Source organism: Camelus bactrianus, chromosome 1 (genome assembly GCF_048773025.1).
Source record: "Camelus bactrianus isolate YW-2024 breed Bactrian camel chromosome 1, ASM4877302v1, whole genome shotgun sequence".
NCBI classification, from domain to species: Eukaryota; Metazoa; Chordata; class Mammalia; order Artiodactyla; family Camelidae; genus Camelus; species Camelus bactrianus.
In genome coordinates this window covers 120470785-120710025 of record NC_133539.1, presented here as the reverse complement: position 1 = coordinate 120710025, position 239241 = coordinate 120470785, and the positions used below count along the sequence as shown (strand labels likewise).

Genomic DNA, 239241 nt, shown 5'->3' with positions numbered 1-239241 from the left:
AGGCTTTTTTTTTTTTTTTAACTGTAGGTAAATTACACCACAACAAAACAACTTAAGAAACCTAATGACAGTAGTGGATATAATAAATCAAATTTAAAAACAATCTGAGACCATACTGACGCTAAAAATTGTAAATAAATCAATGGAGAGAAGGAGCAAAAGACCTTCTTTATCACAGAATGCCAACTAATAAATGTACAAGGAATGAAAAAGTTAAAACAGCAACATTTTCGAAGCTATCATCATAACTGGGCAAAAGAGGCATTAAGATTTTTGATGAAAATTTGCTGGAGAACAAGATTTTTATACAGATTACTTTTTTAAACTGAAGTATAGCTGAGTTATAATGTTCTGTCAGTTTCTGGTCTACAGCATAGTGATTCAGTTACACATAGATATTCTTTTTCAGATTCTTTTTCATTGTAAGTTATTTTAAGATGTTAAATGTAGTTCCCTGTGCTATACAGTAGGAATTTGTTGTTTATCTAGAGGGGCTTTTTTTAATGTTTGTTTGTTTCTCATGGACATGGACCCACAGTTGGGATTTTATAGGTAAACATGTTCCCAGCTTGTGCAGTTGGATTCAATCTTTTATTTGTTTTAGTCTGTTGCTGTAGCCTGCCTGCTTCTCGGCTGTCCACGAAGAGACATGGGGAAATTACTTACATTGATGAAAGTTTATTAAAAGGCCAAGAGGAAACATGAGAGGTGGGAGCCCCGCCTTGCTCAGCAAGGACCTCTGGGGCACTAGGCTTCTTGATTCTGGAACTGCTCCTTAAGTTAATCAGGAAGTTTCCAGGTGTATCTGAGGAAGAATGTGGTTGGAAGGATGGAAAGAGGGAAGTTGAACGAGGGCTGTCGGGACCTTTTCCTTTGACTATTATTTTTTTAACCAAGGGAACACAAATATGTGTGAACTTGTAACTGGTTTTCTTTGTGCTTTTTACTAATAAGGAGGAAATGGTTTTCCCCAGAAGACAGTGTATTTGCTCTAAGCTAAAGGTGACCTAGACTTCTGGAATCTACTTAAAACAGTCAGGAAGCCAGGGGGTTCTGCACAGGACACCCTCAAATGCTCAATTTGAACACAGTTCTGTTCAGTTTGGGGGGGAGGTCTCCTCCTGGTCCTCAGGGGTCAGCACCCCCAAACCTGCCTGACCTGGTTCCTCCCTCTTAAGGTTTTCCTCTCATGTGTGTGTGTGTGTTGGGGGGTGGGAGGTGTGCTGAGTATCCATGGTCCCTGGCAGCGCCCACCAGACCTGTTCTGACTGTCAGACTTGGCCCCGCTCAGTAGTCCCCCAAGATATGTCATGAGAACAGAGACCACAACCCAACAAAAGCAAAATGGCGGGGAGAGGTGGGCGGCTGCGCTCCTGGTACACCACCACCTAGCATCATTTCTGGAACATAATCAGAAAAAAAACCTCAAGATGCCAAAGAATGGTTTCCCCACTTGAGGTGCACGCCACACCCCACCCCAAGACTCAACCTTTAACATCAGCGGGTCTCAGGTCCTGTCCGGGCAAGGTCAGAACGTGGGGCCTCAGGGACCAAATACCGTTGCAGTTCCCACTTGTGCCGGGCCTCGGGGGGAGCTGTGCTCACGCTGTGTCCAGACATCCCCAGCTGACAGAGACTAGTTAGTTGAGTCGTTCTTTTCCAACCAAGAGTGAAATCCCCAGGGAGGGAAGGAGGCTGACTTCACTTCAGGAGAAGGGTGGGGTTCTCCCCTTCCAACTACAGCAGCAGCATTTAAATAATGTTAGCACAACAGGAAGCTGGCTTTTTGGAGTAACTTTTCTGGAAAGTATTATTGTGGGAATGTTTTTTACAATTGAGGTTTCACAATCATACAGTCATATAAAAGTGGCTTTGGGGATTGACAGCCTTTTCCAGAGAGCTCAACCCTTCTTTTTCCTTTCTTCTGTTTGTAAAATTCAAACAAGTCTTTTCCCTAAAGAAATTATAATGCAAAATCTGTCCTCTACTGAGAATTACATTTACTCTACTAAGGATGCATAAATTTGTTTCATAAAATAAGGGGGTTTTTTTTCTCCTTTTTTGTTTTTAATTGAAATATAGTCAATTTACAATGTGGTGTCAACTTCTGGTGTACAACATAATGTTTCAGTCATACATATACATACATATATTCCTTTTCATATTCTTTTTCATTATAGGTTACTACAAGATACTGAACATAGTTCCCTGCGCTATGCAGAAGAAACTTGTTTATCTAGAAAGTAGGAGTTTTAAGCTGAACTTTTGAAGGAATTTAAGATACTAAAACCACCACATTTTCAATTTCTTCACACAGAAAATAGATTAATTGGACTTATATTTATCTGGCTTTGGTATTGAATAAAAGAAAAGAAATCCAGAGTTTCAAAATTGTGGTAAGGATATTCAGTGTTTTCCCAGAATTCATCATTAGTTACATTTCTTTTTCATTAGCCCAGCCACTACAGTCTGCGGTTTCTGCAACTGTTTTAAGTAAGGAGATAACTCTTAGACTGAGTACAGCAACTGTGCTCTACTCTGCACTTTTTAATTCTCACAGAGAAATATTATTTCCAAAACTGTGGAACCCATACTATAAGAAAGGACACAGGATGATCTGCGGCCAGAGATGATTTAAATGAAGTGATGGAATTTCTCCCTGGTGCAATCAGAATTATTAGAAGAAGCGGGGGGAAAGTAAGCACTTCTCTCACCAACTGACCGTGTATCACTCTATCGTGCCTGTACACCAGTAGGTAAAATAATCGATAAACAAAATGCAATATTGATAATGAACTTTCTTGTTTCTGTATTAAACTATGTAGGAATCTGGTATACCTTCTTTTCTCTATGTGAAGCCATACTGAGAACAAGGGGGGATTGAAACATAGGAAAAACAGCATGATGATCATGGATTTCTGCTCCTGATTCAAAGTGGGCAAGAAGGAGAATTTTGCCCCGAGTTTCTCAGCCTGTCAGATTTTCAAAGACCAACCAAACTAGGAGCCCAGGCACTTGGGGTAGAAATCAGCTTCATCATGGAAGGTACTGAGGCAAAGCCCAGGCAACATATTGATGTAGATGCAACTCGTCTTTGATGTCCCATAATCATTGTCCTTTGCATCCTTTCAGGCCCCAGCCCTCCCCCGATATGTCATCCCCAATGTTCACCCTAGTGCTGTCGAGGGTCAGAGCTGTTGACCTCCAGTCAAGAGTCAAGTGGAGGGGCCTTCAGGAGGACAAAGTACGCCTCTCCTGTAGTACAAATGCCCCCGACTCCCTCTACAAGCATCCTTGGACTTGCAGCTAGGACGCAAGCCCAGGAGAACAACGAGGAAGAGAGGGATGCTGAGCTATAGCTGAGCACAGAGCACAGAGCAGCAGGCCAGCCTCAAGTGTCCAGCTGGAGTCTGAACTTTGGACTGCTTACCAGTCCTCCTGGAAGAGAAATCTGATTTGAAACTCACCTCGTGAAAAAACGCAATGGGTCCCCAATCTCCCAGGACAGAGTTCAACATAGAACAAGGGAGAGAAGTTCTTTACCGATCTCGATGCTGTCTGCTTTTCTAACTTACACCCAGATCAAAGCTACCTTGCTGTGGCCCGCACATACCATTCCATCCATACCTTCATGCTTTTGCAATTGCTATTTCCATTTGCCCGCCTAGTAAAATGCTAGTGAGCCTCAAAGAGTCCCTGCGATGTTACCTCCTCTATGAAGCCTCTTCCCATCATCACCTCCACTCAGTGTTCATTATCCTGACCTCTACCACAGTCTATACAGACAGGAACAGAGATACAGACACCCATGCAAATTACAGTCTCAACACTGGAACCATTAACTTTCCTGTCTATACTGGACATCAATCGTCCAGGATAAGATTCTTAGAAGAACATTCCCTTCCTCTCTCCTGGGAACTTTTTTTTCTACCTGCGTGATTCCGAAGAGAACTGCCATTTCTTCAGGGTACCACCTCCCTAGCCTAGTTCTTGGTGTGGGGACGACCCTGATCCCCTGATCCCCAGGACCAGTCAGCCCTGGAATCTTGGGTTCAGAGACTGAGCCTCCATTCGTCAGCAGATAAATGTGAGTCTGAAGGCTGATGGAAGCCACATTCCAGGCACTGTGAATGAAGACTATTAAAGACTAGAGTTGATCTGCAGAGAAGAGAAAGGAAGAGCCTTCTGGGGGCGTTAAAGTTCCATGTTGCACCATCTTTAAACTTCTTCCTTCCCACAACGTGTGCCCATTGGCCAGGAAATATCCATTCTTGACCAAAACTAGTTAGTTACGTTTCATTCAATTAAAGAAGCTTGTCTAATATAATGACTGTTTCACCCTCTTCATCTTGAATGCATTTGATGACAGAAACCATCTTTTACTCATTTTGGTATCTCAGAACTGTCCTGAATGTCGGTGACATGATATCATGTACACACGAACACCGTGTGGAGAGAAGCAAAGCAGTTCTCTGTTTATTGATTCTTGGAAAAGGGTTTATATAGGACATGCACGATGCCTCACATATCATCTAAGTTGTGACAATGTTAATAATCTTAATCTATTTAGGTCCCCAAGTTCCTGCAGTAACCACAGGATGTTACATGATCAAGGACAGATTTTTTTAAAGTTCGTCACAAAACTTCATTAAGTAGGCCATTTCTTATCCAGCCTGGATACGTGACATTCCTCACAGCTTGTTTATCAGTTCAGCCCATGGCTTATTCTCTAGAGCCTTCAGCCAGGGGCCTACACTGAAGTAACCTGGGAATAAAAGGCACCACTGTAGGAAAAACCAACAGTGATGTTCTCTGTCTCCATTTGAAATAAAGAGTTCATCACAGGAAACTCCAGCAGGTCTCAGATCCCATTCAATGGCTGGTGCTGTGTGTGTTAAGTACACACCATGTGTAATGTTCAACAACCACTGCTAAGCAGGTGGGCAAGTCCTCGGAATGTCAAGTCCGCAGGGAGGATTTTCAGGAGTAGGTCAAATTCCATTCAGATTACAAAAAATATGCCATCCCCAAACCCGGTACTATTGGGATGTTAAAACTGGTGATGTTATCAACGACTGAGGTCAATTTACCAGGAAAGTTAAATCTTAGAGGAGCTGCTGTACCCTAGTGAGTGTGGGACCTCAATTTTCCTGCTTTTATTTTATTAGGTTACTAAAGAGATCAAGTTTAGATCATATATTCTCAAATTGATTTTATATCAAAATCAATTGAGGGTTTTAAAAATATGTATTTATAGACCCCACCAAACACTTGTTGAATCAGAATCCCTGGTGTTGCTGCCAAGAGTTTGGATATTTTAAGGCTCCAAAATTGACTCTTTGATTGGACATGTTTGAGTATTACTAGTCCAAAGAATTGATTCACACACTCAAATGCACAATCCCCTGCTTCACAAACCACGATGCCCATTCAGTTTGCCCTTGTGATGAGCAGGACTTCTCCTTGACCTAAGTTTGTTTGGCCTCCATCCACTCATCCTAACTACCAGATTTGGAGAGTCCAAATTATTAACTATGGCTGCTGAAGGAATAAGGCAAGAGCAAATAAAACTATCGTATGGTCTGTGTAGTAACAACTAAGCCTCACACAGCTCCTGCCCAGATGGAGGTCATAAGTTAGTGGGGTGAGGAATAGAGGAGTAAAATGTCTAGACAAACAACAGCAAGACATCATGATACAGCTTGGTAGAGTCAACACCAGACTTCTACAAGATTACAATGGAAGTAATCATCATCCCACTTGTGGAGGTCAAGAAAGGATGCAGCGAGGAGACACCGCAAGATCAAGGCTCTGAAGAATATGTAGAATTTTGCCAGGTGGAGGAAGAGGTGGATCTCGGCAGAGTCTCAGCAGCACCCCAGTTTCACTATGGGGGCTTAAAATGGGCAAATGATCTCACTTTCCTGGCTCTCAGTATCATCATCCCTAGAGTTAGGGAAGTCCAAAAATAAGAGTAGTTTCTCCAAGCTGCTGAATATTCAGTGTGGTATCTCTTTCTCATAAGTGAAGCTGGATATAAAGATTAGCAAAGCCCACCGGTCAGATCTCTGTGTTGTGTACTCCTCAATAACCACCTCCCTTCTGCTTCCTCCTTGCACTTGTTAACATCCTTCACCTCAGCATGTGCTCAGAATAAATCCAATTTCCTAACTTTGCAGGATATTTGTCAACAATAAAATCTGAGGTCAAGTAGTTTCATTTCTTTAGAAAGTGCCTTATCCTCAACAGATGTGTGCATCCACACTCTACAAGGAGGAGTTGCATCTAGAAGGCTGCAAAAAACAGTGTTGTGTAGGTATTCATCACAGCGTCTCTCACTTTTTGATGGGAAATTACACACCCAGGGTTTTGTTTTTGTGCTTTTGTTTGTTTCATACACATAGGAAATTAAATACTGGTCTATCTAGTTCAACAGCAGGTTCTCCACTAGACTCTAAGATTCTGAGGTCAAGGACTGCTTATCCTGTTCAGCGCTGTTTCCTCAGGAGCCCAGAGAATTACCGAGCTTAGGCAGTACTCAATAAATAATGTGTAAATAAAATTGTAATAGAATGACTCAGAGAAATTATAGAGATTTCCTCTGTTTACAAAGGCTGCTATACAGTTACCCTACCGTTTGACCTCATCCACCTATTTTTCACCTCCAGATTATTCCTGTCTGGGAGTTGGATTTGAAACTGCTTTCCAGTTTACAGGCTCATCTCCATTTCTACAGCTCATAAGTTATTCATCTATCACTGTGATAAGTATGCATGACCAGTGGGATGGTTCGAGTTGTCTCTGCTTCAGTCTATGAGAAAGGTGGGTTTGACCCCAAGCTTTGGGTTCGTATTAGGTCTCCTTTACATGTCTCCATATTCTCCTTAGACCAGTGGTTACCTACACACATGACAAACCATTAATGGAGTGAAGAAATATGCCCCCTCACTCTAGTGAGAGGATTCAGCAAGTCACAAGGCAAAAGGCATGGATACATCTCACAAGAAATGAGAACAATGATTCAAATCTACCATAGCCCACACAGATGACTAAATTGAAGATCACCCTTTAAGTATATGAGGTCTATGTCATGAACTGCTAGCTTCAGGGTTACATTTAACACTCCAACAAATAGGGAACCTGTTTGTTTACATGCCTGACTACAGTTGATACTATGAGTGCTTTGTTAATTTTGGTTTTGGGTTTTTGCCAGTCTCTTAGGTGAAAAAAAAATATCAAAGTTGTTTAATTGCACTTACATATGTAATAGTGAGGTTTAGCATCTTTATATTTGTTTTATGGTCATTTATTTATACCTCTTCTGGTTTGAATTGCCTATTTCCTCTCACTACTTAACTTTTTTAACATTTTTTATTGAGTTATAATCATTTTACAATGTTGTGTCAAATTTCAGTGTAGGGCACAATTTTTCAGTTATACATGAACATATATATAATCGTCACATTTTTTCCTCTGTGAGCTACCATAAGATCTTGTATATATTCCCCTGTGCTATACAGTATAATCTTCGTTATCTATTCTACAATTTTGAAATCCCAATCTGTCCCTTCCCACTCCCCGCCCCCTTGGCAACCACAAGTTTGTATTCTATGTCTATGAGTCTATTTCTGTTCTGTATTTATGTTTTGTTTGTTTTTTGTTTTTTAGATTCCACATATGAATGATCTCATATGGTATTTTTCTTTCTCTTTCTGGTTTACTTCACTTAGAATGACACTCTCCAGGAGCATCCATGTTGCTGCAAATGGTGTTATGTTGTCGGTTTTTATGGCTGAATAGTATTCCATTGTATAAATATACCATTTCTTCTTTAACCACTCATCTGTTGATGGACATTAGGCTGTTTTTCCATGTCTTGGCTATTGTAAATAGTGCTGCTATGAACATTGGGGTGCAGGTGTCTTTTTGAAGTAGGGTTCCTTCTGGATATATGCCCAGGAGTGGGATTCCTGGGTCACATGGTAAGTCTATTCCTAGTCTTTTGAGGAATCTCCATACTGTTTTCCACAGTGGCTGCACCAAACTGCATTCCCACCAGAAGTGTAGGAGGGTTCCCTTTTCTCCACAGGCTTTCCAGCATTTGTCGTTTGTGGATTTTTGAATGATGGCCATTCTGACTGGTGTGAGGTGGTAACTCATTGCAGTTTTGATTTGTATTTCTCTGATAATTAGTGATACTGAGCATTTTTTCATTCCCCCAGGGCTGCCTCAGTGCAGCTGCCCCAGTCCTCCACTCGCTGGGGCAGCCTGTCCTGGCACCAGCTGCCAGCCTGCCTCTCAGGCTTGGTGTCGCGGAGACCCTCTGTGCCCGTTTAACTAAGTTCCATTGGTCAAGGGCTGCTCTGTACAGATCGAAGACTCAGACGCTCCCCCTCCATCCCGCTGGCCTCTTGGTTAGAGAGGGGAGACCCAGCAAACCAGCGCCAGTCCTCCTCTGACCCTCCCTCCCTGTGGGACCGTCCAGCACTGTTTTGCCTTTTCTTCTTTCCTTTTTCCTTTTCTCCTACTTGATTTTTGGCGTCTCTGTCTTTTGAAGAGGACGATGTTCTGTCGGAGTTCCGCAGGTGCTCTGGTTGGCTGAGTGGGTCTGTGGATGTGAGTCTTGGTGTATTTGTGGGAGAGGGTGAGCTACGAGCATCCTTCTACTCCACCATCTTGGCCTCCTCTCTCCCATTTGCAATCTTAAAATGCTTTTCTGAGTGATTGCTCAGTGTTATGCTTTTGAGGGAAAAACAGCTGGGAAAAGCTGCAAATCATGACTAAGCCAAAAGCCTGGGGAATGTCTTTTTAACCACCAGAGACCCCAGAGGATGGGTGCCCCACATGGGACTCGTGTGAAGGAAGTGGTAAAAAGGACACATCTGACTGGGCACCTCCATCACCCCTCAATTTGATGGGTTTCCCTAATCTTAGTCCTAGATGGAAGACTCCAGCTGGGTAATTTGAAGAGAGGGTAATAAAAGGACCTATTACAAAGCTGTAAGTAAGGTAGAGGAAAAGCAGGAGGAATTGGTATGGTGACTTAGGACACTTGAACCGTATATAAATTTCTGTTGAGTTGGGTCTATTTGTTATAGCAGTTAGCCTATTCTAGTATGTCAGTGATCTTTTAAAATTTATAATGTATTTAAAATATATTTTAAAATATACATTATCTCTATATTTCCAAATTAATTTAAAAATAGATAATAACTGTACATGGATCAAAATCAAAAGGAATAGAAGGTTTACAGTTCTTGAAGGCAATTCCTTGAAGGCAATCATTCTTTTTTTTTTAATTTTATTTTTTATTGAGGTGTAGTTGATTTACAATGTTAGTTTCAAGTGTATATCAAAGTGATTCAGGTATACATATACATATGTGTGTGTGTGTATATATGTATATATATTTTTTGGATTCTTTTCCATTACACCTTATTACAAGAAATTGAATATGATTCCTTGTGAATGCAACCATTCTTATCAGTTAATTGTGAATCTTCCAGAGATAGGTATAAACAAGCAAACAATTTTTTTCCCCTTTCTAAACACAAATCTTAGTAGCATTTTATGTGTTTACTCTATACTGATTTCTGTTCCAAGAATTTTATATTTATTAACTCATAAGACACTCTATAAATGTCTATGACACTCTGTAAGTCTTATGACTCCTCTATAAGACATGTACTGTTATAACCTCTAATTTACAGATGAGAAAGCTGAGGAACAGGAAAGATACATGACTTTCTTGAGATCACACAGCTAATAAGTACTGAGAGTAGGATTTGAACCTAAGCTGATTCTAGAGTCCATCTTCTTAACCATTATATTTTACACCTTTAGAGATAACCTGGGTTAATGTAATAAATGTTTTATATCCTACATTGTCTATAAATAAAGTTGTTTGTACTGCTCCTATGGTACAATAATCCTTTTTTAAAAATTCCATTTATTCCCTCCTACTGGTTTAGAAACTATGCACTCTACTTTTTTAGTCATTACTCTTAAAAACATAGCATGCATACGTAATAATTAATTAATATTTCTATTCTCATTCCAAATTCAGGAAGAATTTGTATTTGCTTCTGCTGGGTATCAGGTAGTATCACCAGCTTGGAACCATTTTAACTTCAAGGTCTGGGGATTACCTAGACAGAGGGAATATAAATCTTGAACAAATTCATATGTTCACAGGAAGATCAGACACTGACTAGATTAGTTTAGGATTACCTGAACCACTATAGTGACAAGGGGAGATTACCCTGATTGTCTTAGGCCAATCAAAGCCTATTCCTGGAGTAGAGGTGAGGTCAGTTTCACCCACATTTCATGAATGGGATACAGTGAGGTAGGGGTGGAATAGAAATTGGGAAAACAACTAAAATGTTAATACAGTGACAAAAGAAATCTTGATGAATTCTAAACCACTCGTATCAAACAAGTCATAGTCCAATGAATTCTTGTTACAAAAGTAATAAGTACAAGTGGAAAAATGGAAAGAAAATACTTTAACTCAGGTTAAAAAGGAAATTTAAATGGAAGTTAGACAGTATTTAGACATGAATGAAAATGAGAAGAATACACAAAAAACTTTTTTGTTTAACTGGAGCAGTAGTCAGAGGAAATGTCTGTAGTTTTAGGTAAATTAATTTTTAAAAGATAGAAAAATATGTATTGATATCAATAAACTGAAAACAGTAAACTGAAGGAAATAATAAAATTGAAGCAAAAATTACTAAAATAAAAAAAAAGGACATTTGATCAATAAACCATATGTACTTCTTTAAAAACACCAATAAATAGAAAATATTTTGAAAAGTCTGTAGAAGAAAAACAGAAGGCACAAATAACTTACATAAGGAATATATGCAAACCTGCTTAGGAAAATAACCATATAAATATTAGCTATTATTATTATTTTTGTATTGATATAAAGGAAGTTAAATAATAAGGGTGTTACATAAAGTCTTATGCAAATTATCCTAAAACTCAGGCTAAAAGTAAAATTTTATAGAAAAATATAAAATATCAAAACTGCCTGAAAAGTAGGAAAACTTTATAGAAATCAAGGACCTAACAAACACCACTCCTAAATAATATGCCCCCATGTCCAAACAGTTTTATAGAGAAGTTCTACCAATTTTTCAAGAGATTAATTATCCTTTGAAATATCCTATTTGATATCAACTATTTCAGAACATAGACAAAGATTATAAACTACCCAACTAATTTTATTTAGCTAAGAGAACACTGATATCAAATATAAGAATTAGACAAGAAGAGAATAGAATAAAAATAAGAGAATAATGTAATTTGAACAGTGTTTATTTTACCCAGGAATGCAAAGATAGCTCAATATTAGAAAATAAAGATCACTTAATAGATTAAAGGGAAAAATACTGTCATTCTGTTATTGATTTCTAATAGAACTCCAGTGTGTTCAAAGAACAATCTTTGTATGACTTGAACCCCTTTAATATATTACTTATATTTATAACACACAAGGAACTCCATACAAATGAGTTAGAAAAATATCTAATTAAAAATTAAGTAGTGAGAGGACAAAAGACCTAGAATTGCCAAAGCATTACTGAAGAAAAAGAAAGAGGCTGGAGGAATAACTCTCCCAGACTTCAGACAATACTACAGAGCTACAGTCATCAAGACAGCATGGTATTGGTACAAAAACAGACATATGGACCAACGGAACAGAATAGAGAGCTCAGACATGAACCCACAAATTTTTGGTCAACTAGTCTTTGACAAAGGAGGCAAGAATACACAATGGAATAAAGACAGTCTCTTCAGCAAATGGTGTTGGGAAAACTAGACAGCAGCATGTAAATCAGCGAAGCTAGAACACTCCATTACACCATACCAAAAATCAACTCAAAATGGATCAAAGGCTTAAACATAAGACAAGACACCTTAAAGCTCCTAGAAGGAAATATAGGCAAAACATTATCTGACATACATCTTAAAAATATTCTCCTAGAACAGTATACCCAAGCAGTAGAAATAAAAGCAAGAATAAGCAAATGGGACCTAATGAAACTTACAAGCTTCTGCACAGCAAAGGAAACCATAAGTAAAACAAAAAGACAACCTACGGAATGGGAGAAAATTTTGCAAATGAAACTGACAAAGGCTTGATCTCCAGAATATATAAGCAGCTCATATGACTTAATAAGAAACAACCAAACAACCCAATCCAAAAATGGGCAGAAGACCTAAACAAGCAATTCTCCAAGGGAGAAATACAAACGATTAATAGGCACATGAAAAAAATGCTCAGTATCACTAATTATCAGAGAAATACAAATCAAAACTACAATGAGTTACCACCTCACACCAGTCAGAATGGCCATCATTCAAAAATCCACAAACGACAAATGCTGGAAAGCCTGTGGAGGAAAGGGAACCCTCCTACACTGCTGGTGGGAATGCAGTTTGGTGCAGCCACTGTGGAAAACAGTATGGAGATTCCTCAAAAGACTAGGAATAGACTTACCATGTGACCCAGGAATCCCACTCCTGGGCATATATCCAGAAGGAACCCTACTTCAAAAAGACACCTGCACCCCAATGTTCATAGCAGCACTATTTACAATAGCCAAGACATGGAAACAGCCTAAATGTCCATCAACAGATGACTGGATAAAGAAGAAGTGGTATATTTGTACAATGGAATACTATTCAGCCATAAAAACCAACAACATAACACCATTTGCAGCAACATGTATGCTCCTGGAGAATGTCATTCTAAGTGAAGTAAGCCAGAAAGAGTAAGAAAAATACCATATGAGATCATTCATATGTGGAATCTTAAAACAAACAAACAAACAAAGCATAAATACGAAACAGAAATAGACTCATAGACATAGAATACAAACTTGTGGTTGCCAAAGGGGTAGGGGGTAGGAAGGGACAGATTGGGATTTCAAAATTGTAGAATAGATAAACAAGATTATACTGTATAGCACAGGGAACTATATACAAGATCTTATGGTAGCTCACAGAGAAAAAAATGTGACAATGAATATATATATATATATATATATGTTCATGTATAACTGAAAAATTGTGCTCTACACTGGAATTTGACACAATATTGTAAAATGATTATAAATTAATAAAAAATGTTAAAAAAAAAAGATTGAAAATGATCAAGAGTTTTTAAAATGCCTGATACTCTTCCATGGTGATCCAGACAAAAGTAAGACATTTTGTATGATATGGTAACATATGATATATGCCTTGCCTATGTGATATGTATTATACTGTTACAGATCCATGGATAGAATGTATAGGCTAAAGCTTTAGGCTAAGCTTTGGGAATTTGCAAACACAATTCATTCCAATACAGCCAAACAAGTAAACAATTTAATGAACAAAAGCATTGGGAGTGGGGCTGTGGGGAATAGCCCAAAATGTGCTCAGAGAAGTAAGCAGGGTCAAGTATTATGTAAGCTTGTTCCAGAACCTGGATTTTATCAAACACATCGAAAAATCATTGAAAGATTTTGGGTAGGAAAGAAACATGATGTTGCTTACATTTCAAGTAGAACACCACACCTGCTTTGTGATAACTAAATGGTGAGAACAGAAGCAGAGAACCAGACTGGAGACTACTGCAGAGGTCCAGGTAAGAGGCGATGGGGGCTCGACCACCATCATGACAGTGAAAACAGTGGGAAGTGGCCACAATCAAGCCACTTGACAACACAATACTTTGGTTTGGCCCTAGGTCTGACACAGGACATGAAGGGAAGAAAGGTGTTAGGGCTGGCCACAAGTTTTCTGGCTTGAGTGCTTTGGGAGAATGAGAGACGTTATTAGTGACATGAGTGAGATGAGAAAAGTTGTTTATTCTTCATAATCCTTGTGACTTTCTGAGAAAGTGGATACTTATAGCTGGAGGATGTTTCTGTTTCCGTAAACCAAACAAAAGCATCCTCTCCAGAATGATTCAAATTCTTTGAAAACAGGGTCAAGCAGCAGATGTGAACAAGCAAGATGGACATAGCCAAGTCCAAGCTGAATGGCTCTCTATAAAAACATAAGAAATTGATGGAGATGAGTTTTGCACTGGTGAGAGACAGAGAAGCCCTTTGTCTTAGCATCAACAATAGCCAAAGACCACTTCAAAACCCTCCTGGCCATTGGAGCATGAGCTAGCTGTATCCTGCCAAGCTTAGCATCTGGAAAAGAGGCCAGGATCTAGTCCTTGCACAGGTTTAACTGGAATAATACTGGGGCCAGGGACCACAATTTTTATTCTCTTGCTCAAATGAAAACAGATCTTGAAAAGGACCCTTAGTCTAGAGAAAGAGATAAGAGAAGCTTCCCACCTCCATTTAATTCCTGAAAACCTTCTTTGAAATCATGCCAATATTCAACAGAAGCACTGCTGGGAAATTTTTGTTAAAGCATCTGAATCTCTGAATGACGTTTAATTAAAACATTGTCTCTATTTTGGCCTTAAGAAACCTAGAAAACAGCCAGGACTCATCATCTCTGTGGGAAGAAATTTAAATTAATCCTCTTAAAGGCTATCACTCATATTGAAAGGATTAATGAGCAATGTAGATTTTGTTGATGATTTTCAAATGAGCAACAAAATAGGACTTATCTCACACGCTGTAAAAATGATCTGAGAGGGTGGTGAGTACAGCTCAGTGGTAGAGTATACCCTTAGCATTCATGAGGTGCTGGGTTCAACCCTTAGGACCTCCATAAATAAGTAAGTAAGTAAGTACATAAATATATATAATTCTCCCCACCCCCAAAAGCAAATCAAAAAAAATTTTTTAAACAGATCTAGTAACAATTCTCATTAGACATGTTATCCTGTCCCTTCTTCTCTTGCTACATCCTCTGGGAGTTACCCTTGGCTTTTCCTCTGCAGGGCGTTCTGTTTCTCTGTGCTCCCCCTCAAAACTTCAGTACCTCCCCTCAGTACCTTTTCCTGAAGTGTTAATCACAACCTACTGCAGTTATTAGCAGATAAAGAGCCATCGGGGAATGGAGGACTTTATCCTATTATTTTCTCCCAGTCTGATTCACTATTGGAGAATAGTGTCTTAGGCTAATTTGGTACACATGGCATCCTTCCAACTTTCAGCCAAAGGTACTGCTTTCTTACTACTGACTCCCCTAGAACCCACACCAGAAAGACAAGCAGGTTCCATCAGATGTACGTGGGGCACCTACCTTGGCTCATCAAGAAAGCAGTTCCCAAGAGAATTCGTAGGCCCACAGCATCTCAGGGGATAAGAGTCAGAGGAGTTGGGGATGCTTGGGAATTGATGACTGAAACCAGGGATGGGACTGAATAGAAAGACAACAGGCTCACAAGTGGATGTCCAGGGCTCCAGGTCCCAGACATGTCACCCCTTTGGGCCGTGTATTGGCATCCTTGTAGGGTGGACAGTACAGTAGCCTGAAAGAGCTAAAATCCGCTGTAGCCTTTCTCAATCTGAACACACAAAAAATTACTTGAGTGGCTATTTTCTCTACTCTCCCAAGAATGGTATATAAGTAGTATTAGATGCAATGGAAATAAGCTAATTCGTTACATGCAACGGATGTTTGGGGTCAGTGGTTCTCAGCATTAGGGAATATAGAAACCACCTTCAGGGTTTATGAAAACAGAAACAGCTAGACCCAACCTCCATATAGTTTCTGATTCAAAAAGTATAGAGTGGAGCCTGAAAATGTGCATTTTTAACAAATTTCCAGCTATTACTGTGCTCCTAGTCTGGGACCACACTTTGAAAACCACCACCTTAAGACATTAAAGGATAATTCTCTTGGAGACTTCTGGTTGACAAAGATCTAACTGGGTTAAATTTTGTACAGTTTCTCTTTTACGTATATCCATTCTGACTGGTGATTTCAATGGCATTTCTTTTATATAGAAGGCTCTGAATGTGGCATTTAGAAGCCATTATGAAAAATTAAGCAGAACTTAGCACTGTATAAAATTTTCCCTTGAGACTGATTTTCAGTTTCCCCCCCACAAAGTGCATTTATCAAAGTAAACTTAACACCAAAATAACTGAACAGATGACTCATATTTGAAAGTAAAGTAGCTTTGAAATATGACACAAGTAGCACTATTTACAACAGCCAAGACATGGAAACAACCTAAATGTCCATTAACAGATGACTGGCTAAAGAAGTTGTGGTATATTTACACAATGGAATACTACTCAGCCATAAAAAATAGTAAAATAACATCATTTGCAGCAACACGGATGGCCCTGGAGAATGTCATTCTAAGTGAAATAAGCAAGAAAGAGAAAGAAAAATACCATATGATATCACTCATACATGGAATCTAAAAAAAAAGACAAATGAACTTATTTACAAAACAGAAACAGACTCACAGACATAGAAAACAAACTTACCAGGGGGTAGGGGGTTAGGAAGGGAAAAACGGGGAGTTTGAGATTTGCAGATATGGATCAGTATATATGAAATAGATAAACAAGTTTATACTGTACAGCACAGGGAACTGTATTTGATATCTTGTAGTAGCTTATGGTGAAAAAGAATATGAAACGAATATATGCATGTTCATATATGACTGAAGCATTATGCTATACACCAGAAATTGACACAACATTGTAAACTGACTATGCTTCAATTAAAAAGACTGAAAAAAAAAGAAAGAAATATAACACAACCTTGGCTACTACATCATACAGGTATATTGATTCTTCAATCAATTTTAATTAACTTCCAATAATATACAGGGGACACATCAAATGCCAGAGCACAGAAGCACAGGGTACGTTTCCTGCCATGACACAGCAGGAACAAGACACACTGAGCATATAGATACCTCCGACAAAGAAGCAGCATTTTAATGGCACTCACTGAAAAGGCTGTCTGACTTTGTAAGGGGAAATACAACTTAAAAGGAAAAAAAAGTCTCCCTAGCACAAGAGAGAAAAAAAAAAAAAGATAAGAGGGACACTCCTCATTTCCTTTTTCTTAAAGCATTTACTTTAGAACTTTTATATTTGCAAATTATTTTTTGGCCTTTTTGAGATACATGTAAATTTTTTTAAGTTAAATAAGTCTTTTTGCCAGTTTTACAACCCAGGAATGTTTTTCTCAAGGATTTGGAAGCCATCTCTTTAAAATACAGTCATCAAGAAAGATAGCTTCTCTATCTCTCAGTTTCCATAGAAGAGTAAGATCCTAACTCTGGCAGGGCGCCTGGCTCCATGCTGCAAAACCACCTCTGTGGTAAGGAACAATTTTTCTTTGGATAAAGGCAATTAACAAACACAGATGACCACCCAAATTATCAGATGAATTTGGAATGAACTATGTATGACAAATGGTGCTGTCAAGTCTTCTCGACTAGCTATCATTTCTCTCCAGAAAATGCACATAATGGGTTATAGCTGCTTGTCTAGACAAAAGGAAGAGCTTTCTCTCTTGTCTTTGCAACCTCTGTAGCAGAGAGCCTATGATGTCCATTGTAGTCTGAGTCAACGTCTGTTCAATAATAACACTGCTTTCTGTCTTTCCTATATATTTGGGGGGAGGAATTTTTGCATTGGCAGGAGATTTTATGCTTAACTATTCTTCCCCTAAAGTTCACGGTAGGGAAAGAACATTTCTCATAAGGTATATATCAGATGAGAGAAAGTCTCCTGAAGAGAAGACCTTGAAGATGGGATAGGATATGTTGATGGAGGAGAAGAGGGAAGGAGGTATTCCAGGCATGAAAGATAACCCGAGCACAGGCTAAAGGGGCACAATGCAAAAATGTCAAGGGAGAGTGGGGAAATCAGCTTAGCTAGAGTGGAGGGAGGACTGCTCACTCGAATAGCTAGAGACTTAGGAGGAAGTGTCTCGAGTTCAATGCCAAAGCATTTGTCTTGTCTTTGAGCTTGTAATCAAAGCATTCATGATTAACAGGACTCTCCAAAGGCATCCAAGCATCCAGCAAAAATAAAGGGCTCGATGTAAACTTCATCAAAATCAAAGGAAAAATGTTCTTTCAGTAGGAATGGCCCAGTCTTGGGATTTCATTTAGAAAGCCAAACAATCTTTGAAAGAAGAGATCAAGATGGCGGACTAGGAGGACGCTGGGCTCACCTCTCCTCACAAACACATCAAAACTACAACTACATAGAGAGAGACTCGATGAAACCGACCTGGGAACTAGCAAGATGGCTCTTCCACAACCAAGGCCATAAAGAAAGATCCACAGGGAGTCTGGTAGGAAGGGAGAAGTGATCCGGTTGACCTGCACCCCTACTGGGGTACCCAGAAGAGATGCGGTATCACAGACTCAGCAACCCTCCCTGGGAAGAGAAGTGTTCTAGTCACATATTAGGTATCCAAGGTTTGGGGTTCAACAACTGGAAAACAAGCTCCCTTAACTGGTTTGAAAACCAATGGGGCTTAACTGCAGGGCTGTAGGAAACTGAGCTCTGCTCTCGAAAAGCACATGCACAGACTTGCCTGCTCCCAGTCACAGCACGGAGGCAGAAGATTGAAAACCGCCTGGGTCTCTGACTGGCTTGCCACGACCACCCAGCATGCTTCCCCAGCCCATACCAGGCTCCGGCTCCAGCCCCTCTTGGTGCTGCTCTCCACTAAGGCAGAGGCAGGCATTGCCAACAAGAGTGTGCACACTTGGAGGGAATGGAGCCGGCTCAGAGTCCTGGACCTGCCTCTGACCAGGTGGAGGTAGCCACCACCAGTGCACATGCAACAGTGCCCACACTCAAGAGGGAGTGAAACTAGCTCCAGTGCAGAAACTGCCATCACCTGCCTACATGTTCCTGAGCACACTTAGGAGACAGCAAAACCAGCTCAGTAGTGTGGCACCAACACCGCCAGCCCCAACCCAATCTCTAACCAAGGCACAAACACCAGGAAAATAGTGAAACCAGCTCCGAAGTGCATCCCCAAGTCCTCAGGTCCCAGCTACACCCCCAAACAAGGCTGAGACTGCCATCAAACCCAGGTGAAACCCAGCTCCCTCAGGGCTCCTACTCTAGGTCCCCAGGCCTGACCCTGCCCCCAATACAGCAGTGACAGTCATTGAGAATAGGAGATGCCCCAGATTACACCTGGCTCTGGCTCTTGCCCCTCCAACCTAGCCCTACCACCCACCAAGGTGGTGGCCGCCAGCACATCCTGGAGAATAAAAGCCCATGCTCACTTCAGATCCAGCTCCCCACCAAGGCCACTGGGCACACTATATAGGAATGCTCCCACACAAGGACATGCCTTCAAAACCAGGATAAGTGACTGTTTCACCTAAACTCATGAAGACAGAAAAAGTTAAACAAAATGAGAAAGCAGAGGAATATGTTTTCAATGAAAGAACAGGGGGGAAAACTTGAAAAAAAAAAGCCCTAATGAAATAGAGATAAATAATTTACCTAATAAAGAGTTCAAGGCAACAGTAATAAGATTGTAACTGAATCTGCAAAAAGAATAGATGAACATAGTGAGAATTTTAAGAAAGAAGTAGAAAATATAAAAAAGAACCAGTCACAGCTGAAGAATACAATAACTGAAATGAAAAATACATTAGAGGGAATTAACAGCAGATTAGGAGTTACAGAAGAATGCATAAGTTATCTGGAAGATAGAAAAATGGAAGTGATCTAGTCAGATCACCAAAAAGAAAAACAAATTTTAAAAAATGAGAATAGTTTAAGGGAGATTCTACATATGATGAAAGTATGGCTGAAAATTTCTTGAACCTGAATAAGGAAACAGATATCCAAGTCCAGGAAGCATACAGAGTCCAAAATAAGTTGAACCCAAAGAGAGCCACACCAAGATATATAATAATTAACATGGCAAAAGATAATGTCAAAGGCAGCAAAAGGAAAACAAATAGTTACAAAGAAACCCCCATAAGGCTATTAGCTGACTTTCAGCAGAAAGTTTGCAAGCCAGAAGGGAGTGGCATGATATATCTGAAGTTCTGAAAGGAAAAAAACCTACAAACTCTGATATTCAGCCCAGCAAACTCATCATTTAGAATTCAAGAAGAGATAGAGTTTCTCAGACAAGCAAGAAATAAAAGTTTATCAATATTAAACCAATCTTACAAGAAGTGTTAAAGTGTCTTCTTTAAGAGAAAAAGAAAAACCTGCAAGACATAAGAAATCATAGGAAGGGAAAATCCAATTGGTAAAGGCAAATATATTGTAAAGGCTGTGGATCGCAAACTTATATAAGTTAGTCCAAAGGTTAAAGACAAAAGTTATAAAATAAACTATAACTACAATAAACAGTTAAGGCATAGACATGAAAATGTAAAATATAACATCAAAAACACAAAAAGCTTGAGAGGGGAGTAAAAAACACAGAGCTTTTAGAATGTTTGAAATTAAATGACTATCAGTTTAAAACAAGTAGATATAGTTATTGGTCAACATACATGAACCCCCATGGTAACCACAAATCAAAAACCTACAATAGACACACAAAAACTAGACAGACAGAAACACAAACAAATCACTAAAGAAAATCATCAAACCATAAGGGAAGAGACTAAAAGAAGAAGAAAATAATAGAGAAGGATTACAAAACCAACCAGGAAACAAGTAATAAATTGGCAGTGAGTACATACCTATCAATAATTACTTTAAATGTAAATGGACTAAATGCTCCAATCAAAAGGCATAGGGTGGCTGAATGGATTAAAAAAAAAAAAAAAAAAAAAAGCCAGGATCCATCTAGAGACTCAGTTCAGAGCTAAAGATACACACAGACTAAAAGTGAGGGGATGGAAAAAAGATATCCCATGCAAATGTAAATAAAAGGAAAGCTGAGGTAGCAACACTCATATCATACAAAGTGGACTTTAAAACAAAGCCTGCAACAAAAGACAAATAAGGGCATTAAATAATAATAAAAGGATCAATACTAGAATAGGATATAATGTTCATAAATACTGAATACGTAAAGCAGATATTAACAGACATATTACAATGATACACATAGCAGTGTAGTACATATTAGTATATGTGTATATACATGTAGTGTTAGTATAATATAGTATAGTATTAGTTTGGTGTAGTATTAGTTTGGTGTAGTATAGTAGCAATAATAATTTAACCAGGGGTCTTTAACTGCCACCCCCCCCCAACACTTACATCAATGGACAGATCATCCAAACAGAAAAGCAATAAATAAGTAGTAGTCTTAAAAGACACATTAGACTAGTTGGACTTAATAGACATCTTCAGGACATTTCATCCAAAACTAGAATATACATTCTTTTCAAATGCACATGAAACATTCTCTGGGATAGATCACATACTAGGCCACAAAACAAGTCTTAACAAATTTAAGAGGGTAGAAATTAGATCAAGCATTTTTCTCACCACAATGGTATGAAACTAGAAATTAATTATAGGAAGAAAAATGAGAAAACACAAAAAAGTAGAGACTAAACAATATGCCACTAAAAAAGAAAAAAGTTCAATGAAGAAAACAAAAAGGAAATCAGAAAATACCTTAAGACAAACAAAAGTAAAAACACAACGTTCCAAAATCTGTAGGCTGTTGCAAAGCTGTTCTAAGCAGGAACTTCACAGCAATATAGGCCTACCTCAAAACAAACAAATAAACAAACCAACCTCAAACAACTTAATCTACCATCTAAAGATATTAGAAAAAGAAGAATAAAGCCCAAAGTCAACAAAAGGAAGGAAATAATAAAGATCAGAGCATAAATAAATAAAATAGAGATAGAAAAGATCAATGAAACCAAAAGCCGGTTTTGAAAAGATAAACAAAGTTGGTAAGCCTGTAGCCAGCCTCACTAAGAAAAAAACAGAGAGGACCCCCATAAAATGAAATAAGAAATGAAAGAGGAAAAATTACAACCAATATCACAGAAATAAACAAACAATTATAAGAGAACACTATGAACAGTTATATGGCAACAACTAGGACAAACTAGAAGAAACAGATAAATTCCTAGAAACATACAGTTCTTCAAGACTGAATCAGGAAGAAACAGATCATCTGAGCAGACCAATTGCTAGTATTGAAATTCAGTCAATAATTTTTTAAAAACTTCCAACAAATGAAAATCTAGAACTGGACTTCACAGGAGAATTTTACCACAGATTTAAAGAACAGTTAATTCCTGTCCTTCTCAAACTATTCCCAAAAAATGAAGAGAAGGGAACACACCCAAATTCATTCTATGAGGCCACAACCAGACAAAATCACTACAAAAAAAAGAGAAAATTACAGGCTAATATCTCTGATGGATATAGATGCAAAATTCTCAACAAAATAGTAGCAAACCTAATTCAACAATATATACAAAGGACCTTACAACATGGTCAAGTGGGATTTATTCCAGGGATGCAAGGACGGTTCAGTGCCCACAAATCAATCAATGTGATACACCACACTAACAAAATGAATGAGGAAAATGACAAAAAAACATCCCAATAGATGCAGAAAAAGCATTTGACAAAATTGAACACCATTTGTGATAAAAATTCTCAGTGAAGTTTGTACAGAGGGAACACATCTCAACATAATAAAGGTCATTTGTGACAAACCCACAGCTAACACCACGCTTAATGGTGAAAAACTGAAAGTTTTTCCCCTAAAATAAGGAATAAGACAAGGAAGACCACTCTTATCATTTCTATTTAATATAGTATTGGAAAGCCTAGCCATAGTTTTAAGACAAGAGATAAAAGGCATCCAAATTGGGAAGTAGTAAAGTGTCACTATTTGCAGTGACATGATAATGTACATAGAAAACCCTAAAGTCTCCACCAAAAAACAAGTAGAAATAATAAGGGAATTCAGGAAAGTTGCAGAATGAAATTGATATACAGAAATCTGTTGCTTTTTTATAGACTCGTGATAAACTATCAGAAAGAGAAAGCATGAAAACAATTGCATTAAAAAGAATTAAATACCTAGGAATAAACTTAACCAAAGAGGTGAAAGACTTATACTCTGGAAACTGTAAGACATTGATGAAAGAAATTGAAGACAATACAAACAAATGAAAGGCAGCCCACGTTTATGAATTGGAAGAGTTAATATTGTTAAAATGTGTATACAGCCTAAAGTAATCTACAGGTGTAGTGCAATCCCCATCGAAAATCCATGACATTTTTCACAGAACTAGAACAAATAACCCTAAATTTGTATTATAAGGGGTCAAGGCAATAGTGATCTCTTCAAAGAACCAGATCTTAATTTTGTTAAATTTTCTCTACTCTCTGTTTCCTTTCAATGATTTATTCTCTCTTCTTTACAACGTCCTTCTTTCCACCTACTTTGTGTTTTATTTGCTCTTTCTTCCTAGCTTCTTAAGGGAGGATCTTAGTCCTTGATGTTAAATCTTTCTTCTTTTCTAATATAAGCATATAAACCTGTAGATTCCTTCAGAGAAGAAAGGCTGAGGGCTCCAGGAGAGATGTAAAGAGATAAAAGCCGACAGAAAAACTGTGTCTGAATAGATTGAGAGGAGAGTTACAGTCTTCATAGCATTTGGCAATGAAATAGCAATATGTCTACAACTGGCTGTCAGACACATCAAGGAATAGAAGAAGGTGACTATTACTCCCAAAGAAGTTCCATGAAATGTACAACACATCACCCTGCTGGGAATAATATTTGCATGATCATAATAATATAAACATCGAACATTGATCTCATTTATATAAATATAATTATTTGGAGGATTCAGAGAAGGGAAACAGCTGAATAAGAAAACCTGTAGAAGAAATTCAGTGGAGAATATTTAAACTCAAAAGTCAAGAAAGATTTGTGCAAGAGTATTAAATGAAAAAGAAAGAGTTAGATGTGATTGTCTTTGGAGAGCTTGAATTGAGGAGGTAAGGGGCAAGAAATTTCTATCTTCTGTAGTTACCTGAGTGTAACCGATTGACTTCTTAATCTATGTGCCAGTAAAATATTATTAAGAATGAAGTTAAATGTTAAGCAGAGGAAGAAATGAACACTGTGTGGCAGATTTCCAATTCCATTAATATTATGTGCTATGTATATTGGGAATGGGGGAAGAACCTCTCACTTTAAAGCAACTAGAAATGTTGGTGAAATGCACTAACCTTTTAATTCTATGCCTGAGTTTAAAGAAAGTGAGAGGAACCCCCCACCCCCACGGCCGAGGCAAAGCCAAAAAGAAACTGGAAAGCATCACGGCATGATTTGTCAATTACAGAAACCAAGGGACTTTAACGACCCCTTGGGGACAGGACAAGGTGTTGGGTCTATACAAGGACTTGGAATGAGACCCCCACAAAAATCCAAGATTCTCGAAGAGAGACCCTCTTGGTGAACGAGGGTATTAGAAAAGAACAGCTCTTTCCAGAAAAAAAGAGGAGATGACACGGAACTCAGCTGCCTTGGCCTGGGCCCTGAGTGGAAAGAAGAAATGTTCCACCAAAGAATTTATAGGCAAAGGCCTAATCTCACACAGGACAGGGGTTCAAACATCCTGTGAATGATAGGGTCCCCAAGTTAAGAAATTATCACTAAAAGTGGTCTTGGATTAAAAACAACCCTGGGATTCCTGGCAAAAGCCAACACAAATCCTCTCTGGAAAGACATATACTGAACCCACAATTTCTGATGGATAAAACTCTGCCTAACACAAGTTAGAAAACAAAGCATAAAGGAACAAGAAAAGAAACAGATAACAAGCCACCATGAACAGGAATCTTCAGAGTCAGCACATATTAAAATTAGAGTCTCAAAACCTCAGTTGGTGGAATGACCAGATACAAATAAAATATTAAGTATACTTGAAATTATTAATGAGTTAAAACAAAGAATGACAAATATGATAGGGACAAGGCACTATCGCAAATGATAAAGCAGATTTGAAAAATACGTGTGTAGTACCTCTGTATCTGGATGCCAATTAAATTTAAAACTCGATGAAGGAGTTCTACTTTCAATGATACTAACTTAGATCATCACTCCCACTTGGATTGAAAACATTGTTTTCTGCAATTTAACAATTATTAAAACTGTCTCAAGAAGAAATAGAAAAAAAATGAATTAAAACCATGAATTGAGAAAGTTTCCAAAGAAATTCTCTTTACATTCTCCCAGAGAAACAAAACAACAAACGATTTCAGATATTTTAATTAGCGTTTTTCACTAAAAACAAAATACAAAGAGTTGATACTATTTCACCCAGAGAAAGAAAATAAGCTTACAAATTGCTTTTTAAGAAGCCTCAAATCTTGACAATGATACAAAAGGGAAAAAGCCATGATCTGATACTATTCAACATTAAATAATACTTAAATAAAATTGTAAATAGATTAAGGCATTGGATTCAAAGAATGCACCACGACCCAATGCCATTTTTAAGAATTATTTAATAATAGAAAATTTAAATGAAACAACTTTTTTTAGTAGGTCAAAGAAGAAAATCCATTTAATGACTGCAATAAGATATAGGTTAATAAAAAATAAGGCAAAAATAAATAAAAGCTTCTGAAATTCAGAGCCCTTCATAAAAACAGATGCTCAAATGCAAAGACAATAAACATTGCGAAGAGTTCTTTTTTCAGTTAGACAGAAGTTAAGCATAATAGAAAAAAATTTAAGTGTATGTTAATGTGTATTTTGTGATTTGAGGGATGAGTTATAAAGTGGAGGAAAAGGTTAAGAGTATTCATGAGAATGCAAAACTGTAAAACTCAAGAACAAAAATTCTCACGAACCCAGTTCTGGAAGTTGGCACTGTGGCAGTTTGTTGAAAACTACATTTCCCAGAAGTCTCTTTGCTGTATGATTACAGGTTCCATTTGGACAGAAGAGGGATTTGTGTGAGGTTCAGAAGTTTGAACGTGAAGGTCTCTGCAGGCTGCCATGAATAAATGTAGTGACAAGGTGAGCAGAGAGAACACAGCCTACCCTTGCACCCTCTGCTTCATTTCCAGCTCTTCTCAGCTGATGATCTGTGGACCAACAGCAGCCCCAGGCTGGACACCAGCTGCTTGAAGGAAGACTGGCAGAGGTGGTGGCCACACAGAGTCAGGGCTCCCATGGACCTCCCCACATGCTTCCTCTCCATAGTCTGACATCAGTGCCTAGGCAGGCTTGCCCTCTCAGGTTGCTGACTCCTCAGTTTCTCCAGCTTCCTCCAGGATCCTCACTTCCCACATCCTGCACAATCGTATAGAGTTTTGAGTCCTCTGCTGAATCCTACCCCAAACTCACCGTGGTTCTCCTTCCCTGATGGAACTCTGAATGTCTCACCAGCCAACAGTCATCTGGACACGAAAACTACCAAAAGTTTTTCTCAGACAGGCGGGGAACCCTCCTACACTATTGGTGAGATTGTAGTTTGGTGCAGTCATTATGGAATACAGTATGGAGATTCCTCAAAAAACTAAAAATAGACTTACCATATGATCCAGCAATCCCACTCCTGGGCATATATCCAGAGGGAACTCGAATTCAAAAAGATACATGCACCCCAATGTTCATAGCAGCACTATTTACAATAGCCAAGACACAGAAGCAACTTAAATGTACATTGACAGATGACTGGATAAAGAAGATGTGGTACACACACACACACACACACACACACTGGAATACTACTCAGCCATAAGAATAAAACAATGCCATCTGCAGCAACATGGATGGACCTACAGAAGGTCATTCTAAGTGAAGTAAGCCAGAAAGAGAAAGAAAAATACTGTATGGTATCACTCATATGTGCAATCTAAAAAAAAAAAAAAGAAGAGGACACTAATGAACTCATCTACAAAACAGAAACAGACTCACAGACATAGTAAACAATCATAGGGTTACCAGGGGAAAGAGGGTGGGAAGGGATAAATTAGGGAGTTTGAGCTTGTAAATGTTAGCTACTACATATAAACATGTAGTACATGACAATCCTTAAAACTTAAACCTCATAAAAAATTTCCCAATCATGTGGTATTCATTAACTCCCAACTATGAAATTTGAAGAAATTAGTGCACTTAAAAAGTTTCCCTCTAACCATCTTCCAAATTGCCTCCAAATATTTATTTGCATTTTAATCTAAGATCACGTTTGATGTTGGCATTCTGTTCTATGTCTTCATACCTACATTTGTCTAGTGTTAATTGTATATTTTAAAAGAATCAGCAGCCTCTGTTTATCCTTTCAACTCATGATTCTTTACCATGAGTCCTTTTTAAAATTTTTTTCCCTTAGTTGCATGCTTCTTTTAATCACTTTTCAAAGGCTTATCTTCATAAAAGCTTATAAATGCTTTATATCTTGAGTCTTTGCCTGTTTGAGAAAAACTTTTTTTTTAATTGAAGTACAGTCAGTTACAATGTGTCAGTTTCTGATGTACAGCACAATGTCCCAGTCATGCAGATACATATGTGCATTTACATATTCTTTTTCATTAAAGGTTATTACAGGCTATTGAATATATAGTTCTCTGTGCTATACAGAAGAAATTTGTTTTTTATCTATTTTTATATATCGTGGTTATCAAAAAATAATTTTAAACAAACAAACAAAAACAAAGAGTAAATACAGGACAGAAATAGACTCACAGACAGAGAAGACAGACTGGTGGTTACCGGGGGGTGGAGGCTGGGAAGGGATAGACTGGGATTTCAAAATTGTAGAATAGATAAACAAGATTACACTGTATAGCACAGGGAAATATACACAAAATGTTATGATAACTCACAGAGAAAAAAATGTGACAATGAGTGTGTATATGTCCATGAATGACTGAAAAATTGTACTGAACACTGGATTTTGACATAACATTGTAAAATGATTATAATTCAACAAAAAATGTTAAAAAAATAATTTTAAAAAGGGGGGACGGCTGATCAATAAAACCAGAGTCTGATTCTTTGAAAAGAATAATAAACTGGACAAAAATTTTGTCATTCTGATAACAATGACAAGAGGAAGACCATAGAGATAAATCCTGGAGTTGAGAGAGTGAGGCTACACACAGGAATGAGGTTAGAAATTAAAGATTACTGTGAATGGCTTCATGCAATAATCATTAACATATCTGACCAATTAGAATCTCCGTCTCACATTCCGTCTTGACGCAATGAGAAGCTTATGTGGGGAGAGTAAAAGAGAACTGGTTATTTTTAGATTCTAAATAAATAAATAAACAAACATTAACCAAAAATAGAGACTACATAGGAATGTAAACTGCCAAAACAATCGTAAGTAGAGGAAAACCTTAATAAACCAGTAATATTAAAATAAACCGCTTACTGTACAGGAAACTTACCATAATAAAAGGTGTCAAAAAATAAAATAAAATAAAACTGCATTAAGTTCTCAAAGATGTACCCCTGAAACAGCCACCACACCCAGAGAGTATTATGAATGAATGGAATTAATCATTAGAAAATTCCTATGTCAATTGTTCAAGAGCGTAGAAAGTTACAGAAACTATCTAATTTATTCTACAGTATTAACATGACACTGTTTTTTGTTTGTTCAGTTTGGGGGGGGGTTGGGGAAGAGGTAATTAGGTTTATTAACTTTTTTTTAATGCAGGTACTGGGGATTGAACCCAGGATCTCGTGCACGCTCTACCACTGAGCTATGCCCTCCCCTCCATGACACTGATTTTAAAAAAAAGAAAGTTGAGAGGAAGGAAGGGAAGAGGGAAAGAGAAGGAGGGCTGGAGGGACAATACGGAAAGAGGTGACGCAAAGCAAGGAAAGGAAACAGCTATGGGCCATTTTCATTCATAAATGTTAAGTTTTGCTGTATAAGGCAGTTCATTTACTGACGGGTCAGATGCCTTTCTCTGGACTCTGGAGGGTGGGTCTAAAGCAGCCCATCCTAGCGTCTGTGAGCCCTGCCCTTAAGCTGTGGCTGCTCTGAGTTCTCAGCTGGTGCCTTTGTCCAGGGAGTCTCTCCAGCCCACCCCCCACCCCCCACCAGTTAGAACTCCAATGCTTTGTGACTTGAGAAAATTCCATGTAGCACACAAACCCACAGTGAGCCTTCTGCTTCGGTCCTCACGGCTGTGTCAGCCCAGATTAACATTCAGCCAAAGGCTCGAGAGATTGCTAGAGACTTCAGGAGAGACCCTTCTCTGTACCGCATCCTTCTGTTTCTCGGGTGCACACCAGAGCCACATCAGCAGCTCACTGGTCTCCGGGATCCGCTTTCTCCTGCTACAGTTTGGAAAAGCCTCCAATGCAGACAGCTGGAGCTAATGTGCAGGTCGCCGGGTGTTTTCCATTCCCTTGAGGATTACAGCCGTGCATACTCTTTAATGCTGGAAAACGCTTGCTGCATATGTTTTGGCCAGTTTTATGGATGTTTACAGAAAGAAGACAGTACAATATCTGTCACTCCATCATGATCAGAAACCATGTGGATGCATGAGAAGGCCATGTGCCATTTTCAAATTTAATGGTAGTGCAGTGGAGAATATTCTTAGGATTCCTACACTTCTGTTTTATCTATACTTATGTCTCCAGTTTTATTTTTGTGACAGATTGTTTTTCAAAACTGACCAAAGCAATATTTTCAGCTTCAGATGCTCTTCATTTGACACTCCCATCAAGTGCTAATGAATCTGGACAGGACTTTGTGACTGCCTTGATAAACAGGATGCAGTGTGGCTTCCAAGGATAGAGCAAGACATCTTCTAGTGGAGCCCTAGACACTGTGGTGCAGAGCCAGGCTCTCATGGTACCCAGTCCATATTCCCATCCACAGAATCTGTGAGCATAATAAACAGCTTTCACACTCCGAGATTTAGGGATCATTTATTACTCAGTCACATAACTGGAAAAACTTCTGAATATTCCTTAATTGTACATGTTTTAGAAAAATTCTCTTGGTTTATATCTTTGAACACTTTTTCAATCATGGTGGAGAAATTCTTGAAATACTCTTTCTTTTTCCTGACTCAAAAAACCACATGGTGACTCACATAACTCTGGTCAGTCCCCTTGAGGCTTAGTTAATTCGTGCCAGGTGGTTTGAGTTTTCTTTTATGGTTTTCCTTAGAAAAGTATATTCTCACGTAATTTGGAGTAGGGGTGGGGGAAGACCCATGAGCGAACAACATGCTTTTCTCCTCTCCTGCTACCTAGGTACGTAGTTACAGTTAAAAGGATGCTTATATTTTCATTGCTTAAAGACTTAAATATAAGATAGGACACCATAAATCCAGATGAGAACATAGGCAAAACACTCCCTGACATAAATCGTAGCAATGTTTTCCAAGAGCAGTCTGCCAAGTCAATAGAAACAAAAGCAAAAATAAATAATTGGGACCTAATCAAACTTATAAGCCTTTGTACAGAACAGGAAACCATAAACAAAATAAAAAGACAACCTGCAGACTGGAAAAAATATTTGCAAATGATGCAGCTGGCAAGGAATTAATTTCCAAAATATACAAACAGCTCATACAATTCAAGAACAAAAAATGAAAGGACCCAATCAAAAATGGGTAGAAGACCTAAGTAGGCATTTCTCCAAAGAAGACACACAGATGGCCAGCAGGCACATGAAAAGATGTTCAATATCACAAATTATCAGCGAAATGCAAATCAAAACTACAATGAGGTATCAACTCACACCAGTCAGAATGGCCGTCATTAAAGTCTACAAATAATAAATGCTAGAGGGAGTGTGGAGAAAAGGGAACCCTCCTACACTACTGGTGGAAATATGAATTGGTGCAGTCACTATGGAAAACTGTAGGGAGAGTCCTTAAAAACCTAAAAATAGAGTTACCATATGATCCAACAATCCCACTCCTGGCCATATATCCAGAGAAAATTCTAATTCAAAAAGATACATGCACCCCAATGTTCATAGCAGCACTATTTATAGTAGCCAAAGCATGGAAACAACCTAAATGTTCATCAACAGATGACTGGATAAAGATGGGGTACATTTATACAATGGAATACTACCCAGCCATAAAAAAGAATGAAATAATGCCATTTGCAGCAATATGGATGGGCCTAGAAATGATCACGCTAAGTGAAGTAAGCCAAAAAGAGAGAGAAAAATATCACATGGTGCCACGTATATGTGGAATCTAAATAAATGACACAAATGAACTTATTTACAAAATAGAAACAGACTAACAGACATAGAAAACAAACTTATCAAAGGGGAAAGGGAGTGGGAAGGGATAAATTGGGAGTTTGGGATTAGCAGATACAAACTACTAGATAAAAAACAGATAAACAACAAAGTCCTACTGTATAGCACAGGGAACTATATTCTTGTAATAACATATAATGAAAAAGAATACATATATGTGAATGAATGAATCACTATGCTGTTCACCAGAAACTAACACATGGTCAATCAACTATACTTCAATTTTAAAAAGGGATCCCTATATTTTATTAAGTATGCTGATAATATTTCAAGATAAAAGCTACCCTCTTATATGTATCACCTGAAGAGTAGAAATTTGGAGAAGCGGTCACCAAGGTAGTATGAGGGGTACTAACTACCAATGTAGTCAGACTCAAATGAGACTCTAATTTTGATTATTCAGAGTCAGGGTGTCAAAGAAGAGGTTTCCTAGTAGTAGATTTTAGATGACACCATCAGAAGAAGGGGCCTGGGAGGGAGGAAGTCCACAGTGCTCTGTGGCGTGTGTCCCATTTTCACAAAACAAAAGGATCCTTACTTTCCGGTGATTTTGCGGGGAAGATATGACCAAAGAACTCTTGGGATGATGGTTTAAGATGTCAAGAAATTGGTCTGAAGAACTGTAACTGATCCACAGAGAGAAACAGAAGTAAGGACAGAAATTTGGAGTTTAGTCAGTGTTTGAGACTTTGGTTCCAGAAACCCAGCTGTATTCACTCCTTCCAAGGGACACAGGAGAAAATGACTTCGTATTATTGCCGTAAGTAATCGTTTTGAGTTTCACTTTTGTTTCTTATATCCAAGAGAGGCTTGACTAAGCACCAGTGACAAGGGACTCGTCTACACTTGAACTAGAGATTTTTTAAAGAAGGAGTTTTGAGTCTAAAAAAATCCATTCAGCCACCTTCACTGTGGACTAGAGAATTTAATCCATTTACATTTAAAATAATTATTGATAAGTGAAAACTTACTGTTGCTGTCTTTGTTGTTTTCTGGTTCTTTTGCAGTTCTTTTATTCCTTCTTTCCTCTTGCTGTCTTCTTTTGATGATTTTTCTGTAGTGATATGCTTTGAATTCCTCTCTTTCTCTTTTGTGTATCTACTATTGGTTGCTATTGGTTACCATGAGACTTACACAGAACAGTCTGTTTCACACTGGTAACAACTTGACTTCAATCACATTACAAACTCTACCCCTTTAATCCCCACCACCACATTTTATGTTTTTGATACCACAATTTACATATTTTATACTGTGTATTCGCTATTAGTTATTTTTAATGTTTTTGTCTTTTAACCTTTTGACTACAGTTAAGTGACTTACACCCCACCTTTGCAGTATGAGAATATTCTGAGTTTGACTATATACTTATCTTTAACATGAGTTTTATACGTCATATGTTTTCATGTTACTAGTTAGTACCCTTCCATTTCAGCATGAAGAACTCCTTTTAAAATTTCATGTAAGGAAAGTCTCATGGTGATGAACTTCCTCAGCTTTTGTTTATCTGCGAAAATCTTTCTCTCTCCTTCACTGAAGAACAGCTTTGTCAGGTAAAGTATTCTTGGTTGGCAAGTTTTTTTTTTTTCTTTCAGCACTCCGAATATACCATCCCATTATCCCCTGGCTGCAAAAGTTTTTGCAGAGAAAAGTGCTGGTAGCCTTAGGAGGGCTCCTTTGTAAGTAATGAATTTCTTTTCTTTGCTGCTTTCAAAATTCTCTCATTGATTTTTATCAGTTTTATTATAATGTATCCCCATGAAGTCCTCTTTGGGTTGAATCTGTGTGGGGACTAATTAGCTTTCTGTACCTGGACATTCACATCTCTCCCCAGACTTAGGAAGTTTTCAGCAACTATTTCTTTAAATAACCTTTCTGCTCCTTTCTCTCTTCTCCTGAGATGCCCATAATTCAAATGCTTTCTTGATGGTGTCTCATAATTCACATAGACTTGCTTCACTCTTTTCCATTCTTTTTTCTCTTCAGACTGTCTTGTCTTCAGGATGACAGATTCTTACTTCTGCTTGCTCCAGTCTGCTGTTGATGCTCTCTGTTGCATTTTTCCATTTCATCATACTCTTCAGTTCCAGAATTTCCATTTGTTCTTCTTTATGAATTCTGTCTCTCTGTTGAACTTCTCATTTTGATTATGTATTGTTTTCTAGATTTCATTGAGTTGTATATCTGTGTTCTCTTGCAGCTTGCTGAGCTTCCATAAAAAAAATTTTCTTTTTTTTTTTTTTTTTTTTGGTCAGGTAATTTGTAGATCTCCATTTCTTTTGGGTCAGTTACTGAAAAATTATTGTGTTCCTTTGGTGGTGCTTGAGATGTGGGCAAGCAGCAAGCAGTCAGGGAGCCAGGCTCTGGAGTCATGCCTGCATGGAGAGAGAGAAGCTCTGGGGTCAGGGGTACTGGTTAACCCACAGCAGCAGTGGCCCCAGCACCTGAGATGTGGGTGTGCACAGAGCAACCTTGGAGTCAGGCTCTGGAGCATGGCCTTATGCCTGTGGATACACGGGGCCAGAGTCTGAAGTGTGGGCACATGTGGAGGAGCTGGGGGTCGGAGGAGCTGGGGGTCTGAGGTCTGGGTGTGCCTGGGGCTGGGAGGGCAGGCAGTCCTGGACCCACAGCAGCACAACAGCTGCTCCTCCTGAGGGATGCATAGCCGCATCTCCCTCCCAGGGGTCCACAGCAGCTCTGGCTCCTGGTACCTCAGTGGCAAAAGCCACTGCGGTCCATGCTAGTGAACAGTATGGGGTCCTCTGCTGTGAAGGTTGTCAGGAATCTGCAGCTGTCACCAGGGCTGTGAGATCTTCTGTGGTAGAGGCTGCCAGGGACCTCTGCAGAGCAGGCCACTAGGGAGGTGGCAGCACACAGCACCTGTCGCATGGCTAATCCTGACAGCCCTTGGTCTTTTTCTTTGCTCCTTGTCATCGCCAAACATCTTAACCAATGTGATCTCCTCAGCTGTCTTTTCTGTGTATTTCTTCATTTTTTGTGCCAGTGTATTACTGTAGGTTCTTAATTGGACTTCTGAGCCCTTCCAGGGTTATTTTTGTCATGGATAGCTGTCTAATTGTTGTTTCGGGGAGGGAAGGTGAAGGCTGGTCTATCCTACTCTGCCATCCTGCTGACCGGGATGATTTTTTCAATATAACACCAAAAGCTCAGGCATCAAAAGCAAAAATAAACAAGAGGGACCACATCAAGCTAAAAAGCTTTTACTCAGCAAGGGAAAACAATCAACAAAATGAAAAGGCAACCATGAGTGGGAGAAATATTTGCAAACCATATATCTAATAAGGGGTTAATATCTTAAAAATATAAGAAACTCGTACAACTCAATAGCAGGGAAAAAAAAACCTGATTGCAAAATGAGCAAAGGACCTACGCAGGCATTTTTCCAAAGATGGCATACAAATGGCCAAGGTACATGAAAAGATGAAACATCACTAATCAACAGGGAAATGTTCATCAAAACCACAATGAGATATCACCTCGTATCTGTTAGGACGGCTATTATTCAAAAAGACAAGAGGTAACAGATGGCGAGGATGTAGAGAAAAAGAAACCCTTGTACACTATTGGTGGGAATGTAAATTGACGCAGCCACTGTGGAAAACAGTACGGAGGTTCCTCAAAAAAATAAAAATAAAAAATAGAACCACAACATGATCCAGCAATTCCACTTGTGGGTATATATCCAAAGGAATTGAAAGCAGTCTTTTGAAGAGATATCTGTGCTCTCAGATTCAGTATAGCATTCTTTGCAGTAGCCAAAATGTAGAAATGATCCAAGTGTCCGCTGACAGGTATTGAATGAAATCATGGCTACGTATATACAGTGGGATATTATTCAGCCTTTAAAAAGATGGATATCGTGCCATTTACAAGATGGATTAACCTGGGGGACATGATGCAAGGGAAACCAGCCAGACGTAGAAAGAAAAATACTGCATGATCTCACTTCTATGTGGAATCTAAAAACGTCAAAGACCCAGAAAAAGAGAAGAGAACAGTGGTCACCAGGGACAGGGAGGTGGGTGAAACGCAGAGATGTTGGTCAATGGATAAAAGTTACAATTCAGTGGGATGAATGAGTTTAGAGATACTGGAGATACTATAACGTACAGCATAAGGACTGTAGTCAATAATGCTATACTGTACACTGGAAATTTGCTACCATAGATTTCAGGTGCTCTCACGACACACCAAAAAATGGTAACTATGTGAGCAAATGAAAGCAATGATTTTTTTTTCTTTTCTTTTCTTTTTTTAACTAGTATAGTCAGTTTACAATGTTGTGTTAATTTCCGATTTTTTTCTTATTCCACAGATGTATCCCAAGCTAATAGACGAGCTCTAAGCATAAAAGAACTCAGTAAGTGCTCAGTGAACATTTTTTGAACACACAGATATTACTTCTTACATCTCCCTTTACAAGTTTCTCTATAAGCCCCTGTCCAGTTCTACGAGTCAAAACTAACTTATTTCTAAAAGACCTTGATGTTAAAATGAGATTGAACATGCTAACATCCCTCTGGAGTTTCCCCTGAGGTAAGTGATTTAGAATTCAGGACTTGGACCCAGTCTGGGTTGTTTTTTTTTTTTCTTTTCTTAATGGAAAGAATTCTGATGCAATTGCTGTGTTCCAATAAATAAGAAAAATCATGCTTTTAAAATAAGTCCACTCATAAATGCAAAAGGGAGGATTTGCTATCCCTTCCAAAGAAAGAGATTAACTCAGGCCAACACAGAATATGTTTCACGTCCTTAAACCAAGGGTCATATGAAGATACCATCAGCTCATGTGTACCAGATTTATGCTTCTACGGAATTTCTGGATCACTATGATGCATAAAACAAACCAACCACATAAAACATCAGTGTCCACTTGAATGAATACGCAGAAAGTAAGGAGCTATGAAAATATAACTGTGATGGCAGGATAGGACGTTATCAGCATCTGAGTTCTGCTTCCCTGGACCAGGAAAAGGGTTATAGGCTGGGGACCCCCAAGAAGCAGTCTCTGCAACAGAGCTAAGCACATAGGATATTTAACCTTAACACCTGCGGAAGGGAAGGAGAGGATGTCAAACGAGACAGAGAGAGAAGCTGGGCTGCGCTGCGGTCTCAGCAAAGGTCTCAGCCAGCCCCAAAGGCAGCTCTGGAGCTGGGATGGCCCCTTAAGAGTCATCCCAAGTCGTGGGGCTCACTTTAGAGCTCAGTGTTAATCAGTCACTGAGGGATTCAGATTCTTCTTCAGCTGCGGAAATCTCCAGGCCAAGGCTGACCCCGAGGGTCCCCTTCCAGGAGCCCTCAGAGCAGCACAGGGATACAGCCTTCGTTCCTGATGGGGGATGTGAGGACGTCCCAGCCTCCACCACATCGCCATCTTGACTCCAATGGGAATCGCCCTGTGCCTTTTTTTTTTCTAGTTTCACCACATAAGGGATAACCATTTATTTTTGCCTGTTTTTGAAGCTTAGATAAATGGTATCCTACTGTGTGCCTATTTTTGTGTCTTTCTCTCAAAAAATATGTTTTTAAGACTCAGCGCAGTTACTGAACCGTAACTCAGCTGCATGCGTTCATTTCCACCGCCGTGCACCTCGCTTTAATGGATTACAGCACCGTCACCTGGTTCCCTGTTAGCGGACGCGTGGGCTGTGCACGACCTTGGGGTTTTAAATCATGCTGCTCTGAGCATTGCTAATGAAGGTGGGTGTATCCTGGTGATCATGCACCTGAGTCCCCAGGGAATAGGCTTAAGAGTAAAATGGCTGGTTCAGCGTATTTGTGTTTCCAGATTTACTAGGAAATGCCAAAAGTCTTTCTAATGCGCACTCCCAGCGGCCAGGTTTGAGAGCCTCCGTTCCCATCGATCTGTATCACGGAGGATGGGCGCGGTAACGCCGCACTCATAACCCCCAACCTCCAAACCTCAGTGGCTTCCAACAACAAAGGTATTTCTCCCAATCACATTTCACGTCCGTGTAAACTGTCACATGATCATGGCAGGACTGGCTATGGTGCAGGCTCTAACTGTAACATTGCTATTACTGTAGAACTTTTAATTTTTCTAGATACATATTCATGTCACCTACACACAGAGATTATTTCTTCCTTTCTAGTTCTTCTGCTCCTAAATGCTCTCTCAAATCTAACTGCATTGGTGTTTTACATATTTTGAGGCTGTATTATTAGGTGCACAAAAATACATAACTTTTTTAGCATTAAGAAGTGATCTGAGGCCAGCCAGCTGACCTAAAAAGCTGGCAGCTGACGGCGGACATGTGAGCAAACTCAGCCACAACTTTTGCCAAATAATAATCACCCCAGACTTAGTGTCTTAAAACCGCTCATTAATTTGTGTTGGGCTCAGCTCGGCGGGTTCTTTTGTTCTCAGCTGAACTTCTTTCTTTCAGTGACCAAAGATGAGAAACGGGATTTTTTTTTAACGAAGAGTTTATTTTGCATGCAGAATTTAGAAAGAATATGGAAGGTCAAGAGGTGTTTCTCTCAACTCCTGTCTCCTCAGTCAGAAAAGACTGAGGCTCAGAAAATTGGATTCACCTGTGTAAGGTCACTAGGGATGTTAGGGAGCAAACCAGGTGCTGAATTCAGGTGCCTCAGGCTTGGAAGTCCTGTAAGGCCATAATCCCAGCAGTGAACCCCAAGCTGTTTTCAATATATACCTTTGGAATTATTAAAAAATTAGAGGACTAATCCACCATGGGATCACAAGATGGCAAAATTAAGAACAAAGGAGAAATCCTGGGAGTCATGCTCAGTCAGGGAGCACTTGGGAAAAATCCTTGGATTCATTTATACACTTTGATAGATGCCTGGGAACCAAGTTCTGAGCTTACAATCCTAAACCTTCTGATTTTCCAGGATCAACAAAACTCCTTATAGGGTCAAAAGTACAAAGTGGGCAATTCACACAATGACCAAAACCCTTCAACATTGCAGAGTGAATCAAGCGGATGCCAAATCAGCCCCAAACATGTTTTAATTCTAATTTTAGGCCACCAACTGATTCACTGCATTAGATTTGATGTGACTTGACTTTTCTGCATCTTAACACTTTCATCAGAAAAGTTAGTAACCCCAAAAGCAGTGCCTGGTGATAATTAATGGACTAACAGATCCAAGGGAGAAATTTAAAACATGTGAACCTTTCCCATTTGTCTGCTGAGGCACCGATGCCCTGGTGTCTGAAACAAATTCAAGAACATCTACAAAGCAGAGAGTTTTTCTAGAGCAAGAGACCTGGAAGGAAAGTGCCAAGCACTGTTGGCGGGGGGAACATTTCTAACACTGTTTGGAGACAGGCAGAGAGTTAAAAAATCAGAACTGTTGGGGTGCACCCCGCAGACGTGCCAGCACTGTACTCACCCAGCCTCAAGACCGAAGAAAGAGCCTGGAGTCAGCGACAGAGACATCAGCGAGTTAATGGATGCAGGGATCTCACACGCCTGAAGCAAGGTTCTGGAGTGACTGCCCACCCGTGGGCAGTGGATGGCGGCAGAACATGGCAGCAGACTTTGCTCCCCGGGGGCGGGGAGAGGGAGGTTGCCATTATAAGGGGAACTGAGGTCAGGTGGCTCATCAGTTACCAGGGAAACCAGCAGGGGGCACGGCCCTCACTGCCCCTTGGATAAGAAGAGTCACTAGTGGCAGGTGGGGGCAGAGGGTGACAAGTACGCAGGAAGGTCAGTCCTGCGAGTAGGTGTAGGTGAGGCAGGCACTGGTCCAGCAGGGGATGTGCCAAGAGCAAGAGTACAGCCATCTTGGGTGGGCTGACCATACAAGACCCGAAAGGACATGTGTCAGCCCTGTACGTGGCAGGTCCAAGGTGAAAAGGCTCACGGTCTAGAAGATGGAAGGCCAAAGGGTATAAATTGACGGGGAAAGGGCAAAAAGAAAAGTGTGTACAAGGAAGCTTATAGGGGACAACGACTAATTCTTTTTTTGTTTTGATTTTTCTTTCTTTTAACAGTCTTTTTTTAATTCTTAATTTTTATCAAAGTGTAATTGATTTACAACGTTAGCTTCAGTTTCAGGGGTACAGCAAAGTGATTCCATTATGTACATACATACGTGTATGTTTTTTCAGTTTCTTTTCCTTTACGGTTCATTACAAGAAATTGGATATAGCTCCATGTGCTGTGGGGAGGTCCTTGTTTATCTATTCCGTGTATAGTGATGTGTATCTGCTAACCCCAAGCTCCTAATCTGTCCCTCCCCCCGCTACCGAGTAACCATAGGTTTTCCATGTCTGTGAGTCTATGAAAAGTGATCATCAGAGCAGTTTTCAAACATGAAAACGAATATATGCATGTATCTGCATGACTGGGACATGGCGCTGTGCACCAGAGACTGACACATTGTAATTGTACTTCAGTTTAAAAAATAATAATTTTTTTTAAAAAAGAGGAGTTTTCACAGAGGCAATGAGTGCTGAGCTGGGATTTTGACACAGACCATGGGCCTGGGACATAGCAGGTGCCGATGAAATATTTTTCAGATAAATGAATTAAAGGCATTACTCACAGAAGCACCACCAAGGGCAAGAGCATGGATGGGTGGAGTATGGAATTTCCAGGAAACTGCATTTATTGCTTTGTTGTTATTGCTCAAGGGGAAATCTGGAGGGGAAGAGCAGCTTCTGTCATCGGTGGGGCGAGAGATGGATGCTGAGCCCGGATCCCTGCGGGCGTGTACACCGTACTCAGGCTTTTGAGTTGTCCTGTTAGATTTGGTCAGCTATGGAAATTTGGAAACAGAATGCAAAAGGACATTCCAGGGAGAGGCAGGGTGACGGACGTGGAGACGCCCCACCCGGATCCCCCTTCCATGAAGGACTTCTCGGCCCAGCCGCTGGGGCTGCTGTTGGCCGACAGCCTTCAGCGGGGCCCCCACAGGGGCTGCCACAGCAGCAGAGCTGCCTCCCCCATGAACACGCCTTCCTGGGGCAGCCCACATCCCCTGGCCATGGAGGCCGGGCAGACAGGCGCAACCTTTCAGCCCACCTGGGGCAACTCCGAAAAGCCCTCTGCGCCGCAGAGCTCTCTGCAGGCTTGGCCAGGCTGCCGTTAGGATCGGCCTGCATCCCAGTCCAACTTCTGTTTCCGTCATCCCTGTTTCCCTCCCCACCAACCTTAGAGCCAGTCCAGAATCACCAGGGCTGGGAGGACAGCCTCTGAGGCCGACCATAAGGTAGAGCTCCTTTATGTCTGGCAGGAGACCCCTCCTTTGGTCTCAGCCCATCCTCCCTCCCCTGGAGGGAGAGTCCCTCCCTGGAAGGGCTAAACCATTGCCTTGTAGATGCTGGGAGACCTGCAGGTGGCCTTCAGAAGCACTTCAAGGATGGGAACAGCCACCAACACCGTTGAATCTCTGCCTTTTCGTTCCCAACTCCTGGACTTGGGAAGGGCAGGGGGCAGGGCAGGAATAACAAGTGGAAAATAGACCCCAGCTCAAATCACATGCCATCCTCAGGATGGGTAAGCCCGGCCCCTTTGTGCCAGGGAGCTGAGGTCACGTGTAACACAGAAATGTATACACACCTGGCATCATGAGCAGCTCTCCGTGCACCAGTGAACACCAGCTCTCCCCTCCCCATCATGTAGATGCTTTAGCCAAAACAGGTTATGACGTAGAATGTTAAAAAAAAAAAAAAAGATAGTACTCTAGGCATTAGAAAAAGCCTGGTTTATACCAAAATGATCAGGGAGAAAAGATTATCAGTGACCTTTACTTCTTCCATGTGTATTTCTATGTCTTATGAATTTATTACCATCGACACACAGTTATTCTTCTGAGCTCAGATAAAAATGACTGTCATAACAACAGAATAAAAATGTTAATGTTTCTGTGACCAAGTTTGTTCCCACTCCAAATGCGGTGTCAGTGGGCTGAGGAGAGAATCAAAAAGCATTCTAGAATCACAGCTTTCATGCCTGAACCAGGAACTTGCCAGAAAGCAAGCTCCTCTCTGGGTCCCTGGGGGCAGCCACCAGCTGCCAGTGATCTGTTGTGGACTGAATGTTTGTGTCCCCTTAAACTCGGAGCATGTTGAAGCCCTAACTTCCAATGTGACTGTATTTGGAGATAGGGCCTTTAGGAGGTAACTAAGGTTAAACGAGGCCATAAGGGTGGGGCCCTCACCCTATAGGATTAGTGTCCTTATAAGAAGAGACACCAGATGATCTCTGCCTCTCTCTCTCTACCCCCACCGCACCCCTTCCTCTCTCCCCACAGAAGAAAGCTATTTGAGAAGGCAGTTGTCCACAGTCCAGGAAGAGAGCTCTCACCAGGAAGCAAAGTGACTGACACCTTGATATCAGACTTCTAGCCTCCAAAACTGTGAAAAATAAATATCTGTTGTTTAAATCCCCTGGTTTGTGGTCTTTTGTTATGGCTGCCTGAGCCTACTAACACATGAAGGTACAGAGACCCCACACCAGGCCCCCTCGATACCCTGAAGCTCTAGAATGTTGCACAGTTCAGCTCTGCCCTGAAGCTGGGCCCAAGTTCAGAGGCTGGGGAGTGGAGCTGGGAGCCAGAGGAAGATCTTGAAAAATCACAGTTACCCTCAGTATCTATATTGCAACATGTTTCGTCCAGGGTGAACCTAGACCCTCCGCTTCATGTATGCATTGACGAGCTCGGCCTTACTTGTTAAATCACCAGGTTTTGAAGGACCCTTGTCAAGGTTGATGTCAAAGGATGGGTCTCCTGGTAAACTCATAGCTGTTCCTCTCCATCAATGGCTGTGTCACAAAGTAGAACACAGATTGCAGACAGCTGGTATCACACATGGTCTCACACCAAATGATTTCTCAAGAATGCCTTTATTTTTACCCTGGGGAGTAAGAATGAGATTTCACATTAGCTGTCCCTTTTCCCAGACCCCCACTTCGACTAACACTTCCATGATCTCTAATAATAAAAAGGAAACTACATTTCAGTTCATGTCCAAATGAGATTCTATTTAACTGCTTACGTGGGTTTTTCGTTTGCTACAATGCCAAGAAAATTCCTGGGTCACATTAGAGGTCAGGTTCAAGTCTCTTCTTCACTCGGTTTGAAATCATTTAAATAACTTTCAGGAAAAGTTTCAGTTGCTTTTTTAAACGACTAGAATTCAGTCCTTTCTCAAATCATGGATCGTGTGGCTGGTCCCAGCCCTCGGTGGCAGGAAGGATTTCCCAGGGTTAGGAATCCGACCTCGGAGGTTGTAGCTTCAGCCCCTGGGCTCCATCACTCATTTGCTGTCTCAGCCAAGGGCATCTCGGTGTCGTCAGTTCCTAGAACAGAGGCAGCAGGGAAGAGGACCCAAAATGAATCCTCACTCACCCACAACTGGCTGTGGGACCTCGAGCAAGAAACTTATCCGCCCTGAGCCCCAATTTCCTCACCCGTAAAAGCAATATTTTTTGAAAAGCCCTACATCTCAAGTCTGTTGCAAGGGTCACAGAATCCACGTGAAAGGGGCCGTACAGTTGGAGTCGTCGTTCTGCACGGGGTCTAGAACAGGGCAGATACACCAGACAAGGTACAAATGAGTGGATGAATGAATCAATAATGCTTTCTGACACTGAGAACCCCTCACTTGCTTATTAAACTTAATTCCCTCATTTTTTCAAACCATCTCAATCCGTTGCCTAATCTCCAAACGTTCCAGCCTTCTAATGGTCTCAATAAATCCAGCAAGTTTATTATTTGTTGTACCCTGTTTTATAATTATTTACTGCACCCGGACACTTGCCTAACAAGTAATGATAGCCCTTCAAAGGGAGACACGATGTGCCTGGAAAACGAAAAACAGCATTGAGAAGCAGCGAGTTACAGCAAGTGCAAGATCTGGGCATGTGCCTATTTCAAATTTTCAATCAGACATGCATTTTCCCAGGTCCGTAACCTCTGCCTTCAGGGAGAACAGGTTTCTTTGAGCACACTTGGTGTCAGAGAAAAATATTCTTGGCTCAGCTCAACCCTCCAGCACAGAATGATGGTAACCTCCTGTTTCCCCCGGGGCCTTCCAGGCACCTCCCAAAGCAAGTGGATATTATCTTCAGAAAGCAACTCATGGTGTGCTCTTGGGAGTTTTCTTGAAGGAGGGACAAGATGTCCTGGATCCAAGATGATGCAATACATTGACAGGAATTGTCTTTTGTCTTGAGCAGGCGTGTTTGAATTTTCCAGCAGCATGACCGGCTCTGGGGGATGTCAGACAGCAAGCAGCAGGGCCCAGGAGAAAAAGCAGAGCAAAGGCTCCCGTGATGTCGGGTTGCAATGGCGAACTTCTCACTGTATCCTGTAGGTTCAACCAACAGACCTGGGGCTCAGCAGTCAGCTAGTACCAACCTCTACAGTTATCACCTGATTCCAAACAGACAAGCCCAGGACGTGTTTAAACAAATCAGATGCTTTTCCGATTAACACTGGGTGGCTTTTGTCTTTAGAAGCCCTATCCTTGCCTTTAGTCTCGGAGACAATCAAACAGAAGTTGTTTCTTCTGGATTCTACTTCTTAGGGCCGCGCTGTCCAGCAGAACTTTCTGCCATGAGGAACAGCTTCCGTGATCTGCCCTGTCCAGCATGGTAGCCGCTCCCCATGCAGCTGTCGGGCATGTGAAGTGTGGCTGTTGCAACCGAGGAATTAAATTTTTAGTTGGATTCAATTTCAAGTTATTGAAATCGAAACACCCCGTGGCTAGTGGTTGGTCAGGGCAGTCATAGGTGAGTGAATTCTCATTGCTTTAAACGAATTCTAAGGTGTTCTTTGTAACCTAACACACAGGAAGCCTCAGACTCTTAATTTTCTTTTATCAGCAAGATGCGATAGGGTGTTAGGTGCCAATAAACTTCCCCCTGCACAATTATGGACAGCCTCCAACTTTACATTTCATGTTATTTTTGCCATGAGTACTAACTCCCACCTTCTGGGAAGAACCCTGCAGCAGCAGTTGGTTTCGTTCAAACAAGTCCATAGAATCCAGGAAGGAAGAGGAAAAAAGACGGGGAGAACAGAGTCGGACAGGTCTGGAGAAAGGGCAGTTTTATACACAGGGGCAGCCGAAGTCACGGTAGGAAAGCTGGCTCAGCAGCTCGTGGTGAGGGCTTTGAGGGCTGAAGACAGGACCCTGGGGGAGGCATTGCGGATTTACCACGAGATGAACGAAGCCAAGCTTCAAGGCCCCTTCTGTGCATAACCCTCTTCTCAATAAATATTTAATTTCATCCTTAATTTCAGTAATGTTGTGTTCTTTATCTTAAAGGGAGCCCCCTGGGGCGGGGGAGGACATAGCTCAGTGTACAGCATATGCTCAGTACGCACAAGGTCCTGAGCTCAGTCCCCAGTGCCTCCATTAAAAGCAAACAAATAAATACATAAAAAATACATAAATAAACAACTTTTTTTTTAATTTTAAAAAGAAGAGGGCCCCTCAAGTTGCATAAACTTCAGTTTCCATCAAACTCAGATTCCCGATGAGGATGGACCCGGGAAGAGGAACCCACAGGATGAGCTGGTCAGAAGTAGAAAAAAAGAGAAAAATGTTGTCTCTGCAGCCAAGAAAGGAGAGGCTTGTAAAGAAGGCAGCCACACGGGCTCCGCCCCGGAGCTCAGGTCAGGGAGTCTGACACAGCCTTCTGGTCTTGGTGCTCTGCACGCCCTTCCAGTCAAGGGACAGCTCGTTTCTCTGCCTGGAAGGCAGTGAGAAAGGCTGCGAGCAATGTGGGGAGTTGCAGGAGGCCGCACCTGGCCGCCTTTACTTCCTCCAGGAGCAAAAAGATGCAGGTATCTGCTGGAGAAACAGACATGGGGGCAGGAGCGTGAGGAGGAGGCAGAGGCTTGAATGGCCTTGGGATGCCATTCCCGGAGAGGGGACTGGCTGGAGCGAGGAACAGAGTGCCTGTGAACTTCCCGGGACCTTCACGCCTCTGTGAGGGAGGTGGGATGAGAATACCGGGGAGCTCTCTCCCAGCCTTCCGCCTTGATCTTATGGGAGAAGAGCCCAGCCATAGGGCAGAACTTCCCACTCCCGCTTGCTCAGTGGAATCACTAGTCTGCTCCACACCCTGAGATTCTTTTTTTTTTTTTTTAATGTTCCAGTAACACATAATAATCACATTTATTCTTTTGCACAGCTGCAGATCTGCCAGGATTATCGAAAAATAAAAAGGTTTCTGAGCAGATGGAAAGAGAACTGTCAAAATCCAGTACCCGCTAGACACGAAAGAACAGTTTCAACTGAAATCAAGACCACAACCTCAGCGATCTTCTCCCAAGGAAATAAAGACTGAGAAGTTGACGTTAATCACTGATTACAATTAGTTAGAACCGATTGCACTAAAATAGTTCTGCTTTCACACAAGGATGTTAAATCCTGGAGCTCAGTTACGGGAAGCCTCTCTCTTTTATCTCCTCTTTAGAACATCCCCAACATAGTGTAGGGACTGGAGCCCTGAATAAGGAATCTGGAAACGTGAACCCTTTGGCCAAGTCAGCCACTAGATCCAGAATTCGAGGGGCGTCTACAAATTACAGGACTCTTCTAAACCACGGATAACTGGGAAGACTTTTAGATCTCTTCCTCAGGACTCCTGGTGTTCCCTTTTGCAGACAAACCGAAGACTGCACCCAGAGATTCTGATTGCACTGGTGTGGGGTGAGGTCTGGGCCTTGAGAATTTTTTAAGATTCCTAGGTGATTTGAATTTACAGCCAAGACAGAAAATCACTGCCTTCATAATCCTTAGTCTACTAAGTAGATATTATATACCCAAAACATGACAATCAACAAGAGAAGTTTTTCTATGCTGAAAGTTTAGCCTAAGAAGCAGGGAGGGCGTAGCTCAGTGGTAGAGCACACGCTTAGCGTGCATGAGGTCCTGGGTTCAATCCCCAGCACCTCCGTTAAAATAAATAAGTAAATAATTAAACCTAATTACATCCTCCCCCTCTCCTAAAAAAAAGTTTAGCCTAAGAAGGTGAAATGGCACTGCCCCTGCTGGGAGTTCTGGGAGTGCCCAGTCCTCTGTCTGCCTGGTTTTGTTTCCCTCTGGATATGTGTTTGCTTCGGAATCTAAGAGGTAAGACACGGCGTCAGCATCTTAACGGCTAACTTGTATGCTTCCTATGTGACAAGCATACGAATTCTCAAGCTTTGTTCTCAAAACAACCCCACGAGGTAGGCATGCACATAATCTCCACTTTACAGATCAGAAAACTCAGCCACTGAGAGATTAAATCATTCTCCCAGGGCCCCCTAATTGACAACATCAGATAGAGAACCATCTAGACACGTTCAAAACCACTGGGCAGTGACCTCTCGCTTCATCTAAACAGGATGGACCACACCACTCACTAGAAACTCTTACAGCTTTTCCCTGCCTTTGAAAAAATTCAGTCAAATCCCTGCTCCCCACATCCCTCTAACGCGTTCGCTGTTTTGCGTAATTCACTAATACCGCATGAGAGGTGACAATGGCCTCTGCGTTAATGTAATCCAAAATCGACACCACATTGTTTTAGAAGGACCCAGAATGTTCCTTCAACTTGGTCTGAATACATGTGGCCACTCATAGACAAAGGGGCCTTCCTCAAGCTGGAGCGCTTTCCCTCAAGGTCAAGACCATGGTTACCCCTTCTGTGACAGAACAGAACTTCACAGGGTGAGCTTCCATGACCCTTCCTGACACACCTTCCGTTCCCCTCCAGTCTTATAGTCAGATGGAAGTCAGCCCTCACGTGCTTCCCTAAACTAGTTTCTTTAGCTGCATACGCGAATTTGTGCATCTGCAAGGAAAAGTGTCTAAAAAAGCCAAAGTGCGCATGCTAACAGAGCACAGGATTTCTTTCTTTTTTTTTTTTTTTTTTTGCTAAAGATCACAAAAAGTAAATTCAACTGAAGTTGTAAGTAAGGAGCAAGGAGTCGTTCGGGTTTTACCATAGTCCGTGCCTGAATTTCTTTCTTTTCTGATTTCTTTCTGCTTTGCAGGCTTTTCTTGCTCATTTCCATTAGCATCATATCCATCCTTTTCATAATTTTTGACTGCTTTCTGCTGAGTTCTAGCTGTCATCGTGACCTTTCCAGTCTCCTCCAGAGAAGAGTCTCTCGCTTCGAGTGCTTCCAAATCATCAGCAAGACGAGATTTGCCCGACTGGCGTGTGGCTGACCTGCAGGGAACCCACCCCGTCAAACGGTGAAACTCACCCCCAGAACGAGGGGGCGTGTCCCAGCTGGTGCTCTGGGCTCAGGGAGCTGGGCTTGGGCGATTCCTGAAGACTTTGTCACCGCAGCAGCTGTGTTCTTAGGTTTGAGAGGTGTGTGCGCAAACATCAGACTAATAATTTGTTAAGTGTGATCCATTTTACCTCTGGGTGTGAGACTAGAGGATGGGGAATGCGGTCGGGTAGAAAATTGTTATTGTTTGCTTTTACCCACTTCTGTGCTGTCTGAATTTTTTTCAGTGGTCTCATATTACCCATTGATACTAAAAACTAAGAAAAGAGAAACTGAACCATATTGGATGTCACAGGAGTGTCTGAGCCCCAGTGGTGTGAATCAGGTCAAGGGCTGGCATTGCCTGTGACTCCAGAGAGAAAGTGTCCTGCAGGGGACAGAGCTGTGGGACCAGCCCAGCCGGGCCCTAAGCCTACCTCTTGACAGGCAGAGCTGACTGCCGCAGAGTATCCCCTCGATTCGGGCCCCCACACTCTTCCATGAGCTCTGGGGGTGGGTACTGGTTTCTTCCACCTAAAGATAAAATAAAATCTCAAATCAAATCAAGCCTATAATAGTATGAAACTTGAAAGTAAAACAAAATAAAATAAAGCATAAAAACAAAATAAAATAAAGCATAAAAACAAAATATTTTCCATTAAGACATAAAACTTAAGACAGAAAATAAAATCAAGTAAGCACAAAATCAAGTAAAATATACAAAAAAAAATTAAAAAATAAAATCTAAAAACCAAAAAAAAATCCACTGACATAAAAGCAAAAAGAGATAAAATAACTTCAAACAAAGCACAGCATAGGCACAAAAATAAAAGCAAATAAAATAAAATAGGAAAACAAAATAAAAGCATAAAATAAAAGGATGTAACAGAACGTGAAATGCAACCTAATGGAAGAAGACATTAAAAAAAAAAGGCAATTAACTAGAAAAGTGATCGTTCAGCCTGTTCGTCCCTCAAAGAATCACTAAGCGCTCAGCCATGCATTACAATTTTCTCCTCCATCTCTTGCAAAGGTAATGAATCTAAAGTTCAGAGAGGTTCACCGACCTTTCTAGAATCACACAGCTCACTAGTGGCAAAGTGAGGACTAGAACAGATTCATCAGTCTCCACGCCTCTCGAGTCAGAGAGGCACAGATGCTGTGTCAGTACTTCTGAGATGCCCATCAGACTCCCTTTATTCCCTCAGTGAGGAAGGGGCACGTGTCCCTTGAGGCTCCCGACAGGATGTCACACCCACGTACAGACTGAGAAACTAAGGTCTCCGCGCAGAGAGGGAGAGAAGACCTCCCGTGTCACGAGGCGGCACCCACACAAGAGCTGTTCTGGACTACACACTGGTGCACAACGCCCAAGGCCACCTCCTGGAAGGGTGACCAGGATAATACCCACCCCGCAGTCCTGACCGTCTCCACACCAAGCCAGGGATACAGATTTGGTACTAGCAGCCCATGAACTTGGTTCAACTAGTTCCAGCCAGAAGTGAGGGCACTAGGACAGGAGACAGGGAGGAATTCCAGCCAAGATGCACTGTCACTCCGCCCCCAAATCTTCACTGTGGCTTCATCCACCAAACCTGAGGTGGGGGACTCTGGACTTCTGTCCTGACTCCCTCACTTCCGGGCAGGTCCCTGAAGACCTCTGAAAATAAATAAATGTCATATACCTTGCCACTCAAGCTGTGGTCCACAGACCAGCAGCGACAACAACCAGGAGTTTGTTAAGAAAGCAGAATCCCTGGCCCCAGCTCGGACCTACTGAATCAGGATCCGAATTTTAACTAGACTCCCCGGGAAATACATGTGCATGTTAACTTCTGAGAGCCCTGCTCTGCAGCACTGGGGGCTGGATTCCTGGGCACAGCAGTACCGACACCTCCGCTTGTATCTGCGCAGCCATGGTGCTTTCACGCACGTATCTGAATGCAGGCTACACAGAGAACACACTGTAATCCTCATTTTGGTAAAAGAAAACCCAGAAGTCAGGTGGAAACATCAGGCTCCTAGGCGCCACACAAGAAATCAGTACTAGGCTTGGCACAGTGTCAGGGCAACAGAGCTCGGGGTTTTCAGGTAGTAGGGGGCTCCCTGGGAGCTCCCCAGAGGCCGCGGGGCTGCTCACACCTCAGCAAGGGCGAAGGTGCGACTGGCGTCCACTCGCCCAAATGCCAGGCTCTGTACGGCCCTCCCTGCAGCCCACCTGGACATCCCCCGTGCACCGGAAATGCTCACTTGTTAGGAGGTTCAGGAAGGCCCGCGTGAAGCCCCGGGCATATGCCACCTCCGGGTCCGAGATCCCCTCCAGTCGTAGCAGGTGCTGCTCAGAGGGGGCGCTAGCCACGTGGGCCAGCTCAGCCAGTTCGCGGGTCCCCACGCCCGGGCCCCAGGCCAGCACAAACAGAGTGATGCCCTTGCACTTGGCCTCCAGGGACAGAGTCCTTAGCTTCTCCCGGTCCCAGCCGCTGGTCTCACTGGCCACGATGGCAAAGAGGACCTGCACCCTCCTGGGCAGCGGGGCTGCCAGGAGCACCCTCTCCAGCGTCCACTCCAGAGCATGGCCCAGGGCAGGGGCTCCCTGCAGCGGGTGGCCCGCGGCCTCGCGGACGTGCTTCTGCATCTGCATCCGGCGGCTGTAGGAGGTCAGGTGGAAGCCCTCGCGCACAGGTGGGTGGCCAGAGGGCGGCCAGAAGCCGGGAGTCGTGTGTGTCACCAGGGCCACGCGCGCCCCACGCGGGGATGTGCTTGGCTCTGCAGCCACCTCCAGGTCATCCAGGGTGGCGCCCACAAAGGTCAAGGCGGCGCGGTACAAGTCTGTGTCCACGCCGCTGGAGCTGTCCACCACGAAGGCCACGTCCACGTCCACTGCCAGGGGCCCGGGTGCACCCCGCCCGCACTCCGCAGCCGGGCGGCACGGGTCTGCAGAGGAGAGGCGGGGAGAGGCCGGGGTTACCACGCGTCCCTTCCCTTTCCATGCACACACACTTCCAGACGCTCAGTAAGGAGAGTGAGTGCTGAGGGCTACCCTCACAGGGTTGACCCTGTGGGCCGGGCACTGTAAGTAGATGTGCCCATTATCCAGAAGGAAGAGTTGAGAAGACCTGATTCCACATTTAATGTTTGTAACCACTAAGCTTCCTAATCCTTGGTTTCACAGATCCCTGCCTGGCCAATCAAGCCCCATCTCTTACTGGGTGTGTGATCTGGGCGGATGACAGCTTCCCCCTGGCCTCCGTGCCCTCCTCTGTCCGATGGAGATAATGATGATGATGACAACAACAACAACAATGGCAGCACCTCTGTCCTGAGGTTGTTCGTGAAGTTTAACTTTAAAATGAGTCATATATGTTAAGTGCTCAGAAGAACACACGGGGTACAGTAAAAGCTCAGGCCAGCTGGGTTTATGCTTCCAAAGGAGTGGGGATGGAGGCGCAGGGAGGCCACGTGTCAATGAGGTGATGGGCGTCAACGCAGTCCATCAACTGTAACCTACACAGCAAGCGGCAGCTCCTGTATTTGACACAACCAAGTTCTCGGAGCCAAACTGCTCATGGCAGTGTGAGCCCTGAGTGTGAACCAAGGAGAAGGAACAATTCAATCCCCTTTTGATTTTGCCTAAGGGACTCACTGTGGCCCCGGGTGATGGGGGTCTGGGCATGCGTGGGTTTCAGCATCTTGTTTGATCTGGCACAGGCCAGTGCGGGGTGTGGGACGTGGTGATGGAGACTCCCAGAAAGGGAATGATGGAATGATTTGCCGATACCCCACAGGTGGCCAGCGGCAGTCCCAGGCCGAGAACCCAGGACCCCTGACTCTTAATTTGGTGGCCTGTCCTTCACACTAAGGTTCCGCTGAGGAATGAACGCAAGCCCAGCCAACTATGGGAGCCTGACAGGACAGTACATAAGCGGAGTGGATCGGGGGTTACTGAGAAGACAGGGAGGGGAAGGCACTGTGGGGGGCACTAGCAGACACTGGCTGCTCTAAAGGGAGTGGGAACAATTCATATCTGTCTGACCATTGCCACAAGGGAATGCAGTGTCTGCGATTCTCCAGATGATTCTGACTTCCTGAGAAAAATGAGAAATCCAGACTTGATAGGAAATTCCCCAGCTTGGAAGTTCTGCATGTACCAAGCAAATGCACATCTGCAGAGCAGAACTGGCCTGTGGCCGCCAGCTAATTCATCCTGTTCTAAAGACAGTGTGAGAAGCGACACTGCCCAGGCTCACCATAGCAGAGCGTGCAGCGGGCCACACGCTCCACATCCTGCTGGCTCTCCGTCTCCCAGACATACAGGTGAGATCTGTTGGTTCCATCCATCTGGGGGGAACACAGACACAAGGTTATTGTTAATTATCGCTGAACTAAATCTCAGGCCTTGTTTTCCATGCATCTCCCAATTCAGGTGAGAAAAATATTAATATGATTTTTTAAAGAACGCATATAATTATGTATGTGTAATTTGGCATTATCTATGCCGGCTGCATACAGTCATTTAGTTCTCTAGTTTCAGCGTGGAGGTTGGACTGCATGAGCTGTGGGTCTGCAGACCCCCAATGTGTATAGAACTCAACCAATGTCAGGCTGTGTTGGAACTAGGGTAAGGAAGTCGAAGCTTTAATTATTTAGAAATTCTGTAAATCTTCAGTGATTGTCCGTGGTATGTGGTGCAGTGTTGGGGGAGTTATAGACATGAACACATAGACCCTTCAAGGAGGTGGTCCCAGAGGTCACATACTGTTAGAATGGAAAGAGGCCGAGACCACAGGGGAGGCCTGGCTAGAATATTCCTGGTGTTCAGAGCTGGAAAGACGGAGGGAATCAGGGAAGGCTTTGCAAGGATGGCAAATCTGTTTGTCTCCTTCACTTAACCTTTCCCATTATGATTCATTTAATTACTGGTATCAGGCTTAAAAGAAAAATGGTGTTAACAATAATAAATCCTTAGACGCATGCACCCAGGGTTCACAGCAGCACTATTTACAACAGCCAAGACATGAAACAACCTAAATGTCCATCAACAGGTAACTGGATAAAGAAGATGTGGTGTATGGAATACAATTCAGCCATAAAAAAGAATAAAATAATGCCTTTTGCAGCAACATGGATGGACCTAGAGATTCTCATACTAAGTGAAGTCAGTCAGTCAGACAAAGATAAGTATCATATCACTTACGTGTGGAATCTAAAAAAAAAAAGATACAAATTCTCTTTACAAACCAAAAACAGATTCACAGGCATAGAAAACAAACTCTAGTTACCAAAAGGGAAAGGGCAGAGGAGGGATAAATTAGGAGTTGGGGATTAACAGACACACATTACTATATATAAAATAGATAAACAATAAGGACCTATTATACAGCACAGGGAACTATATTCAATTTCTTGTAATAACCTATAATGGAAAAGAATCTGACAAGAAAATATATATGTATGTATATGTATAACTGAATCACTTTGCTGTACGCCTGAAACTAACATTGTAAATCAACTACACTTCCATAAAAAATAAAATTTAAAAAGACAATAATAAATCCAACAAGGTCCATGTGATAACTGGCTAGACCATCGACAAACCCATTCCCTTGTCTTCCAAGGGCCATGGCTAGACCTCAGGTCCCGTCCTCATCGTCCCTTGCAGCTGACTGGACCACGTGGCTAGGGTGGAGCTGCCCGCGTGGGGGAGGAAGCGCTGACTGCCATCTCCAGGGCGTGCACTCAACTCCACTACCTCCTCAGCCCTCATCTGCCAGCCAGATGCAAAGGATCCAGAAAAGATTCTGAGGACCCACCTCACTGGTGACAGAGGCAGAAATAACCCTTTCTGGGGCTGAACCACTGAGACGTGGGTGTGAATGGTTTCACAGTGAACCTCCCCTGGTTACCACAGACCAGCAGCAGGATTTCCCACTGCATCGTGAAATGAGAAATGCCTTCAGATTACTGCTCTCTGGGATTGAGGGGTGGTCTGCAAAGAGCTGGCTATCTCGGCTTGGTCATGTCCATCTCCTTGTCTACTCTGTCACAGCACCTGGGACAGTGCCTCCCTGAGGGCTGGAGGACCAAGCAGACCCGGACCCTCCTCGGGTAGCAAGGTACATGGGATTCAACGATGTACTTGCCCTCAGGGAGACAGATGGGCAAGGGTTACTTTGGACGAGAACATTCGGGAACACAGACTCCATGCAGAGCTCTTCCCTCTTCCTATTCAGGACTGCAGCGTGGTCCCTTCCACTGAGCTTACTTGGAGGAAAAACCCTCCAAGGAAAAGAAATGTAAAGAGCTGAACTTTCGTTTATGCTCATGTTACACAAAGCAAACACGGGAACATTCCTAAGTCTTCCGTGGCAAAAAAACCCCTGAAATTATGCTTTTTCTTGACTTGGAAATTCAAACCAACCAAGACTGATTCAATGGCTACCAGGTAGAAGGCTTAACAAGCCATCTGGAGACACCAAAATGACACAGCCACAGATTCCAAGAGCTTAAAAACCTTAAGTGGAAAGATGGACAGTCTTTAAGAAAGACAGAGGCTCAATAATACATTTTAGGAACACAGGAAGAGATTCATTTCAAAAGGAAGAGGTGGAGGGAACCTGATAAATAATGATGATGAAGACAATGGCATTTGAGAAAATAAGGAGGATCCTTACCTGGCAAAGCAGCAGGGAAAAGCATGATGGCATGGAGGAACAGCATGTGCAAATGCCCAGAGGTAGGCAGTGGTTATCTATGGGTTCTTCTCAATGCCCCAACACCCTAGAGATTAGATGTACAGCATATCTGAAACCCTCTAATTCCCTGCCAGACAGAGGAAGCTGACATGAAGAGCGAGGGGAGAGTCGCCAGCATCCAACATTCAGATGGACTCCACATGGTCACTAGATCTGAGAGTCGACCAAACCAAATGGACCTAATAAATCCCCAAAGATCAAAGAGAACAGTTGTCGGCATGGAAATGATACATTAATAGCTTCCCTGGAAATCACAGAAGGCAATCTGGAAGGCTTCTGAAACCAGGGTCCACAGCAGTGTTCCAGAACATGGAAGAAGCATGGAAGAACCCCAGGAGCAGCGACTTTACTCCAAGAGTTGCAGGGAAATGCTAAGCTGGTGTTCATTACTTTTAAATCACAGGATACATGAGTGGAATGTGTTATAAAAGGAAGAATTCATATTTTTAAGGTAGTATGAAAGACTTCCAACAAATTCAAACATTCCTCCGTGTTTGTACATAGGAACAATTCATGGGAGAAGTTCTATGCAGCCCTAATGGACTAGGTGTCCGGAATTGGGGTCCTGTTCTCTGGTCTGCCGGAACTGGCTGTGTGACCTTGGATAAGCCCCTGACCTGTTTCCCTGGCAACAGAGGTTTAAGGTAGGAGTCACTACTGCTGAGTTCCTCCTGTTCTGACACAGCCTAGCCCTCTGTTCTTGTCTTCTCTTTTTGACTCATGTTCAGGACACTGTAACTTTTTCTACTAGGAGCAGCTCAGGGGATGCAACCCTCCATCTGCTGTTTTGCTGGTTGGAAAAAAAAAAAACAAATTCAACTGAACTGGAATAGCTACAAGCCTCGCATATTTTTAACTTTTCTTAGGAAGAATAGTTTTGTGATCATGCTTAAAATATTCACCATTCTTGCAAAAATAAAATTGTGGAAACCAGAACACAAAAACACAGTGTGAGTCCTCAGGGAACCATAATTCAGCAGAGATGCTTCTGGACCTCCCTGTTAATTCATTCACATTTAACTCATTTGACTTTGGACTGGCCAGCATGGTCCCAGTCACTGATAAGGCAGACAAGATCATTTTGGAGAAAGTTCAAGCAGAGAGATCGTATGGGAGGGGAGCCGGGAGGGAGAAGAGAAAACAGGGTCTCTGATTCCTACTGCAAACTCCCATCAGCACCAGAGATGGAAACCTCACAGAGTACCTGGAGCACAAACCAGTCATCTACTTGGGGCTCAAAGCTTTACAGTAGTTTGAATCAGCACCTCTGGTGATGCCCTCAACCAGCGTCACTCCTGAAGGTCCAGCCGAGGTCCTGATGGGACTGGCTGGGCACTAAAGGCAGGGATGTATGGCGGGTGGAGGGGGCGGGGAGAATGCAGCACAAGGCTTTGCATCAGTATGCTCTTCTGTTTAATAGTCAGAAAGACCTTTTCTTGCAGGATACAGACAACCCTCGAACCTCAGTCCCCATTACTGAAGAAAGCTGCATGGGCCCTGAGCTGGAGGGGCCCACGGGGTTCAAGCCAAGACTTCAACTGCTGACTAAGCTGCCATAAGCCCCGGGACAACGCTCCTTCCCGGAATGGGGCTGGAGGAGGCTCCTGGCAAGTGCCGATAAGGAGGACTTACCTTGGACAGAGAAAGGGCTGCCTGGACACCAAGGAGGGAGAGTTAGAAACCACTGGGCACCCAGTAAGGGCTTAGGGAACAAGGAGGGAAAACTGAAAAAAATCAGGGAAGGAAAAGAAGACAGTAATCACGTCCCCGGTGACAGACCCTACCAGGTGGCATGGTCCCACCAGGACTGCCGAGAAGCAGCTGACTCTTCTGGGTGCCCCAGCGAACACTGGGGCCGACCTTGGATCGAGGGTGTTGGGTGGCAGAGCCGGAAGAGGGAACTAGGGAACATATGAGGGAGCCAATTAAGAACTGTGCCCTTTAGAACCAGTCACTTCACCTCTGACCATCGCACACCCATGCCTTATCCTATTAACTTGTGTGATAGCCTTGAGAGAGGTGATCAGGCAGCCATACTGACCCTGGCAGATTAACCACAAGGGAAAGAAAGTGCCAGGCTGTTAAAAACAAACAAACAAACAAACAAACAAACAAACAAACAAACAAACAAAAATAGGTTGTTTCTTTTACACCGCAGCTGGCTCCTTGGCTCTGAGAACATAGTCCTACAGCAGGACGACTTACGTCCCACAGCTGCTGCCTGGACCCCAAGGACAGCCCCCAGTATCTCTTTCTTTGTCCTCTTTCTCCCCGTGAAGAGAGGGGAGAGCTCCACGGGAGGAAAGAGCCAGTAACAGGAGGTGCCTGGCACCAGTGGAGGGAAGACAGTGGGGGCGGAGGCTTCCAATAAAGAGACCCTGTGGCCGACTGAGTTCTGAGGCTGTCTCTGCTGGCTGCCTGGCTGACGGCTTCCCACTCGAATATTGTTTGTTTTTTTTAACAGAGGTACTGGGGATTGAACCCAGGACCTATGCATGCTAAGCACACACTCTACCACTGAGCTATTACCCTCCCCTCTTTTCTGATTTTGTCCCTTCTCTCTCTGAATAATAAAGCAGCTTCCTTCTTCCCTTTGTCCCTTTGCCTCTATGAAGAATTCTTTCTCAGTCGGTGGGCAAGGACCCACACATCGGCAGGGGAAGGCGGGGTGGCTTGCCATCTGTTTGGTGAGCTTTCCAGTTTGTGGGTTTCTCTATCTGTTAAGTCTGAGGATGAGCCCAACCTGCCTCAGACTTTAACATTCATGGAAAAGCCACCGGGGGAGTTTAATAAAAATGCAGAGCCTGGCTGATTCCATCAGGGGAGGAGTTTTAGAGCTGGCATTTCTCCAAACCCAGGTGAGGCTGCGAAGCTGGGGGTCCCAGGACCACCCTTTGAGTAGTGAAGAGTGAAGTGATGAGGCATGAAAAGCATGTGGCCTGGCAGCTGGACCTTCACAGGTGCTGTAATAGATGGAAGCTTTCCGATTTCATCAGCAGTAGCAGGGCCAAGGTGCACTCTTAACGACCTTGAGGAGGTGACGGTGACAACGGCCTGTACTGAGTACACACACGGAAGGGTCACACGTGCCCGTAGGCGCTCCCTCTTGCAACTCGCACCACAAACCTGTGAGCTGGTCACCATTTCACAGGTCACTAGGTTGAGGCAACTGTGACAAAGGACATGTCCAAACAACACAAGGGACAGAGCTGGAGTCTGAAGCCTTGTTTCCCTAATTCCTCCCTCGGTCACTGATCCCGGTTCTCGGGGAGTAACAATCTAATGGAAAACAGCAGCCCACAAGGCCTTGGCAGTGGGTCGTCTACGGCCCCTGAAACCAGGGTCTGGACAACCCAACACTTCCTCCAAAAAAAAAAAAAGAAAAAAGAAAAAGAACTTCCTCCTGCCACTTCTCTGAATTCTAAAATAATACCAAAAAATTTTTTAGTTACTCCCAAATTCCCTTTGGCCTCCCTCTTAATATGTTCTTCTTCTAAAGCTGATTGGTTTTTGCCTCCATGCTAGCCAGTATTCCATTCTTCAGAATGGAAAAGAATTCCTTTATTTTTAAGCACAACACACAGAAATAAAAACAGGGCCAGCTCATAGATCTGTCACAGTATCCTTGTAAAGATAAAATCAATACATGGAAAGAACTCAGAACTCCTCAGCTATCTCCTTTCCCTGTTTTTGATGTTTGAATTAAAATCCCATGTCTAATGGGAGTTCCATACCTTGAGCAAGCTTTTTACCTTCTCTGGGTCTCAGTTTCATCTGCAGAGAAATGAGCCCATAATCGTCGTTAATTCTTTGGGTCTCTGTAAGGATCAGATGAAGCAGGAAGTGAGGAGATCTCAGCCTAGTGCGTGTATCCATAAATGTGAGCTATTTTTCTAGCTATTGTTTCAAGGGAACAAATGCTAGATTTTTATTTTTAAAAAAAAATGAAATTTGAAGCCAGGCACACAAATTGCATTTTCCCTGTAATCCTCCACTTTTTTGGCTTTAAAAAAAGGGAAGGGGGGCAAATTAAGCCTTGTATTTTGAGACACCAGACAGTTGAATGGTTTTTATAAATGAGATTAGGCACACAGAAATCCTGATGCTCTAATACTGTTTCCTTTGGGGCTGGGAAGATTCAATGGATGCCTTAATAAGTCTTTTCAAGATGCCTTACCACCTCCAAGCCTGTTCAAACAGACTGAGAAGTTAGGGCACCTGTTTACACAATCAAATTCAAATTGAACAACCATCAGTTTTCCAGAAGCATGAGAGTGTTGTTCTGAAAAATAAAGTAGCATAGAGATGAAAGACAAAAAGCCCCATCGATTGTCAAAGAGAGCCCCCACACCGATAATTCAGAAGAAAAATTACAGGCTATTCCCATGACCCTGACCAGATTCCCCTAAAGATAAAGCACAGAGCAGATTATGGGCTGGAAGATGCTCAGCTGGGAAGAAATGAGGATTTTCTGAATGGCTCTAAGGATGGGGTTGCCCTTTTTAATGGTTTCTCCCCTCGCTGTCATCACCAGAAATTAGGTCATTCGTTACATGCGAGCTGGTAAGTAGCAGTTAACATCCTTTGTAAATTGTTAAATTTAAGGAACAGAGTCATCTCCCAGAATCGTGGGGCAAAAATACATCTAAGAAACGAAGAAGAGGGCAGACAGTAAGGACAGAGCTGACAGGCACGTATCCTTAAGTTGGCAAGTCCTTCTCACACACTATGACATCCTTTCACTGGAACCTAAAGCAACTAAGAGGGCAAGAACATCTTGACGAAGGATCATCCAAACGTTGTCTGCCCAGAACCCCCTCTCAGAGAGCAGCACTGATGAACACTGGGGGGGGAGGAAGGTGTGGAGTCATCGTAATTGTACCCTGAGCATCACTCCCCAAACGTTAGGACAATGCCTTTTTGAAAATAGACCATTACACCTGGAAGGGAGCCTGGATAACATCTAGCTGGGACCCTCTCTCCATTTTAGAGCAAAATAAGACTCAGAAGGACAAAGAGACCTTTCTCTCCAACGGCACCTCATCGCTGATGAGAAAGCCCAAGACAAAAGCTCCATGTCTCACTGTCTGAAACAAAAGCAAAACTAAACGAGTGGGGCTACGTCAAACTAAAAAGCTTTTGCACGCCCAAGGAAGCTATCAGCAAAACCAAAAGGCAGCCTACCAAATGGGGGGAAATATTTGCAAACCGTCTATCTGATAAGCATACAAGGAACTCACAAAACTCAACAGCAAACAAAAACAACCAACCTGATTACAAAATGGGCAGAGGACCTGAATGGACATTTTTCCCAAAGACGACATCCAGATGGCCAACAGGCACATGAAAAGATGCTCAGCATCACTGATCATCAGAGAAATGCAAATCAAAGCCCGTCAGAATGGCTACTACCAAGAAGAGAACAAATAACAAGTATTGGCGAGGATGTGGAGAAAAGGGAACCTTCATGCTCTTCTGGTGGGAATGTAAGTTGGTGATAAATTGGTGCAGCCACGGTAGAAAGCAGTATGGAGGTTCCTCAGAAAATTACAAATAGGACCACCAGATGATCCAGCAATTTCAATTCTGAACATTTACCTGAAGAAAACAAAACACAGATTCAAAAAGATCCATGCACCCTCATGTTCAGGGCAGCATTAGCTATAACAGGCAAGACATGGCAGCAACCTGTGTCCTTCAATACATAAGTGAATAAAGAAGATGATTATATACCTGCATATACATATAGACAGAGACATATATGTGTCTATGTACGTATATATACAGTGCCATGAAACGTGAAATCTTGCCATTTGTGACAACATGGGTGGACCTAGAGGGTGTTATGCTAAGTGAAACAAGTCAGATGGAGAAACACAAGTACCATGTGGTTTCAGTTATGTGTGGAACCTAAAAAACAAAGCAAATGAACAACATAACAAAGCAGAAACTGACTCACAAATACAGAGGACAAACTGGTGCCTCCCAGAGGTGAGGGGTAGCGGAGATGAAGGATATAGGTGAGGGAGATGAAGAGGTATGAACTTCCAGTTGCCAAATAAATAAGGCGAAAGGATGAAGTGTACAGTGCGGGGAATACAGTCAGTAACTAAGTGATATCTTTGAATGGTGACAGATCGTAATGGGACTTAATGTGGTGATCATTTTGTAATGCTAATCAATTCCCTATGTTAGACACCTGAAACCAACAAACTATTGTAAGTCAATTATACTTCAATAAAAATTTAAAAATAAAAATAATGGACTGTTATGTGTTTCACCCTGCCTTTATTAACCCATTCAGGCAGTTATTGAGAATTGCCCCATCCCCCACCCCATCCCTGTCCAGATATTCTGCAAGGCAAGAGGGATTAATAGGGAACCAGGAACTCACCCTCTGCCTCTTAACTTTGTTTCTCAAAACCCAAGGATGGACTTTGTCACCATTTTGCCTGTTGCTTCTTAGAAGCATAGTCACAGCTGTGTCAGCAAAATCTCTCACCTCTCACCCCTTGTTCAATGTTCATAGAAAATTCCACAGTCTCGCACAGTGGAGTTCATTAGCTATTAGGTGGAACCATCTGACATTGCCATTTCTGCAGGTAAGAAACAGCTGAATATTGGCCATGTCACAGAGCTCAACCTGATATTCCTCAGCGCCCTGAAATCTCTTAAAAAGAGAATCACCCTTCATTCTGATAAATCATCCCGGATAGTTTGTGAGAAGGTGTTACCTGGGTCTCAGAAAAATAAAGCCTTTGGTCAGGGAGGAAGGGTATGCTCAGTGGCAGAGCGTGTGCTTAGCATACAGGAAGTCCTGGTTCAATCCTCAGAATCTCCATTAAAACAAACAAATAAATAAACCTAATTACCCCCCACAATTTTTTAAAATAAATAAAAAAGTCTAGAGAATAGATCAATAAATAAATGTGGCATGGCATGCATCCTGAGAAAAGTCTAATTCAAAAAGACACCTGCATCCCAGTGTTCAAAGCAGCACTATTTACAATAGCCAAGACATGGAAACAACCCAAATATCCATTGACAGATGACCGGATAAGGAAGCTGTGGTGCGTTTATAGAGTGGAATACTACTCAGCCATTAAAAAGAATAAAATAATGCCATTTGCAGCAACATGAACCTGGAGATTGTCGTTGTAAATGAAGTAAGCCAGAAAGAGAAAGAAAAATGCCATACGATATCACTTCTAAGTGAAATCCAAAAAAAAAAAAAGGACACAAATGAACTTACGTACAAAACAGAAACAGACTCACAGACATAGAGAACAATCTTATGGTTACTGGAGGTTAAAGTGGGTGGGAAGGGATAAATTGGGAATTTGAAAATTGCACCTCTTGGGGAGTGATGGAAATGTTAGCTATGCTGATTGTGGTGGTGGTTTCATGGGTGAACACAGCTATCAAAATTCATCAACGTGTACATCTAAAATATGCATAATTTACTGTACAGGAATCATACCATAATAAAGGTGATAAATGAGTGAATGAACGAATGAATGAATGAATGAATAAATAAATAAATAAATAAGGTATATACACACACTAGAATACTTCAGAAGAGCAGAAAGGAAAAAAAAAAAAAAAAAAGACAACATACCCAGCATGGATGAACAAAGAGGACAGGCATGGCATTGAATGAAAGAAGCCAGTACAAAGAATTCAGGACTCAGTGTGCATGAAGACCCCGAACAGGTGAAACTATCTGACTGTGACAGAAGCCAGGAGCATCTTATGGTTCAGAAAGAGACAAGAGAAAACTTATGAAATGATGAAGGTGTTCAATGTCTTGAACCATGTCTTGGTTGCAGGGGTTTAACCCTATGTCAACATCCATCCAGCCGTAGACAGGATTGGTGCGCCATCTCCGCACGTTACCTGGGTATGGATTTTATAGCCCGAGTGAAAAAGAAGAAAGAAAAGTCCATTCTACCGACCTCATGATACCGGTTAGCACAGTGCTTCAGCACAGGCTCTGAAGGCAGGTCAAATCAGTCTGCCCCTAATAAGATATCTGACCTTTGATGATAGACTTAACCTCTCTAAGCCTTGGATTTCTTCTCTCTGGAAGGGAGATGCATGGTAACACCTACCTTGTAGAGTCCAGGGAAGAATTCAGTAAGATGGTGTTCACGAGGCACATGGCACTCACCCTGGACCCCCCCGCCTAGCCGCGGCCCCCACGTACCAGCAGAGCCTCCGGGAGGTTGTGCCCCTCCGTGAAGGTGATGATGGCAGAGGTGATGCCCAGGGCGTTGAGCTCCAGCGTGGCGGTGCTGATGGTGTCGGCGTCCTGGGCCCAGCCCGCCTGGAAGAACACGGCCACCTTCCTGAGCAGAAGGCCCGAGCGCACGCGCTTGAACAGGTGTCTTGCCACAAACCTCATGGCGCCCCCGAGGCTCCTGCTGCCGGAGGGCGCTTCCAGGGCCATCTCCCTGAGCGCCCGCAGGAGCGCGGGCCTGCCCCGGTAGTCGGAGAAGCGAACCAGGTGGTCTGTTCTGCTGTTGTACGAGACCACGGCCACCCGGGCCCCCGTGCGGCAGTTACCCCCACTTATTTCCATCTTCATCAACAGAGAGACAACAATGTCTCTCATCCTCTCAAACTCCAGCTGGGAGACGTCATTTGATGTGTCCAAGGCAAAGACCAGGTCAGTCGGGAACACTGGGCATCTGGAGACACCTAGACACATGGACACGCAAATTTGGGATTGTCTGTAAGGCCTCTCAACAGGGGAAGGCGGGCATGAATAAGAAGAAATGTTATTTACCTATTGAACAAGCTGGAAGGGGGACGATTTGGGAGAGAAGAGAAGACACCGTTAGTTACCACGGGCAACAGCGTGTTTGACACGTGAAGGCTTTGGCTGAGAACCATCTCCTCTGAGACACTCGAGCCTCCCTGCCTCCTGCCTGAGTGTGGCAGAGACCTCGACTTGCTCCCCAATGCCCACTCTCCCTTTTTTCCAGGACAGAATCCCAGTCTCTGGCCAGGGGTCTGGCTGCCTGGAACAAAGACGATATTTCCCGGAGTGGGTAGCCAACTTACTTAGTTCTGGATAATAGAATCAGAAACCTGGCGGGCACAACGTTCTTCTCCTTTTCTTTCCTTTCCCTGCTGGCTGAAGCTTGATAGACATCTTGGACCATGAGGTGACGGGGAAATAGCATCCTTGCCCCAGTAGCAGAGCAAGAGAATACAAAGAGCCTGCCTCTCTGAGCACCGTGGAGTATCAGCAGCCCCAACTGGCCCCATCCAGGCTCCGACATGGTAACTACGTTTGTGTCTGTGCTTCTGGGCACTGAGCTCACACTGTGCTCACCTTCAACCTAATATCCTGAGCTACTCTGCAACTGTATCCACACATACCCACGTACATATACACACGTACCTTAAAGTACATACATATAATAAAAAATATATTATATTATATTATGTGTGAGTGTGTGTACACAAGTAGTCTATTTTCATGGAAAATAGTAGAAAGCAAAAAATTAAAATCACCCTTAATTTATCATATGTATGTGCACATATGCACAGATATACTTTGTTGTTTTATTTTATAAAACTTGGAGCTCAGGGTATGTTCTATTCTGAATCTTTTTCTTTTCCCCTTATTGTGTGATAAACATCTATTCTTTCCAACAATAAATTGAGAGCAAAGTCATCTGGTCTAACATGGACATCTCATAACTTCTTCCGCCAGCATCCCTTACTGGAACGTGCATCTGTGCATATCTGTCCAACTACAGCCCCATATAAGTTCTGATAATGCTGACGTGCATTAATGGCTCTTCAGAAAATTTGTGCCAATGGACATGCCTACATTTCTCAACTTTGGATAGGGATTTTTTTTTCCCCCTCATTTTAAAAATCTTTCCAATTTGAGCCACAAAAGAGTATCTAGCTTTTTTTAAATTTTTTTTAAATTTTTTAAAATTTTTTTTAAAAAAAATTTGTATTTTTTGACTTCACGTGAGGTCAAACAACGGCAGATTTATTGTATTTTTTCTTTTCTGAATCCTCATTCATGTCTTTGGCCTGTTTTCAGTCTAAAAGACCTTTTTACATTTAGGTTTAGCAAATATGAAATCTCTGTGTTTGTAGATGAAAATGGTTGAGTAGCAGCGAGTTTACATATTTCAACATGATAGGGTAAAAAAGATAGGAACTTTGCCTGGGTTCATGGCTTGCAGTGCATATTTTTTCCCCTTTTTTCTGTTTGTTTTGGACTTCACGGTGCTCTTGAATGCAAAAGGGGTTTAACTTTTTACACAGCCAACTCTGAGACTCTTTCCCTTGGTGGTCAAGATAACGGTATTATTCTTTATGATTTCAAGGAAAAAAGATTCCAGATCTCCTTGAACAGCAACTGGATGGGAATGGACAGAACGTGGAAGAGTTAGCATCTTACAGGGCAGGATGATAGTGGAGAAAATCCAGCTAAGCAGTTTGCCAGATCAGCGTTCTCTCCCTGTTGCCAGTGAGCAGAGAAATGTGCATATTATAGGATGCAAATATCCCAGAGAACATTAAGGACAGTAAATGAATTCCAATCTGGGAATGTGACAAGGCATTACTTAGGATTCAATGATTCATATTTCCATTTTTAAAACAAATGTTAATTCAAAAGGTCACATTCTGCAGAATAGATAAACAAGATTATACTGTATTGTACAGCACAGGGAAAAATATGTAAGATCTTGTGGTAGCTCATAGTGAAAAAAAAAATGTGACAATGAATATATACATGTTCATGTATGACTGAAAAATTGTGCTCTACACTAGAATTTGACACAACATTGTAAAATAACTATTACTCAATAAAAAATGTAAAAAAAAAAAGATATGCAAAAGGTCACGTTCATTACTAAAGGCTCTCCATTAATCCCTCTTCTTTAAACGGAGGAAATAAAAGAACAGAGCTCCTCTCTGCCTGTCTTGTGATAAAGAAACGCTGAGCTTCAGACACGCAGGTGTATGATTGTCAGTGTGTTGCGTGAGGCGCCATATCGTGGTGGAATTTTTCTTCCTGCCTTTCACCCACTTCATTTTTCAGACCACACTGGGGACGATGACTTACCCAAGGTGGGGACTGAGCTGAATGTTAATTTATAATAGCCTTCTATGATGGACCACCTCAGTCAAATCCCCAGATGACTTCTGTCCCCAGCCCACGATCCATCCCCACTTCACATCACTGGCTCCTTTGGAGCCTTTCCCACACAACTTACGGCAGTTTTCTCGAGCAAGATGGATGATTTCGCAAGGCTGTGAGAAAGATGGAGAAAGAGAGGAAACGGTATTTAATTTGAAGCATATCTCTCCTCACCCTCGTGACTTAGAAATGCCATATGGATGTTATCAGTGCCTATCTTAAGCTTCTGAATCCACAAAAGGAAACCCAAAAGTTCTTACAGCAGATGGAACTCCCCAGAAGTTATCATTCTAGATCCAGTGGATATTTTAAAATATTTGTAGCATTTTATATACAATAGAGTGCCCATTTGATTAGAGACAGGCAGATGAGGGGACCTCTTTTTTTTTTCCCCCTGAAGGAATCAAATCTGCTTTTGAAGAAGTTGAGTTCCAGGAATCTCAGCACAGAAGGCAGAGGAGTGCCTTCAAGTCTTGGAGCTGTGTATTAGTGATTCCTGTGACACTTCTTTAGAATGGCGGCCAAAACCCTCCAACCCCAACACCTCCCCTGGAATTCTGCTTCGTCCTCTCAATGCTGTTCTTCCCTCGACCTCACCACTTCTGGCTTCTCAAGTGCCCCAAGATCTGCCCCCGCCTCCCCCATAGGTACCTTGCTCCTGGGAGATGAAAAATCATCGTAACTTTTGAGACTGGTTCCAGGTGGACCATAAGACAGAGTGGTCTGTAGTACACTATGTGTTGACTTATAAATACTTTATAAGCAATTTTTGAAGTTACAAAAAGGCTTTCTTTCTTTCTTTTTTTTTTTTTTTTTTTTTTTTTTGCACAGGGCTAGTAGCCTCAAAGTCTTTCATTTTACGTCAACTAGTGTTACTTTAAAATATCCAGATTTAGACTCTTATTCTACACTTTAAATTATTTAAGATATTATTTCAGCATTTAAAATATTATTCTGCTCCTTTTATTTGATTTGGTCATACCCTACCAGAGCAAAGTCTGTAAACTAAGAACTTGTAAAAGAAGAAACTAAGGAACCTTTACAGAGTTCTATTTTGTGAAAGTGGAAAACTGTGTTCTGAAAATAATCAAGTCTAGAATTAAAATCTTCACATACCGTCATATCTGCCAAACCTTGGGGGCCCTTGATGCCCTGGAAGGAACAGAAATGGGTTCAAAATGCAAGATTCTGGAATTCCAATACAGTACAGTGAAGATGGGATCCAATTAAATTTAAAAGCTTTTGCACAGCTAAGGAGCCCATCAACAAAACTAAAAGACAACCTACAGAATGGGAGAGAATATTTGCAAATGATGTGACCAACGAGGGACTAATTTCCAAAATATACAAACAGCTCATACACCTTAATATCAAAGAAACAAGCAACCCAATCCAAAAATGGGCAGAAGACCTAAATAGACATCTCTCCAAAGAAAACATCCAGATGGCCAACAAGCACATGAAAAGATGCCCAACATCACTAATTGTTGGAGAAATGCAAATCAAAACTACAATGAGGTGTCACCTCACACCCGTCAGAATGGCCATCATTAAGAAGTCTACAAATGATAAATACTGGAGAGGCTGTGGAGAAAAAGGAACCCTCCTACACTGTTGGTGGGAATGTAAACTAATGCAGCCACTATGGAAAGCAGTATGGAGATTCCTTAAAAAACTAAAAATAGATCTACCATATGATCCAGCAATCCCACTCCTGGGTACATATCCGGAGAAAAATATAACTCAAAAAGACACATGCACCCCAATGTTCATAGCAGCACTATTTACAATACCCAAGACATGGAAACAACCCAAATGTCCATCGACAGATGACTGGATAAAGAAGCTGTGGTATATTTATACAATGAAATACTACTCAGCCATAAAAAAGAATAAAATAATGCCATTTGTAGCAACATGGATGGACCTGGAGAGCGTCATACCAAGTAAAGTAAGCCAGAAAGAAAAAGAAAAATGCCATGTGATAAAGCTGATATGTGGAATCTAAAAAAAAAAAAAAAAAAAAAAGACACAAATGAACTTATCTACAAAACAGGAACAGATTTCTGGACATAGAAAACAAACTTATGGTTACCAGCAGGTAAAGAGGGTGGGAAGAGATAAATTGGGAATTCAAAAATTGCACCTCTTGGAAAGCGATGGAAATGTTAGCTACCTTGATTGTGGTTGTGGTTTCTTGGGTGTCTACATCTATCAAAATTCATCAAACTGTACGTCTGAAATGTGTGCAGTTTACTGTACAGGAACCACACCACAATAAAGGTGTTAAAAAAAAGTTGGCAAGAGAGTTTGAGAAGGTTCACCGTGTTACACAGAACACCTTCTGCATCACTCCTGGGCCTGGAGTTCTGTCTGACTCCTTAGGAAGGAGTCAGAGTGTCTAGGAGATGAGTCCCAAACCCTGGAGTGCAGGATGCCCAGGGAGATGGTACATAAAGACTCCTAGAAGACCATTTATTTAAAGACCAAGCCACAGTCTGGGACAAATTCAGGAAAGGACCATTCAAGACCCCAGGACCATTTATAGGCAGCTCTCAGGTAGACCCCAGTCCTCCCATCCTTTCTCCTCCGGCCACCCCCCACCACTCTATCTACTCCCTAGTGTCGCACGAGCCTTCAGAACAGAGCCACCTGACCCCAGCCACTCTAGGAGTCTTAAGATCTTTGTTCTTATTTGGACTCTGCAAGGTAGTCATCTGTGACTTCCAGCCACTCGTTAAAATCTTCTCAGCTTTTCTTTCCTCATCTGTGAAATGGGCATGAGTGGTCCTTCCGCTTTTAAGATGTTTTTATTCTACTTTTAAGATTTCAGCTGCACCCCTCCGGTAAACCCCAAACTGCAGTGAAACCACCTGGTCCAGCCCCCGGCCACCTCACCATCCCATCCTCCATGAACGATGGCCTAGCCTCTTAGGACGAGATATGGGGTGAAACAACAACAGCCTTGAGACTTTCCTTTCAGACCAAGTACCTTCCAGGGAATTTTAGAAAGCTCTGTGGGCTTGCAACATCGTCCGTTCAGGTAAGATTATATAAATGTCAGATTTTGTTAGGAGTTCTTTCTGGTTTTTGCATAATTATTGTTATGCATCTGGATTACATGGATAAACTCATTCTCTAGTGAGTTTTACAAATTGTTTTTTGTATATTTAGACAGATTAATAGATCTCCACCCAACAGTGTAAATCAACTGTAATTCAATAAATTTAAAAATAAATAAATCTCCAGCCACTCTAAAATCTTCCCCACATTAAGTCAAAATATCTATACTTAATAAGTACCATACTGTGTAAGGACTTGAGGCTAATGTCCTCTAAAGCAAATCTGACCCACTCCCTATGGAGCTCCAACTGTGCATTTGAAACGTTCATTTCTTCTTAGAGATGCCTCTTGTCAAATCCTTATTTGTTTTTACAGAAAGGTTGAAAATAAAAGAAAGAAGAAGTCCACGTTACCACTGGTCCTGGAGGGCCTGGGTCTCCTGGAGTTCCAACAAACCCAGGAAGTCCAGCATTCCCCTAAAAAGGAGCAAAACCAGAGGAATAAGCCGCTGCCCCCACCATGAACACAACGTGATTAAAACCAACAGACCTGCTCTGGGATTCCAAGGTGTCATATATCTAAGGTCCAGTGAGGCTGCTATGGACCAGTCAGTTTATGAACCGTGATCAGTGGAGTGAGACCCAGAGGCTAGAAAGAGAAGGGAGTCTCTTTGAGGGAATCTTCTCAATCCCCCTACATACCTGACCCCTGGCAACAGGTGTACACACACGCACGCACACACACACACACATCCGAACAGAGCCTTAAGTCGCTTCTCAATACTCCGCTGAGGCTCCAGGTCATGTAATTAAAAGATTGCAGGAAATGTGTATCGAGGGCCAGGCATCAGGAGAAAAGAAACTCCCCCATTACCTTCTGGTCTTCAGTGTCTCAGAAAAAGTATATGCTAACCACCGACTCACTGCCCGTCTTACAGGTATTTGAATGGATACAGCGTGATCTGCACGTAATTGGTGCTTTATCTTTTTTTAATTTTAAACAAGAGAGAGAAGTCCTTCCGAGCAGGGAGCAGGCTAATCCTAGCCAGCAGCAAGCCAGGTTAGGCGTAGATCAGATTTTTCTTTATGTCCTTGCCAGGATATGAAAACATCAATTACTGAGTGCCCAGAGGGTACACATCCTCTTTCCATTTCCCTTTTCTGCCCTGAACACTAGTCCATGGCCTTTTCCCAGAAGGCCTTCCTCTCTAATGTTTATCAGCTAAACAACCAAGGTTTTAGATATCTACAGGGTTACCCTTCCCAAAAAGAGCTGCCAATGATTGCGGCTCTTTAAGACTGACTCTTCCGAACCTAACGGAATGGGCTTTTCCTGGTAGATTCTCTAAACAGCACGGTGAAAACATGACTGAGAGTCCACCAAGATGGCAGCCGCATTCTTGACAGTCTAATCTGGAAGAGTCTAGTCCTTGGAAGAATCTTAAAAAAAAAACGGTAATGCTTGCCTTGCAGTTAAAGCGATACACTTCCAAATGATGTCCAGATTTACCAAAGACAGCGGTGCCCCCAACTTTGGTTTTTTAAGGTTGATATTGCATAACTGAACCTCCAACTTCAATTTCCTGTCGTTATGGTTTGGTGAGCTGCATTTGCCTTCAGAAGACGAAGGACAGCGGGACTAAGTAGGGAGTGACCAAGGAAGGTGCAGGATGTCCTGAGGAGGACACGGGCTTCCTGCTAAGAAGTCCATTAACCCAGTGGAAGTACATTCCTGTGAGGAAAGTGTCATGATGTGACCTTCTGTGGGTTTGGGGACATTCCCTTGGTTCTTACCCTCTTCCCTCTGATTCCTTTTGCCCCCTTTTCTCCTTGGGGGCCTGGATCACCATCTTCTCCCTTAAAAGAATCAAAAGTAGGACCTTGAGTGTAAAGAAAAATAACAAGTGCAAACAAATGACACATTCTGCATACCGGAGTGCCAGGAGCTTAAAGATATCTTCTTACTTGTGCACCAGGGTAGCCAGGAAATCCAGGTTCACCCTAGTGTCAGAAATGAGATAAGGTCTTATTTAGTGTCATGTGATTAAGATCTTTCTTTGACATTCCTTGGGGGGGAAAAAAGAAGAAACTATCATTGGAAATAGACTCAAAATAGGTGCCAGAAAAAAAAAAAAAAACTATCACACAATTGTTTTCTTGAGTTACTCCCAAATGGCTATATTGTATTTCAATTATCCAGTGTAATTGAGTTTTACAAATTCTTCCTCCCTCCTTGATAATGAAACTTTCCTCTCAAGCATTTTTCAATCTATAGGTTTAAATAACCAGAGGGATGATCCAATGGAAACCAAAGGGAAGGGAAGGGCCACCACACCGACTGCTGGGAGGCAGGTGCTCACTGTCAGACCAAAGATGGACTACAAAGCAAGAATTCACTCAACAAATATTCACTTAGCACCTATTCTGTGCCAGGCACTCCTCTAGGCACCAGGAAGTCAGTGGTGAACAGACCAAAGACCCTGCTATCAGGGAACCGACCTGCTAGTGAGGAAGAGATACACAGTCTGTCAGGGGGAGCTCAGTGCTATTCCAGAAAAAGGACTAAGGAATAAAGAATGACACGGGTAGGGGCAAGGGGGTAACTATTTTATATAAGGAGGTCAGGCAAAACCTTTTTGTAAAGGTGGCATTTGGGTAAAGACCAGCATGAACTGAGGAAGCAAGCCAAGCAGATATCTGGGGAGAAGAGCATCCCGGGGGAGGAGAGAGGATGTGAAGACCGCGAAAAGGGCGTGAGCGTGTGCTGTGCTGGAGGAGCAGTGAAGCAGAATGAGGGGCGGGGGAGGGGCAGGAGGAGACCAAGTCGGAGAGCTCACGGAGGGGCCAGATGACGTGGAGTCTTGTAGGCCATGTAACAGTAGGGAAACTCTGAATGACATCAGAAGCCACAGCCGGGCTTGGAGTAAAAGAGTGACAGGATCTGACATGTGTTTAAAGGATGGCTCTGGTTCCTGCGAGGAGAGCTCACTAGAGGAGGCGGGGGCAGAAGCAGGGGGAACATGTAGGTGGCTACTGCCTTAATCCAGGTGGAAAATCACATTGGCTTGGCCCAGAGGGTGGCAACGGCGGTGGTGAGATGTGGTGCAATGCTGGACAGACTGTGAAGACAGACTCACCATTGTTTGTTGATGGATTAAGTGCAGCGGGTAAGAGAAAGAGACTTATTTAAGACGACAGAAGCATCTGTCTTGAGTAACTGGCAGGATGGAGTCTCCACTCCCTGAGATGAAGGACCGAGGTGCTTTATTTAGGAACACTGAGCGCAGCACCATGCATTCTGTCTGGGGAAGCTCAGGGGGGCATCCACATGGAGAAGACGGTGGTCTCAGAAAAGGAGTACAAATTGTCCAGAAGAGGGAAATGGGGAGGGACATCCCAAAGAGAAGCAAGAGTATTTGCAAAGGTAAGACACTGAGAAAGGGTCTGGCACACCCGGAGCTGGGGTGGGACCATCCGGCACAGGTGGAAGATGAGGTAAGGAGTTTGGTTTTTAAATAAGGGAGAAATAAAATCAGCTTTCATTTTTTAAGGAGGGAACTGTGGCAGCTACGAAATGTCATAAACAACCTATAGAAATGATTTCTGGCATATGCTTGGGTAATAACCCTTATTCTAGTAAAATAAAATAAAAACTCTGGTCCTTGGTTGAGAATTCTCTGAAAGGTAACCCTCACCTTTGTTCCTTTTCTTCCTGGATGTCCATATCCATCTGGGCCAGACAGACCCTAAGAAAATAATACACAATGAATTGTAGAGTCATCCAGATCAATAATTGGTCAATAAAATCATCTGAACGCAGATAAATCAGCAGTGCAAAGAGGCGGGGGGGGGGGCAGAATGGGCTTGGCAGAGGTTTATCCCACCTTTGTAGGATAAACATTAGACTGCCTCCCTAGGGTTAGGAGGTGATAAGGGTTTAAAACTTTGAAACACCATGAGATAAGTAAGCTTGTGTGTGTGTGCTTTAATTTTTAACCCCATCTTCAGCAAGATTCTGACCTCAGCAAGAGGCTACCTTGGTTGCAGGAAGCCAAATCATTGCACAAAAACTCCCCTTGAGCTAAACCTGCTTTCTTTGTAGGATAGAGTAACAACAGAAGAAGCTCCCAAACTGGTAAATCTCTAGGTATGAAGACAACTTTGGAGGGGGGAAAGATTAAGTGAGATTGTACATGGAAAGCATGATGTCAGGCACACAGAAAGTACTTGATAAGTGGCCCTGATTCTGCTGCTCACAGTGGCCGTAGTAACGGTGATGCTGGTGGGGGGTTAATGGTGGTGGTGATGGTGGCGGTGGAGGTGCAGGTGGTTCACGGTGGTAGTGGTGATGGTGATGATGGTGTTGTTGACAGTGGAGGCAGTGGGGAGGGAAATCAATGTGGTGATGTTCATGATTATGAAAACGTTGATCATACTGCTGGGATCTTAGCATCCGAACATACAGACAGTGAGCATTCCATAATAAAGAGTGAATTCAGAAGCCTTTGAGATATTTTTCGCTAAATGGACAAAGATGGCACCTACATCAAGTAGATCAACAAAGAAGAAAGATTTTAAAATTTTAAGCCATAAAAATCAGTGCTATAACTTAAGGAGGAAAATGTGAACTATTAGAAAAGAAAGAAAACAAGGTAAAGAAAATGGCCCAAAATAAATTATTTGCAGGGGGGAAAGGATGAAAATGAGATTCAGTTGCTGTTATTCCAGCTTCTCTCTGCAGACGGACATGCCGTGTCTCCAGCACTGGCAGCCCCAGGTGCCCAAACCGAGCATTTTGGAGATGTCCCCTCTGATGTGAAGCCTTCAAGAAAGGCATTGCTCCTCAGCTTGTCTGGCCCAGGGAGAGGTCAGGAGGCGAAAGTTGCATTGTTTTAAATCAGGATTCTTTATTAAGTTGAACAGTATTAAGGTCATCATCTGAGTTGAGCATAGATGCTAAACGTTATTTGCCACACTTGATAGTAATCCCATTCTTTCGTTCTTTTCTTTCCCTTTCCGCATTAAAGTTTAAGTTTCTTAGGCCTGTTTTTGTTTCCTCTCGTTGCTAACAACAGATGCAATTTCAGTGCTGAGTGCGGAACAAGAGCAGGTCCTCCGTGATGAAAGAAATCTCAGAAATGTGAGCTGCAGGAAAGACAACATTATGCCCTATCATAAAGCTAATTCCTGTGAGGCGGCGAATTGGAAAGAGTCACGAAATAACTAACTTACTCTCGTGTTTGGAGAGATGACTAAGGTATAAATGCATAGCCTGCAGACCATCCTTGGTCTCCAAAGCCTCTTAAAATTTAAGTCTGCAACTCTGATTGGCTGTCTTATTTATTTCTCTAGGGGAAAAATATTGTTTCCTTGAACATGTCTGTATTCCTAAAGGCTCAAATGCTCCTAAGACATCTTGGTCTTCCAAAGAGAAGAGGGTCCTTGGAACTTCCCTTTTCAACAACATGTGAGAAGGCAGGATAAATTCCAAAGCATCTTTGGATTCTTTGTTAATCTGAGGAGTTTGGGAATCTCTGGACTGAGTGGATTCACAACAGCTCTAGTGATGATCACATATATGTAACCCCAAATATTTATCAAGAATATTAGAATTTTGTGTGAAACAAGAACAAACAACAAACAATTCGATCAGGAATCCAAAACAGAGACTCTAGACTTACAGGTTGCCCTCTTGGTCCTTGTTGACCCAGTGGTCCTCTTTCTCCTGGAACACCACGCTCTCCCTTGTATGATGAAAGGTAAACACAAAAGTAATTTTCTGCTGTGAGTTCATGCAATGTTATTTCATTTTCCTCGGATATGTTGCAGTCACTCTTTTTAAGTCCTATTGGCATCATCCTACAGTCTAAGGTCAGTATCTTCCTCTAGACTTTGTTAAATACAGGTAACTAGCAAATCTAGGAAAGATTTTGGTGCTGAGAATTAGCAAGCCCAGGTACGCAGTGCCAGTTACAGAACTTCACATCACCATGGCTTTCTCTAGGGGCACGTGTATGACTCTATATTTGAGTCCTTATGTTTATCTATCTATTGCTGTGTCCTTGTCTAGTGATCTGTGTGACCCTCTATCTGTCCATCTTCCTGTATGTCTTGTCTATACATCTTCGCTTGTCTATATCCGCCTATCCAGCTGTGAGGTAATGGACAGTCAGTATCGTCGCCAACGGCATCAGACACTCATGCCAGAAGTGATCTCATAATTCATAGATGAGACCCCAAGCTGCAGTCAAGGAAAGGTGTGTTTTCTGACACTTACCTTCATTCCTCTTGGTCCGTCTTTTCCTTTGGAACCATTTGGCCCTGGAAGCCCAGCATTCCCCTGTAATGACACCACAACCCAAATGATCTGTAATGTTTTAGACAATTAATTTCATCTTCCAAAGTGCATCATACACACATGTAGCCTCTGAGCTGAGGGCTTGGGGCGGAGGAGCAGGGTGTTCTGTGCAAGAAGTCACCTCCCCCACATATCAAGAACGGGAGGGAAGATCTGGCTACCAGAGGGGAAGAACACCATCTGGTTAAGAGATTAGGAAGACAAATGCCTGGATTTTAGCCGCTCTGAATTAAAAATACGATCAAATGAGAATGAAAACAATACCATCGGTTATGAGGCTAGAGGTTTCCCGAACAAGAGAGAGGTGGCTCAGGCCTTCTTGGAGCTGCTGTTTGAGTCTCCAGGTACTCTAACCCCTGACTTACATCGTGCTGCTCAGGTGTTTCAAGCTCTCTCAAATACTCCTTCTGTAGGAAGCCGCGCCTGATCGCCTGCCTCAGTCTGATCTGACCCTTCCACGAGCCCCGGGAGACCGAGTGGGCGAGGCTCTCATCAGGCACCAGAAAGAAAGACCCAAGTGGGAGGCCAAGTCCAGCCACTTAAACGATCCAGATGAAAAGTCATTTCATCTCTTTGAGCCTCAGTTTCCTCATCTCTATAAAAGTAGGGTGATTTTAAGTAATGCTTCCTTGTATGATTGTGAGGAAGACGTTAGTCATTTACCCTCCTTTACACTACTGTTTTTCTCTTGCACTCTACATAAGGATAAGCCTGTGTCACACACCTTTGAGGCTCAAGCCCAGTCTCATTGATCAGTGTATTCCCCCAAACACCTAGAGTAGAAGGGGTACGGAGCTGGTGATCAAGGGCTACTTCCTTGAAACAGCTCTTTCTAGAAATTCCTGATGCCCACAGATCCCAGAACAAACGGGGTAGCCTTATGTTGTTTGCCCAGGAACACGCAGGTGCATGAACCGGCCCTTGGTAACGAGCAGCTATGTTGTAGCTGTCAGTCTCTCAAACCTACCTGAGCACCCGGTGAGCCTTTTTCTCCCAAAGTTCCTGGCGGTCCTTGCCTTCCTCTTGGTCCCTGGTCCACAGATGAAATTTAAATTCAACCAATTTTTATCGAGCGATTTCTTTTCCATGTACCCACAAGACCATCTTGGATGCCGATGGAGGCACAAATGAAGGTGCTCTGACCCACCATGATCTCATTCATCACACTTGAATCAAGCAGCCTCATCACCCTGAAGCACCCAACACGCTCCCACCAAACTCCCTCCATCGGGATGTGAGTCCTCAGTATCTACATTTTTAACCTCCTCTCCAGTTGAATCTGACACACACTAACATTTGCTTCTGTGTTTTAATTCACCCAACTAATTTTAAATCCTAAAAGGGGAATGAGAAGAGCTGTCAGGAAATTGATCTCCTTTGAAAAATCAACCTTTTCTTTCTCCATATAAAGGCTAAGGACAAGCCTTCACATTCTGATGTTATCAAGAGCCCAAACACATGGAAAAGTGGGCTAATCTCACTGTGCACCTTGCTGGGGGGTGTTCATTTTCTCCCCGATCTATTTTACTTTACTTACTTTACTGATTTCTTTTTGCCGCTTTAGATTTTCTCCCACTTTTCTGAGAGATGCTTTCCTCTGTGAAGGATTGACCGGGCTTCTCCATCCCTGGGTGAGGTTTTTTAATCACCATCCCATACCATCCGCAGTGGGAAGGTGAGAATCCAGGGGAGCTTTTACCGATTATCTCCCTCATGGTTCACAACATGACTTGCTCTCCTGTGTTCAGCCATACAATGAAGTGAACCCAAAGGAGAAGCCCAGGACACAACAGTGGTGGGGGGTCCACAGTTAAATTTGAATTGAGCCAGTGTTCAAGAGGAAAGCCGTAAGTATCTCTCAGCTCTTCCCCCCTAGGTTGTGGACACTATTTTCTACCATAAAATAAATACAGTCGCATCTCTAATTACACTCTGATTTGACCCAGCTCTTTCTTCAGTCCCTTTGTCAAGTGCAAAAACAGCAGAAACTTTCTTAAATGACCGTCTGACACTAATAGGATTTTTAACATTACGGAGAACGATTCAATGCGTTAGTAAAATTTGTTGTTGCCAAGTTCCTCCTTTTAAGGGTACTTGGAAATAATGTGGCTTAAAAAAAAATGTAGAAAGTGTCCCAGAAGGGTTTACAGAATGACAGATTTGGGTTATGCTTAGGAGATTTCAAAGGAACTGGTTGGAAGTTTAATTTCTGGTTATCACTCCATAGTTTACAAGGCCCCACTGGACTGAATCCTTCAGGGTGAAACCCTGGCCTTCATGGTCTAAATGACCCAGGCTGTTTGCAAAGTGCCCTGTGTATACTGGCTACTCAGTAAATACTCTGCTGATTTTTCCTGCCAAATTGATCCCAATTTTAAAGAATTAAATCCTATTTGAGTAATTTGCACTCACAGCTTCAGAGGCAGTAATTCAGAGCACAGGCTTCATAACTAGACTGCCTGCACCTGAACCCAGCCTCCATCACTTCCTAGCTGTGCGAGCTTGGCCAGTTTACCTCACTTCTCCAGCCCGCCCCCCTCCCCCGCCATTTCTCCCCTCTAAAACGAGGATGATAAAACCTCCCCACTGAAGGCTTCAATGAACTAAGTAAGACAAGTGCCTAGGGTCGTATCTAGGACACAACAAAAGCTCAATAAATATTAGCCATCGGGGTTTAGCCTCCCCAGAAAAGACGCTACACAATTTGCTTAGGGAGGCCCTGGCAGGGAGCATCCAAGAACGTTCCGATACATGTTAAATTCCTATCAGAGAAGTTAAAATTTCAAACAAATATTGCTGAGCACTAAAAGCAAGTTCACTGATACAACCTGTGAGCCTGGATGCCCAAGCTCTCCTGGGTAACCTTGTTCACCAGATTCTCCACGCATACCCTGTCGAAAGGAAGAAAACTCAGTGAGTTCTCCAGGCATCTTCAGCGTTCCTGTTGAAGGCAGCCTTCCCTGCAAGAGGTCACTTGAAAGCCACAAGAGAAAGGCAAAATGATCTGAAGGTCTGCACTCAGTCCTCTTAGGACACAGAATCAGGGAGGAGGTGGGGGAGGGGGTCCCACTTATTTGCTTAGGAAATTCTTACTGTCTTTTCCAGTCTCCTTCCGAACAGCTAGTTCTTTAAATATAAAAGCACTTTGTTTAAATAACCCAAACTCCCAATTTACGTAATAACAGTTCCTAAAAGCCCATCCATTCCTTTTAATTTCTAGATGGTCCCTGGTGTTAAGGACCTTTATCTCCTGTGAGGAAACTCAGAATGTCGAGCTCAGCAGCATGTGTGGCATTTGGGGACAAAGGCACACACAGCACACAAAGAAATAGCAGAAAACTGGTTTTAAAACCCTACAGATTCTTACAGCACTGAGCTAGCTCTCTAGGCACAGGGTGAGCTATTAAAATAATTCATCTGGTAACTGACTTAATTCCTCCCTCAAGTTAATATTTCCATTTCTACAGAGAAGATACATATTCCAAGATTGAGGATAATACCTGTTTTGTGACCAGTGCTGCCTTCTTTTTCACATTGCTCACTGTTGACTGGGTTACTGATTAGTCACAGATTTGCAAAGACAAGAAACCCTAAGCTCAGAACGAAGCAATACGTGGATCAATGACTTGTGCTTCTTAAGTTCTTTAAACCATTCAGATAAATTGGAAGCTCTTCTACTAATCATTCCTGTTAAATTGTTCTATTCTTCAAGAGTTGATTTCTAGATTCGTAAGTGTGAGTCACGTTTTAAAAGGCATGTAGCTAGACATTTTGAAATCGTTTGGAAGATGTGGGCCAATTTGCTCATCACATTAGTGACATTTGTAGTACAACAGATTGGAAAATGATGTGGCTCGGTACAGCAAAGGTCAGACTCTTTTACATTTATACTAGGGAAATCATTACAGCAAAGAAAAGCAAGAACAAAATAAAAGCCCCGTGATACAGCGTTTTCTTTTCATCACTGTCATATTTAAACAAATAGAAATTATCTAAATGTTCAACATTAGAATGGTTTAGTAAATCACTGTTCTTCAACAGAGTAGGATATAATGCATTAAAGTGATACTAGTAAGATTTGGAAACATAGAAAAGCAGAATATAAAATAGTATATACATTAAAAACAGCTCTTTATTATGTATGCAAATAAAGGAAACATACAAACAGGAAAATAATTGCAGGAGGGCGGTGGGTTTATGCACATTTAAAAAATTAATGATATTCTTAATTTTATCTTAAGTAACAGAAAGTTTTCCCTTATTGCCAAATAATCTGTGCATTGATTTGTTTGCCATAGTACAATTTTTTCCATAAATAAAATCTTATTTAAGATTTCATTTTATTATGCACCTTGCAAAAGCCAGCACATCTAATTTATACACAATAATGAACCATATTTTCCCAAGGTCAGGGGATACTGTAATCTGGAGTTCAGCACCTCTTTAAGCCACATTTTCCCAATAATACTGACTGATCTTTAGCAAGTTACAGCCTCAAAACATAAACGAGTCCTATGACCACGGCTCCAACACTGGGTTAACTAGCAAACCACTGACTTGTTGGATAAACCTAGTTCACTCTGGAACCTGCAAGTAGTTATAAATTTTCCTCTTATTAAAAACTCAAACTTCAATAGAAACAAGAACAAACAACTATAGTGATTCTTGAAAAGAGCAAAAAGTATAGGGATCCATCAAGATTATGACGCATTAAAGGGAGAGGTTTTCTATTAAAGATGGCCGTGGTCACACACTTTTCCCAGCTCCCAAAATGAACGATTGTTGTTCAAAGTCTGTCCCCAGAAGACAACAGTGCAGAGGCCCAGAGAACAATCAGCCAGGATTAGAGCAGGAGGACAGAGGGCTCAGGAAGGAGGAATCTAAGAAAAATAAACCTCACATGTTAGAAATATTGGGAGGTGAGCAGTTTTGTAGAAAAGCTTTATGATTAACTAGTAATAGGCACCTGGGGAGAGAGGGTGACTCAAGGAATACAAAAGTGACGGATAAATATCATTTACAGCTATTTGTGATGTTTATCAGTCATCATCTGAATGATGAATTGATTTGACCAAAAGTAGAGAAAATAAGTGTATTATAAGGATGAGTTGAGGGGAAGTGTATGGAAGTGATGGACAGGTTAAGAAAAATCTTTGTTCTCCATTAGAAGAATTCAATAGAAAAACATTCAAAATGGAAAACAAAGAAATAGCAAAGTAAGCAATCTGACTTTAAAATTATGCACAGGCTGAGCTCTGGTTCAAATTAAATAAAAAGGAAAGACATAGGAGATGGAGTTCAGTTTAGCAAACCAAAAATAACCAAGACCCAACTGGGCAGAGGACCCACGGCCGATGGCTAGTTAGATAAACCACACACAGGATCGCAAAAATATTAAATAATTCAAGAGTAGGAAATTCTTTCCACTGAGCCATTTAATTTCTCCAAAACTTAGCCTAGTCAAGTTGTAGTCTATTTCTTTCTGCCTTTTGGAAGCTAAAAACAATAGACTAAAATGATAGTTCAAGACATTATTTCACAAATGTTCAAACTGAATTAAAAGCATAAGAATCTATTTCAAGCCTCAACATTTTACGAGAAGTCATATTTTACTTGGTGTCGACAAAGCTTGTTTGCATTTTTGAGACTTGAAATTTCTCAATAGCCATGCTTTTCCAACATGTTTAGTTTGAAGACACAGGAGTCTCACCTTCTTTTGTACTGAGGAGGTCACTGCCCACCCACCACACACACACACACACGCGCGCGCGCTCAGCCATTCCCAGGCTCAGAGATGACATAAGTCAGTCTCTGACCTCTCCTCCATCCCTAAATCCTGAGAATGCTAGGAAGAAAAAAAATACCAGCAGAGCAGGACCAGACCACATTAGAGAGGAGTCCACATAACTCTCATTTTGAACAAAAATTTCCAAGAGCACCTTGATCTTTGGATTTGAACCCTATCTCCACCACTTACTTATTAGCTATGTGGTCTCTGACAACTAACTTCACTTTGCTAAACCTTTATTTCCTCTCTTATCCATAAAAAGTAACCAGTGATGGTCATAACTCCTGGGGTTGTAGAAAGGTTAAATGAGGTCATATAAATGAAGTGTTAGACAAATGCTTTGTAAAATATGATTCCCCTACAGAGATGCCCGACCCCACCCTCAGATAACCCTTCTTCGGAAATTGTAACCGCTTGGTCTTTTCTCTTTATTTAGTGACTATGAGACCCCCTTATGTACTTGTAGTAAGTCCCACTTCTTTAAATGAAAAAATCACTATTTCAGAGGTAAAAGCAATTCTTTAAGATGTTAGCTTATTTTCAATCTAGATGAACTGTTACAGCAGGTTGGGGAGGGAGCAGAGAGGAACCATATAAAGTTTCCCTTCTCGATGGAAACCTCTCAGGGATCACGCAGCCTCCATCAGCCCAACCAACACCTGCCTTGACCCCAGACAGAACTATTTACAGAAGCCATATGTGTGCAATAAGAAGTGACTCTTTCCAGAAAGCACTGACCTTCAATCCTGGCAGACCTTGTCTTCCTCTTGGACCCTAAGGATAGAAGGAAAGTGGAGACCTTAGAGAAGGAAACAAGCCTGTTTTCACCCCAGCCTCTCTCTCTCTCCCACAAAAGCAGATGAAATACATCCAACAAGTGGCTATACCTACCTGAGGGCCAACACTTCCAGTTCCCCCGTGAGGTCCATCAATGTTAGAACTTCCCTGACAAGAAAGAGGTAAAGAGATCTTTTTAGATGTCCACACACTTCTGGGTTTACCCTCTAGATATGGGCTGTCCCGCACAGAAACCACTAACTAGCCCCATGTGGCTCTTAAGTTTAAATTAATCTAAAGTAAGTTAAATTTAAAATTTAGTTCCTTAGTTACAGTAGGTACATTTCAAGTGTTCAATAACCACAGGTGGCTGGTGGCTACCATATTGGACAGCACAGATACAGAACAGTTCTGTGATCTAGAAAATTCTGTTGGTCAGCTTTCCTCTAGAAGCAAATGGATTTAATTTGGTGTTCTGAAATATCCACATTGTGGGCATTTTCTCCCCAGATTGTTTGCTGAACAATATCCAGCAAGGGTTCACCATGCTGGGACAGTAGTCATACATATTTGCCAAGAAGCAAGGTTTAATACTTGAAAAATGTGCAAAAGGAAACAGAAGAGTGGTCTCTGCACATGTGGAGTGATGGGTAGACCAGATGGTGCGAGGGGAGGCTATTCAGTCATGATGGGGACACTCCCTAGCACTCTCACCTCTTTAAGGTCTGAAGAGGGAAAATGAGTGGTGTCCAGAGAAAACCAAACTGAGTCCACATTTCAGGAGAATGGAAAAAAACATCTTGGGTCCCAAATAGGGATATTTTAGATAATTACTCAGTGAAGTTTCATGCTAACTCAGTAAGAATCCATAAATTGGCAAAGAATATGAAATACAGAAACATACAAAACAGAAACAAATTCGCAGACATAGTAAACAATTTTATGATTAATGGGGGAAAGAGGGTGGGAAGGGATAAATTTGGGAGTCTGAGATTTGCAAAGGTTAACCACCATATATGAAAATAGATTAAAAAACAAGTTTCTGCTATACAGCATAGGGAACTATATTCAATACCCTGTAATAACCTTTAATGAAAAAGAATATGAAAATGAATATATGTGTTATATACACATGACTGGGACATGATGCTGTACACCAGAAATCAATACATTGTAACTGACTGTACTTCAATTAAAAAAATTTTTTTAATACAGAAACAAAAACATTTTGTGAAAAGCTATTCTTCTAACTGTTACTTACAACAGATTAAATTCTGATACAATTTAAATATTCCATGAAGTGAGAGATGTGTTAATTACATTACAGTAGAAATGCTTATTGTAATCGTATAAAAACAATCAAAAACTGTATTTATCAAAAGTTTATAAAGTAGAAAAAAATTGTGCTATCATGTTGTTCTTTCCAAGTATGCTAAATTTTGTGAGTAAATAATTTATCCCAGATAAGGAGAAAGACAAAATGGTGATTCCTCATTTTTTTATATTGTTCTAGAACATTTCTTAATAAGCTCATGGGATCCTCATCTGAATGTCTCAGGGAGAGTAACTTTGCCATCAACAAGTTAGGAAGGTCTAGTAAGCTGATGGTTTTCTTAGTTACTGGAACTCCTGAATTTTTTCCTCTATGTTTTACATTTCTGTACTCTCAAATATCTGTGGTGTTACTTTTATAATTGGAATTTTTACAATAAAGTAGGTTTTATGAGGGAGAAGGCTTTAAGTAAAACACTCACAATTAGTCCAGATGTAATAAAGATTCTTTCTTAAAATGTTTATCATTTTCTCATTTCAACAGTAAATAATTTATTTGCAGCCAGAATAGTAAAAGAATTATTTGGGCAGATGCTAGAATCATTGGGTAAAAGATGGTTGGTAAATAAGAACTATGCAGTCTCAGGGTGTCATCTTCCAGATTAATCACTGGACAGAGGGAAAAGTATGTTCACAATGGATAAATCTGGTGGACACCATCTTAATCAAATGACAAAATTAATGGACCAATAATGAGAGAGACTGGCAGTGTCCCACCTGGTGCCTGAGAAGGGTCCAGCATTAATTAATCTCCTTTCACAAATGCTTAACCTGAATCTAGTCATGAGGAAACAATCAGGTAAATTCTAATTGAGGGATGTTGGTGTACTGGTCTAGATCATCAATGTCATGTGAACAAACAAATAACTGGGCAACAGTTGTGACCAAGACAATGAAATGCACCACATAATCCTTGACTGGGTCCGGGGACAACAATAAAAATAGCTGTAAAGGGCGTTACTGGGGCAAGTGTGGAAATCTGAATGTGGGCTGTATATTAGAAAATAATTTTGCATCGATATAAAAATTTTTCAAATGTGATGACTGTATTTTGCTTGTATAGGAGAATGCCTTTGTTCCAATTAGTCCTCAAATGACTCAGCAAAATATGTACATATATTACCCATGTATTTGTACAGAGAGACGTAAAGCGGGGTCAGTGGTAACAATTGGTGTTCGTTACACTTGTCTTGAAGCTACAACTTTTTCTGCAAGTTCAAAATTTTTCAAAATAAAAAGTTGGGGTAAAAAGTAGAACAGGTTCATCACAGACTATTTCAACAATTCAGAGAACAAGGTTAAAGATAATAAATGCACAACTTCTGGCTGTTTATCCTTCTAGGAAAAATAGATACAGATATCTTCTACCCATTTGGACCCCTTGTGGAATACAGAGTTTTATAATCTGGTTTTTTTCACTTAGTATCATACCATAAATGTTTTCCTTCTTAGAAATAGTCTTCTAAATTATTTTTCATGGCTTAATAATATTTTATCATGTTGGTACACCATCATTTATACGAACAATCCCTTTTCACTGAACACGTAAGCTTTGCAGTGATTAAAAATCACCACCTTGACCATCTTTGGAGTTAAAACCTTGTTTGATCCATGATACGCTTCTGGATAAATTTTTAGAGCTGGGAAGACTGGGTCAAAGGACATGCACATGTTAAGTCGTGGCAGGTACAGTTAGCGACCACGCAACAAACCCTCCCCTTTCTTCCTTGCTGACAAAAATCTCAGTTTTGTTTGGTGCAACAACACGCCCCACTCTAAGGGCTGAGTTACAACAGGTCTAGGCCAATCATGACAATCTCATCTCCTCTGTCAGAGACGTCCTTTCTCCGGCACTCTTAAAATGGGGTGAGGGTGGGTGGGGAGCCCAGGACCCAGCCAATGAGCCAAATGAGCTATAAACAGAGTATTTCTGGGAGTGCCCTGATGAAAGAAAGCCCCTCTCCTGCTGCCATTTCATGTAACAGTGGAGATGAAATCCTTAATGCCCAGCCCAAGAACCACACTGCAGATGGCACCCTGGAAAGAAGGAGCTGAGTCCCTGATGACATCACTGGGTTTTGATACACTGCTGAGCTCGTGTACCAAACCTGCCCCCACCTGGATTATCAAACACATTTATCAGCTAAAGCCTGCCAGTCAGGCTTTCTGTCACTTGCATATTAAAAAACACAAACAAAAAACAGCTGTTCTAACTGACATATGTTGACTGATTGCCTTCCACAAAGGTTGTATTGCTTTTCATTCTCCCGGAAGTGTGAAGCCATCACTGGTTTCCCATCCCTTCCCCAAATTCTAGGCATAGAATAAAGTTCCTCTGTGGTTTGAAAGACAGCTTCATCAGGGCCCCTTCTCCATCCAGATTACATTCAATCTGCTCTTTGGTAAAACCGAGGAAAGACTGACCCCTAAAGGGCTCTCTTCTCAAAGCACCTAACAGGCTAGGCCGTCAGCGTGCACCGGCTGCAGGCTTGTGTAACTGGCGGGAGGGACTTCCATCATCCAAATCTACTCAAAGAACGCTTAGTTAGGAGCCTTCTTTGAGCTCAGCACGGGAGTAGCAAGCACAGGGAAGGAAAATGCAGCATGACGTGGCTCTGTTTCAGGTACCTTTTTGCCTGCACGCACAATTCAGGGATCCGGTGTTCAAGGTTAACCCTTAGCTAAAGTCAGCGACGGACACCTCGGATACCTCGGAAAGCTGTGAGCAGGAGGGTCCCCCCGGTGCCGAGATGGACGCAGCAGCGGACAATTTGTCTAGAGACCTGAGTTCCTTTCCAGCAGTGAAACCATGAGCAAACCACAGATGATACAGATCAAGACCTTTCTTGCCATGACAACCACTGACTCCTGGAAACTTTGAAATGGTTTCTCTAATAGTCCCACCCTGCGGATGAGGAAACTGGGGCCGGGATGGGTTCAGGGTGGCTGCCCTGCTGTTCCCTTAGCTCAATCCCATAGCTGATTGAGGCAATTCACACGGCTCTCTGATCTCAACTCACCAAAGAAAATCCTCACAGTTGGTCCAAAACAACTGTAATCGACAACAGGATGAGAAATTCTTGCAGCAAATCATGACAATTTTCTCACATAGCTGCGTAATAATGATCTTGTTACAAACTGGACTTTATTCAGAAACTGGGCGTATATAAAATGGTTGCGAACTAGCCAAAATTCAGGGAGGAGAATGGATGTCCTAAGGTTTTTGTCAAAGGTTGCAAATTGGAGTTTAAAGCAAACGGAAGTTCCTCTGCAGTTATGAGCATTTTGCTATGCACACCCCATTCCTGGAAACTGGGAAGGATGAACTCTATGGATGGAGGTACCTGGGTTATTTCAGTCATTTTTCAGAATCTTGCATTTTAATGTCTTGGGCGTAAAAATCTAAAAATACCTTTCAACAAATTGGTCTCTGTCAAGATAGCAAGTCTTTTTTCTTCTGTGATGACTCTTATCACAATGCTTCTAGTATTTAGAACTAGACAAAGATCTTATCTTTAAAAATGGATGGTACCCCATACACATCAATTTACAGTTGCCATGACAGAAAGCAAGCGAGCGGGGTGATGACCCTGAGCATTTTTTAAATCAAGGCATCATTATAAAATTGGAGAATTTTAAAACTGAAAGGTCTTAGGTATCATTGAGTCCCATATTTTCAATTTGGAGATGAGGAAACCAAGGACAAAAGAGGTAAAGTAACTTAAATTACTAATGCTGTGGGAGGTAAGATCTGTACAAAAAAATAATAATAAACCAGGAGACAGAGATGCTAGGACAAGGATATAAGTAGAGATTAGCATTCAGAGCTCCTGTCCCCACGGACAGTGGAGACCATACGTTTTTACTGTGGTTTTCTCTGCTGATCCAACCTGAATGCCCATGACTCCTGCCCCAGCCAGCATCTGCTCCCAGGGCACCAGTAGCCCCAAAGGGAGGGAGACCGTCTTACCTGGTGTCCACGCCTCCCTTTTTCCCCCTTGGGGCCTTGGGTGAAACTATCAGTTCCAGGATCCCCCTGGGAAAATAAAAGGTTGCTTGGCTCAAATGGGTAGGCAAAGTATGATTATTAAAAAAGAAAAGGCACCAAAGTGGATCCTTTCAGTTGTCTGAGCCTGCTCAGTATTCCAAATACCCAGTGCAATTAAAATCCTAAACTCTTTAAGAGCCCAAACGTTGTATAAGATGGACTTCCTTTCAAATCTCCTATTGGTCGCAATACTAAGGCAGGCTGAACAGATGCCTCATTAATGAATAATTCATTGTCCTCTGCCTTTGTGCCCAAGCAAACAATTCACAATCCCTGGATTAGAGCAGCAGAAATCCCTGAAACCCCACTACTCACAAAATCTCCCCTCAGCCCAGGCTCTCCGCGCTCGCCAGGTCGTCCAGGTGGTCCAGGCAAGCCCTTAAATCAAATTTTTAAGAAGTGTCACTTTTTAAAATCATCTATTGCCTAAAGGGAAATGGCAAATGAGATTCAAATTAAAAGAGCAATGTAGTACGTGAACTTTAAAGCATTAGCTGCCAAAGAGGTGAGGTTGAGACACAGAAAAGAACATACTTTTATTGGAAATCTGGGATACACTTGGCCCTATATGTGCATTGCCTCATTTAACCCTCACAATTCAAGAATTAACCTGCTACATATGAGGAAACTGAGACTCAGGGAAGTCAGACCCTGTCCCCCTACCACCAATACCCTGGATCTTTTCACAACTTCCTGATGCTCCTACACAGAAATACATGTAAGAAAAAGAAGGCTCTCCCCATCAGTATTAGCAGCGCAAGATCTTATGAAAAAGAGAAGGGAAGAGAGAGAAATGCTTCTGGAGCTCCTGACTGCTACAGGCAGGGAACCAGAGAGGTGGAGCAACTTGCCATAAGACTATGGCATGAAAAGCAAATGGTTGCTTCTCTTAAAACCTGCTGTTAGATACACATGACTGTATCTAAAATAGATGAACAACAAGGTCCTACCGTATAGCACAGGAAACTACATTCAATACCCTGTAATAACATATAATGGAAAAGAATATAAAAAGAAAAAAATATATATGTGTATGTATATGTACAACTGAATCACTTTGCTGTACTCTTGAAGCTAACATTGTAAATCAACTACACTTCAATAAAAAAAAAAATTTGTTAAACCTTGCTTTTAGTGGTACCACCTCTGTGCCATAGTTCCTACAGAATCACAGAATTGGGGAGAGCCCCCCCCCCACTGCAGGAGCCTTCCTCGGATGATGTTATGTACCTGGTTCTGGAGGGTACACACCACACCCTGAGAATAGTGAAGTGGGGCCCCCTCTGAAATCTGACCCTCAGACACACAGGAAATGGGATGTTCTCTGGGTTCCACAAGAAGCCACCTCATACTGTTACTGGAGACCTTTCTTCACGTCTTCCCCGGTCTGATACAATGGTAAGAAGGAATTAGTTAATTCTAAATTCTAATCCTGCTGCTTAATTGACAACCAAGGCAAATTTCTTTGACTTCTCAGTTCAAAACAATTTTCTCATCGGTGAAATAGACATACTTATCTTATAGGGCTGTTATAGGGATTCAACGGAATAGTAAATTAAAATGCTGAGTACAGGGCCTGACATATGGTGCCTATTATGTTTTGTCCAACATATAGTCCCTCCTTTTTCTGACCCAGACACTGGCTTCCAGAGTAATCTTCCAAACCTGTAGCTTTGAACACATGTCTTCCTTGCTTAGAAACTTTCAACAGCACCTGGTGACTCAGCAGAAAAGAACAAAACCCTTAAAACATGGCATCAAATTGGCTCCAACTTGCCCTTCCAGACTGTCCTCCCACTCTTTATACTTTTGATCTCACCCTCCACTCTTGTTGAAGTGGAATCTTTGTTTTCCAAAACCACTCTGAGTTCTTTTAATCTAAGCCTTTTCTTTTTCTTAACCTGGAATACCCTGTGTGTGTGTGTGTGTGTGTCTCACAGAGGTCTCAGTGGAGAATGTCTTGATTTCCTGTGTTCCCTGGAATGCCCGAGTCTTCTCCACCCTGAGCACATTCTCAAATGCCACAGGGCCTCAGTAGGGAAGGCTGGTCTCACATCCCCTTCCTCCTCCCTTACCATCTTTTAAATTTCATTCCATCGTTACTCCCTCAATGAAGCCTTCCTGACTGCACAGGCTGGATCAGATCCCTGTGCCATTTCCCTGCCTTTCACGTACTTATCTCAGCAGTAATCTTACATCTATTTCCATGATTATTTCATTAATATCTGTTTCACCCCACAGAGGCAAGTCCTGAGAAACAGAACTCATGCCTATTTTGGTCCCCATTCTACAGTCTTCCCTAAATTACAATAGATGCTCAGTGAATTTTGTTGACTGATTGGATGGAGAAAGGCCACTGTACTTGAGATTCCTCTCCAAGTCACCGGGCTCCCATTGATTCTTTATTTGTACCATTCTTACAGCCTTTATCTTATCCTATCTTGTATTAGAGTTATTCCTGTACAAATCTTATCTCCTGCACCAGGAAACCAGCTCTTTATTGGTCATAACCTTGATTCATTTACCTCTGAACCCTTCTTTGTGTCCGCCAAAATGCCCTACAGGTAGGAAGCACTTGACAGGCATTTACTGAATTCAACTAATTTTGGTGGAAACTGAAGGCTCTCCAGTCTTGAAGGGAATGTAGTGTGCTCCACCTTCTCCAAAATCTGATCCACAAACTGCAGGTTGGAAATTAAACCTCAGTAAAGAGTCATGTCTTGCGACTCTCTGTTTCATGTATCAGGAAATCAATCCACGCCTAAGGGTAAAAGCATTGCTCTAATTCCATAGGGGTAATAAAAACATAAGTAAATAAATTTAACCTCCTTTATCTAATCCAGTGAATCAACAGAAGCTGATTACAGTGCTGTGTCAAGTTGGATCCTTCAGGCTGGAATCCATCATCGGTTAGTAATGTCTGCATGGGCATGGGAAGGGAAATTGGTTAGTAATGCCTGCCTGGGCACAGGAAGGGGGAGTTGCAGTACATACACCAGGTACCTGCCCTCCCTCACATGGAGAGAGTGACCAGCACAGTGCATAGTCACAGTCAAGCAGATAGTCCAAACAATGGACACCGGGAGGATGCAGAAAAGGGGGAGGTCACTACAGACCGACATGGTCAAGGAGGGCATCGTTAGGAGGAAAGAGAGGAGGTGGAAACTGAAGGAAAGGTGAGGTTCAAGTAAGCACTGAAGATGGATGCAGGGGAAAGGCGTTCCAGGATGAAGTACTGAGTGAGGGTGAGACACAGAGCTCGGCGTGCAGAAGGAATCTCCAGGGGACAGTGAGGAGCCCAGTTTGACTGGGAAGGACACTTCTGGACTGAGATTAGTGAAGGATGTGGTTGAAAGGCCTTGTGTGTCAGACTACATCACTGGTGACAGGAAGCTATGAAAAGCTTGGGCAAAAGGGAATGACGCCCATGATAAAGCACAAAAGGTTAAGTAAGCTGGTTCCCATGACCCATTTCACTATCAGCAGAGTCAGGCCTTAAGTAGAAGTTCCAAAGACTAATCTAATATTTATCACCCTTTCACTCCCAACACAGTACAGATGACGCTTTCCCAGAGTTTGGAAATAAGCTGTCCGGGTCAGTTTCTGCAGCAGGAATCTGAGAGATGTGGGAGAAGAATCTTCTCACACTTTACCCGATTTCCCCTGTTTCCTTTTTCTCCAGATGACCCTGGGACTCCACGATCACCCTAGAAAAAGACAAAGAAATACAAAAAGAATCTGTATTACATAAGTCACACACACCAGGAAAATTTTTCACATAGTTTCACATTCTAGCCAAGAGTAGAAAGTTCTAAACCTGACTATGTGGCAGACTAGATGCCCTGAACAATCTTCCCTTCAAAAAACAATTTAAAATCCAAATAACAAATTAAATTACATCTCACATGCATCCATGAGCTGATAAAGAAAAAGAGAGATGCTTAGAGTTTAGACAAAGAGAAAGCAGGAATCTAGAAGAGTCACAGCTATTGGCTGCCGGAGGACTCCTGATCACTCTGGACGTGTGTGGTGTGAAAACCCACAAGGTGATCACTTATTTTAAAGTGGTCCCAGGAGGTAGTGCCACCAAGTATGTGGCAGAAGCAAACAACCTCCACTCAGTGACTTCTCACAGATAAAGTTCCATCAAAAATGAGTGTCAATCAAAAATTACAACACATAGGAGGTAGACACCATGAGGGAGAAGCCAGCAGATCCAACAGACAACAAATTAGACTTATAATGACTATAGATGTTGGAATTATCAAAATGTAAAATAAATATCTTTAATCATTTAAATAACCCAAAAAATGAGCTAAGGAAAAAAAAGCATCTATATTTTAAAAAAGGGTGGGGGGTAAGCAGATTTGAGAAAGAATCAAACAGAACTTCTTGAAGTGAAATTAGAATAAATGAAATCAAAACTCCAATCAGCAGGTTAATGGTACATTAAACATTTAACATAAGGATTGGTGAACTAGAAACTGAAGAAGTTATTCCGAATGCAGCACAGAAAGATAAAGAAATAGAAAATATGAAAGAAAGGCTAAGAGACATTGAGGATAAAGTGAGAAGGTCTACAAATTTCTAATTAGACTTCCAGAAGGAGATAAGAGAGAAAGTGGGAAGGATTAAAATTTCAAAATGATCATCTGCTAAGGATTTTCCAAAACCTGGAGACACAAATGCTCCGATTCAAAAGCTTACTAAGTCCCAAATAGGATAAGTGAAAAGAAATTCATACCTGGAACATCATATTGAAACTGCAGGAAACGAGAAACAAAGGAAAGCTGTAAAGCAGCCTGATATTTTTTTCAAAGATCACTAACAAAGGGACAACAGTTCCTTGATGGATAACTTCTTAAGAGCAAAGATGAAAGTCAGCCAGGAGAGGATGAAATTTCATTTCTAAAGTGCTGAGAGAAAATAATTGTATACCCAAGAGTGATCTTTCAAGAAAAATGGTGAAATCATGAAATTGTCAGAGAAAAAAACAACCAGGAGCATTTACAACCTTCATCAAAGAAAAAAATCTACAAGTTGTATTTTAGGCAAAAGAAGCATGATCTTTTCACATTTTTTGAAGGCATCAGTGACAGTAATAAATATGATGGTAAAGCTAGGTAAGTATTGATTAAATAAAGCAATCATTACAACAATGTCTAGTTACTAGAATTAACAAAAGTAAAAGGTGAAAATAAAACTCCGACAACAACATGTGATATGAGAGCTAAGTTTATAGGTTCCTTGTATTTTGAACACAAGAACAAACACATAGATTAACTTTAGACATTGGTGAGCATGCGTGTTTATTTAAATTTCCAGACTAGTTGTGAGAAATATGAAGAGTATTAATGTCAAACTCATGAGGGTGGGGAGAGCTGGGGACATAGAATGAGAAACTGTCTGTACCTGTTCTCCATCCAAGCCGTCAAGACCCTCCTCACCAGGGCTGCCCTGTGGAGCAAAGGAAGATGAGGACGTTAGGGACCGGAGGACCAGGTGTCCCTGGTTACTGCTTGCATGTTAATTTCCTTGCTAATATTATTCTCAGAAGGTAGAAGAATCTAGGTCTCCCAAACAACATTTATATTCAGCATTCAAGTATTAAAAAGCAGTGATTATTTTCTTCCTGAAATGGATATTAGCGATATATACTGTTTTTCCTGACAGTTTCAGATGCTAAAGAAAAATAGAAGAAAAAAAGAAATTCAGATTTTGAATGGATAGAAAGACTTCCTTTTAAACTTTTACACTGTGACAAGCACGGTAACTCTCACCGGACTGAATGAAACATTTCTCACTGGTTGTCTACGATGGTCCTTGTGTCATTGACCTTTTTTTTTTTTTTTTAATGTAAAAAGACTGTCAAAGAGAGGAGGGTATAGCTCAGTGGTAGAGGGCATGCCCAGCATGCGCGAGGTCCTGGGTTCAATCCCAGTACCTTCATTAGAAAAATAAATGAATAAATCAACACCCCTAATTATCTTCCCCCAACAAAATAAATAAGTAAATAAAAAGACTGGCAAACATGCCTGAATTCATCTGCATAATGGAAACTCCAAAGATCGCAGATTAAGCAGGAATTAAATGAGTGTGTTTGGACGTGTGTGCATTTGGAAAGACTTATGACTTAAAAAAAGAAAAGAAGACTTCTTTAGAGAAGAGCTGAAAAGCTGGGGCTGACTACGATAAGAGTAACAACTGGCCACAGCATTGTGCTACCCCATCAAGCTTTCCATCGCTTTCAAATCACGGGCTCGTTGTTTTACCAACCAACTCAAAAGGACAGTGAATCTATTTATTATAAAGCATCTTCTGAAGAAAAAACAAAAAGATCCAGAGTGTTGCAAGCAGAATAAAATGCATTTTACACACGTGGGGTGGTCGATGTACTCCTACTGGCCACACGAGGAAATCAAGTTTCAGGCATTTTTGTTTTAGCCAAAGGACAGCTGATTTTAGTGAATGAAAATACGCACAGGAAACTCTAGGACTAGAATGACGTGCTACGTTTGGCACAGGACATAGTGGTCCCAGGAGACCTGGTAAATGAGATCCATCAGCCCTTGTCTGATCCATTCATCACTTGGTATTCATTCCCTAGGATAATGCGGGGAACAGAGCAGGTTCCTAATACATGTTTGTTGAATGAATGAATGAATGAATGGGCAAATGGGTACTTGGCTTCTGAATCTGGACGTAAAGCCACTCCCTGCTGCACCAGCGCCTTACCAGCCCTGTCCTGCATCCCTCTCCCACGTGACACCTCACATGACCAAACCCTCCTGAACACACCTTGAATTCAGAACCAACTCTTTCAGATAAACATGATAATCTTGTGGCTCCATCATTGTAGTCAGCAAGGCTTGAAAATTATCTTATAGGTCCAGATTCAAACCTGAAATACTTACCTTACAGACAGCCATTCATTAGCGTGACAGTTTGGCTGTTAACACCACCTGACACATCTATCCCCAAGTGTTAAGCCCCACCTTACTCAAGCAAAGGAAAAAATCAGTGAACTTGATGTTGTGTTTCCCAAAGAAGCCACTCCCCACTTTGAGAATAAGGAAGACCACTCACCTTTTCTCCAGAAAATCCTCTTGCTCCCTAAAATTCAAAACAAATAAAAACAGCTGAGCTTGAATGACACTTTTAAGCCACTGTTTCATTTAGGAAACCATATGTTCCCTAATTTCAAGAAACTGCAATTTTGATACACACATTACTATATATAAAATAGATAAACAACAAGAAACTACTGTCTAGCACAGGGAACTATAGTCAATTTCTTGTAATAACATACAGTGGAAAAGAATCTGAAATATATATGTCCATATGTATGTATGACTGAATCACTTTGCTGTACAGCTGAAATTAACATTGTAAATCAACTACACTTCAATTAAGAATAAAATTTTAAAAAAAGAAACTGCAAGTTTTGGATCAAAATGGAGATTTCTTCTCCAGTGACCACATGGACATCACTGATTACTACCACTCCCCTGCACCGTGACGTGGAGAAAAGTGCGCCTTGTAACTCCTCCCACAGTAGGGGGAGAGCCAGAAACAGCGGTAACCTGTCGTTTATGACAACAATCATACTCTTCCAAACAAAAATGGGAATACACTGATTCACAAGCATGCAAAGGCTTCCGGGAACCATAAGACAAAGTAATTGAAAGACAAACTTGGTAGAAGATACAGAATATGGTCACTGTGATCAGAAAAACTCCAGAGGACTCTGAAGCTGGCTGTAAAAATAATTATCTGGCCTTATTAAAGGACATTCTCTAATCCTAGAAGGTTAAGAGGCATTTAAAGAAACCACTAAAAAAGGGTTTCCCACTCATGATCCCTACATTTGGCTTTTAATTTATTTGTTTGTTTGTTTTAATGGAGGCACTGGGGATTGAACCCAGGACCTTGTGCTTGTTAAGCACAAAGTCTACCACTGAGCCTTTAAAATCTCATTGTTCTCAAGCCCAACTTCCAACTGCCACCTCTGTGGGTCTCCTCCTGAGGGTTTTTCCTGGTATCGGAGTCTGTCCACACACGAGACCGGCCAGAAGTGCTGGGGCATCAGTGTCCCCTGGGAGCAGCCCTCAACTAATGCCCGATGGGATCTGGTGCACACATACTCCCGCTCCCTCCCCCTGGGGGTGAGTTGCGCTCACTGGCCCCCACTGCTTCTCAGCAGGATTAAGCTCTATCCACCCACAGTGTAATCAAATAATAATGCACCCTTTTTAGGCCACCTTCCCTTCTGTCTAACTTCTCTACTCCTCTACTCGGGTTTACTGTGACCCCCACCCCCACTCCCCAAATAAACACTAGATTTCGCACTCAGGATTCCTTTCCTCAGGCTCCACTGCTCTGCTCCCTTAGTCTGAGAAAGAGCTAAAACACCAGAGCTACGCTGAAGAATTAAGATTTTCCTCAAACTCCAGAGACAGGGAAAGACCTCCACAGCTCGAGGTCACACTCACCTTGGGTCCTCTCCTGCCCCGGCATCCGTCCTCACCTCGGAGTCCAGGAAGACCTCGGGGACCTCTTTCTCCCTGTGGAGTAAAGATACACATGGAGACAGTCAAGCAACAACCTCTGTCCCCATCCGACCAATTCCAGCCAGCAATGAGCAACTGTCAGAATGGGTAAAATAACGACATGGTCCTTGCAATCACTTTTACATCCTCAAAGACATGGTTGGATGACCTGCAAGGCAATCAGAATGTTCACCCATCAACTGCCCACACTGATGACTCCAAATCACACGAATCTGAACTCTCTCTCTGTTTTGATCAATTCAGTCAAGCCACATGGGCAAAAACTTAAGCATTCAAATCAAACAGAAGATGTGTCTGAATATTTCCTTCAGGCAGCTAAAACTGGATGAAGGTTTCCTCACGGCTCCACAAAGAATAAACCACTATTTAACTCTTTCTTTTCTAGATGAAATCCAGCCTCTGTCTAAGGTGTAGATCATATGTCATACGTCCTCTCCTGAGAAGCTTTTACTGTTATATTGCTTGTTATTATGTTTTTGTGTTATATTCCTGGTATATTGTGAGCTTCCTGGAGACAAGGACAACGTCTCATTTATTTATCTCTGGATTTCCAGCCCTAAGTACGGCGTCTGGCACACGGTAACATCCAATCAGGATTTGAAGAATGACTCCCTGAATTATGTTAATGAACGTAACCTTTTGATCAAGGTATTGAATAAGGAACGGAACGGGAGATGTCAGGCCTTTTACTAAGTTGATCGAATATAAATTAGAAAGCACTGTACATCCCAAGACCTTTCATCAAAAAGAGGGTCTACAAATGTAATATCTAACTTTCTCTTAACAAGGCTGGATGACTTCCCTGTGTGAGCTGCCCAGGACAGTAAAAGGGATCATGGTAAAGTGAGAGGTCCTCCGGATCTGGAATGAAAGGACCTGGGTTTGAGTCCCAGCTCTGCCTCCAACAAGTTTTGTGAGCACATGACTCTGTGAATTACAATTTCCTCCACTGGCAAAAAAAAAATATGGATCTGGATAACATGGATTCTAACCACTCATAGGATTGTTGTATTGAACGCATGAGCTATTGTATTGAAAGGATGTCACAAACCACATGGATTGGACAAATGAGGTGCTTTATGCCTAACAGACAGCAAGTAATAGCAGGGCACAACACAAGACGTGGGTTTGGTGGGGAGGGTATAGCTCAAGTGGTAGAGCGCATGCTTAGCATGCACGAGGTCCCAGGTTCAATTTCAATTACCTCCTCCAAATAGAAATAAATGAATAAACCTCATTACCTCCCCCTCATAAAAACAAACAAACAAAAAGACATGGGTTTGGACACACCTGCAACGCTGTCTACCTGACCTTAGCAAGTCACTTACTCTCTCTGAGTTTCTATTTCTGAATATACATAAAGAAAGTATTAACACATATCAGTAGAGTTGTGATGAAGGTTGTGTCAAAATATACACAAAGTGCCTAACGCAGAGCCTAACACACAGTAGGTGCCAAATAAATGTCTTTTCTCCTCTTTCTTCCTAGCTTATAAGAATTTTTAGGTTCAATATGTGGTGTTTAAGCTTCATCTGAAAAATGTAACCCTCACAGATGTGCTGGTTTACATTGCACTATCCAGTGTCATCAATCATGAATAAATGGTTGTCATCTTTATTAGAAAATAATTGTTATATATAAAACAAATGTCCCTCATAAAGCAAGGACACTGAGGAAAAATTGTTAATTTTATTTTTAACAAAACGTTAAAAATAAACCCACTCAGAATCTTAAAAAAATGACACAAATGAACTTACTTACAAAACAGAAAGAGACTCAGACATAGAAAACAAACTTACAGTTATCAAAGGGGAAAGGGGGGAAGGATAAATTAGGAGTTTGGGATTAGCAGATATAAACTAGTATCTATAAAATAAACAAACAATAATGTCCTACTGTATAACCCAGGGAACTTTATTCAATACTTTGTAATAACCTCTAATGAAAAAGAATACCAAAAAGAACATATATATATATATATATATATATATATATATATATATATATATATACACACATATATGTGTATATATATATATATATCACTATGCTGTGCACTAGAAACTAACACAACATTGTAAATCAACTCTACATCAATAAAATGAATAAATAAATTAAGAAAGTAAGTAAGTTAATCTTGGAAATTAAAAATAAAAAATAAAAAAATTTCTAAAAACCCACTCAGGATGGCTATTAGCAATAAACAAACAAAAACAAACGTTGGCAAGGATGTGAAGAAGTTGGAACCCCAATGCATTTGGGGTGGAAATAGAAAAGAATACAGCTGCTATGGAAAACAGTATTGTAGTATCTCAAAAAAAAAGTAAAAACAGAATTACCACATGAGCCAACAATTCCACTTTTGGAATATACACCCCCAAAGAATTGAAAGCTGGGTCTCAAAGAGATCTCTGCACACCCACATACACAGTATTATTTGCAACAGCCAAAAGGTGAAAGCAACCCAAGTGTCCATTGATGGATGGATGGAGACACAAAAGGGGGCATACAGATACCATGGAATATTATTCAGCCTTGAAAAGGAAGGAGATTCTGGCATGCTACAACATGGATGAAACTTGAGGACATTATGCTGAGTGAGATAAGCCAAGAAGACAAATACAGTGTGATTCTACTTAAAGAGACACGTGGAGTAGTCAAATTCATAGAGACAGAAAGTAGAACAGTGGTGGCTCGGGGCTGGGGGAGAGGGGGACGGGGAGGTAGTGTTAATGGGTACAGAGTTCCAGTTTGCAAGATGGAAGAGTTCTGGACATGGGTGAGGGGAGGGGCCGCACAACAACGTGAATGTACCTGACGTCACTGAGCTTCAAACACTTAGAAGCAGTTAGGACCATCAAGTTTACATTACCTGTGTTTTACTACACTTAAAAATTAAAAAGAAACGTGATGAAAAAGGAAAAAACCCACTCCTATGACTTCTGTTTATAATTTCTAAAGTTCCAGTTGTTGTATCTACGTGATTAGGTATGTGTTTTTTCAAAATCAGTCCTCAGGGAAAAAAAAAGTATCCTTAATTTGAGTCTTCACAGTCTCCTGTATTTCAGAGCCCTCTCTCCATTACTTGGCTTTGAACAGCGTAGGATTGACACCCAGTCAGGTAATTTGAGATATTTATGGGATGTTTATGGAAGTCACCTACCAGATCAGTTAAAGAAGAAAGGAAATAAAGAAATCTGACAGAGATTATTTATTATATTTGAGGGTGAAACCTCACAATTTCAAATGTTAGATCATGAAACAGGACTTTTAAAAATCACTTTTACAAACAACAGAATTTGTAATTACATTCCTGAGTACCTAAAAATACTCTCACAAGAAAAATGAGGCAACAAGTTTTTGAAGCCAGAAGTAAAATTTGCAGTGACAGATTTTGTAAATAGACTTAAAAGTGGTTTATCTGAAAAACATTTAGAAGTGAACACAATATACTCTAGAAAACCCGGTGCGATGCTTCTGGAAAGTGGCTCCAGGAATGCCAAAGAAATATAGAAATTACATGGAATGAGCTACAAAGATATGTTGCACAAAATGGGGAATATAGTCAATATTTTATAGTAACTATAAATGGAGCATAACTTTTAAAAATTGTGAATCACTATATTGTACACCTGTAACATATAATATTGTACATCAACTATACTTCAATAAAAAAAGAATAAGTATGCTTCAATAAATTAAGAAAGAAATTACATGGGAAGAGTTTTGAATAAAATGGCTTGAAAAAATATGAGAAAAAAAGAATTTTCAATTTAATATATCTTTTTACATAATAAAGACTTCAGAACGTTTATGTGTAACTAAGTTAAATACTGTAAGTAAATATTTGTTCAATTCACCTACATCCCTAATAGATCCTGTTTTCTAATTGGGCAGAACAGCTCCAGGATGTTCTCATAAGAAATGGAAATTGCTTTATGATGGGCAATAGGCTAAATTGTTTTGAGAGGGAAATTTGGGCTCCCTGTGTTTCTCATTAGGAATTAAGTTCTATTGCATTTAAAAATCGATGTCCGATTGCTCACAGGGGCTGCTTAAAGCTATTGATTAAAATCAGGACAGCGGAGAGAATTACATCAACAAAGCTTTTCAAATGCTGGGCTGGTGCAAGTTATTCTATGAGAAACGGGAATAAGACGAAGAAAAGCATCTTATTTTGTGGATGAGATAAGAAGAGAAAACATACGCACGTGTAGCCGTTCAACTAACGCATACAAAGCTCCCAACAAACGTGAGCTGGTTTTGGGGGCGGTGGGTTAAACGTTTTACTTTGAAATAATTTTAGATTTATAAGAGTTGCAGAGACAGGACGCAGGGTTCCTGGACGCTGGTGCCCAGCCTCCCAGCAGTTACACATTTCATCACAGGGAGTGCCTCCCAAGGAGAGGACGTGAAGGGCAGTGTGGACTGTCACCTGGAGGCCTCTTGTGGGCAGTGACATCGGAGAACAGGCTTGAAGGAGGTGAGGAAGGAGCCGTCCAGGCAGAGGGACAGCCAGCCCGGCCCACGAGGCGGGAGAAGCCCGTGTCGTCCCAGAACAGCCCGGTGGGCTGAGGCCGTCGGAGCCCGAGGGTGGGGTGCGGTTCCCCCGGTGCAGCCCGGGAGGGGCCTCACCAGGGCTTCCTTCTCCTCGAGGTGAAACCAGGATCCCTGAGCAGGGGAGGGGCGAGGGGCACCACCTGACAGATTCCATCTGGGCCCTTCCGACCGCTGTGCGTGGTGGGGGAGCTCCCGCAACAGTCCAGGCGAGAGGTCAGGGCGTGCGCGCCGGGAGCGGGAGGAGTGCCGCGTTCCAGGCACGTTTTCTTCCCGGGCTGGGCTCAGTCCACGGCTCTCAGGGGGCTTCTGCCCCGAGGTGCTTCCCCGGGTTCTTGGTTCTCCTTCCGTCGGCTGCAGCCCGCGTTCTCTCCCCACCCTGACCACGGCTTCCATCCTCTATGGGCAGGGAGAGTCTAAACATGAAGGCCCTATAAGGAATTTCTATATAACATGTACACTTTGTGTAATTGTGACATTTCACTGCCAGCCAAAAAGCTGGCTTCCGGGCACAACTTCCGTATCCAGGTCTCCAGGAGGAAAGTTCTAGACTGCTCCCCACTGTTTGCTGGTAAGTAATCACACTAGTACACACATCTTCACACATGGATTTTCTTATTTCTTCCCTATCTGCTTTCCCAGCCCACCCCCACGCAGCAGATGCAGGTTTCTGACTTCCACCCGCTGTGAAAGGAGGGCTCAGTCAACACCCACCGTCCCATACAGACACAAAGACAAAAGACAAGGGAACACGCTCTTTGCCTTGTGATGAGAACTCATTGTTGACTCTCTAGACCACTTTCCCGTGGATCACACAGCAGTGGTAACGGGAGTCACACGTGGCCCATTATTTCCCTAGCACGCACTTACCTCACACCTGGCAGTTTGTACCTTTTGGCCACCTTCCTCCAGGTCCGCTTCCCCCACCCCGCTGGTAACCAAGTCTCATCTCTTTTTCTATGAGTTTAGTTCGTTCTTTTTCTTTCCTTCTATCTTTCTTTAGATTCCACATATAAGTGAGCTAAAGCAGTATTTGTCTTTCTCTGCATGACTAGTTCCACTTACCCCAATAGCCACTATACATGCTTTTTTTTAAACATTTTTTTGAGTTATAGTTATTTTACAATCTTGTGTCAAATTCCAGTGTAGAGCACAATATATCTGTTCTACATGAACATACATATATTCATTGTCACATTTTTGTGTGTGTGAGCTACCACAAGATCTTGTGTATATTTCCCTGTGCTATACAGTATAATCTTGTTTATCTATTTTGCATATGACTGTCAGTATCTACAAATTTTGAACTCCTAGTCTGTCCCTTCCTCACCCTCTTGGCAACCACAAGTTTGTATTCTAGGTCCATGAGTCTTTTTCTGTTTTGTATTTATGTTCTTTGGGGGGGGGGGTTCTATATATGAGCGATCTCATATGGTATTTTTCTTTCTCTTTCTGGCTTACTTCACTTAGAATGACACTCTCCAGGAGCATCCATGTTGCTGCAAATGGCGTTATGTTGTCGGGTTTTATGGCTGAATAGTATTCCATTGTATAAATATACCACTTCTTCTTTATCCAGTCATCTGTTGATGGACATTTAGGCTGTTTCCATGTCTTGGCTATTGTATATAGTGCTGCTATGAACACTGGGGTGCAGGTGTCATCCTGAAGTAGGGTTCCTTCTGGATATATGCCCAGGAGTGGGATCCCTGGGTCATATGGTAAGTCTATTCCTAGCCTTTTGAGGAATCTCCACACTGTTTTCCACAGTGGCTGCACCAAACTGAATTCCCACCAGCAGTGTAGGAGGGTTCCCCTTTCTCCACAGCCTCTCCAGCATTTGTCATTTGTGGGCTTTTGAATGATGGCCATTCTGACTGGTGTGAGGTGATACCTCATTGTAGTTTTGATTTGCATTTCTCTGATAATTAGTGATATTGAGCATTTTTTCATGTGCCTTTTGATCATTTGTATGTCTTCCTTGGAGAATTGCTTGTTTAGATCTTCTGCCCATTTTTGGATTGGGTTGTTTGTTTTTTTCTTATTATGTTGTATGAGCTGCTTATATATTCTGGAGATCAAGCCTTTGCTGGTTTCATCATTTGCAAAAATTTTCTCCCATTCGTTTTGTTTTACTTATGGTTTCCTTTGTTGTGCAGAAGCTTATAAGTTTCATTAGGTCCCATTTGTTTATTCTTGCTTTTATTTCTATTGCTTGGGTAGACTGCCCTAGGAGAACATTTTTGAGATGTATGTCAGATAATGTTTTGCCTATATTTTCTTCTAGGAGGTTTATTGTATCTTGTCTTATATTTAAGTCTTTGATCCATTTTGAGTTGATTTTTGTGTATGGTATAAGGGAGTGTTCTAGCTTCACTGCTCTACATGCTGCTGTCCAGTTTTCCCAACACCATTTGCTGAAGAGACTGTCTTTATTCCCTTGTATATTCTTGCCTCCTTTGTCGAAGATTAGTTGACCAAAAGTTTGTGGGTTCATTTCTGGGCTCTCTATTCTGTTCCATTGGTCTATAGGTCTGTTTTTGTACCAATACTATGCTGTCTTGATGACTGTAGCCCTATAGTATTGTCTGAAGTCTGTGAGAGTTATACATGGCTTTTTAATAGTGGGTTTGCTGGTCAAAAAACAGGCATATTTTAATTTTTGATAAATTCTTCCAAATTATCCTGCAAAAAAACAGGCGTCCTGCAATCAACAGTGATGAGAGTGGCTACTTCCCTGCCCCAGATATTATCAATCTTTCACATTTTTTCAATCAGGCTAGCATATAGAATATGTTCTTATTTTCATTTTCATGTGTATTTACAAAGTCAAACATCTTCTTGGGTACTTATTTTCCATTTGCATTTCTTTTTCTGCAAATAACTAGTTTATCCATTGCCCACTTTCGACTGGAATTTCTACCTCTTACTAATTTATAGAACATTTCTGTGTGTTCCAGATATATTTGCACTGTTTAGCTGGTACATGTCTCTCCATATGTGATGCTTGTCCTTCTAACTTTATCCATGGTGTCTGTCCTTAAATGCAACTCTTAAATTTGGAGTCAAAACTATCAATTGTTGCCAAGACTTGGAAGCAATTTAAATGTCCATTGACAGAGGGCTGGATAAAGAAGCTATGGTATATTTATACAATGAAATACTACTCAGCCATAAAAAAGAATAAAATAATGCCATTTGCTGCAACATGGATGGATCTAGAGATTGTCATTCTAAGTGAAGTAAGACAGAAAGAGAAATAAAAATACCATATGATATCACTTATATGTGGAATCTAAAAAAAGAAAACAGAGGACACTATAAACTCATCTACAAAACAGAAAGACTCACAGATACAGTAAATAATCTTATGGTTACCAGGAAAAGGGAGTGGGAAGGGATAAATTTGTGAGTTTGAGATTTGCAAATATTAACTAATATAGATAGATAGATAGATAGATAGATAGATAGATTAAAAACCAAGTTTCTTCTGTATAGTGCAGGAAACTATTCAGTATCTTTATACTAACCTTTAATGAAAAAGAATATGAAAACAAATCTATGTATGTATGCATGACTGGGACATTGTGCTCTACACCAGAAATTGACACATTGTCACTGACAGTACTTTAGTAAAAACAGTAACAAACTATGTGTTGTTTCCATATGACTTCTGTTACTACTGGAACTTTCATAACTAAACGCTCACGCTCACGGTTGGTTCTTGCATCTGCAGCAACTCTGGTCTGTGTGGGGTGAAGGGCTCTCTTTTCTTACACCCCATGAAGGACCACTTGTCCCGCGCCAGGTATTAATCCTACATCACACTAATCTTCATATGCACTAAAGTCCTTTCTTAGAGCCCTTGCTCTGTTTTTAAACACCGCGCTAAGGGCTGTCCCCGTGATCTGTGGGGCAGACTCCCCAACACACCAGCATCGCGCAGCCCAACAGCAGGACCAAGTCACGCCCACTGACTCGTACTGGCACCGCACTGAACTGCAGTTCCGCCTGACAGAGCCTGGACTCTCCCACGCTGAATCTCCCATCCGCGAAGATGGTGGGTGACTCCATTTGGCCCCGTTACCCAGTCTCCTTTGTGTTTTCCATTAAACTTTCATCACGTTCGCGCCTGCTTTTAGTCATTTACTGCCATGTTGTCTGTGATGCTTCTTGCTGCCGTGAGAAGTCATAAATGCTGTTTACTGTTAGAGCTTTCAGTTGGTTTCCAGTGGCACTTCTGGTCCCAGGGATGCTCGCCCCACTATCTGTGCCCCTTGTTGTGTGCTTTAATGATGTTCTCCCCTGGGTGGGTGACCAATCCTCCCCCATCCATGGCCAATGGGCTGCAGCAAGGTGTCCTGGTGCAGGCCCTGGAGGAAGCTTGCTGGGAGGAAAGGCCGGTTGGACGAGCCCCGGGCTCACTCAGAGGATGCGTCCTGGGCGCGGGGTTGGACGCTCAAGTCAGAGAGCAGCCGGAAAAGCACCACCAACAGTGACACCGTTTGCTCCCTGCTGGACGCTGTTCCAAGTGCATTTCACACCTTGGCTCATTTAGTCCGCACACCTAGGAGGCAGGTAGGGCTATCCTTCCACACAGATGAGGAAACAACGCAGTCCGTACACTCCAAGAGGCAGGAAGCTGAAGTTCCAAGAGGAAGAGGGCGACGCCTGTGGAAGGGCGGGCAACGCCAAGAGCCAGGTGCCAGTTTCTCGCGAGAAGGCGTGCCTTGCCTCGCGGCTTGCCGGTTTTCTTACGTAACTATTTTTTGTGACCTTAGATAACCTGATTTTTGTCCTATCTAATGAAGCCTTCATGTGTGACCAGTGCATATTTAAACCAGCATCTCACAGTAGGTAAACTTTGAAAATACACTGAATCCGTGAGTCTGACCGATTGTGCTTTCCAAGGATGGCCACGCCAAAAGCTCCGAGCTCTCCTGCCACGCACGTGACCTTGCACTCCCGTCCCAAGAGGAGGGGTCTGATCGCCCACCTTCTCTTGAATCTGGATGGGACTTAGTGACGCCCTTGGACCCGGCAGACTGTGGCCGGCAAGTTACCGCCTGACTTCTGAGCATGCTCAGAGCCCGGTGGCTTCAGGCCGACCCCTTGGTTGCTCCCTCTCAAGTCCGCCCCTCCCTGTGAGACCTAGCAGCCTTGCAGGACCACCTCTACCTGCCCTTCTGCAACCGAAGCTCACCAGGGCGGGGAGAGGAAGTCACCTCGGGTCCTCCAGCCCAGCTGAGACCCTAGACACCCAGCATAAGACCGCCCACCGTTCCCCTCTCAGCTTCGCCACCCACAGAGCCCCAGAGGGTGACTGCTGCTCTGCAACACTAAGACTTGTGTCTGGGGTTGTTGTTGTTGTTGTTGTTGTTGTTGTTGTTGTTGTTGTTGTTGTTGTTGTTGCTGCTGCTGCTGCTGCTGCTGCTGCTGCTGCTGCTATTTGGGAAGTGGGAGAGGGAATGGAAAGATAATGGGAACAATGAGTTCGTTATCTGTCTTCCTACACTTTGAACGTTCTTGAACCTACGAATTCTGGGCAGATTCTGAAACCTGTCCACCAGCAAGAGCTGTCTCTGCCATAGAGGAGACCAGCCTGATCTGCTTTGCGGAGAAGCGACATTAAAAGCCATTGTCATACTAGGTGAAGCCAGCCAGGAAGAGAAAGAGAAATACCACATGATATCACTTATATGTGGAATCTTTTAAAAATGACACAAATGAACTTATCTACAAAACACAGACAGACTCACAGGCACAGAAAACAAACTTATGGTTACCCGGGGGAATGGGGGTGAGGACAGATAAATTGGGAGTTTGGGATTTGCAGATACCAACTACTATACATAAAATAGACAAACAACAAAGTCCTACTGTATAGTACATAGAGCTATATTCAATACCTTGTCATAGCCTATAGTGAAAAAGAATGTGGAAAAGAATATATATGTATGTGTATAACCAAATCAATATGCTATACACCAGAAATTAACACAACATTGTAAACCTACTATACGTCAATTTTTAAAAAAGCTATTCATCAGGAGTTCAAAATTTGTAGATACTATATATAAAATAAGTAACAAGTTTCTACTGTACAGCGCAGGGAACTGTAATCACTATCTTGTGGTAACCTATAATGAAAAAGAGTATGAAAATGAATATATGTATGTATATGTATGACTGAAACATGCTGTATACCAGAAATTGACACATTGTAACTGACTATACTTCACTTAAAAAAAAAAAAAGCCACTCAGAGGATGATGTAGTTTGAAGTCACCTATCTTGTGAGAAATGAAACAAAAAGAGAATGAGTCCTACAGAAGGCACTGTCACAATCAGTAACCACAGGTGGCTGCTGAGAACTTAAAATGTGTCTAGTCCAATTGAGCTCTAAATGCAGATACACACTGGATTACAAAGTAGCATATTTTTAAAAGCAAATTATCTCATCAATATTTATATTAATTACATGTTGAAATGATTACATCTTGGATATATTGGGTTAAATAAAATATGCTAATAAAGATAACTTTGCCTGTTTTTTTTTTACTTTCTTTAAGTTTGCTATTAATAACTTTTTCATTATATAAAATTACATATGTCACTCACATTCTATTTCTAGCTCTGTACTAGACGGTCTTTATAAAATATGTTGGTTTTGAGATGTTGAGACAGCAGAGTAAGGGGACAAAATCATCCTCCACCCTAGACAGGCATTGCTGGCTTATCCAAGTTGTCTGAAATTGGCATCAGTGGTCCTAATGGGCTGGTCAGACCTTAAGTTATTCTCTTAACTTTGATCAGGCATATTATGAAACCAGAGGCCAAGCAGAAAAAATAACACTTAAAAGACATTTTAAAACATCATAAAAACAGGAAGAAATAATTTCACTACTGCTCAGCAAAATCATGGAAGCTCACAATTCACATTTCTGAATGTATTTCTAACATCTGAGACTACGCTTACTGAAGCAAAATAAAGAGGAAAGTGGAGTGATTCTCCCACAAACATCACCAAAGAAAAGGGTGGGCTTACACAAATCTCAGTGGCTGCATTTTTCTCTAATTTCTGCTTCCTTTCCAAGCTCAGGCAACCTAAAGATTCTAATAATCAACAGACTACTCTAACTGGGGCAATTAAAACACTAATGCTTGTGTATACCAGGAGTGTGAAAAGTTTGGCCCAAAGACCCCTCAGGCCCCCAAGACCCTTTGGGAGGGGATGCTCACAAAGTTAAAACTTTTTTCCCAATTACACTAAAATGCTGTCTTTTCCTTTTTCATTCATATTCTTTCCCAAGTGTACAGCACAGTTTTAAAAAAAACTTTATTGTGGTATAATTTCTGTACAGTAAACTACACATATTTCAGATGTACAATTTGATGAATTTTGATAGATGTGTACACCCATGAAACCACCACCACAATCAAGACAGCTAACATTTCCATTGCTCCCCAAGAGATGCAATTTTTGAACTACAAATTTATCCCTTCCCACCCCTTCTACCCCTTGGTAACCATAACTTTGTTCTCTATGTCTGTGTACAGTAGTTTTTAAGAGGTCACAAAGCAAGCGGTATCACAACAGACTCAACACAGAAGCAGATATACCAATCCAGCTGCCTTCTAATAAGCTAGACGTTAAAGACATTTGAAAACACATAAAACAATGCCACTCTTCTCACTAATGTATTTTGTTTGGGAAAATAGCTGTTTTTCATAAAGGAATACGTGATTTATGTTATGGGTTTATTTTTATTATTTTGAAAGAAAATAAATGATTTTAAATTGCTTCAATTTTAATTTCTAACATGGTAAATATCGGTAGCTAGAAACCACACCAACAAAAGCTCTTCAAGCTCCATAATCTTTTAGAATGCAAAGCTATCTTGAGACCAAAAAGTGTAAGAATCAGTAGTATATACAAGTCAGCTTTAAAATTGACCCCTGTGGGTGAGTGGTTTCCCATCATTTAAAATTAACTGAAAATGATGGGCTCTTAAAATCCTTTCAGTATTTATATGATGTAATAAAGATGGTCCCAACCACATTCCAGTCCCCAAGCTAGCAACTGTCTCTGTAACACACATTGTTCTCCACAGCCAATCACGTGGTAAATTTTCTTTGCCCAGGGATGTATCCAGGGTTACATACAAATTGTCCGCAGGTGATGACAACTCCATCACCTTTTCAGTCACTCAGGAAGGCATCTGAGTGATCTTGTAAGAACAGCCTTAGTTCTTTAATTGATTCTGTTAAACCACTTACAAGCATGGCTGTCTCCTTAATGGTAACAAACTACCTGTTATTCAGCTCATGATTAAGAACTGCTCTTCAATGTATGCCTGTTAGACACAGAACACATTTTCAGTTGTCCAAGAATCACTGACTAAAAACCAAAATGACCATACTTCATCACCAAACACCTTCTGGAGATTATATCTTTACAAACTCAGTCCACCAAACATTTGTTGTAACAGATGATTATTTTTATATAGATATTTTAAACCCACCTTAAATGGCATGGATGTGAAAAACTTTGATGGCTTAATGCAATTAAGTATTCCTAATAGTTGACCCATTTACCATATTCCCTCAAAGAGAAAAACAGATTCAGTACTTACAGGACCACCTTCTTCACCAGGGTGACCAGGAAATCCATCAAAACCCCTCTCTCCCTGAGAAAAAATCAAAATAAATAATTTGGACTCCAAATCCTTCATTTCTCAAATCTATGTGAAATAAAAATGGTTACTAATAGATACCGTTGTTTCACTGAGTTGACGTTTTACTGAGATTCTACTAAATGTGGAGTGTAACACACAGAGACGTAGAGGCACTGTTGGCCCGTCTTAGAGTGAAACTTGCATACCTGTTTGTCTTTATAGTCCGGGACCCCAGCCTATTTTTATTTTTCTAAAATATCTTTTAAGCCATGCTATTGTGAAAACCAAAGCCAAAACTAGTTTCTAATTAAACATTTCAGGAAAGACTATTACTTTAAAGGGGGCTTTGAGCTGGTTTTACAAAACGTCAGTAAACAAAGGTGTTACAGCCCGCATTACTTATGAGAAATGGTTGCTTATTTCTGTGTGACTAAACTGTTTATTCTCTCTTTTTTTTACTCTCCTTAGATAACTAAACCCACAAACCATTTCCTGTCAAGGAAGTTTGGCTTAACATTTTATAGCCAGAGGTGTTTATTTAGTCTAAAACCTGGTCAACAAGATGTGGGAGCCATAGTCTCCTTGTAATTAACAAAGATATGAAAGTAACATGACCAAGCACTGAATTCTGAGCAGAGAAGTCAAGAATTCAGGACACTCCCATCTTTGGCCTTTGAGGCATGGTCCTCAAGTTGCCAAAAAACATGTCAAGAGATTCCCAGGCTTGATTTTCTGAACCTCCAATCCCATATTTAAGAACAACAAGAGGGGAGAAAATTCTAGTGCTGGGGCATAATTATAATTTATTTTTCAAAAAGTAATTATACACTGTTCAAAATTAAGATTGATCTGCAAAGGCAGGAAGAGCTCGTTCCAACCACCTCATGGGAAACCTTACAAGAGAACATGAAAGCCCATGGGTGTGATTCAACCTTACACGTGAATTGGTGATTATACCCCCTTCGTAAAGCTGTCGTCCCGTGAGAATGGAAACCTGTGTCCCTGGATAGCTGAGGACCGTTTCTAACAAGATTCTCCCTGAAAAGCATGAAGTGATCTTTTTCCTATCACTCAGTCCTAGAGTTAGGGAAAGTGTCTGTAAAATAAATATAAGTAGACAGCACAATAGGGTGGACAGGAAGTACGCCTTGGAGTCAGGGAGACATAGGGGCTTAAATCCAAAAATATCTCTTGGCAACCATGCAACTTTGGGGAAAGTGGTGTTCCCTCTCTGAGCCTCGATTTCACACCTGTAAAATAGGTTGTAAAGAGCACAGAACTAAAAAAGGCGTGTTAAAGGCATAACACAGGCTGGTGTGCAGTGGATACGAAATGTCATCTCTCTCCCACACACCCCCCCAACAAATCCTCACCTTCCTCCCAGGGCTCCCACCATCACCTCTGTGCCCGTCGTCTCCAAAACACTTTGCATACGTATTGCAGCACGTTCTTTCTACAATTGTGTCCTGAAAACAGAATCCACATCACGTACAATTTTTTTTTTCATCTGTATGAACTTACGTCACATGACACGCTAAAGAAACAAAATTCCCTCAAGGTTTTTAAAGTTATTAGAATGTACAGATCTGGTGAAGGATGGTGTCAAAAACAAACTACCACCAGAAATTGACACAACATTGTAAACTGACTATACTTCAATAAAAAAGTAATTAATTAATTTAAAATCTAAAAACAACTTACAAGTTGCTTCCATAAGATGCTCGGGAGAGATGGCAGTGTGATGCTGAGAGGTTGATGATACGCAAATCCTCTGCCAAATTCTAGCTCCTGGAGCTCCTCCAATTTATACACACCTTCCAGGCCAATAGTAAGGAGTCCAGAGAATCCTTCAAAACACCAACAGGTGGGGGATTTCCTTGCACATCTTTTGAATGGTCTGTCTTTGGGCCCCAATATCCATCACCCCTCCTACAGCCTCATAAATCTTGTCTCAAACTGCATTTCTTTTAAAATCAAAGCTAGCTCATGACATGCCTTCTTGAAGAATTGGTCTGACATCTTTCAATCCCTGCAGCTGAAAGTCAAACAGTTAGATGGAACCACAAAGGACCCTCAGGGCTCTTATAACCCCAGTTTTCTATTTGAAAGAGAGTTTTCCCCTGTTACAGTATGAAGTTACATCCTTTAACCCCATGCTTGAAGTAGACTTGTGGTTTACTCTGTGACCATCTTGCGGGCTGTTCACAAATATTCTGGTTCCTCTACCGAAGAGCATGAGGTAGGATTTCACTTTTTTGGGGAAATTATAAGCTCTCATTAAGCCCCAATTCTTTACCTGCAAAAATATTATCTCATGAAAGTTACAACTGTCCGCACGGCTGGCTCTGACCAATGAAATATGAGCAGAGGTGACACTGGCCACTCCCTGAGAGAAATTTTAAGAGCAGTGCACACTTCAGCCCATTTTCTTTCCCCTCCCACAGAAACAGATCCCTCCTTCAGCCTGGGTCTTCGACTGATAAGAAAGAGGCATGGACGAAAGGGCATGAGGTACAAGATGGAGACAGTCTTGCTAGCTTAAGCCACTGAGATTTGAAGGTGGTCATTGCAGAATAACAACCGTCTCCTACTGATGCAGACACTGAGAGATCATCTGGGTTTTTCCATGTAACAGAAAACATAGTGACAAGAACATTTCTCAAATCTGGCCAGAAGTCACAGTAGAATTTCCAAACAAATATTACCGTTAATACTTAAACAGTAAATTCACACACACATGCACACACATCAGCTCTTGGCTATGGTAAACAAACTGCTTTAAAATCCTGTGGTTAAAAGTTGTATACAAATTCTTAATTACTCCTCAAAATAAATTCTTGGAAATGGAATTGCTGACCTAGCTCGTAGGCAAAGTTTGCAGTCCTTTGTCATGAACTCCCAGTTCCCTTCCAGAAAAGTTGCAACATTTTAAACTTTCAGTGGAAATCTATGCAGTAAATTCAGTTGAAAGCAAATTGTCAGAAAATATTCCGCTTAATGCAATCCTTAGTAAAGTACCCATGACAGTTTTCACAGAACTAGAACAAATGATCCTAAAATTTATATGGAACCATGAAAGACCCTGATTTGCTAAAGCAATCTTAAGAGAAAAATAACAAAGCTGGAGGTAACATGCTCCCTGACTTCAGACTATATTACAAAGCTACAGTCGTCAAAACAGACACATACTGGCACAAAAGCAGACACAGAGATCAATGAAACAGAATACAGAGACTATAAATAAACCCACACACCTAAGGTCAACTAATCTATGACAAAGGAGGCAAAAACATACAATGGAGAAAAGACAGTCTCTTCAATAAGTGGTGCTGGGAAAACTGAACAGCTACATGTAAAACAATGAAATTAGAACATTTTCTCACATTATATAAACCTCAAAAATAAACTCAAAATGGATTAAAGACCTAAATGTAAGACCAAAAACCATAAAACACTTCAAAAAAAACAGGCAAAACACTCTTTGACATAAACTGCAGCAATAATTTTTTGGATCTGGCAAGAAAACAAAAGCAAAAACAATAGGATCTAATTAAATGTAAAAGCTTTTGCACAGCAAAGGAAACCATCAACAAAACCAAGGCAATCTACTGAATGGGATAAATATTTGCAAATGATATGACCAATAAGGGGTCAATACTCAAAATACATAAGCATCTCATAAACTCAATATCAAAAAACATACAACTCAATCAAAAAATGGGCAGAAGACCTGAATAGACCTTTTTACGAGGAAGACATACAGATGGCCAACAGGCACAGGGAAAGATGCTCAATATCCTTAATCATCAGAGAAATGCAAATGAAAATCACAGTAAAATATAATCTCACACCTGTCAGAATGGCTATCATCAAAAAGTCTACAAATAACATATACTGGCAAGGATGTAGAGAAAATGGAACTTTTGTACACTGTTGGTGGAAATGTAAATTGATGCAGCCACAATGGAAAATAATATAGAGGTTTCTCAAAAAACTAGATACAGAACTAACAAATGATCCAGAAATTCCACTCTTCAGTATGTTTCCAACAAAAATGAAGGCACTAACTCAAAAAGATACATGCACCCAGTGTTCATAGAAGCAGTTTTTTAAATAGCCAAGATATGGAAGCAACCTAAATGTCCATCAATAGAGGAATGGATAAAGAAGATGTGGTATATACAGTTGACCTATGAACAACATGGCTTTGAACTGCATGGGTTCACTTACATGCGGATTTTTTTCAATAAATAACCACTATAGTCCTACATGATGCATGGCTGGTTGAATCTGTGGATTCAACTATGGATGAATTGTGGATACAGAGGTTATATTGAGGTGGGAAGCCCCATAAAAAAGACCGGAAGGACCCCCAGGCAGGGCCACTACTCTCCTGCCAGCACCATCCAGTTCCCTGGCCCAGTGGCTCTAGATCAATTTTTGCCTCTGGAACAGCTTACTTCTAGGAAAGTGGAACTTATCCCTAAAATTCTATTTGTTCCCTGAGCTCACTCCTGATTGGTTATTTCCTTCATTCCTGATTGGTCCATTTCCCTAACTTCTGATTGGTCCATTTGTAGTATTTCACTTGCATGGAGCTTACTCCTGATTGGTTATTTCTTTCCCTCCTGATTGGTCCTAATTAGACAGCTATTGTTATACCTTATTTGCATATGACGTTGCAAAGTGTAAACTGGCAGCCTATTAAAAGCCTGTGTAAACCTACAGATGGGGTCCAGAGCTTGGAGTGTTAACTCCTCTGGGCCCGCCGGCATAATAAACCTGAGTTCTCCAACTCTCCGAGTGCTGCTTGGTCTCTCACCCGGATCCAGGTTGCTGTCACAACTGAGCTGTAACACCAAGCCATAACACTGAGCTGTACCACTGAGCTGTCACACATTTTTCTGCAATAATATAGTTATACATGGGTCTTCAACTGTACTCAGGGTTGGTGCCCCTAACCCCCGGTTGTTCAAAGGTCAACTGTATATTCAAGGTATACTACTCAGTCATAGAAAGAATGAAATCTTGCCATTTGCAACAACATAGTTGGACCTGGAGGGTATCACTTTTAGTGAAATAAATCAGATAAAGATAAGACTATGTTATTTATCACTTATGTGGGGAACCTAAAAAATAAAACAAACAAATGAATATAACAAAACAGAAACAGACTAACAGATAAAGAGAACACACTAGTGGTTACCAGTGGGGAGAGACAGAGGGGAGTGGCAAGTTGGGGGAGGGAATTAAGAAATACAAACTATTATGTATAAAATAAATAGGCTACACGGATATATTGTACAGCACAGGGAATATAACCAATATTTTATAATAACTTTAAATGGAGTATAATTTGTAAAAATATCAAATCACTATGTTGGACACCTGAAACTAATATAATAATGCAAACCAACTATACTTTGATTATATGCATATATATGTACATATACACATATGCATGCAGCAGCCCTTGGAGATGGATAAAGAAGAATCAGGGAGGAAGGACAGTAGAAAAAGTAAGACGAAGCTTTAGGGTGATTTTAGAGTTTAGGAAAGAGAGACGGTTGGACCCCTGGGTAGCTCAAAAGAGCAGAGAGGACCCACTTTCCACGAAGCAGGGGTTGCACCCACAACCTTCTGAACCAGATGCTGGACTGGTAACTGGTCAGCCCTGTCTCAGTCAGAGAGACCTAGGGGTCTCTCAGCCCTCAATAGCCCCCTGATTCATACGAAGCCAGAAACTGGGCAGCAGCCTTGTGGGCACTGAGCTCCAAATACCTGGCTTAGCCTTCGGGGGCTCAGAGATTCCTGGGCCATCCGGAATCTGAAAGATCATCTCTGCCCCTGTGGGAGGAACAACACCATGCACTTACCTTTGCTGCGGAGAAGCTGGGACGTTTCCTTCAGTCTCTCTAAATCATCATCCAATCCATCTGTAAACACTAAAAGGACCTGTTGTTTATGAGAGGGGGGTATGGGAGATGCAGGAACAGAGGGACCAGGGAGAAGGAAGAAGAAGGGAGGACAGAGGGGAGGGGCAATGGAAAAGATCGATGCTGTAAATTGCACGTTTCTTAAAAAATGTAAGGGTAAGCTATAACCAGCCTTTCACCCTGTTCTGTTCCATTTTACCCATTCATTTGTTACTTTATTACACACTCACTTGTCCTCCATGTCCTCCCACACACACCCCCCACCGCTGAAAAAGAATTTGAAGCAGCTTAATGTGTTCACTTAAAGATATCGTCCAAAAATTGTCTTACAATGTTCTTTATCTATGTTACCTTTACTCATAGAAAAATTGAATTTAAAAAGTGAATTACTTTTTTTAAGAAATAAATCCATCGGATGCACGATGGAAGGAAAAACTCAATGTAACTTTCAAAGTTTGGGGAGGTCGTTTCCTAATAGATGTCATATGAGATCTTTTTACCTCTGTGACTTCTGTGGGTGCATGGTTCTGGGGCAGCAGAAAGGGAGGAGGGGGGTTATGCTAACAAGCCATTAACTGTCACTAAAGATGGCTCAGGGGGCTGATTACAAAAACAATGGGTCCTACAAACTTATGGTTACCAGAGTGGGGAAGGGGTTGGGAAGGGATAAATTGGGAGTTTGAGATCAGCAGATACTAACTACTATATATAAAAAAGATAAACAACAGAGTTCTACTAAATAGCACAGGAAACTATATTAAATATCTTGTAGTAAATGATGACAAAAAAGAATATGAAAAGGAATAGATGTATGTATATGAAACATGATGCTGTACACCCAACATTGGAAATTGACTATATGTCAATTAAAATAAATAAATAAATAAATAAATAAATAAATAAATAAATAAATAAATAAATAAATAAAAATCATGAAAGAGAGAGAGTGAAAGAAAGAAAGAGAAATAACGGGTTCTTACAATGAGTGACCATGAGGAGCTAACATCTTCCAAGCTGTCTTTGGAAGAAATTTATGTCGTGGAAAACCTGGATCACTAAGCTGTGGGCAACCCGAGGGCAGTGACTTTATCCTTTTACCTCTACTGACATTCAGCAAAGAGCCCCTAGTGCTTACTAAACACTTGTTGATTGAATGAAAACACATCTCTTGTCAATCTTGACTGAGTAAGACTAGTTTTCCTCTATGCAAGATCCTCAGTGAAGAACAGTTTATTTGTCCTCAGTCCCAAAAGCCTTATCCCTCCCCATGCCTAATGGTTCGATAATGTGGGTTCTCAGCATTTGTTACCTTCACTTTAGCAGAAGAGAGATGGAGAGCACTATCTCCCAGGGACAGCAAAAAATCCACATCCATGTGGTTGCTATTGGCAGCCTGCTGAATCAAGAACTTCTGAATTCTCCCATCACTGTACTTTTCAAAACCTGAGTCAAAGATGAGCTGGCCACTTGAGCCAGGAACCATGTAGCGGAACATCACGTTGGTCTGACCGGGAAGGCTACAGCTGATGTTGGAAGGCAAGGCCAGCTCTTGCATCAGCTCTGGCAGTAACCCTTCAAGCGACTGCTGAATTTGCCTCGTGGGGGTGGAGACATCAATTCCTACAGACAAATCTATGTGGCATCCTTTGAAGGTGAAGGAGAAGAAAATCAAATTAGTTATCTGTAGACACACAACCCAGCCCAGAAGATATCAACCAAGCTGGCTCTGCAAGAAGGACCTCCAGTTGAGACAAGAGGGAAGAGGACAGGGTGCAACCACTAAAAGAATGACACAGCCATTGAGGATAGGACATAAACTGGTTAGAACCAATTAGCACCAAGATGGCAGAAGATTCAACTTCCAGTAGACCCTGAGCCTCATTATATGCTCACTGGAATATATTAGCACGCTAGATGGCACTCCCACAGGTGCCATGACAGTTTCAAGGCTGACCATAAAAGGTCAAAAAGTGGGTGATGGCCCAATTCCTGGGAATCCCTACCTACTCTTTCCCCCAAATAGTTGGAATAATCCTCCCACTTGTTAGCATATGAAATTACCCAGCCCATAAACACCGACAACCCCCAGACCTCGTGGTCAGTATCTCTTCTGAGATGGACGCATTCTGCCTATGGAATGTGTACCTCTCTAAGTCAGCTTGCTTTCACTTTACTATGGCTCACTCTTGAATCCTTTCCTGTGCAAGAACCTACTCTCTGGCAACACAGCCAACCCACAGAAGGGTAAGCTAAATAATGGTGTTTTTTTATTTAATTGAGGGGGATGGCTTGTTACACAGCAAAAGTTAACTGGTACAAAACATACACAATGCCTCTGCAGGTCCTATTCCCTCTAGCCAGAGGTCCTTTCCCATCCCTTCCACCCCAGCTTGGCTAACTCATATTATGTCCTCCAAATTGTAGTTCAAGTGACTGCCCTCCCTAAATCTCTCTGTGACTCATGTCCCCAGATCCTCAAGCTGAGTGATTAAATGTCCCTGCGTATCCACTCTTACTTCACTTGACCTTCTCTCTCTCTGAACAAAGAGTCCCTCATAGTAGGGACTATGTCATCCTACTTTCCCAGGATCTAACACACATCCTCATTAAATGCTCTCCAAACAAATGTAGAAGAAAATAATGAGTCTTGAGTTTCTTTCAGCACGAGCTGTACTACTCCCTTCTTCCCTGGAAGCTTCCTCCCACCCACATGCATCCACCTTGTTTCAGGAAAACGTGTTGGAAAAGACCAGGACTGACAGTCATTCCCAATACGCGGTTCCTTCTGCCTAAAAGCCCTGAAGCCCTCCTGGGAGGACGGAGCTAGAGCCTGAGGGTCCACTGATGTTTCAGGCTATATCCACCCACTCACAATAAGACCACCCACAAAATTCCACTGAGGAGGCAAAAGCTGGCAGTCACAGATGCACTTGGATTAGAATTGGTGAGAATAACTTAAAATGGAACTTATCAACCATAAAAGAGCCACTATTATTATCTACTTCTGGGTAACAAGCAGAATTTGGGATTGTCAGGGCAACCCAGGACATGTAGGCGCTGTTCCCTTAGATCAGCACACATTGGAGTATTTGGCTCAGAATCAATAAAAACAAAACTGCAGATTTGGGGGTGGAAGGGTTGTTTTGAGGAAAATAAACACTGGACACTTCACCAGTAAAAAGGGTCATAATCAGTGGCTTAAACTTTCTCAGGGATCTGAGATCCAGGGCTGAACCATGACTGTTCAATCTTCTAAATATCCTCTGTGCTAGCCGGCCAGATATGTTTCTGCAATTAAAAAGACAGAAAATGCCTTCCTCCTCTCTTTCCATATAAAACATCTTGGCTTTGTTTTGACTTTTAAGTCTCCAGTTGAAATTCACCGCAAGGAATTTCTGCAGATGTAAATCTCATTTCTATATCAGATCTAAATTCAGAAAAAAGAAATTTCTTTTTTGCAGTGTGGTAGATTACTCTAACATTTCTAATTTGCATTCTCCCCAGAATATTTTCAGCTGGCATTATCCCTGTACCGCCAGGAGCATTTTCTTTGCCTGTTAAGGGAGAGAGTTGAAACTCTAAGGTCTTTCTGATTCAGCGTTATGATTCTAGAATTCTAGAATTAATTAGGTTTCAGCCATTATTAGAGTATCCAGCTAATTTAAGCCAAAAAATCAAAAGACAGAGCTGAAGATAAATATAAATCCTAATTTACTAGGTGGCGCAAAATGATCTGAAAAGAGAACCTAGACTCCTATATTTCTTCTCCTCCCTAGGACAATACCCAGCTGCATACAAACAAAACAAAACAAAAATAGGATTTTGATTCCTGAAGAATCTGAACTGCTTAATACAGGACATCCCATAATCCATGCTTATTTAAAAAAAAAACAATTTTACACACACACTCCTTTCAATTGATTCCTGAATTCACCAAAGACACTGATAAGTAGTGATACCCTTTAGACAGAAATAGATCAAAAAACAAATTTCTTCTGTAGAGCACAGGCAACCATATTTGATATCTTGTAATAACCTTTAATAGAAAAGAATATGAAAAAAATATATGTATATTCATGACTGGGACATTGTGCTGTACACCAGAAATTGACACATTGTAACTGACTATACTTCAATTAAATATATGTATATATATACATATATATATATATATATATACATATATATATATATATATATACATATATATATATATATATATACATATATATATATATATATATATATATATATATATATATACTTAATATTCTACAAAATTGGATCTGGCTTTTCGATACCAAAACTGATGGGAAATTCAAAACCTCTGCCTTCTTGATTTTCCATCTGTGTTTCCTAACCTTTCTCTTGTTTTTCTCAGCTGGAAATTGAGTATCATAATAATTGAGTATTATAATAATAACCCCCCTATTTCACATGGGGTTGATTTAGGAATATTGGGCTTTATGAGTTTCATTATACATTATTCCATAGGACATAACTATACACTATACTTTGCCACATATCACGATACCATCCTGCGCTGTCCTATTGCGTACTATAACATACTACACTGTATTTCAGCCTCCTACTCCATCCTGTACTGTACCGTACAACCCTCCTACTCAAAGGGTGATTTGAAGACTAGCAGAGTCAGCATCCCCTGGAAGCCTCTTAGAAATGCAGACTCACCCCCAACCCACTGAATCGGTAACTGCAGTTTAACAAGGTCCCCGGGTGATTCAAATGCACATTCATCTGAGAGGCCCTGTTGTGCTATACACCAAAAGGCACCTAGAACAGGATTTGGCACACAGACCCTGGAACCAGACTGCCTCAAGTTCATGAACACCTCTGCTATTTACTTGGGCCAAATAACCTGATTTTGCCATGCCCTTGGTTTTCTCATTTGTTAAGTAGTATCTACTTATTAATAGGGTTAGGTGAAGACAGAATGTTTTAACCTATGGGAGCTCTCGGAACAGGACTTGGTACAAAAAAAAAAAAAAACACATCTAAAGGTGAGCCCTTCTAATTACAATGTATGTGTGGCATCTTGTCCCCATGGGTAGGAGGCATCCGTGAAGACATTCAGTCTCAAGTCAGTCTCAAGTCTCGGGAAAAGAGCCAAGGGAAACCCAAACTGTTGGGAGGAGGAACCCTTGTCTCCAGATCCTGTTGTTTCAGAGAAAAGCTTGAGGAGATAAAATGGGATTGAGGATGAAATGAGCCATATGGAAACAAAATGGCAACCAAGAAGCAAGACCCAGTACAGAGTCGCATGGAAAAGACAGCATGTTCTATTTCATAAGAACAACTATCTGACTGATCTTATTCACTGTTTCTCTTTTCCTTTCTCTGGACCCCAATCTCCAGTAGGCCGTGTTTGCACATTCCAGTCTGGCTTCATATCTACAAGGAATGAAGGAAGAGTTGGGAGGACTTACTAGAGGCAGAGTTTGGAGAAGGGTCAGGCCTCTGGAGTCCAGAGTGATGACAGCCATGTGAGTGATGACAGCCACGTGAATGATGAAAAATTTCCCAAGGGAAGGAGACCACAGCGTTCCTTCAGGGCCGTTATCTTCCCCACAGCGTGATTTTCCCTCCCTCCTCCAGCTAGAAGGACCAGTTTTATTTCACTAAGAGAGCCAGCCTGGTCCCAGACACCTACCATGGGCTTATGGATTGAGTGACAAAACTCTCTGTCCCTCACCTTGTGGAATGCAGATCTTGTACAGAATCTCCTTCTCCAGGTTTTGCAGGGACTCAAATTTTTCTTCATAGTACACTTTGCCCTGGTCCTTAGTGATCTCCAAAAGCTGAGACTTTCTGGCTCCTCCTACCCCAATGGCAAAGATAATGATGTTTCTGTCCCTGAGGGCCTTGGCCGGTAGGACTACACTGTCCTGGGAGACCCCGTCGGTGATTACAATCAAATACTGATGAACACTGGGCCTCCCTCCTCTTGAACTGTCAAAAAAAGACAGCGTGAAGTTAAGGGCTTTCCCGGTGTAGGTGCCATCATTTATTTGCTTAACGTTCGAGATGGCCCTGTGGATGTCCGCCTTGGAGGAGTGCTGGCCGAGCCTGAATTCTTCCTGCGGGTTGGAGCTGAACTGCAGAAGGCCGATCCGAATTTCATCGGCACTGATATTAGATAGGTTCACCATTCGCCTCATGAATCCCTTCATCCTTTCAAAGTTTTTCGGGGGGATGGACTCAGAACCATCCATCAGGAAGATGATGTCAGCTTTCCTGTTCTTACAGGCTGGGTGGGGGAAAGGGCAGAACATTCTCTCAGAGTCTGAAACCAATTAATTACAAGCTGCCAAGAAGAGTCTAGGGTAACATATATACAACACAAAATACATTTAAAGGGGGTGGAAAGGGAAGTCAACGAAATAAATTTTCTGTGACCCGGTACGAACAAGTCTCAAAATAAGACACAGCTGTGTGATAAAGATATAAAATGTGACCACCTTGGATCAATCTAGGTCATGGTCACTCTGTGTCCAGTGCTCACTTTTGGACCAGTGAATCCATGCTTGGGGAATGAAGCCTATACAAATAGATTAGACATACATACTCAGAGAGACCCAGAGAGAGAGAGACTGAAGAAAAATATTCTTACTCTCTGAGGAGCAGATGTCCTGTACCACTTCTTGTTGGATGGCCTTCAAAGAATCAAAATCATGCACGAAAAACATTCTGTCCTCAGCCATCTCCCGAAGCTCAGCAGTGTTAGCATCCCTGACTCCAACGGCATAAATGGTGACTCTGTCTCTCCTCAATGCCTCTGCGGCCTCTGCTACGTGATCCATAGATTTTCCGTCGGTGATGACGATGAGATAGCAAGGCACGTTGCTGCGAGTGGTGTCTGCAAAGACCTGAACCATGTGGCCCAAGGCCCGGCCGGTCATGGTGCCCCCTCCTTTCTGCTGCATGCCATCAATGGCAGCCTTCAGCCCTTCCCCGCTGGGATGCTGGCTGAGGATAAACTGAGTGTCGATATCGTCTGAGTACTGAACGACTCCAAACTGTACTCTGTCAGGCCCCACGTGGAACATCTTTATCACCTCGTTCATGAACACTTTCATTTCGAGAAAATCGTCTGGGTTGATGCTGCTGGACCCGTCAATAAGGAAGTAAATATCTGCCTTCTGGATGTGCACACAGCCTAGGTGGTAAGAGGAAGTGGCAGCCATGAGAGCAACATTGGAGATGGCCCGTGGCAAAGCGATCGATCCCCATGCCCCCGGTTCCCTGAGCCCTCATTGCTCCCTTTCTACTAAAAGCACCTGAAACTCTCCCTAAGGATGTTCCTTGGCCAAGGGCATGATTGGCCCACACCCCAGTCAGGCCAGGAGTGAGATGGAGCAGCCACCTGCCATGATTGACAGGGCCGGTGGTTAAGTACCCCGTCTCCCTTGCTGTTTGGTGGGACCACTCTAGGGGGAACCCTCGGAGTCCTCAGCAAAGCTGAGCCTGGTGCCTCCAGCCATCGCCTGCTCACTAACTCAACCTGTGCTGGCTGCCTTCCCTCCCTCTCCCCAGCCTCCACTCCCCAACAGTGTCCCCTGCACTCGCCTCCCAGATAAATCACTTGAACCTACATCCTTGTCTCGGAGTCTGTTTCTGATGAACCCCAAAGATGTGAGGAAAATACGACTTGACGTTTCTCAAATGGGGATGTTGAGAACAAGCTAAAAGTGACACATCAGAGCCTATCTGAAGCGATAGATTGTCTCAGCATCCAATATACCTGCTTCCACTGCAAGTTATCCTTTTTAAATGCATGGGCACGGGGGTGAGGGTATAACTCAGTGGTAGAGCATGTGCTTAGCAAGCACGAGGTCCTGGGTTCAATCCCCAGCACACCATTAAAAATTAATAAATACAAACTACTATGTACAGAATAGATAAATAACAAGGTTCTACTGTATAACACAGGGAATAATATTCAGTGGCTTATAGTAACCTGTAATGGAAAAGAATATGAACAAGAATATATATATATATATATATATATATATATATATGTATGTGTGTGTGTGTGTGTGTGTGTGTGTGTGTGTAATTGAATCACTATACTATACACCAGAAACTAATACAACATTGTAAATCAAAAAAATAATAATAAATTTTTTTGAAGGAGAGAGAAGCAAGACAGTGGAGTAGAACAATGGGGGAGCCTCTGAGGCTTAGATCTGGCCTGAGCACCCCTTGACCAACAGAACTAAGTTAAACGGGCACAAAGGGTCCCCGTGACACCCAGCCCAAGATGCGAGCCAACAGCTGGGGCTGGGACAGGCCGCCCGAGCTGTGTAGAGGACAGAGGCAGCTGCACTGACACAGCCCGGGGGGACTTCAGGGGGCTGCACGCCATGGCTGGGAGGGGGCATGGAGCAGAACAACCTCCGTCCCCCATAAATTGTGAAAAAAGCAAAGCAACAAGGCTGGTGTGCCCTGGGGGGAGGGGCACCATAGCCTTCGTCTCCTCAGACCCAAGGCGCCATTACTGGCGTTTCTTGCGAGAAGAGAGGCGGGGCGCAACCACAGCCGCCATCTCCTCCTGTGCACAGTGCCTGGGCGGGGGTGAGGCCGAGACCTGACTCCACACCCGGGGGCTCTGCAACCTCCTGGGCAGGACTGAGACTTGTTTACAGCCTGAGACACATAGGAGCTTTCCGCCCTGACACCTCAGAGAACTCGCGCTACCAAGACAAACAAGGAGATGAGATCTGGCATGGAGCAGGGGTGGGGCTGTTCCCCGGTCTTCCCTGCACACCTATGGAGTGCCAACCCGAGGCAGAGCGGGCAGCTGCACAGAGCAGTGGAGCAACTGGTGCCGGGAGAGGGTGGATGGCCACCTGCCTTCCTGGCAGGAATGCAGCACCTGACCACGGTACTGGGAGGGGGCGCAATCTGCCCACCTGCCTCCCCAGAGTGCAGCATCTGACTGTGGCATCAGGAGGGGGAGTGACCTGCCTGCCCACCAAGTAAGAGCTCAGCACCAGACCCAGTGTTGGGAGGGGGTGCGATCTGCTAGCCAACAGCCACTGGGAGCAGCACAGACAAGTGTGCCAGCAGAGGGCCTCTGGAAAAAGCAAGCTGAGTTCATGAAACAGGATGAAGACACAAAGACCTCTCGATAAAATCATTAAGAGCACACTGTCTCCAGCTACAGATAAACATATAAAAACTATTGAAAATAGCATAAGGGACCTATGGGATAATATAAAGCATGCCAATCTTCGCATAACAGGGGTTCCAGAAGGGGAAGAAAGAACAAAGGGGATTGAAAAGGCATTGGAAGAAATCATAACTGAAAACTTCCCAAACCTAAAGAAGGAATCAGATATCCTAGTACAGGAGGCTCAGAGGGTTCCAAACAGGAAGAACCCAAACAGACCCACACCAAGACATATCATAATCAAGATGGCCAGAGTCAAGGATAAAGAAATGATCCTAAAGGCAGCAAGAGAAAAACAGAGTGGGTTACAAGGGAACCCCCATAAGGCTCTCAGCTGATTTCTCTACACAAACACTACAGGCCAGAAGGGAGTGGCAAGATACATTCAAAGTCCTGAATGAAAAAAAGATGCAGCCTAGGATACTCTATCCAGCAAGGCTATCCTTTAGAATAGAAGGAGAGATAAAGAACTTCACAGACAAGCAAAAACCAAAAGAGTTTAGCAACACTAAACCCATGCTAAAAGAAATATTGACAGGTCTACTCTAAATAGAAAAGAAGCAGGATGCTACAGAAATGAGAGACTCATAACTGGAAAGGTGATAACTACCATGAATTACAAATAAAATAAACACAAAATTGAAAAGAAAACATCTAAATCATTAAAAGTGGGAGAGGGAAGCAATGAAAGCCACTGTGGAAAACAGTATGGAGATTCCTCAAAAGGCTAGGAATAGACTTACCACGTGACCCAGGAATCCCTGGACATATATCCAGAAGGAACCCTGCTTCAAAAAGACACCTGCACCCCAGTGTTCATAGCAGCACTATTTACAATAGCCAAGACATGGAAACAGCCTAAATGTCCATCGACAGATGACTGGATAAAGAAGAAGTGGTATATTTATACAATGGAATACTATTCAGCCATATAAATGACAACATAACGCCATTTGCAGCAACGTGGATGTTCCTGGAGAATGTCATTCTAAGTGAAGTAAGCCAGAAAGAGAAAGAAAAATACCATATGAAATCACTCATATGTGGAATCTAAAAAAAAACAAAAAACATAAATTCAAAACAGAAACAGACTCATAGACACAGAATACAAACTTGTGGTTGCCAAGGGGGCACTGGGTGGGAAGGGACAGACTGGGATTTTAAAATGTAGACTAGATGAACAAGATTATACTGTATAGCACAGGGAAATATATACAAGATCTTGTGGTAGCTCATAGTGAAAAAAAACATGACAATGAATATATGTATATTCATGTATAACTGAAATATTGTGCTCTACACTGGAATTTGACACAACATTGTAAAATGACTATTACTCAATTAAAAAGTGTTTAAAATTTAAAAAAAGAATAATTTTTTTTAAAAAATCATTACCAAAACTAAATAAATAAACTTAATTACCTTCCCTCCAGAAGCTAATACAACATTGTAAATTAAAAAATAACATTTTTTGAAAATCATCCCCTTAAAAAAATAAATAGATCTAACTATCTTCCCCTCTTCAAAAACAAACAAACAAACAAACAAAAATTCACAGTTAAGATCACCCAGTGTTTTACTTTTGTCATGTAGCAGATTTCTCAGAAAGAACAGCATAATTTTGCCCTCAATCCCTTCAGCCTTATGTTATTAATCTCTGGATTCCTTGACCCAGGGACGCCTTTTCACGGCTCCTGACCAGAAGGGCAGTGGTCTCCCTTGTTCAGGCTACCACTTGGGAGGACTTGGTCCATGCAACACATGAAACATCCTACACTAGATAAAATATCTGTTGTTTATCTGAATGAAATTCAAATTTCACTGGCCATCTTGTATTTATCTGCCAACCCCACCCTAGAGGGGCAGGCATCGGAACAGAGTGCGGCTTGGAAGTGTTTGCTGAATCCTTGGAGAATGGAGGGGGAATTTTGAAAAGAGAAGGCAGGAACCGGACCTTTGATGGAAACAGCACCCACTGGCAACAGGTCGTGGCTGGTCTGAGTCCAAGTAAAAGACCACTGCGCAGGAAGCCGTATCTCTGCGGCCAGCCCTTTCCTGTGCAGTGGTCCTTTCTCCTTAGCAGTGGCCCAAAGAGGCTCCCCTACCACCCAGGGCTTCTCATCGTCCACAGGATGGGTCAAAAGCCCAAGTACCGCCTGGTGCGACACATTCTCGCCAAGCTTAGCAGAGGGACATTTTGGAGGAGAGACGATTTTTGACAGTGATGCTAATATGCACGCCTATCACATAAACCAAGTGCTTAGAAGAGGGTCTGACACACAGCAGGTGACCAATAAATGGCAGATATTATGATCGTTACGATCACCCAGGACAGAATTCTGGTGACATTGTCCCAACTTCTCCTTACCTCTAAGCTGCCCCTACATCGAACTACCCCAGACTTTGGGCAGATTTTCCTGATTACAGGTTTCTTTTTAGCTGCTATGCAGTCTGGGAAAGAAATCAACTCTCAACTCTTTTCACTGTTTGACAATCAGAAGGAGAGAATGTAAGCAGGGGGTTCACCAGCCAGTGAAATTCATAGTTAATGATTTTGTTCCTTATTCCCAAGATAAAGAAAGGGACTAAAAATCTGGGCCAAAGAGGAAGACAGGGATTTATTTAGATATTTTAAATCGCTAGACCTCAACACAAGTCATCAGGAAATTACAAAATCATTTAGTGGGTTTTTTTTTAAATAAGTAAATAAATTAAAGCTCACTGATTCTCCCCTGAGGATACAGTTACAGCTCTGAATTTTTAAGTTAATTATATACATTTCAAGTTGCCACCTTCTTTCTATAATTCTAAGTTGAATCTAAGACATACTAGCACGGATGGACAAAAACAGACAGACAAGTAGATAGACAGACACAAAGATATTCATAACAGCCCATAAGTGGCAAATCATTATAATTACACAACAAAGCAAATATTGTGAAAATCTATAGGATATGAGTGTGAATAAAAGGGGTTTATGACATCTATGAAAACCAAGTTAACTACTTAGAAAAGACCCAGTAGAGGCAAGTTGCTTTAAAAGAAATTGTTGATAATGTTAGCCACCATATACAAAAATAGATTTAAAAGAGAGTTTCTTCTGTAGGGCACAAAGAACTATGTTCAATATCTTGTAATAACCTTTAATGAAAAAGAATATGAAAAAGGAATATACGTATGTATATGCATGACTGGGATATGGTGCTGTACACCAGAAATTGACACATTGTAACTGACGGTACTTCAATTTAAAAAAATAATTTTAAAAATGTTTTAATTAAAAAAAAGAAGTTGGTGGTGTACTGGAGAGCACTGCAAAGGATTGCATTTTTGAGATCATAAAAGTCAATAAGGATGTCTGTACATAGATAGTTTCAACGGTGGTGAAGTTCTCTTCCCACATTAATGAAACTGAACCTGGAAATGATAGAAAATACACTATTGGATGATTCATGAGGCAAATACACAGAACTCCAATCAGCGGGGCTCCTAGTCAAAGAAGCCTTGGCCCTGCACAAAAGATTGGCAAATTGATGTTCATTTACTATATTTGAAGTTAGATGTTTTAATTTCAAGAATGTTTGTATCTTTCTCTTTTGAAATAATCTGCCACTTTATATGACTTAAGGTCTGGTCAATCTACAGATTCTACAGATTCTACTGTAGATCCCTACAGCTTCTACTGTAAAAATCCATATTTTTTCATCAAATTGTTTGTTAAAAGGAATGAGGGGTAAGACAGGAAGACGGGGCCGTGTTCACTTTTTACTTCACATTCTCCACTGTGTAGAGTCAAGACAAAATAAAGGTTTCATAAGTTTTGTTTCTGTTTTTCAATGAATTGACTCCAAAATCTTTTCTTGGGTGGGAGGTAGAGCAGGTGTGGGTAAGGAGCAAACAGAATAAACATTTTTTTTAAAAAGATCAAATTTGGGAAAGGTCCTCCTACCTTCTTGTAGCTCAGAGCCCATCCCAGAAATGGAAGCCCTGGTGCCTACAATCTCAGGGCAGAGCTGGTTCTTAATCTTGCTTCCCACAACGGTGAGTTGCAAAAAAGATTCGAGGGAGATGACATACTTCCAAGGAGGATGGGACGCTATCTTCTCCAGATCTGAGTTCTCTGAGGCAATCTGGGTACCCACTGCGTAGATGGTAACCCCTGCCCTGCGGAGGAGAGAAGCGGGCCTGGACACTCTGTCTTGGGAGGAGCTTTCCGTGATGACCACGGCTACCTGCTGTACACCTTGCAAGGACCGGCTGCCCTTCTCCTGAATGAAAACCTCATTCCTCAGGAAATCCAAAGCAGCACCGGTCTTGGTCCTTCCCCTTCTCCCCCTGTAGGTTAATTTGTCCAGATGCTCCAAGATCTTGGCTGGATCCTGAAATGTATCCAGTGAAAACTCAAGCTGTGGTTCCTCGCTGTAGAAGACCAAGCCAATTCTCACAACCTCTGGATGAAATCTTAGAGAGCGGATGGTGGTCTTTAAGAAACTGACAACTTGTTGGAAATTCAAGTGCCTGTGCCTGGGAAATTCCTCAATGAGGAATACCAAGTCAGCCGGGACTGCAGTCGGACACGCTATAAACAAACGAACAGAAAGGGCGTTAGCATGAGGACAGAATAATAAAGACAACATTCATTTTGTATACAAAAGCTGTATTATTCTCTGTTTCTATATACTGTAATAATAAACTTAGCATTGTAAATTGCAATCATGTATCTTATACTAACGTATTAATGCACGTTAGAATTTAGTGGAAGCCTTTATAAAGACCATCATTTTGCAGGACAGTCAAAGAACATCCCGGGGTTCAAAATTTTTCACATGGAAGTGTGCTCACATCACTTGCAAAATACATAAATATGTGAATATCCACAAGAAAGCACTTTAAGGTCATTTTCAATTCATTTAAGTCCACTAGAAGCATCTGAGTCTTGCTTGACTAGTTTTTTCTTTATTTTGGGGGTTTCAGGAAACCCTGGGTCAAATTCTCTTTTATAAGGCCTGAGAACTTTTTGATTTAATCATTGTTCCTCTTTTGGTGAAAGATGGAGATAATCAATGGTGACTATTAATTTATGCACCATTCTCTGATAAATTTCAGGTCATTTTAACAGAGGTAACATGAAATCTTGCAGGTTTCTGTGAAAAATCTTGGTCCAAAAATTGAAGTAACTGGCTGTTTCATTTTGCTATGAAAGAACCATCCTTTTAGCCTGCCCCAAATTGGGTAATGGGGTTCTGACTGCATCAACTCCCTTCTAAGAGAAGTCCAGAGCCCTCCCTCCCAATGTAAGGCAGGGCCTAATGTAGGGAAACCCACTGTGTCCACATACCAATAAGGTCCAAACCTATCTACCGTATGAAAACAGAAATCTCCTTAGCAGAGTCAAAACCGCGTGCAGAAGGCTGAAACCAGTGCGTAGACAACTAAGTATCGTGAAACAAAATTTAGAGAAGAGAATACAGGAAGGCCAGAATAACCCCTGGACCTATCTTGATGTCCTGAAATTTTCCCTTTGGTCCTCTCTTTTTTAATAAAGAATCAAAAATTGGATGGACCTAGAGATGATCATACTAAGTGAAGTAAGTCAGACAGAGAAAGACAAATATCACACGGTATCACTTATACGTGGAACCTAAAAAAATTACACAAGTGAACTTATTTACAAAACTGAAAGAGACTCACAGACATAGACAACAAACTCATGGTGACCAAAGGGGAAAGGAGGGGGAGGGATAAATTAGGAGTTTGGGATTTGCAGATACAAACTACTATACATAAAATAGATAAACAACAAGGACCTCCTATATAGCACAGGGAACTACATTCAATATCTTGTAATAACCTGTGTTGAAAAAGGATCTGAGTGTGTATGTGTGTGTGTGTGTATAACTGAATCACTTTGCTGTACACCAGAAACTAACACAAAATTGTAAATCAACTATAATTCAATTTTTAAAATTTTAAAAAGAATCAAAAATCAATCCTAGATTTAAAAAGAGGGTATTGCCCTTGATTTTTATGTCTGAAACACCTTCTCCAGAAACTGCAAGCACCTTTGACTTCTCCCTTCCTTCACCTGCTGGTGCCAGGCACTATTATTCTCCTGTGAAGAGGTCTCCAGGACTTACCCTGTTTCCTCATGATCAGAGCCACCACTCCCTAGACCCAGGCACCCTCTCTGTGGACAGATGACAACTCAGCCTTGAAGTCCTTCTGAGCCATGTAGAATCCACCCTGCCCACTGAAGGCTTCCTTCAAGCCCACTTTGGTCATGATTTTTCTTGCTTAAAAACCTACGGTGACTTTCCAGTGCCTTTGGAACCCCATAATCAGGGTTCATCCTACATAATCCAATCTCATCCCTCACTATTTCTAAACCCTCCCCCCACGCCCAATTGGCTCCATTTTTTTCACTTTCCTCCACACCCATCCAGCCCACCCCTACTTGCACCCCCTTACCCTGCTCTTCTCCTTACCACGAGGCTCCTCCTTTCTCCCTGTATATTAAATACGTTTAAAAGCTCACCCATTGTTGAGGGACCAACACAAATACTCCCAGGTCAGGTTCTCTGCTGCACCCTCCTTTTGCTCTATTTCTACTTAAAGTAATGCTCGTAAGTGCTTCTTAGTGCCTTATTATCTCTCTGGATTTTCCTCTTCTTGTCTCACTGTGTTTGTCTTTTCTGCCTAAAAAATGCCAAGGACCCTGGAGCTCTGGATGTTGAGACTCTGGGCAGAGCAATGACAGTTCAGACAAAGGAGGAAGCGATCACTTCTAGTTGTGGGGCTGCTCTGTCAAGAAGGCAATTTAAGAACTGAAGGATAAAGGGTTTTTTATATTTGGGGGGGGGTAATTAGGTTGATTGACTGTAACAAAGGTGGTGAGGATTGAACCCAGGACCTCGTGTATGCTAAGCACATACTCTGTTGCTGAGTTACACCTTCCCTCCTGAAGGATAAGGGTTTGATGGTAGGCATTTCAGACTGATGGGGTAGTGTGTTCAACAGCAGAGACAGAGGTGGAAAAGTATGACACATATACAGCAAATGGTGAGCTGTTCAGCTTGGCTAGTGGTTAGAATGCATAAAGGGGCTTATCAGGAGATAAAGCTCAGTAGTTCTCTACCAACAGAGTGGAACCCTTCCCCAGGGGATATTTAGAAGTATATGGTGGTGTTTTAGATTATCGTAAGATTCAGGGATGCTACTGGCAGGAATTAGGCATGTTAAACCTTCAGCAACTCACAGGACCATCCTACGCTATGAACTGGATCATTCAAAATGCCAACAGCATCTCCCCTGAGCATCTTGAATGCCAAACTAGGGAGGGACTTCATTTAATCTATGGTGAAAAGCCTGACTGCCCCTTCTTCTGGAAAAGGCATATGGTAACTTGGATTATTGTTCAGAAATACTCACTCCCTACACCTCACTTCATGAGAGGAATATATTTTTAAAGTTTTTTTTAATTTTTATTTTTTAATGGAGGTACTGGGGACTGAATCTACATTCTTCCATATCCAGTTATATCCAACCCCCCAACTCAGGAATGTATTTTCTTACTCCACTAATGACGAGATAGCCATATGACCCTCTTTAGCCAATGGAATATCAGCAGACAATGAAGCAGAAGTCTGAAAACTGCTTATGCAGTTGGGTTTTCTCTCTTACACCTCTGTAATCACCATGAGATGGATATGCCCAGACTAGCCCAGTGACCCCAGGAGGAAGGGGAGAGCTATGGAGCAGAACCAAATGTAGATCAGCCAACTCTCAGCCAAACCCCATTCCTGTGAATAAGCCCAGGCAGGATGAGTAAAGCCCAGTGAAGCTGAGCCCAGTGAAGTTCAGCTGATCCATGAAAATAAATGTTTCTTTTCAGCCACTGACTTTTTGGATGGCTTGTTATGCAGCATCCTTAGCTAGTGACCATAATTATCCTCAACAAGTGACCGTAATTATCCACTCCAAGGTAAGTGCCTGAGGCAAACCCATGCCTCTCCCTCTCCCCATCCATTGATGCTACTGTCCTGGCACTAGGAACCCAGAATGCCCTCTCCTCTGCTCTTTCCCCATACTCTCCTATTATGCTGAGACCACCTGGTGGCTCACACACCGAGGGACCAAACCTTACCTGCTATCGGCTCCTTCTCTGCCTCGCTGTTGAACTTGAGCTGCCCAGTCCCTTGGATCACTGAGCTCATATCCTGTGTCACCTGTCTGACACCATCTTGTCCTTGCATCTCATATACAAGGGGTGGGGTCCCCATCCCCTCCAGCTCTCTCCTGTCAAAGTCTTGGACACCCACGGACATGACTTTCACGCCTTTCTCCCTCAGTGTCTGTGCTGCATCCCCGACCTCATCTCCAGATCTGCCTGAGGTGATGACCACTGCATACTGGGGAATGCCCTGGAGAAACCGGCTTCCTGCTGCCTCCTGGAAGAAGGTCTGATGAATGTATCGCAGAGCTTTGCCCGTCCTCCTGGGACCTCCCCGGAGCACAAAGTGATCATGGATGTGACCAGTCATCTCATCCTGGGTCTGGTAGGTATTAAGCAAAAATTCTGTGTGACCTTGGCCACCGTACTGAGCCAGCCCAATCCGGTACTTGTCCCTGCCAACATCCAGCATGCCCACCACCCTGGAGATGAAATTCCGCATCCACTGGAAACTGGTCCACGATGTGTTCTGTGACGTGTCAGCGAGAAAGACTACATCTGCATAGGGCTGGGTGTATTCTGGAAATAAAGAGAGAATGGGGAGGGAAAGACACAGGGGAGAAAGCATATCAAATCAAGACCTCATGAACATTGAATACAAAGTACTTTTAATCCTCATTAACCATCCTACTAGGCAAGTATTAGCACCTTCACTGTGCAAATGAGAAAAGTGAAGTGAAAACGTGACGCTGCTTGTCATACTCACATAACTAGAAAGTGGCAAAGCCAGGATTTTAAAAACAGGTCTTCTGCTGGAGAGGGTGTGGAGAAAAGGGAACCCTCCTACACGATTGGTGGGAATGTAGTTTGGTGCAGCCATTATGGAAAACAGTATGGAGGTTCTTAAAAAACTAAACATAGACCTGCCATACGATCCAGCAGTCCCACTCCTGGGCATATATCTGGAGAAAACTAATTTGAAAAGACACATGCACCCCAACGTTCACAGCAGCACTATTTATAATTGCCAAGACATGGAAGCAACCTAAATGTCCATCAACAGATGACTGGATAAGGAAGTTGTGGTATATATACAATGGGATACCGCTCAGCCATAAAAAAGAATAAAATAATGTCATTTGCTGCAATGTGGATAGATTTAGAGATTATCCTATAAAGGCAAATATCATATGATATCACTGATATTTGGAATCTAAAAAACAATGACATAAACAAACTTATTCACAAAGCAGGAACAGACTCACAGACATAGAAAACAAACTTATGGTTAACAAAGGGGAAGGGGGTGAAGGATAAATTAGGAGTTTGGGATTAGCAGATACAAACTATTATATACAGTGTAGATAAACAACAAAGTTCTTCTGTAGAGCACAGGGAACTATATTCAGTATCCTGTAATAACCCATAATGAAAAAGAATACATACATATATATATATATAACTATATATATAACAGTATATAACTATACTGTACACCAGAACCTAACACAACATTGTAAATCAACTATACTGCAATTAAAAAAAAGGTCTTCCAGACGCCACAACATGCTGTTTCCTCTGAACAGCATGGTAGGATACTCTGTCCTATCCATGAGAACTCTGTTAATTTCAGTCCACAGCTCAGATGCTCCTTCATCCAGGAAACACCCTCACATCCTCCAGTGATGGTGAACACCTCCTGGTGCTGCCCTCCCGCTACACTCAGTGGCTCTTGGCCTGTATTACAATTAGGCGTCCTGGTTGAAATGTTGGATTTTGACACAACTTCTTACCTTTAATCTTGCTCTCCACCACCGAGCACAGAGTCTGAAGAATGCTTCCAGAGAAATCCTGCAGGATGTTGAAGTTTTCAGTGTTGAAGAGGAACTTCTCAAATGGTTCACTGGCTATCTTTTGCAACTCCTGGACATCCTGGACGTTGACCCCAACCACGTACACAACAACCCCGTCTTCTTTCAACCATTCAGCTGCCTCCTGGACTTCATCATTTGACTCCCCATCTGTGACCAGGATAACTATCTGGGGAACCCTGTCCTTGGCCCGGCTGCCAGCCACCTCAGTCAAGTAGTTGGTCCTGATGAACTCCAGGGCACTCCCTGTGTTTGTGCCTCCCGTCCGGTAGGGCAGATTCCGGATCTGCTCCAGGACCACACTCTTCAGAGGATACTGGTTCAGCCGAAAGGCTGGGTAGATGTTGTCATTATACTGAGCAAGTCCCACTCGAACCTGGTCACTGCTGATGTCAAGCCCCAAGACTACAGAGTGAAGGAAGTTCTTTACTTTCTGGAAGTTCTGGGGCCCGATGCTGGTCGAACTGTCTACTAGGAAGACAATGTCGGCCAGGACTGCTTCTCCGCAAGCTGCAAGAGAGGATAAAAGGGGCGGGGTCTGTGGGTCTTCACTCAAAATGCTTAGAACCAGGGTAGCCAGACTGTGAACAGAAAAGGAGCGAAATGCCAGGAACCCTGTACACAGTGGTCCTCAGACACCCTGAGCGACAGCATGCTCGGAGCAGTGACAGCACCCCTGGATCTAGGAATAATATTATCCTAGGAACAGATATTTTTTCCTTCAAAAGCAGACTTACACTACATCCATATGGAGACCATCCTAAAGCCCACAGGGTTTATAAAAAGGGTTGGAAAGTCTTTGATCATTGATTGGAGAGGAGCATAAAGTGTAGACAGTTTAGTGAAATTTTACTATTAAAATTAAACATGCACACATATGGAAGGCATATGGGGGAGGGATGAATAGAAGATCAGAAGTAGATCAGAAATAAGAGGAAAGCCTTGTACCTGGAGAGATGTGGCCAACAGCTGGAGCTGCATTTACCAAAGTATTACAGAGTTCCTGCTGCAGCTTCGGGGCCAGGCTGCCCAGACCAGAGAGGCTGGGAACAATGGAGACAAATTTCTCGGCAGGGCGACTTGCAATCTCCCCGAGCTCCGCGGATCCCGCGTCTCCGACGCCCACCGCATAGAGGAGGATGCCCGCCCTCCTAAAGGCCTCGGCTTGATCCCACGCATGGTCCTCCGGCTGGCCTGTGCTGAGCACCAGGGCAACCTGGGGCACGCCCTGGCTCGCGCGGCTCCCCGCTGTCTCCTGGAAGTGATGATCCAGGAGGAACTGCAGGGCCAGGCCCAACTTGTGGCCCCCAGGCTTAAATGGAAACCTCTGGATGTGTCTCAGCACTTCGCCTTTGCGGTGGTAGGTGGAAAGGAGGAACTCGGACCGGGGCTCGTCGCCGTACTGGGCCAGCCCCACGCGGACCGCCTCTCGGCTGACCTTGAAGCTGTTGACCACCATGTACAAGAAGCCCCGCACACTGCGGGTGTCCTGGGGGTTGATGCTGGTGTCCACCAGAAACACGACATCTCCCACAGTGGCCTCCCTGCAGACTGGGGGAGAGAGTCCACTTGAGATGAAACATTACAAAATTGATAGCCAAGACATGGAAACAACCTAAATGTCCATCAACAGATGACTAGATAAAGAAGTTCTGGTATAATTATGCAATGGAATACTACTAAGCCATGAAAAAGAATAAAATAATGCCATTTGCAGCAACAGGGATGGACCTAGAGGTTGTCACACTAAGTGAAGTAAGTCAGACAGAGAAAGGCAAATATCATATGATATCACTTATATGTGGAATCTTAAAAAAAATGATTTAAATGAACTTATTTACAAAACAGAAAGAGACTCACAGACATAGAAAACAAACAGGGTTACCAAAGCAGAAAGGAGGGAGGGATAAATTAGGAGTTTGGGATTAGCAGATATAAACTTATATATATATAAGTTTAACAGCAAGTTTAATATATATATTAGATTAACAGCAAGATCCTACTGCATAGCACAGGGAAATATATTCAATAGTTTATAATAACCTATATTGAAAAAGAATCTGAAAAAGAACATATACATGAATAACTGAATCACTTTACTGACACCTGAAACTAACACAACATTGTAAATCAACTATACTTCAATTTAAAAGAAATACTGTTTCCTCTATTGAGTTTCCTTTCCCCCTTTTCTCTTTCTTTTTTTCTTCTGGTAAATTCCATAGAATCACGTTCTTTTATCTTGGTTTGTAATGAAGCATCCATCTGTGTGCTTATTTGATTAATCACAATCTCCCCAGCTAAACTGTGAGTTCCATGAAAGCAGATGCCATACGTTTTGTTTGTCCACCACTCAAGTGTCATACGTAGAGTAGTCACCCAAAAAATATTTGAAGAAGGAAATGTTTGGGAAAGAGAGAGGGAGAGAGGGAGGGAGAAGGGAGAAGGCATCCTTGCAAGGATGGAAGTATTGAACATTAATGAAACCAAATAAGGGAATCAGACAATTTTAGAGCTAGAATAATCCTATGAGACTCTGCCATGCAATACTATAGCCACGAAGTACATGTGGCTATTGAGCACTTGAAATGTAGCTAGCATGGACATATTTCACAGAACTAGAACAAATCATAATAAAATTTATGTGGAACCATCAAAGACCTAGAATTGCCAAAGCATTACTGAAGAGAAAGAAAGAGGCTGGAGGAATAACTCCCCAGACTTCAGACAATACTATAGAGCTACAGTCATCAAGACAGCATGGTATTGGTACCAAAACAGACCTATAGACCAATGGAACAGAATAGAGAGCCCAGAAATGAACCCACAAACTTTTGGTCAACTAATCTTCGACAAAGGAGGCAAGAATATACAATGGAATAAAGACAGTCTCTTCAGCAAATGGTGTTGGGAAAACTGGACAGCAGCATGTAAAACAATGAAGCTAGAACACTCCCTTACACCATATACAAAAATCAACTCAAAATGGATCAAAGACTTAAACATAAGACAAGATACAATAAACCTCCTAGAGGAAAACATAGGCAAAACATTATCTGACATACATTTCAAAAATTTTCTCCTAGAAGAAATAAAAGCAAGAACAAACAAATGGGACCTAATGAAACTTATAAGCTTCTGCACAACAAAGGAAACCATAAGTAAAACAAAACGAATGGGAGAAAATTTTTGCAAATGAAACCGACAAAGGCTTGATCTCTAGAATATATAAGCAGCTCATACGACTCAATAAGAAAAAAATAAACAACCCAATCCAAAAATGGGCAGAAGACCTAAACAAGCAATTCTCCAAGGAAGACATACAAATGATCAAAAGGCACATGAAAAAATGCTCAATATCACTAATTATCAGAGAAATGAAAATCAAAACTACAATGAGGTATCACCTCACACCAGTCAGAATGGCCGTCATTCAAAAATCCACAAATGACAAATGCTGGAGAGGCTGTGGAGAAAGGGGAACCCTCCTACACTGCTGGTGGGAATGCAGTTTGGTGCAGCCACTATGGAAAACAGTGTGGAGATTCCTCAAAAGACTAGGAATAGACTTACCCTATGACCCAGGAATCCCACTCCTGGGCTTGTATCCAGAAGGAACCCTACTTCAGGATGACACCTGCACCCCAATGTTCATAGCAGCACTATATACAATAGCCAAGACATGGAAACAGCCTAAATGTCCATCAACAGGTGACTGGATAAAGAAGAAGTGGTATATTTATACAATGGAATACTACTCAGCCATAAAAACCGACAACATAATGCCATTTGCAGCAACTTGGATGCTCCTGGAGAATGTCATTCTAAGTGAAGTAAGCCAGAAAGAGAAAGAAAAATACCATATGAGATCGCTCATATGTGGAATCTAAAAAACAAAAACAAAAACAAACAAACAAACAAACAAAAACAAAGCGTAACTACAGGACAGAAATAGACTCATAGACAGAGAATACAGACTTGTGGTTGCCAGGGGGTTGGAGGGTGGGAAGGGATAGACTGGGATTTCAAAATTGTAGAATAGATAAACAAGATTACACTGTATAGCACAGGGAAATATACACAAAAAGTTATGATAACTCACAGAGAAAAAAATGTGACAATGAGTGTGTATATGTCCATGAATGACTGAAAAATTGTGCTAAACACTGGAATTTGACACAACATTGTAAAGTGATTATAAGTCAATAAAAAATGTTAAAAAAAAAAAAAAAGAAATGTAGCTAGCATGAGGTTGAGGGGGAGGGTATAGCTCAGTGGTAGAGCACATGCTTAGCACACATGAGGTCCTGGGCTCAATCCCTAGTACCTCCATTAAAAAAGAAAGAAAGAAAAGAGAAAAAATGTTTTTAAATGTAGCTAGTATGATTGAAATGAAATTTTAAATTTTACTGAATTTTAATTTAATTTAAATAGTCACACGTGGTAGGGGTGATATTTAGTTCAAGTAGTAGAGTGCATGACTAGCATGCACAAGGTCCTAGGTTCAATCCCCAGTATCTCCTCTAAAAAATAAATAGATAAATAAACCTTATTACGCTCCCCCGCAAAATAAATAAATAAGTAAAGTCACATGTGCCTAGTGGCCACTGTGTTGAACACTGCAAGTTTAGTAGGCATTCCATGAGAATTGCCCCACAGGTAGATATATTTCTAATGTATTTGTGGGAGGCAATCAGCTCCGTGTCCTTCTGTTCCGCCATCTTGAAGCCCGTCTCCCAGTGCAAGTTTAGAATAATGAATTCAACTCATCCATCAAAGTAAGTCACGTAAATCTGTTCAAAGAGCCAGTACTAGAAACTAGCGCCCATGACATGCACTCCCTATCCTAGACTGTCAGAGAGAAGGTTAAATGCAAGGGGGAAGGATATAGCTTAGTGGGAGAGCACTTGCCTTGCATGTACAAGGTCCTGGACTCAATTCCCAGTACCTCTATTTAACAAAATAAACTTAATTACCCCCCGCAAAAAAAGAAGATTAAATTCAAAGTCCATCTTATGGAAAAACAAAGATCACTTGAGCGTTAGGTGAGAGTTAGGCAGAGAAGGGCTGGAGAAGGTTGGTGTAATTCACGGATGATAAACACATTTGTCACTTCCAGAGTCCTGAGTCCCACCTCTCAGAGGTTTGCCTCATCTTGATCACAAGGCCAAGGGAAGTCAAGATTATTGAAAAGGTAGATAATAAATGAGCTTAAGGTCCTTTAAGCTTTACTTCCCTTTGACCCTCCAAAATGTATTCCTCTTGGGAGGAGAGGATTCAGTAAGAACTCCAGGCATGGCTGACTGGTTGATCCCCTTAAAATCTCTTTCAGAAAGAAATCAAACACAGACCAGGAAGTGTGTCCCTGATCTTTCCAATCAGGAGACACCTCATGGTTGTGGAATTTATTTTTTAGGCAAATAAGTGTTAATTTCCTCAGGTACAATGTGAGAGCTGTATTACATTTTCATGCAGTGTGACTTTAGAAGGTGTTCAAGGCGTGAGAAGCCTTGCTGTCACAGCTGCTGCTCACGGTGAGAGGACTCCAAGTCCGCGGGAAACCCAGAGAGCTTTGTGTTTTTTCCCCAACAAATAACAGTCTGTGCAATTATGCTTGAATATTTAAACCTCAATACTGTCTCACTGGGAGCTTCAGGCTACTCCTACAATCTTCTCATAGTGATTCCGTATTGAAAAGTCCCAATGATCTGTTACAATGACTGCAAAAAAAAGGAATGCAGAGATGTCACCAGCCCTCGGAAAAGCTATCCATCTTGCGATGACAATTACCACTCAGAAGACCACAGTCGAAGGAGACAAAGCAAGATGCAGAGTCAGTAGAACAGCCCCACATTTACAAAAGCACCTGAGAGCCTGGTAACACATTCAGAAGGGTAGCATTTTTTAATATCTATTTTATGTCATTTGAGGTTAAGCTTTGGGAGAAAAAAAAAATGAAGTGCCCACCATTTGCAAAAAGCTGCCAGATTCTAAGGTCCCCTGAAAAGAATCATTTCCCTTTGGTTAATTACGAAACTCCTGTAATATTTTCTTTTAATATTGTCACTACCACTAGATTCCTGGCAAGGTTATTATTTTTGGCTTAAAGAATGCATTACCAATTCTCTGTGACTTGACGCCAAAACTCGCCGCAAGGAAGACGATCCCCCAAAATGTCTTCCAAGTCTCCATTCTAGATGTGATGTGCCCCTGGAGAGAAGAAACCTCACAATTAAATTCATGTCTTCACACACTTAAAGTGATTGCATCATATTGTTTATTCATTATACCTCAATACAGTTGATTTTTCTAAAAAAATGCAACTATGTCTTTCCCCAGACCAACAAAACCTTTATAAAAATTAAGGAGGACATGTTGCCACATCATTTCAGTTGTGCGAGGAAAGTGGTCTTGCTGACCCAACTCAGGAAGAATTTTGTAAACACTTGGAGTATATACCTCAGACCTCAACTGTTTGAGTTATCCAGATATGGCTATAAAAGGAGAAAGTATATAGGGTATGAAGTAGAGCTACTGTTTCTCACACTCAATTCATTTGGTGGAACATAAACCTTTCTGGATGATTTCGCTTGTGTTTTTATACAAGCGTTGGATGACCTGATAAACATTGTGGCATGCAGAAATACTCAAGTAGCTCAGAAGCACATCTGCCTGATAAAATCAGCATAGCCTGAAAATACTTTTTAAGTTCCCAGAGGGAGCAGAACACCAGACTTCCCCCCACCCCGAAGCTTGATCTATTTTCGAAGGCTCTCACGTATGTGATCCACTCCCAATTCCATTTCTAATTTTTGACTCTAAGAAAGTCCATATGTTTAAAAATAAGAACAACACAGCAATCATATTGCATGAGCTGTTCCAACTGGAGCAGGGAACACCTCATCTTTATCTTCTTAGCAAGCCAACCTCACAGCCATCCTCAGCAGAATTAGTGGGGTTAAAAGTAAGGATTCTTGGAGACAGACTGCCTGGGTTTGAATCCCAGATCTGCTGCTTAAGGGTTGATCTTGGACCAGTTGCTTCACTTCTCAGTTTCCCCATTTGTAAAATGGGGGCAATAATAACACCTACCTCATAGTCTTGTGATCGGGGTCATATGAGTCCATTATTGTAAAGCACTTTAACCCATGCCTGGCTCATGGAAAGCACTCTTTAAGTGCTCGTTAAATAAGTCTTCTTGGAAACCCAATATGTAAAAATAGAAACAGATTCCCCCTACTTTGAGACGCAGAGTCTGTGGAGGTAAAAGAACACTAATGCTTTGTTATTAATAAAGCAGTTATTTTGTTGTTTATATTTTACTTCCTCTTTTTTATTTAATTGATCTCATTTTCATTTTCAGTTGGTTGCTGCTTTGTGCTAATATCTCCATGTTCCTCACCTCAAATCTGGGAAAGGCCAGCAAAGAAGGCCTTCCTCTGCACCTTTTGTTGATAGAAATGAAGAAATCAGGTCCCAGAAAAGTGTAAGATGCATCCCCGGGCTACACAGGCATGCACCATCAGGTTCTGTTCTAGGTGACCTGACTCCAGGTCCAGCGCATGGCTGGACGTCTACTTCAAACCCCTCAGTGAAAATCTACAAGTCCAGACTCACTCAGCTCCCCAGAGTCCACGTCATGCAGAATGAAGACCTGGGAGCAATTTGCCTTGGGGTAAGATGTGAGCTCAAGCCCTTTATTCACCAATGAGGTCTTCAAGGAGCACGATATTTTGTCCAAAACATGGTATGAGGTGCTCCAGAGAATGGAATTACAAACCTTGCTTTCGTGTTTAGAGACGTGAACTATCCTTGCGGGGAGAGAAATTTTACATACTGGACACAATAAAAAATATCCAGTAAACCTTAAAGGGTTTTCTTTAAACTCATCAAAGAGCTTAGGCAAGAATCTCACAGAGTCTAAATCACTTTGCAGTCTTGGGCCCTTTAAGCAGAATATCGTGTGGAAATGATATCACGATGCCCAGAAACAGCAGCCACACAACAGCTGAGGTCCTCTTTGCAGAAGGGGTAAGTGCATCCACCGTGTCTCCCTAAGGACACACTTCTACTGTGCATTTACTCCTTGAGAATAACTCAAGGGTGTGAGATAACTTCATCAGATTTATTATTTTATGCCAACAGAAAATGCTGGGTAAAGTCATGACTTCAAAGTAAGCCCACAGCCCTTAATTCTGGTTTCAGCCTGATCTCTTGCTCTTTGGAGCTGAGCAAGCTGGCTCCCCTTTCAAGGTTTATGTGATGCCTCTAAGGCACTTGGCACTGGCTTGGGTGTCCCTAGAGCGCTCGGCACTGGCTGGGTGACACTTAGCATACTGCCCACTCTATTACAAACCTTCTTCAGCATATCAATCCAGTGATTTTTCCAATGAGTAGATGTGATAAAATTGGATTTCTCTGTTCCTCATTGATGTTTCTACATCAATCTCCCATTGTAACTTGAAAGAAAATACTTTAGGAATAAATTTTCTCAGGAGTAAAATGAAAGACAAATGACAAACTGGGAGAAAACTTTCCAACTCACGTAATGGGCAAGGTGATAATAGTCTTAAAATACAAAAGTTTCTTTAAAAACATAGCAAAAACCCCAATGACCCAGTTGAATAATGGACAAAGGGCATAAATAGTTAACAGAAAAGGAACATAAATGGCTTTAAACTTGTGCAAAGATATTGTCTCATTCATAATAAGATGCAAATAGGAACTGCTGTGTAAATTGTAAATTAATACAAACTTTTAAAATGTTAAATGCACGTGACCTTTACTCAAGAATTTCATCCCTAAGAATTTATCCTACAGATACAATTGCATTATGATGTATATACAGGGTTACTCATTACACTATTGTTTGTAATAGCAAAAAAAAGGAAACTGCTCAAATATTTATCAATAAAGACTAGCTACATTTTTGTAAAAAAAAAAAGAATAAATGTTCTGTTCTTCAACAAACTTTCATCTAATGGCAAATAAATGAAAGTGTGAATCTTAAAGAATGGACTGTTCTAATGGGTTAAGGGCAATATGAGGGTAAAGAGACTGAAAGTTTGAAAGGGCCAGAAAGAATGATCCAAGTTATATTCATATGTTATGACTATGATTACTATGATTGCTATTATTACAATAAGGTATTGTACTTCAATTTTTCAAGCTCTTGGGTCTAAGAAGTTAGATGATATATAAAGCTTTCAAGTATGGTATCCACATTTTTATATTATACTATGTCCTAATTATTAGCATTAATGCAATTAGTCAAAAGAAATGAGAAATACTTTTAGTCAGTGGTAAATAAAGCAATGGAGCTGTTTATGGAAACCTAGTGGAAAAGTCAAACATTTATAAACATTTTACAGCTGTGCATATGCGTGTGTTATATCAGTGAAGAGAAAAATGTCTGTAGATTGACTTAGTACCTACATCGTATCTACTATTTCATGAGGATGTTTATATCTAATTTAAGCTGCGGAAGGGGGATTGAATTTACACATGTAGGACTCATCATGGAGGCAAAAAATAAAGTCATTAAATGAATTGCATAGGATACTGACTCTTTCTGGAAATAATTCTAGTGAGTTTGGCTTAGAGAGAAACTCCTCTCAAACTATGTTGCTCAAGTAGTTAACTGAACAATCTAATTTTTAAGATTAACTCATTCAATTTTTAAAAATTTACTTTGCAACCACCATAGGAATCACTGATTCAGGGAAGAATCATTGAGAGATTTTAACATTGTTGGGTAAAAGTGTGTTGGGAAACAGAATTTTAACACAGTTTTCAAGTTTCTCCTGACAAGTTATTATATATTGCAAAGGGCAAAAATTATACATTACAAAGGGCAAAAAAGTACAATGGTGAACATGGTGGACACTTCACCAGGTGATCAAAATTAATATCAATAGGAAGAGGATAAACTAATACCACACGCTTCCTGACATGATGCGTGAGAAAACTCAGCATCACTTATATGGTAGTCCTCCTCAAAATCCATGCTCTAGATCTAATAATGAGGAAACGATCATATAAATCAAAACTTGGGGACAGTCTTCTAAACAACTGGCCAGTACCCCTCAAAAGCACAGAAGAACTGAGGAACCAGTCTCACGAGTCGTGACAACTAAAAGCAGTGGGTGATCTTGGATTGGGGATAAAAGTGCTATCAAGTGCCTTCAAGAGACAATAGGTAAAATTTTAATATAGACTGAAGATTACATAATTATTCTGTTTCAATCATTGTGTTATAGTCATGTAAGACAAAGTCCTTGTTATTAGGAAATACACACCAGGAGGGTGGGTATAGCTCAGTGGTAGAGCACACTTGTAGCATGCAAGAGGTCCTGGGTTCAATCCCCAGTACCTCCATTAAAAAAAAGAAATATACATGATATATTATGGGGCAGAGGGTCTTAAAGTCAGTAACCTACTCTCAAATGTTCAGCAGAATTAATTCAGAGAGAAAGAGAGGGGAGAGGGAAAAACTATTGCAATATCCTTGCTACTTTTTTATTATGTCTACTGCGTGGCAGACAATATGTCAGGCACTAGAAATAACAGATTAAAGAAATAGTTCTTTTCTTCAGAGGACTTGGAGCACTCATGGAGAGAAAGAGATGGATAAATTACAATATCATGGAGTGAACAATATAATATCGAAATCCCTGCAAGGTCCTGAGGATCACGGTGGGTGAGCATCTCCCATCACTTGGTTGAAAGTTTCCCAGAGCAAGATATCGTTGGAGCTGAGACTTGAAGGATGAGTAGAAATTTGCAAGTGAGCAAGAGGAGAAAGGGCATTCCAGGCAGGAGGACAGCGTGTGCAAGGATGGCGGAGAAGGGTTAGACAGCCCAAATGGGCTCATCCAATGCCTCCGGAGCTAAGGTTTGGCATGCAGGGGACTTGTTAAGGGGACGTGGTGCTCACACACCTGTGCTGTCTAAGGTATGGTGGGTCTAATGGAGACCTTGGTTTTCCGAAATGCCTGAGACAAGGTGGGATGGAAGAGGACCTGGACAGAGTTTCTCAGTCTGCAACCATAAAGCTCCTTCACTTCATTTAATTAGACCAACAGTGCTTTCTATACCAGTCTCCTTCAAGGTGTCTGTTCTTTCCCTGTAGACCCCTCAACAATAAAATGAAAAGTTATCCACCTCTAATGATCTAGGCCAGGGGCTCCCAGACGTGAGCATTGTGTCGGCATCGCCCAGAGGACCTGCCAAAGCCCATCTTTCCAGACCTCACCCCAGAGTTTCTGGTTCACTAGGTCTGGGGTGGGACCTGAGATTCTGCAACTTTAACAAGCTCCTGGTTGATAATGATGCTGTTGGTCCGTGGACCACACTTTGAAAACCTCTTTTCTATGAGTTTAGCATGCAATGGTTCCCACTCAGGCAGAGGTCCGCTTCAGCTACCTTCAACGGCATCTCTGGCTCCACATGGAGAAAACCAAGTGTCTATGATCAACTAAGTGGGAAAAGATGATCAATTAAAGACTGTTTTCTTTATAGAGACATGACTAAGAGGTAAGCAGAAGCTTCAAAATTTGGACAGAAGACCCGATGCAAATGTGCAAAATTAATTTAACACATTTTAAATTGCTTTCTATTTTATTTCTTTATTTTATTTTATTTTATTCTCTGAAACCCGGAGATATGTTCTCTTTTCATTTTATATTTTTTCTGGTCACTTAAGCAGGGTTATTTTAAGCACTGTATTTTGAGCTTTCTCACAAGACAGTCCTGTTGTGTACCACATCTGGGCAACAGGAAGTTCCAGAAGGCAAACAATTGGGGGACATGAACAGATTCTTCTATATACATCACATTAGAAGCCACGTAGTATGTTTGACAGTTGAAAACAGAAACGAAAGGTTAGCCTTAATGTATTGCATAAACGTTAACGTTTGCTTTCTGCGCCCATTCACAGATCTCACGGCGGCTTGGATATATACACAGCTTTGGGGTAGAATATTTGTGGGAGGCTGTGTCAAACATTTCAGTGACAATTAATGTGTTATTAGGCTCAGGAAAAAAATAAGAAGATGCGGAATCACGGAGCATCCTTCCAGGAAGGGGTAAGGATTACAGTGCCAGAGCTCAACAAACAGCACGCGGAGGGCGCGATAAACAGGGCTGATGACGCTGCTGCTCCCACTGGCTGTGCTGATTACAAGGTTGGCACACAGTTCATTTGTGAGGTGTTTAAAATTGTGGAACCAAACAAAATCTCAGCTGTTGGGCAGTTTTCAACTATCCTAGGCACTCTGCATATCCTGATTTCTCTAGTTTCCCATAATGCCTGGTTCTACCTCAATTATGCCACTTGCCATATTACGTGTCTTTGTCTACTTGACTGTGTCCCTGTCTTGACTTAGCCCCTCCTGGGCTGTAGACACACAGAGGGTGGAGCCTTGGCCTGAGAAGTCTTTGTAGTGCTAGATACCTTGAAGCCAGCTGATAAATCTTTTCCTCTTACTATCACTGTATAAGTGATTGGACAGAGTGCTGAATGATTCTGTTCAAAGAAAAAAGAATATTTACTCAAACTCTTTCAACTGGGGGGTGGCTTATAAACTCTATTTCCCCAGCATTTCATGAGCTCAGACTCATCAGAGAAAAGGGAATGACTAGCCTATCTTTCTGAGGCATTTCATTCAGGAAGGATGCCTCAGTCCACGAGGCAGATAAGGCCTTTCCAAAGACCTGGGCGGGTCTGGGCTCTCTGACACGCAGTGTGACCTGTCACCAGGAAACACAGAGCAGGCCAGGGGGTGAACAAGAGTGAGATGTGATGACCCTCTGCAATTGTCTAGGCTAGCATCCTGGACCCAGTCCTTTTTTTCTTGCATGTCCTTTAAGAAGAAGGTTGCTCCAGACACTGGCGAGAAAGCGTAGTATAGAGCAGGGAAAATTGCACAGAATTTGACTTTGAATTTCCTGGCTCAAGACTCAGCCCTGCCACATCTTTGTTACGTGGCTTCCTGGAAGTCATCTGAACTCTCTAAACCTCAGTTCCATCAGCATAAAAGAAAGACAATGTTAACTTGCCATCTCTACTCGGCGGGGCTCTTGTGAAGTCGTCGCAAGCTAATGGGGGAGGAAGAATTTTGTAAAAAGCCAGAAAACCTTGAGAGGTTACCATCACTTTTGTCAAGCAATAATCTACGGAGCAAAATCACCTAAATATAGTCTGTCCTCATTGACAAGACCAAACCTCACCATTTTCTATTCCAAGAGAAATGTGTTGCTTGAATCCAGGGGCTGTGACTACATGTTTGTTTCATTAAGCCTAGAAAGTAACCACGCTAGGATGAAAGCGAGATTTTGGACTGTAACAGACATTTTAGACCAGGGAGAGAAGACTCTCTAAATCAAAGGAGTGGGGTGCCAGGTGTGCCACCAAGCTGGTGGCCCTGTGGTCATCTGGGTGAGATAAGCTCTTGTTAACTAGCTGACTATGTTCTTTTTTTTTTTTAATTGAAATATAGTTGGTTTACAAAGTTGGGTTAATATCTGGTGTACAGCATAATGATTCATTTATACATATATATATATTCCTTTTCATACTCTTTTTCATTATACATTATTTACAACATACTGACTATAGTCCCCTGTGCTATACATTAAGACCTTGTTGTTTATCTATTTTATATTTAGTATCTACAAATTCCAAACTCCCAATTTATCCCTCCTCACCCCCTTTCCCCCTGGTAATCACAAGTTTGTTTTCTATGTCTGTGAATCTGTCTCTGTTTTGTAAATAAGTTCATTTGTGTTCTTTTTTCCCCCACATATAAGTAATATCATATGGTATTTTTCTTTCTCTTTCTAGTTTACTTCACTTAGAATGACAATCTCTAGGTCCATCCATGTTGCTGCAAATGGCATTATTTTATTCTTTTTTATGGCTGATATATATATATATCTCATATCTTTCTTATCCAGACATCTGTCAATGGACATTTAGGTTGTTTCCATGTCTTGGCTATTGTAAATTGTGCTGCTATAAACACTGGGGTGCATGTGTCTTTTTGAATTAAGGTTCCCTCTGGATATGTTCCCAGGAGTGGGGTTGCTGGATCATATGGTAACCCTATTTTTAGTTTTTTGGGGAATCGCCACACTGTTTTCCACAGTGGCTGCACCAAATTACGTTCCAACCAAAAGTGTAGGAGGGTTCCCTTTTCTCCACACTCTCTCTCCAGCATTTATCGTTTGTGGACTTTTTAATAATGGCCATTCTGACTGATGTGAGGTGAAGGTAGTTTTGACTTGTCTTTCTCTGGAAATTAGTGATATTGAGCACTTTTTCATGTGTCTATTTAGCTGTCTGTGTTTTTTGAGCTAAATTGTTCCCTTTTGTCTCCAGGACTTCCTCTTAAAATAACTAAGGGCTTAAAATAATTAATTCTTTGTATCTTTTTGAATACATTAGTTTATAATAAAATTTTTATTATTTCTGCCAGTTTTATTGAGGTATATATTTTTTAACATTTTTGTTGATTTATAATCACTTTACAATGTTGTGTCAAATTCCAGTATAGAGCACAATTTTTCAGTTATACATGAACATACATACATTCATCGTCACATTATAATAAAATTTTTAAGACAAATTTTAAAAATACCCATTAAATCTGGCAGCACAAATCCATCCAGCTCTCAGAATGATGATGTTTCTTTATAGACCGTGGGATGCACTGGCTCAGGTACAAACCTTTCTAAAGTTTACATAGTTATCATCTGCAGACTGAGATGATGTTAATTCTTCCTTCCCTCTTCCTAGAAGTCTGCATGCCATTCCTCAGCCCCAGTACATGATGTGCACACGTGCCCACACTCCCATACAAACACACACACCTGGCACCTCTTATTCATCTTGTAAATCCAGCTCAAATGTCACCTCACTAGCTCAAGCCTGAAAGGAAATTACTCTCTGTCCTGTGCTTCCTCTGAACCTCGTATGCTTGTTTCAATGAACTGGAATTTGTTAAGACTGAGTCTTCATCACCGATCTATGCTCAGCACCTAGGACAGTTCCCTTCTCTGCTCATTCTTTTTTCTTTTTTTTCTTTTTTCTCCCTTCTGTCCTTCTTCCTTCCCTCCCTCCCCTCTTTTCTCCCAGTTCATGCAGCTGCCCCCATGCTTGTCATAACACAGCCCCCAACCATGTAGTTCTCATTAACTCCTCTCTTGTCCACACACCCTAAACCCAAACTCTCAGGAAATCCCCTTGGCTCTGCCTCTAAAGCTGTAGGTCTAGAAACAGATCCTCTCCACTCCTACTGCAAACAGCCTGGGTCAAGCCACTGTCACCTTTCTTGCTTGATTACTACAACCTTCACCGGTCTCCCTGCTTTTAACTTTTCTTCCAGAAGTCAATTCTCAACACATATCCAGGGAAGTCCTTTAAAAACCTAGTCACCACCACACAAATCCTTCCAGTGCCTCCTTGCTTTACTCAGAGTAAAAAGACAAAATTAAAATAGGCTAGAAGACCTATATTCCAGTCCCCAGTTTTCTCTTTGACTCATCTCTTACCTTGTTTTTGGGGGTTTTATTTTTTACCGTGTTCATTATACTCTGATCACATTAGCCTACTGGCTGTTCTTCAAAAAAGCCAGTTACACTCACTGGTTAGGGTCTCTGCACATACTGTTTCTTCCATCTGGAACACCATTCCCCATATGCCCACATGGCCAGTTCCCTCGCCTCCCTCAATCTTTGCTCAGAGTCACCATCTCAGAAAGGTCCACCCCAGCCTTCTACTTAGAAGTACTACCCACCTTCGTCCCCTCAGCACACCCAACCCCGTCCCTGCCCCGCGTTTCCTCCCTTCCCATGGCTCCTATCAACTCCTAATGTGCTTTATAATATTTATCATGGTTTTTATTAATTATCTATTGTCATATCCCCACCCTCAGCTGGACTATAACACCATGAGGCATCTTTTTGTTTCCATTCTGTATCCCCAGCACCTGGCATATAGTAGGTCCTCAAGCCACTCAAATATTTGTTGCATAAATTCATTTGCTCAGGAAAAAATGACTTCCTGTTCTTAAGGGAGAATGTTCTGTACAAAAAAGTTAGAGGTCCTCTGGGGAAATTGGTGCCCCCTAGACCATTATTTTTCAATAAAAGGAGGACCAAGCCAACTGGGTCCATGTCTACATTTTAATTAGAGGTATATTTTTAATTCATCTGTGTTAAAAATATAATCAGAACAAACAGCATAAAACTAAAAATTTGGCAAATTTGCAGAATGAGTAAAACCAGATCATGGGCACCATATTTGAAAGGGACTTGATGTGAGACCTTTGAGAAATTGAGGCTGGAGCTAGTCTGTGACCAGCCCATGCCCAAGCTGGGGGATAGATGCAGCTGGAATGGTGACTTTTTTAAAACACATATATCCAGAGGAAACTCTAATTCGAAAATATACATGCACCCCAGTGTTCACAGCAGCATTATTTACAATAGCCAAGACATGGAAGCAACCTAAATGTCCATGGACAAATGAATGTATAAAGAAGTTGTGGTATATTTATATAATGGAATATTACTCAGCCATAATAAAGAGCGAAATACTGCCATTTGTAGCAACATGGATGGACTGGAGATGATCATACTAAAATACCATATGATATCACTTGTATGTGGAATCTAAAAAAATAACACAAATGAACTTATTTACAAAACAGACTCACAGACATAGACAACAAACTTATGGTTACCGGGGGGAAAGGAGGTGGAGGGATAAAGTGGGAGTTTGGGATTTCTAGATACACAGTACTGTATATAAAATACATAAACAACAGGCACATAGTGTATGGCACAGGAAACTATATTCAATACCTTGAAAATGGCCTATAATGAAATAGAATGTGAAAAGGAATATATATATATATACATGTATAAATGAATCACTATGCTGTACACCAGAAACTAACACAACATTGTAAGCCAACTATACTTCAATGAAAGAAAAACCAAAAACTAAAATTGAAAAATTAAAGAATAAAACTCACAGCCACAAAAATTTTCTTAGCTCAAATGTAAGAAACAAGATAAGGTTGGAAAGTTTGGGCAAAACAATTTCCTTCCTGTATGATCTTTTTAAAAGGAGTCATTGTGTTTTTAAGGTCAGGATATTTCAGGCCAAAATATCAGGCAGACAATATTCAGTTTCACTTCTAAATGACTAAATGATCTAAATGACTCTGTAATGTAATGTAAAGTCACACCTGCAAACTGTGAAAATGGAGACAGGGTCCCACCCCTCCTGGCCAGTGGCAGAAGAAACCCAGCCTTAAACCTTCCAACGCCCACTCCTGTGAGTCAGAAACCACCAGAAAGAGCTCTGTGATGGCAGAATAATTTCAAAGGCCTGGGGGCTACACACTCAGGGGCTGAAACAAAAAAAAGGGTCCTTCTGTATTTTGTGTTCCCAGGGCCTGTTTCTTAGCCTCAAGAATCAATACAAAAAAGAATTAAAAGGTGATAGATTTATCTTTCTTTTGTAGAATCTGTGGAACAATTCTCAGCCAGTAGTTAATAATTCTTTCACCCCCACACCTTAATAGTCATCACCATCCCTGTGTTTGTTCCACGAATTGAAATGTAGAACTCTCAGTCCAACTCTCAGTCCCGGTTCTCTAAAGATTGCACACAAAATCTAATCCTGATCAATTTCACAGTAATTTCTTGAAGTGCTTTATAAAAATAAACATTCTAAGCGGGGAGGGTATAGCTCAGTGGTAGAGTTTATGCTTGCCATGCACAAGGTCTTGGGTTCAATTCCCAGAGCCTCCGTTAAAAAAACTAAATTAAAAAATATGTAAATAAACCTAATTACCTCCCCTCTAAAAAAAAATAAAAATAAATTTTAGAAAAAAAATTCTTGAACTCTAGTAAGTGATACACATGCTGCAATATTTAGGGAGAAGCATGCTGATGTTGATAATTTACTTTAAAATGCATTTTAAAAAGATAGATTAATGGATAGACAGAAGGATGGATATATGATTGAACTACTATATTAAAACGTAATGGTGATTCTGGGTGAGGCGTATACAAGCATACCCTGTGGATTTTAAAGATTTTGCCATGTTTGAAATTTTTCATAAACAATTCAAATAATCATTTAAGTGATTTATCAAAATTGTGTATGGTAGTCAAATTATATTAACCCTGGCAAGCTAGACAGAAGAAAACAACTCCTGCTTCCAACTCAAAATTCCCCCATTGCCCTGGGAATGCTCTGAGTGGGAGTCATTTTTCACCTGAGTTTTCTATCTCTGCTAAGCTTATTCGTTCATTAAATATTTAGTGTTTTCTCTTTCCTTTGGTCTTTAACCACGCTACACTAATCTTCACTTTCAAAGTCTCCCAAAGATTTGCACCAATGAAATAAGTCCTGGAACTTACATGAGTCCCCACAACTTAAGTCAGTTTCCCCTGTCCACACAGATGGTAAATTTCAGGCACAGATCTCAAAATATTTCACAGCTTCCTGCTCAGTAAAAGCTCAGAGACTTACAGACTGCTTTATCATAGTTTTCTTTGTAGAGGTTACTCTTTCTCTGTATCTAACAGATAACTCTTTGGGTTTTTACTCTGTGTCTTTATCCCCATCTCAGTTTCTCTCCATCTCTTTGCTGTCCGTGGTCTCTCAGTCTCTATCTCTTTCTCCTCTCTCTGTCTATGTCCCTCTGTCTCTCTCTGCCTGGAAATGAAAGAGAAGCAGTGCATTTGCAAAAACAAGTGGAAACAAACTAGAGTTTCCACCTACAGAAAACTCCCTGGGAAAGAGAATTTCCTCTTACCTGGCAGAACCTTTCTGGTTGATCCTTTCAATTGCTCCTTCTTGTCTTCATCCCTTAAGAAGCTGTTTAAGCCTCAGGGATTCCCTAGAGTACCGAAAGGCTCAAGGGCACATGACATTCCAGCTTTTCCAGTGTTTAATACTCTCCTTGGGGAAAGGGAGGGGGGCCAGGGGAGGAGCAAAGACTGTGTTTATGCTGGTGGACACATCACTTGTGCTCACACAGGCTTTTTATTGCCGTTATGTAAAAATGGTCCTTCATTCTGGAAACACTGGTCTTAAAAATGAGCACAAATTGACACAACGTTGTAAACTGTAAACACTGTCATTTTTTTTACTTCAATTTAAAAAAAGGTCATATTCATACTAAGCCTCAATAAATAATTTCTAAAACTCAAAAGAAAAATGGAGGTAGAAGTCAAAAGAACTAAAATGACAAGTTACCTAAGCAAAAGAGGTCCTAATTTTCTGGTTAACGTTTTTTAAATCATTTGAAAACAATAGGATTATGAGGCAATACATATAACATAGCTGCAATTCAAAGCTGAATTATTAGCGTCCCTTTAACTTATAAAAGTGGGGTGGTCTTTTACAAGTATAAGTATCTTACACCCAGTAGACTGTTGGTTGTCTTTGTGGGCACCAATAAAAACAAAATGAAAACACAAAAATAAAAATTGAGTAAAAGCATGCCAGGGAGAACATTCTCCAAAAATAGTAGTAATAACAATAAAGTAATATAAATGAAACTAGTCTTTTTAATTTTAATTGAGATTTCTTAGAATTAAAAATCATCATAATCATTCCTAATTCATTGTTTAGTCTCCACCTAAAGTCTCTAGACTATAAGCTCCTTGAGAGCAGGGACTGGGTACCATTCATCTTTGGGTGGTACATATTCCCAGGATATCCCCTAGCAAAGAGCCTTGCCCATATCAAGTCTCAAAGCAGCATGTGAGATGGATGCATGGATGGAAGTATTAATGAACTGAACACTGACAAACACTCCCTGCATGGATAACCTTTACTCAGTCAGGGTGGAGCTCCAGTGTCTGTATTCCTCCTGGATGCTCTAAACTAGCCCACAGATTAGAGATTAGGATGGAGTCAAAGGAAATATAGAAGGTTTTCCGTATGTGTATGTGTGAGTGAGGGTAAGAGTCCAGCTACTACAGCATGAGACCTAACAATAGTAGGGTTAAAGAACAAAGAAAGTCATTCCCCTCTCAAATAGTTCAGTCCAAGGTGGGTATTCCAGGTCCGAGAGCGGCTTTCCTCCGTGTAGTCATTCAGGGACCCAGGCTAATGCAGACACACCGTACTCAACATGCAGCACCTGAGGGGTCTGTACAGAGCACCAGGGTAGCAAGCAGGCAGAGCAAACAAGCTAAATCCAGAGCCTTCCTCCTAAACACTGTGGAAGGCTGGGTTAGTTTCCTTCCCCATTGTTTCCACTGCTAAATTGTGAGCTCATCACAGACAGAAATTCTATCTCATTTGCAATAACTGGCACATAGCAGGGTCTCAGTAAATATTTGCAGAGTAAATAAATGGCAAATAATGGCCTTGATACTATACCTCAACGCCAAAAGACCTTCTCCAACTCCTTGTAACGGACATGACATTTCCATCTTAACTCAGCCCGTGACGTCTGACTATAAAAGTCATGTAGTTATTCTAAGAGAGACCCTGATCAAGTGTATATCTGATTAGCAAGAGAGGAAGAATCTCTTCTGTGAAGTTGTGGTGGGAAAATGCTTTTGTTAGTTGAAAAAAGAACAAGAGAAAACTTGTTCTCTAAAATCATACTATCAGAAACTTTGCTGTTTGAAGGCACATTTAGTGAGAATGAAACACCTCTCTGTTGCCTAAAGGATCCAAGTCCTTTTAACACAGAAAAACAGCTTCAATTTCCATCCCAAGTGCAGAGCTTCAGATAACAGGTTTTCACACAACATTCCACATTTATCTTAACTTGGTCGCTTCCAAGGAAACAGGACCCTGGGTTCTCACTTCAGCCCAGGCCTGGTGTCACCTCCGTAAACATGGCCCTGCTTTGCTGTGAGCCATCACAACACTGCTTTATTGAAATTTTACCTAAACCTCACTCCTCCCCTAAATACAATAACCAGCCTGTGTCTTTGTCTGGTGAGGCACCCCAGCATCCTCTGGTGTGTGGTCCCCTTGCTCAGGAAGTCGAACTTTGTTGGACAGCACATGTGTCCTTGGTAATCTTTATCCAAAGGACTTTATCACCTCTGCTAATTTGTAGCACAGATTAACTTCTCAAGGTTGCTATCCAGTACCATGAAAAGCACCTAGAGACAGACATTGAGAAAACTACGCAGGTGACCTTCAGCTAGGAGCTAACTCACAATTTTTTTTCATTTTAAATATTTATATTTATTCTTTCAAGTGGTTTCACAATGGTTGACTATATTTAGCTGATATATGAGTCAACACTTAGTCAAGTTTTATCTAAAATTTTGCCAGGTATGTTGGAAACATAATGGAGTTACTGTCTGCAGAGAAGTAGAAGGATTCCTGTTTTGCAGATTGACAGGTGCAGTTGTGAAGTTAAATCAGAGAGAGTCAACTGAAACAGACGTTCTTACTTTCCTTTTCCTCATTGACAACCAGTTTCTCTAAGGACTTTTTACAAGTCAATAGCAGAGGGCAAACCCTCAATGTTCTGAAACTAAATCTCTAATACTTAATTTTAATATCCCCTACCCTACACTTCATCAACTAATAAAGGTCCTTTTTTAAACATTTCTTATTGATTAATAATCATTTTACAATGTTGTGTCAAATTCCAGTGTACAACACAATTTTTCAGTTATACATGAACATACACATATTCATTGTCACATTTTGTTCTCCGTGGGCTACCATAAGAACTTGTATATAATTCCCTGTGCTATACAGTATAATCTTGTTTATCTATTCTACAATTTTGAAATCCCAGTCTATCCCTTCCCACCTATTGCCACCTTGGCAACCACAAGTTTGTATTCTACGTCTATGAGTCTATTTCTGTTTTGTATTTATGCTTTGTGTGTGTGTGTGTGTGTGTGTGTGTTTTAGATTCCATATATGAGCGAGCTCATATGGTATTTTACTTTCTCTTTCTGGCTTCCTTCACTTAGAATGACATTCTCCAGGAGCATCCATGTTGCTGCAAATGGCGTATGTTGTCGGTTTTTATGGCTGAGTAGTATTCCATTGTATAAATATATCAGATCTTTATCCAGTCATCCATTGATGGACATTTACGCTGCTTCCATGTCTTGGCTATTGTAAATAGTGCTGCTATGAACATTGGGGTGCAGGTGTCATCCTGAAGTAGGGTCCCTTCTGGATATATGCCCAGGAGCGGGATTCCTGGGTCATACGGTAAGTCTATTCCTAGTCTTTGGAGGAATCTCCATACTGTTTTCCACAGTGGCTGCACCAATTGCATTCCCATCAGCAGTGAAGGAGGGTTCCCCTTCCTCCACAGCCTCTCCAGCATTTGTCATTTGTGGATATTTGAATGATGGCCATTCTGACTGGTGTGAGGTGATACCTCATTGTAGTTTTGATTTGCATTTCTCTCATAATTAGTGATATTGAGCATTTTTTCATGTCCCTTTGGTCATTTGTATGTCTTCCTTGGAGAATTGCTTGTTTAGGTCTTCTGCCCATTTTTGGATTGGGTTGTTTGGTTGTTTCTTATTAAGTCGTATGAGCTGCTCATATATTCTGGAGATCTACCCTTTGTCGGTTTCATTTGCAAGCATTTTCTCCCATTCCCTAGGTTGTCTTTTTGTTTTACTTATGGTTTCCTTTGCTGTGCAGAAGCTTGTAAGTTTCATTAGGTCCCATTTGTTTATTCTTGCTTTTATTTCTTCTAGGTTGAAAATTTTTGAAATGTATGTCAGATAATGTTTTGCCTATATTTTCCTCTAGGAGATTTATTGTATCTTTTCTTATGTTTAAGTCTTTGATCCACTTTGAGTTGATTTTTGTGTATGGTGTGAGGGAGTGTTCTAGCTTCACTGCTCTACATGCTGCTGTCCAGTTTTCCCAACTCCATTTGCTGAAGAGACTGTCTTTATTCCATTGTATATTCTTGCCTCCTTTGTTGAAGATTAGTTGACCAAAAGTTTGTGGGTTCATTTCTGGGCTTTCTATTCTATTCCATTGGTCTAGATATCTGTTTTTGTACCAATACCATGCTGTCTTGATGACTATAGCTCTGTAGTATTGTCTGAAGTCTGGGGAGTTATTCCTCCAGCCTCTTTCTTTCTCTTCAGTAATGCTTTGGCAATTCTAGGTCTTTGATGGTTCCATATAAATTTTATTATGATTTGTCCTAGTTCTGTGAAATATGTCCTGGGTAATTTGATAGGGGTTGCATTAAATCTGTAGATTTCCTTGGGCAGTGTGACCATTTTAACAATATTGATTCTTCCAATCCAAGAGCATGGGATATCTTTCCATTTTTTAAAGACTTCTTTAATTTCTTTCATCAATGGTGTATAGTTTTCTGTGTATAATTCTTTCACCTCCTTGGTTAGATTTATTCCTAGGTATTTTATTACTTTGGGTGCTATTTTAAAGTGGATTGTTTCTTTATTTTCCTTTTCTGCTGATTCATTGTTAGTGTAAAGAAATGCAACTGATTTTTGAACGTTAATCTTGTAACCTACTACCTTGCTGAATTCTTCTATCAGCTCTAGTAGTTTTTGTGTGGACCTTTTAGGGTTTTCTATATATAGTAACATGTCATCGGCATATAGTGACACTTTTACCTCTCCTTTTCCAATTTGGATCCCTTTTAGTTCTCTCTCTTGCCTGATTGCTGTGGCTAGGACTTTCAGGACTACGTTGAATAGGAGTGGTGATAGTGGGCATCCTTGTCTTGTCCAAGATTTTGGTGGGAAGCTTTTGAGTCTTTCAACATTGAGTACTATGCTGGCTGTAGGTTTGTCATATATAGCTTATATGATGTTGAGATATGTTCCCTCTATACCCACTTTGGTGAGAGTTTTTATCATAAATGGGTGCTGAATTTTATCAAATGCTTTTTCTGCATCTATTGAGATGATCATGTGGTTTTTGTCCTTTCTCTTGTTGATGTGATGTATTACATTCATTGATTTGCATATGCTGAACCACCCTTGTGTCCCTGGGATGAACCCCACTTGGTCATGATGTATAATCTTTTTTATGAGTTGCTGGATTCTATTTGCTAATATTTTGGTGAGGATTTTGGCGTCTAAGTTCATCAGTGATATTGGCCTGTAATTCTCTTTTTTGGTAGTGTCTTTGCCTGGTTTTGGTATCAGGGTGATGGTGGCTTCATAGAATGAGTTTGGGAGTATTCCCTCCTTTTCAATCATCTGGGAGAGTTTAAGAAGGACTGGTATGAGTTCTTCTTTGTATGTTTGGTAGAATTCCCTGGTGAAGCCGTCCGGTCCTGGACTTTTATTTGTAGGGAGGTTTTTATTGCTATTTCGATTTCATTTCTAGTGATCGGTTTGTTCAAGTGGTCAGTTTCCTCTTGATTCAGTCTTGGTGGACAGTATGTTTCCAGAAACTTGTCCATCTCCTCTAGGTTATCCAGTTTGGTTCCGTATAGTTTTTCATAGTAATCTCGTATGATATTCTGTATTTCTATTTTTTGTTGTAATTTCTCCATTTTCCTTTCTTATTTTGGTTATTTGTGCTCTATCTTTTTTGTTCTTTGTGAGTTTTGCCAGAGGTTTGTCGATTTTATTTACTTTTTCAAAAAAACTAGCTTTTGGTTTGATTGATTTTTCTATGGTTTTTTTAAATCTCTATTTTATTTATTTCCTCCCTAATCTTTATAATTTCCTGCCTTCTGCTGCCTTTTGGGGCTTTTTGTTCTTCTTTTTCTAGTTCTCTCAGCTGGTGGGTTAGATTGTTTATTTGAGATTGTTCTTCTTTTTTGAGGAAGGCCTGTATCGCTATAAACTTCCCTCTTAGCACTGCCTTTGCTGTGTCCCATAGGTTTTGTGTGGTTGTGCTTTCATTTTCATTTGTCTCAAGGTACTTTTTAATTTCAGCTTTGATTTCTTCATTGACCCATTGGTTTTTTTTAATAGCATATTGTTTAATCTCCATGCTTTCCTTTTTTGTCTCCTTTGTTTCTCTGTTGTTGATTTATAGTTTCATGGCATTGTTGTCAGTAAAGATGCTTGAGATAATTTCTATCTTCTTAAAATTGTTGAGGTTTCTTTTGTGCCCAAGGACATGATCAATCCTAGAAAATGTTCCTTGTGCATTTGAAAAGAATGTATATCCTATTTTTGGGGGTGTAATGCTCTGAAGATATCCACCAAATCTAATTTTTCTATTGTATTATTTAATTTCTCTGTTGCCTGATTTATTTTCTGTGTGGAAGATCTGTCTAGTGATGTTAATGCGGTGTTAAAATCTCCAGCTATGTGGTATTCCCATCAATATCCCCCTTTATCTCTGTTAGTAATTGTTTCATGTACTTAGGTGCTCCTATATTGGGTGCATATATATTAACGAGTGTAATATCCTCATCTTGTATCACTCCTTTAATCATTATAAAATGTCCTTCTTTATCTTTCTTTATGGCCTTTGTTTTAAAGTCTGTTTTGTCTGAAATCAGTACTGCTACACCTGCTGTTTTGGCTTTTCCATTTGCATGGAATATCCTTTCCCATCCTTTCACTCTCAATCTGTATGTGTCCTTCTCCCTAAAGTGGGTCTCTTGTATGCAGCATATTGAAGGTTCTTGCTTTATTATCCAGTCTGCCACTCTGTGTCTTTTGACTGGAGCATTTAGTCCATTAACATTTACAGTAATTAATGATAGATGTGTGTTTATTGCCATTTTGAACTTATCTTTGCAGTTGATTTGGTATTTCCTCTTTGTCCCTTTCTTCTTCCTTTTGTGGTTTGGTAATTTTCCTTTGTGTTATCATGGATTTTATTTAATTTTTGTGACTCCCTTGTGAGTTTTCGGCTTGTGGTTACCCTTTTTCGTAAATCTAGTAGACCATTACTATAACTGTTTTTATTAAACTGATAGTAACATGATCTCAAACCCATCCTACTGAGAACAAAAAAATTTAAAAAGAAAGAAAAAAATTATATATTTCCCTGCCTCCCTCTCCCACTCTCAATGATTTGTATGTCTTCTTTTATAATTTCATGTTTATTTTATTTGTAATTCATGAGTTATCACCTTTCCAGTTGTGAGTTTATTTCTGTAGCATCCTGCTGCTTTTCTATTTAGAGTAAATGTTTCAGTATTTCTTTTAGCATGGGTTTAGTGTTGCTAAATTCTTGTAGTTTTTTCTTGTCTGTGAAATTCTTTATGTCTCCTTCTATCCTAAAGGATAGCCTTGCTGGATAGAGTATCCTAGGCTGCATCTTTTTTTCATTCAGGACTTTGAATATATCTTGCCACTCCCTTCTGACCTGTAGTATTTGTGTAGATAAATCAGCTGAGAGCCTTATGGGGGTTCCCTTGTAACCCACTCTGTTTTTCTCTTGCTGCCTTTAGGATCATTTCTTTATCCTTGACTCGGGCCATCTTGGTTATGATATGTCTTTGTGTGAGTCTTTTTGGATTCTTCCCGTTTGAGACCCTCTGAGCTTCCTGTTCTTGGATATCTGATTCCTTCTTTAAGTTTGGGAAGTTTTCAGTCATGATTTCTTCCAATACCTTTTCAATCCCCTTTGATCTTTCTTCCTCTTCTGGGACCCCTATTATGCGAAGATTGGCATGCTTTATATTATCCCATAGGTCCCTTATGCTATTTTCATTTGTTTTTATATGTTTATCTCATAGCTGTTCTGACTGGGTGCTTTCTGTTGTCCTGTCTTCTAGGTCACTAATTCGTTCCTCTGCATTATCTAGTCAGCTTTGCACAGCCTTTGGATCAGTTCTCATCTCAGCCAATGAGTTTACACATTCTACTTGGCTCTTCTTTATAGCTTCCATTTCATTGTTGACATATTTTATATCTCTAAACACTATCTCTTTTAGTTCCTTCGGTACTTTGATCACTGCTTTTTTGAAATCTTGATCTAGCAGGCTATCGATGTCTATTTCATTGATCATTCTTTCAGGGGATTTCTCTTGTTCTTTTAATTAGGGATGGTTTCTCTGCTTCTTCATCTTGCTGATACCTCTCTGGCACTGTGGTTTATGGAGTATCAGTTTTCTATTGTGGTCCTTATGGAGTTTATTTATTCATCTATCTAATGCCTATGTAGGAATAACACTTAAAAAAAGAGAGAGAGAGAGAATTTTAAAAGAAGGGAGAAAAGAAGGTTTGAAAACAGTGTATAATGAATAATAGAAAAGCAAGTTGAAGCAGAATAGCAATCAGGTTGAGATGTCTTTTAAAAACCTTTAAAAAAGGAGAAAAGAGGGAAAAATGTATTTGAAACCTGTGTATAGTTAATAACAGGATATCAAAACCAAGAGAAATAAAAATGAAATGAAGTGGATTTATAAAAATTTTAATAATAAAAATATTTTTTAAGTATTTTAAAGGGATTAAAACTGGGAGTATATATAATTGTTTAAGAAATAAAAATTAAAAGGGTAATAGAAAATAGAACAGGTAAAAACAGATTTTTTAAAAGGGGGGGGGTTGTTCTCCTGGAGACTGTGTGCTCTTAATGTGAAGTCTTTCTGTCTTCACCGTGTTTTGGAAGCTCAGCTTGCTGTTTCCAGAGGCCCTCCATTGGCGCCCTCATCTGTGCTTCTCCTAGTGCCTGTCAGCAAGCAGATCGCACCCCCTCCCAACACTGGGTCAGGTGCAGCTCTCCTTTGCTATGGGGGGGCGGGTCACTGCCCTCCCAATGCCGCAGTCAGATGTTGCAGACTGGCCAGGTAGGAGGGCAGGTCACGCCCCCTCCCAGCACCATGCTCAGGGGCTGCGTTCCTGCCGGAAAGGCGTGGAGGGGGGCCACCTGCCCCGTCACGGCACTGTTCGCTCCACAGGTCTGTGCTGCTGCGCACTCCATAGGCGGGCTGGGGGAAGACTGAGAAACAGCCCCGTCCCTGCTCTCCGGGCCAAAACCCATCTCCTTGTTTGTCTTGGCGGAGCAAGTTCTCTGGGGATCAGGATGGAAGGATCCTATCTGCCTCGGGCTGTAGAGGCTGCTAAGTCTTTAGGTGCGGATGCAGGTTTCGCCCCCGCACCCGCCTGGGTGCTCAGCGCGGAGGTTATGGCGGCTGAGGCTGTGCCTGAGCCCCGCCTCTCTTCACCCGAAAACTTTCCGTGGGTTTTCAGAGATGGGGGTATGCACCCTTCCCCTCAGGGCACATCAGCCGTGCTGTTTTATGGAGGGCCCAGGTTGTTCTGCCCTATGCACCCACAGCCACGGCACACAGCCCCCTACAGTCCCCCGGGGCTGCCTCAGTGCAGCTGTCCCTGTCCTCTGCCCGGCTTGGGCAGCCTGGCCCTGCCCCCAGCTGCCAGCCTGCGTCTCGGGCTGGCTGTCGTGGTGACCCTCTGTGCCCGTTTAACTTAGTTCTGTTGGTCAAGGGCTGATCTGTACAGATCTGAGCCTTGGAGGCTCCCCCTCCATCCCGCTGGCCTCTTGGTTGAAGAGGGGAGACCCAGTGAATGAGTGCCAGTCTTCCTTTGCCTCCCCCTCCCTGCAGGACCCGCCCCGCACTGTTTTGCCTTTTCTTCTTTCTTTTTTCCTTTTCTCCTACCAGATTTTTGGCATCTCTGTCTTTTGAAGAGGACGATGTTCTATCGGAGTTCCGCAGGTGCTCTGGTTGGCTGAGTGGGTCTGTGGATGTGAGTCTTGGTGTATTTGTGGGAGAGGGTGAGCTGCGAGCGTCCTTCTACTCCACTATCTTGGCCTCTTATCTCCACAACTTTTTAAAAGACAGAGGCTTTGAGGATACAATGGACTGCTGAGAAGGGTGAGTTTATCTGGTAGACCTGAACCCAGAGTAGAAGGAGTAAAGGGAACAACCATGGCAATGTGAAACAGCTGCCTACCTGGGCTAGTAACCACCCTCCCTATGGGAAACTTCCACTCCACTCTCAGCTCCGGTGAAAGCTGGACCACAGAACACAGTCGTCACATGATTATTGGCCAAGGAATCAGCATGTGACCCAAGCCTGGCCAATCAAAATCCTTCCTTGGGATTTTTTTTCCTAACATCTCTGGTTATGAATTTTGAAAGGTATAATGCTCAAGTTGCCTGTTGCCATGGTTTCATCTTTGAGAGGCAGTTAGCCCCCAAAACATGGAGGAAAGCAGAGTGGAAATCCTGAGGACATTCAAGGATCCACTTTTTCCACTTTTTCTTTTTTCTTTTTCCTTCCTTCTTTCCTTCCTTCATTACCTTTCCTCCTTCTCTCCCTCCTTTCCTTCTTTCTTTTTTGTGAAAGTCAGTGCATTACTTTATTTGCTCATGCTAGCTCAATTTTGAATTTTGGTCATTTGTAACTCAGAATCATCACTATGACTTTCACATAGACCACACCCCCACTTAAAACTTTTTCCAGGGTCCTATGTTATTCTTTCTTACCTGAGCTTTATTCCATCTCTGCAGAAGCAAGCCTGCACTTCTTTTTGTCAGACAATGAACACCATATAATTCCACATTTTTTCCTAGTCTATTAGTTTCCAGGAATCCAGAGCCAGATACAACATCCAGCTGCAGCAAATGTTTCTACATTCACAGAATTTAGGCCTGGAAAGGATCTTACTAGGTCATCTAGTCAAACCTCCTTATTTTGCAGAGAAAACCTGAGATCCAAAAAGCTGATATGATTTGCCCAAGGGACACATAAGCAATTAATAGACATTTTCTTGGGTAACAGATTACATCTACTCACTCTACTTTGATTATACTCTCTGATCTTTTAGTTGAAAATCGCCCCAAATAAGAGTATCTCCATTTTCACTTTCACTGATGGGAGGGCAGATGGCAGAAGATAAGGGATGATCCCAGGAAAGCAGACAGGGAAAGAGTTCATTCCAGAGATAATGGAATTTAACCAAGGAATTAACACTATTCAGATCCTACAAAAACCTGGAAGTTTACATAAAAGATGAGTTTTACAGTGATTTCAGGAAGGGAAGGGATTATCAAGGAACCAGGAAGAGGGAGTTTCAAGTTGGCAAAAGTATTTTTAGACTTGATGCTATGTTCAGGAATTCCTAAAACAATATGGTGCTCTAAAAACTTAAAGACATTTACTCATGCTTAACAGAATGAATTCAGCAATGCTAGTCACAAATTTGTAACTTAGTGTATTGAATCAGAACTGTGTAAAAAGCAGGTGGCTGCAGAACCTCAGACGTAAAGAACCCCTCACACACCTTTCATGGATGAGAAATAGTGAGGAGGGAAATGATGCAATAAATGTAATCTGTGATTCAGAGTATCCTTGTGGGGTCTTTGGAAGGTAAGATGCTAGAAGCAGTGAAGATGGATCACTGTTAACTCCATGAGGCAATGAGACTCCATCAAAAGAACATATGCTTATTAATGGACAGACTGGCTTCCATTGGTAACATCAGCCTCGACTTCCTCTCAATCTCCTCTTGATCGGCAAGCTGGAAGCAATGCTTAGGACCACAGTGTTGCCCATCCCCTGTCCACTGACATAAAGGCCTTCCTCATTTGGGGCCAGAGAGGATGGCACCAAGGATTTTAAAACTATCCCCTCCATTAGCTCCCCTCCACAAACTGGATCCCTGCAGAGACAAAGAACCCCATCATCACCACCAGATGCTAGCTAAGCATCCATGTGAGAGGGGTACTCCACTGGCCTCTTGGAATCCAAGACTAATCCCAAAAGCTGTACTCCTTAGAGAGATGAGATTTCTGCTCCCATGACAAAGAGGAGACAAGAAGGGATTAAGAAACCAAACATAAACAAAAAAATACCTAGCCTTTGTACAGTCAAAGCTGGGGCTTTTTGGTCATTCCTAGGATATCATCATTTTCAAACCTGTACCCAGAATGCTCACTAATTCTGTCACACAACCTCATTCAGTTTCAGAGAAACAGGTCCAAATCCACCATGGGAGAAAGAGGATTTCCTTTGTGTCTTTACCTGCCAAAGTCACATGTTTAATGTCTGCTTGGCTAGAACTTGTGCCAGGGAAAATAACACTCCTGGCCTCCAAAAAAATTGCTCAATTTTCATATAGTGACTAGTTAATTACAACAAGATCAAGAGGTCATAGTCAAGGAATCAGTGATCCCAAGGCTGGCCACAAATTCAACCTCCAGAGACAAACACAGTTTACAGTTTAAAGTGATAGACACTGTACTCTGTAATAAATAGTCTAACAAATGAAGTCCCTTGTAACACAGACTAATGGTCTCTAAGTTACCAGTCAGTGGTCCTTCCAAGGTTTATTTATATTAAGTAAACTTTTGACTATTACAGGAAACTCTGCCTTTGGAGAAACCTGACTTAGCCAGAAAATCAACTTTCTGCAGACAGGATACAGTTTAAAAATTACTTTAACCCCAGTTTCTTTGCAACTGCTGTGTAAGTATTTTCTAATCTTCCTAATCCATGTAAAGCAGTGCTTTGTCGTCTCAAGAAGCACGTGTATGGACAACTTACTATTGAACTTAATTTTGATCAAGGCTGATTCAAAAATATTAATTCCTGCACCAGCCAGTATCTCTCCTGCTGTGATTATTTGTCAAAACAGTCACAGTCCATCCAGATTCAGAGGGAGGGGACATCTCCCCCACCTCTCAAGCAGAGATGTGTCAAAGAATATGCAGATGTATTGTAAAACTTCCACGAAGAAGGTGTCTATCTGGCAGTGTTCAAAAATGGTCAGCCTGATCCCTATACTCTGCTGGTGGGAAGGTAAGTTGGCATCAGCCTCATAGAAACCTGTTTGGAAATATTTATCAAAATTATAAATGCATGCACTCTTAGAGCACTCGCACTTCTGAGAATTTACCTTACGGTGTTATCAACTCAAATCACAAGTCATCTTTAATATTTCAGGAGTGTTAAAAACAGATCATTTCCACTAAAAAAAAATAGGGGCATTTTCCTCAATTTAAGAAAACCAGAAGACAATAGATAAATGACACTCCATAAACCACAGTGCCAGAGAGGTATGAGCAAGAAGAAGAAGAAGCAGAGAAACCATCCCTAATTAAAAGAACAAGAGAAATCCCTTGAAAGAACGATCAAAGAAATAGACATTGATACCCTACTAGATCAAGATTTCAAAAAAGAAGTGATCAAAGTGCTGAAGGAACAAAAAGAGATAGTGTTTAGAGATATAAAATATGTCAAACATGAAATGGAAGCTATAAAGAAGAACCAAGTAGAATTGGTAAACTCATTGGCTGAGATGAGAACTGATCTAAAGGCTGTGTAAAGCAGACTAGATAATGCAGAGGAACGAATTAGTGACCTAGAAGACAGGACAATAGAAAGCACCCAATCAGAAGAGCTACAAGATAAACAAATTAAAAACAAATGAAAATAGCAAAGAGAAAAACAAAGAATAAGTTACAAGGGAACCCCCATAAGGCTCTCAGCTGATTTCTCTACACAAATACTACAGGCCAGAAGGGAGTAGCAAGATATATTCAAAGTCCTGAATGAAAAAAAGATGCAGCCTAGGATACTCTATCCAGCAAGGCTATCCTTTAGGATAGAAGGAGACATAAAGAATTTCACAGACAAGAAAAAACTACAAGAATTTAGCAACACTAAACCCATGCTAAAAGAAATACTGAAACATTTACTCTAAATAGAAAAGCAGCAGGATGCTACAGAAATAAACTCACAACTGGAAAGGTGATAACTCATGAATTACAAATAAAATAAACATGAAATTATAAAAGAAGACATACAAATCATTGAGAGTGGGAGAGGGAGGCAGGGAAATATATAATTTTTTTCTTTCTTTTTAAATTTTTTTGTTCTCAGTAGGATGGGTTTGAGATCATGTTACTATCAGTTTAATAAAAACAGTTATAGTAATGGTCTACTAGATTTACGAAAAAGGGTAACCACAAGCCGAAAACTCACAAGGGAGTCACAAAAATTAAATAAAATCCATGATAACACAAAGGAAAATTACCAAACCACAAAAGGAAGAAGAAAGGGACAAAGAGGAAATACCAAATCAACTGCAAAGATAAGTTCAAAATGGCAATAAACACACATCTATCATTAATTACTGTAAATGTTAATGGACTAAATGCTCCAGTCAAAAGACACAGAGTGGCAGACTGGATAATAAAGCAAGAACCTTCAATATGCTGCATACAAGAGACCCACTTTAGGGAGAAGGACACATACAGATTGAGAGTGAAAGGATGGGAAAGGATATTCCATGCAAATGGAAAAGCCAAAACAGCAGGTGTAGCAGTACTGATTTCAGACAAAACAGACTTTAAAACAAAGGCCATAAAGAAAGATAAAGAAGGACATTTTATAATGATTAAAGGAGTGATACAAGATGAGGATATTACACTCGTTAATATATATGCACCCAATATAGGAGCACCTAAGTACATGAAACAATTACTAACAGAGATAAAGGGGGATATTGATGGGAATACCACATAGCTGGAGATTTTAACACCGCATTAACATCACTAGACAGATCTTCCACACAGAAAATAAATCAGGCAACAGAGAAATTAAATAATACAATAGAAAAATTAGATTTGGTGGATATCTTCAGAGCATTACACCCCCAAAAATAGGATATACATTCTTTTCAAATGCACAAGGAACATTTTCTAGGATTGATCATGTCCTTGGGCACAAAAGAAACCTCAACAATTTTAAGAAGATAGAAATTATCTCAAGCATCTTTACTGACAACAATGCCATGAAACTATAAATCAACAACAGAGAAACAAAGGAGACAAAAAAGGAAAGCATGGAGATTAAACAATATGCTATTAAAAAAAACCAATGGGTCAATGAAGAAATCAAAGCTGAAATTAAAAAGTACCTTGAGACAAATGAAAATGAAAGCACAACCACACAAAACCTATGGGACACAGCAAAGGCAGTGCTAAGAGGGAAGTTTATAGCGATACAGGCCTTCCTCAAAAAAGAAGAACAATCTCAAATAAACAATCTAACCCACCAGCTGAGAGAACTAGAAAAAGAAGAACAAAAAGCCCCAAAAGGCAGCAGAAGGCAGGAAATTATAAAGATTAGGGAGGAAATAAATAAAATAGAGATTTAAAAAAACCATAGAAAAATCAATCAAACCAAAAGCTAGTTTTTTTGAAAAAGTAAATAAAATCGACAAACCTCTGGCAAAACTCACAAAGAACAAAAAAGATAGAGCACAAATAACCAAAATAAGAAAGGAAAATGGAGAAATTACAACAAAAAATAGAAATACAGAATATCATACGAGATTACTATGAAAAACTATACGGAACCAAACTGGATAACCTAGAGGAGATGGACAAGTTTCTGGAAACATACTGTCCACCAAGACTGAATCAAGAGGAAACTGACCACTTGAACAAACCGATCACTAGAAATGAAATCGAAATAGCAATAAAAACCTCCCTACAAATAAAAGTCCAGGACCGGACGGCTTCACCAGGGAATTCTACCAAACATACAAAGAAGAACTCATACCAGTCCTTCTTAAACTCTCCCAGATGATTGAAAAGGAGGGAATACTCCCAAACTCATTCTATGAAGCCACCATCACCCTGATACCAAAACCAGGCAAAGACACTACCAAAAAAGAGAATTACAGGCCAATATCACTGATGAACTTAGACGCCAAAATCCTCACCAAAATATTAGCAAATAGAATCCAGCAACTCATAAAAAAGATTATACATCATGACCAAGTGGGGTTCATCCCAGGGACACAAGGGTGGTTCAGCATATGCAAATCAATGAATGTAATACATCACATCAACAAGAGAAAGGACAAAAACCACATGATCATCTCAATAGATGCAGAAAAAGCATTTGATAAAATTCAGCACCCATTTATGATAAAAACTCTCACCAAAGTGGGTATAGAGGGAACATATCTCAACATCATATAAGCTATATATGACAAACCTACAGCCAGCATAGTACTCAATGTTGAAAGACTCAAAAGCTTCCCACCAAAATCTTGGACAAGACAAGGATGCCCACTATCACCACTCCTATTCAACGTAGTCCTGAAAGTCCTAGCCACAGCAATCAGGCAAGAGAGAGAACTAAAAGGGATCCAAATTGGAAAAGGAGAGGTAAAAGTGTCACTATATGCCGATGACATGTTACTATATATAGAAAACCCTAAAAGGTCCACACAAAAACTACTAGAGCTGATAGAAGAATTCAGCAAGGTAGTAGGTTACAAGATTAACGTTCAAAAATCAGTTGCATTTCTTTACACTAACAATGAATCAGCAGAAAAGGAAAATAAAGAAACAATCCACTTTAAAATAGCACCCAAAGTAATAAAATACCTAGGAATAAATCTAACCAAGGAGGTGAAAGAATTATACACAGAAAACTATACACCATTGATGAAAGAAATTAAAGAAGTCTTTAAAAAATGGAAAGATATCCCATGCTCTTGGATTGGAAGAATCAATATTGTTAAAATGGTCACACTGCCCAAGGAAATCTACAGATTTAATGCAACCCCTATCAAATTACCCAGGACATATTTCACAGAACTAGGACAAATCATAATAAAATTTATATGGAACCATCAAAGACCTAGAATTGCCAAAGCATTACTGAAGAGAAAGAAAGAGGCTGGAGGAATAACTCCCCAGACTTCAGACAATACTACAGAGCTATAGTCATCAAGACAGCATGGTATTGGTACAAAAACAGATATCTAGACCAATGGAATAGAATAGAAAGCCCAGAAATGAACCCACAAACTTTTGGTCAACTAATCTTCAACAAAGGAGGCAAGAATATACAATGGAATAAAGACAGTCTCTTCAGCAAATGGAGTTGGGAAAACTGGACAGCAGCATGTAGAGCAGTGAAGCTAGAACACTCCCTCACACCATACACAAAAATCAACTCAAAGTGGATCAAAGACTTAAACATAAGAAAAGATACAATAAATCTCCTAGAGGAAAATATAGGCAAAACATTATCTGACATACATCTCAAAAATTTTCAACCTAGAAGAAATAAAAGCAAGAATAAACAAATGGGACCTAATGAAACTTACAAGCTTCTGCACAGCAAAGGAAACCATAAGTAAAACAAAAAGACAACCTAGGGAATGGGAGAAAGTGCTTGCAAATGAAACCGACAAAGGCTTGATCTCCAGAATATATGAGCAGCTCATACGAGTTAATAAGAAACAACCAAACAACCCAATCCAAAAATGGGCAGAAGACCTAAACAAGCAATTCTCCAAGGAAGACATACAAATGATCAATAGACACATGAAAAAGTGCTCAATATTACTAATTATGAGAGAAATGCAAATCAAAACTACAATGAGGTATCACCTCACACCAGTCAGAATGGCCATCATTCAAATATCCACAAATGACAAATGCTGGAGAGGCTGTGGAGGAAGGGGAACCCTCCTTCACTGCTGATGGGAATGCAATTGGTGCAGCCACTGTGGAAAACAGTATGGAGATTCCTCCAAAGACTAGGAATAGACTTACCATATGACCCAGGAATCCCGCTCCTGGGCATATATCCAGAAGGGACCCTACTTCAGGATGACACCTGCACCCCAATGTTCATAGCAGCACTATTTACAATAGCCAAGACATGGAAACAGCCTAAATGTCCATCAACGGATGACTGGATAAAGAAGAAGTGGTATATGTATACAATGGAATACTACTCAGCCATAAAAACCGACAACATACGCCATTTGCAGCAACATGGATGCTCCTGGAGAATGTCATTCTAAGTGAAGGAAGCCAGAAAGAGAAAGTAAAATACCATATGAGCTCGCTCATATATGGAATCTAAAACACACACACACACACACCCACAAAGCATAAATACAAAACAGAAATAGACTCATAGACGTAGAATACAAACTTGTGGTTGCCAAGGTGGCAATAGGTGGGAAGGGATAGACTGGGATTTCAAAATTGTAGAATAGATAAACAAGATTATACTGTATAGCACAGGGAAATATACACAGGATCTTATGGCAGCCCACGGAGAACAAAATGTGACAATGAATATATGTATGTTCTTGTATAACTGAAAAATTGTTCTCTACACTGGAATTTGACACAACATTGTAAAATGATTGTAAATCAATAAAAAAAAGTTTCAAAAAACCTTCAAAAAATTTTTGTTTTTTAAACATAACCACACAACTACTATGACACCTAAAAATTTGACAATAAAGCCTCTCTATAACCAAAAAAATATATATCTATATCTATATCTATATATGTCAGTAATGGCCCTTTATTGTCTAAATTAAAGAGGAGACAAAGATAATTAGCAAAAATGTTTTGCCTTCACAATGAGCCAACATCCTCTCCTCTCCCTGATTCCTCACTAGTGTCACTGCAGGGAGCTGTTCACGGAGGAGCCACCCCATCCCAGCACGCCACACACACGTACACACACACGCATGCATGTGTACACAGCCACACTCTGTGCACCTAAAACTGAACCCTGCTCATTTCACTGAAACACAAATGCACTGACAAGTTTCCATCTTCCCAGACTCTTTTTTAGTTTCTTAGGCTAAACGGATCACAACCATGCTCAGACATTGATAATCGCTCCATACTCCTTCCATGAATAAATTTAAAAGTACTTTAAAGAAACAGATTCACAAAAATAAAGAATAAACTTATGGTTACCAGAGAGGGAAAGGGGTGGGAAGGGATAAACTGGGAGTTTGAGATTAGCAGATACTAACCAGTATACATAAAATAGATAAACAACAAGGTCTTACTGTACAGCACAGGGAACTATATTCAATATCTTGTAGTAACCTACAATGAAAAAGAATATGAAAATGAATATATGTATGTGTATGTATGACTGACTGAAAGATGATGCTGTACACCAGAAATTGATGCAACGTTGTAAACTGATTATACTTCTATTTTTAAAAAGTACTTGTAAAGAAATATTGTGAAGCATCACTCTTTTCCAGCTTTCTTTCTGCTTCACCCACTCAAGTCCCTGGCACTTCTGCAAAAATCACATCCACTCCCCTCCCCAGGCTTTCTGAGTGCCCTTCCTCTCCATTTGCATCCTCTTCTTTCCTTCACCTGAGTCTCCCACCCTCTGAGCCTGCGTCGAGATCCAGCTCCTCCAAGAACCTTCTTGTGGCACCTGCCCATCCCAGTGGCCTATAGTATTTAAGATCTTTGGGATCTGACTTAAAAGCTGGCGGTCTACGGTCCTGTGACCTCTCTAATGCAGCTCTTCACAAACGCCGGTGTGTGTGAGAGCCACCTGGAAGGTTTGTACAGACTGCTGGGCTCCACCCAGGGTTTCTGATTCAGCAGATCTGGCCTGGGGCCCAGGAATTTGCATTTCTAACACGTTCCATGGTGATGCTGACGCTACGCAGCTGGTCTGGATCTGTGTGAGCTTGGCTGGTGCAGAGCAAGGAGCTGGCCAGCTACGTGAACCCAGGCTGGGGACTGCTCTGAGCCTCAGCCTCTTTGTCTGCAATAATACTACATCAAAGGATTGTTGTAAAGAACTGAAGTAACGTATTTTAAAGGTTTAGTACAGTTCCTGAAGCATAGTAATGTTAGAGCAGGCAGAGAGCTAGACGTGAACAGAGAAAGTGGGGCTCAGGCCAGATGGCAGGAAACCTCACACCTTGTGAACAACCAGGGTCCCTGGGCAGACAGAGAAAAGCAGGAACCTCCAAACTCATAAGAAATCACATTTAGGGTTGACAAGTGTCCTGGAGGCCAACAAAGAAAGATGGGGAAAAGACAGGAATCTCCAGTGTCCAAATGTAACCCTTTGCTCAGTATGCCCTCATTTCAATAAAATTAGCCTTGCAGATGAGAAGTGCCCATCATGCACTAGTGCCAAGACACTTCTGATCCAGGCTAAATAAGGACAAAAATCTCTCTTCCCCTCAGGAGGGTGGAGCTGGGATGGAAATCAGGGAATACGACCCCAAACCCTTCCCTCCCCAATGAATATTTTGCCCATTCATTTTTACACCCTGTGTAATCAGCTTGTCAAAGAAACTCAAGGCAACCGCTCACCTGAGCCTGCCCGCTCTCCCCTTGGGAGTGTGCTATCCATCCCTTAGTAAGTCCTCACTTTACTTTCTTAATCTCTGTGTATTGACTCTGAATTCTTTCTGTGACATAGAACTTAATTGCTGGCAACAATAAGAGCTCTATCATGATAGTTATTATTCGGAGCAGAGAAAGAAAAGTACCGCTCCTCGGGGATGCCCTATGTAACCAGCTAACTCCCAGGCTGTGGCTTAACAAAGCTCTGGGCTGTAGGCTGATTGGGGCTGCTGGACCCCGTGTCAGGGTTTGAAAGGAAGCTACAAGAATCTTTATTCATCCACTGATTAAAATCTTCATCTGGGAGGGGCAGTTGAGGATAACATTTCCCATGTTTATAAAACGCCTCTCAAAGCTACACACCTGCAATTGACTCGCCTTTCCATTCAGAGCAGCTAAGTTTTCTGACTGGTTATTCTGTACATATGTTCAGAAGCCCACCCCATAAGATGACTGTTCTCTTGATCTTGGTACATCCCCTGCCGGACCAGTGTCTGTTTCACTTAAACCAGCTCACGGGACTGACCTTTGTGGTACTTGCCCTAAGCGCGGCTAGTGGCTGTTTTATCAAAGGGGCGGTGAGGGGTGAGGAGTGGGGCCCTCTGCTGGTCTCCTTGGTAACGGATGAGCCAACCTGGCATCAGTTCCCTTATAACTCAGAACCTCCCCCTGCCCCCAGGAGCTAAGACTGCTGCCCTGTCTGGCTCACCTCCCCTGCACACAGCGAGGATTCACTCCAGGACCTGGTTCAGACATGGACGCTCCCTGCTTCCACTAACCCATCGATGTCTCTGTGGCTGACACCGGGCTCTTTCTTTGGTTTTGAAGCTTGAGAGGTGCAGCCCAGCATTATAGAAATATTATTTTTACTTTAAATTCTACAAAAAGCAAAATAGTCTGTGGTTTTCTCAAACTGTCTTTTGTTAGCTCTTCATTAGGAAAAACAAACTGAAAAGGGAAAAAAATAATGTGGACTCATAAGAAGACCTCAGGAAATCATTTATAATTTCAAAACCAGTTCTGACTACTTTTGTTGGCAATAATATCTGAAAAGAATGCCAAAGTTTGTGAATCCTGGACCACAAGGGATGGGGCAGATGGGTGGGAACAGCCTCCTAGCTTCTGCGCAGCCTATTCCAACCAGGGGAAAGGGCTGGTGTGGGGGCCAGAGCATCCGGCCTGTCAGACCCTGCCCACTCACCTCCACTGTGTAGAAAAACACCCTCTGGTTCTGCAGAACTGGTGCTGGGCCAACATCCTGGCTTTAGCAGCTGCAGTCTGAGGCCTGGACTTTTCCTGAGGCCTCCTGGGAACCAAGAATCAAAGAAGGAAGCTGACAGAGCAAAATCAAGATGTTGACTAAGTCCTCCAAAAGCCCTGCGCCCCCGCCTCCCGCCACTGCCAGCTGCAGACCGAGAGCTCACACTTCTTTAAAATTAGCCTCTCATTCACAGCAGCTGGGGCACGAGAAATGCTGATGCAGTCAGTCAAGCCATTAAACAAGGGAATTGTCCAAAGGTCTTGTATTTGATATGACCCTGGTGCTACGTAGGTATACAATGTCCACAGTAATTTCAGGAACCGGTGTTAGTCCCAAGAAATCTATGTATCTATAAGCACCAAATTTTCCTGATTCTGTTCTTTTTTCCACACCTGTGTCAGTCAGGGTTTGATTGCAGAAGCAGAAACACCAGGAGAAATAAAAATAATAGAAGTTATATTAAAGGGATTTGAAGTTACACAATCATGAGAGCTGGTGAGACAGTTCACGTAGGTCTGTCATTGCCACATCAGACACGGGGGGCTGAGGCAGCAGGGCCAGTCAGCAGAAGGAAGGATGGCTGTGATGCAGGGGAGAGCAGATCCAGCTGGAGCTCAGGACGGAGGGAACCACGTCCATCTACAGTGACGTAAGTGACCTGCAGGCGAAGTTCCCTTGCTCATGGAGGTCAACACACACCTGGCCCAGAAGTTGGAGAAGCCATGGAGGAGACTGGGCAGAAGTGGGGGCGCGGTGGCTTTGGACCGACCAGGTGGGCCAGCAGATGGGTGACAAGCAGCGTGAGCTGCCCCCTCGACGGGCACCCAGCACCCACCTTCCGCATGTGAAAGACACACAGCACAGCTGCTGACTTTCTTCTGTTCTCCGCGTTTCATCCAAGTGTCTCATGGGGCCCATGCGGGACGGGAACTACGCAGATGTGAACAAAAAACACTGCAAGCCATAGCAGTAGACAAAGAATGCTGCTGAAGCCATCAAGCCGTCAGCCACTGCTGCCACCCCCCTCCCCCACAGTGAAGACAGGCAGGCAGCTTGGCCTGGCAGCCTGAGGGGACTCAGAACTCCAAAGGACAGGATATTGGCCCTAGGTAGCCAGGTGCTTGCCAAAGGAATGATCTCAATGAGCCCAGCTGTTTGGTCCCTCCTATACATAGAAAAGAGCACTAAACTCTTTAACTGGAGATGTCTGGTTTTATTTACTTAACAGTAATCTTTTAATGTTCCGACTACCTGGTCTTTGTTTTAAAAAATCCTGTAAATCCTGGCTTTTCCCTCACCTCTTGGGAGCAGTGTCTTAGAGCGATCTGAGAGGCTGTCATCCTGAGCTTGAAGTCCTCAGAGAGTCCACCAAGTAAAACCATTCTCCGCTTTTAGGTTGGGCATCTTTTTCCCGTCAACATATAATTCCATTCAGAAGGCCTGGTACCAGTCAGACATGTGAGACAGCCAAGGAGAGCCTCCTGGGGAGCTAGCCCTGCAGAGAGAGGTGGAGAATGGGACTAGTCCCGAGTTAGACTGGACTGTGGGGACGTCTACTGCTGTGCAGCCCCGTGAGTCCAGGGTGAATCCCAGGTGTCTGTATTTAACTACCATCCAGAGATTCTCAGGCAGGTCCACACTTCCAGAAACACTTCCCTAGAGGCCTGCAAGTCAGCTTGCAAACTCCCCAATCTTTCTTGTCTGCAAAAGCTGGTGACCCGAGGATGTGTTAACCAAGGGAACGTCTTTCTAGAAAGGGGGACGTGGGGAATAAAAATCACTCTTTGTTTCAGCATGATGTTCTCAGAGTTATTTTAGAATTCTCTTTATTACGGGTTCATAAATGCTCCTTGCTCTATTCATAATGAACTTGATGGTGCCCAGGCTGCGTCCAGCACCAGGACTAGACGGGCAGCCCGCACACCTGTGCCACCTCCAGCCACCGCGCGTGCGCTGGCGCCACCTGGAGGCCGCCGTGGGCACTGCTAAGTGCAAAGCCGGACCTCAGTAGCGCTTGTAGGTGTCAGAATGTGATTGTTACGAACTTTGGGAACCGCCGATGGTTTGAATTGGATATTTCAGTCGTAAATAACCTTAAGAATTTCCTGTGAGTCCTTCCGTGGCTGCTTAAGAGCCAAGAAAGAACACGGACTTTAGACTTGGAAAGATTTGGGTTGAAACTCCTGCACCATCACCAAAAATCTGTCTTCTGGGATCACCAGCTACCTGGGCGGGCAGGTGACAGCAGCCTGTCTCAGCTGCACTGATTGTCTCTCCGTGTCTGCTTCCAAGGATTCTCTAAGGCAGCGGATGCTTGAGATGCCTGTGGGAACATTCTACCAGCCCCTCAGAAGATTCCAGAACAAAGCAGTTGCCTATAGTGATAAGAAATCCAACTAAATCCACCCTTGTGTATTTTTCCTACCCTTATTCATGTCCCCTGAGATGGCTTGCCAAAATGAACTGTGCAAGCCCCTGTCTCACGTTCTCCGTTCTCAGGGATTTCAGGCTGAGGCCAAGAGTACCCTTAGGCAATTCATTATCCTCTAGGGGCCCTAGTGTTCTCAGCTACAGTGTGAGATTATTGCCACAGACAACCTCCCCACAAGGACATTGTGAGGATAAAGTGAATCCTGTAGGAAAATCACTTCCACGGTGCCTGAGAAGGGTTCATAACAGAACCCTCTTTTCAGGGGAGGGAGGTTTCTGCTACTTGGTAACTTCTTGGTGGGGGCAATTTCCTCTGAAAGCTGGGCTGTCACCACCAGTATTGCATTCATCACCTTCACCACCTCCACCCCCACCACTACAAAATCACCACCACCACCACCACAAAATCACCACCACCACCACCGAGAGCACTATCATCACCTCCTTCCCCACCATCACTACGACCCCCACGTCATTGTCATTACTCTCAACACCACCTCCATCACCTCCACCACCTCCACCCCTACACCACCACCACCACCAAGACCACTATTGTCACCACCTCTCCCACCATCACTACGATCCCCACATCATCGTCGTTACTCTCACCACCATCACCACCACCACCTCCATCACCGCCACCACCATTACCATGCCCCTGAAGCTCAATGGGCAGGTGATCTAGTAAAGGTCCAGTCAATTCTTTTCAGCCAGAGAAAATACCCCACATGTCTCTGTTATAATACCCCCGCCTCAGCCAAGTCTAAACACCAGCCAGTGTCAACATTTCCAGCCATTCTTTTTTTTTCTACATTCTTTTCTTTTCTACTTTTTTTCCTTATGTTTTATTGATGTGTTATGGATATATGATGTTAGTTTCAGGTGTACAGCAAAGAGATTCAGTTATACGTATACCTACATACATATGTATTTTTTCAATTTCCTGTCCATTATGGCTCATTACAAGAAATTGAATATAGTTCCCTGAGCTATATAGTAGGTCCTTGTTGTTTATCTATTTTATATATAGATAACATATACATATAGTTATGTATATCTGTTAATCCCAGACTCCTAATCTATCCCTCCCCCACCCTTTCCCTCCTGGTAAATGCAGTTTGTTTTCTATGTCCCTGAGTCTATTTCTGGTTTATAAATAAAATTTGTATCTTTTTTTTAGATTCTGCATATAAGCAACATCATATGTTATTTGTCTTTTGTCTGACATCACTTAATATGACAATCTCCAGGTCCATCCATGTTGCTGCAAATGGCATTTTTTTGTTCTTTTTTATTCCAGCCATTCTTAACTGGAATTTTTGGCTAATTAAAATCTTGCAATAGGGTTATCATTTTGGCTATATATATATATATATATATATACATACATATATATATATATTTGTTTATTATTATAAATTACATATTATTATATATAATATTTTTATATATATATATATATATATTTGTATACCTTCTAGGAGTCAGGGTACAGGGAGAGAAAGACAGAAGTCTCACGGTAAAATCACTGATGTCAGATGGACCAGATTTTTTAATGAACAATTTTTAGAGCAGTTTTAAGTTCACTGCAAAACTGAGCAGAAGGTACAGAGAGTTTCCATATGTCTCCTGCTCCCACATACACAGCCTTCCCCACTGACAACACCCTACATTTTTGTTATGTTATACATGTTATTTTATGTTATGTTATGTTATGTTATGTTATGTTATGTTATGTTATATTATGTTATGTTATGATATGTTTGTTACAATTGATGAACCCACACTGACCTTTCCTTACCACCTAAAGTCCATACTTCCGTTAGGGTTCACTCTTGGTGTTGTACATTCAGTGGGTCTGGAAAAATATAAAATGACAGTACCCACCGCTGTTGTCTCACACAAGTAGTCTCACTGCCCTAGAAATCCTCTGTACTCCACCCATTCTCCCCCACTCCCCTCTAATCCCTGGCAACCACTGATCTTTTTACAGACTCCATGTTGCCTTTTCCAGAATGCTGTACACTTGGGTCGTACCTGAAGATGCAGCCTCTTCAGATCGGATTCTTTCACCGAGTAGTATGCAATCACTTCATGTCTTTTCATAGCCTAATAGCTCACTCCCTTCGAGTGTTGAATAAGATTCCATTGTCTGGATGTACCACAGTTTATCCACTCATCTTCTGAAGGACTCTTGGTTGCTTCCAAGTTTTGACAATTATGAATAAAGCTGCTATAAACTTCCGTGTGCAGGTTTTTTGTGTGGACATAAGTTTTCAGTTCATTTGGGTGAATCCCAAGGAGCATGATTGCTGGATCGTACGATTAGAATACACTTGGTTTTGCAAGAAACTGCCAAACTCTCTTCCAAAGTGGCTGTACCGTTTTGGAGTCCCCACCGGCAATGAATGTGAGTTCCCGTTCCTCCACATCCTCACCAGCATTGGGTGGTGTCAGTATTTTGGATGTTCACCACCCCAAAAGGTGTAGTGGAATCATATTGTCATTTAATTTGCACTTCCGTGATGACATATTGAGCATCTTTTCAAGTGCTTATTTGCCATCTGTATGTCTTCTTTCACGTGGTGTCTGTTCAGATATTTCATCCACTTTTCAATCGGGTTATTTTCTTATTGTTGAGATTTAAGAGGTTTTTTTGTGTATTTTGGATAATAGTCGTTTATCAAATATGTCTTCTGCAAATATTTTATCCCAGTCTGTGGCTTGTCTTCTCATTCCCTTGAGTTGAACTGGCTTTTAACCCTGATTATGTTAGTAATAAATCATGAAAACTATAAACTCTAAAAATCTTACAGTTAAGTATCTTCTTTCACCCAATACATACTTTAGAACTACTACGTGTCAAGCATCCACTAGGCACTGACAAAGAAGATTCTGGGCCTTTCTTTCAGGGAACTTTCTGAGGAGGTGGGGAGACTGACAGGCAAAGAGAGAATCACGATGCAGTGTGACCAGTCCCATAACTGGGGAAGGCAAGGAGAGCCTGATCCCGTTGGAGATTGGGAGGATTCAGGGAAGGCTTCCTGGAGGAGGTGACCTAAGGGAGGAGAAGCTAGCCAGGTGTAATTGGGAAGAGGTGGTAACAAGACGTCAGCAGCAGGGACAGGACGAGTAAAGTCCCAGAGGTGACAGAATGTCCGTGGCTTCACAGCTTGATCTGGTGTGCAGGGCAGTGGGAGTAGGAAATAAGACAAACAGCCTGAGGTCACATCACCCAGAGTATATGTCACACTAAGGAGTTGGGACTCGGTTTTTTACATAAATAGGGTCCCTAAGAACATTTTTTCCTCGAGAAATAAGAAAGCCAGAAAACTACCCAAGAGACGGTCATGGAACAAAGCTAGCCCAAACCAGGTCAGCACTTTACAAAGGGAGGAAAGTTTTATTAGCATCTAGTTTTCTGGAAGATTCTATCCACTAAGAACTTGGAGAGAGCATGGCGGGGGTTATTGATATGGACCTCATAGCTACTTCCCACTCCTCTTGTGGTGACACTCATCGAGGTCACCCTCCCACGTGGGCAGGTGTGTGTGTGAGTTCCCGTCTGTCTGACCTCTGTGTCTAGTGCTTCTTAACAACCTTCCTGGCCACGCCCCCCAACCAAAGACAGACAGACCCGTGGTCATTGCTGCCTTCTAGACAAATAGTTCACAGGCTCTGACCTTGGGGCCATATTATATGGAAAGCAGTGCTGCTAACACTAAATCCAACCATCGTTTCTCAGAATGAACCACCAGGGATAATCTCTAAGGCGACTCTGTGTGCCTCTGGCCACCAAGGTGAAGGCTCACTTCATGCAAGAGTATTGTCTCCTCTTTGAATCCACCAGGCTGTGGCTGGAGGTAAACGCTTGATAAACATAAGTGTTCAAGAGACCGAATTTAACACATTGATTAATGGAAAAGTCAGCCTGCAGATATTTAATAATTAAATGTTTTGAGATTTATAGGCTAAAAGAAAATTTCTTCATTTTTAACCTTTTGCACCCACTCAGGAATTATTTTCTTAAAAGAAAAAAATTTTTAAATATCCTCCTAAATCTACCCCTTTACCTTTTTCTTCTTTAGACAAACAGGCCAAGATGAAGAGAAAGTGGAAAACTTCCTCTCAGTGAACAGGAAAGGAGAAAGTGGAAAATTCAAAGGACTGGGTGGAATGGGGCATTCCTGGGGTCCCCTGATGCCAGTATATATACTTTTTTTTTCATAAAGTGACTCTTTAGTACAAAACTAATACAAAATCCCCATACAAGGTGAAGTTTGTCATCTTTCCTGGAATGGGAGCTCTGAAATGTTTTATTAGACATGAGTTTACTGGCAGATTTTAGTCATCAAGAAAAAAAGAAGAAAACTAAACAAGTTGGTCTCCTTGAAAGTTATGAGCTTTGCTCCCCCCGAGTAATTGACAACACGAGAACTCCAGTCAATTGTGTTTTCCGAAGTTGGTGTGGCCATCACTCCAGCCCACGTGCTCTTGTTCATTGCCCTCCCTGATCAAGAGGTGGTGGCAATGTCCTGCCCCTTTCTACCCACTGAGAACCAGTAGAACATGGGTGATCTCCAAGTCTGGGTCATAAGAGGCCATGCGGCTTCTGCCTTGTTCTCTGGGCACCAGAGCCCCACACCAGCATGTAACAAGTCCACCCCGGGCTACTGATGCAGGAAAAATGGGGCGCGAGAAGGTGGTCATGTCTCAGTAGAGTCCCTGGGGCGCACTCCACCAAGGGCACTCCGCCTTGGCTTCGCGAAGGAAATCATTCAAGGGCAAGCTACAGGTGAGTAAAAGTGGATTTATTCAGAGACATACATACCCCATAGACAGCGTGCAGACCGTCTCAGGAAGCCAGAGGGGCCACAGGGCATGGAGGTGGGTGTTTAGTTTAAAATAAAAGTAGATGCACTGTCTACAGACAGAGCGGGAGCCTTCTCAAAAGACAAGAGAGACACCACGCGGCATGGGGGTGGTTAGTTTTCCGGGCTGGGTAACTTCATATGCTAACAAGTGGGACGGTTATTCCAACTACTTTGGGGAAGGGGTGGGATTCCCAGGAGTTGGGCCACCGCCCACTTTTTGGCCTTTTATGGTCAGTGTGGGAGCTGTCCTGGCACCTGCGGGAGCTCCCTTTAGCAGCTATTGTGTTACAGTGAGTGTACAATGAAGCTCCAAGTCCAGAGTGAATCTTCTGCCGTCTTGGTGCTCGTTACTGTGCCATTCTTTGACTGGCTGTGTCCCACCGGCTCCCCTCCCCTCCCCTCCCGTCCCACTGCCGAGCTGTGAGGAAGCCAAGTCAGGTGGAGAGACCGCGTGCAGGCACCCTGGTCAGTGGCCTCAGTCTCTGAGTCCTTCCAGCCCTGGCACCACGCCTGTGAGAAAACACAAGCTTCAGATCAGCCCGGCCCCCAGCTGCCACGTGATAAACTGCCATAAATTAGGAGTTTGGAACTAACACACTACTGTATATAAAACAGATAAACAACAAGGACCTACTGTACAGCACAGGGAACTGTATTCAATATCTTGTAATAAGCTATAATGGAAAAGAATCTGAAAATATATGTATATATGTATGTATATGTATAACTGAATCGCTTTATTGCACATTGTCAATCAACTACACTTCAATAAAAAAGAAAATAAAAATTTAAAAAAGAAAATTACAGCAAACACACACAAAGTTTGCTCTGGGCTAGCACACCACCATGTGCTTTATGTATATATTCACCTACTCTCCACAATAATCTTACGAGGTAGGACCATTATTACCTCCATTTACGATGCAGACGTTCTGTCAGGTACTGTGTGACCGAGGGGATGCAGAGCAGAAGCAAACAGCACATTTGTGGGTTTCTCAGACATTGAAATATCACCTACAGACCTCATTTCAACATTTCACTCCTTTGGAAAGTTAACACTTTTTAGTATTTTTGTGTATATGTGCAATTCACAAATACACTCTCACTGTACAGATCATCAGACAAATGCTAGGCACCTTTTCAGAGTCCTGTTCTCTCACAATTGCTGCTGCTGCCACCAGTGCTTTGTGGGTTGGGATCCCCATCCCACCCGTGTAATCCACAGGGCCTCCCTCCCCTCAAGCCTCTGCCCCTTACCCTCTGCCCTGGCTTTCCACTGACTTCACGGCAGAAACCGACTTGGCACCATCACTCATGCAACCTAGAAAGGCCAGAAGAATTAACACCCCAATAGCCAGTATTATTTCATTCAACACCTTTTTTAAATTCCACAGGCCAGGCACTGAGGGTTAAAAGGAAATAGACAAAACAGTTCACTTGGTGGAAAGAGAAAGACTCACATCTTCAGTTTGAGCATCACTTGATAATTACTAAGAAAGACGTCTGTCAGGAACTGGGAGGCCTGAGGAAGCAGCATCGAAGCCTGCCCTGGGGAGTCTCACACTGTGTCCTGGTAGAAGCGATGCTTGAGTTGAGTCCCAAAGGCAGAACAAAAGCAAAACAGGGGGAGAAGAGAGGGCGTTTCAGGCTCCACGAGCGGCGGAAGCATCGTGCTCAGGGTCTGGGGAGGACTGTGACTCGCTGGGTCTGGCTGCGGGGAGGTGGTGGCCCTGAGATTGATAGCAGTGCTTCTCACACTTCGGCTGAATCAGAGTCACCTGGGGAAGGGAGCTGCTGTACCCAGATTGCTGGGCCCCACCCCCAGAGTCTCTGATCCCGCAGGTCTGGCTGGGGCCCCAGAGTGTGTGTTTCTGACGGATTCTCAGTGATGCCAATGTTGCAGGTACAGGGACCACCTTTAGAGAACCACTGTTCCAGATTTAAAAGTCGGTACAGGAAACCCAGGGTCTGTCCCCAGCCAAGACCCCGCCCATGGCCCATGCCCTTGAAATTCCAGCCCTTGGGGTCAGCACATCATGATCAAGGTGTCAAGGGGGAAGGGGGCTGAATTTCTTCCCTTCCGTCCCGCCTCCGCTGTATGGGTCCGTGTCCTTGAAGTGTCCTTCCTTCCTCCCTATTACTTTCCAACCTGTGATGCCTGAGCACTGCTTCTCCAGCTTCCACCATTTTGTACAACTTCTAAGGAGACACAGCTTTGAGGAGTCATCTGGGTGCAGGGGAGAACCCCGAGTGCTCCCACACCCCCTCCAGACTGTACCCATTGATGCCTCAGGCCCTGACATCTCATGGAAACTGCCAACTCCGGTGACCTGCTTCCCTTCCCATGTAAGGGGAAATGAACTAACTTCCCCGCCCACAAACACCACCCGGCCAGGTCCCGCTTGTGAGAAGCAAAAGTAACTGCTGGCCCTTGGCATTTTGGTTATATTGGCCCCCTTACTCCGATCAGAGACCAATTTTCATGTTGGAACATTAGAATCAGAAACTGAGAGAGAAGGTTCCACTAAAAGAGAACACAGGCTTTGTCTTCTAACAGATTTAATAACTGTGGTCCATTTGAAATGTTAGTTCCAACTACGTAAAACTGCCACGTTAGAAGTTCAAAACAGTCCATTATATGCAATTCCATATGATTCACATTATTATGTATTCTAATTACATTAAATATATAAAATTTTATCTACGTCTTAATTTTTAAATAAATATTCAATATATTCAATTGTATACCCTAATTTCATGTATATCCTAATTATATGTTTTAATAGATATAAATGTTAATTATACATCTAAGTGTATTTGAGCTACATAATTTCTGTATATCCTAATCGTATACGTAATCATACATATACCATATATATGATTATATATATACCAAATCATATATATCCTAATTACGTATGTTAATTATATATATTCTAATTGTGTCTCTTCTAATTTTAAACTTCTTTATTATATATGTATGTGTGTGTAGGTGTAGATAGATAAAGATATACATGTTAGGCTACATGTAAAATTACGATATATTTATGTGATTGCAATCACGTGCACACAGCCACAGCACGGGGAATTCAGAGCCTGGCAGGTAAGGAAAATCAGGACTGTTCTCTGTGGATTTCCGAGAGCACAGCACCCCCGTGTGTCTGCTCGCGGAACTACGTGTGTGTATCCCAGCGCGCTGGTCCCTCTTCATTCACTTAATATATATTTATTGAGCACCTGCTGCTAACCTGGGCTAGATTCAGAGCACAGCGATTTCCAGTCTGAAGCCTCTGTGGGGCTCTCAGGGCACATGAACTCCACCCCCAGGCGGAGAAGGTCAGTGTGGGGCAGGCTGGGTGGAAGATGGGGGTTGGAGGGTGCGTGTCCCAGAGAGCTGGGGCAGCACCGCTCAGCCCTAGACGGGCTGCAAGGAGAGCATACGGGCGTATTACTTTTCCCAAGGGAAGCCAGAGATTCACATGTTGGTGAAAATGCCTGATTTTAAATAACAACTAATTCTATTTATTTCTCAGTACCGTGAGTCATCAGGCACCTGCGGGCTACCTTCAGCTCACACCCTGCCAGGTCTGAACCCCTGGCATGTACTTTCTCTATCCCTTCCCATCATCCTAGGGGGTCTCACAATGAGAGGAAGTAAATGCTGATCCTCGGGGTGCAGTGAACAGAAACAGACACAGCCCCTATCCTGAGGCTACAAAAATGGCGATTCCCTGACATCCTGACAATGGGAGAATTTTCTAGACTTGGAAAAAGCATACCCAGTTGACTCTGCTCTGGAACAATGTGACAACCTGCCAGTCCTGAATCCTTGCAAAGCCACAGAACAGAGACTTCAGTGAAAAAGAGCGGCTAAGCATTCTCACCAAAGAGTTAAGCAGCTCCTTCATCACCCTTCATCATCCCGGCGGAGGAGAGGGTGTCAAGCTGATAGAGGAAAAGCACACCGAATTAGAGACCAACCCTGCCCCACAGTGTTAGTGGCTTCCTACCCACTGGCTGAGACTCGATCAGGAGAATTTGGAACTAAAACATCTAAATTAGAATCCCCTGGAATGAATGACTGAAATTCAGGAGGCTGACGATGTGAGGTGTTGGTGAGACTGGAGACACTGAAACACTCACACATGCTGGTGGGTGTGTGAACCACTACAACCAGCTGGGAAAACTGGATTTAAAACTAAACGTATGCATACCTTTTAACTCAGCAATTCCTCTCCCAGGTATATACCCAGGAGAAATGAGTGCCTATGTCCACTAAAAGCCAGGTAGAAAAATGTTCTTACTGACTTTCTGCATGTAAGCACAAAACTGGAAATAATCTAATGTTCATGAAGAATGGAACAGATGCATAAATTATTTCATACTTATACAAGTGAATATCATACGGTATTTTAAAAGAGATAAACCACTGTCAAAAATATGTGTAAGTCTCAAAGATATAATGGTAAGTTAAAGAAACCAGGCTGAAAGAGTGTGTAACTTCATGACTCCAACTGCATGAAATTAAAGAAGAGGTGAGCTCAACCTACAATGAAAGAAGTTTGAATAGTTGCCATTTCTGGGTGGAAGGAGATACCACCTAAGAGGTGACATAGCAGAGTCTTCTAGGATCTTGGAAATGATTTTTATTTTAATATGGGTGCACACAAATGTAAAAATGTGCTGAGGCATGCCCATTAAGACAGGTGCACTTTTCTCAATGATTGTTATAACTAAATTTTTTTAAAGATTAAACAAATTAGAATCTTAGGGCCTATGTCGTTTGCAGCTGGGTATACTAGCAAAATACTAGCTCTTATTAAGTTTTATGTAAACTTGTTCAGACTCTTGATCCTTACAGCCATTCCTGGAATCTAGGGAGGAGACCTTGGAAAGAGATATACTATAAAAATTTATTTATATTTATATATAGTATGTCTATAGTACATCACTTTCCAGGATGTGTGTGTGCGCTTCGTATTTTTTGGAAAAACCTAATCTGGCAGACACAGGGACGTTCTGCTCAGAACTCCCTTCACTGCCCACCTGAGAACAGCCCAGAGCCTCCGGATGTTAACCCCTTCATGTCTGCTCCAGCTCTCAAAGGAAAACATGCAATTCTTGGAACAGCCCCCAAACAATAACCAAGCAAGGCAGCAATATAAGGGCCGGACCATTTGTGCCCCAAATGAGACCCTCTACAGAATAATATTTGCTCTGGAGTTCCCCCATTAAACTGGAAGAGACTGTCAAAGTTTGTGGTTCCCCTTCCCGACCTTTCTTCCTCCCAATATCCTGCACAAATGTTCCAAGCAAGACTTCTCTTGGTCCATTTCAACCTCTGATTCCCTGAAAACCCAACCCGTGACATATGATTAGAGTACCACCAAGATGCTGCTTGAAAAGCAAATGTCATGGTCTGAAACGCACTGATGGAACGTCTTGGGATAACGCTGCTAACAGAAATGGAATGTTACCCATGTTGATGGAAATAATCAATAAACAATTTATACTAGGAATAGAAAAAGAGTTTTATTTGAGCCAAACTAAGAACTATAGCCCGGAAGACAGGCTCTCAGATGACTCTGAGGAACTGCTCCAGAGAAGCAGGGTTTTCAGCACAGTTTTGTTTTTGTTTTTGTTTTATTTGTTTGTTTTGATTTTTGTATTTTTTTTATCAAAGTATAGTCAGTTTCCAATGTTGTATCAATTTCTGGTGTACAGCACAATGCTTCAGTCATACATAAACATACATATATTCATTTTCGCATTCTTTTTCACCATAAGTTACTACAAGATATTGAATATAGTTCCCTGTGCTATATCAGCACAGTTTTACATCTTGTCAGAGCAAAGAACATCCAACAAGTCAGAGACACATTCCTTCAAGTTTTAAAAGAGCAAAAACAAAAATAGATCGCTGTGTACACAGCGAGTCAGCACAGCCTTGGCACCTGGGAGGGGGGTCTTAGCATCAAAGGAGGACCGGCATTGGCACCCGGAAAGGGAGGCACTTAATCTTTATTTTCAAGATGGACATTCTTTATTTTTGTCAATGTGCCCTTTTCTTTAATAATTAAAGCAGATGTACACAGCATGTTTGATAGGCCACAAACAGGCTTTGCTAGCATCAAATCCAAGTTAACTCACGTAAAAGCCAGAGTTACTTTTCCAGACCTCAACGTGTGAAAAAACTTTCTTTCATCAGCCACATGTGTAATTTTAAATTTTCTAGTAGCCAAATATTAAAAAAGGAAATGAAACAGGCAAAACTGATTTTTACATATATTGTATTTAATCCAATATTTAAAATATGATTTCAATATGCAATCAATATTAAAAATAATTAATGAGATGTTTTACATGCTTCTTTGTAGTAAGTCTAAATCTTCTGCTTCAGCACATCGGTTTGGGCTAGGCACATTTCACGTGATTCCAGAAAGAGGAGCCGTCGGCCAAAAACAGACAAACTGAGGAGGACTGGTGACAAAAGAGTGGAAGTTGCATCTGTATTTCTAGCATGAATTAAGACAACTCTTTCCTTCTGAGATTCGGACCAGGTGACATCACCCGCCCTTCTGTTGCTTGCTTTTCTGAGGTAGGACACCCTCCTCTTTTCATCATTACTATGTACCAAACTGTATATGATCCAGTTTTTCTCCTCAAACTCAGGAAGATATAGGCTGTCACATCACTGCCCCCTCCCACTCTGCTGTTGTCAGCAGGCCAAGGCACAGATGGCACTATTACCTACGTGCATAGCCCAGCCAGTGTTCTCGGAGTGAACCCTAATTTTGCCTGATGAGAGAGGGCTGTCACAAACCTCTGGGCATCTCAAAAATTATGGGCCATTTTTCAGGGAAAGTGTCCATAAGCAAATTTTGCATCTAATTTCAGGAGTTCACGATACTCCTGAAGTGATATATGGACTAGGTTAAGAGTGTCTATTCTTTAGTTATTTCTTCCAGAGAACAAAGGTAAAGGTCCCTTAAGTCCCAGGGGTGGCCTTCCGTGCTCCAGCCCTGCCTCTGGCCTCATCTCCCCCGCCTCTCATTTGCACTGTTCACAGGGGCTCCACCCACTCTTTTGAAATGACCCGAACTCCCTCTGCCATGTCACACACTTCTGCACACTTGTTACATGCTGTTCCCTCCGCTCAAAACCCGTCCTTGCTTTCTGCTCCCCGGGGGGAGTTCTCTGCAGCTCAAACGTCAATTCAGAAAAACGTTCCCTGCCTCCCCCTCGTCCCACCATTGAGTTAATACCTCCTGTTGTCCATCCACTCGCATGTGATACTTCCATGCTAGCGTTCGGTACTTTTTGATACAATTAATTGTTTAAATATCTGTCTTCCTCCATAAAACTGTGAGCTCCTGAAGGGTAGAGATTGCGTTTTACATACTGCTTCCCTATCACCTTGTGTAGAATCCAGAATAGAACTGGTGCTCAATTGATGTTGATAAAATATTGTTTACAAAAATGGTTATCTTACCTTTAGAAACAGCTTGAACAGTGAGATCCTGGCAGATAGATAAGAATTTTACACACTAATTCTTATACTAAGGATGTTTGTTCGGGTCTTGAAGTAAATTTTGGTGTTTTTGGAAAGCTTAGATGTGAGAAAAAAAAAAAAAAAAACATTCTTCCCTGCCTATTCTTTCCCCTTAATTTTAGAGAAGAAACATAGAGTGAATTCTGGACAGTCCCTTTTAAAAAAAATCAAGTCAACATAAAGTAAGACAAAATATATGATATCACTTATATGTGGAACCAAAAAAAATACAAATGAACTTACTAACAAACCAGAAACAGACTCAGAGACATAGAAACAAACTATGGTCACCAAGCGGGAAGGAGAGGGTAGAGGGATAAAGTAGGAGCTTAGAATTTGAAGGTACAAACTGATATATATAAAATAGATAACACAGTCCTACTGTATAGCACAAGGAGCTTTATTCAGTATCTTGTAATAACCTACAATGGAAAAGAATCTGAAAAAGAATATGTATAACTGAATCACTTTGCTGTACACCTGAAACTAACACAACATCGTAAATCAACTCTACTTCAATTTTTTTAAGTCAACAAATATTAAAGGGACGCCACCTCCAATGAGAGCACATTCCTCTCTACTCTCTGACTTCCTGAAAAGCCTCTTACAGGTCCCCATTCAAGTGACACATGAGGAGAAAGAGAGACAGTAGAAGAAATGGAAATACTCAGGTAAACCAGGAACCAGTTGATGACTCAAGGAAATGAAGAATTCTATTAACATAAGAAAGGCAGATAATTTTGTCCTCATTACGTTTGTCCTACTTCTACTTAGACATTTGTCACAGTGCACAGTGTTGCTATTATGTGATTAGAAATTATATTACCCTACAGTCAAAACTTGAAACCAACTCATAATATTTGTTAGTTCTGCTATCTTCAGGGTGCATTCCTTCTAGACGTAAGTGTTTCTGACAAACTCGATATTCTGCAAAATTAAGCCCTGAAGAATTAGGGACAAAAATAGGGCTCTGAGTGGATCAATCATAATCTAAGCAAGTTTGTAACCAAAGCCCTAGTGAAAGGAATCATTGCTACCTTGAAGTGATCATCTTGGCAGGGTTCCCCAGATGCCCATGGGCTGCCTCAGAGGAGATTTGTAAATACACGTGACACCACATGGGCATCCTGAATGGCATTTCGAGACAACACAGGTGGGATGGGGCTCTGAGCTAGTGCCTGTTTTTATTTAGAACTGGCACTGAAAGAGGTACAACCCGCCGACATAACGCAAACATTCTTTTGTCAATTTCTTAAAATTGAGCTGGAAAGGCTCCCGCTGGGGCAGTAGCCACCTGGAAGATTTGCCTTTCACTTCCTGCTAATGTTTTTAATTCTGCTCATATAACAGGGCTCGCCATGCTTAGGAAAAGTTGTGCATAAACTAACACAACTGCCACCTACTGGATAATGGAAATATCTGCTATCACAAAACCTACTTTCTTTCGAAAAAGTGGGGAACCAATTACATTTTCAGTTTGTACTTAAGAAGCCGGTTTGAGATCATCAGAAAAGTATAAACTCTCTTAATTTGATATCGTGACACATTTCACCTCTGGGACTTTGTAGCGTGCAAGCACTTTTAAATTGCTACCCAGAAGGGGATGGTGGATAGGAATTTAGACATCCGCTAGATGGATGCTGTAACTACTGAAACAATGAGAATCCTGACACCTAGTCCCAAGAACTTTCACTTCCTTTATAGAAACAATGTGTTCTTTCCTCATTCTGGATCCTACAATCAGTTGGCATAGTTAACTACATTGTATAAGAAAAAACATTTTAATTCTAAGATAGAAGTTGTGAGGAGATAGAAACCACGTAAGTGATTTGAATAAGAAAATTAAACATGAGGACATGCTAGCTCTTAAAAGGTAATTAATGACTAAAGGGGATTTTTTTTTAAAAGGATTCTCAGTTCTACAGAAGCAGCAATTGCAGAAAGCAGCTATTCCTTCCAGAGCTGAGAGGCAGTGAACAAGGAAGGAGCTGAGAAACTCAGGCAAGGGCCACACTCCTGGGATGACTGAGCAGCAAGTCTCTTTGCAGAGGGTGTGGCTGTCCAGGGATGTGTATCCTATCTGGGCAACTTGCTGGAGGGTCCTGGCAGAAACTGGTCCATATGAGTAACCTGTCTCCAATCATCATGGCGCTAGCTTGACCTGGCCATCTACATCACCTTCAGGTGTGGATGAGGGTGTGATTCATCGGGTACAGCTCCTTTAATGAGTCCTGCTGATTGGAGAGCTGTTGATTACAGAGACAAGTAATCCGCTTCCTTCCCCTCCCCCAAAATACAATACATCCTGCGGTCACTACAAATAATTCTATTCAAAAGCCGGTGGGGGAAGGGAGGCACACAGCACACTAATTCTCAAATCCAGTTGTGCCTGTGCTTCCAGCCCCTTATCAGGACTCAGTCCTCCTCTCAGGGGTTTTTCTTCTGTGGCTCCCAAATTCTGAATCACTGTGCTCTCCAGGCATCATGGTAGGTGTTTTAAATAAATGTATGTTGAAAGAGTAAATTAGTGACCTTAAAGGTTTGTGCGGTCACAGGCAGCTGAGCCATACAGCCGCAGTGCCACATGGAAACACAAGGGGGCAGTGTGCTCACAGAAGTTCACAAATCCTTTGTGTCTTGTAGTAAACAGCATTTGTCCTGCAAGCCTTTTTTGTTTAGTTTGCAGTATTTGATGTATTTGTTTGTTTGGTGAGTTGGTAACAGTCCTGTGTCCAAACAAGCCCTTCCTCAATTTTTATTACCAGCTAGACTTTAAATTCAGGATCATATGAGACTGCATGTATGTTATCACGATGCGCATATTAGGATTATATAAAATAAGGAGGTATATAAAATTAGGATTATAAAATTCATATATTAAACACATACAAATACATTTACATTATGTATTAATGAAATTAACAAAACTATATGTATATATAGTTAGAATATATCTAAAAATTAGGATAGAATTATCTATATATAGAATAAAATATATACAGCTATTCTATATATATAAAATAAATAAATTTTATATATCTCCTAATTGTGTGTTCTGTGTGTCTATAAATATGTGTATGTATTCTAATTTAAGTTATATATTTGATTAGGATACAGAATTAATCTATATATAATATAATGTATATATACAATACATATAATTAAATATATATTCAATTAGTAATATATGATTAATTTTTATATATAGTTAGGATATGTATAAAATTAACATATGTGATGCAATTAGAATATATGTTTAAGACATATATAATTAGAATATGTAGATATAACTGGGATATACATTGGAGGATATAAAAATAATTAGGATATACACGTATAATCAGGTTGAACCATAGGAAATTGAAATGCAGCTGAAAGTCAACAGTTTTTGACCTACAAAAATGGCAAAGGGGCCAAAATAATCATATCTGTTGGAAAATAAAGCTCATTTTGTACAATTTCCCCCCAGAATCTTTTGTTCTATTTCTAGTACCAGTGTCTGCAGTCTGTGATTTGAAAAACTGGTCCCTGATCATACTAGTGAGCAACTGAAACAAAACTCAAGAGCAAACGATGGTTTTGCTCTTCCCGTGTGGGAGTCATAGGGTGGTGTTTGTGGGTAAGGAAATTATTTCATTTTTCCATTATAGGCAGACCGCATTGTATTATGCTTCGCAGACACTGAGTTGTTTCGGTTTTTACAAATTTGGGGTTTGTGGCATTCCTGCATCGGGCAAGTCTATCGGCATCATTTTTCCAACAGCATTTACTCACTTGGTGTCTCTGTGTCACGTTTTGCTAATTCTTGCAATATCTCAAACTTTTTCATTATTATATTTGTTACAGTGATCTGTGATCAGTGATCTTTGATGTTACTATTAGAATGGTTTGGGGCGCCTGAGTAATTACCGCAGCATTCGCTTAACCTGAACACAGATAATCAATATCTTACACCTGGGGCAGCTATACAGGGTTACGCTGAGCTTGTGACACGAACTTTATTGAATAGTATCTGTGGGAGACTGTATAGCTCAGTGGTACAACGAATGCTTAGCATGCTTGAGGTCCTGGGTTCAATCCCCAGTACTGCATTAATAGCAATAATAAATGAGTAAACCAGATTACCAAGCGATGTCCTTCATCCTGTGTTTATTTCCCTAATTAAAAAATAAAAAAATCAGTGCAGACAGCGTTAGGTGGAGCTCCTCGGAGGGTCTGTACGCCACGCCTTTGCACTCAATGTTGGGGGGGGGGGCTCCGTAAGGCGCATGCGCTCTTCTTCCCCGGCAGCGCCAGTCACGGGTCTCCACCGGCACTGCCACTCTCGCGCAGACAGAGGAGGCGTGATACCGCTGTCGCCCGTCCAATACCGGGCACCGTGGCGGTCACGGGCAGGCCGAGCCAGGAGCCCCGCCCGCGCGGTCCCGCGGGCCAGGGTGCGCCTGCGCGGGACAGCCGATGGGCGGGGCGGCCCGCGGGATGTGAGTCCGTCTGCTCAGAGGTCCGGGCCGCGATCCTCCCTCCGCTGCCAGAAGTGGGCGCCACCGGAACCGCGCGCAGCCGGAAGTGGTCGCCGCCGTTTTTCTCAGAGTCTCCCAGGCCTCGCTTGGCCCCGTCCCCGGGCGCGCGGCGGTGTGTCCCGGTGTCGGGCCACCATGGACGCGACGGCGCTGGAGCGGGACGCCGTGCAGTTCGCGCGGCTGGCGGTGCAGCGCGACCACGAGGGCCGCTACCCCGAGGCCGTATTTTATTACAAGGTGGGTCGGGGCCACGGCTCCGTCAGGGGGCGGGGTCCGGGTCCCGGGGCCGAGGCTTTGCAGTCGGTCTGGTCTTCCTGCTGCCCTTTCGGGGTGGCGACCGGGGCTGCGGAGGTCAGGCCCGCCCCCGAGTCCCGCCCGGGGCCTGCGGCCGTGGGAAGGTGGGCTTGCGGCGGCGGAGCGACCCCTCCTGTGGTGGGCAGCGCTAAGCCGCCCCTCACGGCGGCAGTCAGAGCTGGCGGTCCTTACCGTCCCTGGGCTCTGATTGCTGGCCCCTGGGGCTTGGTCTCCGGTAGACACCCAGACAGTGCACGCAGTGCGTGTTCATTGCGGAAGACAAAAGTAAATTAAAAGAGACGAAAACATCACGTATCCCAGCATTGGATGCATATCTTTGTGAATGTTTTTCTACTCACGTATGTGTCCACACCTTTTTTAAAAAACAAACTTAGACCATAGTGTTGATGCTTGTTTTAACCTCTTCATTTAAACTTTTGAAAAATCATTAAACTTACACCTATGATATAATCTTGTTAATAGTAGATGCATAGTATTTTCATCCTGTGGACGTACCAGAATTTCTTTGTAACCATTTCTGGCCGTTTTATGGCCATTCTGGTTTTTCATCATAATGTCCTTAGAGCTAAAGCTTTTCACATTACTCTGATACTTTGGATAAATTACCGGGGCCAGAATTATTTAATCAAAGAGTATGAGCTTCACAGACCACCCTCTGCTCCCAGGATTTGCAGACACACCTTCAGCTCTAGACAAGCCCTCCGCCTCCCTGTGGAGGTAGGTAGCTGTATCCTCAGGGTATTGTCACATTTGCTTTTAGAAAGAACGTCAGACTTTGATAATACAGTAGTAGTCGTTTTTTCCCCATGAACATAGTGCTATCAGTACCGTGTGATTTACTGTCTCAGGTTAATGTTTGATTGCGTTCATTTTATAATCTCTGTTTAGAAACTTTGGGTGTGTTTCAGAATCATTTCCTTTGGACCTATTCTTGGTGACAATTTCATGACAGTGGTATTTCCTTAAAAGTAAGACTTAGGTTTGTGAAATAGGTAACAAATATTCGTAGGTTAAAATCGTGCCATATGAAATAGCTTTTTTCTAAAGCAAAAGAAAATACTGTTCAGTGCCTCTTGTTTTGCTGTAGGATTACATGCATGTTACGAAGAATGTCTTACTCGAGAGAGTCAGAAAAGTCTGTTTATAGGAACTATTTATGTAAAGTGTATTAGATATTTAGTGTTTTCTGTCATCTCACTGTTCTATCTGGGATTCCTTAATTGTTAGTCATTTTCAAATACAAGTGAAATAAGGAAAATAAAGTAGATACCAGCAACTTTTTTTAAAAACTGAAGTTTACTTGATTTACAGTGTTATTAGCTTCAGGTATACAGCAAAGTGATTCAGTTATATATACATGTATATTCTTTTTCAGATTATTTTCCCATTATATATTATTACAGGAAATTGAATATAAGACCTTGTTGATTATCTATTTTATGTATAGCAGTGTGTATCTGCTAATCCCAGACTCCTAATTTATCCCTCTCCCAGCCCTTTTCCCCTTTGGTAACCGTAGTTTGTTTTCCATGTCTGTGAGTCTATTTCTGGTTTGTAAGTAAGTTTGTTTGTGTCCTTTTTTTTAGATTCCACATATATGCGATATCATATGATATTTGTCTTTCTCTGTCTGACTTACTTCACTTAGTATGATGATCTCCAGGTCCATCTATGTTGCTACAAATGGCATTATTTTATTCCTTTTTATGGCTGAGTAATATTCCATTGTGTATAAATATACAAGTTCTTTATCCAGTCATCTGTTGATGGACACTTAGGTTCCTTCCATGTCTTGGCTATTGTAAACAGTACTGCTTTGAACATTGGGGTGCATCTATCTTTTTTATTTAAGAGTTTTCTCAGGATAATATGCCCAGGAGTGGGATTGCTAGATCATATGGTAACTTTATTTTCAGTTTTTTAAGGAAACTCCATACTATTCTTCATAATGGCTGCACGAGTTTACATTCCCACCCCCAGTGTAGGAGGGTTCCTCTTTCTCCACACCCTCTCCAGCAGTTATTGTTTGTAGACTTTTTAACGATGGCTATTCTCACTGATGTGATACCTCATTGTAATTTTGATTTGCGTTTCTCAGGTAGATAGTGCTGTTGAGCATCTTTTCATTTGCCTGGTGGCCCTCTGTCTTCTTTGGAAAAATGTCTATTTAGGTCTTCTGCCCATTTTTTGATTGCGCTGTTTGTTTTTTGGTATTAAGCTGTATGAGCTGTTTATATATTTTGGAAATGAATCACTTGTCAGTCTCATTTGCAAATATTTTCTCCCATTCTATAGACCAACAGCTTTTAAAATTCACTTTAGTGTTTACTTGTAAAGTTATATTTTCCTCCCCTAAAATATCTGAATTACAAAATCTGAGGAAATTGTATCTTTTCCACCCCCCAGTTACCACTTGGCTCAAAAATGTTCTCTTCTTACTGATTTTGTAGGTTCAGTGAAGCAACTCCTCTAATAACTGGATTCAAAAAGTGATGCTCAGTAGATGGCTTCTGTGGATTCAGATAATTAAGCGTGAGGTTCCATGAATCTAAGCACACACTTAGATGGCTGCAGAGAAGGTGGTGGCACTTGGGAAAGCCTCTGGCAGTTCTTCCCTCTGGCTGCTCTCCTAGAATGATGACAGAGAGAGTGCAGGCTCCTTCCTCACAGCCTAACTGGCTGAGGAGGTTACAGAGTAACCGGAAGACGAATCCAGGTTTCCTTAATTAAAATCCATTTATTTCCTACAATTGAAGTCTGCCTTAAAATGTGTCCCCCTTTGACAGTATTTTCAGTGGAGAAAAAGATTTTCTTTCCACTGTGAGATACGTAACCTTTATAATTCATTGTATTGACATTAATTTAATCTTAATTGGTTATAACTTGTAATGCTTTCAAGGCTCAGTTCACCTTTTCAAGGTATATAATTTCAAGTCTGACCTATGACCTAAAGAAAAAGGAACACAGAAAACAAACCCTAGCTCCTCTAAGAAGATGTTTGCAATCAGTCCCTCCTATTTGACTTTGTAAATTTTCAACAGTATGAGAAAATCAGGAGCATTGAGAATGGAGAAGATATGAAAGGATTATACAACTCATTTAGTTTATGAAAAAATTACTAGCATCTTAAGGACATTCTTGTTTCGTCCTGCAGAGAAACTGACAGTGAGTTAGAAAGTGGTAAAGAAAATCAAAATTGTAACTCATCTGTTGGATTCCTTTGAATTCTTTTCTTATTTTTAGGAAGCTGCACAAGCTTTGATCTATGCTGAGATGGCAGGCTCGGGCCTGGAACACATCCAAGAAAAAATAAACGAGTATCTGGAGAGAGTGCAGGCTTTACACTCAGCAGGTTGGTAAAGGGCCGTGCACCGTGTCACTGTGCTCCCCTCCTTTCTTGTCACATCTCACACTTCCCCGGTGGGTCTCATCTTTTTTGTTTGTTTGTTTTGGGGGGAGGAGATTAGGTTTTTATTTGTTTTTAGTGGAAGTACTAGGGATTGAACCCAGGATCTCGTGCATGCTAGGCACACACTGCCGCTAAGCTAAACCTTCCCCCTGCTTTTCATCTTTGATTCTTCATCCTCACTCCTGCTGTTCATTCCCCTTTTGGTAATCATGTCTTTAAAAATGGTGACTTGGAGGTAAGTGATAGATGTTCGAACAGGAACCATAGAGGTAATAAGGCCCAATTTTCTAGTCTCCCAGAGGGTGGAGATGAGTTCTCTATGTTCAAATCAGCACATCGTTGGCGAGTCAGGTTTAGGACCCTGTTAAAGTCTGCTTTTCAGCGTCTGTCACATGCCCTGTCCTGCTATTAACGTGGGATGAGTCCTCCTCTTCAGTGCTGGAAGACTTGGCAGTGGGTTCACAGTCTTCACTGCATCAGTGTCCTCAGCCTCAAGGCCTGGGCTCATCTCTTCCTTTTAGCCACATCTTGGAAAAGTGACATGTAAGCAGAGTCCTGGAACAACCTGGGTTTATTTTTGTAAGCAGCGTGGCGGTTGTACCCAGGCTTAGTGATGGCAGTTGTGTACGAGGTCAGTGGTTCCTGTCAGGGTCTGCTGTTCACACAGGGAGAAAAGAAAATGATCTCCTGTTGACGTTTTGTTGTAGAAATGCATTCACAGCACTGGGGACTCTCTTATCCCCTTTTCTCCTGTGGCTGTGTAATAAAGCCTCTGGCTTAACGGAGTCTTTACTTATTCAGCATTCCCTTGTAGACTTCCCACCACTCGTTCCAAATAGACTTGAGCATTTATAAGCTCATAGTTGTGATACAGTAAATTTGATCATTGGGTTTCTTGTTATGACAGTCCCCTTAAAGACACTGTAGTTTCAATTAAGACAGTGCCCAGAAATTGCATGCATTGAAAAGGGCCTCATTTGGTGCAAAGTTGTACTGATTTCATGTATTCAGAACACCATGAAATTCAGAGGAACTTCATTTTCCTAGGTAAGTAAATGATGTTCTTAAACTTAGTTGCCCAATAATCAGAAACCTTGTTTCAGAAACAGTGTTTTCAAATAAAGTTATCTTCATAGTACGGGAAGTATTGCATGTGTAGAATATCTTGAAAAGTGGACTGCCCCTGTATGGGGGCCTCATTTAATAAAAGTTGTAGTGATGCGTGCACTCACGGTACTGTGAAATTCAGAGGAACTCCATTTTTGCAGTCAAGTAAAGGAAGCTCTTAAATTCGTAAATATGGTGTTTGTGTGGTACTCAGGCACAGAATGAGACAGCCCTAATCTCTTGAGGAATAAAAACTGCCCAGTGAAACAAAGGTAAAGTTCAAAAAGGATCTCTGAAGCATAATATATCTTAATTGTTTGCCAGCTCTTTGACCCATTTTGTTCAACAAGTGGAATGCCATCTATAGAGAATTAAATGGTTTACTTAATTATTATTTCAAGCAGAAGAGTCCCTTATCAAATAAAAATCTTGTTCAGAACCCCAATTTAAAACAGATAAAGTCTGCTGACAGTCAAGAAGCTTTTGAGAGATGGGTTGACTTTTGGGTTGGGGAAAGGTAACGTGGTTTGAAATTCACCAGTGTAGTGTGAAGAACTCAAGACTTGGAATTTAGAGATCTGAGCTGAGTCCTTACCCTTCCACTTGGCAGCTGCGAAACCTTAGGCTCGGTACTCATTCTCAGCTAGAATCGACTTTTTCTCCCTCAGTAGATATTTGGCAGTGTCTGGAGAGATCCCTGGTTTTTATGTGCAGGGTAGGGGTGCAGTATGCTACTAGCATCTTGCTGGGGAGGGGCAGGGATATTGCTGAAAATCCCCCAACGCTTAGGGATCGTCCACAGCAAAGAATTGTCCAGCCGAAAATGTCGGTATTGCCAAGGCTGAGAACCCTTGAGCTCGATATTTTAACATTCATTTTGTAAGTGGGATCAGTACCTACTTTAGAGAGGTGTTCCTGAGGGTTACAGTTTTTAATAGATCAAACCCAGTTTTGAGACACACAAAACTTAAAACTTTTTTTTAAAATAACAGTTTTATTGAGATATAATTCACATACCATCAAATTCACCTTTTTATAGTGTAAATTCAGTGGTTTTTATTGTATTCCCAGAGTTGTGCAACCATCTCCACTATCTAATTTTAGAACACCATGAAAGAAACTTCGCAGTTAGCAGTCACTCCCCATTCCTCCCACCTCCAGGCCCTAGCGACCACTAATCTATTTTCTGTCTCCATGGATTTGCCCGTTCTGGACATTATGTATAGAGAGAATCATCCAGTACATGGCCTTCTGCATCTAGCCTCTTTCATTTAGCGTAATGTTTCCAGGTTTTATCCATGTAGCAGGTACTGGTGGTTCGTTTCTTTTTAAGGCTGGATAGTATGCCGTGGTGTTAATACACCACGTTGTATCTGTCCACCCATCAGCTGGGACATGGGCTCGTCCCCACCTTTTGGCTGTTACAAGTAAGGCTGTGATGAACACTTGTGTGTGCGTTTTTGTGTAGCCGTATGTTTTTGGTTCTCTTGGACAGATACCCAGAAGTAGAATTGCTAGGTCAAATGGTAGCTTTACGTCTGACTTTTTGAGAAACTTTGGCTAAACTGTTTTCCAGAGTGGCTGGACCGTTTTTCAGTTCCACAAGCCACGTGAGAGTTCCATTTCCTTCACATACTTCTTACCAACACTTGTTACTTTCTGTTCTTACTTTTAGCCATCCTAGTGGGTGTGAAAGGTGTCTCCTGGAGGTGGTGATTCGCATCTCCCTGATGCTGTGACATTGAGCATCTTTCCATGTGCCTGTCAGCCACTTGAGTATCTGCTGTGGAGAAATGGCTCTACGGATGCTTAGCCCTCAGGATAAGTCAGGGTTTCCTGAGAAACAGAGCCAGTGGGATGTGTATAAAGAGATGTGTTGTGAGGATCTGGCTTGTGCAATGACAGAGGCTCAGAGGTCCCACTGTCTGCCCTCTGCAAGCTGGAGACCCAGCAGAGCCATTGGTGTGGTGCAGTCTCAGCTCACAGGCCTGAGACCCAGGGGGCTGATGGTGTGAATTCTGGTGAGGACCAGTGTGTCAGCTCAGCAGACAGGTCACATTCTCCCCCCGTTTTGTTCTGTCAGGCCCGAAAGGACTAGATGGTGCCCACCCACATGGGGAGGGCCCTCTGCATTTACTACCAGTCCAAATGCTGATTTCATGCAGAAATGTCCTCCCAAACTACCCCAAACATGTCTGGCCAAATAGCTGGGTCACCTGGGATCCGGTCAGGTCAACACAAGTTGTTCACAGAATCAATCATCACACTCATTTTGTTGATTGGGGTTATCTTTTTATTGTTGAATTATCAGAGATCTTTATATATTCTAGATACAAGTTCCTTACGGATACATGTCTTCACTTTAGAAACAAACACTTTCAAAGAGCAGTAAAAATATAGCTTATTCTGGACTCAGGTGAGTAGGAAGCAGTATGAATTTTATCATCAGGGCCTAGTGTGTTATATAATTATTGTCTGTACTGAGAAAAATTTTTTAATTCTTATTTTTTATTGAAGTGTAGTCAGTTTGCAATGTTAGTTTCAGGTGTACAGCAAAGTGATTCAGTTATACATGTACATACATTTTTTTTAAGATTCTTTTCCATTACAGCTTATTATAAAAGTTGAATATAGCTCCCTGTGCTATAAGATAAATAACCAGTTTATACTGTATAGCATAGGGAACTATATTCAGTATTTTGTAGTAACCTATAATGAAAAAGAATATGAAAAGGAATATCTGTATGTACATGTATGACCAAAACATTATGTTGTACACCAAAAAGTGACACAACATTGTATACTGACTATACTTCAATTTAAAAAAATTGAAAGAAATGTTTAATTTCTTTAAAACATAATTGAGTTTCTTTAGTATTTTCCAAGTTTTTGTTTTGTTTTTTTGTGGGGAGGGTATGTGAGGAGGACGTCTGTGTTTTATTTTTTAAATGAAGAAAGTGCTGGTCAGGACAGAGAAATTCAGGGAAAATTTTTATAAGGTTTTTCTTGACCTTGCTGAGCTTCTTCGATGAAGGACTATAGAGTTTTGGTGAAGAATGTATTAAAATGGTTTGCTGTTCCCTGGACGTGTGTGTGGGTAACCGTTCCTTCGCCATGGCTCTTCTCCCTGTCCTAGTTCAGTCAAAGAGTGCGGACCCTTTGAAGTCAAAGCATCAATTGGACTTGGAGCGTGCCCATTTCCTTGTTACACAAGCTTTTGACGAAGACGAGAAAGGCAACGTTGAAGATGCTATAGAGCTGTATACGGAGGCCGTGGATCTCTGTCTGAAAACTGTATGTATGACAGCTGTGAGCTGAATTCGGTGGAATTGTGCTAACAGATTTCTCCCCTTACTAGTGAGTTTTACCTAACAGTTCCTTAAAAAAATTATTGAATTATTATAAATGTAACTAAGTTACTCCTCTTTAAAAGATAAGAAAGAGTAGAAAGTTAATAATGAATTTTACTCTTATTAAAAAATTGACAGTATTGAGGTTGAGTCATTAGGCAATTGTTTTTTAAATTACGGGTACCATTTTTTACCTTTTAATACCCATGTAACTAAAATTATTACAGGAAGAATTTGCCGTCACAAAGCTATGAATTTAAACTAAACTTCCCTGTCTATTTTCAATCTTAAGCACTTAATAAATAAGTGCATTTGGGAGAGCCTTATCGATGTGCAGTGTAAGGTCTCTGGGCTGCGTGGTCTTTACCGCTTCGCGAGGAGCCCTGGCAGGTCTGTTAGCTTCGAGGGGCATCTCGTGGTGAGAGCGGCGCGCTTGCCAGGAGGGCATGGGGAAGTGGGTAGGGTGGTTTTCCCGGAGTGCTGGCTCCCTGTCCAGGGCCTGTTGTCCAGAGGAGACACCTAGCCTCATTCCCATAGGTACCTGAGACCGAAGGCCTTTTTTTTTAATTATGTAAGTTTTGGTGTACAGCATTCTAGCTTGACATCTGTGTGCACCACCAAGTGATCTCCTCCACGGGCCTAGTCACCTTCCACCACCGTTCAGCTGACCCCTTCCCCTCTGGTAACCACTCATCTGTTCTCTGTATCTGTGACTTTGTCTTCTTTTGTTTGTTTATTTTGTGTTTTAATCCACATACGAGTGAAGTCACATGGCATTTGTCCTTGTCCTCCTCACTTACTTCGCTTCTGAGGTTCCACCGCCCAGCAGTGGTTCCAGGTACAACCTGTCCACATTAAGGGGTCTTAAAGTTTACCTCAGTGACAGGTTTTCAGCACAATTTTAAATGAGACCTTCAAGGATGAAAATGAAATGCCTTGGCTTATCCTCTCAGAAGTGTAAGAAATGTAATGTGCGCTGTAAATGTTTTTTTCTCGGAAATATCATGGATCAAGCAAATTAATAATTACGTTGTGGGATGTCTGTCTCTCTTTCTCTTAAGTCTTATGAAACTGCTGATAAAACTCTGCAAAATAAACTGAAACAGTTGGCCCGACAGGCACTAGATAGGTGAGTTTTGGTCCCTCTGGTCCTTACCTGTGGATGACAGTGTCCTGTGTTACTGAATGTGACAGATTGATCTGAATGTGTGGTGTATACCTTGTCGTAACAAACCTCCATTTTCATGTTAACTTGAGACCCAAACCAGGTCTGCCTTCTTCGAGAGAGTTTGCCCCTCTCTTTTTTCCTGCCTCTTTTCACACGTCATGTTGGCTCCTTAGATGGTAAACTCTGTAAGGGAACAGAGAGCATCTTGTTTATCTCCACGTCCTCGTTCCTGCTTTAAACTCCGAAAACAACAAATCAGTCAAGAGATGTTTTGTTTAGTTTTTGCTACGTGTAAAACAAAAATGACTGTGGTATTTGAGATGGAAGACTTCTCTTGGGTCACATCAGACTTCCAGAGAGGGAACTTCCTGAGAGCCTTCCAGAGCCACTGCTGGAAGTGGAGGAATGGAGACTGGCCAGCCACAGACATCCCCAGACTGCGTGCGTGTGGCTCCCTCAGCCCTTTGCTCAAGGGTACCCTTTCAGGAGAGCCTGCCCGCACCATTCTGTTTAAAATGGAGTTTCGTCCAGTGCTTCCATCCTGCTCCCTCTGTTCTAATATTCTTTCCCATATCTCTTCCTAAGTGTATGAAATTTAGGAGTCGGTCATACCTGTCTTTAACGTCTCTGTCCCTTCCAACCCCCCACCCCCCAGATACAAGCGCTGTGAGGGCAGAGAAATTTGTCCTTGTTTAGCCCAAGCACCTAGCCGAGGGCCAGACGTAGAGCTTGTGTCCACGAGGCATTTGTTGGAGGAATGAACGGCCTTGCACAAGAGAAGTATAACCTCTCGTGTTGACAGAGCGTTACAGACAGCAGACAAGGGTGGGGACGGCACAGCTGAATAAAGTGTCCTGTTCTGACGCTAGACTAGGTGGCTGTACCTCCCCAGCCCTGCTTTTTTTATTGAGGTATAATGATCACCCCTCCTTTTCACTCATCACCATAGTCTAATGTCTAGTTTGTTTCTCCAAATTTGGGAAGATTTGGGCACTTGACACACAGTTAGCTTCTCCGTTTTGACTTCTCTCACCAGTCAGACCGTAGATGGCTGTCATTACCTGTGTGGGTAACCCTCCTGCGCTCTCTGCATCCTGAGCACAGGTCTGTGGTCAATCACCAGCTCCTCTGAGGATCTGTTCAAAAGAATGGATGTGCTCTCCAGGAAAAATGGACATAACTTTTTTTTTGCATATAATTTCAGTGGTCACCAGACTCCTAAATCTCATACATGGACCTCAGGTTAAGAACGTCTGTGTTTTAGCCTGATAGTTCTTTGACAGAACAAAGTCAGATTTCCCCAAGTATCCGGAGTGGCCTTCCGTGCTCCAGTCCTGCCACTGGCCCCATCGCCCGCTGCCTCTCATTTGCACGCTTCACAGGGGCTCCACCCATTCTTTTGACATTACCTGAACTCACTCTGCCATGTCACACTTGCATACTTGTACATGCTGTTCCCTCTGCTCAAAACCCTTCCTCACTCTCCGGGGGAACATCTCCACAGTTCAAACGTCTGTTCAGAAAAGTGTTCCCTACCTCCCCCTCTCTTCCTACCATTAAGTTACTGTCATCTGCGTTGCCTTCTCTCGCTGTGGTGCTTCCAGCCTAGCTTCTGTGACTTCTGACGCACTCCCTTCCTCTCCCCACGACACTGGAGCACCTTGAGAGTGGGGTTGTGTTTTGTGCGTTCCTGTAGCCCCCTTACCCTACATAGGAACTGACATGCCCTGAGTGCTTAGTTAACATTGTCAGTAGAATATTGTTTGCGAAAATACTCATCTTACCTTTGGGAGTAGCTTAAGTCGTGGACTGTCGACTAGTATGTAAGAATTTTATGTACTAATTCTACATTAGGGATGTTTGACTGGTTCTTGAAGTAAATTCTGTTTTCTGGAAAATGTGAGAAGAAAAACTGAAACAGTTTCCTTTACCTCTCTCTGTTCCAGAGCAGAAGCGCTGAGTGAGCCTTTAACAAAGCCTTTATGCAAAGTCAAGTCAACGAATAATAAACCAAAGCCGCCTCCAACGAGAGCACATTTCCCTCTAGGAACTAACCCCTTCCTTGACCGACCTCAGCCGTTTATCAGCCCACAGTCCTGTGACGCCCAGGGACAGAGGTATACGGCAGAAGAAATTGAAGTTCTCAGGTAACTCAGTTTATGATTCATTGTCGTCAACAATTTCGGGAACATAATCAGTGCAGGTGATGTGAGTCTCATTAGGTGTGCCGAGTCGGAGTCACATCTTTGTTATGGTGTGTCTTGCTGTCGTTATGTGATTATAAATTATATTGTCACATAGCCACAGCTTGAAATAGTTCAAATTTGTCCTAACATATATTCACATGTATTCACATTTCCACTAGAGGTATGTTTTTCTGAACATCCTAGTGTTCTCCAGGACTGAACAATGCAGGTTGCGGGGCAGAGCAGGGCAGCAGCGGCAGACCGCTCAGCGTCCCCGCCACACGGTGACCGGAGCCCTGGTGGGGAAACTGTCACCTTGAAGTGGCCATCCGGGCCGGAGTCAGCAAAGGGAAGCCGCAGGGGCTGAGTGGTTTTTCACACTGCTTTGAAGGGTTATAAAAAAGAAGACCGAAAACCTCAGAACATGTGACACAGATCTCATTACAAAGCAGAAATTAACTAATATCCGGCCCTTTCAATGAAATGATTCTGTGTGACGCTGTCATGGTGGCTGCGTGTCATTACACATTCGTCAAAGCCCACAGAATGCACAACGTCAGGAGTGAGCCCTCATGTGAACTGTGGGCTTTGGTTGGTAATGATGTGCCCGTGTTGGCTCATCAGTTGTACCAAATATGCCACACTGGTGAGGGATGTTGAGGGTAGGGGAGTATATACGTGTGGGTGGGGAGGGCTGTGTGCAAACTCTCTGTAGTTTCTGCTCAATTCTGCTGTGAACCTGAAACTGCTCTAAAAAATAAAGTCTATTAATTAAAAAAAAATTAATAATAATAATATCTGGCCCTTTACGGAAAAAGTTTGTCAACCCCTGCTCTGGGAAGCCAGTTCAGTGTCTGGAAGCAGCCCCAGGGGATAATTCAAAATGCAGAGCAAGGATGTGGAAATTCTTGCTCGTCCGGCCGGCATGGCTGCTGTGGGTGGGATGGGTCTCTGAGCCAGCGCGGCCGCTTCTCACCCCGGCTCCAAGGGAGAGCCCACCTGCTCAGAGCTGCGCGGGTCACAGAGTTGCTTGTTCAGGCTCCGAAAATTGCACTGAAAGGGCTCCTTCCTCCTAAGCAGCCACCTGCAGGCAGTTTTCTCTCCTTCCCTGCTGAAGATTTTAATTTTCCTCCTACCAATCTGGCCCTCTTGGCCCAGGAGAAATACGCACGAACCAACACAGCACAAAGCAGGACAGAAACGGTGGTTTTGGACCTGAGAGGCAAGTGCGTCCCAGGCCAGCACTTTGGCTACTCAGTGTCCATTTGCTCCCTTCTGCACACGTTTGAAGTTTCTCAGTGCATGCGGCAGGGCAGCTCTGTGTCCCTGCTGACAACACAGTTGTCCTGCATGCGGGGAAAGGCCTCATCATCACAGGATGAAGGTTCACACCGATCCTGCGTCCCTCGTCAGCTGTCCTTGAATTCTGTCACAGCCCCACTGGACAGTGTTCCCTAGAGGCCAAATGGTGAAGTAACCCTACAGCTACTTCTAAATAAAAAGAGGGAAGGACGCAGAGAGGGAGAGAGCCTTCTAACATATGCAGACAAACGTCCACAAAACGAGGAGCGTGCAGAGCAGCTGCAGACCACGCTTTCTCTGTCAGGAGGCCGTAACCGTGACCTTCCTTTGTGCCCTACCTGTTCCTTGTTCTCATGGCCAGAAAATGTAAAGAACACATTTCCCAGAATTATAAACCTCATGTTTTTTTAAACCCCCAGCTAACTAAGCAATTGCTGTCTCTCTTCGGGCTTAGGATACAGTTCGCCTTGTGTCCTGGTGACACTTCCAGTACCTCGAGTGTCGCCTGTCTTGAGACTGTTCTCCTGTGAAGGATGTTAGTCCTAAAAGAGTAACTCTTATTGAATTGAATTGAATCAGTTATTTTCTGGTATTCAACTATTTTGTGAAAATTTTGTTCAGTTATTAACGAGATTGTCATTTTAATTTTATTACAGTATCATATCTTGTCATTTAAATTAGGAGTTTCAATAAGATTGGTAATCACAGTAGACCTGAACATTTGCTTGAGGTTTTTCCCTTGTGTTTTATAGGACAACATCAAAAATAAATGGTATAGAATATGTTCCTTTCATGAGTATTGATCTGAGGGAACGTTTTGCGTATCCAATGCCTTTCTGGTAAGTAAGCAATATTCCAATTTTTACTTTCAAGACTGTTCTAAGTTGGCAACATTTTTTCCATAGTCTGAGTTCAGTTAAATTCATAGCCTTGAAATTAAAATTTGCTGTGAAAAATTTGATTGGTAGAGGGGTGTGGCTGTGGGCAGGAGGCGGGGAGACGTGGCGAGCGTGCCTGTGGACCGTTCCCTAGTGGTGGGACACGTGGTCTCCCTTGACCTAACATTGTGCGCATGGCGTCCAGCACAGCGGCTGGCGCAGAGTAAGTGGTCAGTGAACGTTTGTTAGATTGGCTTTTGATCACAGCAGAAATTCACATCAGTAGAGGAGAGGAATTCCTGGGAAGGTGGAGTGGAATAACAGTATCGTTGTTTACCGAGAAGATTCAATTCAAGAAACAGTTAACTGTGAAGGTGTTAGCACAGCCTTCTGGGACAGTGCAGCTGTGTCAGAAACCTTAAAAATACCATTTGGTTCAGGACTCCTGGCTTCTAGTCATCTTAAGGAAATTAAAATTCGATCAAAGATGAATGTAATAAGAGCATTTATCAAAATGTCCATTACAGCAAACAGTTATTTAAACAGACTTGGTGTCTAACAACAGAGGAGTGATTAAATAATATCATGTTCATATTATTATTTAAATATCATGCTACCCATAAAAAAATAAGTCTTTGATGGGGCGGGTATAGCTCAAGTGGTAGAGTGTGTGCTTAGCATGTGCGAGGTCCTGGGTTCAATCCCCAGTACCTCCTCCAAATAGAAATAAATAAATAAACCTAATTTCCTCCCCCTCATAAAACAAACAAATAAAAAAATTCTTTGAAAAATATAGGGGAAACGCTTACAGTGTAGTACATTTAAAAAGATAAAAACTTTTTTCATGTATTTATAGATACATATGAAAAACTGATGTAAAGTTAGACATCAGAATGTTTCAAGTGGTTATGTCTGAGTAGCGAAATTGGGTGATTTACTTTTTAAAGCATTTTCAGTTTTCAGAATTTCTGCAATGGTCTTGTTATATTTATCAGAAAGCAGGGAGTCGAATGCTTATTATATACAGAATATATTAAGGCTCTACTAAGAGCAAAGAGCTGCTTTTTCATTTGTAGCGTTTGCTGTTGTGGGTGGGCAGAAGTTAGACAGAAGTTGTCAGCGTAAGTTTTCCCCTCAGACAACCATGTGATGCTATTTCTGTGGGGGTGGGGGAGGGGAGGAGGATCTAGGCATGTTTACGTGGGAGAAGTTACAGCACTAACGTTGGGGGCCCAGAGTCGCGAGCCAAGCTGTCCGGTGCCACATCCTCTGTGACGCTGTGCACGTTTTTTAATCTGTCCCAGATTTTAAAATACAAATAGAACCCACCTCATAGTGTTACTGTGATGATTAAATGAGTTGATAAAACAAAGCACTTGTTCATGGTGCTTGTTACATTGCAAGTGCCATGTAATAAGGGTCAACTGTTTACAAAGTAATTATTTTGTTGAATAATAAATTATATTACGTAATTTGGCTGCATGTTTCAAATTAAAAATGTTTATACTCCTTCGACTATTACTTTTCACTTCAGGAAACCAGTTCTAAAAATATTTGCAGATGTAGTCAGAGGTTTGTATAAAAGATACTCATCAGTATTGTTATAATTATGAATGTGTGGAACCAGTTATTCCAGGATGTGCTTACTGGTTAAATCTAAGCAGAGATGGGGGAAGGGCCTAGCTCAAGTGGTAGAGAAAAAGTAACAGTAAGCACCCAGGAGGTCCCAGGTTCAATCCCCGGTACCTCCTCCAAGCGGAAATCAATGAAGAAACCTAATTACCTCCCCCTCACAAATCTAAGCAGAGAGATAAACCTGTAGTTCCAATCTTTGTGTAACAGAGTAAGAGAAATCATATTTGTAGTGCTCATATAACAGAATGTCCACAGAAGAATTTTGTACAGCCATGAACAATCAAGTTTTCACAAAATGAAGTAAATGGGGAGATGCTTACAGCATATTGATTGAGACAGAAAAATGAAGTACTGTACCAGCTCCCTTAATTCAGGCAGAGCACTTGTCACAGCTGGGATTCTACACGTGTGTGATCCTTGCTCTGCGCGGGTCCTCCACCCTGGACCGTGAGCTGCCCTGAGGCAGGACACACGTTACGTTGCCCCCAGGGCCGAGCACGCTGTCTGCAGGTGGTGGGTGCTTGGTGGATGCTTTCTGAACTGAAGAAAAATCTAGAATAAATAGAAAATTAACTACTCTGATTGCCAAGATTTTTGTTTTCTTTTGTGGATTATTTTACAGTAAGAATAATCAGAAGAAAAAGTAACAGTAAGCATTTTTTAATTCAAAGGCAACAGACTGGTGGCAAAAGGCTCACAGTTTATGGTGAGAAAGATGGAGTGATTAAATTCTTTTCTTTTCTGGTCGTGTATAATAATAAACATATCTGTGAAATATTTTAAATATTTTTAAAGTTCTAAGAAAAAAGATTGAGTTTGGTGATTTAATGATGACTTTTGAGAGAACAGATATTAAGGAGTCTTGGATTTACTCAATTATGGTTCACATGGCAGGTTCATAATACTAAATAATTTGATTGTAGATTTGAATCAGCCTTATTTTTTCTCCTCAAAATATTGTGATGGCTGTCCTTGTAAATTCACCAGCTCACTGTCTGCAGTCAGCACCTGATACTACACAGGTACCAAAATGTGGCCCAGAACACTGGTGGTTCTGTGAGACCTGTGAGGTGGTCATCAGAAGAGTCTGAGAAGTGTCACCCACTGTGTGCTGCCATCCCTGAGACACTGACAGTAAATTCTGTCTTTTCACGGTTTAGAGATGTCATCCAATGAAAAACAGTGGTGCTCTAGCCAGGAACTTTCAGGTCACACCGGACCTCAAAACCCTCTTTCTTCTAGTATCTATCAACGTTCCTTTAGAAAAATGTTATATTTGTTTCAGTTTGCGTATCATATGCCCTACATTATCCTAGAAATCTTTTGAAACCCCCAAATTTTTTGCCCTTGCTTTAGAAGAGTTTTGAGAAAAGGCCGATTTAAAAAAAAAAAAAAAAAACAAAAACTTGTGCTGGACATCAACTTTAGAGAAATATTACACAGTATATTCCCTGCACACTGTGAGTAGAGGATGATGGATAAGAATCGTGGATATGGCCCCAGAGACCAGATTCAAATATGCTGTCTGCTGCTGCTTATCTTATCTTGTTTTGAAGATGAAATGAATAATATCAATGAGATACTTTTGCGGGAAGCCAGGCACGCGGTCCTCATTCAGCAGTTAGGTGCTCTGTCCTTAGCCTTGCAGGGGAGTTGGCGCAGAGCCCGCGCGAAGGCCTGTGGCTTCCTTGGTCCTTTGGGATGAGCCACACTGAGTTGTCTTTAAGGGCTCCATCTCACTGAAACTGAATTTCGTGAATATGACCTTTCTAAATCAAACTTTTGAAGTATGTTCTTTGGGGATGGGGGGTAATTAGGTTTTTTAATTTATTATTTATTATTTTTATTTATTTATTTTAGCAGAGGTACTGGGGACTGAACCCAAGACCTCATGCATGCTAAGCACACACTCTACCCCTGAGCTATACCCTCCCCCTTTTGAGGTATATTCTTAAAATAGATACAGGTGAGTTTAGGTTGCTCTGCTGTTTTCAGTTATCTGTACATTTTTTTCTGATTGAGAAGGACGATCGGATTGACTGGATTTAGGACTAAGGGTAAAGACCCAGATTTGGCCAGAGAGTTCTTAGGGTTACATAGTGTAGCTGTGATCACTTTCCCAAAAAAAGAAAAAACTCTCTAGGAAATTTAATTTTGCTTTTGAATCATTTTTTGAGATTAATTTTATCATCATTATTATTATTTAATTAATTATCACCTCAGTGATAGATGGGGCAAGCTACCGTTATCACCCAAACAAAAAGCTACATTTTCTAAGTGGGTGCGACCAGAAGACCTCACCAATAATCCTACCATGATTTACACTGTGTCCAGTTTCAGCATAAAGCAGGTAAACATTCCTTTCGTGTAATTTTATATGAAAAGCCAACATTTTAAAGTAATTTGAATATAGATGACTTTTTTCTTAGGTTTTTTAGTATGTATTCAGATGCATTAGTATAATTGGAAAAATTATTCGTTCAGCACACTTTGACTTAGACATACTGAGATGATACAAGTATGAATAACTCTTGAGCAGTTACATGTTTTTATATACACCCTCTTTGTTGGTACGTCCTTGCAGATGAGACAGTTGGGAATATGAATTTCACCTCGGATAAGAGAATAGATGTAAAAGATGGATATTGGGCTTATTTAAAACACTGCAGTGGTGGGACAACTATATGGCTTTATCACAGCTTTAGTTACATTTCAGCATTGAAGTCACAGATGTTTTCCACGTTAGTATAAAAATAATGGTCCTTTATGGTTACTAGAGGTTAAAGAGGGTGGGAAGGGATAAATTGGGAAATTGAAAATTGCACCTCTTGGGGAGTGATGGAAATGTTAGCTGTCTTGATTGTGGTGGTGCTGGTGGTTGCATGGGTGTCTGCATCTATCAAAATTCATCAAAGTGTACGTCTGAAATACGTGTGGTTTACTGTACAGGAACCACACCACAGTAGAGGGGTTAGAAAAAGTAATGGTCTTGGAATAATATGATTTAAGAATCTTTTGATGTGTGTATTCATTTTAATTGGTCATATTATAATAAACCAACTTTAAAAAAATGCCTCTAAAAGCATTTTTTGTCATTAAAAGTAGTATAGATCAGTATACTTTTATCCATGTAGGAATGCACCATCCATATTTAATTATTCTAAATTAACTTCATTGGAATACTTTGTCTTTTCTAGAATTTGGTAGAACAAAATATGTGTTAGTTGGCAGTATGGCATTTCTATTTATCATTTTCCTATTCAAGCAGTAGTCAGGATATTTTGTATAAAAAGTCAGACTCTAGGTGCAGTGCTTAAACATTGTAATAATGTTGAAATTGCATGAATAAATGAAAATATTAATAAATTCTTGTTAACAGACAATAGTATCAGATTGTTCCTTTGTGGCATCACTGGCTATCAGTGCAGCGTATGAAAGACGATTTAACAAGAAGTTGATTACCAGGTAAAATTTTGTATTTGTCCCTTTAGCCCTTTTCATGTGATTTTCTCTTAACTAGAGATTAAAAACTTAGGCTTTATCTGCGCAGAAGGTGAAGAGGGCATATCACTTAGGAGAATATGGCCCTTGCATGTTAAGATGATTTGTGAACACGGGAAGATTTGCTAAGGTAGTCTAAGAACATAAGCGTGTGTAGTTAAGAGAATATATATGAAATAAATTATGTTTTGAGATAAATGAAATTGGCCAAATTAAAATCCTGTGATATTTGTAATTGCACTGTCCCGTGTGGTAGCCACTAGCCACATGTGGATATTGAACACGTGAAGTGGGCTAGTCTGAGTTCAGATAGGCTGTAGGTATAAAACACATCAGATTTTGAAAACTTAGCACAAATGAACTATTAGAAAATATCTCACGTTTTTGTATTTATTACATGTTGAAATTTAATATTTTGGATATATTGGGTTAAATAAAAAATTTAATGTAAAACATTACATACGTGATATAAAGTAACATTTCTTTTGGCTAGAACTCATTTAGAATATACTGAAGTGTTACTGAAATACTTTCTCTTTCAATTTTATAAGTTTTATTAGCTTAAAATTGTTCATTGTAAAATGAAGCTGCATAATCTTTTTGTACAGCTTTTCTTGAGTGGTTTTGTGTGTTAAGTCCTGAAAGTACAGAGGTGAGTTAGATACAGACCTTAGTTTCAAGCTCTTTGCCATCTTGGATAAACAGACCATGTAAGTAAATAATATGCAGTTTGGAAAGAAAATTGATACTGACCGTTTCTACAAGTCTCTTACTGGATAATTTTGTGCTTTGTCAAGAGTTAGTCACCTTAGTTGTGGTTAATTGAAACGGTCTTCTCTTTAGAGAAGAAATTGGTCTTGGGGCAAATAGTAGAGTATTTTAAGTGGCTTAAAATACATCCACTTAATAGAAGGTTTATCAGAGTATATAATGGAAAACTGAGCACTTTTCAGAATACTGTGAAATTTATGCCCTGCTGGATGATCTCATAAGATACTCTTCATTTATTTATGTTGAAAAAGCACTTCAAGTAGGATGAAATTCTTTTTCTTTTACAGGCCTATTGTAGAAAATATTCTTATGTTTATTTTTATAAAATTGACAATAGCATATGTCTAAATAAAATACAGTATTCTGCATGGTAGCTTATATCGAATACTAATGTTGGTATTTCAATATTTCTTTTCCTTACAAAAGCATAATTTACCCTCAGAATAAGGACGGGGAGCCAGAGTACAACCCATGTGGAAAGTATATGGTGAAACTGCACCTCAATGGGGTCCCTAGAAAGGTGAGTCATGTATCCCCACTCCAACCCTCCTCCCACCTTCGAATCCTGAGTGGAATCAGTAAGAAAAATGTTATTTGTGTAAACATTTAAAAAGTCAGGTTAGTTGATTTTGAGTCTGTGATACTATACATATCACTACCAGTAACATTGTGTGTTAATAATTAAAAATAAAAAAGCATGACAAATATAAAGTCTTTTTAAAAATGAGTTTTGGGAAAACTTACAGAAAGTTCCAAGAAGTAACATTGGGCTCATGCTTGTTAATGCGTAAAATTAATTTTAATCTCATGGTTGTTAATTACCTTTTTGATTAAAAGGATTTCAGACAAACCAAGCCTGGTAGGTCAGAACAATTTAGGTGTGTAGTCTTAAGTTGAGATGTAAGACACCTTTAATGTTCTGTTTTCCTTTGTGAAATACACACATAGTTTGAAATTGCACTCCTTTAATTTCTTTAAGGATTCTGAACCATGTCGTAAGGGCCTTGTGTCGTTAGAATTCCCTAGATCCGGTCAGCTCATGGAGGTCCATGGATTCACATCAGCGTCACCTGGGAATTTGTTAGACTCCCACAGTTTTAGGCCTCGTCCTGGACCTGCTGAATCAGAATATGCATTTAGACGAGATCGCCTAGTATTCCGGGGTGAGAAGCTGAGTTGTTGCTCTGTAGGTCAGTAACAGTCACACTTCAGTCTGCACAGAATCACCTGCAGGACTTGTGAAGACAGATTGCTGGGCCCCAACACCAGAGTGTAGTGGGTCTGATGGGGCTGGAATTCACGTATCCAGCAGATTTCTAGGTGATGAAGATGCTGCTGTTGGCTGAGAACACCCTTTCAGAACCCTGCTCTAGCTGACTTCTTAGAAACTAGACAAAATTATTGAGAATGGTTTTCATGAACCATAATCTTTAAATAACCTCTTCTTTAAAGAATCTTTTAAAATGCAGTTGCTTAGTTCTTCTATTAATATTGGATCGAAATTCTTACCTTATTTCCCAGATAGCTCTATAATATGAATTAGAAACTATCCTTGTGGTGATTACTTCTGTATTTCTATATTATTTAAATATATTTTTTAGCCATAGTATTTTACAACTGAACATAGCATGTCTTTTGCAGGTTAATATTGTTGTTTACCTTAATAGTGAGGCCCTTTTGTAATTATTTTAAATATAACGTACATTTCTGAAATCCGTGATAATTTTGCTGGTAGATCCATAACATGTAACCAGTTGGCGCGAAGTTATCACCTGACAGGGACATTAACTTTTCAACTTAATTAAGACATGATAAGACACTTTATAGTTGATCAGATTCTAGAAATAGGAACCTGTCAGTAGCTCAATAATGAGTGTGTCATGCCTTTTATCAGTATGAAAGGTGTGTGGGTTTACCACCTAAGGAAATGAATGTTCTCTTTCTCCAGGTGATAATTGATGACCAGTTACCTGTTGATCATAAGGGAGAACTCCTCTGTTCTTATTCTAACAACAAAAGTGAACTGTGGGTTTCTCTCATAGAGAAAGCGTACATGAAGGTCATGGGAGGATATGATTTCCCGGGATCCAACTCAGTAAGTAATAGACAAGACGGTCCAGACACAGACTCATGCTGCCTCCTAGGGCTGTTTTAAATTTGAAAGATTATAGATGATGTATTTGGTTTAAATGAAAAGATCAACCCATGGAAAGTGCTGGTCAGTCACCTTGTTCTGGGAGTGTGTGTTTTCTTTTGTAAGGTTATTAGCGCATTGTGTAGATTTGTTACTCAGGAAAGCCTGAGAGTGTGTGTGTCTGCTGTTAACGCTGACCAGTTAAATACAGTGTACCTTTCCAGAGAAGCCTCTTCAGGTCAAAGGGATGTGTCATATTGTCATCCTTATGTTTTGTTTTATTTTGTTTTGTTTTGATTTGTAAATTCAGGTTCAAGGAGGTTTTTGTTAATTTTTCCTAACCTTAACACAACTTAACCTGTAAAATCGAGGTATGTGCCAGTGTCCTGTAGTTGTATCAGGTAAACTGGTGGGGTTATGCCAGAGGTTAGTCAGGTTAGCGTGACTTTGAATTGTAATGTTAATTAGCCTGTGGCTTGAGAAAAGATATTTGACCTTTGTTAGCCTCTTTGTCTGTAATATGAGGATAACACCCACCTCTCAAGAACTGTAAAGATTAAATGAAGTAACATGCACATCACCCACATTCATATCCTGGGTTAGTATCCTTGCCCACGACCTGGCCTCCTTCATTCTCCTGGTTCCTAGATGCTAGTCAAAGAATGTGTAGGTCATGGTTAAAGGTAAGAGGATGTCAACATTTCCACCTAGCCTCCATGTTCAGTGGCTCTGTCCTTCAGGTATTTCTAGTTTAGCTTTCTAATCCATTGCCTGTTCATTTAGCCAGTGCAGCTTAGAGAAGGAATGAGAATAATATAAAATATTAGAAAAATGACTGTCATATAGTAAAAACTCAGTAAATGGTTAATGATGATCATCATAAAGCGTTTTTTTCTGTTAAATGTTTTGAGTTTTCATCATATTTATCAGTAAAACAGTTCTGTTGTATTCAGGAAAAGCAGCAAAGATTTTAAGGAAAAGACAATCTTGTGCTTAAATCTAGGTAGGTGTTTGAGTTAAATAAGAAATGTACTACTGGTAGAAAACAACTTACTACCTCCTGACTTATTCCTGTCAAAATCATCGTATCAAATCAGTGAGATTTAATAGCTGCCCCGGGGATGTACATAAGAGCTTGAAAACAGCCTGCCTGCCCTGTTTTATGCTGCAGAACATCGACCTTCATGCCCTCACCGGGTGGATTCCAGAGCGGATTGCCATGCACTCAGACAGCCAGGCGTTCAGTAAGGACAGTTCCTTCCGGATGCTTTATCAAAGGTAAACTTCTCTCTCTTTCGTGCTGAAAGAGATTACTTAAGAACCTCATGCCTTACTTAGAATGGATATTGCAAAAGCTGTCACCTTCAGTCATTAGGGAAATTGTGGTTTTCAGGTAGACTTGACTTTACGCACAGCCAGCCCTCTGTCATCCTCGCTGATGGTTACAGTGAATCCAGACTGTAGATAATCTAAAACATTGAATCTGGAGTATGTAATATGGAAAAACTGCCTCGCACTTCCTGAGTACTTAACAGCTTGAGGGAAGGTGGGCAGAGAAGGGTGTGAGAAGGTGAAGTGGAGGCCTTAAGTGGACGCCCCCCGGGAGGGCGGAGAGCCGTCTGTACGGTGGTGCACACTCAGTGCTGACGCCCAAAACACAGTGCACTGATCAACAGAATGACGTGGCTTTGGGAGAAGTACATTGGCTACTGCACACCTTCATTTTTACTTGTAAATCATTTGAAAATTTAGCATTTGTTTTTTTCATCGATAGGTTTCTACCTGAGAATTAAGTTGTCTAAAACTGGGAGCGGAAAAAAGGAAATGTGACCGTTTTTCTGTTATGCTGTGAAATAGAAATGTGCTTCTTATTGAAAGTTCTTTGGAGGGTGTTGGGCTTAGCCTGTTTTAGGAAAGACTTCAAATTTGGGGAAATTTCCAAGTAGGCCATGAGTAAAGGAAAAGTGCTGTGATCTGTAATTACAGACGTGTTTTCCTTCGGTGACCTGTCTGTTGGGTCCGTTCCAGGTTTCACAAAGGGGACGTCCTCATCACGGCGTCCACTGGCGTGATGACTGAAGCGGAGGGCGAGAAGTGGGGCCTGGTGCCCACACACGCGTATGCTGTGCTGGATATTAGAGAGTTCAAGGTTTGGCCTTAAGTGTGTTTCTCTCGTTTTTCTTGTCTGCTAATAAGATGTTGCAAGGATTCCAAGCGATCTATGAGACTTCTAAATACTGACAAATTGAGGTCTAGGCCATGTTTCAAAGTCATTTCCCCTGTTACATTAAACAGCTTGACTGCTGCCATTGGAAATTATGAAATGAAAAGATGGGAAGTGTAAAGACAGCACAGATACTGATGACAGAACAGAAACATTGTATCCTGCAGGGTTGAGGGGCATGCATAGCCCTCGGGTTCTGGGCTGTGTGATGGCGCTGGGGTCAGGCACAGTTTAGTCTCTGGAGCACAATCGACATTCAGTAACTTCTGTGCAAGGACAAAAAGTCAGAGGACAGTGGATGAGAACCTTGCTGGTGGGTTTGGACGTGTGAGACCTCTTTCAGACCCTTCTCTGAGTTCAGGTATCAGAACAGTTGACTTCATTACTTCTCATGTTGTTAATTAGCTGTTTTTAACTGAAGAATGGATCTGCCCTCTGGGTTAGAAAATACAAAGATTGTTAAGGGAAGACTCTCTTCCCCTGACGGTGCAGTACCTAAGCTGTCTGGTTACCGGGAAGCTTAGCTAGCAGTGTGTTCCAGTTCCTCCTGCTTAAACTTAGAGAGAGTGGTGATCAGTCAGCAATAACAGGGTATACTGTGTATTAATGAGACAGGTTTTTCTTCCCTAGCTCACAGAATTATATGACTTACAAAGGCAGTAGGGACCTGCTGCGACATTTAAACATTTACACTCTCGATGCTTTGAGTCGGCCACTGTTGTTACACCCCCAACCACGGGGTATAGAACTGTCTCATCCTTTTAAAGTGGCATGAGAATTGACTACATAAAGCAACAGTAGAAAAATGTATGTGAAATTACGTAAGCTGGGGGTTTGAGTGTGTTTTAGAAATGTAATTTGCCACCAACACCAGCTAAAACATTGTGGGTAACAGTTGCTCTTATTTAGTAATAACTTTATTGTCAGAAGCTGCTGTGAGCTGGGTGTTCATGGACGGGTGAGCAGTGTTGGGGTACTGGCAGGAGATTTAAAGTTAGGTAATGAAACAGGCAATATGAAAGCAAGCTGGAATTTGAGGGAAATTTCTGTAAAGATTATATCATTTACTTTGAGTAATAAGACTATTTTTCTGATTGTTCAGGGGAAACTGGAAAAATGACATGTTTAAGAGAAAAATGCGTACCTGTGATTTGACTTGAAAACAAAACATTAAAAAATTGTGGATTCCAGTAAAGTAAGAATTTCAAGTAACAGCCTTTTCAGTTAAACATCAGTAGCGTTATTCATACAATATCAATTCCACATGTTAACTTTTCTATAACAATGGAGGCTTTTTTTTCCCATTTTTGTTTTTTGACTTGAAGTATAACAGACCTGCAGCCCCACATTAGTTCCAGGTGTACAGCATAGTGACTCCATATTTCTGTGTTACCAAAAATCAGCATGGTCAGTCTGGTTGCCGTCTGCCACTCTGCAAAGTTACTACAGCATCACTGACCGTATTCCCGGGGCTGAGCATTTCACCCTTGTGACTCACTCATTTTGTAAGTGGAAGTTTGTGCCTCTTCGTCTCCGTCATGTTTCCCTCATCCCCTCACCCATCCCCCCGTGGGACCACCGGTCTGTTCTCTGTACCTGTGAGTCTGTGTTTGTTTTGCTATGTTTGTTTGTTTTGTTTTTTAGATTCCACATGTAAATCAGGTATGTTACATTTGTCTTTCTCTAACATCTCACTTAGCATAATACCCTCTAGGTTCATCCATGTGGTCACAGATGGCAAGATTTCAGTCTTTTTTATGGCTGACATGTTATTGCACATATATATAAACACCAAATTTCTTTATCTAGTCATCTGTCAGTGGGCACATAGGTTGCATCCATATCTTGAGTATTGTAAATAATGCTGCACTGAACATTGCTGCGCATATATCTATTTGAATTAGTGTTTTGTTTTCTTTGGATAAATACCCAGAATTGAAATTGCTTGATCATATGGCAGTTCTATTTTGAATTTTTTGAGGCATCTCCAGAAGTGCACAGGGACTCCCTTTTCTCCTCATCCTTGCCGACACTTGTTATTTGTTGTCTGTTTTGCCATAGCCGTTCTGACAAGAGTAAAGTGTATTTCATTGAGGTTGTGATTTGCCACTTCCCTGATCAGTCATGTTGAGCATCTTCCCGTGTGTGTGTTGGCCATCTCTATATCACCTCTGGGGGAAAAATCTATATTCAGGTCCTTTGACCATTTTTTAATTGAGTTTTTTATGTTGAGTTCTTTGTATATTTTGGATATTAATCCCCTATCAAATTTACTGTTTGCAGATATCTTCTCTCATTCAGAAGGCAGCCTTTTCATTTTGTTGATAGCTTCCTTTGCCTTGCAAAGCCTTATTGTTTGATGTAGTCCCATTAGTTTATTTTTCCTTTTGTTTCCCTTGCCTGAGGAGACAAGTACAAAAAAATATTGCTAAGGCTGATGTCAGAAAGCATACTGCCTAGGTCTTCTGGGAGTTATGCTTTCAGGACTTATATTTAAGTCTTTAATCCATTTTTAGTGTATTTTTGTATATGGTAGAAGTTAATGGTCCAGTTCCCTTTATTTGCTTGTAGCTATCCAGTTTTCCTAATACCATTTATTGAAGACATTGTCTTTTCCACACTATATTTTTGGTTCCTTTGTCATAGATTAGTTGACCATATAAGTGTAGATTCGTTTCTGGGCTCTATTCTGTTCCATTGAGCTACGTATCTGTTTTTATTCAATGCCATACCATCTTGATTACTGTAGCTTTGTAGTTTAGTTTTTAGTTTGGTTAAAGCCTGTAACTTTATTCTTTCTCTAGATTGTTTTGGCTATTCGGGATCTTTGTGTCTCCATACAAATTTTAGAATTATTTGTTCTAATTCTGTTAAAATGTCATTGGTATTTTGATAGGGATTACAGTGAATCTATAGCTTGCCTTGGGTAATATGGTCATTTTAACAAGATTGATTCTTCCAGTCCATGAATAGGATACATATTTCCATTTGTATTGTCTTGTATCGGTTTCTTTCATCAGAGTACAAATCTTTCACCTCTTTGGTTAGATTTATTCTTAGGTATTTTATTATTTTTGATGCAGTTGTAAATGAAATTGTTTTCTTAATTTCTCTTTCTGATAGTTCATTGTTAGTGTATAGAAGTACAACTAATTATATTGATTTTGTATCCTGCAGCTTTACTGAATTCATTTATTAGTTCTGACAGTTTTTTGGTGGCATCTTAAGGATTTTCAATGTATAGTATCATGTCTTCTGCAAATAGTGACAGTTTTTTTTCTTATTTTCCAATTCCAGTGCCTTTTATTTCTTCCTCTTGTCTGATTGCTGTGGCTAGGACTTCCAATACTATGTTGAATAAAAGTGGCAAGAGTGGACATCCACATCCTTCTCTTGTTCCTGACCGCAGAGGAAATACTTTCAGTTTTTCACCATTGAATATGATATTAGCTGTGGGCTTGTGATATATGGCCTTTAGTATGTTGAGAGATGTTCCTTCTATACCCACTTTGTTGAGAGTTTTTATCATAAATGATGTTGATGTTGAATTTTGTTAAAAGCTTTTTCTGCCTCTATTGAGATGATCATACCAGTTCCACTTAATTTATTGATGTGGTGTATCACCTTGATTGATTTGCAGGTGTTGAACCATCCTGTGTCCCTGGGATAAATCTTGATAACAGTGTATAATTGTTTTTAATATGTTCTTAGATTTGGTTTGCTAATATTTTGTTGAGGATCTTTCTGGCTGTGTTCGTCAGAGATACTGGCCTGTGCTTTTCTTTTTTGTGTGGTGTCTTTGGTTTTGGTATCAAGGTGAGGCTGGCCTCTGAGAATGAATTCTGAAGCATTCCTTTCTCCTCAGTTCTTGGAATAGTTAGAGAAAGATAGGTGTTAACTCTTTAAACATTTGGTAGAATTCACTCATAAAGCTGTCTGATCCTGCACTTTTTGTTTGTTGAGAGTTTTTAAATTGCTGATTCAGTTTCATTACTGGTAATTGATCTGTTTGTATTTTCTGTTTCTTCCTAATTCCGTCAGAGGAGATTGTCCATTTCTATGAATTTATCCGTTTCTTCTAGGTTGTCCACTTTACTGGTGTTTTATTGGTGTATAGCTGTTCATGGTCATTTCTTATGATCCTGTGTATTTCAGCGGTGTCAGTTGTAACTTCTTCATTTCTAATTTCATTTATTTGGGTGCTCTCTTAATGACTCTAAAGGTTTATCAGCTTTATATTTTCAAAGAACAAGCTGTTAGTCTCACTGGTCTTTTCTATTGTTTTTTAGTCTCTGTTTTGTTTATTTCTGCTCTGATCTTTATGATTTCTTTCCTTCTGCTAACTTTGGGTTTTGTCTGTTCTTTTTCTGGTTCCTTTAAGTGTGAAGTTAGGTATTAATTTCAGGTTTTCCTTGTTTCTTAAAGTAGGCTTGTATTGCTATAAACTTACCTCTTAGAACTGCTTTTGCTATGTCCCCAGAATTTTGGATTATGTTTCCGTTTTTATTTATCTCGAGGTTTTTAAAAATTTCCTCTTTCATTATATTCAGTGACCTATTAGTTATTTAGTAATGTATTGTTTAGTCTTCACATGTTTGTGTTTTTTTGCAGTTTTCTTGTGACTGACTTCTAGTCTCATATTGTTGTGGTCAAAAAAGATGCTTGATGTGATTTCAGTCCTACATTTATTGAGACTTGTTTTGTAGCCTAGCATGTGATCTGTCCTGGAGAATGTTCCATGTGCACTTGAAAAAATTCATATTATATATATGTGTAATATATATATTACCTCTGGTCTGACATGGTGTTGTTCAAGTCAGATGTTTCCTTAATGATTTTCTGTCTGGTTGATCTGTCATGTGTATTTTGCTGTTTTGGGGTAGAATGTTCTATAGGTATCTATTAAGTCCATCTTGTCTATTGTGTAATTTAAGTTTTTTTCTTATTGTGTGGGTGATGAGTCCATTGGTGTAAGTGTGCTGTTAAAGTCCACTAGTGTTATTATGTTACTGTTGATTTTTCCATTTATGTCTGTTAATATGTACTCTAATGTTGGATGCATATATATTTACAATTGTTATCTTTTCCCTGGACTGATCCCTTTAGAATTATGTAATGATCTTCTGTGTCTCGTTCGTCTTTGTTTTAAAGTCTGTTTTGTTTTTCATAAGTGTTGCTACCCCAGCTTTCTTTTTGTTTCCATTTGCATGAAATACCTTTTCCCATCCCCTCACTTTCAGTCTTTGTGTGTCTTTAGATCTGATGTAAGTCTTTTGTAAGCAGCATATATGTGAGTCTTGGTGGGGTTTTTTGATTTTTTTGTTTTTTTGCTTCATTTAGCCACTCTTTGTCTTTTCATTAGAGCATTTAGTTCATTTAAATTTAAAGCAATCATTGCTAGGTATATACTTACTGCTGTTTTGTTAGTTGTTTGGGGTTATTTTTGTAGTTCTTTTTGTTCTTTTGTTCTCTTCCCTTGTGATTTGATGTCTGTTTTTAGTGTTATGTTTGGGTTCCTTTCTGGTTTTTTTTTATTATAAGCTATTATAATATATTGAATAAAGCTCCCTGTGCTATATAGTCAGTCCCTATTTATCTATTTTATATATAGTATAGTAGTGTATATCTGTTATTCCCAAACTCTTAATTTATCCCTACCTGCCCCCACACCATTCCTCTTTGGTAACTGTTAGTTTTCTATGTCTGTGAGTCTGTTTCTGTTTTGTAAATAAGTTCACTTATATCATTTTTTTAGATTTCACATATGAGTAGTATCATATAACATTTGTCTTTCTTGTTTGACTGACTTAGTATGATAATCTCTAGGTCCATCCATGTTGCTGAAAATGACAATAATTCATTCTTTTTATGGCCATGTAGTAGTCCATTTTGTGTGTGTGTGTGTGTGTACATACCACATCTTTATCCAGTCATCCATTGATGGACACTTAGGTTGCTTCCATGTCTTGGCTGTTGTAAATAGTGCTGCTGTGAATATTGGGGTGCATGTGTCTTTTTGAATTAGAGTTTTTGCCTTTTCTGAATATTGTCCAGAAGTGAGATTGCTGGATCACATGGTAACTATTTTTCGCTTTTTAAGGAATCTCCATACTATTTTCCATAGAGGCTGCACCAATTTACATTCCCACCAGCAGTGTAGGAGGGTCCCCTTTTCTGCACACCTCCTCCAGCATTTATTATTTGTAGACTTTTTGATGATGGCCGTTCTGATGACTGTGAGGCAATACTTCATTGTAGTTTTGGGTTTTTTTAAAAATTACTACAATTGTATTAACTGCTATGAAGCAGCAGCACAGGGTGCCTGGGAACATTTAACGGAAGGACAGTCTAGGCTGGGAGAGGGGTGGGAGGTGTGTGTCAGGAAAGGCCTCCCTGTGGAGGTAAATAGGCTGAGACCCGAAGGATAAATTGGAATTAGCCAGGTAAGGGTGTAAGGTAAGGAAGGAATTTCCCAAGCAAAAGGAATAATATGTACAAAGGTAAAAGGCACTTGGCATGTTCTAGAATCCTTGTGTGGCTTGAACTTGGTGAGCAGTGGTGAGAGTGACGCCTTGGAAAGTACCGTCCTCAGAGCAGCGGTCTCAGCATCACTTGGAATTTGTCTGAAATGCCAATTCTCACAGCAGAACTTTCGGGTGGAGCCTGGCAGTGTGTGTGTGTGTGTGTGTGTGTGTGTGTGTGTGTGTGTGTGTGTGTTTTTAACATATCTGTATTTTTCATTGTTTCTAAGAACAGTTGAGAGCTTTAGCTTTTTAAACTTACATAGTTGTCAAAGGAATAAAGCCAACCACAAAATAAGAATCAACAGAATGCAGTCATCCAATCATAAAGGACAGTCAGATGTGCTCGCACATATTCAAGAAATCAGTCATCTAAGTTGTAAATAATAAGTAGTTCATTTGTGTCTTTTTTTTTTAATATTCCACATATAAGTGATATCATACCGTATTTTTCTTTCTCTTTCTGGCTTACTTCACTTAGAATGACAATCTCCAGGTCCATCCATGTCACTGCAAGTGGCATTATTTTATTCTTTTTTATGGCTGAGTAGTATCCCATTGTATAAATACACCACAGCTTCTTTATCCAGTCATCTGTTGATGGACATTTAGGTTGTTTTCATTTCTTGGCTATTGTAGATAGTGCTGCTATGAACACTGGGGTGTATGTGTCTTTGTGAATTAAGGTTCCCTCTGGCTATATGCCCAGGAGTGGGATTGTTAGATCATATGGTGAGTCTGTTTTTAGTTTTTGAGGAATCTCCATGCTGTTCTCCGTAGTGGCTGCACCAATTTATATTCCCACCAGCATTGTTGGAGGGGTCCTTTTTCCCCACACCCTCCCCAGCATTTATTGTTTGTGGACTTTTTAATGATGGCCGTTCTGGCTGGTGTGAGGTGATATCTCCTTATAGTTTTGATTTGCATTTCTCTAACAGTTAGTGATGTTGAGCTTCTTTTCATGTGCCTGTTAGCCATCTGTCTGTCTTCTTTGAAGAGATGTCTATTTTGGTCTTCTGCCCATTTTTTGATTGGATTGCTTGTTTTTTTGATATTAATCTGTGTGAGCTGTTTGTATATTTTGGAAATTAGTCCCTGTCAGTCACATCATTTGCAGATGTTTTCTCCCATTCTGTAGGTTGTCTTTTCATTCTGTTGATGGTGTCCTTAGCTATACAGAAGCTCGTAAGTTTAATTAGATCCCATTTCTCTATTTTTGCTTTTATTTCCATTACTCTAGGAGCTGGTTCAAAAAATACATTGCTGTGATTTATGTGCAAGAGTGTTCTGCCTGTGTTTTCCCCTAGGAGTTTTATAGTATCTGGTCATACATTTAGGTCTTTAATCCATTTTGAGTTTATTTTTGTATATGATGTTAGACAGTGTTCTAATTTCAGTCTTTTACATGTAGCTGTCCAGTTTCCCCAGCACCACTTATTGAAGAGAGTGTTGGTTTTTTTTTTTTCATTGTATATTCTTGCCTCCTTTGTTGTAGATTAATTGACCATAAGTGCATGGGTTTATTTGGGGCTTTCTATACCTCGTGGTAGTTTTGATTTTCATTTCTCTAATAATTAGCAATGTTGGGCCTTTTTCATGTGCCTGTTGGCCGTCGGCATGTCTTCTTTGGAGAGATGTCTGTTTAGGTCTTCTGCTCATCTTTTGATTGGTTTGTTTGTTTTTTTGATACTGAGTTGTATAAGCTGTTTGTATATTTTGGAAATTAAGCCCTTGTTGGTTGCATCATTTTCAAATATTTTCTCCCATTCCGTAGGTTGTCTTTTTGGTTTGTTTATGGTTTCCTTTGCTGTGCAAAAGCTTATAAGTTTAATTAGGTCCCATTTGCTTATTTTTGCTTTTATTTCTTTTGCCTGGGTAGACTGCCCTAGGAGAACACTGCTAAGATTTCTGTCAGAGAATGTTTTGCCTGTGTTCTGTTCTAGGAAATTTATGATGTCCTGTCTTATGTTTAAACCTTTAAGCCATTTTGAGTTTATTTTTGTGTGTGGTGTGAGGGAGTGTTCTGACTTCACTGGTTTCCATGCTTCTGTCCAGCTTTCCCAACACCACTTGCTAAAGAGACTATCTTTTCTCCATTGTATATTCTACCTTCTTTGTCGCAGATTAATTGACCATAGGTGTGTGGATTTATTTCTGGGCTCTCTGTTCTGATCCATTGATCTGTGTGTCTGTTTTTGTGCCAGTACCATGCTGTTTTGGTTACCGTAGCTCTGTAGTGTTGTCTGAAGTCGGCAGTGGGGTGGGGGGAGATACCGCCAGCCTTACTCCTTTTTCCTCAGAGTGGCTTTGGCAATTCTGGGTCTTTTGTGATTCCATATAAATTTTAGGATCATTTGTTCTAGATCTGTGAAAAATGCCCTGGGTAATTTGATAGGGATCACATTAAATCTGTAGATTGCCTTTGGCAGTATGGCCATTTTAACAATATTAAATCTTCCAATCCAAGAGCATGGGATAGCTTTCCATTTCTTTGATTCATCTTTAGTTTCATTTATCAGTGTTTTATAGTTCTCAGCAAATAGTCTTTCACCTTGGTCAGGTTTATTCCTGAGTATTTTTTTGGACACAATTTTAAAAGGGATTTTTTTTAACTTTCTGCTATTTCATTGTCAGTGTAAAGAAGTGCAGCAGATTTCTGTAGGTTAATCGTGTAACCTGCTACCTTGATGAATTTGTTTATCAGTTCTAATATATTTTGTGAGTATTTTTAGGATTTTCTTTATAAAGTATCATGTCATCTGCATATAATGACAATTTTATCTCTTCCCTTCCAATTTGTTTTCCAGTTTGGATCCCTTTTATATCTTTTTCTTGTCTGATTACTGTGGCTAGGACTTCCAATACTATATTGAATAGAAGTGGTAAGAGTGGGCATCTTTGTCTTGTCAGATTTTAGGGGGCAGGCTCTTAATTTTTCACCATTAAGTGTTATGCTGGCTGTGGGTTTGTCATAAGTAGCTTTTATTATGTTGAGGTATGTTCCCTCTCTACCAACTTCCATAAGAGTTTTTATCATGAATGGATGTTGAATTTTATGAGATGTTTTTTCTCCATCTGTTGAGATGATCATGCGGTTTTTGTCCTTCCTCTTGTTGATGTGGTGTATGACTGATTGATTTGCATATGTTGAACCATCCTTGCATTCCTGGGATGAATCTGACTTGATCTTAGTGTATGATCTTTTTTATGTGTTGTTGGATTCGGTTTGCTAATGTTTTGTTGAGGATTTTTGCATCTATTTTCATCAAAGATACTGGCCTATAATTTTCTTTTATGGTAGTGTCTTTGTTGGGTTTTGGTGTCAGGCTGAAGGTGGCTTCATAAAATAAGTTTGAGAGCGTTCCCTCCTCTTCAGTCTTTTGGAGGAGTTACAGAAGTGTTGGTATGAGTTCTTTACACATTTGTTAGAATTCCTCAGTGAAGCCACCAGGTCCTGGACTTCTGTTTGCAGGGAGTTTTTTTTATTACAGATTCTATTTCACTTCAAGCAGTCAGTCTGTTCACATTATCAGTTTCTTCTTGATTCATTGTTGGTGTACTGTATGTTTCTAGAAACCTTTCCATTTCTTCTAGGTTTTCCATTTTGTTGTCATACGCTTCATAGTGTTCTCTTATGATTTTTGTATTTCTGTGATACTGGTTGTTATTTCTCTTCTTCCATTTCTAATTTGGTTTGTGTCCTCTCTCTTTTCTTCTTGGTGAGCCTGGCCAGAGGCTTGTCGATTTTGTTTATCCTTTCAAAAAACCCAGCTCTTGGTTTTATTGATTTTTTTTTTTCCTTTTTCTTTTTAACTCTGTTCTATTTATTTCCTTTTTTCTGCTTGCTTCAGGTTTTGTTTGTTCTTCTTTTTCTAATTCTTTCAGGTGGTCACCCTGCCAGGGGTGCAGGTCCTGTTCCGATTCCTTTTTTTCCTTTGCGTCCTACCCAGGTCCATGGCAATGCTTGCAGCTTTGGTTGTATACCGTCTTCTGCCAGAGTTCAGTAGGTGTTCTGGGAGAATTGTTCCACGTGTAGATACGGTTTTGATGTATCTGTGGGGAACTGAGCCCCGAACCCTTCTACTCCCCCGTCTCCATCTCCCCCCAGGGCATTTCTTTGTCTCCCCCGTGCGGTGATGTTCTGTACTGTGATGGTACATCTCCATTTTAAGCTGCTGTCTCTACGTCCAGACAGGTCTTACCGAGGGATTTCTGAACCTGTCCAGGGCTTTTCCTTTGCTGCCACTTGGAAATAACTTTGGAAGTGGGATATTTCATCCACAAACCAGGTTCTTTTTCTAGTCCTCTTGCCTTTCTTCCGTGTTCAGGTTCCTCTGAATCACTGGTTTTCTATCCAAACAAAATCTTAGTGCCCTGGAATGTCAGTGATACCCGGACTTGCCTCTGAAAAGCTTGGCAGCTGTTTTCTCTGCTTCATGCAGCTTTTTAAAGAAGTGATAGAGTCCTGAAATAAGGAGATACCTTGCTCACGTATAACTAGGTTTTATGAAGAAAAAAGAGTTCATGTTCAGCGTGTGTTGGGCTGATGTGTGGCCGGGACAGGGGTGAGGCACAGGTGGTAACAGAAGAAATTGGGAAATGATATTAATGAAGGTTCCAGGGACTGTAGCCTGAGAGGAATGAGTCTCACTTATGTCCAGAAATCACATCTACCCCTGGGCTTGATTTGCCACATTTGAAATAACATGGGAATGTGTCCTTTAAACAATGTCTTCCAAACAGTTTGAGTTGTGACATTGTTAGAAAACTATAGGAAACTTAGGAAAACTTAGGAAACTATATTCCTAAGTTGATGCTTTAAAATAAGACAGATACTTTTTTGGATTTACAAGCGCTTTTTTTTTTTCTGAATCAGTGTAATCAGCTGTAGACACACCCAGCGTATATTGAGCACAGTCTGTAACCTCAACACTCCGTCCATAGCTCAGAGGAAACTTCTAAAAAAGGATGATAGTGTCCATTTCAGGGAGTTTACAGTCTCATTGGGGAGAGAAGACTCCTGTATTTGCTTAAGTAGGAAACAGCCTAAGATAGGATACTATTTATGTAAACTAATGTAATACAGATACAAACTTTAAAAGAGAAGTAGCATATAACTGAAAAAGTGTGCTCTACACTGGAACTTGACACAACATTGTAAAATGACTGTAACTCAATAAAAAAAAATGTTAATAAATAAATAAATAAATATTCAGAGTACTCAAAAAAAAAAAGAGAGGTAGTAATTAAAAGGAGACAGAAATTACTAAGTGCTGGACACTTTGTGTTTGTCACATCATTGAGTCTTCACAAAGCTCAGAGAGTGAGTGACCACGCAGGGCCCACACAGCTGATGAAGTCGAGCTGGAGTTGGGTCCCATTTCATTTGGGCTCCAGAGTCCCTGCTCTTTTCATTGCTTCAGTCTTTGCTGAGAGACCACCAGTGGAGGACAAAGCTGAAGAGGGTCTGAGAGGAGGAGGAGGAGTTACAGGGATCAGTGGGCCTCCCAGGGAGCAAATGCATTTCCGGGTGAAATTGAGTAAGGTTATTGAGGGAATTGTGACAGGAAGGAGTGGATCAGGGCCACAGATACACAGGGTACGAGTACTGGGAAACGGAGGCCGAAGTGGAGAGCGGAGCAGGCTCTCAGGGAGCAGGGGACACTCGGCACTCTGAGGCATCCCTGTCCGGGGGGCTCCTGTGACGGTGGCAGTGTTGTGTCTGTGCTGTGCGACACCATAGCTCCTGCTGCACTTGGTCCTTGAACTCTCGAAGTGTGGCAGTGACTAAGGAACGGGTGTGTAAGCCTAATTTAACTGTAATTTAAATAACCACACGTGGTTAGTGACCACCATCTGGACAGCGTAGCTCTAGAGATGGGTATTTATTTATAGTTTTTGAGCAGGTACAGGACACAGGGAAGTGCTGATTAAAGAATAGAAATTTCAAATTGATTTCAAGGGAAAAGAATTTATAAGTATTCAAGATGCATCCTCACTTTAGAGAATGAGATAACTAATTAATAAGAATATGGTAAAACTGTTTTGCAGTTTATCTCCTGACTTTTTTAATAGGGGCTGCGATTTATCCAGTTGAAAAATCCTTGGAGTCATTTACGTTGGAAAGGAAGATATAGTGAAAATGATGTGAAAAACTGGACCCCAGAGTTGCAAAAATATTTAAATTTTGATCCTCGAACAGCTCAGAAAATAGACAATGGTAAGTATGTCTTTTAATTTTAAAACTTTGATCTTTAAATAAATGTTTTAACAGTGTGAAGTATACTAAACTGGCTTAAGGCATTTATCATTAAGGTTTTTTTAGATTAACAAAGCCATCTAATTTTCAGGAATATTTTGGATTTCATGGGATGATCTCTGCCAATATTACGATGTGATTTATTTGAGTTGGAATCCGGCTCTTTTTAAAGAATCAACATGTATTCACAGGTAACTTTTTTGCTCATTTCAGAATATGCTTTATAGTAGTCTCCCTTTTTCCATTTAAGATGAAATTGTTTGGGAAGGCTAGCATTCTCTGTCTTTTTGTCATGGCCACAGAGGACTCTCATGTAATCGTTTTCTTTATGTGCTTCTTGGTTGTGCCAGAAATTTAGAGGGGAAAAAAGACAGAAAACCTGGTAACTTCGTGAAACACAGCACTTTTAAAAATAGTCGTCCACTTTAGCTGTAATGAGAAATGTAACTACTTTCTTTATTGATTTTATCTTTTAGTACTTGGGATGCTAAGCAAGGCCCTGTGAAGGATGCCTACAGTCTGGCCAACAACCCGCAGTACAAACTGGAGGTGCAGTGTCCACAAGGCGGCGCTGCCGTCTGGGTTTTGCTTAGTAGACACATTACAGACAAGGTGCGGATACCTTCCTGTGCCCCGAACGAGAGCTCTTAGATATAATTAGACCGCTGTGTGCGAGATGTCACTACCACCAGCCTGTCTCACTTGTATCAGTGGCTTGAAAATAGTGTTTTCTTAGATAAAAGAGTATTTCCCTCTAAGGAAATTGATAGTTTGTAATTGTACGCTTAAAATCTTGCTCAGAAATCACCTCTGAAGAAAAACATGAGCGAGTTTATGCTTTTTAGTGAGGGTTTTAGTGTTGGTTGTATGTGCTTTAGATCTTAAGAATATTAACATTAAAAGGGGGTTTGGAAACTTTGACTCCTGACTCTATAAAGGATACCGTAATTCCAGTGGCTTCAAAGCCTTCGTTAGTGTGTTGCTTCCTACACTGTGGTTACCTATTGAAATGATAGTTTAATTCAGGCATTTTTTATAGCACTAAACAGAAATGCTCCTAAAATTAGAAATAACCTCCTCCGCCCTCCCTCCCCACCCCACACACAGAGGCAGGAGCATTTCAAGCCTGTTTTCCTAACCGCAGTGGACTCTTTGTGCTTTTAGGATGATTTTGCAAATAATCGAGAATTTATCACAATGGTTGTATACAAGACTGACGGGAAAAAAGTTTACTACCCAGGTACGTGTCCGTAAACAGACATTGAAACAAACATTGCGACTCTGTTTACGTGATTAAGTGGAAAATGACAATTTTTTGTAAATAATATGCAGACATTGATAATGATAATTATGCTGATAGACTAATAGAAACTGCTCAGACAGGTGGGTGGGTATTTATGCTCGTGTGTTCTGATTTGTTTTAAATTGGGAGACCCCCTGGAATTTGGGATTTCCACAGTCTTGCACATTGCTGTCAGCGAGGGACCAGCGCCCCCTCTGCCCCTCCTCCCACAGCCGCTTTGCCGACAACCCCTCCCCTGCCCACGTGCGCCTTCTGCCCTGTTCTGTGTAGTGAGCGTGATTAAGGTCCAGCTTATGTTACTCCCTCTGTGACCATCTCTGCCAGGCAAAGGGAATCTTCCCTCTGCAGGTCTCCTTGGGCGCTTAACATACTGTGTTTGAAACCATTTTGCTTTCACAGTAAGAAAACTTTTCTCTCATTATGACATGATAGGAACTGTTAAGTTTATGTTCTAGTCCAGGAGACAGATGAGCAAAAATAACCCAGATAGTGATATGTGTGTGTAAAGAAGTAAGTAGGGTCACGTGTTAGTGACCTATGGGTGACGTTGTGGGGTGGCCGTGGAAGGCCTTTTTGAGAAGGGATACAAGGGACTCAGTGACAAAGACGAGTCAGTCACACAAAGAACTGCACGTGCTCCTAGTGCAGGGACCCTGAAGGGAGAAGACGGCGGAGCTTCCTGGGCCGGGAAGGAGGCCGGCGCGCCGGGGAGTTGTGGGTCAGAGCAGAGGGAAGGAGGGCCGGCTTAGGTCACAGGGCCCAGAAGCCACAGGGAGGGGCTGGGTCTTGCTCTGAGTGCGGTGGAAGGCTGCCGGAGGGCCTAGGTCAGGAGAGGGACGGGGCCTGGTGCTTTTTTAAGAAAATTCTTTGTAGAATATGTTGGAGGGGACAGAAGTGGAGGAGGCGGGGGGACCAGTGAGGGGGTTTTACTCACATGGGACATGGAGGGTGGAGGTGGAGAAGAAGAGCCAGCAGACTGGGGCTTTGGTCGGGAGGTCAGGACTTGCTGAGGTGACCTGGGGCAGCGGGGGCTGAGAGGTACCCCTGGTTTTCTGGCTTGAGCACTAGAGGGCGTGTGCGGCCTTCATTGAGGTGAGTGCGTGTTGCTGGGAGCAGGTGCGCTGTGCAGTAAAGTCACAAGTTAGTTTTCGGCTGTGCTAAATCTGAGACCCTGTTAGCTTTCCAGGTGAAGGAGCGGAGAGGAGCGGGGTCCTGGGGTGAGGTTGAGGCAGGTGGAGGAGGCGAGGGACGAGAGGACTGCGGGAGTCCCATGTGGAGGGGCTACGGGCTCAGGACAGCCAGGACCGGGCTCTCGGACTCTCGCATTTTAAGGGTAAGCAGAGAAGGTACCGCCGAAGAGTGTGACCAGTACCTGGTGAAGTCGAGGAAGGCCTCACGTAACGGGGGGAAGAGCGTGGCCACGGCCACCTGTTGCTGTTTCCGAGGTCCAGCGAGATTAGGTTGGAGATGAGGCTGTTGACCTTGACGAGGACCTTGAAAAGAGAGGTGGGCTGGCGCCCAGTCAGAGTGTCTTCAGGAAGGGCTGTGAGGTGGCAGCAGTTGCTGGGGAAGGTGTGCAGGGAGGTGGGCAGTGGTGGGAGGTGGGCTCAGTCCCAAGAAAGCTCCGCCATCTCCCCCAGCCCGCCCCGAGGTGGGCCGCCATTCACTCCTGCCAGGCAAGCCACCTAGATTGTCTGAGGTGGGCCGGCACACAGTAGGTCCAGTAGGAAACACCAGGCGAACCTGGCCACATTTTCCATTTTTCACGTTGGTCATTATACAGCCAGAAAAGCACCAGCGCTGGGAGTGTATTCCTGGCAGTCCTGACACGTTACATATGTTTTGAATTTCAGACAACTTGTTACTCTTTTTACTTGGATTTTTTTACTTTTTAAATACAGTGCTCCCTCTCGTACACATAGTGACTTGCCATTTCAGGGTACTTTCTGGTCTATAGTTTCACTGTCATCACGTCACCCTGTGGTCAGGCAGGGCTGCCTGTTCCCCGTCTGACAGGGGAGTAAGCCCAGCGTAGGTCAGACCTGTTACGGGTCCCAGACGCGCCCGTTTTTTCCCTCTTCACACTGGATCACACCACCTCTAAGCATGCGAGACTTACTGCCTGTTTGAGATACTACAGTGTTAAGTTTTTCTACAGATTACATTATAAATATTAAGTGTTCGCAGCGTTCATCTTAAATGATACATAATTGAGATGCGTGAAGGGATTTTATTGTATCAGCCTTGATTCGTCAGGCTGTCAGAATGTATCAGGCAGCTTTGTTTGTAATAGGAGAATATTTAACCTGCATATGCACGTGGCCCGGATAACTGGGTCGGGGAGCAGAGATAAAACGTGCCGTGTTCCTACCACAGCCCACGCAGGCGTGCATGCGGTTTTAAAAGGAATAAACCGTACCAGGTAGATCAACAGGGATCTCAAAAACATGGTGGGAAATGAAAGCTATAAAACAGGACACGTACTGTCGGTTTTCTCAGATACACAGAAGTCACATGTATCATTATTTTTAGGGAGGTGGGTGTGAAAGTAGGAAACGATGCCCATCAGCTCCATCCGAGCGGAGTGGAGTCAGATGCAGGGGTGCTGGTTATAAAGAAGCGGGTGTGACCAAAAACTGTTCATTTAATTCTCAGTGGTGGGGAATATAGATACGTGTTTATATACTTCTTTGTATCTTTTTAAAAATTTTCCTCAAAATCAAAAAAGAAGCTAATCCTGACTTTAAAATCCTCTGCTAGAGAGACCACAGTGCAGGGCAAAGGGCAGGGATTAACGCGGCTCACTGAGAGCATCCCGGCAGACTGCGTCCTGCTTAGTGGTTACTGTTTAAAGCTTTAAGTTATTTAATTTGTAAAGCTTTTCATTGAAATTGTAATTGTTTAGTGCCATTATATTTTAAAGGTAGAATTAAGGGGATGTCCATCCATTTTCTTTTCCTGCCATCAACCATAAAACTTAAAAACTGAAGAAATCAAGTCCCGTCTTCTTCTGTAACCCTGTTTGTTTATTTGCAGCTGACCCACCTCCGTACATTGATGGGATTCGAATTAACAGCCCTCACTATTTGACTAAGATAAAGCTAACCACACCCGGGACCCATACCTTTACATTGGTGGTTTCTCAGTATGAAAAACAGAACACCCTGCATTACACAGTCCGGGTGAGTAAGCCGCCTGGCGCGCCAGGCGGGGCCGTGCGGTCCCAGGCGGGCTCTGCTCTGTCAGCGGGGCTGCCTCTGGTTGTTTCTGAACCGGATCCCTGTCTGTTGCTGTGTAACAGTTCAGTTGTAAATGATGGGGACGCTTCCTACAGAAAACGATGTTTCTCTGAATGACATTCCAGATGAACGTAGTAGTCTTGAGAGCTTGGTCCTAAGGGGATGTATGTTGGACTAGAAGGCACAGAGCAAGTGATGCAACCTCCTTTGTCTGTGAAATGAGGACTTGGAACCTAGTGGAAGGAACTCGACTGCCTGGAAACACACTGCTCCCGTGAAGCTGGGCTGGTCCTCGTAATTCTGCTCTGCCTAGATTTGTTCACCCTGCGTCAGTTACAGCAGCTCAGGTTGAAGAGATTTTAGTGATGAAAAGGGCACGGGGGAGCTGCTTTCAGCCTTCGTTCTTCAGAGCAGAAGCCAAGGCCTGGAGAGGGTGTGACTTGTCCCGAGTCACACGGTTGGCGTCAAAGAAGCCAGGACAGGAGCCAGGCTGCCGGCAGAACCATGACCCTCCTCTGTGCCAGCTGATTTTGTAGTCTTCCAGAACATTCTCTCATCACGTCCGTGTTTTTATAAGATAAACTTTATCACTGTAATAATTTTTTTTTTATTCTAGGTGTACTCAGCATGCAGCTTTACCTTTTCAAAGATTCCCTCACCATACACCGTATCAAAACAGGTGAGAGAAGTTTTCTCTGGGTCATAGTCTCATTGAAATCTCAGCACTCCATTCACTTTTTCTCCTCTTCCCAGCCTCCCCGCCACATTTAACACTTTCTTATAAGATAAAGGCATCTGAGGCTGGGCAGGAGTACCAGGGAAGTGTGGGGAGTCTCCAGGCTGGGCCAGATACGAGCCCTTCAGTGGGCAGCACTCGGTGCTGCCGTGGCCGGTGGGGAAGGCCGGGGGTGGATCTCATCAGGAGGATCTCAGACTGACTGCAGGGTGGGCTCGGTGTGTGGAGGGGGCTGGAGGGCGAACCCCCGGCAGGGAGAACTCGATGGTGGCCTGGCTCCCACGGGGAGGGAGAGGCCCGGCCGCCGTCGGGGGAGGGGGTGCGGCCAGAGTGGAGCGCTGCTTTTTAAAAAATTTTATTTCAGGGTGCAGATTTTGTCTTCAAAGTAGAATTGGAGAATGTGAAGCTTTGTTAACACAGAACCTTTGTTTTATTAGATCAATGGGAAGTGGAGCGGTCAGACGGCTGGAGGATGTGGCAATTTTCAAGAGACTCACAGAAATAACCCCATTTACCAGTTCCACATAGAAAAGCCTGGGCCATTACTGATTGAGCTGAGAGGACCGAGGTTTGTGACAAGTAACTTCCTTACATGAAGAATGTTATATTAGAATGAGCTTCTCATGGAACAGGGCCAGGTTTTGAAACAGACATACACGCATGTGGACACTTGATCTCTCATAAAGATTTGGTATTGCAGGGGAGGGGGGCAGGACACTGTTCAGTAAATGCTGCTGGAATAATTAATATTAGGGGCCACTTCAAATCTAAAAGTCAGTCCCAGGAGGTTACAATACAGGAGTAATAACCAGAGTAAGGAAAGATTTCTGAAGACACAGAGCACACAAAAAGATTTGTAGATGTCCTACATTAGTAAGAAGAAAGTCTGCAGTTTTGTTTTTGTTTTTGTTTTTGTTTTTTTGAGGGGAAGGAGAGATGATTAGATTTACTTATTTTTTATTTAATGGAGGGACTGGAGATTGAACTCATGACCTCGTGCATTGCTAAGCATGTGCTCTACCGCTGAGCTCTGCCCTCCCCACTGCTTTTAAAAAATAAAACAAAACCTTGAACAGGTGTATCATGAGAGAATCCAAATGGTCAATAAGCTGACCAACAATTTGAAACAACCCAAAGTTTCATGAGTGGTATTAAGATTATAAAAGTCAGCCAACAGAGTCCATGTAACAGTGGAAAATTAGAGCTCCGCGCAGCATGGTGGGTGGGTCTCGGGGGCCAGCAGAATGCACGCTGTGTGACTCCACCTGTGCGAGGCCAAGACAAGGTGCCTGGGGGTGCATGCCTCGGTGCAGGACAGCGGTCGCCCGACGGCTCAGCTCCGGGGCCGCGGGGCACGAAGGACGGGGTGGTGCTGACCAGGGTGGGTGACCCAGCTGTGTGTTCTCTTCACAGGTTACTTGTTAAGCCACGTAGTTGCTTGATGTACATTGTGTTCTATTTCACAATTTTAAAAGGTTTCAAAAATACAGAGAATAGAGGTAAAAATACTACTAGCTTCCAGATAAAACTAGGCTTAAAAGAAACTGATAATCCTTTCAATAAGACTGAGCTGTTTTTAAAACCCTTTGCCACTTTGATAGGTGAAATACGGTACCTGATTGCCCTTCTGTATGTAATTTCTAGGTAGATTGACCAGGTGAAACTGTTGACAGTGTGGATTTTTTCCTTTGCTCATGTATTTATCTTTTTGCCCATTTTTTCTGTCAAAGTTGTCATTTTTTCTTAATTGTAAGCGTGAGTAAGGGTATGAATGTAAGGGTATTAACGCCTTCACATATTTGCAGGTACTTTTCCTAGATTTTTGTCTCACAGAGAAAAAAAAAAGTTTTTTCATTTTAAAGCAATCAGGTCTGTCTGTTCTGCTTTATTTTGCTGGGGGCAGGAACTCTCACCCTAGTGTCAAATACATTTTCGCCAGTTTCTTCTAGTACCTTTATAGTTTTATTTTTTACCTTATTTTTTAAATCCACATGAACTATATTTGGTATTTGGTGTGAAATGCAGTTTGAGAAGCAGCAGCAGTGACCCCGCTCTCCCTCTGCCAGGCAGTACAGCGTTGGGTTTGAAGTCGTAGCGGTTTCTGTGGCGGGAGACCCTGGGCCCCACGGCTTCCAGAGGAAATCCAGCGGTGACTACAGGTAAGGCTGGCGTTCGGATCGTCTGCTTTATCCTTTAGTGTTCGTGGCGGCGGCGGCTGCTGTAAACCTCGCTCTCATTTTCCCTGAACGTAGGTGTGGGTTTTGCTACCTGGAACTGGAAACGATACCTGCTGGGATCTACAATATCATCCCCAGTACTTTTCTGCCTAAACAAGAAGGACCATTTTTCTTGGACTTTAACAGTATTGCCCCCGTCAGGACAACACAGCTTCAGTGATGGAGAAAGCTCAGCAATTTCTGGATTCGGTACTTAAAGCAACATCCGCTCTTCAGATGAGGACACGAATCTCCAGGACACTGAATACAACAGAACAGAGTTTAATCTCTGAAACCATGACTGTGCAACCTGGTGCTGAAGTCGGGGTGTTCAGTGAGAACTGTATATAGTCAGCCTGCGTCACTCAGAAGTACCATTGACGTGGTTTTGTGCGCACGTGGAGTGAGCCTGCACTTAGGGCCCGAGTGTAGCCGGGAGTAGGTGAGGAGAGGAGGCTCAGCCAGCGCTGGGGGGTGGGGGCGCCCCTGAGAAGAGGGAGCTGAGACCAGGGGAGGAAGTGAGGGACGTAGGCTCCTGGGGTGGCACGGGGCTGGGGACACCCCGAAGTGCTTACATTCTGTTTGTCTTTGGCAGAGAGCATGCTGTACGTTAAACCCGCTTGTGTCGTGACCCCCCGTGCGTCTTGGGCAACTCATTACCAAATGAATCACGTTCCCGTATGATTTTACTTCTGCGTTATTTATGACTTTCTGTGTTTATTGTTGCCCAGAGGTTATGAGAGGATTAAAGCTTTAATACTGATTAGCACTAAGATGCTCATGCTTAAGAGTAAAGGTCGTTGGCGTTAGAGCCCTGCCTCCTACCGACTCACGTAAAGAGGACCGATGACAGCAGTAGTCTGACACATCACAGTTTGGCTTGTATTGTTCCATTGCGCTGTAGCTCTGCTCTGGTGGGAACGGCACTCTAAAGAAGGTGCAGTTGAGAATTTCATACGTGGTATTTGGGCTGCATTTGAAAAACTGCTAAGATACTACTGTCTTGTGTAAATTCCCCATTGTTTACATAAAAATCCATTGGAGTAGAATGATGTTCAAGATTTTAAAGATCTAAAAATTACTGTGGAATTTTTCATCTCTAATTACAAAAACTTCTTATTTTGTATTTCTATTATCTTTAATTGAAATAAAATGTTTATACTTATGGAAACTGCATAGTTTAACCTAGAGAAATTGTTTAAAGGACTTCATGTGGTATGTTCCACCTGAAAGAGAACTCATTATTTGCACTAAAATTTGCTTTTACAAAAAAAAAAAAAAAAGTCTGTTCCTTCACATTCAGGATGGCGGTAGATGGTTCTACAGATGAAATTTCACTTTGGTAAATATTTCGTGCTTTCACTTTTAGCATATTTTAGGTGGATTAATTTAATTTCCTATGACTCTTTAAAGAAAAAAATCGGAAGAATATAAGAGATACATTTATTACAAACATACAATTGAACCTTCTGTGTTGAAGATCTTGTACATGATGTAAAATAAGACATGATCCCTGCCTTCCAAAGCCCGGGGCGGAGGCCTGTGTGCACAGCGTGCTGTGCCGCACTGCTGCGTTCTGTCTGCAGCACAGCTATGAGCAGAGCTCGAGATGGCCAGGCAAGCGC

The 239241-nt window shown here is 41.6% G+C and overlaps 2 protein-coding genes across 9 annotated transcripts; one reads left to right on the top strand and one right to left on the bottom strand.

Annotated features, from left to right (window-relative positions):
• Nucleotides 1–41990: 41990 nt before the first annotated feature.
• LOC105073877 (collagen alpha-4(VI) chain-like) lies at nucleotides 41991–152611 on the bottom strand. Of its 6 annotated transcripts, none has more exons than XM_074372177.1 (38): nucleotides 152491–152611; nucleotides 139774–139864; nucleotides 134603–135205; nucleotides 133577–134164; nucleotides 131757–132362; nucleotides 127563–128192; nucleotides 121052–121597; nucleotides 120134–120688; nucleotides 115730–116064; nucleotides 114361–114439; nucleotides 110186–110331; nucleotides 109858–109950; nucleotides 108443–108496; nucleotides 95172–95243; nucleotides 93766–93792; nucleotides 92092–92136; nucleotides 90333–90386; nucleotides 86995–87057; nucleotides 86602–86667; nucleotides 81414–81467; nucleotides 81261–81296; nucleotides 77563–77625; nucleotides 75702–75764; nucleotides 74654–74716; nucleotides 74058–74120; nucleotides 72072–72122; nucleotides 70342–70377; nucleotides 70171–70233; nucleotides 68791–68853; nucleotides 66431–66466; nucleotides 65391–65427; nucleotides 62927–62938; nucleotides 62345–62838; nucleotides 51634–51724; nucleotides 49637–50320; nucleotides 47824–47920; nucleotides 47111–47340; nucleotides 41991–42465 (listed from the first exon to the last, which is right to left on the bottom strand). In XM_074372177.1, exons 2-38 carry the CDS (start codon nucleotides 139844–139846, stop codon nucleotides 42419–42421), a joined length of 6918 nt encoding a protein of 2305 aa, XP_074228278.1. In that variant the 5' UTR covers nucleotides 139847–139864; nucleotides 152491–152611; the 3' UTR covers nucleotides 41991–42418. The 6 variants fall into 6 exon arrangements, with proteins under 6 accessions (XP_074228278.1, XP_074228280.1, XP_074228284.1 ...); XM_074372179.1 differs by lacking the exon at nucleotides 47111–47340 and adding an exon at nucleotides 42577–42685; XM_074372173.1 differs by lacking the exon at nucleotides 41991–42465 and adding an exon at nucleotides 42577–43475.
• Nucleotides 152612–193300: 40689 nt separating this feature from the next.
• CAPN7 (calpain 7) lies at nucleotides 193301–238787 on the top strand. 3 transcript variants are annotated; one of them, XR_012509597.1, is made up of 21 exons: nucleotides 193301–193599; nucleotides 196921–197029; nucleotides 201330–201487; nucleotides 202605–202672; nucleotides 204658–204858; nucleotides 206952–207038; nucleotides 210936–211062; nucleotides 212092–212177; nucleotides 213411–213504; nucleotides 214933–215079; nucleotides 216290–216396; nucleotides 217147–217267; nucleotides 229939–230083; nucleotides 230214–230313; nucleotides 230599–230734; nucleotides 231287–231362; nucleotides 234462–234607; nucleotides 235281–235343; nucleotides 235838–235968; nucleotides 237426–237559; nucleotides 237653–237791. XR_012509597.1 is itself a non-coding variant. In XM_074372052.1 (21 exons), the coding sequence occupies exons 1-21, from the start codon at nucleotides 193498–193500 to the stop codon at nucleotides 237795–237797; spliced, it is 2442 nt and encodes an 813-aa protein (XP_074228153.1). In that variant the 5' UTR covers nucleotides 193306–193497; the 3' UTR covers nucleotides 237798–238787. The 3 variants fall into 3 exon arrangements, 2 of the variants coding, with proteins under 2 accessions (XP_074228169.1, XP_074228153.1); XM_074372052.1 differs by having other exon boundaries at nucleotides 193306–193599; nucleotides 237467–237559; nucleotides 237653–238787; XM_074372068.1 differs by lacking the exons at nucleotides 230599–230734; nucleotides 234462–234607 and having other exon boundaries at nucleotides 237467–237559; nucleotides 237653–238787.
• Nucleotides 238788–239241: the final 454 nt, after the last annotated feature.

Bases quoted from the DNA above. Each gene is read 5' to 3' on its own strand.
- LOC105073877 (XM_074372173.1), bottom strand. From the start codon at position 139,846: ATGGAGACTTGGAAGACATTTTGGGGGATCGTCTTCCTTGCGGCGAGT. The intron at 120,689-121,051 runs GTAAGAATATTT...TCCCCCACCCAG, and splicing joins GGACATCTGCTCCTCAGAGA to CCTGTAAGAACAGGAAAGCT. The intron at 65,428-66,430 runs GTATGTGAAGAT...TCTTTCTCACAG, and splicing joins AAGGTTTGGCAGATATGACG to CCTTGCGAAATCATCCATCT.
- CAPN7 (XM_074372052.1), top strand. From the start codon at position 193,498: ATGGACGCGACGGCGCTGGAGCGGGACGCCGTGCAGTTCGCGCGGCTG. The intron at 212,178-213,410 runs GTAAAATTTTGT...TCCTTACAAAAG, and splicing joins AACAAGAAGTTGATTACCAG to CATAATTTACCCTCAGAATA. The intron at 216,397-217,146 runs GTAAACTTCTCT...GGTCCGTTCCAG, and splicing joins TTCCGGATGCTTTATCAAAG to GTTTCACAAAGGGGACGTCC.